Source organism: Protopterus annectens, chromosome 9.part0 (assembly GCF_019279795.1).
Source record: "Protopterus annectens isolate FY-2018-M chromosome 9.part0, PAN1.0, whole genome shotgun sequence".
Taxonomy (NCBI): Eukaryota; Metazoa; Chordata; order Ceratodontiformes; family Protopteridae; genus Protopterus; species Protopterus annectens.
Window position 1 is genome coordinate 1572314105 of NC_056743.1, and position 288358 is coordinate 1572602462.

Consider the following 288358-nt stretch of genomic DNA (forward strand, 5'->3'; position numbering starts at 1 on the left):
TTATTTTTAATATCACAGAAGATGTTCTCAGGTTCTGTTTTTAACTGATGTGCCTTCCTATGGAGTGTCTGCTTGTCCTCCCTGTCTTTGCTTGTGTTATCTCTCTGTAGTCCATTTTGCTCCCACATCCCAAAGACATGTAGCAGACAGATTGGTGACTGTAAATTGTATGTAGGGATATGTGTGTGTGTGTGTGTGTGTGTGTGTGTGTGTGTGTGTGTGTGTGTGTGTGCGTGTGTGTGTGTGCGTGTGTGTGTGTGTGTGTGTGAGCAAAGGATATGGAAGAAAGGCTTGGCAATCTACTTCTATCCTATACCTGCTCATTAATTGCCCATCTCTTCAGGAGAATGAGTCCATCAAGCTCATTAAACTTCATCAATTTTTTACACATTAATATCTTTCACAACATAAGTGTGGCACACTTTTCATTATGTTATTCTTTCCATAATTTACTCTTTCTATTTGCTTCTAAACGCAGTTCAGGTGCCAGGATCTCAGATATCTCAAGAGCCCTTAGGACCCTTGTAGCAGATAAATATAAATATGATATGATAGTTGTGCATGTGGGGACAAATGACTTGGGACAAAAGAAAAAACAAGGAAGAGGCTGAGACATTTCTGAGCTCTCTGTGCATGACACGGATGTAGGCAAGATCCTGACACAGAGTGGAATCTTCCCTCCTCCAAAATTGATGTCTAGGCACAAAGAAAAATTGACTGGCTTCAACAACCAGTTAAAAAGTATGTCATTCTAAGAGTATCCAGCATGGGTCAGCATGGGCCAAGATGCTTAGTAGGCCTATTTTTTTTTTTTTGCAAAGGATGGCCTGCATCTCTCATTTAAAGGCTTCCATATACTGGATAAAATCTCTGCTATCCCCATAGTGCCTTTTTTAGACAAAATTCAATGAATGGATATTGCAACGCTGCAAATGTATCAATACCAAAACAATATCAAATTAAGATGTCTCCACTCAATGCCAGAAATCTAAATACCAGGCAGCACATTGAGACACTTCTGTATTTGGAAGGCATGCATATATGCATAATCACTAAAACCTGGTTTCAATACCATAATGCGCTCCCTCCATTCTTGGGTTTAGTGCCTAATACACCTTCAAACCGAATGGCAACTGAGGTGGAGTATCCATATTTTTCAGAGACCCTATCATCTCTAGACAGATTCCCAGAGACTCACAAATTGAACTTATCAAACTCCAAATCACTCTAAACAAAATCAGTTTATCACCTGTGACATGACCCCTTCAGTGACCCTAAAAGTTGATCTCAAGTCCCTAAATGTCATGGATGAATTCCCCATAAATAAAAATATAATTCTGGGAGTCATTAATAACTCATCAGTTGACAGAAGTATCTGTATCATTAATGTAGGATATACTCAGATGTTTTTAGACCTAATAAATAAAAATTGAATGGACTAGATTGCAAACGTAATGTCATCCTAGTAATTCCCTCTCTGATTAACTCGGACCATAAGCTAGTAATCTTTTTCTTCAAACTAAAAGTGCTCAGTTAGAACATGAGAATAGTCAAAAGGATACCACAATCACACAAACGGTATGTTAAGCACGTTCATTCATTTAATAATGTGAACTTCATCAGACCAGGACAAAAAGTAAAAAAACTATTTAAAAGCTTTCAGTATGACCATGTGTAAAAATCCTCCAGTCATGGCACATAAATAATTACATGACATTGCAACAGAAAATAATAATATAACTGGATACTACAAAATAAAAAACTGTATAATAGTTTACATTTTTAAAAAACATTGTATGCTAATGTGTTCATTTACGCCTGGTCAGCATTTCAGTGGACTGGATATAAATAATTCAAAAGACTTGTTTCATGAGTCTGAAGTTCATGGAGGCTGTCATTCTGATTGCCATCAAGAATTTCCACTTCTACCAACGCAATTGCAAAATGCCGACAGTCTCAACTCCAATTTTTCATCCAACGTATTTGAAGAAGGTTTTTTTCACCTAGAATCGAGCCACTTAAACAATCGGACAGCCACAACCTACAGAGGAAGATCGAAAGTCAGAGTTAAAGGACGATACAAGAAGAACTAAGTTGCCCTATTTTTTTTTTCCAAAAATTCTTTATTTGTTATTTTCATTAATATAAGGTAACAAACATAGTATAATATGTAGAGGCAACATCACTTCAAAAAAAAGGGAGAAAAACAAGAGGTTATTATACATTATTGGTAATACAGTAATAGGTAAAATAATCAAACAATACTATTTACACTATATACATAGATGCTTTCAATACTCAAGAGAGAAATTGTTACAGTTCAGTGAGAGTTATTGTGATTAGAAATATACCTTATAAAGAAGGGGGAGAATAAAAAAATAAGAAAAGTTTTGTGGGTTATAGATATAGGTTAATATGGAATCTTAGTTAATTTTACTATATTGTAATGAGCTATGCCAGAATAATATTAAAGGTTTGTTCCCATAATTTCCTGTGTTTGATGTTTTTATACCCCTTGTCAATTAAAATCTTTTGGGCTAAGAGATGCTTGGTTGCCATTAATCTAAAATTCTCCCAGGAAATGTTATTTAGGTTAAGCCAATTGGTTGCTATATAGAGTTTTATTAGGAGAAAAAGATTAATCATAGTAATTGCTTGAGTTTTAGAGATATTATTTGGTATGATATGTTGGAGAGTAAATTCCCAGGTGAGTGTGGATGATTGATAGCCCATTTTTTGTAACTGGAATTTAAGGGAGTTCCAAAGTTTAAATACACACTTACAGCTCCAGAATAGGTGGAGTATATCAGCCGATAGCACTTTGCAGTGTGGACAAAGAGGGGATTTCATAGAGTTAAATTTATGTAAAATAACAGCAGTGAAATATGCATTGTTATAAATCATGAGTTGGGTAAATGCTAGTTTTTTAAGGGGTATGGATTTATTTGTTAAATTAATTGCTTGAATTAGTTGAAAGGTATCAATGGATGGATTATTCTTTTTCCAAAAGTCCGAAACAAGTATGCCTTTTTGGAATTTAATGTCTTTGATTAATTTATATGAATTAGTGATATATTTTTTTAGTTGAAAGAATGGTCTTCCATAGGGAATTACAAGTTAATAAGTCATTGTTGGTTATATTGCAGTTTTGTAGATAGCTGGAACATAGTTCTTTAATTTGCCTTAGAATTACTAGATAGGATTTGGGAAGGTTCAATTGATTCCTAATTTCTTGTATAGAACCATTTAGAAGTGGGTATCTATCTTGAATGGTTATATTAATTAATCTAGGAAAGGGATTCAGGTTCAGGGTCTGATTATTTATTTTGAGGTTGGGATTTATTGTGCAAGGGTTGTAACATCATCATAGCTTGTGTCAGATTTAAATATTTAAAGAGTTTTTGAGTTAGTAGAATAGAGTGTTTAACGGGTTCTATTATATTACATGGTTTCATTAAGGTGGTATTTAGAAAGGGTAGTGCTTTGGGGTTAATATGTAAGCTTTTGATATGTTTTTGGTATATTATTATCCACGTCAGGGACCAATCTTTATTTTTTGGGTTGTGTTCTGCTATACGCAGAATTCTATTGGCATTTGTGATTAGGTAATAGATCTCAAAGTTGGGAAGGTCTAAACCACCCTTACTTTTTGGGATCAAGAGTTTATTATATGAGATTCTGGTGTTTTTAGGATTCCCATATAAATTTTGTGAGCAAAGTATGAATTTGTCTAAAAAATGTATTTGGTATGTTTAATTGAGTATTCATGAATATATAAAGTAATCTGGGTAATACATTCATTTTAATTACTGAGACTTTAGCCAGGAAAGGTAGTTTTAGATTTTTCCATCTGTTAAGGTCTGAAATGATATTCTGCCATTTTTGAGTTATATTATTTGAGTAGAAATCTTCGTTGTTTGTTGAAAAAGTAATACCTAAATAGTTGATTACCTCCTTTGTTTTTATTTTTCCTATTAGGGGTAGAAGCGAGAATGGTTTAGGGGTTTTTAAAGGAAATATGCAAGTTTTTTTAAAGATTTAATTTGTAATTTGATATTTTTGAGAAGTGTTCTATAGCAGATAATATTTTGTCTACATCTGAGATTGGTGTAGTACAATATATGTTTAAATCATCTGCAAAGGCTGAGAGGAAGATTTTGGTGTTATATATTATTGGGGGGTTGTGGTAAAGGTTTTGTTTGATATTTAAGAAGAGTGGTTCAAGATATAAATTAAAGAGTATAGGAGATAGAGGGCATCCTTGTCGAGTTCCATTTTTAATTGAAATTCTCTTTGACCAAGTTTTGTTAATGTATAAAGATGTGTAGGGGATTTTATATAGAATTTGTAGGATCTGGATGAATTTTTGCGGAATATTGAAATAAGGCAAGTTTGAAATAAAAATTCTATATTTACTCTATCAAAGGCTTTATGAGCATCAATAATTAGAGGGCATACATTTAGGTTAGAGTGTTTAGCATGGGAGATTAAGGTATTAAGAGTTAGTTTACTATCACTCATTTGTCTGAGTGTTGTGAAACCAGATTGTTCTGGGGGAATAATTTTATCTATTAAGTTTTTCAACCTGTTTGCAAGTATGGATGTTATTAATTTAGTGTCAATGTTTAATAGTCAGATAGGTCTATAACTATCTGGGTTTCTTGGGTCAGCTTGTTCTTTGGGTATAAAAATAGTTTTATATGCATTAAAGTGCAGGTCTTTGATTTTATTGTTTATTATATAGTTCAGTATATGGGATAGAATTTGAATTAAGGTAGGGGAGAAGGTTTTATAGAATTCAGCTGTGAGACTGTCTGGGCCTGGAGCTTTATGTGATTTAATTTGTTGAATTGTTGCAGTTATTTTGTTGGTAGAGATAGGTTCAATTAACCTTTCCTGTTGTTTTAAATCTAGTTTCGGGAAATCGAGACTTTGGAGGAAATGAATTCTTTCTTCTTTTGTGGCTATTGATATTTGGTCTCCATAGGTCAATGAATATATTCGTTCAGAGATTTTGTTAATATCTTCAATATTCGTGTAATGTTTGTTTTCATAAAGTATTTCTGATATTTGAGAGGGCGAATTGGTTTGGATTATAATTCTGGCCAGTGCTCGAGATGGTATTTGCACTTCGTTAGAATGATTAGCTAGGGTTTTGGTTTCATAGAAGGATAGCTTGCTGTTATGTAATAAGTATAGGTCTTTTTGAAGTTTCAGGATTTCGGTTTCAGTTTGAGTTTTATAGTTTATTAATAGGTCATTCTCAAGTTTATGAATTTTAGATTCTAGTTCCTGTTCTTCCTTAAGGTAGATTTTTTTATAGTAGGATGCTTTTTTAATAAGTATCCCCCTAATTTGTGCTTTGATTGCTGCCCACTCAATATCCAGAGGTAATTGAGAGTTAAGGATGTTAGATAGGGATGATTTGATTAAGGTTTGAATATCATTTATTATTTCTTTTTTAGTTAAAAGGTTGGGGTTCAGAGACCAATTATAGCCTTTTTTCATGGTGCTATTCATTGTAATTCCATTGAGGTTTAAAGTAATTTTGGAGTGGTCCGAGAGGTATCTAGTGTGGATGGTCATTTCCGGGGAAAATTTGATAAATGCGTCTGAAATAAAAAAAAGGTCTATTTTTGACCACATTTTGTGGCATTGGGAGTAAAATGTGAATCTGTTGGATTTATTTATAGTATCTCCATAATTAGAAGGGTCATATAGTTTATAATCTTGAATAAGTTCTCTTAGTGCTAGGTGAGCTTGTTTGTTATATATTGAATTTGAGCTTGTTTTGTCTAGTTCAGGATTTAGATATGCGTTCCAGTCTCCACCTAGAATCATGTAATAATCTTGGAATTTATTTAAGATAGGGTATAGGGAAGCAAAGAAAATATGTTGGTTTTTACAAGGGGCGTAAACATTAAGGATGAGAAGAGGTTTATGAAGATTTGGTGTTGAAATAGTTACATAGCACAATCTCCCCTCTTTGTCCACTTGGGTATCTAAAATTTTGTATTGGAACTGTTTTTTAATTATTATAGCTACCCCTGCACTATTCGATTTACCTTCAGAAGCTATGATATCCCTTATTCAATTTTTGTCCTTAATTTCTGACCATTGCTGAAGTGATAAATGTATTTCCTGTGCCAATATGAAGTTCGATTTCGCTTTCAGTATAAGGTGTAGGAAAAGTTTTCTTTTCTTCTTATTCTGGAGCCCTTTGATATTCCATGAGTCAAATTCCCACATTTATGTAATTGGGTTGTTTGTGAAGTAAGTCTAGAGAGGTTGTTTGTGATGGTAATTTCTGTTTATGTATTGGTAAAGTTAAATTAAGAAAGCATCCTTTTACTCCCATCCCCACCCAGTGCCTGACCACTATCCCCTTGGACCAGGAATAATGCAGGGAATTGGTCATTATTAGTTTTATAGATTTGCAGTACAGCATAATAATTGTAAATTGGGTTATCATATCTAAGTAGAAAATGTGAACTAGTATCCCTGCAAAGAATTTCTCTACATAGACAAAGCTTAACAAGCTAATTCCCTAAGAGGCACCACTAAAGTATCCCTAAACTCCTCAACATATTTACATGTATCTGATAGAGTAATTAAAGAGAGGCTTTTATGTGACTGGCAATAAAAAAAAGATGAATTTTGACAGGATCTTAGTAGAACCATTATAATAAGTAAAGGTCCATTGAAACAGGGTTGTTAGAATGAGTGAATTTATATACAGTAGTATGGTATAGTAATAAACTAGAAGATATTAGCAGAACTGTCAGGTATATAGAAATAGATTATAGATTAGTACTAGGCTAGCTGCCCTTGCGAGCCATTTTAAGCCTAACCAATTATCCCTTGTGAGACTCAAACCCTGCACCTTGTGTTTGTAAGGCAAACACCTTAACCATTAGGCCACCCTCCCAACAAAATTTAGTTACACTAGCTGTCCCAGATGTATATAGATTCATAGATTAGTACTAAGCTAACTGCCCTTGCGAGCTGTTTTAAGTCTAGCCAATTAACTCTTGTGAGACTTGAACCCTGCATCTTGTGCTTGCAAGGCAAACACCTTAACCATTAGGCCACTCTCCCCACTCCTTTCACTATTTTAATACTAAGAGCTAAGATTATTTAATATGTCCTCCTTTGTATTCTGTCCCACTCCACTCCCTTTCTATTAACATTACTTCCTTTCCTTTAATGCCATGCATAAGACTATAAGTCCATAATAATTCATCTAGGGGGGTTGAATGGGTGGCCTAATGGCTAAGGTGTTTGCCTTACAAACACAAGATGCAGGGTTTGAGTCTCACAAGAGATAATTGGCTAGGCTTAAAATGGTTCACAAGGACATTTAACTTAGTACTAACCTATGTTATCTGTGAAGCTTAGCCAAGCTATTTAGTTTGAGGGGTTCAGCTTATCAGTATAGGAAATATCTCACTATATTGTACATGTGAGCCATCTATACAAGTATATGATACAACTTAAATTGTTTCTCTTGTCTGTTATTTACTAAGATAAGCTTCTTTTCATATTAATATTACCCCACGGTTTTGTGCAGTTTTTAATATAGCACTATATTATTGTTTCTCAATGAGTCTTAATGATGTGTCCCACCCCAACAATATTGAAAGTTTCCTACTCCAAGCCATTTATATTAATATAATATGTTTGTTATATTTTATTGTAGACATTTATAGTTTGCAGTTATGTCTCACAGAAGGTTAGTAGGCACATAACTCATAGGATCATTACAAAGCTTAATTCAAAGGTCTACTGCAATGATTAGTTATAATCTTTTGTTAGTACTAGATAGTATATGCATGTAGTCTGATGAAGGCAAACAATCTTTAGAGGGGACATTTATTTAAAATCGGATAGCTTTAGATCTCTATACATCTAGGCTATAATGTAGTTAATATGTGAGTGCTTTATGTTCAGTATTCAATCATGAAAGGCTGCTGGCTCATATGACAGGACGTGTTTTGTGTGTAAACTGTTTTACATGAGTTGCGATGGTTTTTAAAAGTCTTTGATGCTTTTTCACTATCGGGGCTATGATAAATTTAGAGGTTAGTAAATACACTTACATACAAAAGGATGATGCAAAAATATGCCTATATTATATACTGTCTCAAAAAACCTGGACCAGGAATGATGAAAGAATGGGTACAGCTTAAGCAGAATACATTAAAATAGAGCCTTCAAAAAGCAGTATTTCCTTTTTCAAATAAATCATTATGAAGATGCTTTTTGCACAGAGAAAATGGAATAGAAAAAAGGCACATTGCATTTCATACCAAATGATGCTGTTCCAAAATCTCAGGAATATTATATTTAAAACTGCCTTGTATCATAACTTTAATACAATTTGACTTCAGTATTATTTGGTATAGCCTTCTTCTGTTCCTGGGTAAGATTCCAGCTGCTCTTTATATGTTATGACTTCTCTATCATTTCATAAAGGCAGCAGGAATTATTTACCTCAGCCATCAAATTTTACATAGAGCTACAAAAGCAATAATAATAAATCAAGCATCAGTTTTATCTAAGACAAAGAGACATATCGATATACTGTATAGGAGACAGCAGGCAGCTGTGCTAAAACTTCAAAACCTTATTTTACTTAGGATACTATAAATCTGAGGCCATTTTTCCACTAAGTACCTCTACTGGATGTTTTAGATTATGAGTGATAATGGCATGGAGACTTCATTCCTTTTTGCAAACATGAACTTGTTAATTTAGTTTGATTGCTTTTATATAAATGTAAATTTGCCTATGTTACAAGTAATAATTCAATAAAGGTGTTTAAAAAAAAGATACTTAACTTCTTGTCTAAAGGAATCTGTTCCATTTTTCACCTAAAGCAGCAATCCCTATTTCCTTGGAGTACCATGGCCACAGATTTGGAGGTTCTCATCTGGGACAAGCCACATTCTGTTCTGCAGAAGATTACTTTAGTACATACCCTGAAATGCACTTACATCGCATGTTATGAAAAATGATAATGGTAGCATTGATACAAATGGCATTCAAAAAAGGTTAAGAAGAAAACATGTTTGCATCAGACAAGAATGTTGGTCTTTGGTGATGGAAATCAATAGGATGTGTGTTCTATTCTCACACAGTGTATTTAGAAGAATTTTCCAATACTGACACTATAGTGTGGTATGGAAGGGGGGTGCTGCATTCCTGAGTGTGCTACCCTTCAGCTGAAATGCCAGAGCTATGCTGCATCACTATGGGCTAGTGATAAGTTAAATGGATGCAGAAGATCCCACAACACTTATCAAAAATGGTTGGGGGAAGGTTCCCATTCACCTGGTCAGATATCTCATATTTACTATGAATACCTCCTTGGGCCTCCTGTGGAAAGAGGCCATTGGCCTAGTGGTGCTAATCTACTGACCAAAGCATAGATAAAAAATAAAAATAAGTAAATTAATAATAACGATTACTTATTAACTTTTCTACAAAAGTAGAAAAATCAATGTTTTACCTAGTAAAATTTAACAACATGATTGTAAAATAATTTTTTAAGTTCCAACAGCAATGCTGTTTTAGTCTGAACATTAAATGTACCATTTGAACAGTATATGGAAATACTACATTTTGGCGTAGTGCAGTCTAACTGAGATGTAAAGCTCTAACATTGTACTACCAGTGAGTGCTGACTGGAGATAATGCTTTATGAGGTTTATTGGCTTGCAGAAGAAAGGAACAGTCTCTTATCACCACAACTACCTCATCATTACGCCTAAATAATTGTTTCAAGCAAGTGATTCAGCAACAAGATTCAGCACAAGTCTGCAAGTAAGAATCTCTTTTTGCATTTTCCATTTACAACCAGAATCATTTAAAGGAGTTAGTCTCTTGCAAATGTTAAAAACAACACTTAATTCTCCTTTGAGAACTTAGAGGGCACTATTACACATGAAGAGCTGTGTGGGTATTCAATATCTATATACAAAGATGAATTCACAAAAACAACAAAATTATATTTCTGGTGTTATGTTTTGGTATGGTCTATTAATATATGTTCTTGTGGGATGTTCTCTCCTGTCATATTTGTTTGCTTTCCTGATTACCAACAAAACAGCTTTAGCGCTGCAGAAACTGAGCAAGAGTAGAAAACTGTGAGATTTTTTAACTTGTTTGTAGTGATAATTTTTGTTAGAGCTATTTATAGCCCTTGTCCGATGATGTTCATGCATATTACTGCAGTTTGCGATTTCTACAATCAAGAAAATGCTCGTCGCTCGTTTCACAAGTAACATCAGTTTGGATATGGGTAGGGGGACCATTAAATCCAGTTAGGTGTCCCAGAAGTGTCATAGTTGTAGATAACCTGACATACAGCATGGCAGCACATTTTGGTTCCTGTCGTGGGAAAGAGCAAGAGCGGAAGTGGGTCCAGCCTTTCTCGGATGGCCTCAAGGCTCCAATTACGAAGCATTAGTACAACTAATGCGATGCTAGAAGCCTACAAAGAACCAGTAATACAGCAGGATGCAAAAAAAAAAAAAAAAAGAAAAAACAGCTCCTGAGTGCCGAGAAGTGATCGATCGTTCATCCAGCACCCAGACATCACTCCAGTAAGTTTATTTAGCCCTCTAATGTTGGTAGTTTCTTAAAGATAGCAAGAAAGGTTTCTTTAGCTTCCTTTTGGTTAGCGATCATGTATTTAGTTCTTTCGATCAGGAACTTATAGTAAGGGGAAAGGAGCTGTCTTGCTTGTCTTATTTGTAGGGGAAGATCTTGGGCCAGTGAAATTGTATTATTGTTCCAGTTAATAGATCCACCACTTTTTTTTGCAGTCATCAGGATTTTGTTAACATCTTGGAAGTTTAGTAATTTTGCATAGACAGGTCTGGGTTTGTATGTACCTTGGTTTTCTCTTAGTGCTCTGTGTGTTTTTTCTACTATTATTTGTTTTGCTATTCCAGGTTCTTTGAGCAGTATGCTGAACATTTGTATGATAGAAGGAATTCATTCATTGTGGTTTATAGATTCTGGGATGCCTCTTATGATAATATTACTCCTTCTGGATCTTGCTTCCAGGTCTGTGATCTTTTCTTGTATGTTTTGAATTTCCTTTTCATGAGAGTCAGATTTTTTTGTTATTAGAGGCTTTTTCTCTTCATTTTCCATAATTTTGGTTTCGGATTTATCCAATCTGTCCATTATTTGGTTAAAGGTACTTCCAAATGCTTGTAGTTGTACAGTTAATTCTTTTATTGCTTCTTGGATGGGAAGTAAAGCTGTTTTAATATCCTCTAGATTGGCTGGTTGATCAGGTTTACTTTTGTTTCCAGATTTAGAGCGATCTGGTTGTTTTAATATCTTCTGTCTTTTTGAGTTCAGATCTTTTTCAGGAGATAGTAAATTCGAAAGTTTAGTCTTAGATGTAGTAGTGTCCATGCTTTTATCTTCTTTCGACATCCTGTACTGATAGCTGTCTTCAGTTTTGAGTGTAGTTATTCAGTATGTAAGGCTGCAGGAGCACATGGCTTAAGTTAGTCTCTCTGTATCCTTATCAATCTTGATTTATTATAAACTGGACCAGATTTTTTCTTCTTGGTAACTTATTTCGGAGTAGATTAGAGTTGATATTTCAAGAAATTTTGTTGGAATTAGTTCTGGATAATCTTCTGGGTTGATTATATTCCAGATATTTAGAGGAGCTAAGGATTAGCAGTGCTTACAGAACAGCGGCCATCTTTGACTTCCTTTTGAATTGCCCTATTTTTAATCTTTGTTCTAAACAAATTTCCATAGATCAATACAAAGTTCTTGAAAAATTATTTCCTTTCATTCCTGATAAAAAGGCCAACTTCACTCAATTTGCAGTTGATTTTAAACTGTTTGTAAGAAAACTAAATTTGAAGTTTATTTTCAGTGATGTCCATCAATTTAACTTTGGGAATTCACATGTCTTATGTACAAAAAGTAATTATAGCCCAGCATTACACAATAATTTAAATGTCTTTTCTGATGCTTGTAGATGAGATTTTAAACACGTATTACATAATAAAAGCATTAAGAAACATATAATATGACTAATGCAGAATCTAGAACATTATAGGCAATTAAGAATCAGGCAAGCTGATAAAGGAAATGGTCTAGCACTAATGGATACAGACAAGTATAATAATATTTTGATATGCTGTCTGACAACAACTGTTATACATTTGTGTCAAAACAATGTTTCAGCACAAAATGTTAAAGTTGATACGTTGTTACTTGATCTTATGGCACAAGGTTTCATTGAATATAATGTTTGTGAATTTCTGAAAAATGACCATCTAAGATTGAGTGGTTATATTTGGTATCCCAAAATACATAAGGATGCTGTTAATCCATCTTTTAGGCCAATAGTATCAGCTCAAATTAGTAAGACAGAATTCATAGCTATATATTTAAATTCTATCCTCAATCCAATGGTGCAACACACTACATTTTACTTACAAGATTCCTGGATTTGCCTAGATTTTTTATACAACTATAAGTTCGTAGGTACAGAAACTATGTTTGTAACAATAGATGTAGTATCTCTGTAGGGTCTATATTAAGTCACCGAACGCTTAAAAAAGTGAATGGTAATTGATCGACCCTATGTAAGCGAAAGCTTACAATTTCGAAGTGTTAGAACAGCAATTTTTTTCCGAGGGAAAAAAAATCGCTGTTCGAATCACTGTTCCAACAAAACAAAAAAAAAAAAAATCAATTTCAAACATTACATTAAGTGGGGGGCTTCACCTCCCACACCCCTACTTAAATATATCAATTCCAAGACCGCACTACAGTGCCGAAAACAGCAAAGTACCGAAGCGGCCAAGCAAATTCTTTCCCAGGGAAAGAATTTGCTTAACAGCTGCTTCGATATTTGGCGTTTTCAGCCTTTTAAGTTCAACCAAGACGCATTTGAAAGAAATGAAAACTTAATCATTTGGACATAGGCAACTCCACAGTGAGATACACAGATGTCCTACTCACCATGCTAGAAAAGGAGAGGGTCAAGGATAGCTGCCTATCCAGTGACAGGATCTGTCAAATTACACATGTACTCAAGTCACCCAAGAAAAAGTACGGTTATGACTCTGTCGTAGTCCATGTTGGGGTGAATAACTTGAGACATACCTCTCTGGACTATATGAAGAGAGACATAACTGAGCTCTCAGAATATGTGTCCCAGGCAGGCATGTCCATAGCCCTAAGAAGCATTTTACCTTCATCCAGGATGATGCCACAGTATAAACAAAATATGATCGACTTCAACAATTGGCTTTGCTTCTAGTATTATTTGCAGCCAAACACCTTGGTCATGGGAGATTTCAACTATCATTCTGTCAGCCTGGGAAGACATGGCTGACAGGTCGCATTGCTTTGACAGAAATGGTCTGCACTTGTCTCCTCTAGACTTTCGGATACTGGCAAAGGTGCTTGCCTCTCCCATAGTGCCTTTTTTTAGGCAATGTCAAAACAACAACATTTCCAGTGTAAGAACATCCCCTCAAGACAAACTCAACATTCTGCAGCTTAATGCTAGGAGTCTAAACAGGAAACTACACTACCTTGAAGCACTCCTCACTTTGGAAGACAACTGTGCAGTCATTGAGTCATTCTTCAAAGATGAGGAGAGCACCTCGGCTGTGCAAGGCTACAATGTCTTCCACACATTCAGACCTCAAAATGAGCATGAAAGAACCAAAGGTGGAGGTGTATCCTTCTTCAGTAAAGACATGTATGCCTCATGACTGGTCAAACAGTATGACTCGCTCGAACTACTCCATGTCCAATTAACTATAGGCAAAATACCCTACCACATCATTGCTAGCTATAGGTCCCTCACCATGAACCAAGAAAAGCCCACTTACTTACCTGGACTTAGTGGAGATATTCACCTTGCAGCCAAACACCTTGGTCATGGGAGATTTCAACTATCATTCCATAGACTTGGTGACATACATGAGCACAAATATGCTTACCCAGAGGTTCATGGACTTAGTCAACACAAATGTTCTGGAACATACAGTCTGCACCCACACAAGGGGCTCAAATGTCCTAGACATAGTACTCACCAACGTGGGGGGGGGTCACTGCTCTCTCCCCCTGCTTGATGCCCCTCCCTGGTAAGGTCAGACCATAAAATAGTCTTGTTTGATGTAGCTATTTGACCTGACAACCTCATAGGAAAAAACAATAAAAAAAATGTTTCCAAAACAAACTACAGCCTACTAAGCGATGATATAAAAAGTTCCACCCCCCCCCCCACAATCACAGATAACAATGACTCCCATGCAGAGGTGTACACAAATGCCCTGTGTAAACTCTTAAGCAACTGTATACACTTGGCTGTACCTGACTGGATCAAAACCAGATCCTTCCAAAAAAAACAAGCCATCCTGGTGGACCTCAAGTATAAACAGGTTATATAACAAGAGGAAGGAACTAATGTCTAAGAACAGGAAGCAACTGACTCAGCAGAAGAAGGATTCCCTCCACAGCTTTAACAAGCAAATCAGAAATCTTGTTGAGTCCTGTAATTGTGAAGATAAAATATAATCCCTAGATAAGGATAATCATAAGGAATCTTTCACTATGTCTGAAAAATAAAAGGGAATGCCCAGCTATGTGCCGAACTGGTAGTGGATGGAACCACTCATACTATACTGGAAGATATTACCAACCTGCTAGCTGACAGATTTGATACAACCTTCACCCCCCCTGTTCCCACCAACCATACCACAAATCACACCTGACATCAGTCCTCTGCCTATTATCTCCAGAGATCGGGTCATATCTGTGCTCTCCAAGGCAAAAACATGGCCTCAGTGGGATCAGATTACATCCCCGGTTCCTTACTAAGCAATCTAAAATGGTACCGAGCAGACCTGCTTTGTGCCCTCTTTAAACCCAGCATGAGAAATGGCTTTGTCCCAGAAGAGTGGAGAACAGCAACAGTAATTCCCATGCACAAATGGGAGCCATCAACCAACCCTGGGAACTATAGACCCATAAGTCTAACCAGCCTCATCTGTAAGGCCACGGGAAGAATCATCATGGACCTTATCAACAAGGACATAGATAATCTTCGAACTTTACACCCAGCACAGTTTCGCTTCATTAAGGGTAGCTCATGCTTGTTAAACCTAGTAGACTTCTTCAAGAAAGTCACCAAAGCCCTGGATGAAGGAAAGACAGTGCATACCATCTACCTTGACCTAGCCAAGGCTTTTGACACAATCCCCCACTCATGTATTATTGAGAAACTCTCCCCACTGGGGATTAACCCTTATGTCACTAGATGGGTAGCCAATTGGCTCATCGATGGAACACATGCTGTCAATGTTGTTGACTCGACCTCTACCAGTAGACCAGCCACCAGTGGCATACCACAAGGATCTGTGCTGGGCCCTTCACTGTTTGAAATCTATTTCTCGGACGTCCAGGCTAAATGAGATGGCCTTTGATTGTAATTAGGTGCAGTCATTGAGTCTCAGAACAATATTAACATATTACAAAAGGGGCTAAAGCAGACAAATGATCGGTGCCAAAGCCATGGACTAAAACTAAACACAAAAAAGTGCATCACTATCCCCTTTAGCAAAGTGGAATTCTGTGCTAATTACGATATTGACAGCACCTCCCTAAGTTCAAGCCCAGTGGTACAAGATTTGGAAACACAGGTTGATAGCAATCTGAGCTTCAACCACCAAGTTTATACAGTGGTGAGGAAAGCTTTCTACTTTGTGCATCTCATAAGGAAGGGCATCGCATCCAGGTCTAAGGATTTTATAAATTCACTTTACTCAACCCTCATCAGACCTGTAACAGGGTACAGTCATCCCTTCTGCATGTAACTCACAGAGACCTTCAGCTGATGGAGAGACTCCAGAGGTTTTTCACTAAGAAAATACAGGGCCTCCAAACCAAGACTTATGTGGATAGACTGAAAGTCATGTTACTGTACTCTGTATCTTATAGGTTGCTGAGCAGTGACTTGTGCCTGGACTATAGCTCAGTCTCCGACCCTGCCCTAATGAGAATGCTGCACATCTGCAAGTCAAATGGCACAAGAGTTACTCACTCTAGGGATCTTAACCTAGCCTGTGACATAAACAGAACATGCTGGAGAGACAGATATATCTCCCAGAGATTGCCACTCCTCTGGAATAAACTTCCAATTCACGTGAAACAGGGATCCTCTCTGACCCTATTCAAAAGCAACCTAGTCAAATGGATGGGTGACCATAAATTCATCCTGGGAGTGGTGCCCATGTCCCTCATGGATAGCGGTAGTTGGTGTTGATCATAGATTCGCTCTGTGAATGTCGCCCATCTAGCCAATTGGGGCAACTCAGGATTAACATGTCTAGGCTTGTAAGGGCTGTAGGGCCATTAGCTTAGTAACCTCCAATGAATCCATCAAACAAAGTACAGAATTAACAGCACCATCCATATCTGAATATAATGGGGAATTTAAAAGCAAACCACCCTGATTGTCCACCAGCATAAATAAAATCTGTAATAAGAGGAAATACTCATTGAGTATAAAGAGTTAGAGTATAAAGATTCCCAAGTCAAGGAAAACATTAGGAATTTCACTAGCAATTAAAAAAAAAGACTATCTACTAAGGTAGCCCTTGAACACAGATTGGATCCAAAGACAATTAAAATCCTTATTTGGTTATGCTAGAAAACTAATAAATAACATTTAATAATTTACAGAACTCAAACTAAATGATAAAGACTACTAAGACCTGGTGGACATTACCAATATCCTATCAAATTTTTTTTTTGTAAATTTTCTCCTGAGATGAGTATCCAAAGCCCTATGACCCCTGCAGCTCTCAAACTCCCATTATCACTAAAGAACATGTACTGAAACTATTGTCCAAGACTAAGAACACTTCCTCCGCAGGACAACATAACATACCCGTCTGTTTGATAAATAGTACTAAACAATCCTTGGCAGAACCTCTACATAAACTATTTAACCTAAGCCTTGCTACAGGTCCAGTCTGGAAGTATGGCATAGAACACTGGTGATGTCACTCTATAAAAATGACCCTACTACCAACTCTGGAAATTACAGATCCTTCACCTTCAGAAGTCGTATTTGTAAAGTCATGGGGCATATAACAAACTTGATTAACAGCAACACTGAAAATCTCATCAGGCAAGGTCTGTAACAATTTGGCTTTCTAAATGGTAGAATCTGCCTAATGAACCTGGTTAATTTCTTTGAGAAAGTTAACATAAGCTGTTGACAGTGATCACACTGTACACTAGGGTTGCCACCTTTTCAAATGGGCAAAGTGGGACATTTTTGGTACAAACATCAGATTTCACAGGCCGACACATACCCACGGTCAATACAAAAATTAGAACTTACATTTTTTGCCTAAATAAAAACTTATTCTTGTAGCATTTTAGTTGCTTATTCTGTTTCTTATAACATTTAGGTATTTTAGATACAGAATAACTGTTTTATGCAACTATTACATAAAATATAGGAAATAATTGTGTCCTAAAATCTCAGGACATTTGCCATTTTTACAGTTTTTTGTCAGGACACGACTGCTCAAAGAGGGACTGTCCCTCTCAAAGTGGGACAGGTGGTAACCCTACTGTACACACAACTTATCTTGACTTGGACATGACATTTGACACTGTCCTCCATCTTAATGTAATTAATGAGCTAAATGTAGTACGAATAGATCACTGTGTGATAAGCTGGATAGAAAATATGCTAAAAGTCAGAACCCATATGGTGCAGGTGACATGAGAATCTAGCACACAGGAGAATAAGTAGCTGACTAGTGGTGTCCAACAGAGCTCAGTGCTGGGACCGCTTTTGTTTGGTATTTATTTCTCTGACCTACAGACTGAAAAAAAAGACAAACCGGTAACTAAGGTTGCAGAAGACTGCAAACTGGGAGTAATTGTGAAATCCTCCTCTAGCATGGAAGCCTTCCAGCAGGAACTTGTACTTATTATTGCCTGGAGTTTTGAAAACAGGGTAGAATTAACTGGTAAAAAAAAATGTTGTATTTGTTAGACAAATCATCCTTCCAACATATAGCATTGACAAGATCTCATTTCAAAATAAAAATGTAGTTAGAGACCTGGGAACATATGTAGAGACCTGGGAACTTAGGTAGAGACTTGGGAACATAGGTAGACACCTGGGAACATAGGTAGATTCCTGGGAACTTAGGTAGAGACTTGAGAACATAGTTAGACACCTGGGAACATAGAAAGAGACCTGGGAACATGGGTTGATCATTCCCTCTCCTTTAATCACCATGTAACAAAAGTTGTCAGGAAATCCTTCTACTTGGGCAGCTGATCCCTGTGGGAATATCATCATATCATATCTATTTCCTTGTATTCAGTAATGATTAGGCCAGTTACTGAATACAATTTACCCTTCAGAATGTAACTCACCAGACATATTGATCAGTTGAAAAAATCCCAGAGGTTCCTAACAAAGAAGATCACAATCTTAAAATCCCTAAGCTACTAGAAAAGACTTTTCTGTATCGTATAGCTCTTCTAACAGGACCTATGCCTTGCCTTCCAAGCAATCAGGAAAAGAGTAGTCCAGGATCTTTGGCACCTTCCCAAATCAATAGACCCCACAAATACCACAACAAAAGAGCTAAACCTGTTTTAGAAGATAAGTAGAACAAGGTGGAAATCATCTCTGGAATAGGCCCCCCTGCAGACAGAGCATGGTGATACACTATCATCTATAAACAGGACATAGATAATTGGATAGGTATTCATAAATTCACCCTGGGAATAACTGGCATACAGTATAGGGTGGGACTGGCAGCACATAATAGTCATGAGACTCAGTAAACATGAACTTCCTATGATTCCTCTGACTCAGTTTATTTTGTCATATGTTCCATAGGATCATATGTCTATATAGGCAATTGATCCTAGCAGCTGATTTGGATCCTAGCTGCTGGTGTCCAGTTTTGTTTTTCCTGACTGCGATAAGAACCTGGGATAGCTGAGGGGTAAATTCACTGATCTCTGGCCACTCATCAAGATCTGTTTAAAGAAGGCAAGTGAGCAGGTTTCCATGGCATGTAGCAGGAATTTATTCCATAAGCAGTGGGTCCCTTGTGCAAGATATATTTTTAATTGCAGCTATGTAACCATAACCCAAGAATCTTTTTTACTTTTTGAAAAAGGTTTTAAGTTTATACATACATAACATTTTGATTTAGTGGACTGTCTTTTAGAATTAAGATTATTTACTAAGAAATTAGTTTTGCTTATTCAGTTTCATGGTGAGGACAATACCAACACCCTTAATCAATTCCAAAAGAAAAGCAGTTATATCCCACCCCTTCACTCTTTGGTTTCTACATTTGAGAAAATGTGACTATGATATATATAATTCTGCTGAGAGAAGAAAAAGGCACTGGCATAGATACACCCTGACCTTTGATAAGTTATTGATAAACTGACTATGGATTGTTCAGTTCATATTATGAAACCAGGTAAGGGAAGGGGTGTGTGGTTATATCTGATTCCATTGATTATTCTAGTAAGACAAAAATATATATATTTCAGCTTCTGGAAATTAAGCTAATATGACTTCTAGAAAAATTGATTTATATATGGAAGATGGTGTACTGCAAGGACTGCTTAGTACTGAGTTACATAAATGTTTACATTGCAACTCACCCATCATTCCTACTATATTTGTTATCCCTAAAATGCATCAAAACATCTTTGAACCTCCACTCAAGCCTATTTTTGCGGCACAAGGTTCAAAAATGTATTGCTTGGCTGTTTATATATATATGTTGTACATTTAAGCCTTTATTTGAAAAACAGTCCCACGTGTTAAAAGACTCATGAGACTTTTTAGGGATAGAAAGGAATGATGTTTAGAACCAAGATTTAGGATTTTTAACAACTGATGTTGTTGTTGATGTTTTTACTACCATACCCAAATCTGATAGGTTACATTATTTTAACAAGAGCTTCCCGCATTGTGAATTTTTTTCAAACAACGAGATCAATTAAATTATGGATTTTCTGGAATTTGTCCTGGACAGAAATTTTATTTATTTTGATGGTGAAATATACAGGCAAACCCAAGGCTTTGCCATGGCATAGCTTGCAAACCCATATATGCAAACTTGGTATTATATACATGGGAAAGAACATTTGTGTTTATGTCTATATTTTTTAAACACTGCAAGCTGTACCTATGATTTTGGGTGATATCTTTATTCTGTGGGAAAGTGGTAATCAATTAATTGATTAATTTATTTGTTATGTGAATAATTCCCCCACTTTTTTGGAATTTATATTTCAATTCAATAAATTGACTATTACTCATCTTGACACAACTATCAACGATACATTGTTTGGTTCTGATTCCAACATCAATAAGAAGCTCGAGTTTAGTAATTCTTATTTACATTTTAAAAGTTCCCACCCTCTAGTCCATAAGAGACGTCTCATCAAGGTATAGTGTATTAAGCAGGCAAGAATGATCTATATTAAAAAAGTATTGGTTGAAGAGATGGATAAATTGACACATATGTTTCCCATGAAAGGATACCCCAATACTATGGTAGAAGGTATAGCTAAGCAAGTTGTAGAACAATGGGGTAAGCCCTTGTTGGGGAATTATTCAACAATAAAAACACCAAAAGTATTACTCAATGAATTTAATTCTGGCCAAAAAAAAAACTTTTGAAAGAGCGATGGCTTTGTAATACAGTGATGGGGCTGACATTATAAAGCACATTATCAAGAAGAATTGGAATATTTTAAAAGCATACCCTTTCATTTCAACCCTTATATCATTGTTGGAGCCTTCCTGTGTCCTGAAAGAGTGCTCTTCAAACTATCTGGAGATATACAGAGCTGAGTATATTTTTTTGACACTTCATAGTTGTGTACTGGTAATTGTTGTTTGACTAATTTTATATCATTGCTGGCTGACTTCAGAGTTGTGCACTGTTATTTTTGCTTCACTGTATAGTTTTTCAGATCTCTGCTGGAGGTGTTGTTTTTCCCATTCCCACCCTCCCTTTTCCTGTGTCGTCGTTTAAATGTGGAGATTTTTGCAGTTGCCCGCCCCCACTGTAGATTTGATCTGGGACACTCCCCCCCAGTCCCATCTCTTTACCTCATTCTACCTAATAGACTCCTTCTGCATTGTTTTTAGTCATTTTTAATTTAATTGCATTTTTTAAACTGTTTGGTATAACATTGCTACATACTCAATTGTGCTAGCTTGCACTGCATTTGAATTGTTTTAACTGCTGTTTTAGCTACTTTTCTGTATATGTATATATATATATATATATATATATATATATATATATATATATATATATAAAATACCTTTCCTGTAACTAGTGTAGTCCAGATTCAGATTTGCTGTATCCAGAACTATGTAAGCTTCTGAGCCCCCCCCCCCCAAGCTTTCTGTGTTGGAGGGAAGCCTTCTAGCTTATCAGTGGGAGTGGTAAGCACTAGGTAACCTATCTACCACATAAGGAGTGGTTCTGGCCCAGAAATTGTAGTTATTGGCCGTTTGGGAAGTTTTTCCATCTCTCTCAACTTTCTGATTTAAAAGCCCACATTTGTACTTGTTTCCTCCCTTTCCTGTAACTAGATTAGTCCAGATACAGATTCTTACTTTTAGCACTTGAATTTGCTTATTTGTGATCAGCACTTGTTCAGAACTTGTAAGCACTAAATAACCTACTAATTACTACAGCACTCACCTTCCTCATTACCTAGAGGAAAACAGTTTTGGTACTTACTGTCCTCACTTGCTTAGAGAAAAACAGCTCTTGTACTCACGTTCCTCACTTATCTACAGGAAAATAGTTTTTTTTATTCAGGCATGTCCAAGGGTCAGCTCCCAGTGTTCTCTCCTGTCTATCTGATGAATCTGGGTATCTTGGGGCAATGTAGAAATTGCCTCATGTACACAGACAACCCTCTCCTCCTAGCACCCAACACTACAACCTATGAGAGATGCACTTATCTAGCCAAACTGGAGGTAAAGCTCTCTCCAATCAAGACTGGACTTGACAGTCAAGAGGAGAAGGTAAACACTTGCACCACACCACACTCATCACATAGTCTCACTAAATCTACACCACCAAAATCCACACATAGAAATACAAAAACATTCGCGTAGGCTCTCAATAATAATCATTTCAAGCAACAGAGACCTCCAAAGCAGAAATGCAAGCAACCTCCACCCCCCAACACAACCCAAATGATACACAGCCCGCAGACTCAGTGTGGCACTCAACCACAGCCAATAAGGCAAAACAATGTACCCAATACACTAGTCATAGGCGACTCTATAGTCAGGCACACTGATGTCCCACTCACCAGGTTAAACAAGGAGAAGGTTACTGTCAGCTGCCTGTCGGGTGCCAGGATCTGCCACATAACCCACGCACTCAGGTCACTCTACAACAAGTACAAATATGACTCTGTCATTGTCCATGTTGGTGTGAACGACCTGAGACGTACCTCCCTGGACTACATGAAAAGAGACATGGAAGAGCTCTCTGATCTTGTAGCCCATGCAGGTATGCCCTAGCCCTGAGTAGCATTCTGCCATCACCCAGAATGATGCCGCAGTACAAGGACAAAATTATTGACTTCAACAATTGGCTAAGCTTCTGGTGCCATTCTAAAGGGATCTAGTATCTGTCTGCCTGGGATGACATGGTCGACAGACCACAATGCTTTGCCAGAGATGGCCTGCACCTGTCGCCCCTGGGATTCCGGATACTGGCTAAGATTCTTGCCGCCCCTATAGTGCACTTTTTAGGCAAGGTTCAAATGACAAATTCACCACCGTAACAGGAACAGGCAAGCAAAAACTGAGGGTGATGCTACTCAATGCCAGAAGTCTAAATCTCAAAATGCACTCACTCGAGGCACTCCTTAAAATGGAGAACATTGATATCTGTGCAGTGACTGAGACCTGGTTCAAGGCTCCAGAGAGCACCCCTACACTACCAGGCTATAACTCATACCACACTTTTCAGCCATGTAACCTGGACCGGAACACCAAAGGCGGAGGTGTATCCATATTCATTAAGGATATCCACACCTCCAGGCTAGTTGCTCAGCATACTGCAGCCGAGGTTATCCAAGTGCAACTAACTCTGGGCAAAATTGCAATCCAAATTGTAGCTTGCTACAGATCACCCTCCATGCCCCAGGATTCCCAATCCTCTTTTCTTGATGTACTGAAAAATATTAGGGTTCAACCAAACACCCTAATAATGGGTGATTTCAACTACCCCACCATTAACTGGGAAAACTACTCATGTACCAACTCCTTTGCTCAACACTTTCTGGAATTCATAAACTCCAATGCCCTGGATCAACTTATCCACACCCCCACCAGGGGCAACAATATCCTAGATCTAGTCATTACCAATATGAGTGACCGGTGTTCCACGCCTGAAGTCAATGCCTCTGTGGTCAGATCCAACCATAAGCTAATTACCCTAGATATCCACATCCTGCCTCCACCCCCCATTAAGGAAACCATGGTAAAAAATTTCTCCAAAGCCAACTTCATGCTTCTTAAGACAGAAGTGGTGAACTTCATGACACCCATGCAGATGGACAGTACAGTTACGACTACTGAATCCTACACAACTGCACTTTATAAGCACTTACATGAGTGCATGGATCGTGCTATCCCAAACAGAACCAAGATGCTATCCTCCAAAAAAAGGAAGCTAATCTGGTGGTCCCCTGCCATAAACAAACTGTACAACAGAATGAAGTAACTCTTGCAAAAGAGAGTAAAATCCCATGAGAGGAGGAGCTCCCTGGTCGGCCTCAGTAAGAAGCTGCGATCCCTGATAAAATCCTCCAAAGCTAGTTACAAAAACAAAATCGCCACTGATTCTAAAGACAACCACAAAGCATTCTATAGCTATGTCAAGAATCTGAATGGCAACACTCAGATCTGCTCTGAGTTACAGCACAATGGCACTAAATATACAGACCCAACTGATATTGCCACCATCCTGGCAGATAGGTTCAGTGCTAACTTTACCCCCCTCTCACCCCCTAAAGAGCCCATCTCTATACCGGAAGAATGCAAAGTTCCTGTAATCATGGCTGCACATGTAAAAACCACACTCTCCAAAGCCAAGAACACAGCATCCATGGGATCAGACAACATCCCAGGCTGCGTTCTACACGAACTACAGAACAAACTGGCACCCCACCTAAGTAACATGTTCAATCATAGCCTCACCTCAGGCTTTGTGCCTGCTGAATGGCGCACAGCAATGGTTATCCCACTCCACAAGGGGGGAGCCACCACGGACACCGTGACTACTGCCCCATTAGTCTGACGAGCCTGGTCTGCAAGGCCATGGAACGTATCATCATGGAACTTATAAACAAAAACATTGGTAATCTCCAAACTCTGGATCCCACCCAGTTCAGGTTTGTAAAAGGCAGATCATGTCTCCTAAACCTGATAGACTTCTTTGAAGCAGTCACCAAAGCCGTAGACAAGGGTAAGGTGGTTCACACAGCCTATCTAGATCTTGCCAAGGCTTTTGACACCATCCCCCACTCTGGAATTATAGATAAACTCACTAAACTAGGTATAAATCCCTATGTCATAAGATGGGTTGCCAACTGGATCACTGACAGAACCCACACTGTGAAAGTAGCAGACTCCAAATCCGACTTCAGACCAGTGACAAGTGGAGTACCACAGGGTTCAGTCCTGGGTCCTCTCCTGTTTGGTATTTACTTCTCTGAAGTACAGGCTAACACAGAAGGTCTTTGGTTAATGAAGTTCGCAGATGACTGCAAAATAGGAGCCATAATTGAAACTCCTAACGATGTGGACATCCTACAAAAGGGCCTCACTGAGACAGATGCCTGGTGTCAAAGCCATGGCCTCAAGCTCAATGCCAAAAAGTGCATTGTCATCCCTTTGGTAAAAACTCTGGACCCATGAACTACAACATAGGCAGTAGTATACTTAACACCGAAAGTGTGATAAGAGACCTTGGGACACAGGTGGACAGTAGTCACTCCTTTGATAATCACATTGCCACAGTAGTCAGGAAATCCTTCTACGTGGCACACCTCATCACAAAAGGTTTCTCATCCAGAAAAAAAGAGGTCATTTTTTCCCTTATACTCATCACTCATTAGACCCATTATAGAGTACAATGCCCCTTTTGGTATGTACCTCACAAGACATCTACAACAACTGGAAATGCCGCAGAAATACCTCACAAAGTGGATTACCAGCCTCAAACAGATGCCCTACGCAGACCGTCTCAAAAAACGCCAGCTTTACTCCGTCGCATATTGCCTACTCAGAGGTGATCTCTGCCTAACATACAAAGCTATGTCAAACCCAGAGCTGTTGGACATGCTCCACTTAAAGAAATCCCAATCCCTCTGAGCTACACGTTCTAGGGATCTAAACCTTGTCACCACAATAAACAGAACATGCCGGAGGGATAGATCACTGTCTCAGAGACTTCCCATACTCTGGAATAAACTACATATCTATATCAAACAAAGCTCCTCATTAGCACTCTTCAAGAAAAATCTTGATGATTGGATGGGAAATAGGAAATTCACCCCGGGGTTCACCTCTGTGGCTCTGCTCGACAGTGGCACAAGAAAATAATTTTCTTGGGTGGCAAAAGCCAGGGTACCTTTTTGGCTGGGCTTGTACAGGCCCCAGGGCCAATAGCCTAGTACCTACCTATGAACCTATGAACCTATGAAACTATACGTGATTAGCCTCACTTTGTATGTAAGCCTGCTAACAATCTGAAGGGATTATTCTTAAAAGACCCTGGAAACTTTGATTTACCAGATATACGTGGGACAGGACATGTGGGCACTGTAAACAATGCCACAATATTTATGAAGGGGAATGTGCAGAACTGGGATCCACCAATTTTAAAGCTGTTACAAAATGGTAATTGTGGCACATAAGGTGCAGTGTATATTGAGGTACGTTTGACTTGTTCCAGTTTTTATATTGGAAAAACAGAGCATTATTTAAAAGGAGACTTTACAAACACACTGATGATATAACAACCAAGTCAGGTGACAACACACTGTACAAACACTCTTTGGTTTGTGCCGCATTCAAAAAGTTCCATTTTGCTATTATTGAGATAATTACTATTACCCTAGAGGGTTTTGTTGTCAAATGTGCCAAGACAATATCTGTAGTATGAGGATTATAGTAGAGTCAGATCATAAAACATCTCAATGCATCTTCCAAAATCAATAAACAAAGCAAGTGGATATCTTCAAAAGATGCTACTATCCTTGCAGAAGTAAGTCTTGCAAGCTCAATATAAAACTGTTCAGCTAACGTATTTACTTTATATGCTTATTCAAATACATCTGCGTGACTGTAAGGAGAATAGGCTTGAGAAGGATTTGCAAATGTTACGATTGTTTTTAAAGTACTAGCTTCTGCTGAAAATAGGAAAGAATTAAAGACTTGTACCAGAGATGACTTAGAGGATTAACTGCAGAAAGATGCTGGTATGACAAGATGGCCAGAGAATGCTTATGTCGCCTTTACTGATGAGCTCTTGTGTACTTAAGGACTGTCTTTTAAATGAGATGGAGCAATCACTCCTGCAAGGTATGTAAGAACATATACTAATTAAGTTATGAGTCATACATAAGCATGAGCAAGTGTTGAAAGAGAGAGATTGTCAAATCATTCACTGGTTCTAACAAACAGTATAAGACTCTTGAGATCAGTTGCACATTCAGGAATCTAAAGTAAAAAGAGGATTTAATACCATACGCAATTCTGGTATTTATTTAACTAAATAAGGGAGCCTTACTTTTCCATTAGAAAGACTCACATTTACTTTTTCTGTTGACTATTGTTCAAAATTCTAGGACATAATGCAGTTATATGATTTGACAAGTCAATTTGTCATTACTGTACTTTTATTTATTTTTGTAACACATGGGATCTCTGAAGGAGTGATATTAGATAATGATTTACAATTTGGGAACCAAGACTTTTGTTGCCTTGGAAAGCAATGGGAATTCAAGCACCTCACAATGGGTCCTACATATTGTTTGAGTAATGAAAATTAGAGTAATGGATAAATAAAACATACGGTGAAAACAGTGAAGAATATTCTTTAGAAATGTGAGTACTCTATTTTTTCTGATTGCCATTTACCCAGTTTTGAATACAGGAATGTACCATTGTAGCCTATAGACTTGTCTCCCACTCATTTATTAATGGGTCATCATCTCAAACTGATGGTGCCTATCTCTTCTTCCTAGAAGCTAGACAGTAAAACACTGCAATAAATTAATTGGAAGAGAGACAACACAAACAAAAGTTATTCTTTGGCTAAATTGCTACAAATACGTATGTCTGTTTTGATGACAGATAATAGAATACAAATTATTTTACATGCACTGGGAAGTGAAATGCAAATGCAAGGTATAGTGATTGTGTATTCAGGTTGACCAAGATTTTACTAGGTCCAAAATACTTGTTTGCAAAGTTGTCTTCATTACTATAGTCAAGGCTACAAAGAGTTAACTGTCAGCAGAATGAAATGGGACTGTCAAATCAAGGGTTTAAAGAGCAGCTGCAAATAATTTCACTGCACGTTACAATGTGTTGTAACTCAGCCTTCTGATACTAAGGTTCATAGACATATTCCATTAAGGTTGATGTAGTACAGGCAAATGATTAACACTGCTTATTCCTAATCTAGAATGTGGTAAAATCAGTGACAGTTCCAAAGCCTTGCTCGCTCAGATACTTCATCTTTGGAAGGTTATATCTTTTTTACTGTTTCACTACATTTATGTACTGTTTTATACTGTTTTAACTGTATTTCTCATTGATGGATACTGTTTCATTACTCTAATTGCATGTTTACTGAATTACTTAACTGTAAACTGCCTTTTTATACTGAGAGTTGTATTTTCTGTTTGTGAGTGTGCTATCTGTGCCTTTCTGTGCATTTTTTTGAGGTTTCTGTGTTCTAGTCAGGTATCATATAACTGATTTGTTTGCAGTTAAAAGCATTCTCTAGAGTATCCTTGCTCCTTTATCTGTTTAAAACTTTCATTTAGTAGCTACAGCTAGTAGCTGTAATAGTGTACATTACTATAATTGCATTTTTATTGAATTACTAAAACTGTAAAATGCTTTTTTATACTGAGACTTGTATTTTCTACTCGTGAGTGCTCTTTACGTGCATTTATCATGAGGTTTCTTTGTTCTACTCAGGTTGCATAATCTTGATAGAGGCCTGCTGTTGTTAAGGCCTGGTAGTTTTGTTTGTTGAGTTTCCTGTGTTTCTAGCAGCCATTTTCTGCTGATAGTGTGTTTTCTTCATTATTATTGAGAGTAACAGGGTTTCCTGACCTTCTGTAGCACGAGTGATTGAGTAACAGCAGGGGCTAGTAGGACTGAGTAGTAATTTGATCTCCTTGGTATATAAACCCTGTGTCTGCAAAGGGCTGTGCTTGTATTTACCAGGCTGTGGATGTTGATTCATTACTGGGGCTAAGCAGAAATTCCTTAAGATTCCAAGAGCAGAATAAGTTATTTCTTACACTTATTTCATTGAATTGCACTTCTGCAATGCTTATAATTGTGCTATACAGTTAATCTACTAAATTTTGCACTGTTATAAAGCTTTTTTACTGTTTCGCTGCATTTATGTGCTGTTTTATACTGTTTTAACTGTATTTCTCATTGCTAGATACTGTTTCATTACTATAATTGCATGTTTACTGAATTACTTAACTGTAAACTGCTTTTTCATACTGAGAGTTGTATTTTCTGTTTGCGAGTGCTCCATCTGTGCCTTTCTGTGCATTTTTTTTTAGGTTTCTGTGTTCTAGTCAGGTATCATATAACTGATTTATTTGCAGTTAAAAGCATTCTCTAGAGTCTCCTTGCTCCTTTATCTGTTTAAAACGTTCATTTAGTGGCTACAGCTAGTAGCTGTAATAGTTTTCCACCCGCTGTCCCTATTGTTGTCTTGTTCTTATACATGGTGGCTTTGCAGTTGCCAGCCCATACTGTATATTTGATCTGGGACATTCCTCATAGTCTAGTGTCATTAGTTCCTTCTACCTAATAGAGAGAGAACATTTGAGAAGGCTGACTCACTTAGATTCTTAACCTTGTATTGTCTTCTGTTTCAGCTTTCTCCTTTTACATTTTACTAAAAAAAATAAAATAAAATCTAAGCTTGTTTCCCCCCTTTCCTCTAACTAGTCTTGTCCAGATACAGATTTGCTGTATCCAGGACTGTTTGTAAGTTCCTGGGCCCCCCAAGCCTGTCTGTGTTGGAGGGAAGCCTGCTAGCTTATCAGTGGGAGTGGTAAGCACTAGGTAACCTATCTAACACATAAGGAGTGATTTCTGGCCCAGAAATTGTAGTTATTGGCCGTTTGGGTGGTTATTCTATCTCTCTCAGCTTTCTGATTTAAAAGCCCGCATTTGCACTTGTTTCCCCCCTTTCCGGTGACTAATTTAGTCCAGATATAGATTTGCTGTATCCAGGACTGTTTGTAAGCTCCAGAACCCCCCCAAGCCATTCTGTGTAGGATGGGAGCCTTTTAGCCTATCAATGGGAGTGGTAAGCACTAGGTAACCTATCTACCACATAAGGAGTGGTTCCTGGCCCAGAAATTGTAGTTTATTGGCCGTTTGGACAGTTTTTCCATCTCTCTCAACTTTCCGGTTTAAAAGCCCATGTTTGCGCTTGTTTCCCACCTTTACTGTAACTAGTCTAGTCCAGATACAGACTTGCTGTATCCAGGATTGTTTGTAAGCTTCTGAGCAGTGCCATAGTCTGCTCTTCAATTTTTCAATTAGCTCTACTAGTTCTCTTCTCTCCTGCACTTATACTACCTTATTAGTCTAGTACGTTACCAGACTTCTTGTAGCAATTATTATAGCACACAAAAGTGCTACCAGCACTAAATGTTCTACAAGGAAACATATCCAGTACTTATTATCAATACACACTCCTCCAGGCATGTCTAAAGGTCAGTTTCCTGTGCTTTCTCCTATTAACGTGGTGAACATGGGCATCCTGAGGCAATGTAGCAACTGCCTCATGTACACCGACAACCCTCTCCTCTTATCTTCCAAGACTCAGGCTTGCTAGAGATGCACTTATATATCCAAATTGGAAGCTACACACTCTCCAGCCAAGACCGGAATAGCTCGTCAAGAGGAGAAGGTAAACACTTGCACCACACCACACCACATGGAACACAAAGCCCTCCAGAACACACACCAGCACTGCCTTCACATAAAAACACAAACCACACACCCACCTTCATGGAGGCTGTCAATAAAATTCTACCCAAGCAGCAGAGACCTCCAAGGCAGAAACGCACTCGACCACCACAATACAAGACTAATCATGAGACACATAACTTCCCTAAACAGTGTGCTACTCAACTAAAGCCCCTAAGGCAAAACAGCATGCCCAACACACTAGTCATAGGTGACTCAATAGAGAGGCATGCTGATGTCCCACTCACTAGGCTGAATAAGGAGAAAGTAACAGTCAGCTGCCTGTCAGGTGCCAGGATCTGCAACATAACGCATGCACTCAGGTCCCTCAACAACAGGTTTCAATATGACTCTGTCATTGTACATGTAGGTACGAATGACCTGAGACGTACCTCCCTGGACTACATGACAAAAAGACATGGAGGAGCTCTCAGATTATGTAGCCCAGGCGGGTATGACCCTAGCCCTGAGCAGCATCCTAACATCACCCAGAATGATACCACAGTGCAAGTAGAAAATGATTGATTTCAACAATTGGCTAAGTCTCTGGTGTCATTCTAAGGGGATCCAGTATCTGTCTGCCTGGGATAACATGATTGACAGACCAAGATGCTTTGCCAGAGATGGCTTGCATCTGTCACCCCTGGGCTTCTGGATACTGACCAAGGCTTTTGCCACCCCTATAGTGCCTTTTGTAGTTGGTGTTCCAAGGACCAAATTACCACCGTAACAGCTACAAACAAATGCAATCTGAGGGTCATGCTGCTCAATGCTAGAAGTCTAAATCTCAAAATGCACTCGCTCGAAGCACTCCTTAAAATGGAGAACATTGACGTTTGCGCTGTAACAGAGACCTGGTTCAAGGCAGCAGAAAGCACCACTGCACTACAAAGCTATAACTCATTCCACACCTTTTGGCCCCAGAACTTCGACCGAAGCTCCAAAGGCAGTGGTGTTTCCATATTCATAAAGGATGCTCACACCTGCAGACTGGTAGCCCAACATAACGCATTAGAGATACTTCAGGTGCATCTAACATTGGGTAAGACAGTGATTCATGTCATAGCCTTCAATAGGTCCCCAACCATGTCCCAAGACTTGCACACCACATTCCTAAGCACCCTGGAGAATATTAGGGTCCAACCTAACACTCTCTTACTAGGCGACTTCAACTACCCCTCAATTAACTGGGTAAACTACTCATGTACCAAAAGACTTGCCCAATGTTTTCTGGAGTTCATTAATTCCAATGTCCTGGCCCAGCTCATTCTTACCCCCACTGGAGGTAGCAACATCCTTGACCTGGTAATTACTAACATGGGCGACCGTTGCTCTACACCAGTAGTCAGGTCCTCCCTGGTTAGATCTGACCACAATCACCTTGGAAATCCACATCCTTCCCACCCCTCCCGCAAAGGTAACCACCATGAAAATCTTCTCCAAAGCTAACTTTGGGCTCCCAAAAACAAAGTTGGCTAACTTCACGTCACCCATGCAAATGGAGAATAGTTGTGTGACCGCAGAATCATACACCAGTGCAGTGTATGAACACTTACACAAATGCATGGATCTCGCCATACCAAATATAACCAAGACGCTCTCATCCAAAAAAAGGAAGCCAAACTGGTGGTCCCCTGCCATAAACAAACTCTACAACAGAAGGAGGTAACTGATGCAGAATAAGGTGAAGTCCCAAGACTGGAAAAACTCCCTTATCAGCCTCAACAAAAAGTTGAGATACCTCATCAAATCCTCTAAAGCTAGCTATGAAAACAGAATTGCAGCAGAAGGTAAAGACAACCACAAGGCCTTCTATAGTTATGTAAAGAATCTCCATGGCAATACTAAGATTTGTTCTGAGCTACTGCACAATGGTACCTCCTATATTGAGCCAACAGATATTGCCAGTATACTGGCCAACAGATTCAGTGCCAACTTTACCCCTCTCTCCCCCTCCAAAGGACCAATCACAATACCAGTAGATTGCCAGGCACCCAGTATTACTGCTGCACAGGTTAAAACAGCACTGTCCAAGGCCAAGAATACAGCTTCTATGGGACCTGACAATATCCCTAATTGTGTTCTGCATGAACTACAGAGTGAACTGGCACCTCACATGTGCACCCTGTTCAATCACGGCCTCACCTCAGGCTTTGTCCTTACTGAATGGCGCACTGCCACAGTCATCCCTCTTTACAAAGGAGGAGCGACTACAGACCCTGGGAACTATCGCCCCATTAGCCTGATAAGTCTGTTATGCAAAGCTATGGAACGCATCATCATCATCATCATCATCATCATCAAGGATATAGGGAATCTCTAAACTCTGGATCCCACACAGTTTGGTTTTGTGAAGGGTAGATCATGCCTGCTCAAGTTGGTTGACTTCTTTGAGTCAGTCACCAGAGCTGTGGATGAAGGCAATGTGGTTCGTACAGCCTGCCATGATCTGGCCAAGGCTTTTGAAACCATTCCCCACTCAGGAATCATAGAAAAACTCACTAAACTTGGCATCAACCCCTATATCACTAGGTAGATTGCAAACTGGTTCACAGATAGAACCCACAATGTGAAATTAGCTGACTCCAAGTCAGACTGCCGACTAGTCATGAGTGGAGTCCTACAGGGTTCGGTCCTGGGTCCTCTCCTGTTTGGTATCTACTTCTCTGAAGTCCAAGCCAACATGAAGGGACTCTGGCTGACAAAGATCACAGACGATTGCAAGTTGGGAGCTATTATTTACTCCCCAAGTGATGCTGACATCCTACAGAATTGCCTCGCTGAGACCAACGACTAGTGTCAGAACCATGACCTTAAGCTCAATGCCAAAAATGGGTCATCATCTCCTTTGGGAAATACCCGGTTCCCATGAATTACCACTTTGATGGTAATCCACTGAACGCAGAAGGTGTTATAAGAGATCTGGGAATACAGGTTGACAGTAACCTCTCTTTTGATCACCACATTGCCACTGTCAGAAAGTCCTTCTATGTGGCACGTCTCATTATGAAGGGTTTTGCATCCAGGAAGAAAGAGGTCATTGTCTCCCTCTACTCTTCCCTCACTAGGCCAGTCATTGAGTACAATGACCCATTTGGCATGTACCTCACTAGACACCTGCAACAACTGGAGAGGCCACAGAAGTACCTCACAGAGAAGATCCTAGGCCATAAACACTTGTCCTATATGTACAGATTCAAAAAACACCAATTATTCTCTATCTCATATCACCTACTTAGAGGCGATCTCTGCTTGATTTACAAATCCATGTCTGACCAAGCTCTGTTATAAATGCTACATCTAAAGAAATCCCAATCCCTCTGCACCACATACTCCAAAGACCTCAACCTCATTACCACAATTAACAGAACATGCTGGAGGGACAGGTTCATAACCCAGAGACTGCCCATGCTATGGAACAGACTTCCCATACATGTCAAGCAGAGAACCTCGCTGACCCTCTTCAAGAGAAATCTTGATGAGTGGATGAGAAACAGAAAATTCACCCCGGGGTTAACTCCAGTGGCTCTACTCAACAGAAGCACTGGGAACTAAGGTCAGATGGCATGATGCCAGGGTAATCCTATGGCTAGGCTTTATAGGCCCCAGGGCCATTAGCCTAGTACACTCCTATGAACCTATGAACCTAAAACACTCAGATACAGTGATGTATGGGTGCAAAACTGGTGTTGAAGTTATTATGAGACTGATTGTTTTTATGTCTGTATGGTAAAATAAGCAGCCGCATAACTTATATAGCATAGTAATGAACTACTAAGATTATACTAGTAAGTTCGGGCATATACTGTACCTTTAATATAATGTGGATGTCACATATGTGGTAAAGTGTAACAAAAGGATAATGTTTCTTTAAGGGAGTTAAATTACTGTGTGAGTCATGTGATTCTGCAGCCACAGTCAGTCTTCAGTATAGCTTCTTCATGAAACAGTTCTTGCCTAATATCTCTTACTTATTCACCTTGGTGATGCCTCCTGCATCCTCTAATTAATATAATCAACTCTGAAGTCAAGACATCTCAGAGAAAGGGGGATTTCTATATTCAGTGACTCCTAGCTTGACTGCATTTTTGACTCCATGATATTTGCAGTGAGAACATCTACTGAAGGTGTAGACTACCCTGGAAGTAGTGGTGTATCATTTGTAAATGAAATGGTTATTTATGTTCAACACACTCACACATACACATGCAACGTATTCCTAATTTCAGACACTGCTGTTTCTATCAGTTTCTCTGATTAAACAATCATATCTAACTCAAAATTATTTCACATATGGTTGCATTCCTTAACATGTTAAAACAATTTTTCTTTCTGCTGTTAACAGCTTTCAAGATCCATGTTTATCCTGTGACAATTGACCCTATTAATTTATTCAAGCAGCTGCAAATAAAATAAAACACTTCATAGAAGTTTTTATTCAGTAGCACATACAATTATTTTGGCTCACCTTTGTACAGCTGATAATAATACTTATTTCAAAGCAATTATTTTGATTCATTAGTTTAAACAGAGTTCACATAAAATAATTCGCACTAAGTCAGGAACTGTAAATAATTGAGAAATTACTTCATCTTGCTTATATACCATTATTCAGCCCAGAAACAATCTCTCTTTTCAGGATGTGATCATTAACTTTCTCCTTGTATGGTTACCATCCCTGTTATATTTGATTCCTTGTACACTTATACAAGCAAAACAATCATTTGTTTATGTACTTTTGTTAACTGAATTAGTTCAAATAGGCCTGTTGTGTATTTTCAGGGAGATCTAAGAAAATATGTGGGGAAACTCTGTACAGGATAGAGGAGAAATTATCCTTCTTTTTTGATAAGTGCCATGGTAGTTTAACATTTTGCTAAGCTACTGCCAACTTAGACATATGTAACCTCAATTTATCATCTCTTCCAAAGGACAGCACCTCAGGAGTACAGCATCCTCTAATGTGGAATTACACTGGGACATGAACCCAAGAACCTGGTGTGGTGATAGAATCCACAGCCTTCTGAAATTTCCAGCAAAAGAAATGAGTGTACAGGCTGCTGAGACACTAAAACTGTTCTGAGACACTGTCCTGAAAAATATTTCTTAAAACACATTGCATATTCATAACTATATACTGAATATTGCAGTATTTGACTATTTGATCATTGGTAAGTTATTTTAATAATTTCCACTGTTGTTTCTAACATAGCAATATTTAACTCTTTGAATTTATATTGTGCACAGATTCACATGTATTGATTATTACATACAGTATTTAGCCATTAAATTGTTCTCTCAATCGTATTACTTTGCAATTATTGCCATGTTATCCAAAATGATACTGCGTGCCCTTCTTGTTTATCTGTGTCCCAAAATCACCTGCATAATTTGTTAATGTGAAATAAATTGGTGGTTATCATTGTCATTATGTGAACACACAAAGGCTATCTGCACTGACAATGAATAAGCTCAGTAAAGGGGAGATTCATAGGAACCATTCATGCTAATGCATAAAAATTAGCATAAGCAAAGGAACAAATGACATGTAAATGAGAAATGATGTAAAATGACGTATGTTAATAAGGCCCTCTCCTGCCTGCTTCCTATTCATAGTCAGAGTTTTGAGCCTTTTCCACTCTGTTGACAGATTCATTACAAAAGGCTGAGTTGCCTAAATTCATGATGATGCTGTCACTTGCTGCTAACCTAGATACTTTCTGGTGAAAGCTGCTTGTCTTGGGTAAGCCAAAACTGCTTGTGCCCAGTGGCACTCACCTTCAAAAAAGGCAGAGATGTAGGCAGAGAATAAATCACTATAATTCTGACTATCAGAAGATACTGTATATGTTCAGAGTGGACAGAGGTATTGTAAGGGTCTTACTGAGTATGTATAGCCCCCACAGCAGCACTGGATAGATGTGTGGACTTCCTGTTCCAGTGGATACAGAATGTAAGTATAGGCCTCACTTTACTTGGCACAGTGACCTTCCAGAGACAGATTGGGAACATAATGAGTATCCTACAGGCTTATGCCTTGAGGGTGCTCTTGCAGTTCTTGGAAGTACTCTTGGAACATGTGGATCAGCCCATCTATTTCCCAGTGTCACCTGGGGTCTGAGCAAATACTATGAGTGCCTGTTTTGGGGTGACACCTTTCACTAAGTGTAATTGCATCCATGTTGCAATTAGGGCTCCATCCAGTCCACAGGGGAGGAGGGAATGATACAATAGCAGGAGGGCTACCATTCCATCACCTGCCAGGTAGTATGTGATACATGGGAGTACATAGGAGTGGATCACCAACGTCTCTCCCCAGCATCCTGGCAGTGCACTTGATTCCCATATCTGGCACAAAAGCATCTTTCTGCATGGTAGGATGCCCAGTGTTCATCTTAATGGCAATTTTTTTTTTAATTTAATAGTCATTCACCATAAAATGCATATCTGAACAGTAAACAACATTTTCTTTGATTTGACCCCCATCTCATAGGTTCATAGGTGTTTACTAGGGTAACAACCACAAGGGCCTTTTTAAGCCTAGCCATGCATCCCAAATCTCTGACAAGTTCTGATACCCTTGATAAGTGTAAGCATGGGCCTAGGAGATGAACCATTTACAGGTTACCTCTGTCAGTTATAGACATAGGTACCAAACCTGGGATGAATTTCTGGTTTTCCATCCAATTGTCCAAATTGCACTTAAATTGGGTTACAGAAGAACTCTGCTTCACATGGATGGGGAGCCTGTTCCATAGACGAAGTAGTCTCTGGGATACATACTTATCTCTCCAGCAGGTCCTATTTATATCACAGGCAAGGTTTAAGTCTTTAGAATGGGTAATTCTGGTACTGTTTGTTTTGTGGATATGCAGGAGGTCCATCAGAGTGGGGTCTGACAGTGCCCTGTATGCCAGGCATAGATCTCCCTTCAAAACCTGTAGGAGACAGAATCCAGGGATAGGGCCTAGAGGAGGTCTGCATAGGATGTATTACTTATGCCTGGCATTCTTTTAGGGAGGAACCTTTGTGGATGTTCCAGTTGTTGGATATGCCTGGTTAGGTACATACCAATGGGGCCGTTGTACTCAATGATAAGTCTGATGAATGCTGAATACAGTGGAACAATGACTTTCTTGGACTTAGATGACATACCTTTGTTTATAAGTTGCACAACATAGAATGATTTCCTCACCACTTTAGACACGTGATAATCAAAGGCTAGATTACTATCTATGTGTGTCCTTAAGTCTCTGACTACTGGGTCAGCTCTAAGGGGTGTGTTGTCAATATGATAGTTGCCAGTCATGGATGGCTTTTCAAGGGATACTATTATGCATTTCTTGGCATTTAGTTTTAGTTCATAGCTCTGACACCAGTTGTTTGTCTGTGTCAGCCCATCCTGGAGAACATTTGTGTCAGTGTGAGATTCAATGACAGCTCCTAATTTGCAATCATCTGCAAATTTAGTCAGCCAGAGACCACTGACATTGGCCTTGACTTCTGAGAGGTAAATGCCAAAAAGGAGCAGTCCAAGGACTAATCCCTGAGGGACTCCACTTGTGACTGGCCTGTTTGCACAGGTGGCCTGACTCCCCAATTCTAACTTCCTGCAGAATAAACCTCCGGTAAACCACCACGGCAAAAAATTCAATACGAAATTGTTGTTATCCAAAGATCCATCCAGTTGTTTTTATTACTAATTTTTTATTACTTATGTTTGTGCATTGACCAAAGATTATTCGATATTGAAGATTAATGTAACGCATTTATTTTTTTGTCATAACCACATAGGGGCAGAGTCTTTGATCTGGAGGATTTATTTCATGGCCACGCATCTTTGAAACGTGAATGGAATTTATGTTTGTTGTAGATGATTGGGCTTTCTATGGCTTATTTGTTACATTGTGGTTATTGTTTTTTGTGTTGAGCAGTCTAATAGGTTAAAAGAAACCTATCACGTAACTATGGTTCTCGAATAGCCAAATGCCTTGAATGTTAAACAGGCATTCTGAGTGGTGCATCAGGCTTTTATGGCCTTCCATGATTGGACATAAGAAATAATTAACATATATCTAGCACCAGATCTTTAGTTACGGAACCATTTTAAATAAATGTAATAGGTTACAAGCAGCTGCTTTGATAAGAACATTGGATATGTCAAAACCAATAAGAAACGTGATTTTATGAACTTGTATGATGCTTATGATTGGTCAGATGCAAATTGTTTGTTGATACTATGATTTTAATTGGCTACTTGTTCTTTTAAAAAATGTAAGCATTAGTCCTAAATTTCACAATCTAAAGAAGGCTAGTTGCCGAAAGTGCTTATCGGATTTGAAAGGACTTATTTTATTGTTTTGTTTCATCTGTTGTTCTACATTAAAACTTTGTTTTTTAACAACAATTTCGTATTGGAATTTTTGCCGTGGTGGTTTACCGGAGGTTTATTCTGCTTCATTCACATTTTTCCATCGATATCCTTTAACAGTATAAGAATAGTTTTTTTTCTTAATTCTAACTTCCTTGGTCCTGTCTGTGAGCCATTTGGCTATCTACTGGGTGACATATGGGTTTGTACCTAACCTCTTGTGTTTGTCAACAATACTCAAGTGGAATATTGTGTCAAATGCTTGGCCAGATCAAGGTAGGCAGTGTGAATGACTCTGCCCTCATCCATTGCTTTGGTGACCTCCTCGAAGAAGTCCACCAGGCTGAGTAGGCCTGATCTGCCCTTGATGAAACCAAACTGGGTTGGGTGTCTCTTTTTCTTTCTTTCAGATGGTGCTGGATATCTACTGGAGCCAAGGGTCATAACACCAGTGAGAAATCCAAGTGGAGCTAATGAAGAAAACTGCAACACAATCCTGTCTGTATTATTATTGAGATTGTTTTTTTTGGCCTCTTGAAGAGTCATTTTAGAAATCTGGTGCAATTCAGTCTGAAACAGGGACTGCTGGCAGGATGTTTACTGCATTCTGCACAATACGCTCATGGCCCATTCTGCTGGTGAAGTGACCCATGCTGTCACTGCAGCTCTCAGTTCCAGTCGTAATATGACTAATGGTGAACAGTCAGCAGCAGTAGAAAGGAAGTATATGCAGCAGGCTGTTGTATGCCATATATCTGAGCAAGTAAAGAGATGGTCTCTAGTCTAGAAATATGGACCATGACATTCAAGTTAGTGTTTCCTTTCTTGTAAAAACATAGAATATAATAGAAGCATGCAGTGATATATGTGGTATATGCCAGAAACATATCTGGCTCAACCAGTGCTCTACTGTGGCAGTGTGGCAGTCCCACAAACTAGTACCCTACACCCTCAGCTTTTCAGGTGAAGAGCATAAAAAAGCCATTCCTTCCACTGGCACGCCAACATAGTTGTCAGATGTATGACACACACCACCACCCCTCCTGCCCTGGACCCCAATCCCCCCCCCACACATTTATTTCATTATTTTATTTTTAAAATGAATTCGTTTGGAACATGTGATGTATCAATTAAGCAATGTTCAAATGTATTTAAGGCTGGTTGTTAGCTTTATTTAGTGTTCTGAAGAAGTCCATTGTGGATGAAAGCGCTTAACCGTGTGTGCATTTTATTTATTGGATTAAATCTTGTGCTTTTATATCTTCATATCGTGCTGGTGCATTTTTTCGCTGTGAGACAGGAGGCTGTGCTGCATATACATTTTTCTTTTGTGGACTGTTCTCATTTTGGTCTTTCTTTATTCAGTATGAAATCAGGTAGTGGTCATGACTGACTCTCAGACATCTGTTAGATGGTCATATTTGGGAATAATGTCACATTTTGACTAGAAACGGAGCTAAAACTCAGACTATTGGGATTTGCAGTACATGTGAATCACACTCTGGGAAAATATAACAGTTCCTCTGTAGTTATTTTGTAATCATTTTAGCTGTATGAGAAGAGTACAGTCCAGTTTGTTTAGCCATTTTCTTTTCATGCAAAGTAGTAGACTGAGTCAAGTCTTAACATTGTAGAACCTTAGTTTATTGTGTAGGACAACATCTGCTTTCTGTTGTTTTGGATGCTCTCTGTTTGCATGCTGAATGTGAGCACTATCTTTCAGATTCTCAGCACTGGTAATAACGCAGCTCATCTGTCACAGCACAACTTTTGTTTTTGTTGAATAGCTCGTCAAATTGCTTGGAGTACAACTGAAGAGTCTGTCAGGTTTTGTTGTCCTTTTTCTACCCAACAATTAAGAATGTGAAAGTTCTGTGCACTGAAGTGGCATATTTATGAACTCAGGAAGTGTAAGGCATCAGTACTGCTACTCTTTTAGCTTAGAATCGCTCTAACGGCCACCGTGGCTATTTTATTCAGGGCATCTTGGTGAAGGTTAATGTCCTTGGATTCTCACCCACTGTTGTGAAACAAACCCTTGGCATACAAATTACATTCTCTTGTCATATGGGGATACTATGCCAAGAAAAACATACATTAACTGAGTCATGACAGTTTAAAATGGAGGTTGTTTGAGTTTGATAACCTCAGGATAATTGGAATAGTAGTTAACACAAATAAGATACTTAAATTATATTAAAACCAAAGTAGATTTAAAGAAACATTTTCTACATTGGTGATTTGGAATCTCATGAGTATTTATGACATTTTTTAGAGACACTTTTGTGATACTTCACACAGATAACATTTTTGCCATTAGTTTAACCTCTCTGGATATATCTGGCCAGCAAAGACATCATATGACTCCTTTTTTGAACTGGCAGTTATTAACTGTGCTTTACACTTTTTTCTAATGTAAGTTTGCATAGTTGAGCTGGTACACAAAATAACCAAGCAAATGTCCTCAGCAATGAAAAAAAAACCAAACATGCAACAAATCCAAAGAAAAACACATGGATCTGAGTTAGCAGGTGAGTTACTTGATTAAGTATAACAGTTTATTTATTTTACATTTGTTAACCGGGAAAATCCGACTTGGAACAAAGCCAATTTTCAGCGGAGGCCCGGGGAGAAAAGCTCCAGATGCACGTCTTCGTGATGTGGGAGGAAACCGGAGCACCCTGATGAAACCCACACAAATGGAGGGAGGACATGCAGACTCCACACAGAAGGCACCCCAGCCAAGAATTGAACCAGAGAACCTCTTGCAACAACACTACCACTACACCACTGTGCCATCCAGTTCAGTGCTTTCATCTTGTAACAGCAGACTTCATGAAGTAAAATGGGCTGTCAGTAATGATATGATAGTCATCTATGGTATCTAACTTAAATGTAATACATTTAGCTTCTACACAGTTTTTTTAGCTTATGGTTTTCTTTTTATATTGTTGTACTTGTGTTTTTGAGCTCAGTGTAGAAATTTACCAAAAGTCTCAACATACAAGTATATGCAGTCATAAAAAGATTATTTCTTGAGATAAAATGTTAGTTTGTGTACTTGTTAAATTTGGTATGCATCAACACTTACTTTACTGGATTTAATTACTGGCAAAGCAGGTTTGTGACCTTTTTTTACTTGCATACTTGTGAAAAAATAGTTAAGCAAGCAATAATGACCAACAGACTGTGTGTTAATGTGTAATTGATGCCTACCCAGGGGTGTTATGAGGCTCAACATCACAGGCAGAGAGCCTCTACACCCCTGGAAGGGCATTAATTACACATTAACACATACCCTGGAGGGCATTATTGTGCTTAGAGAATGGGCTTTCTGTAAATGTGTTGTGTTTTACTTATTTATTTTTTGTGTTGTATTATTTTTTACATATTTTTGATGTAAAATAGTTTATCTGCCTAATGTTTCAAACTTGCTCTAGTATATATGTTAATGGTGTTGGATGAAGCATTTTACATCCAAAATATAACACTTTAAAAAAAATCCAGGTATTTACTTTATTTTTTTGGTCCCTTACTCCTAAAAGATTTGGTTTATTGCCAGTCATTGGAGACAGAAGTTAAGAAATAATGACATGTATTTGAGTTTCAGAGTTTTATTTCCTTCAGAAAATTCATGCTAACACAAATCCTTTTATTTAAGCAGATTTGTAATTTTATGAGAGCAATAATTAACATCTGTTCTTATTTTTTAGCCTTTGTTCCCCCATTTTATTTTAGGCTTTATCCAGATTTCTTCAGATGGAGGGTCCAGAGGTATGCAAACCTCTTTGCTGCTGCCCATGGTAGATCTCACTCAGTCTCTCTCACTCAAACACACACACACACACACACACACACACACACACACACACACACACACACACACACACACACACACACACACACACACACACACCTTTGCTTCAGAAAATGCATGCTATTTTAAGCCTTTGTCCTGTTTATTTTAGGCTTATCCAAATATCTTGATCAAAGAGCATACCTCTCAACTGTACATATTTTTGCAGAATTCCCAGATTTTTGCCTCATATTTTTGGTCTCTTCCTCATAAAGAATGTTTTTTGGCAAACCAAATCTAAAGATTAAAGTCATTAAATAATGACATGCATTTGAGTTTCAGATTTCATATCCTTTATAGGTTCATAGGTTCATAGGTTTATACTAGGCTATCTGCCCTAAGGCATTTATAAGCCTAGCCCAAATTTTTGTGGCTTACGCCACCCCTTATATGAAAAAATACTGTGCCCATTAGTTTGTTGTGCCTCTGTCCAGCAGTGACACAGAGATGATTCCCGGGGTAAACCTACGATCTCCCATCCACAGGTCTAGATTTCTCTTGAACAGAGTCAGCGAGGTGCTCTGCCTCACATGGACCGGGATTTTATTCCACAGCATAGGGAGTCTCTGAGTGATAAATCTATCCCTCCAGCACGCCCTATTTATATCCGTGCTAAGGTTTAAGTCGCTTGCTCTAGTGGTTTTGGTGGATTTGGATTTTTGAGGTGGAGCATGTCCATTAATTCCGGGTTGGACATGGCCTTGTATGTCAGGCACATGTCACCTCTGAGCAGACGGTATGCGACTGAATAGAGCTGGAGTTTCTTCAATCTGGCAGCATATGACAGATTTTGGAGTCCCTTTATCCTTTTGGTGAGGAACTTTTGGGGTCTCTCCAATTGCTGCAGATGTCGGGTGAGATACATCCCGAATGGGGCATTGTACTCGATCATTGGTCTGATAAGTGAAGAGTACAGGGGAACAATGACCTCACTAGATCTGGATGTGAATCCCTTCATGATCAGGTGGGCAATGTAGAAGGTCTTTCTAACCACTTTAGCAACGTGAGTGTCAAAAGAAAGGCCACTGTCAACCTGGGTCCCCAGGTCCCTGATAACCTCTTCTGTGCTTAGTGGATTGCCACCTATATGGTAGCTTGGGGTTACCTTGTTTTTCCCGAAGGGTATGACTATACATTTTTGGCGTTTAACTTCAGGCCATGGCTCTGGCACCAGCTATCTGTTTCCGTGAGTCCCTTCTGAAGGATATCCGTGTCCGATGCACTTTCCACTATGGCGCCCAGTTTGCAGTCGCCTGCAAACTTTGTCAGCCAAAGTCCTCCCATGTTGGCCTGTACTTCTGAGAAGTAGATGCCAAACAATAGGGGCCAAGGACCGAGCCCTGTGGGACACCACTTGTGACCGGCTTGGAGTCTGACACAGTGCCAGCAACTCTAACCCTGTGGGTTCTGTCCTTAAGCCAGTTTGCAACCCATCTTGTGACATATGGGTTTACATTTAAGCTGGTAAGTTTTTCTACAATACCCGAGTGGGGTATTGTGTCGAAAGCCTTTGCAAGGTCAAGGTAGGCTGTATGGACTGCCTTTCCTCATCAATGGCCTTGGTGACTGTTTCAAGAAGTCGACCAAGTTCAAAAGGCATGATCTTCCCTTGACAAAGCCAAACTGGGTTGGGTCCAATGTCTGCAAGTCCCCTATATCTTTGTTTATGAGCTCCATTATGATCCTCTCCATAGCTTTGCAGACTAGACTTGTTAAGCTTATGGGGCGGTAATTACCAGGGTCCGTAGAGCCGCCGCCTTTGTGGAGTGGGACCACAGTTGCCATACGCCACTCCTTGGGCACGTATCCTGTGGTAAGGCTGAGATTAAACAGCTGCCTTATGTGCGGGTTTAATTCCTCATTTAGCTCGTGTAGCACACAGCCGGGGACACCATCCGGTCCCATTGATGCTGTGTTTTTAGCTTTAGAGAGAGCAGCTTTCACCTGCGCATTTGAGATGTCTGGGAGGCTACACTCGGCTGGGATAGTTATCTCTCCTTTAGGGGGGTGGGGTGAAGTTTGCACTGAACCTGTCTGCCAGTATGTTGGCAATGTCTGTGGGTTCAGTGATTTTTGTATCATTTTGGACTAATTCTGAGCATATCTGGGAGTTTCCACCCAGGTTCCTAACATAGCTGAAAAAGGCCTTATGATTGTCCTTTGAATCCATGGCAATTTTTCTCTCAAAATTGGCCTTAGTTGATTTTATGAGTGCTCGTATTTTTTACTAATAATGATCAGGGTGACTTCCCTTTTATGGATTTTGTTCTATCATGTAATAGCTTTCTCCTCTTATTGTAAAGTTTGTTAATGGCTGGGGTCCACCAGACTGGACGCTTGCCCTTTGTGGAAAGAGTCTTGGTTTTATTTGGGATTGCCTGATCCATGCAGTCCTGGAGGTGTTCATAGAAGGCATTTGTAAGGGCTTCCGCAGCTTGGGTTGTGGTTTCCTCTGGCTCAGGGGCCTTGAAGGATACCACACCAGTCTTGAGTAGTGTGAAGTTTGCTTTAGAGAAGTTCTTCACTATGGTCTTTTTGTTTGGGGTGGGGGCGGGATGTGGATTTCCAGTGAGATTAGTTTATGATCAGATCTCACCAATGAGGGATATACTTCCGTGTGGAGCATTTTGTCCCCATGTTTGTGACAATGAGATCTAGTATATTTTCTCCTCTCATGGGAACAGTGACTAGCTGTTCCATGGCATTTGAATTTATGAACTCCAGGAACCGTTGGGCTAGAAAGTTAGGGCTTGAGTAATGTTCCCAGTCTATATTCGGGTAGTTGAAGTCACCCAATATGATGGTGTTTGGAGATACATTTATACCCTCCAGTGTCTTCAGGAAGGCTGTGTGGGGTTCCTGAGTTTGAGAGGGTGGCCTGTAGCATGCTACAATTTGTAGAGCAGTTTTGCCTATGGTTAGTTGCACCTGGATGGTTTCAAGCTTGTGCGTTGCCACCAACCTGGAGGTGTGGGTATCCTTTATGAATATGGATACACCCTCCTTTTGTGGTGTGGTCCGGGTTTTGGGGCCGGAACGCATGATATGAGGTAAAACCTAATAGTGCCGGGTGCTCTCAGGAGCCTTGAACCAGGTTTCAGTTACAGCACAGACATCGATGTTCTCCATACTGAGAAGGGCCTCGAGTGCGTGCATTTTGAGATTTAGACTTCTGGCATTGAGCAGCATTACCCTCAGTTTCTTCCCATTTTGTTTTCTAGGGTGGTAGGTTTAGAATTTGAGCCTTGCCTAAAAAGGCACTATGGGGTGGCAAGAGCCTTAGCCAATATCCGGAATCCCAGGGTGACAGGTGCAAGCCGTCCCTTGCAAAGCAGCGTGGCTTGTCAAGCATGTCATCCCAGGCAGACAGACACTGGATCCCCTTTGAATGACACCAGACATTAAGCCAATTGTTAAAGCTGATCATCTTGTCTCTATATTGTGGCATCATTCTTGGTGAAGGAAGGATACTGCTCAGGGTTAGGGTCATGCCTGCCTGGGCTACATAATCAGAGAGCTCCTCTATGTCTCTTTTCATGTAGTCCAGGGAGGTACGTCTCAGGTCGTTCACACCAGCATGGACAATGACTGTGTCATATTTGTACTTGCCGTGGAGTGACCCGAGTGCTTGTGTTATGTGGCGGATTCTAGCGCCCGATAGGCAGCTTACTGTGACCCTCTCCTTGTTCAGCCTGGTGAGTGGGACGTCAGTGTGTCTGACTATGGAGTCACCTATGACAAGTATGTTTGGTGTTGTATTTGGCCTTAAGGGCTGTGACTGCTTTGCACACTGCTTTTGTGGTTTATGTGTTGCTTGTGGGGTGTCTTGAAGTAGCAGTTGTTTGGGTGTCTGCTTTGGAGACCTCTGCTGTTTAGGTAAATTTTACTCAGAGCCTCGAGTATGTCTTTGTGTGTTTATGTGTTTGATTCAGTGGAGTGGTAGCATTATGTGAGGCTGGTTTTGTGGTGTGTGTAGTTGCCTTCTCCTCCTGTCTGGTCTTGCCAGTCCTGAGTTGAGAGAGCTCAGCCTCCAGTTTGGCTAAATAGCTGCATCTCGCAAGTATTTGTGTTATGTGGGAGGAGGAGAGGGTTGTCTGTGTACATGAGGCAGTTATAACATTGCCTCAAGTTTCCCAGATTCACCAGCTGGACCGGAGAGGAGATTGACAACTGACCTTTGGACATGCTAGAATAATATTGGGAAATCCTTAATTGAAAACAAGGGCCAGTGGGGAGTGAGGGTGTAGTGCTTTTAATTTTTAGTGCTGACTTATATAATTGCTTTAGTGAGCAAGTGCCAGGTAACTTGAGTGCAATGTGTTACAAGTAACTAAATGCAAAACAACAAACAGTAACTTTCTTTCAAGTGAAACAAGGAAATAAGTACAGTAAGCAATGCAGATATCACTAGTGATCCACAGAAGCGCTGAGAAGTTGTATTAGGTGGAATTAGCTTCCAGGGAAATAACAAGCAAACAAACAGCAAGCATATAAACAAAGCTAGATTCAGCAGGCCTGGATCTAGTCTATGCTAGAGCAAACAAGGTGTACCAATTTCAGTAAGATACAGTTCAAATATTCAGGCACTATAAACCCTTAACCAGAAATTCCCAGCTCAGAAGGGCAGAGTCCAGCCTCTTCTCCCACAAGAGTGCAGACCACAAACCTTCTTAATGTAAAATAACTGGCCTGAAGCCCAAGTGCCTAAACCAGAACTAATACACTTGGACACTGGGCTCTCAATCAGCAGTTCCCAACTTAGAAGGATGAAAGCTACCTGTCCTGCCACCACAGTGCTTGCCACAAACCTTCCTAATGTAAAACAACTGGTCTGAAGCCCAAGTGCTTAATCCAAAAGACTTGAATGATAGCTACACTTTAATCAAGTTACAACCAAGCAGTAATAAATACCATTGAATATTTTAGAGAATGTCTAGATTAGTGCTCAAGTTACACAAACAAAGCTAGATCCAGCAGGCCCGAATCCAGTCTATGCCACAGCAAACAAGGCGCACCAACTTCAGTAAGAAACAGTTCAGATATGCATGCACTATAAGCCTTTAACCAGAAATTCCCAGCTCAGAATGGCAGAGTCCAGCCTCTCCTCCCACAAGAGTGCAGACCATGAACCCTCTTAATGTAAAATAACTGGCTTGAAAGCCCAAGTGCTTAAACCAGAATTAATACACTTTTAGAATAACAGACACTGAGCCCTCAATCAGCAGTTCTCAACCTAGAAGGATGTAAGCTACCTGTTCTGCCACAACAGTGCAGACCACAAACCCTCTCAGTGCAAAACAACTAACTGGTCCGAAGCCCAAGTGTTTAAACCAAAAGGCTTAGAATGAGTTGCACCAAGCAGTAATAAATACAATTGAGTATTTTAAGATGATGCAAAAGTAAAAAGAAGTAGGTAGAAACACAAGTACAGTAAAAGCAGATGAAATTTTTTTTTTTTTTTTTTTTTTTTCTGAACAAGTGCTGAGATCAAAGAAACAGATTTGAGTGCTGAAACTAGAAAACTGGCTAGTTATAAGAAAAAAAAAACAAGCTAGAAGGCTTCCCTCAAACACAGAAGGGCTTGGGGGCTCAGAAGCCTACAAATAGTCTGTACCACTTAACAAGAAAGGCAGGAAATAAGCTTAATTTTTTTTTTCCCCAGATGCTCTCTTTGTACACAGTAGGAGTGCCTGAAATCAGAATATGATCTCACTGCACTCAGTTGAGTGAGCAAATGAGATGGGCCCAGAGGCAGGCTGAGGGGCGGGCAGTTTCAATGCCACTAAGATTTTTAAAAAGAAAGTGCAGATAAAGGTACTTAAATTCTCTTATACGTCCAGTTGAATATAACCAAGTTCTAGCTGGCCAAGCTGAGGTTTTAAAGCAGGAATTATTTCACATGCACCAGTTTAAATATGCAAGGACAGGAAATCAAAGAATGTGGCTACCCCCACACCTGTAATTACTAGCAAATAACAAAATTCAGCCAACACTAGCTTCAGTTCAAGTTACTGAAGAGCAGAATAACTTCAGTTAAAAATTCCTTCAACACTCCTTCATACACAGTTTAAATCAAATATTTAAAAAAAAAGAAAGTGCAGATAAAGGTACTTAAATTCTCTTATACGTCCAGTTGAATATAACCAAGTTCTAGCTGGCCAAGCTGAGGTTTTAAAGCAGGAATTATTTCACATGCACCAGTTTAAATATGCAAGGACAGGAAATCAAAGAATGTGGCTACCCCACACCTGTAATTACTAGCAAATAACAAAATTCAGCCAACACTAGCTTCAGTTCAAGTTACTGAAGAGCAGAATAACTTCAGTTAAAAATTCCTTCAACACTCCTTCATACACAGTTTAAATCAAATTTTTAAAAAGAAAGTGCAGATAAAGGTACTTAAATTCTCTTATACGTCCAGTTGAATATAACCAAGTTCTAGCTGGCCAAACTGAGGTTTTAAAGCAGGAATTATTTCACATGCACCAGTTTAAATATGCAAGGACAGGAAATCAAAGAATGTGGCTACCCCCACACCTGTAATTACTAGCAAATAACAAAATTCAGCCAACACTAGCTTCAGTTCAAGTTGCTGAAGAGCAGAATAACTTCAGTTAAAAATTCCTTCAACACTCCTTCATACACAGTTTAAATCAAATTTTTAAAAAGAAAGTGCAGATAAAGGTACTTAAATTCTCTTATACGTCCAGTTGAATATAACCAAGTTCTAGCTGGCCAAGCTGAGGTTTTAAAGCAGGAATTATTTCACATGCACCAGTTTAAATATGCAAGGACAGGAAATCAAAGAATGTGGCTACCCCCACACCTGTAATTACTAGCAAATAACAAAATTCAGCCAACACTAGCTTCAGTTCAAGTTACTGAAGAGCAGAATAACTTCAGTTAAAAATTCCTTCAACACTCCTTCATACACAGTTTAAATCAAATTTTTAAAAAGAAAGTGCAGATAAAGGTACTTAAATTCTCTTATACATCCAGTTGAATATAACCAAGTTCTAGCTGGCCAAGCTGAGGTTTTAAAGCAGGAATTATTTCACATGCACCAGTTTAAATATGCAAGGACAGGAAATCAAAGAATGTGGCTACCCCACACCTGTAATTACTAGCAAATAACAAAATTCAGCCAACACTAGCTTCAGTTCAAGTTACTGAAGAGCAGAATAACTTCAGTTAAAAATTCCTTCAACACTCCTTCATACACAGTTTAAATCAAATTTTTAAAAAGAAAGTGCAGATAAAGGTACTTAAATTCTCTTATACGTCCAGTTTAATATAACCAAGTTCTAGCTGGCCAAGCTGAGGTTTTAAAGCAGGAATAATTTCACATGCACCAGTTTAAATATGCACGGACAGGAAATCAAAGAATGTGGCTACCCCCACACCTGTAATTACTAGCAAATAACAAAATTCAGCCAACACTAGCTTCAGTTCAAGTTACTGAAGAGCAGAATAACTTCAGTTAAAAATTCCTTCAACACTCCTTCATACACAGTTTAAATCAAATTTTTAAAATAAAGTGCAGATAAAGGTACTTAAATTCTCTTATACGTCCAGTTGAATATAACCAAGTTCTAGCTGGCCAAGCTGAGGTTTTAAAGCAGGAATTATTTCACATGCACCAGTTTAAATATGCAAGGACAGGAAATCAAAGAATGTGGCTACCCCCACACCTGTAATTACTAGCAAATAACAAAATTCATTCAGCCAACACTAGCTTCAGTTCAAGTTACTGAAGAGCAGAATAACTTCAGTTAAAAATTCCTTCAACACTCCTTCATACACTGTTTAAATCAAATTTTTAAAAAGAAAGTGCAGATAAAGGTACTTAAATTCTCTTATACGTCCAGTTTAATATAACCAAGTTCTAGCTGGCCAAGCTGAGGTTTTAAAGCAGGAATTATTTCACATGCACCAGTTTAAATATGCACGGACAGGAAATCAAAGATTGTGGCTACCCCCACACCTGTAATTACTAGCAAATAACAAAATTCAGCCAACACTAGCTTCAGTTCAAGTTACTGAAGAGCAGAATAACTTCAGTTAAAAATTCCTTCAACACTCCTTCATACACAGTTTAAATCAAATTTTTAAAAAGAAAGTGCAGATAAAGGTACTTAAATTCTCTTATACGTCCAGTTGAATATAACCAAGTTCTAGCTGGCCAAGCTGAGGTTTTAAAGCAGGAATTATTTCACATGCACCAGTTTAAATATGCAAGGACAGGAAATCAAAGAATGTGGCTACCCCCACACCTGTAATTACTAGCAAATAACAAAATTCAGCCAACACTAGCTTCAGTTCAAGTTACTGAAGAGCAGAATAACTTCAGTTAAAAATTCCTTCAACACTCCTTCATACACAGTTTAAATCAAATTTTTAAAAAGAAAGTGCAGATAAAGGTACTTAAATTCTCTTATACGTCCAGTTGAATATAACCAAGTTCTAGCTGGCCAAGCTGAGGTTTTAAAGCAGGAATTATTTCACATGCACCAGTTTAAATATGCAAGGACAGGAAATCAAAGAATGTGGCTACCCCACACCTGTAATTACTAGCAAATAACAAAATTCAGCCAACACTAGCTTCAGTTCAAGTTACTGAAGAGCAGAATAACTTCAGTTAAAAATTCCTTCAACACTCCTTCATACACAGTTTAAATCAAATTTTTAAAAAGAAAGTGCAGATAAAGGTACTTAAATTCTCTTATACATCCAGTTGAATATAACCAAGTTCTAGCTGGCCAAGCTGAGGTTTTAAAGCAGGAATTATTTCACATGCACCAGTTTAAATATGCAAGGACAGGAAATCAAAGAATGTGGCTACCCCCACACCTGTAATTACTAGCAAATAACAAAATTCAGCCAACACTAGCTTCAGTTCAAGTTACTGAAGAGCAGAATAACTTCAGTTAAAAATTCCTTCAACACTCCTTCATACACAGTTTAAATCAAAATTTTAAAAAGAAAGTGCAGATAAAGGTACTTAAATTCTCTTATACGTCCAGTTGAATATAACCAAGTTCTAGCTGGCCAAGCTGAGGTTTTAAAGCAGGAATTATTTCACATGCACCAGTTTAAATATGCAAGGACAGGAAATCAAAGAATGTGGCTACCCCCACACCTGTAATTACTAGCAAATAACAAAATTCAGCCAACACTAGCTTCAGTTCAAGTTACTGAAGAGCAGAATAACTTCAGTTAAAAATTCCTTCAACACTCCTTCATACACAGTTTAAATCAAATTTTTAAAAAGAAAGTGCAGATAAAGGTACTTAAATTCTCTTATACGTCCAGTTGAATATAACCAAGTTGTAGCTGGCCAAGCTGAGGTTTTAAAGCAGGAATTATTTCACATGCACCAGTTTAAATATGCAAGGACAGGAAATCAAAGAATGTGGCTACCCCCACACCTGTAATTACTAGCAAATAACAAAATTCAGCCAACACTAGCTTCAGTTCAAGTTACTGAAGAGCAGAATAACTTCAGTTAAAAATTCCTTCAACACTCCTTCATACACAGTTTAAATCAAATTTTTAAAAAGAAAGTGCAGATAAAGGTACTTAAATTCTCTTATACGTCCAGTTGAATATAACCAAGTTCTAGCTGGCCAAGCTGAGGTTTTAAAGCAGGAATTATTTCACATGCACCAGTTTAAATATGCAAGGACAGGAAATCAAAGAATGTGGCTACCCCCACACCTGTAATTACTAGCAAATAACAAAATTCAGCCAACACTAGCTTCAGTTCAAGTTACTGAAGAGCAGAATAACTTCAGTTAAAAATTCCTTCAACACTCCTTCATACACAGTTTAAATCAAATTTTTAAAAAGAAAGTGCAGATAAAGGTACTTAAATTCTCTTATACGTCCAGTTGAATATAACCAAGTTCTAGCTGGCCAAGCTGAGGTTTTAAAGCCGGTATTTAGAAAATGCATGCTAACACAAATCCTGTTATACTAGCAATTTTCTAAGTTTATAAGAGCAATATTTAAAATGTGTCCCTATTTCTTAGCATTTGCCCCCATTATGTTGGGCTTTGTCCAGATTTCTTGTTCTAATAGGTTGAGAACTGTCTGAGGTCAAGATGTACGCAAAACACAAAACTGCTGCTGCTGCCAGGGGCTCTCTAGATTGCTTTCACACTTTACTCTGTCTCTCATACACACACACATACACACACACACACACACACACACACACACACACACACACACACACACACACACACACACACACACACACACACACACAGAGTCTCTTCTGCTTTCATACATGCATTCACTCACACATGCGACAGAAACATAAACACACATGCACACACTTTTTTCTACTTCCCTCACTTAATTTCTCTCACTTACTCTCATACATACATGCACTCTCTCACACACTCTTTATTTTAAATGTTTTATCTTTTTTTATTTTACACTCGCTAAACAGCAAAAGCTCTGTTTTGCGAATGTAAAATAACGGCTCGCTCACTCTCACTTTCACTGACATGCATGCATGCATGCACACACAGACATAAACACACACACAGAACTTTTTTTAATTGTCTTTTTTTTTCCACATTTTACACTCACTAAACAGGTTCACCATGGTGGTGAAGTGGTTTCTTTCCCGGGGTTCGTTTTCATTGTTCTGGGAGTGTGATATAATGAAGATTCAACAAAGTCAGTTTGATGAAGTCGGATTCGATAATGTGAGTATTCAATGTTGTGAAGGGATCCATTAAACTTATATGTCTGTAATTTCTGATGTCCTGTGTATTGCCTTTTTTATATACAGAAGTGATATTGGATGACATCCATGTTATTGTCACAGAACCTATTTTTAATCGATTTTTAAAAACACTAAGAGGTTCAGGACTTAATTCAGTACTTAAACGTAATCAGAAGTGATGGTGGAATATTATCTGGGACTGGTCCAGCTCAGTAGTTTGCTCTTTTATTCTTTAAGGAGTTTAAGGCTATCTCAGATGAAATATGTGGGCACTCAAAACTATCTAATTTTTATTAATTTGGACAAGATGTGACATGAATCACTTAATCTGTTGGGCAAAAAGTACCTGTTAAATTTGCTGGTAGTGGTTATGAGATCCTTAGTTAGGGTTCTAGCACTACATTATGATATAACTGGCCTAAATGAATGGGCTACAGAACTGACATATTTATAATACAGGATTTTTTTTTTTGTGGTTGACATCCTTAGATAGCATTGCTTCTTATTTTAGCTTGTTTTCTTTTCTTTTCTTTTCTTTTCTTTCTTTCTTTATTTATTTTTTATCAGTAGCTGAAGGTCCTTGCACAATCTGTTTAGTTTAGCTTTGACTACGAGTTGGGTTCTTTCTGTACATGTGAAAAGTTCATCCTTTTTTCTTTTTATATAGTGCACACATCCTTGGCCAAATTCAATAAAGCTTACAAGGTCCATTTACTCCGTGTTCTAAGAGCCGTGCAGAGCCGTGCAAATAAGGTAAATACAGTGACATGCAAATTAAAGCATAAGCAGCTGAATTGTATGCTAATCAAAAAATCCAAGATGGAGGAGATATTAAACAAGCTATAAAGCAACTGTGCAGACTAGGTGCTGGCTTTCCCTGTGAATTCCAAAACCTATTGGAATACAGCCATAGAAAGGAGTCTACACAGAAAGAATGTTAGGGGCTGCAGTTGCTTTAATTCATGTGTATGTGCAACAGGCTGAAGTCTATGCTGCTGCTGCTGCTAACAGATCAAGGCCAAGAAGAAGAATTTTAATACCCCAGTTAACTTATCACAATCTATATGATGTGGAAATTGTAGAGTGCTACAGGGTGGATAGAGACACACTACAGGAACTCTGCAACTTCTGTCATCCTCAGCTCAGAACTAGGGCAAACCAAGGAGAACCCATTCCAGTGGAGACAAAGGTATGTGTAGCACTTAGAATTTTAGTTACATGTACCTTTCAGAGACAAACAGGGGACATACTGGGGGTGTCACAGGCATCAGCATACATGATCCTCCATTAATTCCTGAATGCTATGCTCCAACATGCTCGTGACCACATATATTTTCCTCATACACCTAAGGTTAGGACCAGAAATATGCAGGAGTTTTACCCTGTAGCACACTACCCTGAAGTACTGGGTGCCATAGATTGCACACATGTAGAAATTAAGGCACCACCCGGAGAACAGGGAAAGCTCTACATAAATAGAAAGGGCTTCAGCTCTATTAGCTGCTAAGTCGTGTGTAATGCCAAGGGAATCATCTTGAATGTGTGTGTTGGCAACCTATTCAGTTACCACGGCTCACATATCTGGCACACCTTCCAACTGTATCAGATATTCACTAGGGGGGGATACCCCACAGGGTCATTTACTTGGGGATGCAGGTTATACACTGGAACAGTGGTTGATGACAGTCATCAGAAACACACACACTCCTGCTGAAGAACATCATAATAAGGCACACACTCAAACCAGAAACATCATAGAGATGCATTTGGGCTGTTGAAGTTGCAGTTCCCGTGCCTAGATACGTCTGGTGGAGTCTTGCAGTACAATCCACATATATGTACTGAAATATTTACAGTATGTACCATGCTACAGAACAACAGCCTGAGAAAACAACTTCAGCAGGATCAACAAGGAGAAGGGGCACACATCTCACCACCAATGGCAAGGTCACCACAGCCAAACACAGATGAGATGTCAGAGGGAGAACCAGCAGCTGCTGTGGATGTAGACAGACATAAACATGCTCAATATGTCCTCATATTGGCTAAGAGAAAACACATAGCACACTCACTCGCCACCTAAGGGGATAAAATCTTCCTCCTATGCACATGCATATAGTAAGATTGATGCCAAGCAACACTCACAACCTTTACCTACCCATGTATTGGCTGTATACTGCTAGCATCAGAAAGGGTCAGCCCTGAAATCAAACTGTTGCAACTGCTGGATTTACAAGGTGAGTTTGAACCTGGAGTGTATTGTGTAATAATATGAATGAATGGCATATCCTTGCACATTGTTATTTGGTAGTGTAAGCAAGTAAAAGGTGGGTGATTTGTACAGAAATGACCTTAACATGTGAAAACAGAGACTTATTTGACTTATATCTGCCCATTATTAAATAGTAGGCTTCAGGCAGCAAAGATTCACACAGTCATACCTCTCAAAAGTAGTGATGGTCAACACATACCCTCAGTTTAGCGTCATACGTTTGTACTGGAAAATCATTAAAAAGAGAAGTTAAAAAGTTGTGATACACATTTCAGTTTCAGACTTCACAACCCTCACAAGATCATTAACAATACTGATGGAAAAAATGTTTGATGCTATCAACTGTCTAATCTAAGACTTATATGTCAAAGGTGCAATTACCAATTCAACATCACAAATGCAGATATACTAAGCACTAAGTCAGCTATGCAGCCTGAGCATTGGACAAAAAGCTTATGTATCCCTGAATTCAAAAGATGGAAAACAGGGATATGGCATAGATATCATCACCTGCACAGGGTGTTGTGTGGCAGGGCAGGAAGGTGAGTGTGTGTGAGTAAGAACTAGAAGCAGGCAGACATTTGGATAAAGTAACAAATGGCCAGTGAGAAAAAAATAAGTTTTAAGTTTCACAGCTGAACCATGTAACTGTTGTGTGTGTATCTATATGGGTCCTCCAGGTGAAATTAGTGTGTGAGTGTCTGCATGTACACACCCAAGTCCTGTGCTAGCTACACGTCTTAGTATGTTGGACAGGTGTGAGCTGTGCATGATAGAGGTGGCAGTTTATTGTTGTTGTATCTGACCATGAAAACTGGCTCTGCCAGAAGTTGCACTGGCACATCCATGTCCATAGTCAGATGCACTTCTGCTACATGAATTTGACTGGTGTCTGCTGGATGAGCTCCCCTCACAAAGATGCGCAGGACCACAACCCCATGACCTGCCACTTCTGGGTGTGGACAGCTCAACCACTGATGGAGCAGTGGAAGTATTGCCACTATGGGAGCATGATCTGACACAGCCACATTGGTTACCAGCAGGTGATGTGGGTGATGTACACCTACGAGGATGCTGTCCCCCTCCCAGCAGGCATTCCATCATAGACACTACCCATTTTAACATGTTATTCATTCAATCCATTGAATTGGAAGCACAGTGGACGTAGTCATGCATGTCAGTCTGTGCCACATCTACAAACCTAAGCATTTCTCTGGAGGACCTATGGAAACATGCCTTTGCCTCCATGACAACCCCAAACATACATTGAATGGCATGGGAACAGACACCTGGATCAAGTGGAGGATGGACAGCAGGCCTCCTTTGAGCACCCCTAACAACCCTTCTGTGTGGCAGCTTGCCCACACTTTGGCTATGGCCAGAGTCAACAGGCACTGAAGCCACAATAACCACACTTCCCTGATCGATTGTCTCACCCTCCACCTCTCCAATATCTTAGGGCTCACTGGGAAGGGTAAGCATAGGCCTACTGGCTGTGTCTGATGGAATTACATGGGATGGCTGTATGTCAACCTAAGTGTCAGATTCAACCTCTGCACCCCCCGACTGTTCCTCTGTTTGGTCACCATCATCATCCGAGTCTGCTGATATTCCGACATCAGGTGGTAGAAGTCCCACACTTCCACTGTTAGGATCACCAGTGATAATAAGCAACAAACAAAATTAATACATACACTGTATAGTCCAATATATTTTAACAAACTAACAGTGGTGCCACTATTACAGACACTACAGCAATACACACAACAGTCCTGACACCAACATCACACACTAAATATATTTTGAACTGTTCATCAGTACTGACATAAAAATGTTTGGCTTATCATATGCAGATGATAGTATGCTCCCTATGCTGGATTGTCCTGGAAGAAGTTAAGCAAAAGGTAAGGACAACATGATCACAATTAACAGTAACACAGAGGATGAAATGTTTTGCCCTTTATATGTTCACTAACTATACTCTCAGCAAGAACCCAAATTCCATGTGCAATCAATCAGAATGTGTAGTTAACTGTAGCAATCTTCAGTCCCCTCAAACAAATTTGTTGTTAAACAGAACTAACTTATTGATGTAAATATTTTACTATACAACAGTATTTAACAATCGAGATACAAAAGCCTACCTGGAAGCTCCTCCTGGGACATACTTGCTGTCCCTGAAACATTAGCAACAATGTCAAAGAAGTGCTCTTCTGCATTTTCCTGGGAGCTGTTTGGATCAGTGGACAGGGAACCTTCACTTGTTGTTAGTGTTGACTGTGTAGCAGCCCCTCCATGTAACCCATCAGATCAGGGGCCACTGCAGCAGCTCTCCTCCATGCAGATGAGATCATGTCAGTGGCCCTGTGGTGCACCTGATCATTATCCTGCTGCGGCCTCTTACTGCATTGACATCTGCAACTGCATTCTGCCTGACATATCTGCATGTCCCCTCTCAAGCAGAAAGGCACCCCACCACCTAAAAGCTTCCACAATTACCTGATTCTCAGGGTCACTGAATGGAGGTTTACAGGGATTGAGATGCCTGGGTGTCCTAAAACATAACAGAAGGATAATACACATAAGTATCACGTAGCTACAAAATAACTGTTCCCAGATAAAACTGAAAAGTTAGCCTTTCAGTATTACCCACTGGGGAAACATAAAACAGTCTATATATTTGAAATATGAACAACAGGCTGGATGCAAACAAGGGAGAGTAACAATAGCAACATACCCTTGCTTGTGCCATAACAGAAATGCATCTTTGCTTCCCCACCCCCAAACAAACAGGCAAATGACACATTTTACTAATAAACCCATCAGTGAAATGCTAAAAGTAGTATTAAATGAAATGTCCCTGAAACATGTCTAAAGATTTATCACACAACATTCCATTTTAAGGTTATTTGCCAATCATGTATACCTGTGTAATGCCCTGACAAACATGCCCATGCCATCAGTACACTTCTAACTAATGCATATAGATAAACGTGCAGCATTTGCTAATCAAAAACGTTTATGTATGTATATATTAAACAGATTTTTTATAATGACATTTCAGCATATGCAGTATATAGCTGAAAAAATGCAAGCATACCTTCTCAAGTTCAGTAATCATCTGTGCAGATATATCTCCACATAAAAAGTCTCCTCACCTTCAGGTTCCCTAGCTACACAGTTGCCTTTTTATGGTGTAGATTCAGGACTGTCATCGCGGTGAAGATGCAAATAAGATGTGAACTCATATGAATTGCTGAATCCCAAATACTTAGCTCCATGTAGGAGATGCAAACATAGACACTTTCTCATTGTTTGTTTTTAATGCATTGTGTGATAAAGCAAGATGCTGGCAGCTCAGATAGCTGGAATTTTGTAAATAATTATATGTCACTTGAAAATATTAATATGATTTATATAGAAATGTGACACTGCCAGCCCGGCTAGATAGATTTTTTAAATAATTCTGTGTCATTTGTGAATAGTAATATGATTGGTATGCTTGCCTTAAAAATGTAAGGAAACTATATGTTCTGTACTGAGCTTCAAGATTGTAACCACAGTGCACCCTGCTGGAAAAGAGCAGAAATGTGTATAAACTCTATGCTTATGTAAATGTATGTTTTGTAGTAAAATTGGTATATACAGAGTTAACTTGCAAACTCTGAGAAAATAAATTAAAAAAATTACAAGTGTGTTTACCAAAACTAGAAGACAGAATGTCTGCATTTGGAAATTCTTTTTCTTTTTTGAAACAGAGGTAATTACAGGTTTCCAAGGTAATTCCAGTTTAGGCAAGCTTCTAAGAGGAATTGCCAGCTTCTGAGAGATAAGTATTTTTAACAGACACATGTTAAAAATTTAAGTTCCTGCTAGCCTGGAAAACTAGGCATGTGTGACAAGGATGATGTAATCTGAGATGATTCAGCAGTAACATGTATTATCAATTTAAGAAGTATCTCAGAGAGAATGAGTGCATTTTGTATTTTGTTCTGGACCTGTTAACAACTCACCAGCACTTTGCCTTGCTCTGTAAGTAAGTTATTTAGAACATAGTCTCTCTTAGAGATAGATAGGTATATAGCAAGATTAGTTCGAAATTTTCTCTGTATTTATGTGAGACTGTCCTGCTATGTTATTTTAAATTATTTCTTGTGAATATGAACTCTATTGTCACTGTGTTGAGTTAATAAGTATTGTCTTGTGCTTTCATTATTTATTATTAAATATATATAAACCTTTTAGCTGTGACTGGTTTGCTTACAGATATTTAAGCTCTTAAAGTACTTGCATGTATTTGGTAACACTGTACAGGCCACTCTGGAATAGCCTTAAAAGTTTGGTCACACTTACCATTTGAATAACAGTGACATTACACAGTGGAATTAGTCACCCTTTGGAAAGGGTCTTATAGTAGTTGATAAGTAGGGGTTCTGGTGGCAGTGCTAACTACCTTATGGTCTGGGCAGAAGGGGGGCATAGCTAGTAAACCTGTGCCAGCCTTCCCCAGGTGTGTGTTTTTGTATAAATCAAATCTCAAAGTGTGTGCATGTGTGTGCGTGTGTGTGTGTGTGTGTGTGTGTGTGTGTGTGTGTGTGTGTGTGTGTGTGTATGTGTGTGTGTGTTTCTGTGTGTGTGTGTGTCAGCTACTTGGGCAGGGACAAGAAGCACTGGTTGGACAGAGAGAGTGCTGGGAGGACTTGGCTTGGAACCCTGGCTAAGGACTCCACTCTATAGCTGTGCCAGTGGGGAGTCTTATTGGGGATCTGGAGAGAGAGGGAGAAACCAGCCCCAGACTGTGATCTCTGTGTGCTCTTAAGGGAAACTGTACTTTAGTGTGTGTGTACTGTTCATCCTCCCAATGTGCATGTCTCTCACTGGTGTTAGTGATGAGGATTGCAGCTCCTTGATTACTGGGCCAGTGCACAGGCATCACATATTAATTGTTTGGCAGGGGTGGGATATCCACATCAAACATTAATTGTTTGATTGTGGTAAGTTAGCCACATCACATATTATTTGGCTTGTAGTGGTGTGGATATTAAATTCTTGTAGCTTGTGTACAGTGATCACTGAAGGTGTTTTTGTACTCTAAATCAGCAACACTGTGAACATTCAGAGTTCATAGGTTCATATGTTCATAGGTAGGTACTAGTCTATTGGCCCTAGGGCCTATATAAGTCTAGCCAAAAAGGTACCCTGGCTTTCGCCACCCAAGTGATCCCTGGGGTGAATTTCCTAGCTTCCATCCAATCATCAAGATTTTTCTTGAAGAGTGCTAATGAGGAGCTTTGTTTGATATAAATAGGTCGTTTGTTGCAGAGTATGGGAAGTCTCTGGGACAGGAATCTATCCCTCCAGCATGTTCTGTTTATTGTGGAGACAAGGTTTAGGTCCCTAGAGCGTGTAGCTCAGAGGGATTGGGATTTCTTTAACTGGAGCATGTCCAACAGCTCTGGGTTTGACATAGCTTTGTATGTTAGGCAGAAATCACCTCTGAGTAGGTGATATGCGATGGAGTAAAGCTGGAGTTTTTTGAGATGGTCTGCGTAGGGCATCTGTCTGATGCCAGTAATCCTCTTTGTGAGGTATTTCTGCTGCCGTTTCAGATGTTGTAGATGTCTTGTGAGGTACATACCAAAAGGGGCACTGTATTCTATAACGGGTCTAATGAGTGACGAGTAGAGGGGGAACAATGACCTTTTTTCCTGGATGAGAAGCCTTTTGTGATGAGGTGTGCCACGCAGAAGGATTCCTGACTACTGTGGCGATGTTATTATCAAAGGAGAGACTACTGCTCACCTGTGTCCCAAGGTCTCTTATCACACTTTCAGTGTTAAGTAGACTAATACCTATGTGGTAGTTCATGGGTACAGAGTTTTTACCAAAAGGGATGACAATGCACTTTTTGACATTGAGCTTGAGGCCATGGCTTTCACACCAGATCACAATTATTTTATTTCTTTTGTTGGCTTAATTAGTCAGGGAGAGCAGGCAAGCACATCAGCAGAGGAGTATGGCAAGCTGACAAGGAGCCATTTGGCTGAGATTTGCCAGGCTAAAAGACTGGTGCATGGAAACCTGACTAAGGCAGGCATGATTGTGCTTTGGTTACAGCTGTTGTATCTGAGAATAGCAACCAGGAAGATGATTAAACTGGCTGTGGGGATGTAAAACTCTCAGAAAATGGACACCTCAACTTTTCTACAGAGGACTTAAAAATCTGTCTAGAGCTAAAGGGACTTGAGTTGGAGGCAAAGCATTTGGAAATAGAAGCAGCAGAGAGACTGTGGTATCTAGAGACTGAGGAGAATGAGAAACTGCTATGCCTGGAAGCTGAGGAGAAGGAGAGGCATAGGCAACATGAAAAGGAGATGCTGACTCTGCGCCAGAGTCAGGCAGGTAATGAGGAAGGGAGTAACTGAACCCCAGAAGCAACAAAGGTCAATAAATTTCTTCCACAGTTTATAGAGGGGGATAATTTTGATAGCTTCATTCGTATGTTTGAAAGGGTATGTAAACAGTATAATGTTGACAAAGGGCTCTGGGTGTAGTTACTGACCCTCTTACTCCATGTTAAAGCTGTAAATGTTCTATCCAAACTATCTGATAATGACTTTTTAAATTACAATGTTGTAAAGAACTGTTTGCTAGAATTTTTTTAAGCTAACACCTGAAGCTTATAGGAAAAAGTTTTGTGAGCATAGACGCAAGGCAGATGAAAATGTGTGTGAATATGTTGCTGAACTAAGCACGTATTTTCATAGGTGGGTGAGCGGATGTCAGGTCACCACTTTTGAAGAGCTGGCAGCTCTTTTGGTGAGGGAACAAGCCCTTTGTACTTTGCCTGAGGACATGAGGATCTGGTTAGCTGATAGACAATGCCTTACTTTAGATGAGTTGGGGAAGAAGGGAGACCTATACCTAGCAAGCAGGGCATCACTGCACAGGAAAGGGACACCCAGTGCTGCTCATGGGTATAAGGGAACCTATGGTGGGTAGCCCAGACTGCCAAACATAATCTGCCAGTAGCAGGGGAAGCCACTAGTCCAGGTACATGTCCAGGACCTAGGTTGAATGTTTTGAATGCAAACAGTGCGGCCATGTAGCATATACTGTAGATGTCCACAGAGGCAAGGTGGGGAACAAAAGGTGAGGGAGCCAGTATGTGGAAAGGACAAAATGCCAACAGTAGGTTTGCTCAAGACAACAAAGGCACCAAACTACCACAGGACATTATATCTTATCTTAATGAATGGCAAAGTGACCATTGCAAGAGAGACACAGCCTCTGACAAAACCATTGTGAAGCCGGCAGTGGTTACAGAGGAGCACTACTTGCCTGGGCAGTCTACTCCGGTCAGAGCTTTTGGAGGGACCCCATTCCAAATACCTTTGGCTAGGGTTGACCTTGACTGGGAGGGTGGAAACTGAAGCAAGCAAGTAGGTGTGTTTGAGGATATCCCTGCAGATGTCCTGATAGGGAATGATTTTGATAATGCAGTACCATGTGTTCATGCAGTTACATGCAGTCAGGCTTGGAGACAAACATGTGAGTCTGGTAGCCTGGGGGAGACTTAGACAGACCACACACTTGCAGCCAAGACTCATGAGGTGGTTACTTCAGGGAGGGAGCTACCCTCTAGCAGTGAGACTGAAAGTGAGCCACAGCTGCTTGTTGGTACTGATGTTCCCTTGGACAGAGTGACTGCAAGGACAGAGGTGAGTGGTAGTACCCAAGCTGACAGTGAAGCACCGTTGTCAGAGGGTGCCAGAGTTTCTGTGGAAGGGGAGCTGGGAAGGGTTACAAAGAGTGAATTCAGACAGGCTCAGCTCTCAGACACTACATTATAAGGCCTGAGGCAGGTAGCTAGTGAGGCACCTGCTTCTCAAGGGAAAGGGGAATCTGTATATTGTAACAAAGGGTTACTATATAGAGAGTGGACCCCTGAGTGAGGGTTAGAAGGTGAGAGAATACAGCAGTTGGTAGTGCCCAGAGCCTACCATCTGGCACCTTTATCCATAGCCCATGATATTCCCTTTGCAGGTCATATGGGCATAAAGCTTACAAAGAGACATGCTATGCAGAACTTCTATTGGCTTAGAATTTCCAGAGATGTAACAGGGTACTGCAGGACCTGTGAGCAGTGCCAAAAGGTAGGCAAGGCAGGAGACAACATGAAAGCTCCTTTGATGCCTTTGCCTGTGATTGAGGAGCCATTTCAGAGGGTAGCTATGGATATTGTGGGGCCTCTAAGTACCCCAAGTTCCACAGGGAAAACTATATCCTAGTGGTAGTAGATTATGCTACAAGATACCCTGAGGCAGAAATACAAAATGCATTCTTTCTCTATGAGATACCTCTTAAATTGATAATACACATTACTGCTGAATCATCTCTGATTACATCATTCTTGTCACCTCTCCCTAGTTTCCCAGGCTAGCAGGAACTTAAATTTTTAACATGCCTCTGTTAAAAAATGCTTATCTCTCAGAAGCTAACTATTCTCTCTTAGAAGCTTGCCTGAACTGGAAGTCGTAAAACAATTACCTTGGAAACCTGTAATTACCTCTGTTTCAAACAATAGAAAGAATTTCCAGCTGCAGACATTCTGTCTGCTAGTTCTGGTAAACACACTCGTAAAATTCTTTATTTATTTTCTCAGAGTTTGCAAGTTAACTCTGTATATCCCAATTTCTACTATGAAACATACATTTACATAGGCATAGAGTTTATACACATTTCTGCTCTTTTCCAGCAGGGTGCACTGTGGTTACAGTCTTGAAGCTCAGTACAGAACATATAGTTTTCTTACATTTTTTTAAGGCAAGCATACAAATCATATTACTATTCACAAATGGCAGAATTATTTACAAAATTCTGTCTAGCTGGGCTGGTAGTGTCACATTTCTATATAAATCATATTAATAGTTTCAAGTGACATATAATTATTTACAAAATTCCAGCTAGCTGGGCTGGCAGCATCTTGGTTTATCACAGATTGCAACTGTGAATGATTACTGGTAAGGAGAAGGAAAACACAACAGCAATGCAGATTGCTCTACATCCAGTGGGTGTGTCAGGTTAACTTATAAAAGTGATAAAAGTAATTTTGTCAAGGTTGGAAATGTAGGTAAGCAGCACGCAATTCACAAATTCTGTTAATTACATCCAACCTCCCCTTCATTTGTTTGCAACTGTATGTGACATTATTGCCATTTAATATTCTCACACATTTTAAGGACAATGATATAGAATGGCTTACAGACTGCATGTCTGAGATTACTGGCTAGATAAGACAAGAATGAGCAACAAACACAGAGAAGTAAGACAGAACTGCATATTTGCATACAATATTCATAAATGGTAGTGTGATCACTCAGTGCACTGCATCCAAAACTGATACATGTAGAAATAACTGCCATATGTTTTCATAGTACTATAGATGATGTTGCAGTTGGTTGTATACAGAATGATTTCAGTTCTGTACTGCAAAGCTGTTTGTGTGGCAAAGAGGGATAAGGTACCTTTACTGTGTTCTGAAGGTTCATTGCAGTGAGAGTTCAAATCCAGACCTATGTAGAAATATTTCATGTGTAGTAACATTTTGTAGTGTTTATGTCATAGATTGCTTTTCCTCATTTCAACTACTTTTCTCTTTTTTATCCAGTTATGTGTGGTGTGTGGCTTAGTGCAAACAAGGGAAACAGAGAAAAATTATTATCATGTCTGGCTGTGCTTATCTTGTTTGCATGAAGCTTAGCAGTGCACAATCCTGCACTAGTGACCCACCCAGGAAGCAGACAGAACACCTGCAGAACACCTGCAATCAGGGCATTTGTAAAAGTGAGAAGGTAAAAGACAATACATTGTTGCAATTTTTGCTTTCTATCATGCAACATCGCTTAGCGGTGTTGGGCGGCAGTTAGCATGGTTCCACAACACCTGCAGACAGGACTCAGACAGCTAATAATTGAAAACAGATGCATTCAATTAATTCTCTTGGGCATTGAGCAAACACAGAGAACTTAAGAATAAGTAGGAAAGTATAGAAATATCATGTAATTAGTCCTTTTGTGGTAGGTGTAAGTGTAGGGCTGGATTACAGAGGGTCCTGGGTTTTAGTACAGGGTGTGCAACCTATTTTTACTGTTGTGACAGTGCAGTTTATAGCAATGAACTGAAAAATAGACAAGTGTTATGTCAACATTCTTGTGGTAGCAGATGTAAGTGTAGGACTGGAATACACATGGTTCTGGCTTCTAATACATGATATTCCATGCATTTTTACTGTTGTTCCACTTTCCATTATATTCATCCTCACTTATAACACTTTAGATAGTGGAGCTGATATGACTTTTATGTATGAGGGATAATACACCTTTGTTGTGTTTTCAGATGCATGACTGAGGGTATACTGTCTACTATAGTTATGTAAGTATAATTCTGCTATCTGGACTTGTATGGCCTTCACAATTACATAAGACACATACACAACTGGATCTATATCCAATAACCTTGTCAGGTCACAGACATGCATGTGTAACGGCTCAAACTGTCAGCTTTATTTATGAATGATTCCTGACTATGCCTGAGCAGCACTTCTTCTGTGGCAAAGATGGAAAATCAACACTGTGGAAAGAACATGTTTTGTCCCTTATGCCTACGTTTGAATCCCACACTTTTAAATCAATTTTATCAGTGTATAAAGCCAAAAACAAATGTGTCAGATCATGACCCCCAGTGCATGTTTGCAAACTTATCTCACGTAACAGTTACCTCCCAATTTTCAATATATATTTCCAAGCTACAGCAACAGACACCCCTCAAACTAAGTTTAAGTGCCAGATTAACCTTCTTATTTCAAGTATTTATGTAATATCTGCTTGGCATTGCTGCCCTCTGCTTAACATTGCACAAATGCGGTTGGCATCATTGCGTGGGCTTGTGCATTACCAATGTATAGGATAACTGGAATTGTCAGGAAAGTATCATTTTCCATTGCTCTAGTTCAGCTGTTAGACATGGCTGTTGTTGTGGGGAAGCTGCCAAGTGTAGGGCACAGTGGTGAGGAATCAGGAGTCCAGGATATTTATTGGACTCCTGGTAAAGCATCACAGCCAAAGGCTTCTTCAGGGGGACTATTCTGGCTCCCATTTCAAGTTTGAGGCATGGAGTAGTTTGGCTCAGGCTGTATCTAGTGCTACTGGGATCCCATGCACTGGAGAATAGTATAGGCATAATTTTAATGACCTACATAGGCACAAAAGTGATACCCTCAAGCACTGGCTGAATGAATTTGAGACTGCGGACATCCCACAGCTGTGTACATATGATAATAAGAGAGTATTTGTAACATGTAGAAAGCTAAATGTAGGCAAGACCAGTATGCATAATGCTCTTCTGTTCTTTTCTGTTCTTTCCCCAGCTAATGCTGACATAGAGTTCAATAAACAAGCTCATGCTGCTTGATTGGAGAGACTGAGTGAAGCAAGTGGTATGTAAGCAGCACAGGAGATGTATTATTGTAGCTTTAATAATTAAAGATAGATTTTTGTTTTTTTATACAGTTGTAGCAAATTGAGCATGCATAAACTAACTGTAACAGCAAGTAAGAATGAATTAGTCTTTAGCATACGCCAGCTTTAGGAGTCAAATATAAAACTATAGTCAGAGGTTCTAGGTTCAAATATTACAAGTAACAAATATACAGCACTGCATTTCTTTAATAATATTTACATTAAATTAAAACTATAACAAGAAGCATAGATGCCCTACTGTTAACTGTAATCTGTATAATTGGAAGACACACACATGCAATATATGTACATTTCAAAGATTACTTTCAACAATCTGTAGTTATAGTGTGTATTTGTTAGGACATATACTTAAATGTAATACTTCAGATAAATTAGTTGTATACTTGTGTTAATGAATTGTATGTCACATATGATGGTATTAATTGTATGCCTTCTTTATTCTCACCCCAGCTCTTATATCGCTTTTTTTATTTTATGTTACATGTTGTCAAAATGTCTCCATATCATCCATCTGTACTAAATCACTAAATGATACACAGCACAGTGAGGTAGGCCAGACCCAGTGGATCAGCCTGCCCCTGCTCCATCAGCTCCAGCACTGATGCCCATCACATCTAAGAGCCAGCCTAGCAGCATTGCTTCTGGTGCCCCTGCACTACCTGCACCCTCAAGTAGTAATGTCCCAGCAGCTGTTGCAGTAGTACCCTCCAGGAGCAGTGGCAAAGGTGGTGATTTCATCACCTGCCAGGAGATGCCAGAGTTGGTGCATAGGTTTGTGCACTACACCATTGGTGTACACCTATGCCAGATAGAGAGGCTGTTCTCCCTCATGGTCTGTAGTAGGAGAAGACATCAAGCACTCCAGCCACCAGTAGAGTAAGAGGCCAGTGATGACAGTCCAGTGGGTGAGGACTCGATTCTCACTGTCTCCATGTTTGATATGCATGAGCCTGTGTTGTTCCCTCCCTCACCCCAGTCATAGTGCTCCCCCAACCTTTTGTGTCCATCATCATCCCTATCTCTTGTCTTGCTTGTTTGCATTTGCTTCCTCACATACCTGGCCCAGAAATACCTACATTCCTTACCCAGCATTCCTCTCTTACTGAATCACGTCTTCTTGAGACACTAGTTGGCTCTACAACATGATTATATTGTGTCACCCCCCTCTCTCTGGCAGTGACAGTTCAAATTCAGCTAATATTATGCATATATTATCAGTTTGTACAGTTGAAGAAATGGATAGCTGTGGTTCTTACCTACCCCCCTCATGCACATTCCTGTATTGCTTTCCATTTTTTCTTCCCCCTCCTTGTTCCCCATTTCACTACTTTCCTATCTACCCCATTTTAACACCTATAATCTGGTAAAAAAATAGAATCACACACAGCACACATGAAGTAACAGAAAAAACAATGGATCCCTTCACTTTTTTGCCTCTATGTTTGTGCAGAGTTTGGCATCATGCATCAATGTCAATCGGCCGTGAGCAGCTCTGTAATGCTACAGTTACCTCCACATCATGCTGCTTAAACCTGCTGCCCCATGCCAACACACACAGCAACACATGTACTATAAAGAATTAATGTCACCGCATTATCAAACTGTTAATTTAAAAGTATTAGATACACCTGGATTTGAACCCAGTATCATCTGGGCTTAAAAAGAAATGTGTCAATGTATTTACACCTGCTGCCACATATTACGCTAAGCAACTGATGTGTTTCATACACTCAGTACTAACTCTCAGAATTTTAGCAATGCGGCTCACATTTGTGCACTCCTTAACTATATGGAAACAGGGACGATAATGGAAATGTGTATCTGGCATGTGCACTTTGCCAACCATTGCACAAACCCGCTGCTTGCTGCTGCTCTATGCAAAATCAAATTTAGCATGTATTAATGCTGTTTACTGTCCATTTTACTCTTTATGCAATGAAACTACATGTGGAAACTTAACAAACTGAACAATATGTCACATATTTAAGTGCAGGCATGTGTTGCCTCTCCCCCTTGCCCTGCAATCCTGGTGGCTCTAGTACTTTTTCACAAATATATCAACTACACTACGTACATTAATATCAAATGTTGCATGATATGTAAGCACATCAGTCTGGTAACATACAGAACTAAAACTATCTTCCCAATTGAACATGCCTACACATCCATCAGCTGACCCTGGGAGCTATTGATTCATAAGTTAACCAGCCTTGTCTGCAAGGCTATGGAAAGATTCATCATGGACCTTATCCACAGGGACATAGGTGACCCTCAACACTCTTGACCTGAACCATATTGGTTTTGTCAAGGGTAGATCTTGCTTATTAAACCTATTGTACTTTTTTATAACGTCCCCAAGGCCTGGATGAGGGAAAACAGGACATACCACCTATGTTGATTTAGTCAGGGCCTTTGACACAATCTCTCATTCAGGTATCATAGAGAAACTCTTCCATCTGGGGATTAACCCATACATTACTAGATGGGTAGCCATCTAGCTCACCAAACGAATGCACACTGTCAAAGTTGGGGAGTTAACCTCCACCAGTAGACCAGTTACCAATGGAGTACCACAAGGATCTGTGCTGGGCCCTCTACTGATTGGAAACTATTTCTCTGAAGTCTAGGCAAAGGTAGATGGCCTGTGGCTTACCAAGTTTGAAGATGACTGCCAACTGGGTGCAATCATATAGAGTCCCCCAGTGATGTTAACATATTACAGAATGGCCTGACACAGACAAATGATTGGTGCCAAACTCATGGACTGAAACTTAGAGAAAGACAATGCCTCATTGTCCCCTTTGGCAAAAAAAGTAGCCCTGATAATTATGTTATACATAGCACCACTCTAAGCTCAAACTCAGTGGTGTGAAACTGGGGAACACAGGTTGATAGCAATCTAAGCTTCAATCACTATCCCCCGGATTCACGAATCTCCATGCAAGAATAAGCTTATTCTTCCATGGAGAAGTTTGTGTCCATGTAGAGCAGCACTGCGCCTTGTATATTCATGAAGGCACACTGCAGAACTCTCTACACGGGCATGATCCATGTGCTAGCACAGGGGGCGTGTCCGTGCAGTGCATGGACACTAAATATGCCCCCTGCACTCAGAAAGTGCCATGCAGCACTTCTGAAGCCATAGCTTAGCTCTAATATTGTCCCAGTATTTCAGAGCATTTCAGTGTCTGCGGACACTGAAAGAAAAACGGCTCTAGAAAAGCAATACAGGGGGTGTGTCACAGCCTCTGTGACACACCCCCTGTATTGCTAAAGCACCGTACGACACTTCTGCAGTATGCAGAAGCAGGAAATGTGTGCAAATGCACACATAACGGGATACATCCCCCAAGTGTACACAAGCACAACCCCAGCCCCACAAAATACATAAAGCCCATACTGAACATAACATGAAACATGCACAGAATATTGAAAGCCCAGTCATTGCAGTATGTCACAAATACAGTCCCAAGTAGTTGTCACAACACCACAATACACACACCCCATAACCTACAGAAAATAATAATAATATATCCTTGTTTATAATGCCCTAAGGGATGTTTAAGTGTAGCTAAGTGGGTGTGTACATTACAGCTTAAACATCCCATAGGAGTTAAATGAAAATAGATAAGAAAAAACACCAAAGCCATGATAGTGCAGTGGTTAGAGTTGCAGCTTTACTGAATGTGTTCTGGGTTTAATTACCAAGACAGGCAATTTACTTTATCTTGTGAAAGTAGTGTTAAACTTATTTTAGTAAATGTAAATTATGTAGCAATTATTTTTTATCAACCAGGGTAGAGCAGCAGTTCCAAAAGTGAGATATCAGTGTAGAAAAGATGTGAAACCCCCATATAAACACATGTTCCCCTTACAGTATAGTCACACAAGAATATAATGTAATGAAAGCACATAGGGAGATGTCATGGAAGGTAAACATAAAAGTATAAATGTGTATGTAAACATTTATAAACGTAACTAAAAAAAACTGATACTAAAACAAAAAATTAGCCGAAACCTTATATGGAAACACTGGTATTCTTTAAAACAGGAACATGTACTAACGAATACACACTTCGAAGATAAAATACAAGCTCTTTAATAAACCATTTTAGCGCTTTCATCTCCAAATGAGACTTCTTCAGAAATAAAACAGAAGCACCAATTTAATACATTTATATACTTAAATTGTAGTGACATCACCATCAATTAATTTAAAAAGATATGGCCATAAAAATGTTATAAAAAGCAATCCTGTATTTGCTACAGTCTTGCGTCCAATAAATAAATAACTACTAAATATATATTATATTATATATATTGTATGTATAGATAGACTTTTGCATTACTTGAAATGAAAATAATAATAATAATTTAATAGATAAATTTGAATATAAATATAACTTTGAAATTTCTTCAATTACTATGTAAAAATACATCAATTTCTATCCATATTATATTTAATCTAATAAAACACCTTAAACTAATACTCATAATAAACATAAAATTAATCCTATATAATGTTAGCTCTTTCTTGTAGCATAGGTGCCAGTGATACATAATCATTTAAACCTGGTGCAAGCATAGCTGCCAATCTAAATTGCCACTGGCTGTCCTTCTTTTTTAAGATTTTTTTCCAATCTCCACCTCTGGGATTGATTTGTACTGTTTCCAGAATACCAAACACAAATTTGTCAAATTTATCACAAATAATCGAATGCCTGTATAAAGCATTAGTAGTTTTTTTATTTTTTATATCATTTAAGTGTTCATATATTCTGTTTTTTAACATTCGTTCAGTTTTACCTACATAAAAATGCCCACTTGTCATGCACCAAGCCAAATGTACTACCCCTCTTGTATTGCAATTGCCCTTTCTAAAAAATACTTTGCTCCCAATATTATTGTTTAAAACTATTGTAGATTCCTTTATAATATATGAACAATATTTACACATACCACACTGCTTAGTACCCTGTTTGGCTTGACTAATTTTATCAAAATTATATTCCAGTAACTGTTTGATATTGTGACCCACTCTATTAACAAATTTCGGCTTGTTACCTACTTTGTCCAGAATTTCCTTCTTAGTCCTGAAAATATTCCAATTTCTTTCAAATGCTTCTTGAACCAATTGGGTATTTGTATTATACTGCAAAATACAAGCCTTAGTAAAATTTCCTGATTTTGAACCATTTTCAATATTTCGTGGTACCTCTTCTAAACAAGTACCTAATAAAGGTTTGTACTTAAAACCCCATTGTATATATACATCTTGAAGAATGTTGTCTAAAAGCTCCGGTGGATAACCCCTCTCCAAAAACATATGGGAAATGGTATTAAATTCCTTAACTAAATCCTCTTTACAGGAAGTCATCCTAGCAACCCTTATAACCTGTCCCTTCACTATACTAATTTTTTGTCTAAATGGATGTTCACTTTCAAAATGTAGATAAGAATTACAAAAAGTCTTCTTTCTATATACCAAAGATTTGAATCCTTCTTTTTCTTTGGAAATGGTTGTATCCAAGAAATTAATTGAATTTTTATGGTATTGGTATGTAAAATCCCAAAAATTGGTAGTTGAATTAAGATATTCTATATATTTAGGGACATCTTCTTCCATACCAGTCCATAGTATAAAGATATCGTCCAGATAACGTAGATATAATTTAATACTACCCCAATGAGGGCCCCCAATAACAAACTTGTTCTCCCAACCCAGCAAAACAAGGTTGGCATAAACAGGTGAACATGCTGCTCCCATAGGGACACCCTTGATTTGTTGGTAGTATTCACCTTCAAACCAAAGAAAATTATTATCTAATACCATACCCATAAATTCACAAACAAGATTGACCATATCATTGTCCAATTCCGAATATTGAAAAAGCAGTTCTTTAAAAAAAAGTCAACCCTTCCACTTTGGGGATACTCGTAAAAAGATCTTTTATATCCACCGTAAGAAAGAAAACATTGTCACTAAAGAATTCTTGTTTGATATTCTTCAAAAATTCCCAAGAATCTTTTAGCAGGTGTGGTACCTTCTGAATAATATGCTGTACACAAATATCTATGAACACAGTTAAAGGATGAATTTTGGATCCCCTAGCCGCTACTATTGGTCTAAATGACAGTTTACTAATATTTTAATGTATCTTGGGGATACCAAAAAAAACAGAAACTAGTGGATCTTTTCTATAGAGAAATTCATAAGTGTCTTTGTTTATTCTCCCATCTAATAAATATTCTTCCAAGTAAGAATCAATTCTAGTGTATGCTATGTTTATCTGATTTTTAGATATCCCTATGTAAGTACTGTTGTCAAATAATAAATTTAACATCTCATCAGAATAATCTAAGCTACGAAATAAAACAACCCCACCCCCCTTATCTGGAATCATAACTCTTACATTTTTATCTTTTCTTAAATCATTAAACAATTCATGCTCCCCCTGGTTAGGTTCCAGTTATGGTTATTTTTATTGTATTTGAAAATGTTATAAATATCCTCCATAACTAACCTCTCATATGTTTCTACTAGGGGGTGCAAGGTAGGGTTGTATATACTTTTTTTCTTAGGTAAAACATAACTGTGGGAAATACTGTTCCTTTCTACCTCTTTGTGTTCTAGACATTTCTAAGTTGAGTTTTCTAGTATACAACTTTAGGGCCACAATATTTTCTACTACATTCCCTGAAGAAGAGGGAATAAATTTCACACCTTTAGAAAACAATTTGAAATAATCATCTGTAATCAATCTATCTGTATAGTTATATATTGTGAACCCATCCTTCTGATGCACTATTATTATCTAAGGGAATATAAGAGTTGACAATTTTTAATTGGGATTTCTCCTGTGTGGATAATAATGTTTGCTGTATTCCCCTTTCTCCGTGTAATACTGTGCCAGTCTCTGTGAGTGTCGGACCTCTGGAAAATCCTCCCCTTCCTGTACATTGGGGTAGTCAAAATTGTCTTCCCTATCATCCCATTTTCCTTTATTACTCACTACCTCACTATACCTGGGTGTTCTATATTAAAGAGCTTGTATTTCATCTTCGAAGTATGTAAACATTTATGTTACATTATACATTGACTGGCCATTAACATACAAAAATGAGTATGCTAATTGGCCATTCCAAACTAAGAGTGACCACTGTAAATCCAAGAGTATGCAATTGGAAAAAAGTCCGGATGCCTGGACCATTTCCATTTGTATATCACCTGTTTGTATTTCCAGTCTACAGAGGTAGCAATGGGTAAATGAAGATCTCCTTTGTATTTACAAACCTATCTTGCTATGTGTTACGAGTTGAAGAACTCATATAACATAGCAAGATATCATAAAAAAATGCAATGGAGATCTTCTTTTCAAAAAAAGAAAGGAAGATCTCTGTTGCCTTTTTAATATATCTCACTATGTTATATGAGTTCACCAACTCATATAACATACCGAGATATGTTAAAAAAAGCAATCAAGATCCCCTAGCTCTGTTGCTACCTCTGCACAGCACTGATGTACTGCGTAAGTATGGGAACACATCCCTTACGCATGTGCAGTACATCAGAAATGGCCCAGGATACTGGAAAACTGTGGAAGGGCAGCATGGAGGCATTATACAATGACATTGTTTAAGAAAGGTAAGTATTGTTTTTCTTAAATAATGTCATTGTATAATAGCAATAACCCATGGCTGGGTGTGGGCAATGCTGGGTTTACCGCAGTTGGTGTGGTTTGGTCACAAGGGCAATGCCCTAATGACCATACAATGGCAACCATGGGTAAATCCAGCATTACCACACCCAGCTGTGGGTTATTGCTTAAATATAACATTATATGTATGATATGCATAGATGTGCCTTAATCAGTTTGCATCCATCAGACCTAGTTCTGCCCAGCAACAAAATAGTCATCCCTATCAAGTTTCAAACCCAGGACACTGTCCTTAACAATCACACCACTATACCATCTAATCTGTGAGATGGTATAGAGCTTTAACAAACATATCCTGCATTCAGGTCATTAAACATTAATAAAAAAAAACAGAAGCCCCCAGTGTTGAACCTATGACTGTGAACATTTTAATCAGAGGAATGTACCACTACACCAGCTGAGCTGAAGGAATTAGTGTTGCTTTTTCAAACATATCATGCAATAGAGGCATACAGCATTAGGGGGAAAGTGTCATGGAACCCTTCGTGCGTTATACACACACACACACACACACATATATATATATTTATATATGTCAGATGAAACATATATATATGTAAACGTACAGTCATAATATAGATATACATATATTAAATATAATGGAAGGAAAAAAAATATATATATATGTATATATATATATATATATATATATATATATATATATATATATGGGTCTACTGATTTTAGTCGAATTTCATATGGTCGAAAATGATTTCAGGCAGCCCACTTAAATGAAACCTCATTTGGCTGAAAGCACATTTGGTCGAATTACATTTCGTCGAAAATTGTATTGAGCCCCTGCCCCACTGCAGTGCGACCCTGGAGTGAGAATATAAAGTTGGGGGGGGTGTATTGGGGGGTGTCTTTTTGCAACACATTTTTAATGGATAAACATGTATATAATAGTGCATAAACTGCAATTATGTGGGGGGCTACGCCCACCACACCCCCCAAAGTGGGGGGCTGTGCCCTCCACACCCCCCCTTCCTTTATATTCTCACTCCAAGGTCGCACTGCAGTGGGGCAGGGGCTTAATATCATTTTCGATGAAATATAATTCGACCAAATGTGCTTTCAGCCAAATGAGGTTTCAGTGAAGTGGGCTGCCTGAAATCATTTTCGACCAAATTAAATTCGACAAAATATAGTAAATCCATATATATATATATATATATATATATATATATATATATATATATAGATATATATATATGCATGTATATATATATATATATATATATATATATATATATATATATATATATATATATATATATATATATATATATATATATATATATATATATATATATATATATATATATATATGTATGTATATAATATGCAGTGCAATTATATCTCCAAACCATCCCTCCTAACCTGTTATTGCAAGGAACCTGCACAAAGACTGTAAAGGGAGAAATAGCCAGGAATTGTTATGGCTAGGCTTGTATAGGCCCTAGGGCCGATAGCTTAGTACCAACCTATGAACCTATGAACCTATAAGGGGAGGGGGGATGGGCCACATATACGGACATAGTTAGAAAATCGTTGTTACAAATGAAGATGTGTTATAGCAACAATGTGTGTTTCAGCAGACAGTCACTGAAGGATATGATGATGGGAACTGAAATGTCATGTCATGTATTTACTGACATAAATCCTTGGATCATCACCGTGATTTACCCGACAAATAGAAATAAGTTGTGTAACTGAACAAAAGTATAGTCCTAACATCTGGACATTCTGTGGAAAATCTGGCTGTGGAGAGGTATGCTCAGAACCCCTTAATGCAATGAATGTGGACCAAGCCTGACAAAGTGGGGGGACAAAGGCATGAAATTAGGGACATGTGCAAAATACGTCAGTAGATAAGCTGAGAACGTTCATGTAGTAACAGTGTATGTCCTAACTGAAATATCACAATTCCAGGACTCAATTGCTTCTCATTAGTTACTGACCTCAGTCCCCACATCATCCCATGGATGTGTCATGCATACATAACAGTTATGGGGACCAGTCCAAAGATATTGGCCACACAACTGGACATCCTATAAATATATGGACATAACACAACAGTCGGGAAACTTCACTGAGCTACCTAGCAATGTCCAGACTACAATCAGACTGACATAACACTACCCAGGTCCAGCTCTGGGGCTGTATACATGCAGTAGCAAATATAACAGGCAGTACAGGGATGTAATACTAGTGAAACACAGACACTGGTATGAAAGTTCATACCCCCAAACAAGTGCACCACAGTGACAGCAACATACCAGTAAGCAAACTGAACATGACAGTATAATACTGTGAGAGCAACCACATACCGTTTGCCACTCACATATTACCCTTACATATACTGCCCCAATTCACAGTGTACTGGGAATCTGAAGGTGTTACATGACATTTCACAGTCATCCCCTACAGGCATACGGACCTGATAGACCACCAGCAGCTGTAGCAGCATGCAGAGTCAGATCGGTAAAGGATGTATGGCACTCACAGCTGCTACTCTCCCTACCCAGCCTAAAACACATAAACACACAACACTGCTGCACAATCTTGGCAGTCTGTTCAGAATGGCTAGACAGGCATACTGTCATATGTGCAGTTTTCCACAGAATTACCAGGGTGTGGATGCATAATCTGGTTACCGCTGCATACCATGGCCAGGAGTCTGCCAGGTCATTGTCATGCTTACTGGTGTGCATTTGGTAATTAATGATATACCATACTTCTGCACCTCATAGTGCAGGACATCTTGACAACGGATGGCATATGTATGGGACAGGGTGCTGGAAAGAGGGACATATCACACATAATGGTATAACAAACTGAGACAGTAGCTGCGGTTACATGTGTTGTTGTAACTTCACATCCCTGAAGGAAATGATGTGTGGAACACCAATGGATGACAACACGTACTGTCTACAATCCTCACATTATCCTACCAACCCCACAAAAACAGTTGTTGGTCGAGGAACAGACCAAGCATAATAGGCAAACATCTGGCCAGTCTGTGGACAACATGCCAGTTGAGAGCTATGTCAGAAGCATATCACTGTCAAATGTCAAATCACCCAGTAAATGCATGTCCAGACAAACCCTGTCAATGTAGCAACCCCTCATGTGTATAACAATGCTAATGACATACAAGCTGTACCAAACTCTAGAGCTTTGTCCCCCATGTTGTTGGGCTGTCTCCACATGTCCTGTCCTGTGAGGTATTTCCACCTACTGTCTGTGAAGCTGTAGCCCCCACACCTCTGTAATGTCCCCTGCACAGGCCAGGTAAATGGACAAGGCCCACACGAAGGGCATCCGATATGATGGAAATATGTGGGCACCTACATAGCTTTATAGCCTCAGCAATACCCGACAGGACAACATCAACCCCCTCAAGGTAGTCTGAATGCTTGTGGTGGACAGAAGCAATACACAAACCACAGACTTGGTCCCTAGATTGGCTGTACAGGCCAAATCAGGAGCACACACCAACCTGGCATCAAGTCAGCCTTTGTCTGATCAAGCATATAAGGTCACAGGTGGAGTACTGTAAGGCTAACTATGAGTACAAATTGGACACATCCACCAAAGCCAACCACAAGGCCATCTTCACATATGTCTGCAATTTCTGAGGCCACAAACCAGCCCACCCTGTAATGCTGGCCAATCAGGCCACATATACATACAACATAGCTGTAGGCAACCTGCTGCAGATAGGTTTAGGGCAAACATCACCCCCTGGCTCAGCAGCACTATAGCTGGATATGCACAGTACCCACACCCCTCCCCTCATCACCAGTGAGCAGGTACATATTGCCTACTGAAAGGCAACAAATGTAGGTATCCATGGCAATGATAACATCCCTGTCTGCATCCTACATGAACTCAGGCATGTGTACTCAGCAACATTACACACCGTGGTCACAGTAAGGCTTGGCACCATCCACACCACATCCACATGAAAGATGGCCAATGTCATCCCCTCGACACAGACATGAATGAGGAGTACAGGAGTAGGAGATTAAGTAGGCCTCATTGGGGGAATATGACACCTCAGAGCCAGCAGTGCAATGTAAGCAGATACAGCGCTGATACGTTACAGCGGTATGGTGTGGTTGTGAGTGGAGGTTACTGGTATTCAATGTAGATGAGCAGGTTCTGTACATATGTTTGGGAAATGTATGAGGTCCTGTGATGTGTCTCCCTTGTTATGTCTGCCAGGTGCAATGTCGCATCAGCAAAGGTCAACATTCTCAGCGGCTTAGACAAATATAATCATAGAAGCCATACTACACAACCATGCCATAATGTTTGGCTGCAGCCAGCAACATCTGCAGGAGAGGACTGGCCTGTGGGATGACCTTGTCCACAGGGTAAATGATGTTGGCTTGCACACATGTACATACGAGCAGGTCTGGCATTGTAAAAGTGACCTCATACTCCATGCCTGGCAAAGGGCTGCTGCAGTGGCCAGGGACTGCACAGCCACAGGTGTGGGCCTGGTCTTGAAGCCCCACTGGCACCCACCGGGGAACTGCACAGGTACCTTGGAGTATCCATCCCTATACAACATCAGAGTACAGACCCCCCCCCACGTACTGGAGGTGGTTGGCACCCAGACAATGGATGAGGAGTGTGCAGGTAAGGCCCCAGTGTAGATCACTAGACTAGTGTAGCAGACATACTTGTAATTGTAGAGTATCTACGTGCATGTGGCAGGTCAGATTGCAGTTGTGGACGCGTTTTTTTAATGCACAGATATGCACACCTATGGTGAAGGACAGCAAATTGTGTAGTATTGGGGGTTGTACTGTACGTGTGCAGACATGCTGCAGCCATCCTGTACCAATGCCACTTGTGGGTCTGCTGACCATACTCACCTCACACAACTACCTTGGTCCCTCCTGTCTGCATGTGGGATGGCAGCCTGAAGCTTGTGAGTATGCAGTTGTACTGTTGTGGTTTGCCAATACCCCAGGCATGTGAAAGCCAGGCAGTGTACCATGCACACAACTGTCACTCATAACCATATTGCTTTATATGCATGTTCATCTGTGTTGGGGTCAGCTGCATTGCATCACAGTGGTCACCACAGGGGCTTATCTGATGAGAATGTATCATACCTGTGGCATAACACATAACCTGTCAGTGCAAGACATCTGGACAGAGAGCAACACAATGGGTGGACAAACGGCCTAAGTTAGGGACATGTGTGAAACATTACTGTCATATAGTGGATATAAAGCGTGTACACATCCCTGTTAAAATGCCAGCTGTTTGTGATGTCTATACAAACTGAGACAACAATATGCCAGTACTCATCTTTTCTAAACTGTAATGTGACCTATGACATGAACAATTCCCTGTACAATCAATCTGTTGGCCACCAAATATGGAGTATACAAACCTCACAATATGCTGGATGCATATGTGTGCACACCCTTTAAATAATATGTTATTGCAGCAGCTTGTGATTTACTGACAGCATACAGTCTGCTTGGGTACACACCAGCCATCACGTAAAGGCACTCTGACTGACACCAAATAACAGTCTGCTGTCTAAGTGGGATAATCATGGCATATGCTCAGTTGCCTGCAACAGCAACAGCCATGGCTTGCAGACAACATACAAAGCAGCAAAGGGATCTCATATTTGAATGCTATCAGTCAAGAGTAGGGTACAACAACATTATCACGGCAGTGCATACACCATGGAACCGTGGAGACAGTTGTCAAAAGGTGGAGTGAATATGGGACAATAGCGCTGTTGACAAGAACCTGATGTCCTCCAAAGATGATGACAACACATGTCAAGACCTGGCCAGGGAGGTTGCCAGGGGACATACAGCAACACTGAGGGAGTTGCAGGGACCTCTTGCTAGTCCTGTTGTTCTGTACTACCTGTGAGAACACTCTCCCATATTCTGCATACATCTGGCCTATGGGGTAAGGTCAGAAGATGGAAGCATTTCCACACACCAAAAACAGCCAGGGGTGGATACATGTTGCAGTACAGCACATCGTGTCTCCCAAAGGCAGGTGTAAACATGTGTTATGGTGTAATGAGCCTAGGAATCAACCTCACAGCCACAATACCAACAGGTATGTGTGGTGCACAAGCAACACCTCTTATAACCTGAACACCAACATCTCCATGGTGAATCACACTAGTGGTATTAGCCTGCTGTGGTGCTACCATTCCACAGATAGAACAGGGCCTTTAGTCACGGTGGTGGGAATTCTGAACATTTCCAAATAACACCCACTTCTGCCCAAAAGCCATTAGGCGTCTGCAAGAATGCTGAGGATGAGGAGGTGTGTCAGCCTTCAACATGACAAAGAACTGCAGCATACATCCAAAGCTGCCTAAAAATGGCTCCACCTGAACACAAACATGGTTATGGATTGGTCCAGCCAGAGCCCGGACCTACACCAGATAGAAAACCCCAGTGTGACCTGATGAGGGCTGTGCACATGAGCTGCCCTTGCATTCTGACAGAGTTTGTGTGGAAGAGTGGACAAATAATGCCAAGTCAGGATGTGCCATACTGATAGACATCTTCACAAGAAGAGTGAATGCTGTAAGTCACTTACAAGGTGCTTCAACAACTTATAATTTTAAGTGTGCACGCATATGGAATCAACATATTGCAGTCATCATATGTTACATGTAACACGTGTTTGTTTATCGATTGAATTGCACAGGTCATATGTCACATGGAAGGTGGGTGACATATTTGAATGCATTATTGTGGTCTCATCATCTATATTATAAGAAAATGACATGCTCACAGGGTTGTGTACACTTATCATATCCACTGTATGCTTACAAGGCTGGTGGTGTAACAGGGATTGTGTGCCCATACATTCACTGCTCGTTTGCAGATCTGACATGCCCATGTATGTCATTAATCAGTGACATCACTCCTCAGATCATCCCACATATATCACAGAGAAACATAGGAGTTATGAGAAATTGAGCAGACATATGAGCCAGACCTCTACACATCCTGCAAGGATATGTACAGTTGTGAGGTATGTTCTGTAGTACTTTCCACTATGCTATACAGGTGAACAGCAATGATGTGTACATGGCTGCATTCTGTGCTGGGGAATGGCCATCACATACTAACACTAATCACACATCCCAGAGCTCTGTATTGTCAGTTGCATGTTATATAACTGGCTGCAATGCATGATGTTGAGAGCCGTGTGTCATGCATGTCACCATGTGGGTAATGTGTGGTCTGTGTAACAGGTTTGTGCCACCTCACCTGTAAGTGTGTGTGTGTGTGTGTGTGTGTGTGTGTGTGTGTGTGTGTGTGTGTGTGTGTGTGTGTGTGTGTGTGTGTGCATGTGTGTGTCTGTAGCAGCCAACATCAAAGTTCAGGTATTAATGTACATATGTTGTCTTCCTCTCACAGGTGACAGTGGGGTCTGGGTTCCCCCCTTTTGAAACAATGTCAATAGCTATGCAGACTCTGCCAATGATGATAGGAATACTAAGGTACAGGTGGGTTGTCAGGGGCTGAATATGTGCCTTTAGTTGGCATTCCACTCTTGTGCACACCATCTTTGCACACAGTGACAATGCCCACAGACATACTCCGTCATCAGTGGCCACAGATGATGAACAGTTGGCAGGTGGTGGCATTGGACAGGTTTGTGTGGTGACTATGGCAGGTGTGAGTGCAGGCCATAGCCAGAGTGCAGGCAAGGTCCCACACAGGTGGATGGACAGGGGTGCTTGTAGGAGGAAGGCAGCTTGTCAGGCCACTGTTGCAAGTGCCACAGAAGGAGTCATCAGACACGTGTTCCAGGCTGTCATGGATGCACAGGCACATAGTGAATGCCACAACACACAAATACTCAGGGTGATGGATGCAACTCTCCCTGATGTATATGGTGACATACATGACCTGGTTGGGTCCACATGTCAAAATACTGAGGTGTGGATCCAACCACAAACTAATCACTTTGGGAATCCATATCCCCCCCTGCAAAGGTAACCACCATGACAAACTTCTCCAAAGCTAACCTTGGGCTCCTTAAAATAGATGTAGCTAAGTTCACAGCACCCATGCAAATGGAGAATAGTTGCATGACCACCAGATCATACACCAATGCACTGTAAGAACATATACACACATGCATGGATCTTGCCATAACCAATAGAACCAAGATGCTGTCCTCCAAAACAGTAAGCCAATGTGGTGGTCCCCTGCCCTGCCATACACAAACTCAACAACATAACAAATAATCTGATGCGGAATAAGGTGAAGTCCCAAGACTGGAACAACTCCCTTATTGGCCTCAACAAAAGGTTGAGATCACTCATTAAATCCCCTAAAGCTAGCTATGAAAACAGAATTGCAGTGGCTAGGAAAGACAAACACAAGACCTTCAATAGTTATGTGAATAATCTCCATGCCAATAACCAGATGTGCTCTAAGCTACTGCACAATGGTACCTCCTATACTGAGCCAACAGATATTGCCAATATACTGTCTGGCAGTTTCAGTGCCAACCTGACCCCTCTCACCCCCCCAAAGGACCAATCACATACCAGCAGATTGCCAGACACCCAGTATTACTGCTGTACAGGTTAAAATAGCACTGTGCAAGGCCAGGAATACATCTTCTATGGGACCTGAGAATATCCCTGGCTGTGTTGTACATGAACTAGCACCACACCTCTGTGCCCTGTTCAATCACAGCCTCACCTCAGGCTTTGTCCCTACCAAATGGCACACTGCTACAGTCATCCCTCTCCACAAAGCATGAGCGACTACAGACCCTGGGAACTATCACTCCATTAGCCTGACGAGTCTGATATGCAAAGCTATGGAACACATCATCATCATTGACCTACTAAATAAGGATATAGGGGATCTCCAAAGTCTGGATCCCAAACAGTTTGGTTTTGTGGAGGGTAGATCATGCCTGCACAACCTGGTCAGCTTCTTTGAGTCAGTCACCAGAGCTGTGGATGATGTCAAGGTGGTCATACAGCCTACCTTGATCTGGCCAAGGCCTTTGATACCATTCCCCACTCTGGCATCATAGAAAACCCACTAAAGTAGGCATCAACCCCTATATCACTAGGTGGGTTGCACATTGGCTCACAGACACACAGTGTGAAAGTAGCTGACTTCAAGTCAGACTGATGACCAGTCACGAGTGGGGTCCTACAGTGTTCGGTCCTGGGTCCTTCCCTGTTTGGTATCTACTTCTCTGAAGTGCAGGCCATCACAAGGGTACTCTGGTTGACAAAGTTTTCAGACAATTGCATGTTGGGAGCTATTATTAACTACCCAAGTGATGTTGACATTCAGCAGAAAGGCCTCAATGAGACCAACGTATGCTGTGAGAAGCATGGCTTGAAGCTCAATAGCCAAATATGTGTCAGCATCCCCTTTGGGAACATCTCAGTTCTCATAAATCACCACATCGATGGTAGTCCACTGAACACAGAAGGCATTATAAGAGATCTGTGAACACAGGTTGACAGCAACCTCTCTTTTGACCACCACATAGCCACTGTGGGCAGGCAGTCCTTCTATGTGGCACATCTGATTACTAATGGTTTTGCATCCAGGAAGTAGGGGGTCATTGTCTCCCCCTACCCTTCCGTCATTAGGCCAATCATTGGGTACAATGCCCCATTTGGCATGTACCTCAATGGACATCTGCAACAACTGGGGAGGCCGCAAACGTACGTCACAAAGATGGACAGACTTAAAACACTACAACTATTCTCTGCCTCATATCGGCTACTTAGAGGCAATCTCTGCTTGCCCTTCAAAGCCATGTCTAACCCAGCTCTGTTAGAAATGCTACATCCAAGGATATCCCAATCCCTCCACACCACATGCTCCAGAGACCTCAACCTCATTACCACAATCAACAGAACAGGCCAGAGGGACGGGTGCATAACCCAGAGACTGCCCATGCAATGGACTAGACGTCCCATACATGTCAAACAGAGCATCTCACTGGCACTCTTCAAGAGACATCTTGCTGAATGGATGGGAAATGAGAATTCACCCCAGGGATCACTGCAGTGACTCTACTCCACAGAAGCACTGGGAAATAATGTCAGGTGACACACTGCCAGGGTAATCCTCTGGCTAGGCTTGTAAAGGCTCCAGGGTCATTAGCTTAGTACACACCTATGAACCTATGAACCTAAACATCTGGATATTCCATAGACATCTGTACAGAGGACTGGAATGACCTGCACAATGGCTTGACATGCTGCATGTGAGGCAGATGCTATTACCATGCTATATAAGGTAATGCCATCGGGAGGTGGAAAACAGGCATGGATGGTACACCACTCAAAATGCTACCAGCCAAACAGGATATGATCATTAACCAAAGTGACACACACACACAGTTGCCAGTATTGAGAATAGAACCCCTACCTGTCTAGTTATTTTTACTACAGTGTTACGCAGTTATCAGACATGCCACGGAGCTTACATGAGTTCTCCTCATCCCAAGTAACTTCTAAGGTGAGTGACATCAGTAGGCCTAGTAAAGTAGGGTGATGGGACAATTACAGGGTGGTACACAAATCAAAATGGTATAACCCACACAGTACATGTTTCTCACACACACACACGCACACACATGCACACACACACACACACACACACACACACACACACATGCACACACACACACACGCACACACCAGTATTGGGACTAGAACTCCTGCCTATCTAATTATATCTACTATAGTGTTTTGCAGTTACCACATGCGCTACAAAGCTTACTGAACATTCACATGGCCAAAACTGCTGATAACTGCACAGCTGAGGTAAAGTATTACAGATGGCAGTAAGTCTGCCTTCCGTTCCACCCTTATATCTTGCTAGTTCTTTCTGTCTTGCACTTCAAATGGCATTATGGCTTGGCACTTGACCAGGTTAATGCATCAATAAGTGTGGCACAGCTGGGAGCTGTCAGCAGTAGCCTCAGTACTTGCTAGTTATGTCCACCCCTTCCTGTATGATTGCAGGGCAGTTTTTTGTGCTGTCACCCATTACCCTGGTGCACTTGTCTATTCTGAGGCACTGTTGCAACTACCTCATGTACACAGACAAACCTTCCCTCTAAACTCCAAACACTCTGACCTGTGGGAGTTACCCGTATATCGCCCAATGTGGACATATGCACTCTCCAGCAAATACTGGACTAGCAGGTCAAGAGGATAAGATCAACACCTGCACCACACCATGTGGAACACATAGCTCATCATGACACCCACTTTGACAGCCATGACATACAATGAAAAGCCACACACACACCTTCACAGAGGCACTCAATGGACATTTGCCCAAACAGCACAGACCAGCAAGACAGATACCCACTCAGACATCATGAAATGACACATGCCAAGGGACACATATTTATCCTACACAGTGTGCCCCTCAACCTAAGCTCCTAAGGCTAACCACCTTGCACAATACAGTGCTCATGGCTGACTACTGAGGCATGCACATATCCCACTCACTAAGTTCAATATGGAACAGGTAACAGCCAAATATCTATCACATGCCAACATGCCAGCATCCAACACATGACACAGCCAGTCATGGCACTCCACAACAACTACGAGTATCACTCTGTATCCATGTGGGTGTGAATGATCCTGGGACACACCTCCCTGGACTACATGATAGGAGGCATGCTTGACCTCTCTGATTATGTGGTCCAGGCAGGTGTGACATAGCCCTGAGCAGTATACTGCGGTCACCCAGAATGATGCTGTGGTATTAGCAACAGATGATTGACAGCAACATTGGCTTATGTGTTTTGTGTCATTCTCAGGGGATCCAGTATCTCTCTGCTTGGGATGACAAGATTGACAGAACTCAATGACTTGCCACAGATATCCTACATCTGTCAGTGCTGGGTTTCTAGGTACTGGCTAAGTGGCTTGCCACCCTTATAATGCCTTATTAGGCAGTGTTCCTAATATAATTACCACCATGACAGCTAGACATGTATGCAATCTGTGGGTCATGCTGCTCAACAGTAGACATCTAACTGTCAGGATGCAGCCACTCAAAGCACTCATTGGAGTGGAGGACATTAACATGTCTGCTGTAATGGAGAGGTGGTTCACAACACCAGACAGCAGCCCTGCAGTACCAGGCTATAATGCATTCCACAGCTGCCAGCCCCCAAATATGGACCACACCACACCTCCACCACAGGTGGTGTTGTCTCCATATTCATTACGGATAGGAAGACCTCCAGACTAGTATTCCTGCATAATGCATTGGTGATGCTTCTAGTACAACTGCCTTGGGGTAATAGTGCAATCCAGACCATAGCCTGCTATGGGTCCACATCTGTGACTCTAGACTGTCAATGCACATCCCTCAACACCCTGCCATCCATGATAGTCCAACGCAACACTGACATAGTATGAGAATTCAACTACCCCTCCATCACCTGGGGAAAGTAGTCAAATGCCAGTACAGTGGTCCAACACTTCCTGGGATTCATCATTTCCAATGCCCTGGACTGGCTCATACTGACCACTGGTAGAGAATGCAACAACCTTGACCTGTGTTGACTACTTAAATATTTCTATTGTGGGTGGCCACTGATGTGCACTGCTTCCCATGTATGTGATTTATATACCATAACATGGACCATGTCTGGGTTGTGCACCTGTCCCACAAGCATGTTCTTTGAAGTGTGGAAGTGTGCTTGAGGTCTCTGGGCCATGTTGTGTGGACAGATTGGTATCTTCAGATGTAGCATTCCTAACCTAGTTTGGTGTGACATGGCTGTATAACTGAGGCAGTGTTTGCACCTACATAGACAGTATGATACAGGGATTCATTGGAGTTGGTGGAGTCTGTCCATAAAGGGCATGTGTATAAGGCATGGTATTCTCTTTGTGTGGTACGTTTGCAGACTCTACAGTTGTTGCAGGTGTCCAGTGAGGTACATGGAAAAAGGACCACTGTACACATTGATTGGGCTACTGAGGGGATGGTACAGGGTAACCATGTCCTTTTACTTGCTGGATAACACACAGTCAGGAGATGTAACACATTAAAGTACTTTTTGATGTCAGTGGCACTGTTGTGGTCAACAGACAGCTGACTGTCAACCTGTGTTCCCCATTCTGTTATTACAACGTCACTGTTCAGTGGACTACCACCAATGTATTACTTCATGTGAGTCATGGTGTTCCCAGAGATAATGGCAGCACATCTCTTGGCATTGAGGTAATGTCCAGGGTTCTGACAACAGTCATAGGTGTAAGAGTGGACTTTGTGCATGATGTCAACATCACATGAATTGGGAATGCTACCACCCACCTTACTGTTGTATGAAACATTTTCAGCCAGGGCGCCTTTGTGTTCTCCTGCACCTCATAAGGGTAGATCCCAAACATGAGAGGACATGTGTCTGTACCCTGTGTGACACCAGTCATGTCTGGTCATCGGTTTGACATGGAGTCCACTGCAATCACACCATGGGTGCTATCTGTGAAGCAGGTTTCAGGAGAACTACTGATATAGTGGTTGATGCCTAGACAAGTGTGTTTGTGTATGATTCCTGGGTGGAGAGTGGTCTCTGAATATTAGAAGAGTTGCCTATATTGTTAACTATTCCATACTGTCATATAGTCATTGCACATGGCACTACACATTTGGGGCTGTAGATTGTCTACACCAACTTCTATGGTGATTGACAACTGTTGGCCTTGTAATGTGGACATTGGGACATATACCAGGTCATCAATATAATAATTTAGCAAAACCCACCTCCCAATGGATCCTCTTATCACACAATCACACCAACACCCACACAGGATCACAGGATACTGATAACAGACACACACACAGACACACACACACACACACACACACCTACACACACACACACACACACACACACACACACACACACACACACACACACTTGCCAGTACTGAGTTTCTAACCCCTACCTATGTATTGCTACTACAGTGTTACACATTTATCGCACATGCCATAGAGCTTATAGGTAGACCAGCGTCCAAACATACCTCAAAGGTGAGTGACATCAGCAACCATTGTAAAGTATGACACTTTGAAATGTACTGGCTGTGTATGGACACCAAATACTTCAACCTACAGATATACACACACACACTCGCACAGACACACTTCAGTTGCCAGAACTGAAATTAGAACTCCTACCTAAGTAGTATTTTGCACTATGGTATCACACAGTTATTGCGAGCACCATAGAGCTTATATGTTGGAGAGCTGTCCAGGGTTATCTTTGAAGGTGAGTGACATCAGCAGCAGTGCTAAAAGAGAGGTAAGAAAAGTTTAGTGAGTGTTAAGACACACACATTCTCTCACACAAACACACACAATTTCATAGTTGCCAAGACCAGGATTAGAACTCCTACCTACCTAGTTTGCTACACTGTAGTATTATGCAGTTATCACAAGTGCCACAGAGCTTATATGTTAGCGAGCTGTCCAAAGGTATCTTTGCAGGTGAGTGATATCAGCAGCAATGCTAAAGGAGGGGTAGGGGAAGTGTAGTGGGTGTAAATGGTCTCAAAATCATGTCTAATACAAAGACACACACACTCTCTCATACAAACACAAACACTTTCACAGATGCCAAGACCAGGATTAGAATTCCTACCTAACTAATTCACTACACTATAGTATTACGCAGTTATTGTAAGTGCCACAAAGCTTATATGTTGGTGAGCTGTCCAAAGGTATCTTTGTAGGTGAGTGATATCAGCAGCAGTTCTAAAGGAGGGCAGGGGAAGTGTAGTGAGTGTGAATGGCCTCAAAAATCATGTCTGTACAAAGACACACACACACTCTCTCTCATACAAACACACACATTTTCACAGTTGCCAAGACCAGGATTAGAATACCTACCTAACTAGTTTGCTACACTATAGTATTACACAGTTATCGCAAGCACCACAGAACTTATATGTTGGTGAGCTGTCCACGGGTAACGTTGAAGGTGAGTGACATCAGCAGCAGTGCTGAAGGAGAGGTAAGGGAAGTGTAGTGAGTGTGAATGGCCTCAAAATCATGTCTCTACAAGGATGCACACACTCTCACACACAAACACACAGATTTTCACAGTTGCCATGATCAGCATTAGAACACCTACCCAACTAGTTTGCTACACTATAATATTATGCAGTTACTGCAAGTGCCACAGAGCTTATATGTTGGTGAGCTGTCCAAAGGTATCTTTGAAGGTGAGTGACATCAGCAGCAGTGCTAAAGGAGGGGTAAGGGGCGTGTAGTGAGTGTGAATGGCCTCAAACACATTCATCTAAAAACACACACACACACACACACACACACACACACACACACACACACACACACGCACACACACGCACACACACACACACTCACATACAACTTTACATTTGGCAGGGCTGAGATTACAAATGCTACATGAATACTTATTTGTACTATAGTGTTACACAGTTATCACAAGCTCCACTGACACTATAGGGCTGAGGGTTGACAAAAGGAATTTCTACAGTGAATGACATCAGCACATCATGCGTTTTGGCCAATGGGATATGTACTGGGTAGGACATGCCTCATAATGGTATTCGCTGTGTCACTGTCTGTCTCTCTCTTCCCCATGTCTCTGTGTGTGTATGTTTGACATATGATATTATGTTGGCCTTAGATATGTGTGAGTATTCCTATCCAATGTGTGTGTGTGAATTATAACTGGTGTACAATTTGGTGTGTGTGCACAGACATCTGCAAACAGCAGATATCTATAGTCCACTGTGTTGTCAGATATGGGCTTTATTTCTCTAAGTGTACGAGCATGCCCAGTATGACCTTGTATATTGAGTGTGTGAATCCATTCCAGGGAGAGCTATAGTCCAGACCAGGGTTTTTGTATGCTACAGCTACACCTAGCAGCCTGTTTCTGCAGGATATATGTAGATAGGTTGCCAATATGGAGACACAATGGGCGTAACATACGGGGGAATACTGTAACTCTTGCTGTCTATGCTTCTTGTGTAACATGGTTGGTTGTAGCATAGATTGTCTGACATATGTACTGTTTTACACTGTGATGTATCATGTCATCAACTACTGACAGATATCATTCTTTGCTCACAGTTATTTACCAGGGAAATACAAGATGAATGAAGCTGAGACCATTATTCTGAGGCATAGACTACACATTCTGGCACACTCCTGCCATTGTGGAGGGTTAGCTACAGTCAATAGTCTGCTGGTTCTGTGTACATGGCCCAGCCCCTTGTTAGTATGCTGGCTGGGGATCCCCTTCTTGTGCTTTTCTCAACTTAACAGAATGGCCATATCCTGCTGGGGCTATACCTCTCAGCTGTACATGTACACCCAGGTTATCCAGAGGCAGGACACCTATATCTGGTCAGTTTACCTTCACATTGTGGTTTACAAGAAGTTGTGTGGCTTTTCATTCATGGGTTTGCAGTCAGGGGGTAGTATGGGTAGACATTAGAGTTTCAAACTTCACACTCTCCATAACATCCATGCTTCTACACCCCCCTCGTTATTCTCTCATCTTCTTAACATTATGAAAGCACTGTCACAGAGGTATCCCTATATGTCGGCCTTAATTCCAGTAGTATTTATGGACTGGTCCACAGTTCTTGCAGTAGGACATGGGGAGGCATGCTACTGGCATTTGTCAGCATGGCCTTGCATTTGTTTTCTGTTTACTGTGTTAGATTGTTAGTTAGGACCCCCTGACATTCCGTACATTGGCAGTATGGGTGAGGCATGGGCCTTTTTTAGAGGACTGTAGGCCATTTGAGAGTGCTGTAGGCCATCTGTAGCAGGCCAGTGCATTCTGTCACTCATACGTTCCCAGGCTGCAAGCCAGTGGATTACCCTGGTGTGACAGTGCTAAGTGGTTGATATGTTCCTGTCAATCCCTCCAGTTCATGCTGATCCACAAGTCTGGATGCAGGCAGGTTGGTGCTTACAGCTATGGACACACCTGAATGGGACACCTATTCAGCATGCAGCGTCATGTATGTATTCCCATACAGAGATGAGTTCATGCTGTACTCATTCCCTACAGCAATGATATGACCTGTGATAAACCTGTGGCTGCTGGTGGGGGTGAGCTGAGTGCATGTGTGATATGGAAGCTACTGCCACCTGACTCACAGATATACTTGGGACATTCCCCTTATGTTGCCTTGTGTGTGGACATGGGCAACATGTCATTACTTTATAACTGTGCCTTTTGTGATCTGCCAATGATTGACCAGACTATCAGTATTCCATACTAGAGGGACAACTAATGTGATGATAACCTCTATTTATAATTCTAAAATTGTGTGCAGTTGCCAGTTATTTTATATGCACTCTGTGTAGGGTACTTCCACCTGTGTACTGTTTCTATGTATGGGCTCCTATTCATTGCGTGTCCAGCTTTCCGACAGTGACAGATATTGTCATGTGGACAGTGAGTATGTACAACTGCTGACATGGGTGTAGCTGAGAAGCAGTGTGTTTGGCACTGCAGTTGGAACATGGCCCTGTCGACCACAGTAATGTACCTAGGCCACTGAGACAGCCTACATGCTGACCACTTCCAGGCAATACTAAACACACAACAAACTTACCACACTGTCCCCTGCATATTGCACACATACCACAATCTATCATGTAGATTGGGGCAGCTCTGGAAATCTGTGCTCCAGTGATATCACTCCTCAAATTTACATGTTACTGCATTTCTACATGGGATTGGGGGTTTGCACACCTGAAGACTGTAAACATTTGCGATGACTGTACTGGTAGTTCAGTTACTCTGTTGGCTTCCATTTCATATTGTATTGTGACCTATCATGCAGAAAGGAGGCATATCAGTAGAGTACACGTGTTAGACCATAATGGCATAGATTTCAGTTTCAGACGTCTTACCCTTCAGAACTAAAATGCAACTGCCATACCTTTAGTAGTATGTCTGTGTAGGTCTGGAGGGGGGGGCTGTTCACCATTGCCATCATTTGGGACCTTAGCCCAGCCTTTCTTTATGGTCATCTACACCTGTCCTGCTGGGTGAGGCTGGTGGTGGATATGTGACCCTCATTGACATCCATGTGTGTGACCTATGGACACCCACAGTTATTTGGGCCACCACATGTATTGCGGTGGGAGTTGTCACCTTGAGTAGTACTGCCTAGTATGTTGACACCAGTATTCCTTATGGAGTTCCTTCTGTCCCATATAGCTGTCAGCTGTCTGCTGCTATCCCATTCAGCCACAGAATTCCCTTGAATGCTTGCATCCATACCATACTTACAACTATCAGAACATACTACTCCATTCACTAATTGATAGGAAGAGTGACTTACTTTGTTGCTGGGCCAGTATTGAGGATGGTGCTTGAGGGCTGGCACATGGTAAAGCACAGGTATTGTCATGTTTGGCATCCATTTTACTGTATGTGCGAGTCAGAGAGAGGTGTCATTCCCTGGGTGCCTATAGTGTCAGTCTGTGTGCTATGTGTTGCCTCTTTGCCAAGGCCAGGGCATACTGGGCATGCCTCCGTCTACTTAGGGGCTGGCTCAGGGGGCTCCTCGTCTGAGTCCCTCTGTGCCTATGGGGACTTTGGCAATGGTGGAGGGGCTGTGTGGCTCTTCCCCATCCTGTTCCTGCTGCAGCTGTTTCCACAGGATCATATTGTGTAGCATGGCACATACTATGAAATGTGTGCACATGTGGCTGAAGTGTACTGCAAGGCTCCACCTAATATGTCCAGGCAGTGAAACCGTGACTTGAGCATCCCAAGCACCCACTCTATAATGATCCTGGTTTGTGAGTGTGCCACATTATGGCATTCTTGCATGGGTGTGTGTGCATTTCTGATGGGTATCATCATCCACAGCTCCAGTGCATAACCAGCATCCCCCACCAGATGCCATATGGGATGTCCCCCCCTGGAAAATCCCTCATACAGCTGTGAGGAATGCCAGATGTGGGTGTTGTGATAGCTTTCAGAGCTGCCAGTACACACATTCATGGTAATGTAATGGGCATTGCACATGACCTGGCAGCTGATGGAGGGGAAGACCTTGTGGTTTATGCAGACTCCACCCTGCTCACCAGGTGGTGCTTTGATATGGACATGCATGCAGTCTATGGCAGCCAGTACCTGCAGGTATTCAGCTACATGGTGGAAGAGACACATATTGCTGGTCAATTCCTCACGGGTTTTGGGGAAGGAGATGTGTTCATGGACATGTGGTAGCATGGCATCCAGGAACTGATGGAGTACTCTGGATACAGATGCCTGTGACATCCCCAAGATATCCCCAGTAGGTCTTTGGAAAGTACCTGTAGCTAGTATTCTTAAGGCAACACATACCTTAGTATCCACTAGGATGGATCCCCCTTTGTTTGTTCTAGATGTAAGGCAAGGCCGGCACAGCTCCACAGTTTGCTGATGGATGTCCCTGTCCACCCTCTAACACTCTACAATCTCTAGGTCATGTAGCCCCTAATAGGTCACCCTGGGTCTGAACACTCTCCTCCTCCTTCTGTGTCTGCAGCAGTTGGCAGCATTATCCTCCTCACCACCGTCAGCCTCCAGCACATAGTGATGTATCCGAGTAATGGCAGCCCCTAGCATTTTGTCGGTTAAAATTCCTAGATTTACTCCAAAGGTGTAGAGTTTCTGGAGAAATGCAGACTGAGGAGTGTTTCCGTACTTTATAGTGGTGAGCTGCTACTGCTACCTGGCTGTTTTTGATTCATTCCAGCTGGCAGCTTACTTGCTCATGACTTGGATTTAGCCACTATGAGTGTTAGGAAACATTACTGGTGATTTGTGAATGATTGCCTTTATTCTGCTGTTGCCCTTTTTGTAATTAATTTTTACTTCCATCTCCTCCCATTTACAGCTTTGGAGCTACCTGCCAACTGTATTATATTTGCAGGGCCCATTCTGAGTTGCAAGACTCCCATAGTAGTGATTTCTATATCAGTTCACCTTTATTTTGTGCTGTTGCCCTTTGATTCTATTTTACATGTCCTCCCATCTTAAGCTCTATATCCATCTGTCAGCTGCATTATTTGAGTGCTTTCACTGGCCAGTTGTGGGTTGCACACTCCCATATTGCTAATTTGTACAGCGTTTCCCTTGTTCTGCTACTTCCTTTGCCTTTTCCTTCTATCCTTCCTCTTTCAGCCTTTTCATAGTGTAAACAGCAAGACATGTCCATCCCCTGCATGTGCACACTCTCTTCCGTTCATGGAGTATGAGTAAACAGCCTCAGACTTAAGCCCTCTCCTAGCTGTGCTTAGCTAAGCAGACACCAGCCAACAGGACTCCAATGTGCTTCCAGCAAGCATGACACAACCCCTTTTCATCTTACTTGCTCCTCCTGTCTACATGATGGTGTTAGAGCACCTACACAGTTAGGTGCAGTCTGACACTTAGAAATATTCCTGTTCAACTTGTGATTCAGTATGTCTCCTCATTAACATACCCCACTGCCTTAAGCCCTAGTTACAGCACTATTCCCGAGCCTTCCCCCTTAGCAACCACTGTTTCCTGCCTATGTTTACTTTCTGCATGCCATTGACTATAATAGCAAAATGCAGAAAGTAGTACTACTGATGTTTCCCCCCATTTATACTTTTTCCTCCCCCCTCCCACTAGCATACCACATCCCCTACCCTCAATGGCCGAGTTCGGCCAACATAAAATAAAATTTAATTTTTATTTTTTCGAATGGTTTTGCATGCCAATGGCCATATATTTGGCCATTGACATGCATAACCTAATTAATACATGCTTTCTGGAGCGCTGACATGCCTCCGTTGTGTAGATTGCAGAAATGTATTCAGTCAGTAACTGAATACATTTCTGCAAATGACACTGTTCCAACATGGAACATGCCGCTTTGCTGGATCACTAATCAAGCTCATTTGCATAGTTTCCACCAGCAAATGAGCTCATTAGCATCCCGCACAACTTTTCATGCTGGAACAGTGTAGGGCTGTTCATGCATGTGAAAACGGTATGTACATGGATCGCAAAGCAGCCATTTTCCATGCAGGAATGGTTACACTGTTCCTGCATGGAAAATTAACATTCTTGAATCCCGGGGTATGTGTCCACAGTGGTAAGATACACATTATACATTGCCCACCTCATAACTAAAGGCATCACATCTGCCCACCTCATAACTAAAGGCATCACATCCAAGTCCAGGAAGGTCACAGCTCTGCTGTACTCATCCCTTATCAGACCACTAATTGAGTACAGTGCTCCCTTCTCTATCTACCTCACCAGACACCTGCAGCAACTGGAGAGACCGCAGAGGTTTCTGACCAAGAGAATCCAGGGCCTCCAAAACATGATATACATGGAAAGACTGAAAGCCCTGTCACTGTACTCAGTATTATACAGGCTTCTGAGAGACAACCCAAGCCTGCCCTACAGAGCAGTCTTGGACCTTGCCCTAATGTTAATGCTGGACATCCACAAATCAAATGGAACAAGAATAACTTGCTGCATAAATCTCCACCTAGCCTGTGATATAAACAGAACATGCTGGGGAGAAAGCTATATTGCCCAGTGACTGCTGCTCCTCTGTATTAGGCTCCCACTCCATGTGAAGCAGTGCTCCTCAATTACCCTATTGAAAAGCAAATTTGACAGCTGGATGGGTGATTATAAATTCACCCTAATGGTAGCGACTATGTCCCTAATGGACAGGGGCAGTCAGTGCTGATCACAAAATCTCTATAAGAATGACCATCTAACTATGCTCAGTAAGGGTACTTGAGTTTTTACACTGCTAGGCTTGTAAAGGTCCTAGGGTTATTAGCGTAGTAACCTCCTAGGAACCTATGAAGCTATGAACCTATGCAGGCCTGCCATCATCTTCTTTCCTACATCCACTGCTACTGCTGATGTCATGCACTGTAAGCTGTTCAGCAGCCTTGTAAAACTCAGACTTGTGCCAAGGCTCTTGCTTAAATTACTGAGTTCTGTAGGCTGTGTACTTATATAGGTAGAAGTTCTGTTCTCACTGGAGCCAACTGTGTGTGTTTGTGTGTGTGTGTGTGTGTGTGTATGTGTGTGTGTGTGTGTGTGTGTGTGTGTGTGTGTGTGTGTGTGTGTGTGTGTGTGTGTGTGTGTGTGTGTGTGTGTGTATCTAGCCTGAACAACAGAAGTGTGTATCCTACAGTTACTCCTCCAATCCCATGAATTGACACTATTTTGATACTTGCACATGCCTGAACATCCATTTCATGCAGACCTCCCAACATCTTCTCTCCAGCATGCACTGCTGATGTCATCCACTATACGTTGGCCTACTGTCTTGTAAAAGTCAGACTTGTGCCATGGCACTTCTGTAAATTACTGAGGTCTGTAGTCTGTGTACTTAGATAAGGAGGGGTTCTGTTCTCACTGCAGTCAACTGGGGTGCATATGTGTATGTGTGCACTTGCTTAACATTACAGATAGCCTTTTAACCAGCATGTGGGACACTGCTAATACCATATTCTGCTCACCAGACACTGCTGATGTCATCAGCTATAAAGTGTTGTCTGAGACACTGCAAGTCAGATTTGAGCTGTGACCTTGCCTTAAATACAGATTTTTGTAGTTTCTTTACTTAGGTGGGAGTTCTATTTTTGTTGCAGTCAACTGTGATGTGGGTGCACACCTGTTTGACATTAGACAGAGCCTTTTACATCAGCATATGGGACACTGCTATTACCATATTCTCCTCACCAGACACTGCTGATGTCATCAGCTGTAACTGATTTGTGGATGTGCACTCTTCTGACCAGGGCAGGATCAAAGACTTGTCTGGAGGCCAAGCAAAAATAACCTCATGCTATATGATACAGATTACAGTGACATGGCTTTCAGTATATCCACATACATCATGGTATGATTTGTAGGTCTTGTGTTTTCTTGGTGAAAAATCCCTGTGGTCTCTCCAGCTGCTGCATGTGTCTGGTGAGGCAAAAGAGAGCATTATACTCTATATTAGTGTTCTGATGAGGTTCGAGTACAGTGCTGTAATATAATCATGAGATCTGAATATGATGGTGTGACTTACGATGTGCGCAACAAAGGCTTTCAATACCAGCGTGAACACATTGTGGTGGAAGTTCAGATTGCTATGTATGTGTGTTGCCAATGATGCATCACTGGATTTCAGCATAGAGGTACTATTGTCAATGCTGTAATTAGCAGGGAATTCCACTTTGCAGAAGGACAAAATAAAGACACATTTTTGCATTTAGTTGTAGACCATGTGGCTTTGTCACCAACCATTTGTGTGTGTTAACCTCTACTGTAGTTTGTTATCATCATAGGTTGACTCAATGATTGCACTCAGTATGCAAGAATCAGCCAACACGATAAGCAAAAGACAGTACACTTTAGCCTGTACTGTCAATAAATACATTCCAAACAGTAAAGGACCAAGCACAGATCCCTGGATACACCAATGGTGGCAGTTATACTGGCACAGGTTGATTTACCAATTTTCACAGTATGTGCTCTGTCAGTGAGCCAACTGGTTACCTGTCTAGTAGTGATGGAAGATTTAATCCTGAGCTGGGAGAGTTTCTCAATGATATCTGCATGGGGAATTGTGTTCAAACCCCAGACCAGATCAGGATAGCCAATATTCCCTGTCTTAGCTTTATCCAGGCCTATCACACAGAATCGATGGACTGTGACAACATCACAGATCACCTGTCATGTGACTCATCACATACACCTTCCTGACATGGTTGAATCACGCTTCAGCACACCCTCTACACAGACTATGTTCCTGTAGAAGGATGTCCATCAACAACATACATCTGTCTGAGTTGGGGGGCAGCACCTGATGCATGCATGTATAAACACATTCTGACTCTCCTCATCTGTGAGGTAGACCAACATGTCATCATGGACCTTTTCTAAACAGACACTAGTAATATCCCAGCTGTGTGGAACAGACCTGTGAGTTGTTAATGCTACATCATATCCGTTACATCTGTTAGATGTCCTCACAGAGGTCATTGAGGGCATGCATGATGACAGCACTATCATCCTTTTGAACTTGACAAGCCAAAGGCATTTGACACAAATCCACACTGAGCTATTTACTCAGCAGTGTCAGATGTGGCCATAAACACCTATATCACTGACTGGGTAGACCACTGTATCACATATGTGGCATCAAAATATGTTGAAATGTGTGAAATGGCCTAAATCTTAGGTACAGTGATAGGTCTGCCCATCAGGGCTGTCTGATAGACCCTTTCCTGTCCATTCTTTAAGTGACAGACATCACAGAAGACATACACATTCATTGTCCAAGCAGCTGTCCGAAGGACTACAAATTGTGGGCAATCATTGACGTCAACTGTGATATTAGTATAATACAGACAGTATTAGCACACACCAATGATTGCTGCCACAGCCATGACAACACCTGTAATGACACAAAAACATGGGGGGATTTTTTACATCATTAAAACAAACACACAACCAATTACAGTGGTAAGATACACATTCTATATTGCCCACCTCATAACTAAAGGCATCACATCTGCCCACCTCATAACTAAAGGCATCACATCCAAGTCCAGGAAGATCATAGTTCTGCTGTACTCAACCCTTATCAGACCACTAATTGAGTACAGTGCTCCCTTCTGTATATACCTCACCAGACACCTGCAGCAACTGGAGAGACCACAGAGGTTTCTGACCAAGAGAATCCAGGGCCTCCAAAACATGATATACATGGAAAGACTGAAAGCCCTGTCACTGTACTCAGTATTATACAGGCTTCTGAGAGACAACCCGAGCCTGTCCTACAGAGCAGTCTTGGACCTTGCCCTAATGTAAATGCTGGACATCCACAAATCAAATGGAACAAGAATAACTTGCTGCATAAATCTCCACCTAGCCTGTGATATAAACAGAACATGCTGGGGAGAAAGCTATATTGCCCAGTGACTGCTGTTCCTCTGTATTAGGCTCCCACTCCATGTGAAGCAGTGCTCCTCAATTACCCTATTGAAGTACAAATTTGACAGCTGGATGGGTGATTATAAATTCACCCTAATGGTAGCGACTATGTCCCTAATGGACAGGGGCAGTCAGTGCTGATCACAAAATCTCTCTAAGAATGACCATCTAACTATGCTCAGTAAGGGTACTTGAATTTTTACACTGCTAGGATTGTAAAGGTCCTAGGGTTATTAGCATAGTAACCTCCTAGGAACCTATGAAGCTATGAACCTATGCAGGCCTCCCATTATCTTCTCTCCTACATCCACTGCTACTGCTGATATCATGCACTGTAAGCTGTCCAGCAGCCTTGTAAAACTCAGACTTGTGTCATGGTCCTTGCTTAAATTACTGAGTTCTGTAGGCTGTGTACTTATATAGGTAGGAGTTCTGTTCTCACTGGAGCCAACTGTGTGTGTGTGTGTGTGTGTGTGTGTGTGTGTGTGTGTGTGTGTGTGTGTGTGTGTGTGTGTGTGTGTGTGTGTGTGTATCTAGCCTGAACAGCAGAAGTGTGTATCCTACAGTTACTCCTCCAATCCCATGAATTGACACTATTTTGATACTTGCACATGCTTGCACATCTATTTCATGCAGACCTCCCAACATCTTCTCTTCAACATGCACTGTTGGCCTATTGCCTTGTAAAAGTCAAACTTGTGCCATGGCACTTCTGTAAATTACTGAAGTCTGTAGTCTGTGTACTTAGACAAGGAGGGGTTCTGTTCTCACTGCAGTCAACTGGGCTGCATGTGTCTATGTGTGCACTTGCTTAACATTACAGATAGCCTTTTAACCAGCATGTGGGACACTGCTAATACCATATTCTGCTCACCAGACACTGCTGATGTCATCAGCTATAAAGTGTTGTCTAAGACACTGCAAGTCAGATTTGAGCTGTGGCCTTGCCTTAAATACAGATTTTTGTAGTTTATTTACTTAGGTGGGGGTTCTATTTTTATTGCAGTCAACTGGGATGTGGGTATGCACCTGTTTGACATTAGATAGAGCCTTTTACATCAGCATATGGGACACTTCTATTACCATATTCTCCTCACCAGACACTGCTGATGTCATCAGCTATAACTGATTTGTGGATGTGCACTCTTCTGACCAGGGCAGGATCAAAAACTTGCCTGGAGGCCAAGCAGAAATAACCTCATCCTATATGATATATATTACAGTGACATGGCTTTCAGTATATCCACATACATCATGGTATGATTTGTAGGCCTTGTGTTTTCTTGGTGAAAAATCCCTGTGGTCTCTCCAGCTGCTGCATGTGTCTGGTGAGGCAAAAGAGAGCATTATACTCTATATTAGTGTTCTGATGAGGTTCAAGTACAGTGCTGTAATATAATCATGAGATCTGAATATGATGGTGTGACTTATGATGTGCACAACAAAAGCTTTCAATACCAGTGTGAACACATTGTGGTGGAAGTTCAGATTGCTATGTATGTGTGTTGCCAATGATGCATCACTGGATTTCAGCATAGAGGTACTATTGTCAATGCTGTAATTAGCAGGGAATTCCACTTTGCAGAAGGACAAAATAACAACACATTTTTGCATTTAGTTGTAGACCATGTGGCTTTGTCACCAACCATTTGTGTGTGTTAACCTCTACTGTAGTTTGTTATCATCATAGGTAGACTCAATGATTGCACTCAGTATGCAAGAATCAGCCAACACGATAAGTGAAAGACAGTACACTTTAGCCTGAACTGTCAAGAAATAGATTCCAAACAGTAAAGGACCAAGCACAGATCCCTGGATACACCAATGGTGGCAGTTATACTGGTACAGGTTGATTCACCAATTTTCACAGTATGTGTTCTGTCAGTGAGCCAACTGGTTACCTGTCTATTGATGTAAAATTTAATCCCCAGCTGGGAGAGTTTCTCAATGATATCTGCATGGGGAATTGTGTTCAAACCCCAGACCAGATTAGGATAGCCAATATTCCCTGTCTTAGCTTTATCCAGGCCTATCACACAGAATCAATGGACTGTGACATCATCACAGATCACCTGTCATGTGACTCATCACATATACCTTCCTGACATGGTTGAATCACGCTTCAACACACCCTCTACACAGACTATGTTCCTGTAGAAGGATGTCCATCAACAACATACATCTGTCTGAGTTGGGGGGCAGCACCTGATGCATGCATGTATAAACACATCCTGACTCTCCTCATCTGTGAGGTAGACCAACATGTCATCATGGACCTTTTCTAAATGGGCACTAGTAATATCCCAGCTGTGTGGAACAGACCTGTGAGTTGTTAATGCTACATCATATCCGTTACATCTGTTAGATGTCCTCACAGAGGTCATTGAGGGCATGCATGATGACAACACTATCATCCTTTTGAACTTGACAAGCCAAAGGCATTTGACACAAATCCACACTGAGATATTCACTCAGCACTGTCAGATGTGGCCATAAACACCTATATCACTGAGTGGGTAGACCACTGTATCACGTATGTGGCATTAAAATATGTTGAAATGTATGAAGTGACCTAAATCTTAGGTCCAGTGATAGGTCTGCCCATCAGGGCTGTCTGATAGACCCTTTCCTGTCCATTCTTTAAGTGACAGACATCACAGATGACATACACATTCATTGTCCAAGCAGCTGTCCGAAGGACTACAGATTGTGGGCAATCATTGATGTCAACTGTGATATTAGTATAATACAGACAATATCAGCACACACCAATTATTGCTGCCACAGCCATGACAACACCTGTAATGACACAAAACATGGGGGGATTTTTTACATCATTAAAACAAACACACAACCCAAATATAATGTAGACATCACATCATATAATCAGACCAATAGGTATGTGACCTGTGTCCTGGGGTAGATGGTGAATGGTATGTCCACCAGCATGTGGTCACAGTACTGACTAGTTACTTGTATATAACACAGCTACTGGATATGTTACACCAGATGCATGTATGCTGTCTGTTCCGGTGATAAACACAGTACATATATAGCTGTTGACGACATTGATGGCAAGGGTTGCATTCATGACAGTGTGGATTGTGCTATATATATCTGCCATGCACAATACTCACCTAGCCTGTATTGATCATAATGTCACATACAGGTATAGCAGTGTCCCTCCTGACACCTTCAGCAGATGCTACAGTGCCCAGACAGTGTTTGTGATTGCCCTCATAGAGTGCATACAAACATACATACATACAAATATTTCAAGTGTGGGCATTAATGCCCTTCTAGCTTGCCAATATACCAAAACACTTGTTCCCATAATAGGTGTCCAGGGTGTTCTTAAAAAATATCTAAACTAGTGCTTGCTTTAATGCAATTTGGTAGTCTGTTCCAAGCATCAGCTACTCTGTCAGAGAACCAACTAGTACACTTCTCATTCCTATAGAATCTTCTACATAGGTTATCTGATGATTCTCTAGTACTTTTTGATAACCCCAAACATTCCCAGAGGTAGTTGTCCCTAAATGCCCTATATACCTGAATAAGATCTCCTCTTAAATATCTGAAAGAGACACTATACAAGTTTAGATATTTTAGTCATTCATAATAACTTAGATTTTCACATCCATAGATGCCCTTGGTATATTTCCGCTGTACTCTTTCCAGTTTATTCATGCTTGTTTTCCTATAGGGTTTCCATATCATTATTCCATACTCAAGTTTGGGTCTAATGTAACTAACAAACAATGGCTTCATTATGTTTGATTTCCTAGACTTTATAAATCTTTTTTATACAACCTATAGTTCTATAACTATTATTAGCCAATTGGTTGATAAGGAGGGGTTCTGTTCTCACTGCAGTCAGCTGGGGTGCATGTGTGTATGTGTGCACTTGCTTGACATTACAGATAGCCTTTTAACCAGCATGTGGGATGCTGCTAATACCATATTCTGCTCACCTGACACTGCTGATGTCATCAGCTATAAAGTGTTGTCTGAGACACTGCAAGTCAGACTTGAGCTGTAGCCTTGCTTTAAATACAGATTTCTGTAGTTTGTTTACTTAGGTGGGGATTCTATTTTTGTTGCAGACAACTGGGGTGTGGGTGTGCACCTGCTTGACATTAGACAGAGCCTTTTACATCAGCATGTGGGACACTGCTATTACGATATTCTCCTCACCAGACACTGCTGATGTCATCAGCTATAACTGATTTGTGGATGTGCACTCTTCTGACCAGGGCAGGGTCAGAGACTTGCCTGGAAGCCAAGCAGAAATAACCTCATCCTATATCATATAGATTACAATGACATGACTTTCAGTATATCCACATACATCATGGTATGATTTGTAGGCCTTGTGTTTTCTTGGTGAAAAATTCCTGTTGTCTCTCCAGCTGCTGCATGTGTCTGGTGAGGCTGAATCTACCCATATACCAGGTCCTTAAATGAGTCTACAGTTTCAATCACTCTGTGCTGTGTTAAATATTCACCTTTCAGTTTATGTCTCCCAAATCTCATATGCTTAGTTTTTGATATATTTATCAACATATTATTCTCCTGTGCCCAAACAGTCAATTTAGTCAAATTATTTTGCAGACATGCCTTATCTGTAACACTTGTAATCAGTTTACCCAATTTCAGGTCGTCAGCATATAGACTGTAGAACACCTCAGATGAAAAAGTAAGGTCTGAAAGATACAATCTAAACAAGTAAGGGCCTAGGACAGAGCCCTGTGGGACACCTTGACTGTAACCAAGGATTTCACCTGTCTAGATGGTGAGTGATACTTGCCATGTCCTATTTGTAAGCCATGTAGCTATCCATCTTATCAACAGGTCATCAATACCTAGTTGTACTAATTTATTGATCAGTGTTTTGTGTATGACCCTGTTCAATGCTAAAGTTAAATCTATATAAATCACATCACTACACAATTTTTCATTCATAGCTGTTATTATATTGTTATAGAACATCACATTACAGGTGGTAATAGATCTATTTTCAACATATGCATGCTGATATATGGTTTCAAGTCCCAACCTGTCCAGTTCTGACAATAACTTATCCAGTATTACCTTCTCCATTATTTTTCCACAACATGAAAGTAGACTTAAGGGTCTATATGATTCTGGGTTTGTCCTACTCCCTTTTCCCTTAAAGACAGGTTTAATAAGTGCATGTCTCCAATCTTGAGGAATCTCCCCATATTTATATGACTTAGTGGATAATAAATATAATGGTAGTGTAAGTTCTTGATGAAGTGTTCTCAGGTCATTGTTACTTATTCCTTCACCTCCCTGCACTTTGTTTGGATCCAGTTTGCACAGTTCTTTTTCAATATAATCTAATTTGATTCCAGTATCTGGGGTTACCTGGATGTCACCAGGACAGCTTACCATCCCTTTTGTGGAGCCAAACTGTTTTGCATAAGATTTTGTAAAAATATAATCTGTTGTGTCTGAGAATACATTTTAGAATCTGCACACAGTTTATCAATTTGTGTATCTTTACTCCTTCCACATCTTATGCATCTATAAAAAGGTTTCTGATTATGCTCAATATCTTTATATGTTTTCTTCAAATTTTAATTGATGTTGTCTAACACTATGATTAATCTGTTTATCCAGCTTGTTTATTTCAGTTTTCAAAGTTGTAGTTCGACCTCTCTTCCATTTCTTATATTTTTTGTCTCTCACCTTAATCAGGTATCTTGTTCTTATGGAAATATACCCTCCTGATGTTGTGTGCCTAGCTCCTGATGTTAAACATTTTTTGACTTTTTGCACTCAAACAATTTCTCTTTCAAAACTTTTCACATTTCAACTGCAGTTTTTCCACTGAACACCTCACTCCAGTTAGTTTTTTATAGTAACTGTTTGCTTCCCTATAATCTGTAATTAACCTTCTCTGCATTGGCTTAGATTTCAGTTTGGCAGAATTATCTAACAAGTTAACCTTAATAACCCCATGATCACTACACATCAATGGTGATAAAACTTGACTTGAAGTTACAGTAATTTCTTTGGGAACACAAACAATATCTAGTATATTCTGTCCCCTGGTAGTTTTTTTTACAATCTGAAGCATTTGTTGCTCATGAATATACTCTGTGAATAATTTCTTTACTAACATTGTTGAATCAATATTATTCCAGTCTGTTTCTGGTAAATTTAAGTCCCCAGCTAATATTATTCTTCCCTCCTGTGTTTCATGTAAGAAGTATATGAATTCCTCAGTCTAGGTCATATGCACTTGACTTTCGTGGTCTATACACTCCAACAATTGTTATATGTTCCAGGGTTGTCTTTATTGTCACAGTTACACAGTCTATAGTATTGGCGTTATCATTGAACATGTAATAATCACAGGTCTCATAGCTATCTTTAATCCCTATCATAACACCTCCACCTGATTTTTTTGTTAGAATGTCTGTTACAGTAAAATCATTTATACCCTGCAGACATGTCATAATAGTTGTACAAGTGTGTTTGTGCAGAATTATCTCTGATCACTCTAAGTCACATATGTTATGTCAGAGACATGGGATTACTGGTGGTATTATTCTGATATGGTCTATGATTGTGCTTGCTTCCTTTAATGCTGTCCATGAGCCTTTACATGTGTCCCACTCACTGGAGATCTCTGCTGAGATTGCACTTGTATTCAGACAAATTAGTTTGCACTGATTCACAATATGAACCTTACCCCAATTGTATATCACATCCATGATAGATGTCCTCTGCATTATTCATGTAAGGATGCTTAGCTCATATAGACATCTTCCCCATTGTTATGTCACCTTGTGTGACAGTCACATAATACACATTTCCTCTATGCAGTGCCTACTGTACCATATTGATATGTGATTGATGTTGCTGTTACAACTGTCTTTCATTTACATGTCCTCATCTGCTGTACATTAAGATGTTTCACCTGTCCTCTTTCCCTGGGTTCATTCCTACAATTCATCTGTGTGTCCCCATTCAATACACACACTTCCCCTGAGTGTTTATTTTACATGGCAGTCCATGTGCCCTTACAGATCATTTACATAACTTTGGTACAGAATGCCAGGAATGGGATTTCACAAGACTCTGCACTATATATACTGTCCCTGTACTTTGAACTATATACCTAACTGATCATACCTCTGAATTGTCCAGATTTTTGTAGAATGCCCAAATTTTTGCCTCATATATCTTTTGGTGTGCTTCTTATAAAACCTGTGTTTTTCTGCCATATCACTGGGATGATCTCAGGTCTGATGTCATGCAATAATTACATATAGGTGACAGTTTCAGACTTTAAATCCTTCAGAAAAAAGTATCTTAACACAACCCCCCTTGTTATTCTAGCACTTTCCTAAGTTTAAAAGAGCAAATATGTAAAATCTGTCTCTATTTCTGGGTCATTGTCTCCTCATAATGTTATGCTTTGTCCAGCTTTCTTGCACTAAGAGATTGAGTGCTATGAGAAATATTATATGTTAAGCCCTGCTGATCATTGTGGCATTCTGCTCAAACCTGCCTATATACATTTAAATGCGGTGTGCAGCATGAATATGGATTTAGCTCTGCTGCTCACTGAGTATCGCCGCGCACACATGTACACAAAGTTTACTGAATCCCAGAGCATATCTAAAGCTATTTTTAAACAGACTCAAACCATGCTCTAATTCAGCTAATGACCTTCCATGTAAGTACTTCAAAATAGCAGCCAATAACAGTGTCTATCCTGTCTCAATCCTTATAAATAGGTGAAGCCAGTCTCTCTGAAAAAAAAGTCACACATTATTCCTCTACACAAAGAAGGAAAATCAACAGACATGATTAACTTTAGACCTATAGCAATCTTATCCCCATTCTCCAAAATAATTGAAAAATGTTTTCAAAAACAATTGCTGAACTAGCTCCTGCAAGAAAAACTCCTGTCCCCCGTGCAATATGGCTTCCATCCCTCCCATAATACTAACACTGCGCTTCTAACTTTGTAGATACTGTCAATAAAGCTAGAAATAACAGCAAACTAGTCTCTTCCTTATTTCTTGATTTGTCTAAAGCCTGCAACAGAGTGTTTCACAGCAAACTTCTTCTTCAGATGTCCTCACTAGGTCTATCTCAGCCCACTCTTCTATGGTTCAAAAGCTACTTGTGCAATAATTATCAGTCAGCAAAATGACACTCCACCCACTCTCCATACCCGCCATTCACCACTGGTGTAATACAAGGCTGTATCCTCCTCTTTAACATTGTCACCAACATTCTCCAAACATCCACATAATGGGCCTCCCTAATACAACAAGCAGATGATTCCACACTCATATCTATATTAGACAGCCTGACACATCTCCAAAGAATTACTCAGAAAGTTTTAACAGCCACTGAAACATGGCTTTGTAACTCACAACTGATATTCAACCCCCAAAAAATATTTCTTTTTCTCTATAAAATCCTTTCTTTTAATAATACTATGAATTAAGTCACTTCTTATAGCAAATTGTTAGGGGGTGATACCGGATGATAATTTTAAATTCGATCTATATATACAACATTGCATTAAAAAACACACCAAAAAGTAGAGATGCTTTACAGAGCCAAAAACTACACTTGCCACTACTTACCTCCTCCGCTCACTACTTTATGCAGTTCCCATCCTTAATAATTTCCAGGTATCACAAAATCAGAATTGAATAATGCTATAATAAAGTGGCTTAATTTGCAGCAAATATCCCTTTCAGAACCCATCAATGTTTAGCACTAAAAAGTTTAAACTGGTTATAACTATCCCATCAATTAACCTGTAAATAGCTTCTTATCACCTATAAAATTATCCAGAATACATCTGCTTGTGCTTGTCCAGCACTAAATACCATTCTACAACTATGTTCCCAATTGGTCATTATGATCCATTGACCAAAAACTCCTCTCTGTCTATACACCTATGAAATTTGCTAGGCGAGGTCTGTACTCATACCATGTTGCTGAGGGCTGGAGCTCCTTACCTGTATCCATCAGGTCAATACCATCACTCCAGTCCTTTAAATCCATTCTGAAAGACTTCCTAGCCAAAATGTGTATCCCTAAATATTAACAAGTACCTTTTCATACCTTACACCTCCTTACTTTCCTTTCTTCCCTAGCTTTCTTGCTTCAATCTATTTATCTCCTCTGGCTCTCTTTCTAAATATGACATAACCCTGTTTTTTTGTCACTTCATATTGCAATTCCTGTTTGTATTATAGTAACTTACCTATAATTTCTCTATAAAGTGGCTGAAATGTCTGTAAATATTAAAACTTTATTATATAATTTGCATATATTCTTAACCAATGTTTTCACATTATGTGTAAATTTGATATAATTATTGAAACCATAGATATTTTTGTATTATTTCTGAAGATTGTAAAAGTATTGTTCTAAAAATGTTTTTGTAATACTTTGGAGTTTTTCTCCCCTGTCCTCAGATGAAAATGGGTACTTACCCAGTCGGACTTTCCTGATAATCAAATATCAATAAATAAATAAATAAATAAATAGATACATAGATAGATAGATCGATAGATAGATAGATACATAAATAAATAAATGAATAATAAAATTAATCATCCTGTTATTACACCAATGGTGGAAATTAATGGATCATGAACTGTGACTTTTCTTTTCCTTTGTGATTTCAACAGTAACAGTGAAACTCCTCAAGATTAAGTTTCCATATTCCTTAATTTTATTTAGGCTTTCACTTCATTATTCCAAGTAATGGAACTGAGAACCCAGGCTTAGTAGTTCAAAAGTATGTTTACACATTACACAATGAGACCATTTAATACCATTAATTGCAAAAGTAATAGAACTGTGTTCATAGGTCTCTAGTGGTGAATATCTATCTGTATTAGAAACAAGGTTGGTGGTGGCATCGTCTAAGATATTATCGTCACATGCCTTGATGCACACAGCATATTCAACAGTACTGCCAGTGGCTTAAGTGACTTCAGACATTTTCCTAGTTACATTAGTTATAGAAATAAAACACATTTACTACCAGCATCCAATTTCAACTGAACCACAAAGTAGATCTTAGAACAAATGACTGCTTAGTTATCAGCTCCCAAAATACACATGAATGCTTGCTAGCGAAGGCAGGGTATCTGTGCATGCTCAGAGGTTCATTCTCATCCCTGACTTTTTTTAATCCAGCCTTCTATAATAAACATAAGCAATTTGGCATGCTTTGCTAAGGCAATGATACATCATGCTTTTTTAAAATATGTTTATTACATAAGATAGTAACAGAAAACTGATTCAGCATTCTTTTGTTCTAATGATGTTTATTCAGTATGCATAGACAACATTCGCTGGCCTTCACCTGTCCCACTTCTTCTTCTTCATTGTATCTAATACATCTGCCTTTGTAGATAACTTTTAATTGACATAAATGTTTAATTCCAGACACCTTGGCTTTATCTAAATAAATTTCATTAGCAATCTCTGTAGTTTATTACTTAAGTTCTGATGTAGCTGTCACAGAATAATACATATCTTTCCAGAGAACCTTGCTGTTCTTCTGACTTTCAAGATTTATCCTTTCTGTTTAAAGTCATTATAATTGGTCGCACGGATCTCTTTCATAGTGCAGCAGAAAAATGGTTCCAATGGCTAGTGGGAAGGCTCAGACATAAATCTGTGAAATGCCAACTCATTATTAAAACAATATGTAAACAGAGTTGAACTTTCTGACTTATCCTTCCTTTTACATTAAGTATATTTACTCTCCTAAGACTTTCATATACTGGTTCTGCACTTGCTATATATAGTTCATACTGTAAGGAATTTTTTTCTGTGCACTGAGTTATAGATTAATAACCATTACATCTGAATGTATAAGGAATATCACACAGCATGAATGGACATCAGCAGTATATCACAGTAGGGGAACTGTAGATTCATTTGCTTGTGGTATGATATATTTTTGTAGTTCTAATTTTTATGGTTTCAGTATTGTTAATATTAGTAAAAGCCTCAGAGGAAGGGTGCCTTTGTCAAAGGTGGCTGCCACCAATATGGTTTGTGTAGCACAGAATGGCTACACATGTTACTACCAGCTGCTACACATTTGCATCTCTGACAGACTGAAGGTGGATAATGTCTCGGAAATTATAAGTCGGGTATGATAATCTGTTTACAGTATTTACAGCAATTCAGCTTAAAAGTTTTTTTTTTGAACTCTTGTCTTTGTGTCTTTGCTTTTGCTATAGAAATATGCTATTGACATATTGACAGAAAGCTGTCTTTTTATGGATTTGCCTGATGTAACTTACAAACTTGTAAAGGCAGGTGTAATATGCACTGTGAATAATGGCTAATCTGCACCTGTGCAGCCATAGTGAATTGGATCTGAATGGTTAATTAGTTCTGGAATGCTCAGCTATGCTGAATGAGGACATGATTATTTACATCAATTCAAAGAGCAGATTGCTTCAAAAGTAAATGCAAACTGCAATTAGTAAGTCAAGTGAAAATATGATCAGCATGCTAAATCAATCCAAATCAATGTGAAAACTCAAGTGCTCTCCCCAGTACACACTAAAAATGCTAAAGATGTAGGGTCACTGCCAGTAAGCATTTTTTTCCTCCTAAAGAGTTCTCTAAAGAAATCATTGCAAGTCTGAATTGCTGAAACTTTAAAACTTAAGAGGGATTACACTCACATGGAAATGGCATGTAATATCTAAATATATGAGGGGAAGTCATGAGTGCATCTGAGGTTACTTGAAGTTTTGCATAGAGATAAATGATAATAGAAGAATAACCTGAGTGCTTTCATTTGTTTTTATTCTCATACTCTTTAACACTCTGCTGTAAGACGCAAGTTAGAAATAATCATTTAATTAAAGCATGAGGTCCCAGTCATCTATTCTGCATTACCTCATTGGTAAGGCCTGTAAGGTAAGTGAGGAGGAGAACTGTTTTTAAGCTGTTCTGCCATACAGTAGTGACAAGTAAACTTTTATCTTTATAGAGTAATCTTGTAGACACCTTAAGCATAATCTCCAGAAACAGTATCTCTTTTGCAGAGCAGCATAGGAAAATAATGCATTTATTGCAGTCAGCTATTTAGTTAAGCAAATAAAGCTGATAATTTGACTTTGCATATTCCTAGGATGTCTCTTGTACCTTTCTCCTTCTCTGTCTCTCTTTCTCCCTCTGTCTTTTTCTTTCCTTCCCCCTTAATAGTCAGCAACTTTATGAGACTCATCAAGGTGTAAAACAATTATGCTTGTATAATCATAGCTAGTGAGATAGATCCTACTCGACCCTCTGCCCCACCAGGTATGGTTAACTCACTGAGTGTATTATTTATGGGATGTCAGGTGTAAGAGGACATAGCTGTATGGTCACTAACATTTTACCAGGATACATTTGCTATCCAAGTTCAGCTGAGGCTCCTCCACTTTTTAAACATATATCCCACTCTCTTATCACTCAACTAACCCAGTCCCTCTCATCACCCTCCTTCATACTAACTCGATTTAGTAATCTCCTATCACATATTCCCCACCCCTAACCACTCTTACTCATTTTATGAGAATATGTACATATGGTTATTGTAAATTACTTTTTAAATCACTCTCCATGAAAGACAAAGACTGACCCTTGCTGAAGTTGAACCCAGGACCCTCTGTATTCAATTCACTGGTCACTACCACTGGGCTCACAACACATTTATGGATAGTTAGGTACCCAGCTTTCTTCAACAGCAATTTCTTCTTTCAGCTAGGAAACCATGTTAGGAGAATATGTACATATGGTTATTGTAATTCAGTTTTTAAATCACTCTCCACTACAACTACTCTATGTATAGGAAAGCCACATCTATTATATAAACATCTGAACATGAAAGACAAAGACTGATCCTTGCTGGGATTGAACCCAGGATCTCCAGCATTCCATTTAGCGATCACTACCAGTGGGCTAACAAGAGGTTTCTGGATAGTTAGGTACCTTGTTTTCTCTAAGAGCAGTTTATTTTTTCAACTAGGAAACCGCCACGATGGTGATTTCTGAACACATAAGCATCCAGTACAATGCAATGCAAGCCATAAACCTAGTAGTTTTAACAAATGAACACAAAAGGAAAACACTGACCCTTGTCTGGTGATTGAACCTAGGACCCAGGAGTCTCTGAATAGTTAGATAATTGATTTCCCAAAAAATCAGTTTCTCAGTCATTGCCTTTCCTGTTCATTTGTTAATGCAATATTAGATTCATGCTTTGTACTGCACTGGATGCTTATATCTCCGATTGTATACCGACAGCTATAAACTATATCATATTTCTTAATTACGACTACCTAACAAATTGTACCTTCATTTAATTGTGTTCTGTAATGCTCAGTTGTGGCTGAAATCAATTCTCATTGGACTAGTCTACTACTCCAATCAACAAACAAACAAATAGATAAATAAATAAAAAGACAAGAGAAAGGTGAGGTTGGGAACTTGTATATATAGCCCATACAAGGCCAATAGAGCAAGTTCTAGAGTGGGCTTCTGCGAGGCTTTTTATCCTTCGCCTTTAGATTGCCTTCACTGATTCACAACAGAAATTCCTGAAGAATGAAATGTCTATTCTGTTATATCATGGAGGAAGACTGCAACAGAATGAGGAGGAAGGTGTCGGGATGATCTTTGTGATAGTGGAGAGGGAGCAACTTGTGGGGGGGTACTCCTTCAGCTTTTTTAAATTTAGAGGCAAGGAAGTCAACTGGACCACAAATCAGAAGTGCTAGATGAAGATTCCTTCGATCATTTTGCATTTAGGGAAGTAGCAGGTGGTGTCCAAGATGGAGCTGGAAGACCAAAAATATATCAGGACTCTGGGATTGTTTATTTTTTTACTCTCTGCAGATGACTAGTAGCTAACCCTAGGGCATCCCCTTGTCCAACAGGTCTACAGAAACCTTCTTGCCACCCCTAGACTTGCTCGAACCATGTTTTGGGAAGGCCTAGAGATCAAAGCTTCTAGGGTAGTGTCACACTACTCTCAAGAAAGTTTTTTTTTCTGTTTTAAGCCTGTTGTCTGCCTCCAAGGACAGTCATGCTATCCAAGGGGGAGGGGGGGTGCAATGGGCTTTTTGACATATTATAAATGCCTCTGCATGTGACTCAACCAAAGCCTAGTCCATCTTTTAGATAGCACTTTCTGTGTGTCCCAAGCATCTACCAAGGATCGATTGCAGAGATGTATCTGAGTGCATGCCCTTCCCCCAGGATGGGCAGATGCATATTATGTACCTGTGCCATCAAGTGTCCCACCTGCTAACTGAACTCAGGCCACTTGGGCCATAGTCAGGGACTTTACTCTGTACACCACCCATAAGGCTACAACTATAGAATGACTACAGCAGCTGCAAAAATCAGACCACTATAAAAGTGTTCAAAGCCATCTGAGAAACATCCAAAGTGATAACAGGTCATGCCATGATTCTCATTGATGCCCCTAGCAGTCTAAATGAAGATAAAGGTAGAATATGGAGATGTGGGAGGATCCTACTGCTGAGGAGTTGAGATCTTCAGGACAGTACAGATCTTTTTCATGAACATTAAAAGAGAGCTATCTGTTTGCATAATGATGAAGAAATTGCCTCAGGGGAGCTTGGAGTGGAAAATGCTCACCTCTCATTTCCAGCTAGGACAGGCTTGCGTACCTTGAACAGTGAAATTGACAACACACAAGCAAGAAATCGTGACTCTCACCAACTGATTCTCACACATCAGGAGTGAGGTTACACTCAAGAATTTGGCTGAATCTGTGTGTCATCTTCTCACTCATCCTTCAGTACAAGGGACTACCTGTCTGCTATGGCAGGGCATTCACAATATCTTCTAGGTTTAAATGTCAGGGAGCATTTTAGAGAGCTGGAGAAAGATGGAGAGTCACCTAGCAAGAAAGTTAGCATGTTTTGAAAGTTTGCAACTTGAGAATGGCTTAAAAGTCTGAATAAGGAGGAGGAGGAGGCAAACTTGTAAGAAAACTGCTCAAGTCAGTGGTATCATATTGTTGAGGGTAAATAGGTGATTGCCTGATTATTAAAAAAAATAGAGAGAGAGGGAGAGAGAGAGAAAATTCAAACTGCTTTTCTGCCAAGTGAAAGAACATCCCATCTTGGAGCAACGTAGATTAATTGTTGGTCAATCTTGCTAAACACAGGCAACCTTCTCAGGTAGTAACTGAGCTTAATTTGTTTAGCGTATGAAGATCCTTCCCTCCCCAGGTTTCTACTGACATAAGTTGAAAGATGAATTGACAGGTGCAGAGAAACATCTAACATAATATTCTGGTGGAAGTGTGTGTACATTCTGAGTGGCACCTTACATTTGGTAATTCCCTAGAAGTGGGGATGTGACACTGAAGTGAGTTATACATGACAATTACCGGCAAATTCTTCCAAGAAATGATCATCAATGCTAATAATGTAAGAGGTTTAAATAACAGATGTTTAAGTCTGTCCAGTGGTGACAGCTTCTTCAAATGGTGGCAGAGATGTTGTACTCAGTTAAGGAATTGCTAGAACAGTCAGTGATGGTCCAAAGTTCTACTCTCTACCAGGTCATGATGATAGGTTCATAGGTTCATATGGGTTTACTAGGCTAATGACCACAAGGGCCTTTCTAAGCCTAGCCATGCATCCCAAATCTCTGACAAGGTCTCATACAGGTTCTATGATAAGTTCTCATGGGCCTAGGAGATGAACCATTTACAGGTTACCTGTGTCCATTAGACAGGAATTAGGAATAGCTGACACATGCACTTTGACTTTTGAATAACTGTGACAGATTCTATAGATGCCTGAGAGTGGCCAGCATCACCTGTATACTAACCACTAGGGGTAGTGGAGGGTATTACTCTGCACTAGTTCAGAACCTTTTCCACTTGGAGGTGTATGACTTCGCATTACACCCTTACTCAGGAGACCAAGGATATGCCTCACTAGACTCTCTTCAGATACAGAAATAACCAGCCATGAAGACTGTTCAAGTCTGCTCCTATGAAATAATTCTCTGAACTAGGGTCAGAGAAGTCTTTTTCCAATTTATCTTGATTGCTAAGGTCATTATCAATGAGAGCATCTAGAAAAGGACTACCTCCAAGTCATGCATCTATATCAGAAAAGCGAATGCTATTCTGTTGAGCTATAAAGTTCGAAAGCCAAAAATGTCGAAGTCATGGATCAGCGAGTTTTTTCCCAGGGAAACAATTTGCTAATCCAAAAAAAAAAAAATGCAAACAAAATAAAGTGGGAGGCTTTGCCCCCACACCCCCAACTTAAATATACCAACTCCGAGATTGCACCACGGTGGAGAAAACAGTGAAGTCCCGAGAACGGCCCAGTGATTTTTTCCCCCTGGGAAAAAATTGCTGTTCCCTGACTTTGACAATCTCAGCTTTTGAACTTTACAGTTCGACAGAAGAGCGTTCACTATTTTTAGCGTTCGCTCTTCTGATAGGGAACCCAAGTAACTGCTATTTGTTTCCAACATAGTCCATCCTTAAGGTATAGTAAGACCAGCAAACATTTTTTCTTCAAGGCTTTATTAACACAGTCAGCACCATGGTGATAATTCTGTTCTGTGAGGAATGCCCAAATGGCACCACATAATACTGAATGTGATGCCCACCTTGAGTAAACTGGAGGAGTCTTCTCTATAGAGCTGAAATAATGATCTGCCAAAAGTCATCTACTATGTCCAGTAACACCATCCAGTCACCTCTTGGGAGCAAGAATATGTTCTCTTCCTTATTACCCATCTATAACTGGACATATTATATCTGCTAGTTGAAGTCAATAAATTCAAAAATGTGACAAAACTTTGTAAGCAGGATGACTTGGAAATAAAACCCTTGAAATTTTTCCTGCACTTGAACAGCCTGTACAGTAGTAAAGCCTGATCTTGTACCAAACGCTCAGACTAATTTGGCAGTAGGACCCTTTCTGAGGGAGGACATATGAGCTCCTGAACATGTCAGAAGGTGACCATCTGTAGAACTCATTAATCTCTTGTGTTAGGTTTCTAAGCTGGAATGAATTCAGAATTCTCCCATGAGCAACCCCAGACTATAGCCAGAAATGCTACTGACCTGCCAGAGTAGTCAGTGGTTTTATTAGCTTCATTAAGAAGCAGAGGTGATAAGACTATATGAGGCTTAAAGACATTCTTCTCATGCCAAAGAGGCCTCTTCCTTTTCTGGAGTTGGTCAGATTTCACACAGGAAGGGGTAGAAGTGGGAGGAGGGGAATCATACAGGTACTCCTGAGAGGTAAGGACCTGCTTGCTATTTAGGAGGTCATTGATTAGGTCCTGAGGTCCTAGGCAGGCTTTCTGAAAAGCCTATCTCCCAGATAATGGTCATGCAGGAGTTTGTTCCTGAGTGCTTCCTTAAGAGACAAGTCTTAGCCACATTGGTTGCAGACTAACACATATGAGCTTGATGCCTTAGCCAGCATAAGCAGAGTCAAGGTTGCATGGAGTCACATGGCAGTCTACCATGAAAACCATGGTCTCACAAATATTGTCTGATCCCAGATTCCAGAAGTCCTCTGTATTCTCCAATACATTCCTCAACTGGTATACCTGGAACTGGGAAAGACAAAATGCACAGCTGAGCACCATAAGACCTAAAGTGTTAGAAGCAACTCTGTCTTCCGACACATATCTAAAGCTTTAGACTCCTTGTCTGGAAGTAAGGTGGCAAAATGTTGTAGTCTCTGCGATGTTATTTAGAAGGAGGTGAGCAAGCTTACTTGAACATCCATACCATGTAAAAATAGCATAGTATTGTGTTATCTGTTATTCTAGCCATCTTTTATTGACCTCCATAAGGTTTACCAATGATCATTCAAAGCAAGCCACTTTGATTCACCAGTTTCCAAAAGGTATATATCAAAACGGGAGAGTCAAAAACCCTAAAAACACAAAAAGATCTTTTTTAAGGGGACTCTGCTCCCCCCAGTTGTATATACCAAATTCCATGATTACAACACAGTGGAGAAAAGGGGGAGAAGCCCTGAAAAGATCTCTGTTGGCTCACACAGTATAACACATAGCAGTGAAACTCTCTGTAACATTATATTTTTGAACTTAAATTCCTCAGCAGAACACATGTCATTGGCCCACAGGTTAGCCCCTACATAAATCATTACAAGAACAATTGCCATTTGAGACACGTGGATGCTGCTGTCTTCTTACAGCCTTAATAATTCTTTCCTCATTGGGATATGTTTTCTCCAATTGGCTGCATATCATTCCCTTCAAAATGCATTACTCTGTACTCATTTGCAGTGTAACTAAGGTACTGAACAACATTCTTCATTTTTTCAATAAATATTTCTATTCATGTTTAAGTTGAACAATCTAAACAGAGGACTTCAAATGGCTATATGATTACTGGTGATATATTAGCAAAGTTAGTTGTCTCACTTTTCACATTTCTAAGTTACACAGAAGTGACATAAAATTAATGTTTAAAGTAACCAGTAATATAATTTAAAAGGAACAAAAAATATTACCTTTGATAGACAGCACCTTTAGACAAGTTCTTAAGGAATATTATACACTGATGTTCTTTAATTTAATATTAGTAATATAATTTATTTTATATAAATATGTATGTTATGATATTATCAGTAAGCTGAGGTCATGAAGATACATATAAATGGGTTGACATGTAGATAGTACAATAGCTCACCAAGGTAGTAGCAACTAACTATACATAAATTTGTCCCTAGATGGCCAAGAACCAAAAAAGAAATTCCCACCACCCCAAGATCCACAGCGCATGATGCCATCTCATATATATATATATATATATATATATATATATATATATATATATATATATATATATATATATATCTGTTATAAATTTAAGGTGATATACTGTGGGTATATCAACAAGGAAGGCAAGAATATCTCCCACCATGCCTTGCACTGAAAAGTCAGCTGTCATTTATGTATTTGATTTAATCAATAAAACAAAAAATATCAATGACCTGAAAACAACTATTACTGCACGAAAACTAAAACAATAGCCAGTTTTTATATTTTGACATAAATTAATCTGAATATATTAAATCAAACAACAAAGGCTAGGTCGCCAAATTTATTATGACAAAATAATAAAATACTCAAACAAAAAAAAAAATTCCAATTACATTCTGTATTTAAACTAGCAAGAATCAGAGTTGCAAACTTTAAAATAAATAAAGCATCTTTATATAATAATTTCTTTTTGATATCCAAACATATGTCATACCCATTTATTTTTTCTAAAATCGCACCCCTGAGACCTGCTGGATGACTAGCATGGTGAAGTTTAAAATACATAGCAAGAGGGCATTCAGGTTTACCCTTTTTAATATCCCTAACATGGTCCTGTAACCTAAATTTGAAAGACCTCTTGCTTTCCCCAATATAAAGCATTCTGCATGGACACTCTGGTGCATAAACAATACATTCTGTGTAGCAGCAATATCTACCAATAGGTATAAAAAAACTCCATTAATTCTAGCAAATGTCCTCACAGTATATCTACAACTAATACAATTATTACTTTGGAAAGTGTTAGCATTCTCAGGCTGAAAGACTAAATTGTCCATGGGCATTTTAAGTTTACTGTGAACTATTAAATCTTTAATATTATGACCCCCTTTTGCAGGAGAACATAGGGGTATGTCCTAGAACATCTACAAACTCCTTACATTTTAACAGGAAACCCCAATAATATTTTATAATGTCCTTAACCTGTTCACTTAAAATATTATAAGTAGTAACTACAAAGACTTTATTATTATCCTTAGTCACCTGCCCACTACACCTATCTACATACATACTTTTATCTAACTTAGACTCTGTACCACAACAATTATTCTTAATTCAGTACAAAGCTTCTTCCACTAAATGTTTATCGCAACCCCTCTTTAGGAACATTACAGCAGTTTTATCCAGTTTACACTGTAATTCAATTCAATCACTGCACAACCATGAAATTCGCAGGAACTCACCATGAGCGAGTGCCTTAATGGTGTGGGGGTGGTTGACAACTCTTACCATTTAAAAAATGTCTCACATTATCAAACTTCATATTAATGCTTGTTTTAACTTGCCCATCATTCAAACCTTCTAAAAAAATTATCTAAAAACACTACACATTTCCCATATTGTAAACTATCAAACTTTATTCCAAACCTATTATTATGTAAATCTTCTATACACTGCTTAATCCGTCCAGGCCCACCTTTACACACAAAAAGCAGATCATCTATAAATGTATAATATTTTAAAACAAATTTCTGAAAAAATCATGACTCTAAAGGTATTCCATCTCAAACATACCCATAAATAAATTTGCATACATGGGGGCAAAGGATGCCCCCATAGCAGTAACTTGCATTTGATGATACATTACTTCATTAAACTCAAAATAATTGTGGGTCAACCTAAAATAAACTAAATCTATAATATAATGAGATATTGGACTATCACCCAGAAACAGTTTCAGAGCCTCTATTCCAAACTTGTGTTTTATGCAAGTATATAAACTGCTGACATCAACAGTGATCCAGTGCTTTATATTGGGGAAAGCAAGAGGGCTTTCAAACTTAGGTTACAAGCCATGTTAGGGATATCAAAAAGGGTAAACCTAAAAGCCCTCTTGCTATGCATTTTAAACTTCACCATGCTAGTCATCCAGCAGGTCTTAGGGGTGCGATTTTAGAAAAAAATAAATGGGTATGACATATGTTTGGATATCAAAAAGAAATTATTATATAAAGACACTTTATTTATTTTAAAGTTTGCAACTCTGATTCCTGCTGGTTTAAATGCAGAATGTAACTGGGATTTTTTTGTGTGAGTATTTTGTTTTGTCATAATAAATTTGGTGACCTGACCTTTGTTGTTTGATTTGATTAAAAAAATGTTGTTTGTGCTGAATCTGAATACGTTGCCTTATATTCACAGTGTTTTAGCTTATGAGACAGCTTGTGAAAATACATCTGTATTTTATTAAGAATAACATTATGATTAGGATCATTTGAGGAGAATTGCTGTTTAACATGTATGATATTTGAGTCTTAAGTTGCTAAAATAGTTTAATAATAAACAAATATAACAGCAGACAACAAAAAGTAAACACTAGTAGCAAAATTGCTTAAAGGAGTCTGATTGAGTCAGGGCTCTATATGTAAATAAAAAAAACATTCATCAATTTCTTGACAATTACAAAATCTGAATTCAGTACTGTTTCAACGCCGATAGTTAACTCTTCAAACAAAGCAAATTGTAAGACCTACAAAGCTTCCTAAGCATCAATGTCTGTATGTATTTGGGGGTCGAGGTGAGCATAGCACCTAGAAGTTAAAGAAATGGAAGTAATCTACACTTCATTTTCATTTCACTGTAATGCTTTTCAAATTCCCACTACATGTAGTATTAATTCTTTCAAATTTTGTCATGCTGTATTAGTATTGCTAGTGTTACTTTTAGTGTGCACCCGTTCAGTTTGTAACCTATGTCTCTATTGCTCTATTTAATCTCACTGTTTATATCATGCATTATTGTATGTTTCCTTAAAGACCTGGGTCAGGCCAGAAGAGGGTCAGTTGACCAGCACCCTTACCCAGTAAACAAAGTTAAATAAATAAATAAATAAAGACATAAATAAATAAATGAATAAAAAATAAAATTCACTGAGGGCTAGTATTACCTATGAGTCAGTAACACGTGATCTCAGTAATCATTTTATGCTAAAAAGAAATATACATGAAAAGACTGGCTTTCTCAAATATGCACAAGCTAAAAGAGAGCACTGAATCTTTTGCAAGGTTCATAGGTTCATAGGTTCATAGGTTGGTACTAGGCTAGCGGCCCTAGGGCCTATACAAGCCTAGCCATAACAATTCCCTGGCTATTTCTTCCCACAATATTTACTTCCCTGACCCCTGTCTAGCAGGGCGACTGACGTGATCCCCGGGGTGAATTTCCTTTCTCCCATCCAATCGTCAAGGTTCCTTTTGAAGAGGGGCAAAGAGGCACTCTGCTTGACATATATGGGCAATCTATTCCAGATTCTGGGAAGTCTCTGGGTCAGGAACCTATCCCTCCAGCATGTTTTGTTTATTGTGATGACAAGGTTTAGATCCCTGGAGCGTGTGGCTCTAAGGGATTGGGATTTCTTTAACTGTAGCATGTCCAACAGCTCTGGGTTTGACATGGCCTTGTATGTTAAGCAGAGATCGCCTCTGAGTAGACGATATGCGACAGAGTATAGCTGGAGTTTTTTAAGGCGGTCAGCGTAGGGCATCTGCTTTAGGCCTGTGATTCTTTTAGTGAGGTATTTCTGCGGTCTTTCCAGTTGTTGCAGATGTCTTGAGAGGTACATACCAAACGGGGCATTGTATTCTGTAATGGGTCTAATGAGGGATGAGTACAGTGGGACAATGACCTCCTTTGTAGGAGGTGCTTGGATGTACTGGCTGGCATTTAGGGGCTTGACAAAATTAAAGATGAACAAATTAGAGAGAGAACTGTAAGTGGGTGTGTCTCAAAAGTTCCAGCTAGATATGAATATAACTTTGGAAAAAGGAATACAAATTGAACTGAAGCTGAACTGGTAAAAATAAATCTAACATGGACATGTCAAATGATGTGTGTGAAATAACACATGAAATAAATGACAGATTCAATATAAACCATGATATTGGCCAGATGAAGCCTGAGCATGAGAAGAAGAATGAATGTGGGTCTGTTAAACGTGCGACATGTAATTGTTGTCATGCTGAGCCACAGCAGTTGGCTGCATATGGCAGAAGATGTAATAAATGTAATAAGAGTGGCCATTTTGGTGCCATTTGTCAGTCTAAGCTAATTAAAGAAGTGGCTACTGAGAATAACACTGGCAAAAGTGCTTAGAAAGCTTTCTTCCCTGTGTCTAGTACCTTCTATGCCAAACAGTGAATCAGACTGGTAAGTAAAACTCTTTACTTATGGACTGAATGTGCTTGAATGTGTTTAAGGTTTAACACTGATGCAGGGACTGTTGTTACTGTGATATCATGGGCTACATATAAGAAACATATTAAACTCTCTGCAGTTTCATTTGGCAGAAATGGAAATACATAGCCCTGCAGGTAAACTCCGGTGCACTGGTAGATTTCCAGCCATGTCTGAATGAAGGAGCATATGTATCAGTTCAGGAATTATGTACTGCCTGGACCATATGAAAATAAACTCTTGTTTTCCTGCCTTACTGAGCTAGAATAGTCCAGTTTCAGAGCTTGCTGATCCCTGGACTTTGTTTGCAGTTCCTGTTACTGATTCTTTACCTAATTTGGAAGAGAGGAAGTTCCCTTGCTTACCAGTGGGAGTGGGAAGCATTGAGCTGCCTGTTGGTCCAGTTTTGTGAGGTTTCAGCCAGCAACTTGTAGTTTATTGGTCGTTTTGGGCCAGTTCCTAGCTTCTTTCAGCCCCCTGATATAAAAAACGCTAAACGCGCGTTTGCGCGGTTTAGCGCGATACACTAGGGCAGTGCCGGTTAAGCAGATTTAAACTATTAGGGCTACCTAAAGTCCACTCTTCAAATTTTCCCTTAAAACTACCTTCCTCGAACTATACTACTGATCTAATCAGCATATCCTATAACTAAATAGATCATCTCTACCTGACTCTGAGTAGCCTATTCTGTATCTGTCAAACCTAGCACTTGCTCCTACAGTACTTATCACCGAGATACAGCACTCTTGTTATAGATAGTACCCCAAAAAGGCGAACCCCATTTCTCGGACACCCACATCCCCCGGGAATCTCTTTTTAAAGTTTTTTGTCTATTCCTTCTAGCATGTCGAGGGATCAGTTGCTAGTATCCTCTCCTGCTCAGCTGGTGAACCTGGGAATATTGAGGCAATGTTACAATTGCCTCATGTACACAGACAACCCTCTCCTCCTCCCACAAAACACAAATACATGCGAGAGATGCAACTATACGGCCAAACTGGAGGCTGAGCTCTCTCAACTTAGGACTGGCAAGACCAGACAGGAGGAGAAGGTTACCACACACACTATAGACCCAGTCTCACATAGTACCATCACAACCTCAAATCATACACATAAACACACAAAGACAAACTCGGAGGCTCTGATCAGAAATCTACCAAAACAGCAGAGGCCGCCAAAGCAGACACCCAAACAACCACCACCTCAGAACACAACACCTGCAACACATAGACCTCACAGTCAGGGTGTCAAACAGTCACAGCCCTTAAGGCCAAACACAATGCCAGACACACTAGTCATTGGTGACTCCATAGTCAAACACACTGACGTCCCGCTCACCAGACTGAGTAAGGAGAGAGTTACAGTAAGCTGCCTGTCGGGCGCTAGAATCCGCCACATAACGCAAGCACTCAGGTCTCTCAACAGCAGGTACAAATACGACTCAGTCATTGTCCACGCTGGTGTAAATGACCTGAGATGTACCTCCTTGGACTACATGAAAAGAGACATTGAGGAGCTCTCTGATTATGTAGCCCAGGCAGGTATGACCCTGACCTTGAGCAGTATCCTACCTTCACCAAGAATGATGCCACAATACAGAGATAAGATGATTAGCTTTAACAATTGGCTTAAACTCTGGTGTCATTCAAAGGGGATCCAATGTCTGTCTGCCTGGGATGACATGCTGGACAAGCCACGCTGCTTCGCAAGGGACGGCTTGCACCTGTCACCCCTGGGATTCCGGATATTGGCAAAGGCTCTTGCCACCCCCATAGTGCCTTTTTTAGGCAAGGCTCAAATTCTAAACCTACCACCCTAGAACACAAAAAAGAAAAAAAACTAAGGGTAATGCTGCTCAATGCCAGAAGTCTAAATCTCAAAATGCACGCACTCGAGGCCCTTCTCAGTATGGAGAACATCGATGTCTGTGCTGTGACAGAAACCTGGTTCAAGGCTCCTGAGAGCACCCCAGCACTAACAGGTTTTACCTCATACCATGCGTTCCGGCCCCAAAATCCGGACAATACCAAGAAAGGAGGGGGGGTATCCATATTCATCAAGGACACCCACACCTCAAGACTGGTGGCAACGCACGATGCATCGGAGACCATCCAGGTGCAATTAACCATAGGCAAGACTGCTCTGCAAATTGTAGCATGTTACAGGCCACCCTCACAAACTCAGGAACCTCACATGGCTTTCCTGAAAACACTGGAGGGATAAATGTATCTCCAAACACCATCATACTAGGTGATTTCAATTACCCTAATATAGACTGGGAACACTACTCAAGCCCAAACACCCTAGCCCAAAAGTTCCTGGAATTCATAAACTCAAATGCCATGGAACAACTAGTCACCATCCCCACAAGAGGAGAAAACATACTTGATCTCATCATCACGAACATGGGAGCACAATGTTCAACACCGGAAGTATACCCCTCACTGGTGAGATCAGATCACAAACTAATCTTGCTGGAGGTCCTCATCCCACCCCCACCTGAAATAAAAAAGACCACAGTAAAAAATTTCTCGAAAGCCGACTTCACACTTCTAAAGACTAGTGTGGTCTCCTTTAAGGCCCCCGAGCCAGCGCAAAACAGTACTCAAGCCGCTGAATCACTTACAAATGCCTTCTACCAGCACCTGCAGGACTGCATGGATAAGGCAATCCCAAGCAAAACAAAGACTCTTTGTACCAAGGGCAAGCGTCCAGTCTGGTGGACCCCAGCCATAAACAAACTCTACAACAAAAGGAGGAAGCTACTACAAGATAGAGCAAAATCCTTAAAAGGTAAGACACCTTTGATCACTATAAGTAAAAAGCTAAGAGATCTCATAAAATCATCCAAAGCAAGTTTTGAGAGAAAAATAGCTAAAGACTCAAAAGACAATCATAAGGCCTTCTTTAGCTATGTTAGAAACCTGGGAGGAAACTCCCAGATATGCTCAGAACTAGTTCAAAATGATGTGAAGATTACTGATCCTACAGACATTGCCAACATACTGGCTGACAGGTTCAGTGCAAACTTCTCCCCCCCCTCCCCTCCAAAAGGAGAGATATCTATACCAAATGGTTGCAGCCCCCCAAACATCTCAAACGCCCAAGTGAGAACTGCTCTCTCCAAAGCAAAAAACACAGCATCCATGGGACCCAATGGTGTCCCAGGCTGTGTGCTCCACGAACTCAACGAGGAATTAAACCCACAGCTAGGACAGCTGTTTAATCATAGTCTCACCTCTGGATAGTACCCAGGAGTGGCGCACTGCGACTGTGGTCCCACTTCACAAAGGCGGTGCCTCCACAGACCCTGGAAATTACCGGCCCATTAGCTTGACAAGCCTTATCTGCAAAGCTATGGAGAGGATCATAATGGACCTCATAAATAAAGACATAGGGAATTTGCAGACTTTGGATCCAACCCAGTTTGGCTTTGTCAAAGGCAGATCATGCCTTTTAAACTTGGTTGACTTTTGAAACAGTCACCAAAGCCATTGATGAGGAAAGGCAGTCCATACAGCCTACCTCGATCTGGCGAAGGCCTTGACACAATACCCCACTCGGGTATCATTGAAAAACTCATCAGCTTAAATGTTAACCCATACATCACAAGATGGGTTGCAAACTGGCTGAGCGACAGAACCCACAGGGTCAGAGTTGCTGGCGCCATGTCAGACTCAAAGCCTGTCACTAGTGGTGTCCCACAGGGCTCAGTCCTGGGCCCACTCTTGTTTGGCATCTACTTTTCCAGTACAAGCAAACACAGGAGGGTTATGGCTGACAAAGTTTGCAGATGACTGCAAACTGGGCGCCGTAGTCAAAAACACATCTGACACAGATATCCTTCAGAAGGGTCTCACAGAAACGGATGACTGGTGCCAGAGCCATGGCCTAAAGTTAAATGCCAAAAAATGCATAGTCATACCCTTCGGGAAAAACAAGGTTACCCTAGCTACCATATAGGTGGTAATCCTCTGAGCACAGAAGAAGTTATCAGGGACCTGGGGACCCAGGTTGACAGTAGCCTGTCATTCGACACCCATGTAGCTAAAGTAGTTAGGAAGACCTTCTACATTGCCCACCTTATCATGAAGGGATTCACATCTAGATCAAGGGAGGTCATAGTCTCCCTATACTCATCACTCATCAGACCAATGATTGAGTACAATGCCCCATTCGGAATGTATCTGACCCGACACTTGCAGCAGCTGGAGAGGCCACAAAAGTTCCTCACCAAAAGGATAAAGGGTCTCAAAAATCTGTCCTATGCTGCCCGACTGAAAGAACTCTAGCTCTATTCAGTCGCTTACCGCTTGCTCAGAGGTGACCTTTGCCTGACATACAAGGCCATGTCTAACCCAAATTTGATGAATATGCTTCACCTCAAAAAATCTAGATCCGTCAGAGCCACAAGGGCGGCAGACTTAAACCTCGACACGGCTATTAATAGGACGTGCTGGAGGGATAGATTCATCACCCAAAGACTCCCTATGCTGTGGAACAAAATCCCGGTATATGTGAGGCAGAGCACCTCGCTGGCCTTGTTCAAGAGAAATCTTGACCAATGGATGGGAGATCGCAGATATACTCCAGGGATTACCTCAGTGTCACTGCTAGACAGAGGCACAGCAAAATAATGGGTATAGTTCCCCATACAAAAGGGGTGGCATAAGCCACAAAAATATGGGCTAGGCTTATAAATGTCCTCGGGCAGATAGCCTAGTATGAACCTATGAACCTATGAACCTATGAACAGAGCTGTCACATGTGGGATGGAGTTGATTGTCAAAATAAACAATATGAATGTAGCTTGTTGAAGCTGGTCTGTTTAACTGTGAACCTGTAGAGCTAAAACTAACACCAGACTCTGTCCCATATGGGTTGACCTTAGACAGTACCAGTACCATTTTCTATATTGTCTAAGGTTGAGGCAGAACAAACAAATTTAAGCACTTGGAGTAATTGAAAGTATAACTGAACAGATTTGATAAAATAGTGTGCAACAATAGTCCCAGTCATTAAAAAGTAGGACAGTATTTGAGTATGGACTGATCTGAAAAAAGCTAATTGATGCAGTCATGCCAAGAAACATTTACTCTACTAACTGTAGAAGATATTGCACTTAAGCTGGTCAGTGCCACAGTGTCCATATTAAGATACCTCATCTGGCTTTTGGCAGATGCCCCTACAGAAAGACAGTCAAAAATTCTCTTTAGGGGTAATATATAATTATCGACCATGGGATGGGTTAGGCCACTCTATAACCAAATGGCATTGGTTATTTTGAGCACAAAAAGGGAAAATGGCTAGGTTTAAAATGGCCCACACAGCTAGCTAGCCTAATACTGACCTATGAATCTATAAAAGTTAATACATTTCATTACTCTGACTGAAAGACTGTTTTAAGAGACTGCCATTTGGCATAATTTCAGCACTACAATAGACATATTTTAACATGAGATGAATAATCTGTTTAAAGGGCATGAAGACATTGCTGTTGTCATGATGAAATGCTGGTGTTTGGTCCTTATAAAGAGAAACATGATTCAAGACTAGAGGTAAACAGTGAAACCCCAGATTTGAAACTAACCAATTCAGATTCAGGCTTGTAGCTTGTGAGGCATTTCCCTGCAGAGACAAATACTTGGTGGCACTTGGCTGAATTTCATTTCAGCTGTACAGATACATGCCTGTGGCAAATTCACTCTGGGCATAGAGGAGCATAGAAAGCTGTGCCCACAAGTGAAATGACCAACTGTGGTGGGGAGTGGCTGGATTGTGAGTGACCTGTCTGACCTAAATCTTCCATGGACAAGCAATCAAGTGGAGTCCTGGTAGTGGCAGCTGAAGGTGTTACTAAGATGGTCTATTGTTCATCTTCCTGAAATTCTTACTATGCTACAGCAAGAGTAAAACCTGATGGACATCCAAAGAGAACTTATGCTCAGGGGACTGCTATTACTCCCTGAAGGACAGCCATTGTGTCTAGGGAGCATTACCTAAAACACATACAGGAGCATACATGTGACTACTGTAATGCACAGGATTTCTTCTGTGCTGTTGTATACTTATACAAATTGCAGCTGCATAAGCATACAGTGTGCACCAAACAAAACACCCATCGCTTCTCCTGATGCAATAATAAAGACATTGCTCTTTGGACACAGCATTTTCTCTGCCACTGCCATGCCCACCAGGCATCATCCTATGGGTGCCTGCCATGTTGCCTGCTGTCACTATGGCCATAGACATTGTTCCCCCTGCACTTGTTTGTGCATAGTGTGTGTGTGTGTGTGTGTGTGTGTGTGTGTGTGTGTGTGTGTGTGTGTGTGTGTGTGTGTGTGTGTGTGTGTGTGTGGGGTACTGCTGATTTGGACAAGGTGCCATCTAGATGCCAAAGGTTGCTTATGAGACTGAGATGTTTCAGTGCCACAGTAAATTATTTGTCTAGAATGCAAATAATAGTGTCTAACATTATCCAGAAATCCAATCCAGGTTTGAAAAACATGTTGGTGTCTACATGCAGTGGATTATGACAACAAGGCTAGAGAAATGAAAACAAGCTACCAAAAATGATAGTAGGGTTACAAGAGTCATGAACCATAGCAGGGATGGATGGCCTAATCATTGTACACATACAAGGATTCTGATTTACAAATGCTTCATTATCAAAGCACAACTGTCTGAACATAATGGTTTTCTACTGTACCAAAACAGAATAACTGTACATTTTTAACAACATACCTGAGTGTTAAATCAAAAGCAAGAAGGGAATAAAGGTCACACAGACTGTTGTGAAAGAGCTAAAATATCTTTATGGTGGTGGCCCATTATCAACACAGATGCTGCAAAGCTTGTGCCAGAGTTTCAATTCTGTATTATCCACAAACCATCCCAAAAAGAAGAGAGCTTTTGCTACCAACTCCTTTACCACAATGTCCATGGCAAAAGATAGCTGCTGACTTATGAGAATTGGAAGGAAAAAAGCTGACTAGTACCAGTAGGATATTATTCTCAAGACACTGAGATATTCCCTGCACCAACTGCAACTAACTGACAAATTATAGGAAACTTCAAAACCATGGTTTCAGATATGGAAAATTCATTTAACTGGCTACCGAGAAATTGCCTGCATAAACTGCAACTTGCCAACAAATTATAACAAAGTTCAAAGCCATGTTTTTCAAATATGGAAAATCCATTAAACTCATTAGAGATATTGCCTGCACCAACCACAACTAGCCAACAAATCCCAGCAAGGTTCAAAACCATGTTTTCCAGATAAGGAAACCACATTGAGCTGGTTACTAGCAATGATATGCAGTTTGTGCCAATGTAATTCCAGCAACTTGTTGACAATATGATTTCATTCATACTACAAGTCTTCACTCTTCTCAGTATTACAGAGGCATGGAAAGGGTAATCCAAACTGCTGAAAAGATCTTGAGACACCCAGATCATGACAGAGTTCTCATGTCATATCATGATGTTCTACATAGTGTTGCAGATATAAGCCCTTCACAGCTAATGCATGGAAGACAAATAAGGACTACTATACCATTGATGGAACCTAAACATGAACCAGAACTATCTCATATGAATCCATCAGCATGAATGGCTAATGAAGTAAAACCTCTTGTAAGAGATTTTACAATAGATGATATTCCATTCAGCCACTATCTGTCCTTCAACCAGGTCATCAATTCCACCTTAACTTATAGAGGGGAAGAAAATGGGAGACAGCTGATACTGTAGTGCAAAAAAAATGAAGAATCAGGGTCATACATGGTACAACCAAATATGGCACCATAGTTAGAGGCAGTCAAATATATATCCAAGCAGTTCCAGATTAATCTTAAGGTAAAGGTGAGGTCCTCAGAGCCATTCCCAGGAGTCTAAGTCAAGAATGATGAGGTCCTTAGCCAATCAGACTGTTCATAGGTTCATAGGTAGGTACTAGGCTATTGGCCCTGGGGCCTATACAAGCCCAGCCAAAACGGTACCGTGGCTTTTGCCACCCAAGAAACTTATTTTCCTGTGCCACTGTCGAGCAGACCCACAGAGGTGATCCCCGGGGTGAATTTCCTATTTCCCATCCAGTCATCAAGATTTTTATTGAAGAGTGCTAATGAGGAGCTTAGTTTGATATAGATAGGTAGTTTATTCCAGAGTATGGGAAGTCTCTGGGACAGGAATCTATTCCTCCGACATGTTCTGTTTATTGTGGTGACAAGGTTTAGGTCCCTAGAGCATGTAGCTTGGAGGGATTGGGATTTCTTTAAGTGGAGCATGTCAAACAGCTTTGGGATTGACATAGCTTTGTATGTTAGGCAGAGATCACCTCTGAGTAGGCGATATGCAACGGAGTAAAGCTGCAGTTTTTTGAGACGGTCTGCGTAGGGCATCTGTTTGAGGCCGGTAATCCTCTTTGTGAGGTATTTCTACGGCCTTTCCAGTTGTTGTAGATGTCTTGTGAGGTGCATACCAAAAGGGGCGGTGTACTCTATAATGGGTCTAATGAGTGATGAATAGAGGGGAACAATTACCTCTTTTTTTCTGGATGAGAAACCTTTTGTGATGAGGTGTGCCACATAGAAGGATTTCCTGACTACTGTGGCGATGTGATTATCAAAGGAGAGACTACTGTCCACCTGTGTCCCAAGGTCTCTTATCACACTTTCGGTGTTAAGTATACTACCGCCTATGTTGTAGTTCATGGGTACAGAGTTTTTACCAAAGGGGGTGACAATGCACTTTTTGGCATTGAGCTTGAGGCCATGGCTTTGACACCAGGCATCTGTCTCAGTGAGGCCCTTTTGTAGGATGTCCACATCATTAGGAGTTTCGATTATGGCTCCTACTTTGCAGTCATCTGCAGACTTCATTAGCCAAAGACCTTCTGTGTTAGCCTGTACTTCAGAGAAGTAGATACCAAACAGGAGAGGACCCAGGACTGAACCCTGTGGTACTCCACTTGTCACTGGCCCGAAGTCTGATTTGGAGTCTGCTACTTTCACAGTGTGGGTTCTGTCAGTGAGCCAGTTGTCAACCCATCTTGTGACATAGGGATTTATACCTAGTTTAGTGAGTTTATCTATAATTCCAGAGTGGGGGATGGTGTTGAAAGCCTTGGCAAGATCTAGATAGGCTGTGTGAACCACCTTACCCTTGTCTACGGCTTTGGTGACTGCTTCAAAGAATTCTATCAGGTTTAGGAGACATAATCTGCCTTTTACAAACTTGAACTGGGTGGGGTCCAGAGTTTGGAGATTACCAATGTCTTTGTTTATAAGTTCCATGATGATACGTTCCATGGCCTTGTAGACCAGGCTCATCAGGCTAATGGGGCAGTAGTTCCCAGGGTCCATGGTGGCTCCCCCCTTGTGGAGTGGGATAACCGTTGCTGTGCGCCATTCAGCAGGCACAAAGCCTGAGGTGAGGCTATGATTGAACATTGTACTTAGGTGGGGTGCCAGTTCATTCTGTAGTTCATGTAGAATGCAGACTGGGATGTTGTCTGGTCCCATGGATGCTGTGTTCTTGGCTTTAGAGAGTGTGGTTTTTACCAGTGCAGCCGTGATTGCAGGAACTTTGCATTCTTCTGGTATAGAGATGGGCTCTTTAGGGGGTGAGAGGGGGGTAAAGTTAGCACTGAACCTATCTGCCAGGATGTTGGCAATATCAGTTGGGTCTGTATATTTAGTGCCATTGTGCTGTAACTCAGCGCAGACCTGAGTGTTGCCATTGAGATTCTTGACATAGCTATAGAATGCTTTGTGGTTGTATTTAGAATCAGTGGTGATTTTGTTTTCGTAATTAGCTTTGGAGGATTTTATCAGGGATCGCAGCTTCTTACTGAGGCTGACCAAGGAGCTCCTCCACTCGTGGGATTTTACTCTCTTTTGCAACAGTTTCTTCCTTCTGTTGTACAGTTTGTTTATGGCAGGGGACCACCAGATTGGCTTGCTTTTTTTGGAGGATAGCGTCTTGGTTCTGTTTGGGATAGCACGATCCATGCACTCATGTAAGTGCTTATAAAGTGCAATTGTGTAAGATTCAGTAGTCGTAACTGTATTGTCCATCTGCATGGGTGACATGAAGTTCACCACTTCTGTCTTAAGATGCATGAAGTTGGCTTTGGAGAAATTTTTTACCATGGTTTCCTTAATGGGGGTGGGGGCAGGATGTGGCTATCTAGGGTAATTAGCTTATGGTCGGATCGGACCAATGAGGCGTTGACTTCAGGTGTGGAACACCGGTCACTCTTATTGGTAATGACTAGATCTAGGATATTGTTGCCCATGGTGGGGGTGTGGATAAGTTGATCCAGGGCATTGGAGTTTATGAATTCCAGAAAGCGTTGAGCGAAGGAGTTGGTACATGAGTAGTTATCCCAGTTAATGGTGGGGTAGTTGAAATCGCCCATTATTAGGGTGTTTGGTTGAACACTAATATTTTCCAGTACATCAAGAAAAGAGGAGTGGGAATCCTGGGGCATGGTGGGTGATCTGTAGCAAGCTACAATTTGGATTGCAGTTTTGCCCAGAGTTAGTTGCACTTGGATAACCTTGGCTGCATTATGCTGAGCAACTAGCCTGGAGGTGTGGATATCCTTAATGAATATGGACACACATCTGCCTTTGGTGTTCCGGTCCAGGTTACATGGCCAAAAAGTGTGGTATGAGTTATAGCCTGGTAGTGCAGGGGTGCTCTCTGGAGCCTTGAACCAGGTCTCAGTCACTGCACAGATATCGATGTTCTCCATTTTAAGGAGTGTCTCGAATGAGTGCATTTTGAGATTTAGACTTCTAGCATTGAGTAGCATCACCCTCAGTTTTTGCTTGCCTGTTCCTGTTACGGTGGTAAATTTGTCATTTGAACCTTGCCTAAAAAAGGCACTATAGGGGCAACAAGAACCTTAGCCAGTATCCAGAATCCCAGGGGTGACAGGTGCAGGCCATCTCTGGCAAAGTATCGTGGTCTGTCGACCATGTCATCCCATTTTCTTTGTAGGGTATACAATAACCTGATATCCAAGTCATAGATGGAAGTCACAAATGCACAATATGTTTCAACAATCTATTTTCAATTCAGTTTTTATTGTTTGTCTAGCCATTTTTCTTCCCCAGATTCCAGTTCTATGCATTCAACTCAAAGTTCATATTTCAGTAAGATTTCAGTCACGTCTGCAGTTGAATAATGTGAGTAGATAAGTGAATGATTTCCTTTTTCTTTACATAAAATGTTACTGCATTTCTGTTAGAAGGCATGTTTAATTCAACTGCTCCTTTTTCTTCATTTGTTTCTCTGTCAGCATTCAGACAGTTAATAGCATTCAATAATATTAAATACATGCATCACAAGTACACTGTGGCTGCATTCTGTAGTTTACAGAGATCTCTTTTCTTGAGGAACAGATGTGATGATAGGAATGTAGCTGCTCTGTACTTGTATAGACTATAGACATGTAAGATAGTACTGTAACTTTAAGAATAGACATGTTCCATACTGCATTGATTTCAGTTTTGTCAGCTGGTATAAGTCTGTGATGAGAAATTACATTTTTAACACCCTTCTTGCTGGGGTTGCATTTTGTATGTTGTTAAAGTTGCTGTTTTACTTCAAATGCTCATGTTTCTTAACATTATTTACATTGCCAAAGAACATGACTGAATAACCAAAGGTGGGCATGGTGACATAGCTCACTTGGCTTTATACAGTATTTCCACATTGAAAACATTACATTTACACCAGATTTTATAGTCCATATCAGCAGTCCAAGCAAGTAGTTCTTCCAGAGGTTGCTCTTCTGGTAAATGCAGCTACAAGCCTTGCCAGGTCTGGTTTACAACTTCAGGAATGAGAAAAAAAAAATCTGAGTTTCCTGTCAGACCACATCCACAGTTATCCCTGACTGGACTGTCTAACTACAAAAGCTTGTACCTTCAGATAAAGTCACTGCTTTACACTGTGCAGCTCTCCTGTCTGAGGAAATATCTTCATGGTCTTATCTGGGTAGACAGTCTCATTTTACACAATACAAAATAGGCAATTTGTACCTAATTATCAAGATAATATGGCTGATGGCCTGACTGAATTGTTGTGAGAACTCTGGAAAACACAAGTCACTTTATTCATGTTTATTCATGTAAAGGGATATTCTGCATTTTCCAATGTGCAACACACTGCCAAAGTTATATTCTACCTTATCCCATACACAAGATATTACAAATACCCCCAGCACAAACAACAAAGGTTTTACACTTAACAATAAGAGGCTGTGAGACTTTGACAACCCATCAGCATTTATATTAGCCAAGCCAAGCCTATGGGAAACTGTCTACTAAAATGGTTGGAGGAATAGTGCCCAGCAGCACAATTTTGTGTTGCCATCTTGTAGCTTATTTACCCATTACTATTAGGAATGATCAGAACACAGTAAGCTCCTCACCTTTGAATATCTCAAGAAAATTCTTTCCCATACTAATATACAATGCATCTGCATACACAGTAAATTCTTTAGTAAAGTCAGGAGTCACTAACACTGTCTCAGAACACAATATTCTTTAGCCCTGTTTTACCCAGGGCTGAATCACAGACTAAAGAGCTTACAACCTGGTCTACCTGGCATTCATCTGCAAACTTAGTCAGCCATAACCTTCAATATTTGCTTCCTGGTCAGACAATAGATGCCAAAAAGGAGTATCCACATAAAGAGACCTGGGAGACTCCACTAGTGACTGGCCTCTTGGTGGAGGTGGTCTCAAATATTTTGACCTCCTGGGTGCTATCAGTGAGCCAGTTCGCTATCCAGTTGGTGATAAAAGGGTTTACAGCTAATTTAGAGAACTTGTCTATAATGTCCAAGTGGGATATTGTATTAAAAGCCTTGACCAGGTCAAGGTAAGCTGTGTCCACATTCTTGCCATCATCCATTACTTTTCTGACTGTCTCAAAGGAGTCCACAAGATTTAATAGGCATGACCTTCCTTTAACAAAGCGAAATTGTGATGTGTCCAGCAATTTGCAGGTTAGCTATGTCCTCATTTATTATGTCCATGATGATTTTTTTCTATAGCCTTACATATGAGGCTGGTCAGACTTATAGGCCTGTAGTTACCCAGATTTGTGGTTGGACCTCCTTTGTGCAGGAAAATGAACGTATCTATCTTCTGTTCCTTGGGCACAAAACTTGGTGTAAGCTCCTGTTGAAAAGTGATTCAAGTGGACCAGAGAGGTCATGTTTCATGCTATTTAATGAGCATCCCAGGATGTTATTGGAGTGTTTGTGGCTTTGGAAAATGCATTGAAGACCTGTTCCCTACAAATGGTTGAGGGGGATTGAGATATGCAGTATCTCCTTTGGATTATCAGGGGGAGTGGAGAGAAAAATTTGAGCTGAACCTTTCAGCATACCTCTCAACATCAAAAGTCTGGACAAAGGCCCATGAAAAATAGGTACAAATCTGTATGCTGATTAACATAACATTTGCATACAAATTTATGTAACCCCACCCACTCCAAGGAATTGTGGGATACCATCTTTCAATTTCAAACTGAAGAACAGACAACCAAAATATGTCCCCAGCCTGGACCCTGTTATACATTTTAACCATTTTTTTTTAAATGTGTAGCAATGATGTTCACTGGGAAGGGAGAAGATGATGAACCTTAGGATTTTGTTTTGGTAACTTACAATATGTGGGTTTTGTGGTAAAAGTAGGGCATTTAATGGTAGGCAATATTCTAATCACAGCAAAAGAATATTACAGTTTGTTAGGACCTCCAAAAGTCATTCTCCATGACCTACTGATCAGTGGTGTAGCTTGAGTTTGTGCCGCCCGCGGCTGTCTTTGAGTTTACTGCCCTTCCCCCTCACAAATTCATGGTTGAATGGGGCTCCCCATACACAGCCCCCCCCCTGCAGCCAATCTGATGTCCCATTACTTGGCTATTTTGCCCCATTTACCATAAACATTGTAATGTGTGTACTGTTTTACTTCTACGGTGATTACTTGGATTTCATTTAAAACTTTTATTTTACATTTTATATCACAAACACTAATAGACATCTGCTAAACAAAGCAATACAGTCTCCCAATAAAAATAGACTTGGCATTAAAACTTCTCTGCCCTTGAAACTCACATTCATTGAAACAGCATTGAAACCCACAGTCAAAGAAAATGCATCTGGCTAGTGGCGGATAAAGATTATCTTTGGGCTGTTTTCAAATAATAGGCCCCTTGCACATGGAACATACATGTTTTCTTTGATACCCCTTCCTGATTGTATTAAATTACATTCCTTTTATAATACAGCACACTTGTTAGAGTGCTTTTTAAATTTATTGTTTTGAACATTTTTCCAGTAAGCAATGAAACTGCCCAATTCCAAACATTTCCATCATAAAAAAGTCCACAAAAAACTAGGAGCGTTATACAGAAATAAGCAATTTCTCACCAAAGCAGCAAAGATTTCAATAGCAAATTCTCACCTTATCTCCACCCTACTTTATGCCTCTCCAATATATACCAACCTAAGGCAATGTGATCTAAACAAGCTAGAGACCTACTACAACAAAATCGCCAAATTCGCCACAGGGGCATCCTACCGTAGTCACCACTGTCTCTCACTTGCTGAACTGGGCTGGCTTGAACTCCCTCACCTCCTTCAGTGGTATCAACTCTCACTCGCCCACAAACTAGTAAACCATCCACTAAATGTCCCATCCCTCCAGCATCTACTCTAACCCTATCGCACCACCAGACCACTAAGATCCAGCAACAAAAATCACTTGCAGATCACTAAAGCTAATAACTCTGCTGGTGAAGCACTATTCTCTTGCACCATAGCCAAATTATGGAACTCGCTCCCACCCACTATTACCTCCGTACCATCATGCACCCACTTGAAAACTTTACTAAAAGCGCACCTAAAAACATGCTGGCTATGCCCTTGCAACTCCCACTCTAATATCATCCACCCCATCCAACCACTACCTTTCTTTCCACTCCACTAACTACATTGATTATAGCAAGCTCAGATGCTCATGAGCCTAGTACTTATTATACAGCAGGAACTTCTCATTGTAACATTTGTTAATGTCTGTTATGTACTTCACAGCTAAAGATTCTAGTTGTGTACTGATGTACTATGTTCTTCATCTGTAAATATGTTGTAAGTAATTGCTATGTTAAATTGTTAATCGCTATGCAATCCAATGTAACTACTGTCTGTTTATTTTACTGTGGAGCTTTTCTCCCCAAGCCTCCGCTGAAAATGGACCTACGTCCAGTCGGACACTCCCGGTCAACAAATTTAAATAAATAAAAATAAATAAATAAATAAATAAAAGTCTACTCAGACTTCTACAATCAACCATTATCAGTAAATATGCAATCTCTGAAGAAGGAATAGTTATCTAAATAATTCCACATTAAAGAAATCTGTAAGATCTGCAATAAATGAAGATATTGCGGCTAGCAAACAACTTAATATTTCATTGTTTCATCTATAAGTAAAGTGCCTGTTGCCCTTGAGGAAAAAATTGCCTATGTTACATGAAAAAAAATGATAAACTAGTAATATTGCAATAGGGAATAGATGGTAAACTGATAACAGGTTCATAGTTACTAGGTATCTCCACCAAAGAGGGCATTATCAGGACTGCAGCATCCACCCCCTTTAAAAGTACAACACAGTACAGTATCAGCACTCCATCTACATACTGTGGGAGTAGAACCCACAGCCTCATGCATCAAAAGCAAGTATTCTACCTGTTGTGCTACTAACAACACAAGAAGACATGGTGTAAGCAGCACTAAATTTCTCTCCCCTGATGAACTATGCAGCACAAGAAATCTGGAAAAAGCCAACATTTATTGGGGGGGGGGGGACAAAAGCCAAAAAACAGGGACATATTTTAAACATTGCTTGTATAATCTTAGAAAAGTTGCTAGAATAAAATGTTTTGTATTACCGTGCATTTCCTGAAAGGTAGGAAGACTGAAACTTAAATGGCTATCATTATTTAGTGAATTCAGTTCTCACTGATTTGCGCAAGCTGGGTGCTGTCATCAATTCCCCTAGTGATGTGGACATCGTCTAAGAGGGTCTCACTCAGACAAATGACTGGTGCCAGAAACATGACCTCAAGCTGAATATCAAAAAATGCATCATCATCCCCTTTGGAGAGAGTGATGTCCCTACAAATTATCACATTAATAACAATGTCTCAAGCACGCAATCAGTTGTGAGGGATTTGGGCACCCAGGTTGATAGCAGCCTGACTTTTGACCACCATGTTGCTTCCATTGTACGGAAAGCCTTCTACATGGCCCACCTTATAAGTAAGGGTATCTCATTCAGGGACAAGGAGGTCATAACATCCCTGTATTCTTCCCTTATAAGGCCCATTATTGAGTGCAACGCCCCTTTCGGCATGTACCTTGCAAAGCACATGCAGCAGCTGAAGAGACCACAGAAGTTCCTCCCCAGGAAAATCCAGGGCCTCAAACATCTAACATACACAGATAGGCTAAACTCCCTATCCCTATACTGAGTTTCATACAGACGCATCAGAGGTGACCTCTGTCTGGCATACAATGCAGTCATGGACTCCACCTTGATGGGACTGCTGCATATCCGCAAGTCAAGCTCCACTTGACTAATCCACATGACTGGCCTCAACCTGATCTGTGACATCAACAAGACTTGTTGGTGGGACACATTTGTGTCCCAGAGACTCCCCCATCTATGGAGTAGACGCCCTCTCCACATCAAGCAGAGTACCTATTTACCCCTTTTTAAGCACAGCCTGGATAACTGGATGGGAAACAGAAAATATACCCCTGGGATTTTACCTGTGTCCCTGCTGGATAGGGGCATCAGGTGCTGACTTGTCTAAACATGGGCTAAACTCTTGGACTAGGCTTATAAGGACCTCAGGGCCAATAGCCTAGTAACCTCCTATGGTCCCATGATCCTATGTCTTGTACGCAGTTTCTCCTGCCTGCAGCCACTGTTAAATAAGTAAAAGAGACAAACAACTTTCTCCTGCCTGCAGCTGTTAAGTACATAAATAAGTAAAAGAAGCTGCCATTTGTCATATTTTTTACCTGGAGTCTGGAGGAGGACTGGAGCTGAGCCGTGGAAGAAGGATGAGTGCCTGAACACAGACCGGTCTGCAGAAGCTGATGTCATGTGATGATGTCAGGAGTAAAAAAAAATTGAAAAAATTAAAACAAAAAAACCCCAGGAAATTCAGATATTAAAGGGGCCATGAGGGAATTTATGGCACCCCAATATTTTGCCCTCAAAACCGGTATTTACCAAGGAATTCTGTATGGTTAAGAGGTATGCAGCTGTCAGCCAAAAGGTTGGCAATGACCTCCCATTCAGTGCGGGTCATATTATTTACAATAAGTTCTGCAATGGACTTCTAAATTCTGAGATGGTAAAGTAGTTTACTTGTTTACTTGCTGGTAAATAAAAAGAAAACAATTAATATGCTACTAAAAACATTGGACAAAGTAGAGTGTCCAATTCAGAATTCTGAAAACAATTCCACAAACGATTCAAAGATTTATTTCCTTTCATGTAGTTTAATCACAAAGGACTTGTTAATTCTGTATTGTCTGAACAAAGTCAGTATTTTCTCGTGGTGGAATAATTTGCACTAGCAAGATCTGTGGCTATTCCTAAACATAATCTGGAGGTTGACATGAAACTGATTTTATTGAGTGGAGGTGAAATAATTATGCACTGTTTAATGGAGAAGCAACATACAACAAAGTCTTAACAAGTTTCATAGTCAATGTCTATATGTATACTCAAAGAAACCACTTTCCAGAGAACAGATAGCTTAATGTAATTTTAATTAAGATGGCTCATCTGAATAAAACAACGAGAATTAAGCAAAATGCAAAATGTGATATGCAAACAACTAGATGAATCAAAAACCGCAAACGCAGATAAATGAAGTACACCAGAGCATTAAAATATAGTTAAAGAAATACAATAAAATATGATTGATGAGACAGGTAATGTACCTCATCACAGCATTTTAGATGCATCAAAGTGGGGGTAGTTATGTGCACAGTAGCTACACGTAGTTTAGCAGTAGTCATATTATAGCAGTTTGTTAGGACAAAATTAGAAAACTAATAAAGCAAATGCCATAGTACCACACAACCGATGACAAAAAATGGATTTGACAAATTCACCATTTCTTCTATGAGAAGCAAGAAAGCCTTCCCACCCTATGCACACTGTATAGAACTATCAGTCAGCATGTCTGTGTATACTTCTAGTATAGAACTATCAGTCAGCATGCCTGTGTATACTTCTAGTACGGACAATCGGTCAGCATGTCTGTGTCTACTTCTAGTACAGAACAATCATTCAGCATGCCTGTGTATACTTCTAGTACGGAACAGTCTGTCATCATGCCTGTGTATACTTCTAGTACGGAACAATCAGTCAGCATGCTTGTGTATACTTCTGGTATAGAACAATCGGTCAGCATGTCTTTGTATACTTCTAGTAGAGAATAATCGGTCAGCATGCCTGTGTATACTTCTAGTACAGAACAATCAGTAAGCATGCCTGTGTATACTCCTAGTACAGAACAATCGGTCAGCATGTCCGTGTTTACTTCTAATATAGAACAATTGGTCAGCTTGTCTGTGTATACTTCTAGTAGAGAATAATTGGTCAGCATGCCTGTGTATACTTCTAGTAGAGAATAATCGGTCAGCATGCCTGTGTATATTTCTAGTACAGAACAATCAGTCAGCATGCCTGTGCATACTTCTAGTATAGAACGATCAGTCAGCATGCCTGTGTATACTTCTAGTACAGAACAATCAGTCAGCATGCCTGTGTATTCTTTTAGTACAGAACAATCAGTCAGCATGCCTGTGCATAATTCTAGTATAGAACGATCGGTCAGCATGCCTGTTCATACTTCTAGTGCAGAACGATTGGTCAGCATGCCTGTGCATACTTCTAGTATAGAACGATCGGTCAGCATGTCTGTTCATACTTCTAGTGCAGAACGATCAGTCAGCATGCATGTGTATACTTCTAGTACAGAACAATCAGTCAGCATGCCTGTGTATACTTCTAGTACAGAACAATCAGTTAGCATGCCTGTGTATTCTTTTAGTACAGAACAATCAGTCAGCATGCCTGTGCATACTTCTAGTATAGAATGATTGGTCAGCATGCCTGTGTATACTTCTAGTACAAATAACAAGTTCACAGCATGCAGGTCAGAGTGTTTATAACAACAAAGTCAAAACCCAATATCCATTGTTTCCGGTAAAGAATGTATAACTTTGAAATGAATTGCTGATAAGTAAAGTATTCCAGAGCATGGAAGTATATTTGCAAAAGTATAATTGTCCTGAAACACAATTGCTACTTTGTGGTAAGGGATGGATAGGATGCCTGTTTTAAATGTTGTGTTTTATGTATTTTAGACATATGAAGTATTTTTTTGGTATTTCTTTTGTTGGTTGTTGCAGCTGAATCATGATGTCATGGCTTAACTCTTTCTTCTTATGGGTTGCTTTTGAAGTCACCAATTATCATAATATTTTGGGGGTTGACTTATATGATTTGGAATCCAACATGGTTCATTTTTAAGTTGAATATATTTTTTTTATTATGGAGTCCCACCAATGTCATGTTACATTGACCATGTATGTGTAAGACTAACTCCTGATGTATGACTCCTGCAAGCCCAAAAGCTTGAGTAATTGCATAACCTGTATTGGTCCAAAAAGGTATTACATTATGTCTGTCTTCTAGTATCTTTCTGTTTTTGTAGTGTTTTCCTTTAGTGGACCAGTGCAGCATTCCATAATTTTTTATGACCATGTATGAGTGGTTTATTGTCTCGGCGAGAATTCTGTGCCATGTGTTTTACATGGCTTCTTGGTTTATAGGAGAGGCCTTTGTAGTTGTGCTCTTCAGACTGCCTTGAAGTTCACTACTTTATTAACTGTGTACACACAATCACATATGCCCACATGGGTCTACTTCTAAATTTTGAACTTTTACAAGTTTGAATTGCTTATGGTTGAGACCATAAGATCGAACTTATGAAAGTTTGAACCATTTAAATGGAGACTGCCATACAGTCCAGAATGGTATATTTATCATTTTTCTCGCTGTAGTGTGATCTCAGAGTTGGTATATTTAATTAGCAGGGGGTTTGGGGGTATGAGGGGCTTGCACTCCTGCAAAAATCTAAAGAAAAAAATAATTTGTTTTATTTTTTTTTTATTTCCATTTCGAACTTTCACAAATTTGATCTTATGGTCTCAACCATAAGCAACTGCAACTTGTGAAAGTTCGAAATTTAGAAGTAGACCCATCCACATACATGTTGGACATTCATTATGGATCCTTTTGAGATAACTGCTGGGGACTTCAACCATACCTTACAAAAGTATGAAGCTAGATTGTTTGGAGAAAAAAAATATTCTTATGAAGTCTGATTCAACTTGTATACAGATGAAAGACCTTAATCTTAATTAAATGTATTTTTCTTGGATTATCCTGGTGCACCATGTTTTCTCAACATGGTTGTTCTAGTTGTTGGTTCTTCGTTAAGACTCTGAGTTGTGGAACAAACATTTGCTGCTTTTCTGGACATTTATACACAATCTCAATGAACATGCTGGTGGTGAGTCAGTCATGCATTTAGAAAGTCCTGTTAATCGGGAGAAATTAAACACACCCAGCATAAATCAAAACCCATAAAGCAATATAACCTGATGGATTCCCTGACAAGTTTTACAAATGAAGAACTAATCAGTCAATTAATAACCTCCAGTATGTATTTTTATTTTCTCATAAACCATAAATAAACTCCTGTCATGAGTAATCTTAAATTAACAGTGACACCAAAGGTTAGCAACTCCCTTAATATGGACAGGTATAGTCTAATGCTTTTCTTAAGACTAGATGTTAAAATTTGAGCAAAATCCTGGTAGGTCACAGCTTTCTACAATTGATCAAGCTTAGCTAAGGGAGGTTTATGACTGGTAAGCAAATAATGTATAAGTGGAGGGCTCTAGCTGCCTCGAAAATAGATTTGAAAAGATGATTTGGGCAGGTGTAATCTCTAATATCAGAAAAATCTTTAAATGTTTGGTTTGGGATTGTAAGATTACTGTGTTGAAAAATGATAGCTTTTTATCCTATTTTTTGTGGTTGGACATAAACATTAAGTAGTAAGATAACATATGAGCACTCATTTTGTTTTGGATTTATAAACAAATTTACATGACTTGGTTCAACCTGCCATGAGTAGGACACTAAGTAGAAAATATATTTACCCATAGATCAGGATGGCATGGGATTGTCCCATTTACCAACCTATGACCAAGGACACCAGAACATCTGTGCTGCAATTAATGAACCAATAGGAGACTTAGAACATATTCCATCAGCATGGTTAATGATCTGGATTCAAAGGCTTGTCCCTTATGGTGACACATACAATGGCGGCCAAGATTTATAATCAAATGTCTTGGATGAGTCTTTCATTAGACGTACTATACCTGAGCTAAATATGAGTGAATGGAAGACTAAAAGAATGCTATCTTGGGGTCAAATGTGCAATGTAAAATCCCAAAAGGGTAAAAATTAAAATCCATTCCCTTTGACATTGATATTACTAACTGGCAATTGCCACATTTTCAGTGGGGTACTTATTTCACATTGGAATCTACTGAAGACACAAATATGATAAAGATTTGACAAAGGGTAGCAGAAACCTCCACGGGCAAAATGGAAGGATGTGATAAAAGATATATGGAGGAGGATTTATCAAGATTTATAGGACAGGAAGAAAGTAATGCATCTAAAAGAACTTCAAAAACATGTTTCACACAAGCCATGAGGTTTTAATTTTACCAGTAAGTCAAAACATAGGATCATTGCCCAATGTTTGAAGTTTTTGTTACTTAACCTCTCGAGTCTTAATAGTTACTCAGTCAATGTATTTTTTTTTTAATTGTAATATATGACTTTGTCAGTTCTGAATTTTACTTTGCCTAGTTTTGCTTGTTGTTTCACTACTTCTGTTAATTACTTTTCTTTTGTTGTCATTATTCTAAATGATTTTATTATTTTTGGTAGCTTTGTATTTTGTCATGCAATAAAAACAAAAAAATAAATAATGCTATTTGAGAGGAGTTTATTACTGAGGTTGTTATAGTTTGAGTCAATGACTTTATATATAGGGCAGCCATGGTACTGAAACCTCTATGAAAGCCATGCTGTATATGTTAGATATAAGGACACATTTGTTAAGTGATCAAATATTTAACTATAAATCAACTTATTAAAGAGTGTATTTACGGGACTAGGTTGATTTTTAGCCTGAAATCCTGATGGAAGCATGAAGAAGCAACCTAAGGTAATGATAAAATAATTGCAAACTTGAAATAAATTAGGGTAAGTCCTAAGTAGGTGACAGATTAAATATGTGAGCTAAATGCCCACATAAGAGCTTCACTGAAGTAATGCAATGCCAGTGCAATGATACAGAAACAAACCTAAAAAACTACAGCCCTACAAATGTCATACCAGTCTTAAACACCTTTATTGCATTATCACTTGTGACATAGGCAAATTTGCATTTATATAAAAGTAATCAAACTGTATTAAAAAGTTCACATTTACAAACATTATAATTCACACATATATTACTATATATTATATAACCAAATAAATTATCACATAAATTATTCAATTCCTGTCCTTTTTTGTTAAACAAGAAACATCTTTATTAAACCATCACTATAGGCAATCATTTACATAAAGGAAAACAAACCACACTGACATAATCTTAGTTGCAAGCATTTTACATCACAAACCATGCTGACACACTCCCAGTTGCAAATGTTATATATCACTCATTAACTACCCAATCATTTTCAGTCAACCATGACATAGCTCATTTAAGTCCTGCCTTCTTTTAAACCTCACTCCTCGCCTGTATGTATTGTTCCCACAATTCTCATCTTCTCCTATGTTATTTGCTCCTACCCTTTTCTAAAGATCTCAACTACAGTTGTTTTATCTCTGTTACTGTATTCACTGTTTCTAGTATAGTTGGTTTAGATTTGATGTCTAGTTTCTAGTAATTGCTTTTTTGTCAGATGCCATAATTAGAGATTGCAAGACCTTACCATGTTTACTAAATTCTGATTCTGTATGCTAGCTCAGAAAAATCATCTCCCTTGTCACACTAATCTGCCCACCCAGCATCTCTGACAGTGCATTCTGTGGGGAATCCTTAAAGTCCTCCATCTCACAGCATTCCCAGAAAATATGTTCCCAATTATCTTTTTCTTCCCCATCATACCTCCAGCATTTGCTGTCTACATGAGGAAAAAATTCTCTGGTGTCTACTCGGTGTATAAAAATATCTATGTAAACATTTCCAAGCAAAAATCCTAAATCTTCTAAATTTTATTGCATATTTGGGAGACATAAATATATCCTCCCATTGTTTCTTTGTGAATCCAGTCTCTCTTTCCAATCCTTTCTAACCTCCTCTGATTGATTCTTATGGTTATCATTCAATATTTTATATGCTTTACTAATCATTCTTTTTTAAATGGCAGCTTTTGTTCTAGATTCTACTAAGCACTCTACCAGTGCTGGTCTTTTGTTTAGGACCTCCCTATTTCTTTCTCTTTGTCTATACTCTGATATCAATCCTTGATAGGGAAGGCAATCTCTAACCTGCACTCCAAATACATTTTTGACATCTTCCCATTCTAAAATCTTTCCCTCTCTAGTTATTTGCTCCCAATACCTTGGTTCCTTTGCCAGTTTTCTCCAATAAATTCAAGCCCCCTCTTGCCTATTGTCTATATCCCTTTCTGCATTCCCGTGTTGGCTTAGTTCTTAAGATATTTTCTGCTACTTTATAGATAAAATATCCTGTATGATTATTGTTATTCTCCTTAAATGCCTGCATCAAAATTCCCAGGCTCTCCTTGTTTCTTGAGATTCCCCCCCCTGTTTCATCATCATCCCTTTCAACTTTGAATTATAGTTTTCTGCTTGTACTATGTAAAGGAGTGTTAACTGTGTAGCTCTGAAATACCCCTTCAAATTGGGTAATCCAAATATGCCCTCTTCTACTGGAAAAATCAGGTTATCCCACTTGACTTTTGCCATCGTCCCCTCCCAGATAAAGTCCTTCAGCTCTTTATTAACTGCTATCCACAACTTCTCCTCTGGTTAATAAAAATATGCCTGACCTGTGTATAAGACTAATGGGACTAAAAACATTTTAAATGCTTGTATCTTACTATCCATATCCATATAACAAAGCTTCCATTTTCTCAGTTGTGTATTATCTTTTGTTTAGTCTTTTCCCACATATCCTTAGCTGCCATATCAGAATAATTTTTAATCCTTGCTTCTAAATACTTAATGGTATCATGTCCCCATAAATATGGATATTGCTGAACCAATTCATATGTGGGTACATAATTTACTGCTATTGCTTTTGTTTTAGCTTTATTAATTTTGTATCCCAGAAAGATCTGAAACTGTCTCAAAATGATCCACAACACTGTAATACCTCTTTCTGGTTTTGTCAAGTATAACATTATATCATCTGCAAATAGAGCCAACTTTTCTTGACTCCCTTACCAAATATATCCCTTATTTATTTTGCCAATGGTTCTAAATATATTGCAAATAAAAAAGGGGAAAGGGGACACCCCTGCCTGGTTCCTTTGCTCAAGCAGAAATTATCAGAGAGGACTCCGCCCACTTTAATTTTTGTCTCAGATCCCTCATATATCCTCCTAATCAACCTTATCATTTTTTTCAGGAATTGCAAATTCTTCTATTGCCCTGTTCATAAAGTCCCAGCTTGCTCTATAAAAATATTTTCTCTGCATCAAGACAAACTAATAACAATGGTATTTTCTTACATTCTGCTTTCCTCTGGATCATCAATGTTCTGTTAATGTTGTCAAATGTTTGCCGCCCCTCCACAATACCACATTGATCCATATTTATCAGTTTTGGCATTACTTTTGTTATTCTTTTAGCCATTACAGATATGAACACTCTATAATCATGGTTTAGTATTGAAATGGGCCTGTATGAAGCTGGATCTGATGGATCCTTATTTTCTTTCGGTATTACACCTACCACTGCTTTCTTCCAGGATGTTGGTACTTCTCCTCCTCTTAAAATACTGTTATTAAACAAAACCTTCCAGATCTTTATCAATTTGTTCCCTCCTAGCTTCCAGCCTTCCACAGGAATACCACCTATTCCTGGAGACTTTCCTGTAGATTGGTTATATATCGCAATTTTTATCTCATCTACTCCTATCCTAACTGCCTCATCCACCTCTAACCTTGACATATTTAATTCTTCCATAAACATTTCCATTTGTATCTTTTGTTTTCCATATTTAAACATACTTAGAATGTCCGAAATATTTCTAGTACCTCTACAGGATCTCTTGTTACCTTCTTTAGTATAAGCTACCTATGCTTGGCGACAACCGTTTCTACTTTCTGTTGTCTGAGTTATTGTGCTAAAAGTTTTTGAGCTCTAGTGTTATTATCAAAAACAGTTGCTTAACAGAATTCTTTCTAAATGTGTGTATATTGTCGAGGTAATCCCTTATCTCATGCTTAGCATTCTGCAGTTGATCTTCTTGTTCTGTGAGATCCCCCCTATTCTGCAATACTTTAACATTTTTCAGTCCCTCTAAATAATTCTTGTTGATTCTTAACCCTAGTTCCTTTACTAAAAATGTCATACCTGTGGTGATAAACTCCTGAGTCCACACTCAAAAATGACTATCAGGGCATGTCTGACACATTGAGCTACTAAGCTTTCATCAGCATGGGCTCGTTTAGACAATGACTTCCCAAAGCAATGTGCAAAAGTAATGTAATGGGATATCTAGAGCCCTATACATCCAAATAACAGCAAGAAAATGAATGTCGTATTTCTGACCTGATGAAAGGCTTTCACTTCAGCTCATTTAGGCTCCTTGAACAACCATTCACTTGAGCGGTACCGACGTGTATTCAGTTAATCCAGACATTTTCGCTAGCAGCATCAAATGGATAATGAGTCATCTCTTACTGCAGTTTTAATTAGTATGTTTGAAATGCACTATTATCAAATTCTGGTAATGGGTTACAGCAGTTCACTTATGCCATTTTTTTGGATTTAACACATTAGTAACTATGTGTTCATCTGCTTAATTTCTCCTAATTAACAACATGTTTGTATTTTGTTTCTATCCCTTACAGATCTAGAGCTATGCCAGGTTCATGTCTGAAAATAGTGTTTTCTCAGCATTACATAAATTTGGTTATAAAGGATTAGATAAATGAATGAAATTATCTCAAGTCATGAAATGTATAAGAGTAGTTCTTCAAGGTTCATTTCTCAGGCCTTCTACTATTTAATCTATTTTTCTCATAGATACAAATATCGGTATAAGAAGCAATTTATTCTTGGAAGTAATGTGTGTGTTTTCTGTCTAGAAGGCTATTTTCCTGCTAAAGAAATGCCTGCTACATCCACAGGAAACCTGACCAGTGTGGCAGTACTGAGTGACTCACCTGGTACATTTTGAGATATCAGTAGTTTTGGGTAATGGCTATTATCAGAGAAGTGTTGACACCTGCTGTCACATCTCGACATGTGTTGTTGCAGTAATGTTATGCTTATAGTGTGATAGAGATGACAGAATGTATACTCTGCTATTTCTTGGCATACGGAGCACTGCTGAAAGGAAAGTTTGCTTCAGTTTGTGAGTTACTGTTTGCAATGTGACTGGCACAGTACAGAAACAACATGTGTTCCACAGGCTATTAAGCAGAATTTGCTATGAGATGTTCTACTGACTAATGACACATAAAAACCAAACCATTGATTCTTGGAACAACAATAAATATATACAGTATGCTGAAACATTCATTTGAAATGGACTGTATATGCAAAAACAGAAAGTGCATCATAAATAAATTAATTTCCCACTGATAGATGTTAGGGAAAAACATATATACATAGTGAATGAATGTCTATTAATATTTAATACTGTGTTTAAGAGGCAATTATAGCAATTATAGCATATAATAAAATGGTGCCTCAGATGTAAGTGTAATGTATCAGTTTTCTACAGTTTTCTACAGTGACCACATCTAAAGGAAAGTACAAATCCAGATAACAATGTAGTAGTTTTCTAATTTAATTATTTGTTAATGTACACTGATTTGATAGACCATTTGTAGTGAAAAATGAAGAAGCACTGGGTGCAAAAAAGGAGAAATCCAACTATAATTGCATGAATATGTCTTTACTTGCCCGAAGGTAGGGTCCCAGTCTAGTAGCAATAGCAAAGAAATAAAAGAGGTTATGTAAATTGAGTTATAGAAATTAAATCAAACTCTGAATGTTAAAATATGACGAGGGACTGTACAGTTTCAATCATGTCTGAAGAACTTATTTCAAAATTCATTGTAATTGATCTACAAGAGACTATACAGATTTTTGCAGATTTTTAACATACCAGTATCAATGAATTGTAAATGTACTATGCATTAATCTGAGCTAATAAATTCAATAAAGTATTATATACATGCATACATATATATATATATATATATATATATATATATATATATACACACACACACACACACACACACACGTGTGTGTGTGTGTGTGTGTGTGTGTGTATGTGTGTATATATTGTATATACACATATATATATATATATATATATATATATATATATATAGAGACACACACACATATACACACACACACACACACACACACACACACACACACACACACACACACGCACACACATGCACACACACACTCACACATACACAGAGTTTACTGTTTGGGGAGACTCTAGTGTCAAAAGAAAAAGTTATCGCTGATATAAGTTAAGCAACTACAAAATAATTTCTATATTAGGAAGGCAACAATTTATTTTTTGAAATTAAACCCTGCATATACTACAAACATGGGGAAAGGAACACATATCAAGTATATGAATGTAAACCCCTTTGTTGTAAGATGGGTTGCCAACTGGCTCACAAACTGGTCAAACACTATCAAAGTGGGTGACTCCACATCAACCAGCAGACCTGTTACCAGCGGGATGCCACAAGGGCCAGTGCTATTTGGTCTATACTGTTCAGAAGTTCAGGTCAAAAGTAAGGGGATGTGCCTGACCAAGTTTGCAGATGACTGCAAACTGTGTGCAATTATTGAATCCTCAAATGATGTCAGTATACTTCAGGAGGGTCTTCGCAGACCAATGACTGGCGTCTTAGTCATGTCCTCAAACTTAATGCGAAGAAATGCATCATTATTCCCTTCAGTAAAAACAATGTCCTTTCACACTATCAAATTAACAACAATACCCTGTGTACCTACAAATTGGTAAGACATCTGGGATCACAAGTAGACTGCAACCTTAACTTTGACTACCATGTGTCTACTGTGGTAAGGAAGGCATTCCACGTAGCACACTTGATCAGCAAAGGCATTGCCTCTAGAAAAAAGGAAGTTATAATCCCTCTATACTCATCACTAATCAGGCCCATATTTGAGTATAATGCTCCTTTTGACATGTACCATACAAAGCACCTGCAGTAATTGGAGAGACGTCAGAGGTTTCTAACTAAGAAGATCAAGGGACTCCAGCACGTGCCTTACACAGACAGACTGAAGCCCCTATCACTATATGCAGTATCTTACAGACGTCTTAGGGGAGACTTATGACTGGCTTACAGAGCAATCTCCAACCAAATGTAATGGATTTGCTGCACTTCTGTAAATCAAACAGGACTAGACCTATCCATTCCAGGGACCTAAATATGGTCTGCGACATGAACAGGACATGATGAAGGGACAGATTTGTCTCCTAGTGACTGCTGTGTCTTTGGAATAGGCTGTCAGTTCATGTGAAGCAGAGCACCTCTATGACACTGTTCAAAAGGTACCTGGACAAGTGGATGGGGCACTGTAAATTCTTAATGGGGATAGCGCCTACAACCTCCCCCTGGACATGGGCAGTCATTACTAAATACAATCCTGGGTACTGACTAGAATATTTATGGTATTACATTGGGATGAAATGGCTTGGCTTGAAATGACCTCTGGATCTGTAGCCTAGTAACCTCCTATGATTCTATGATCCTGTGAGAAAAGGGACATAGATGTAAAATATGTTCCAAAATAAAATGCCTACATTATGGTGATTATTAATTTATGTGTAGGGACTTTTCTAAAATAGTCATGTGCAATATTCATGAAAAACAGTCAGCATATATGTATGATACTCTGTTGAGAAAAAGGATAAAACTTACAGATTTTATTGTAAGGAGAGTTGAATGCTATAAATTATTAGAAGAAAATAAGTACAAGCGTACAAGAAGAAAAGGAGGAAGGGGATGTTAAGAAAGAATTAAGAGAAAACGGTAATGGTTCTTAAGTCTGAGAGTAATGACATGACTAAGGAAGAAAGACTTGAATTAGGGAATGAAATTTTGTACAAGAAATGGATTGGGAACTAAATAAAAGTGATGATACAATCAACAATGTAGTTCAAAGAAAGCACGCACTTTTGAGTGATATGCAAATTGTGAAAAGGTTTGCTGTAATGTATACATTTTGAGAGATAAAAGTTGTTGTGTCTTTCGGCTTATCCCAGTTAGGGGTCACCACAGCAGAACTCCGGTCCGCTAATGTTCGATAGTGGATTTTTATGTGCCGCGTTACCAGCCCTGACGCCCAACCTTCAACGAAGGCACGCCCATTCACGGATGCCTCCACACAGAAGATGCTCTAGCTGAGAATCAAACGCGACAACGTCTTGCTGTGAGGCGACAATGCTACCACAGCACCACTACCTTGGGTATTTTGAGAGATAAAAGCAAGGAATGGTTTTGTTTGTTTGTTTGCTTTATATATTTGGTTGATTAACATGGTTAATATCTCCCTGGTTCAAAATGTTCTCCACCACAAAATATATGTTAGTTAAAAAAAGATGCTTCATTGGGCAAGCTGTGTGTTGAAAAGGAATGCGTCCCTAAATGAATTCTATGAGACCCATGATTCAGTAATGACCCTGGCTTCTGAGAAGTCAACTTGGAGGATAGGGCAAAGGCTTGGGGAAGGGAAGAACTTTGGTTGGTGCTGCCATTCACAGTTGCTGATGCAGGATACATCACCCACTACAAAGACTGAGGCTATAACAGCATATGTCTGTAGGATTCTGTGGTTGCAGCATCGCATATCTCTTGTAGTAGGGTTGGCTTAGGGGATAGGACTTAAAACCAAAACAAAAAAAAATCTCTCCTTGGCAGGAAGATGTTGCTACACTTGAATGTCATGATCTGTTTTCTGACCATTAATATCCAAATAGGTCCAGGGGGATAGTTAACTTAAGGGATCTGGAGGCTTTAGAAGGACAACCAGGAGCAACTGGTAACTGGTAGCTGCTTGGGGGAGGGGACAAAAAAAAACAACAAAAGCATTATGCCTTTAAGGTGTAGCATTAGTTAGGAAAGGACACTTTTACTGTCTATAAACTAACACTTTTTGGAGGGAGTACTAGTTATGAACACTGAAATTTCAGATGTAAAGGTGAAATTATATTGTTTGGCAGTACCAAAAACAAAGATAGATGCATACCATTTATGACATTATTTCCCCCACAATAATACATTTTACTGCTACTGGAAGGGTTTTTAACCCAAAGTATGTGGGACTCATTGGATGATGTGACAGAGCATAGTCCATAAAAGGCCTTTATTTCTCAAAAATATATAGTTGCTTGTACACAAATGTGAATACGTTAATAGCCTGGGTCATTCATTCAGTGCTATGCAGAAATAAATACATGAATGTGTAAAGTGAAATACAAACATAGTTTATGTCTGTTACTCATATTAAATGAAACTTCATTAATTTTTGATGTATATACCTTTTCAAGTGAAACAAAGAATGGTATTCATAGACTAGTGCTGTTCACCTGCTTTGGGCTCTGAATGGCAGGGAGCTGATACCACAATGTGGGGCAATGTTAATAAGGTATATATTATAGGTTCATAGGTTTAGCTGTTTACTAGGCTAATGACTACAAGGGCCTTTTTAAGCCAAGTTTCTGAGAAGTTCTGGTACCCTTGTTAGTGTAAGTAGTGAAAGATGAAACATTTACAAGCTATGTCCATTATAGCATGGAGATATGGAGGAAATGAGTGCAGAGTAAATCAGAAAAGCTGCAATGCAGCGAAGAATGGTTCTAAGCTGTCAGTGTGGAGGAGTAGCATAACAGAAGGATATGTGACTGACATGGCTGATATCACTAGCAAGGCAGACTAGCATGACACAGTTCATACATGTCCATGTGTGCTATGACAGGCCACACAGTAGCCACTTCAAATAGCATGCAGAGGATCAGCACAGCAAAGTGGCAACTCAGTTCATCATTCAAACTGGGAGGAAAGGGGGCAGTAGAAGAGCTGGATCTTGGTCAAGTGGGGGCCTAAGCAGGGTAATAGATTGGGCCCCCCAAAGCAACCCCACTCCCCAACAGCATACCTCTCAACTGTACAGATTTTCACAGAATGTCCAGATTTTTTGCCTCATAGTTTTTTTCTCATAAAATTGTGGTTTTATGACAAATCACTGGCAAATCATTGAGGGATGAAGCCAGAAAATAATGACAGTCATTTGAATTTTAGATTTCATACCCTTCAGAAAATTCATGGTAATGCAAAACCTATTGTTCTATCTACTTTCTAAGTTTGTAAGAGCAATATTTTAAAAAGTGTCCTTATTTCTGGGCCTTTGCCCCCCCCCCATTATTTGCGGCTTTGCCCAGATTTCTTGCTCTAAGAGGTCCTATTACTTGGCTGTTTCTCCCAGTTAGCATATGCACTGCTCAGACCTGTCAGTGTGCATACTGTTTTCTTCTTTATTTCTACAATGATTACAGATGTTTGGATTTAATTTAATGCTTTTATTTAAAATGTTATAGCACAAACACTGATAGCCATTTGCTAAACAAACAATACAGTCTCATGATGAAAACAGACTTAGCATGTACATTAAACTTCTCTGCCCTTGAAACTCGCATTCATTGAAATGGCATTGAAACCCACATTCAAAGAAAACACATTTGGCCAGTGGAGTATTAAGTTTACCATTGGGCTGTTTTCAAAACATAGCTCACCTGCACACATTTTTAGGACCCTGCATACATGTATGTTTTCTTTGATTCACCTTCTTGACTGTATTAAATGATATTCCTTGTATAATACAGCATCACTTGTTAGAGTGTGTTTTAAATTTGAAGCTTTGAACATTTTTCCAGTAAGCAATGAAACAAAATGTATCAACCAATAATGGCAAAACTACCCATTTTAGAACATTTCAATCATAAAAGGCCACTCAATATCTGTCATTACAACCAAGCAATATAAGCCAATATGCACAATCCCGGCAGAAGTAAAAGCTATCTGAATAATTCCACATTAAAGAGAGCTGCAACCAATGAAAAGATTGCTACTGGCAAACAACTTTACATTTCAGTGTTTCATTTGCAAAATTCCGTGCCTACTGCCCTTGAAGAATTAATTCCCTATGTTACATTAAAAAAGTCGGTAATATTGCAATAGGGAATGGCCATAGCCGGCCTTAGACATAGGCCAACTAGACGGCCGCCTAGGAAGCCAGTCTAGCATGGGTGCTTTTCCAGTATTTATTTGGTATAGGAAGACCAGGATGGGGGCACTGGGTAGTGTGGTGGGGGGTGACATGGAGCCCTTTTGCCTAGGGCACCAGTTCACCTAAGGCCGCTTCTGGGAATGGCTGGCAAACCAAGAAAAAGCATCTCATCCAAAGGACCACACAATCAGGAGTGTAGCACCTCCACCTCCCTAAAGTGCACCACAGTATCAGCACTCCATCTACATGACATGGGAGTAGAACCCATAGCCTTGTACACCAAATGTCAGTATGCTACCTGTTGTGCTGTTAATATTGCGTTCAAATACTAGAGCGCAAACATTGACTGTCATTTACTAAACAAAACAGTTACACATTGAAAACAGACTTAGCATGAGGAACAGTAAACTTTTCTTCCATTGAAAATGTATGAATCTCACAATTCTTTGAAAATGCACTGAAACTCACAATTCCTTGAGCAGTCTGGTAGTTGGTGTAGAGGATTCAGACTCTTTTCTGCTATAATCAAGACACAGGTTTTGATCCTGAGTAAGTCAGTTGACTAACCAGCCTTAACTAGGTAATTTCACTCACACAAACACTCACACCAGCAACAAGGCAAGTTTGCAACTCAACAGAACAGCAGCCTAGGCAAGTCTGTAATGGAATGGCAGCAGTGACTAGTTTAAATCCTGCTTGCATAGAATGTGTTTATATTACATCCACATGGAATGATGCAGCAAAGCACATCTTAGTGTTATGCTTCATACTAAAGATGCATGCACGCACTCACATGTACGCAGAGTGCATGATTCTTCTTAAAGAAGAAGACACTGCATTAAATAAATATTTTTTTTCTAATTGTTTAATTAAAAAGTAAATGTGGCAGACTTTGACTAGTGGGCCCCCCACCGAGTAGGTGCTAGGCAACTGCCTAGGCTGCTCATCACTGGATTCAACTCTGAGCAGTAGTAATGTAGTAAAAGGGAATACAGAAGAGGAACCATAACGTATGACAGGTTAGAGGATGACAGGCAATTATTTATGGTGTATAGACCTTATTGACAATATATGAAAAAGAATATATGGTGGGATAGGTAGAGAGGAAGGGATGGAGATGAGGTAGAGAATGGAGGTTAGCAGGGACAGACAAACATAACATGCAGACACAGACTGAGAGGGGAGGTATGCACACAAAAGGTCGGGATGTTAGTGGATGGACACATACTGAGAGAAGGTAGTTATTTGGTGATGGGGTAGGTTGGGCAGTAAATAAGGTATAGTGAATGACAGACTGGGGAGGGAAAGACCTTGATGGGGATAGGGTAGGGAACATGACCAATTGCCAGATAGCAAACTGGTACAGGAGACAACAGCCAGTTTTTAGTTACTTCTGTGACTTGACGTCATGGGCAAGCTATGCCTTTGATGACTTGGTGGTTGAGACTTGGTGGTTGTGAGCTTGACTTGTGATGTCAGAAGGCACTCCACCATGCTGAGGAAGGAATACAGTGCTATGACCATCTTACTGGAGACCAGTCTTCACAAATAATGCCAGGGAATGACGAGAGACTTCTCTGGTTTAATTTCAGAAATGGAGCCTCCCCCCACACCCTCTGTACAATAGAATTATTCACAGAGGCCATCATTGATCCCTCTATGCCATCTTCAGAAGCATGACCTCTATCTCACTGATGGGTCCAAATGGAGAGATGATAAAATCAGCAAGAAAAGGAAAGTAGTATTGTTGGAATTGAATTCATCTTCAAGTCTTGGTGAGCACCTTCATGAGGTGGACCCTGTTTTTACAAATTCTCACTAAGACAACACTGATACATAAACTGTATTTTATATAGCATATATCAGGAACAGAAGTAGGTTAAAAATAAAAAAGACAGCTGGGTTCACAAGTCCCAGGATAAAAAAAATGTTCAATCCTGGTAGGCGCACTGATGTCAGGACTAGAAAAAAAATGACACTATAGAATCCTCAAGACATGGAAACATTCCTACAGTTGGGTTAGGACAGCCCCTCACCCCGTTGTATAAGGAAGTAGTCTACAAAAACCACAGAAACTGACAGGCTAAAAAAGAGCCATAAAGATGATAGAGTAGACTATTGATGATAAAGAAGAAATTATGTATTGTTACTGTTATGCAAGAAGCCCAGAATTTCCAGATAGAACATATTCAAAAAGATTAAGAGAGAATTTAGAGGAAAGAAAAATATTTGCACAACAAAAACTGTCAAAGGCTTCAAATGCAAATTTGTGTTCATTAATACAGGAGATCCATGAAAAACATTATATAGACAAAGAAGAAAGCCAAACTAATCTATACAAAAAAATGAGCTCTAAAGATATTAGAAGAGAAATAGAGGCAAAGGCACCCAGATATGGAAAATTTCACAATTCAAAAAATTAAGATCACAAAGGGGGAATGTAGAACAGAAGATTAGTAAAGTAGATGTTAAACAGAATCTGAAGTTATGGAATCCCTGCAAATTGAAGGATTTAGTATAAAAAGTCTAACATAGATTATGTCATAGCATGATGGAATAACGGGTCCCTAAAGTAAAGAGAGACAGGTGAAGTGGGAGACATATGAAGAAGAAATATGGACATGGGAAGGAAAAATAGATTTAATACGGTGCAGTATTTATGCAAATGAGAAAGCAAAACTAAGCAATACAAAAAAGCAGTACCAAAAATATTTGAACAGAAATACCGACAAAGGCATTAGGATATGGAAATTTTCACAACACAAAAAATAAGAAAACAAAGGTTAATGGAGAAGTCAAAGAAATAGAAACTGAAGTTTTGGATTACCTATGAAGTGAAGGATTTAGTGTAGCAAATCCAACACTGGTAAAATCACAACATGATGGAACAATAAGTCCCCAAATTAAGGAGAAACAGGTGGATGGGAAACACAGGATCACTTGCCACATGATGATGCTATGGAGTCTTCAGCAGAAAACCAGTACAAAAGTTCAATTCATGTTGCACAGCAAGGCAAGGAGCAGGAAATACTGGAAACTCTGACACAGGCAATGTTGTGGAGTGATAGGCCAATGAGTTTCCATATGAAGGCACAACAGGTGATGCAGGATGCAGCTGAATCGGATATTTCACAGGAAAATGTTCTAGACCGTCTGTAGAATGCCTGCAGGAAACAGAGAGTAAAGAATATGCTCTCAGTTTAGAAGAAAATTATCTAATGGGAAGAGTTGCTTGATTTACTAGAGATGGATAGACATATTAACAGAAAAGGAAGGAATAAATTACAGAAAGTAAATAAGACCCAAAGTGTTAAATGTCTGATAAAACAGATAAACAGTAATCAAGACTATTAACAGAAATTCATGTGATGTAACAGAAGTAAATAGGACATATTACTGTGCAGCTAAATTAATAACTGCGGTGGTGCAGCGGTAGCGTTGTTGCCTCACAGCAAGAGGTTCTCCCGTTCAATTCTTGGCTGGAGTGTGGGAAGTGCCTTCTGTGTAGAGTCTGCATGTCCTCCCTGTGGTTAGGTGGGCATTCGAAAGACATGCGTAAATGGGTGTGCCTTCGCTGAAGGTTGAACGTCAAGCTGGCACCTCGGCGTTCGTGAAAATCTACTGCCAATCATAAGCGGACCGGAGTTCCGCTGTGGCGACCCCTAACTGGGAAAAGCTGAAAGACAACTACAACTGTGCAGCTAAATTAATAACAGAAAAGTCTTACCACAGAAATACAAAGCAATAAGGGAAAGGAAGGCAAGAAATCAAATGCCATCAAGGAAGCACTGAATAGAGAAAACTATAAAATAATTAAGGCAAGAAGTGCTGCTGTTAGAGTAATATAGAACAGGAAATATAACAAAAATACTTAGAAAGATAGAAATAATAAAGGCAACATGCAGTATTAGAACAGACCAGGATCTATCATATACTATTGCAAATAATATACTAAAGATATCAGCACTGGCAGAAACACTTAGAAGATGTACAGATAAATATATGTAAAGGAAATGTACAAAATAAATAATTCAGTAATGGCCCGAAAACATTTTTAAAGTACTGGGAAACAAAGCAAAAGGAAAAGAAACACCACCAAAAAAGAAATGGACACATTTTGGAGAAATATTTATGAAGACCCTGTGGAACATAGAAAAGATGCTGAATAGATAGAAAATTAAAATAAACAGGAATGGATTTGAATGTATAAGATATGAAATGGGATGAAGTAATGACCAAAGAAATTTAAACAAATTTACGAAAAGCTCCTAAATGGAAAACCCCAGGCCCACATGGAGTAACTAACTCCTGGGTAAAAGTAGTAATATCTTTACACAATGATTTATCCCTGAGTACAAACTACTTATATGTGCATCCTGAATACACACCAACCTGATTAACAACAGCAGAAACAATACTCCTCCTTAAGAATGAACCTGTAAGCCATCCTAAAAACTATAGATCAATAAGTTGCCTTCCTATGATGTATGCACTGTATACTGGAACCAATGCAGACAGAGTTTATAGTCATGTAGAAGACAAATATATCATGGCAATAGAACAAAAGGGTAACAAAAAAGTCACATGGAACAAAAGATCATTTGTTGATAATTAAAGGTATAATGCAGAGTTGTACAAAGCAGAAGAATCTATATATGGCATGGATAGATTATAAAGAAGCATTTGACATCATCCCACATTCAAGATACATTTTACATGTATTAATTACAATATAGTCACCATGAAACAATGGAAAACCACTTTGCAATTAAGCCATGACAAAGAGAAAATTATTATCCCAGGGATAAAAATTCAAAGTGGGATATACAAGGGTGATTCTTTGTCACCACTGTTGTTTTGTGCTGCCGTTAACCCATAAAGCTGTTTACTTAACAGATTAGGTCTTGGTTACAATGTGGCAACCAGAAAACAATTTGCTTAACGATTTTTTATCTACTTTTTTGGATGACTTAAAACTGTATAGTTCATGAGATGAGGAGTTGAACGTGTAACTGGAAATGGTTGAAACTTTCTCAGATGATATAAGTATGGCATTTGGTCTTGACAAATGTGCAAAAGCAACATTTCAAGCAGGAAATGTGCAGTATCATAGACATATATATATATATATATATATATATATATATATATATATATATATATATATATATATATATATGTATATATATATATATATATATATATATATATATATAGATATATATATATATATATATATATATAGATATATATATATATATATATATATATATGGGTCTACTTCATTTGACCTAAATTTCATTTGATCTAAAACTCATTTCACTGACAATGAGCACTGGCAGTCTGTAGAGCACAGTAAGACAAGTAAAAGGTATATGCCCTGTTCCCCACTGTAGTGCGACCCTGGAGTTAGAATATATGGTTAGGGGGTGTGTGGGGGGCTCAGCCATATAAAACCATAAAAACATATTATATAAAACATGTACCCAATATAATAAAAAAATATATATATATAAACAGATAATACCTAACATTACCTAAAATATTATGTTAGATAAATTATATTATAAAAAAAAAAGAACAGATCACAAAAAAAAAAAACATTGAAGATCAATGGGCATTTTAATTGTAGTACCACTATGTGGTTTATGCAGATAAGTGTTTGATCTGCCCTATTTTTTATGTGGGTAAGACTGCTAGATCTTTTAAGAACAGAATAAGTGTACATTTATTGGACATCAGACATAATAGGCAAAACAGTGCATTAGCAAGGCATATCAATGAATGTAGAGACCATGTGTTTAGATTTGTTGTGATCCAACATTTGTTTAAAGATCCACAAGGAGATGCCTAGATGTCCACTTGGATATCTGGGAGCTAAGATGGCAACTTAGGCTTGATGCCAGAAAGTATCCAGGTATTAATAAGGCTTATCTAGCATACTAAAATTAAGATATATATTAGGGTAAAATCTCTAATTCATGGGATTGGTACATTGTTTTTTTTTTTTTTTAAATAATATAATTTATCTAACATAATATTTTAGGTAATGTTAGGTATCTGTTTATATATATATATATATATATATATATATATATATATATATATATATATTTTTTTTTTTTAATTATATTGGATATATGTTTTATATAATATGTTTTTTCAAAATATGGTATACCATTTTAAGAATTAATTGACATGTAATTAGTGGTTCATTATTTAAGGCTGGGTTTGTAGTGTGTGTGGGTATTTTGTAATTTTGTTCTGAAGAAGTCCCTTATCACAGAAGAGAGGAAAGCACTCAACTGTTTCAATAAAGCTGTTCGTGTGAGCTGTTGTTCCTTCGCTGTGGTTTTTGTTCTGGAGTTTATTTTAGGCAGCATAGGATGATGGTTTGTAGGATGACATTGGTGATCAAGAAGAGGAGGATGAGTGAGAGGGCAGCACCAAGGATCAAATGGTGGAAATTGAAAAAGGGTAATTGTGAGGTGATATTCAGGGAAGAATTAAGACAGGCTCTGGGTGGCAGTGAAGAGTTACCGAATAGCTGGGTAACTACAGCAGAGCTAGTAAGAGAGATGGCTGGAAAGGTGCTTGGTGTGACATCTGGAAAGAGGAAGGAGGACAAGGAGACCTGGTGATAGAATGAAGAAGTACAGGAGAGTATACAGAGAAAGAGGTTGGCGAAGAAGAAGTGGGATTGTCAAAGAGATGAAGAAAGTAGACAAGAGAGAGGTGGCGAAGGCTAAGGATAAGGTGTATGAAGAGTTGTATAAAAAGTTGGACACTAAAGAGGGAGAAAAGGACCTGTACCGATTGGCTAGACAGAGGGACCGAGCTAGTAAAGATGTGCAGCAGGTAAGGGTGATAAAGGATAATGTGGGAAATGTACTCACAAGCGAGGAGAGTGTGTTGAGCAGATGGAAAGATTACTTTGAGGGGTCGATGACTGAAGAGAATGAGAGGGAGAGAAGGTTGGATGATGTGCGGATAGTGAATCATGAAGTGCAGTGGATTAGCAAGGACGAAGTAAGGATATCTATGAAGAGGATGAAGAACGGAAAGGCTGTTGGTCCAGATGACATACCTGTGGAAGCATGGAGGTGTTTAAGTGAAATGGCAGTGGAGTTTTTAACTAGATTGTTTAATGAAATCTTGGAAAGTAAGAGGATGCCTGAGGAATGGAAAAAAAAGTGTTTTGGTACCGATTTTTAAGAATAAGGGCGATGTGCAGAGCTGTAGTAACTACAGAGGGATTAAACTGATCAGTCACAGCATGAAGTTATGGGAAAGAGTAGTGGAAGCTAGGTTAAGAAGGAATGTGATGATTAGTGATCAGCAGTATGGTTTCATGCCAGGAAAGAGCACTACAGATGTGATGTTTGCTCTGAGAGTGTTGATGGAGAAGTACAGAGAAGGTCAGAAGGAGTTGTATTGTGTCTTTGTGGATTTAGAGAAAGCATATGACAGGGTGCCTAGAGAGGAGTTGTGGTATTGTATGAGGAAGTCAGGAGTGTCAGAGAAGTATGTAAGAATGGTACAGGATATGTACGAGGGTAGTGTGACAGCGGTGAGGTCTGCAGTGGGAGTGATGGATGCGTTTAAGGTGGAGGTGGGATTACATCAAGGATCAGCTCTGAGCCCTTTCTTATTTGCAATGGTGATGGACAGGTTGACAGACGAGATCAGACAGGAGTCCCCATGGACTATGATGTTTGCAGATGACATTGTGATCTGTAGTGAGAGTAGGGAACAGGTGGAGGAGACCCTGGAGAGGTGGAGATATGCTCTAGAGAGAAGGGGAATGAAGGTCAGCAGGACTAAGACAGAATATATGTGTGTGAATGAGAGGGAGGATAGAGGAATGGTGAGGATGCAGGGAGTAGATAGAGGTGGCGAAGGTGGATGAGTTCAGAGTAATGGTGAGTGTGGAAGAGTGGTAAAGAAGAGAGTACAGGCAGGATGGAGTGGGTGGAGAAGAGTGTCAGGAGTGATTTCTGACAGACGAGTACCAGTAAGAGTGAAAAGGAAGGTCTACAAGAGGGTAGTGAGACCAGCTATGTTATATGGGTTGGAGACAGTGGCATTGACAAAAAGGCAGTAGTCAGAGCTTGACGTGGCAGAGTTGAAGATGTTAAGATTTGCATTGGGTATGACGAGGATGGACAGGATTAGGAATAAGTATATTAGAGGCTCAGCCCAGGTTAGAAGGTTTGGAGACAAAGCCATGGAGGCAAGATAACGTTGGTTTGGACATATGCTGAGGAGGGATGTAAAGTATATTGGGAAAAAGATGCTAAGGATGAAGCTGCCAGGTAAAAGGAAAAGAGGGAGGCCTAAGATAAGGTTTATGGATGTGGTGAGAGAGGACATGGAGGTGGTTGGTGTGACAGAGCAAGATGCAGAGGACATGAAGAAATGGAAACAGTTGATCTGCTGTAGTGACCCCTAATGGGAGCAGCCGAAAGAAGAAGAAGTTTATAGGAATACATTTGGCAGTAGTTTGGTCTTTCTGCAGAGATGGAGGCGGCAGGTACAATGAATGGTGATATTTTAGAGTTATTACAGCAAATTAAACAACAACTGGCTGCCCATACAGCTCAAATACAATTGTTAACTGAAAAACAGGGAAATAATGATTTATTTGGCAGCCTCGGCTACCCACTAACTCAGCCAACCCCTAATAACAGTGTTCCAAATGGCCCTGAAAGGCAGCAGCAGAATAAACTTGGTAATACATCTGTTAGGACTGAAGAGTTGAACAATAATGTCCAAGGGCCTTTACAGTGGAAGAATAATACTTTTGTATTTGGGGTTGAAAGAAGGCAAGGAAGTGTGACTCAACTTGAAACTACCACCACTGTTGATAAAATTAAGATATTTGAAAAGAATTTATCATATAAGAAAATGCAACTGGAAATATCATATTTACAGAAAAAATATTGAAATGGAATTGGTCCCATGCGGGTTTTGATTGTGGAAATACTCCAATGGGTCTGAAGGAAATGTTGAACTATTACATGAATTACACAGTTTATTTGATAAAACTGGGCTTCAAATGATGAGGCTTATGGTTAAGTACAATTTGCAAGCTGCCGATAAAATGACAAAGGACTTGGAAGATCTAAATCAAACCATACAAAATTATGTTAACTTTATGCAAAGTCAAACAGTTTACAACAATGTTTTTTCTAATGTAACATCTGCTTGCAATGTAATTTATACACGTAAAACCAACAAAATAAAATAAACTTGAATGAATACGCCAAACAGAGGGTGTATCCACTTTCTGCAGTAAGCGTCATTAATGAGGAAGATCAGGCCAATCAAAGTGAGGGAATGACATCAAATGCGGTAGGCTATAAAGCGACAAGGAATCTCTCACAACCTTTTCAGAATGAGGAGAATGTAAGGCATTCAGAGAGACTGAAGAAAAAAGAGCAACAGCCTCGTTTTTTGCCAAAAACTTATTGGGATTATGTTGTGCAGGGCGGCTGGAAAACAACAACAGCAGGAATAGGAGCCGACAGCAGAGGACTTGATGAATATGGCCTTAGACTTATTGGGGTCTGTAAGTACTTTTCCTGTCAACAATTCTTTTGGTTCACTTGGTGTACATAGCGCATTGACTATTAATGAAAATGAATGCTATAATGACAATGGGATGGCTGTGAGCAATACTGATTTGAATGTTTTTGGTCAGCAAGAAGATGTTTCGGATGGAACTTTTAATAGTGACTTTTTGTTGAATTTTCAACTTAATGTGGACAATTCAGGTAATGAATTTGTTGGCAACAATGGTGACATGATACAAAGTTGTGATATAATGAACTTTGAAAATGCATTTGAACCTGTTGTCATTCAAAATGAGAGAAATGATTTTAAAGTTTATAACTATTCTGCAAAAGAAATTAGAACTGAACATGTAAATGTATTGGCTAAAGGGTTCACTTTTGTGCCCTTTAGAAAGCCAAGGATAGATAACACTTTGATAGATCTTAAAAGTTACACTAGGAAATTGAATTTTAAGGTCTGGTTTAACTCCCAAATTGAAGGTAATGGGGATGATAATGGGTGTTTAAGGAGACCCAGTACATTTAATCCACCTTTAAATAATGTAATAAGGTTGTTTGAAAACAAATGTGAAAAGGATATACATAGGATTCTATCAGTTAAAACAGAACATGTTTAAACAAATATGACTGTGGGTGAAGAAAGTTTGCTAAATGATTTGGTTCAGGACACTAATATACAGTTAGTGAAACCAGATAAAGGAAAAGGAATTGTCATTATGAATATGACTGATAATCTGAATGGGATTAATACTCTGTTGTTAGATGGGTCTTACATAGAGAGTTCCCTTAATCAGATACATGTTATGACTTGTTAATGGATGACATGTTGTACCAGGGGCAAATCAATGAGGATGAGCATGCATACATGTATAATAAGTATCTTATGGTACCAAATATATTTGTAATTTCCAAGGTCCATAAGGGACTTAGGGACACACAGTTTAGACCTATAGTTGATGGTAAATGATCAAAAATGTGTTTTATAAGCAATTTTTTGGATAAAAAATTACAGGCAGGATTAAAATCATTTCCATACATATGTAAAGATTCTTGGGAATTTTTAGACAAAGTGGGTAGAATAAAGTTTGATGAAAGTGTAATCATGGTCACTATTGATGTGGTTAGCTTGTTTACCATCATCCCACATGCAGAAGGCTTAGCGTGGTTAGAGACCCAATTGTTTAATACTGGCCTATATGATCAGGACAATATTAATGTATATATAACGCTGATGGAAGTGGTGCTTCAGAATAATTATTCATACTTTGAAGGTCAGTATTACAGGCAAAAAACGAGGATTGCTATGGGCGCAGCCTGCACCCCCATTTTTGCAAACTATATTATGTCTTATTGGGAACAACAGTACGTAATGCAGAGTACATTCCAACCCAATATTTTGTTTTACGCAAGGTTTTTAGACGACTTGTTTATTTTGTGGAAAGGCACTGAGCAGGAACTAGAGCAGTTTTATGCATACATAAACAATACTGTTGTTTTTTTTTAAATTTACACATCAGCATAATAGAAAAAAACATTACTTATTTAGATGTAGAGTTGTTTGTTAGTGAAGACAATGTGGTGGAATCAAAAATTTATAGGAAACCAACTTTTTCAAACTCTTATTTAGAGTTTACCAGTGCACACCCATCCTTCCAGAAAAAGTCTATAGTCAAAGGGCAATTGGTTTGAGCAGCCAGGATGGTGAGCTCGGACATAGTATTTATTCATGAGATAAAGTTTATTTTAAATATGTTTAAGGCTAGAGGATATCCAGATGCCCTACTTGAAGTGATTAGTCAGGAAGTGGTGCATAAACGAAAAAATGTTTTTATAAACCAATTTTGGTATTTGGTAAAGATGGCAATAATGTAAATAAGGGTAACATGGAATCAAACATAGGTCTTGGGTTTATTATATGTTTTAATCAAGATGTTCAGAGTATTGTAGATATTATTTTTAATAATTGGGACATTTTACAATTTGATGTCAATGTATCGCAGAAGGTGGGGGGAAACCCAAAATTATTTTTAAAAAAGATAGGTCTTTTAAAAATATAATGGAAGGAACTAGGATAAATAGGGTCACCAGCATGAATAGAAGAAAAGGGAATTTTAAGTGTCAGCACTGCAATTTTGCCCCCAGATTTTAGAAACTGGAGGCAGTTTTGAGTTAAATGGAAAAACATTGAAGATCAATGGGCATTTTAATTGTCGTACCATTAATGTGGTTTATGTAGCTAAGTGTTTGATGTGCCCTATTTTTATGTGGGTAAGACTGCTAGATCTTTTAAGAACAGAATAAGTGAACATTTATTGGACATCAGACATAATAGGCAAACCAATGCATTAGCAAGGCATATCAACGAATGTAGAGACCATGTGTTTAGATTTTTTGTGATCCAACATTTGTTTAAAGATCCACAAGGTAGATGCCTAGATGTCCACTTGGATATCTGTGAGCTAAGATGGCAACTTAGGCTTGATGCCACAAAGTATCCAGGTATTAATGAGGCTATCAGCTTATCTAGCATACTAAAATTAAGACATATATTAGGATAAAATCTCTTATTCAGGGGATTGGTACATTGTTTTTATAATATAATTTATCTAACATAATATTTTAGGTAATGTTAGGTATTATCTGTTTATATATATATATATATATATATATATATATATATATATATATATATATATATATATATATATATATATATATATATATATATATATATATATATATTTTAATTATATTGGATACATGTTTTATATAATATGTTTTTTCAATATATGGTATACCATTTTAAGAATTAATTGACATGTAATTAGTGGTTCATTATTTAAGGCTGGGTTAGTAGTGTGTGTGGGTATTTTGTAATTTTGTTCTGAAGAAGTCCCTTATCACAAAAGGGAAGAAAGCGCTCAACTGTTTCAATAAAGCTGCTTGTGTGAGCCGTTGTTCCTTCACTGTGGTTTTTGTTCTGGAGTTTATTGGAATACATTTGGCAATGGTACATAAGGCATTCACACTACCTTCTATGTTCCAGATGGCTGTGTTGCAGCAGGCCACAAACACTGGTCCCAAAGATGGAGACTAACATGTTTGGCTATCAACATGGCTACTCCTATCATGTCCATATCATACACCACCAGTCCTCAATGATTTGAACCATGGAGCAGCATGTCTGTGTTAATATGTTTTGAATCACTCCACCATGTTTGATATTGTCACTTGCATAATTCCTGTGGCTCATTTCCATAAGATGTCTCACTTCCAGCTTATTATGTGATCATGAGAATGTGATGTATACCATGCTGTTCTGAGAAATGTAGCCAGAGTGGGGTGAAAGGGGAAATGCCCAGGGTGTAAAGTGTAAGGGGGCATGATCGGACTATTCTAATCACTCCTTAATGCATACCATTTTTTTAACTGTCAATACCATATCTGCCTTCAGTCTTGACTACTGTAGCACTTCTTGTGTGATCTGAACTGTAGCAACTGCTTTCTAAATTGTAGTAAGCAGTTTTCTACAGTTTAAAAAGTAAGAAAACATTTCTTTTTTGAACAAAACCTGAGAGCTGTAGCACTCCGTGTAGCAACTGTATACTACAATTTAAAAGAATTATTTTTATGCAAAAGTGTGAAGAAAGAGGAGGGTTGAGGGTAGGGTACAGAAACAGGACCAGACTGTCTCACGGGGCAGGAGAAAGGAGGCATGTATCTGGCCAGAGGTGGACTTTCTTTTTTTTTTGCTGTGTCTGTGCTGCTTTTTTTTCATGCAGACGTCATTTGTTTTGTGGTGATGGGGGGGGAGGGCTGCCACATCATGGGACCTGACAGGGCACTGGTAGTTGAGTAAGCTATGCCTCTGGCTGTTCTTCACATAGTTTGATAGTACTGTGTGTGTCTCTCAATCACCACCACCCTGTGCACTGCCACCATCTGCGCTATTTTATGTTGCATGTTATACTAAATATCTATGAATTCCAGAAAAATGTTCAAAATGACATTGTATGAGATAGAGCTTCCAGTCAATATGCAGTCTCTTACTTAATGTAAACATTTTCAAGATTTCTCTTTGCAATGATCTTTGCTGATGGGTGAGGAGTTTGGTCATTATTTTGTCTTCATATATCTAACACTTGGGTACGCAACAACTTATTGAATAGTGGTATAATGAAAGTCATAATACTGAATGCAAAACCTGAAGTTTCAAAATGTTGAAACTTTACAATGCTGAACTCAAAAAAACTACTAACATCATAAGGAACTCACAAATTCAAGGATATAACTGGTATGGCACTCAAGAAAAGTTAGCTTTATTTGCAGATGATATTATTTTGTATTTGATATATCTAGAAAAGTATATATTGAGGCTGTGGAACATTTTGAGACAGTTTCTGGACTTTTAAGGATATAAAATGAATTTAGATAAAACAGAGGCTAATAGTGGTAAAGCAAGGTACCCGCACATGAATTGGTTCAGCAATGCTTGTATTCATGGGGATATGATAAGATGAAGTAGTTAGGTGCATGGATTAAAAATTATTCTTTTATGGTAGCTGATTATAAGTGGGAAGAGACTAAACAAAAGACAATACAAAAACTGAGAAACTAGAAACTCTTGATTATGGCTATGGATAATTCAGATACAAGCAATGAAAATGTTTTTAGTCTTTAATATTTTAGGCAGCATAGGATGATGGTTTGTAGGATGACATTGGTGATCAAGAAGAGGAGGATGAGTGAGAGGGCAGCACCAAGGATCAAATGGTGGAAATTGAAAAAGGGTAATTGTGAGGTGATATTCAGGGAAGAATTAAGACAGGCTCTGGGTGGCAGTGAAGAGTTACCGAATAGCTGGGTAACTACAGCAGAGCTAGTAAGAGAGATGGCTGGAAAGGTGCTTGGTGTGACATCTGGAAAGAGGAAGGAGGACAAGGAGACCTGGTGATAGAATGAAGAAGTACAGGAGAGTATACAGAGAAAGAGGTTGGCGAAGAAGAAGTGGGATTGTCAAAGAGATGAAGAAAGTAGACAAGAGAGAGGTGGCGAAGGCTAAGGATAAGGCGTATGAAGAGTTGTATAAAAAGTTGGACACTAAAGAGGGAGAAAAGGACCTGTACCGATTGGCTAGACAGAGGGACCGAGCTAGTAAAGATGTGCAGCAGGTAAGGGTGATAAAGGATAATGTGGGAAATGTACTCACAAGCGAGGAGAGTGTGTTGAGCAGATGGAAAGATTACTTTGAGGGGTCGATGACTGAAGAGAATGAGAGGGAGAGAAGGTTGGATGATGTGCGGATAGTGAATCATGAAGTGCAGTGGATTAGCAAGGACGAAGTAAGGATATCTATGAAGAGGATGAAGAACGGAAAGGCTGTTGGTCCAGATGACATACCTGTGGAAGCATGGAGGTGTTTAAGTGAAATGGCAGTGGAGTTTTTAACTAGATTGTTTAATGAAATCTTGGAAAGTAAGAGGATGCCTGAGGAATGGAAAAAAAAGGTGTTTTGGTACCGATTTTTAAGAATAAGGGCGATGTGCAGAGCTGTAGTAACTACAGAGGGATTAAACTGATCAGTCACAGCATGAAGTTATGGGAAAGAGTAGTGGAAGCTAGGTTAAGAAGGAATGTGATGATTAGTGATCAGCAGTATGGTTTCATGCCAGGAAAGAGCACTACAGATGCGATGTTTGCTCTGAGAGTGTTGATGGAGAAGTACAGAGAAGGTCAGAAGGAGTTGTATTGTGTCTTTGTGGATTTAGAGAAAGCATATGACAGGGTGCCTAGAGAGGAGTTGTGGTATTGTATGAGGAAGTCGGGAGTGTCAGAGAAGTATGTAAGAATGGTACAGGATATGTACGAGGGTAGTGTGACAGCGGTGAGGTCTGCAGTGGGAGTGATGGATGCGTTTAAGGTGGAGGTGGGATTACATCAAGGATCAGCTCTGAGCCCTTTCTTATTTGCAATGGTGATGGACAGGTTGACAGACAAGATCAGACAGGAGTCCCCATGGACTATGATGTTTGCAGATGACATTGTGATCTGTAGTGAGAGTAGGGAACAGGTGGAGGAGACCCTGGAGAGGTGGAGATATGCTCTAGAGAGAAGGGGAATGAAGGTCAGCAGGACTAAGACAGAATATATGTGTGTGAATGAGAGGGAGGATAGAGGAATGGTGAGGATGCAGGGAGTAGATAGAGGTGGCGAAGGTGGATGAGTTCAGAGTAATGGTGAGTGTGGAAGAGTGGTAAAGAAGAGAGTACAGGCAGGATGGAGTGGGTGGAGAAGAGTGTCAGGAGTGATTTCTGACAGACGAGTACCAGTAAGAGTGAAAAGGAAGGTCTACAAGAGGGTAGTGAGACCAGCTATGTTATATGGGTTGGAGACAGTGGCATTGACAAAAAGGCAGTAGTCAGAGCTTGACGTGGCAGAGTTGAAGATGTTAAGATTTGCATTGGGTATGACGAGGATGGACAGGATTAGGAATAAGTATATTAGAGGCTCAGCCCAGGTTAGAAGGTTTGGAGACAAAGCCATGGAGGCAAGATAACGTTGGTTTGGACATATGCTGAGGAGGGATGTAAAGTATATTGGGAAAAAGATGCTAAGGATGAAGCTGCCAGGTAAAAGGAAAAGAGGGAGGCCTAAGATAAGGTTTATGGATGTGGTGAGAGAGGACATGGAGGTGGTTGGTGTGACAGAGCAAGATGCAGAGGACATGAAGAAATGGAAACAGTTGATCTGCTGTGGTGACCCCTAATGGGAGCAGCCGAAAGAAGAAGAAGAAGTTTATTGGAATACATTTGGCAGTAGTTTGGTCTTTCTGCAGAGATGGAGGCGGCAGGTACAATGAATGGTGATATTTTAGAGTTATTACAGCAAATTAAACAACAACTGGCTGCCCATACAGCTCAAATACAATTGTTAACTGAAAAACAGGGAAATAATGATTTATTTGGCAGCCTCGGCTACCCACTAACTCAGCCAACCCCTAATAACAGTGTTCCAAATGGCCCTGAAAGGCAGCAGCAGAATAAACTTGGTAATACATCTGTTAGGACTGAAGAGTTGAACAATAATGTCCAAGGGCCTTTACAGTGGAAGAATAATACTTTTGTATTTGGGGTTGAAAGAAGGCAAGGAAGTGTGACTCAACTTGAAACTACCACCACTGTTGATAAAATTAAGATATTTGAAAAGAATTTATCATATAAGAAAATGCAACTGGAAATATCATATTTACAGAAAAATATTGAAATGGAATTGGTCCCATGCGGGTTTTGATTGTGGAAATACTCCAATGGGTCTGAAGGAAATGTTGAACTATTACATGAATTACACAGTTTATTTGATAAAACTGGGCTTCAAATGATGAGGCTTATGGTTAAGTACAATTTGCAAGCTGCCGATAAAATGACAAAGGACTTGGAAGATCTAAATCAAACCATACAAAATTATGTTAACTTTATGCAAAGTCAAACAGTTTACAACAATGTTTTTTCTAATGTAACATCTGCTTGCAATGTAATTTATACACGTAAAACCAACAAAATAAAATAAACTTGAATGAATACGCCAAACAGAGGGTGTATCCACTTTCTGCAGTAAGCGTCATTAATGAGGAAGATCAGGCCAATCAAAGTGAGGGAATGACATCAAATGCGGTAGGCTATAAAGCGACAAGGAATCTCTCACAACCTTTTCAGAATGAGGAGAATGTAAGGCATTCAGAGAGACTGAAGAAAAAAGAGCAACAGCCTCGTTTTTTGCCAAAAACTTATTGGGATTATGTTGTGCAGGGGCGCGGCTGGAAAACAACAACAGCAGGAATAGGAGCCGACAGCAGAGGACTTGATGAATATGGCCTTAGACTTATTGGGGTCTGTAAGTACTTTTTCTGTCAACAATTCTTTTGGTTCACTTGGTGTACATAGCGCATTGACTATTAATGAAAATGAATGCTATAATGACAATGGGATGGCTGTGAGCAATACTGATTTGAATGTTTTTGGTCAGCAAGAAGATGTTTCGGATGGAACTTTTAATAGTGACTTTTTGTTGAATTTTCAACTTAATGTGGACAATTCAGGTAATGAATTTGTTGGCAACAATGGTGACATGATACAAAGTTGTGATATAATGAACTTTGAAAATGCATTTGAACCTGTTGTCATTCAAAATGAGAGAAATGATTTTAAAGTTTATAACTATTCTGCAAAAGAAATTAGAACTGAACATGTAAATGTATTGGCTAAAGGGTTCACTTTTGTGCCCTTTAGAAAGCCAAGGATAGATAACACTTTGATAGATCTTAAAAGTTACACTAGGAAATTGAATTTTAAGGTCTGGTTTAACTCCCAAATTGAAGGTAATGGGGATGATAATGGGTGTTTAAGGAGACCCAGTACATTTAATCCACCTTTAAATAATGTAATAAGGTTGTTTGAAAACAAATGTGAAAAGGATATACATAGGATTCTATCAGTTAAAACAGAACATGTTTAAACAAATATGACTGTGGGTGAAGAAAGTTTGCTAAATGATTTGGTTCAGGACACTAATATACAGTTAGTGAAACCAGATAAAGGAAAAGGAATTGTCATTATGAATACGACTGATAATCTGAATGGGATTAATACTCTGTTGTTAGATGGGTCTTACATAGAGAGTTCCCTTAATCAGATACATGTTATGACTTGTTAATGGATGACATGTTGTACCAGGGGCAAATCAATGAGGATGAGCATGCATACATGTATAATAAGTATCTTATGGTACCAAATATATTTGTAATTTCCAAGGTCCATAAGGGACTTAGGGACACACAGTTTAGACCTATAGTTGATGGTAAATGATCAAAAATGTGTTTTATAAGCAATTTTTTGGATAAAAAATTACAGGCAGGATTAAAATCATTTCCATACATATGTAAAGATTCTTGGGAATTTTTAGACAAAGTGGGTAGAATAAAGTTTGATGAAAGTGTAATCATGGTCACTATTGATGTGGTTAGCTTGTTTACCATCATCCCACATGCAGAAGGCTTAGCGTGGTTAGAGACCCAATTGTTTAATACTGGCCTATATGATCAGGACAATATTAATGTATATATAACGCTGATGGAAGTGGTGCTTCAGAATAATTATTCATACTTTGAAGGTCAGTATTACAGGCAAAAAACGAGGATTGCTATGGGCGCAGCCTGCACCCCCATTTTTGCAAACTATATTATGTCTTATTGGGAACAACAGTACGTAATGCAGAGTACATTCCAACCCAATATTTTGTTTTACGCAAGGTTTTTAGACGACTTGTTTATTTTGTGGAAAGGCACTGAGCAGGAACTAGAGCAGTTTTATGCATACATAAACAATACTGTTGTTTTTTTTTAAATTTACACATCAGCATAATAGAAAAAAACATTACTTATTTAGATGTAGAGTTGTTTGTTAGTGAAGACAATGTGGTAGAATCAAAAATTTATAGGAAACCAACTTTTTCAAACTCTTATTTAGAGTTTACCAGTGCACACCCATCCTTCCAGAAAAAGTCTATAGTCAAAGGGCAATTGGTTTGAGCAGCCAGGATGGTGAGCTCGGACATAGTATTTATTCATGAGATAAAGTTTATTTTAAATATGTTTAAGGCTAGAGGATATCCAGATGCCCTACTTGAAGTGATTAGTCAGGAAGTTGTGCATAAACGAAAAAATGTTTTTATAAACCAATTTTGGTATTTGGTAAAGATGGCAATAATGTAAATAAGGGTAACATGGAATCAAACATAGGTCTTGGGTTTATTATATGTTTTAATCAAGATGTTCAGAGTATTGTAGATATTATTTTTAATAATTGGGACATTTTACAATTTGATGTCAATGTATCGCAGAAGGTGGGGGGAAACCCAAAATTATTTTTAAAAAAGATAGGTCTTTTAAAAATATAATGGAAGGAACTAGGATAAATAGGGTCACCAGCATGAATAGAAGAAAAGGGAATTTTAAGTGTCAGCACTGCAATTTTTGCCCCCAGATTTTAGAAACTGGAGGCAGTTTTGAGTTAAATGGAAAAACATTGAAGATCAATGGGCATTTTAATTGTCGTACCATTAATGTGGTTTATGTAGCTAAGTGTTTGATGTGCCCTATTTTTTATGTGGGTAAGACTGCTAGATCTTTTAAGAACAGAATAAGTGAACATTTATTGGACATCAGACATAATAGGCAAACCAATGCATTAGCAAGGCATATCAACGAATGTAGAGACCATGTGTTTAGATTTTTTGTGATCCAACATTTGTTTAAAGATCCACAAGCTAGATGCCTAGATGTCCACTTGGATATCTGTGAGCTAAGATGGCAACTTAGGCTTGATGCCACAAAGTATCCAGGTATTAATGAGGCTATCAGCTTATCTAGCATACTAAAATTAAGATATATATTAGGGTAAAATCTCTTATTCAGGGGACTGGTACATTGTTGGATTTTTTTTTATAATATAATTTATCTAACATAATATTTTAGGTAATGTTAGGTATTATCTGTATATATATATATATATATATATATATATATATATATATATATATATATATATTATATATATATATATATATATATATATATATATATATATTTTTTTTTTTTTAATTATATTGGATACATGTTTTATATAATATGTTTTTTCAATATATGGTATACCATTTTAAGAATTAATTGACATGTAATTAGTGGTTCATTATTTAAGGCTGGGTTAGTAGTGTGTGTGGGTATTTTGTAATTTTGTTCTGAAGAAGTCCCTTATCACAAAAGGGAAGAAAGCGCTCAACTGTTTCAATAAAGCTGCTTGTGTGAGCCGTTGTTCCTTCACTGTGGTTTTTGTTCTGGAGTTTATTGGAATACATTTGGCAATGGTACATAAGGCATTCACACTACCTTCTATGTTCCAGATGGCTGTGTTGCAGCAGGCCACAAACACTGGTCCCAAAGATGGAGACTAACATGTTTGGCTATCAACATGGCTACTCCTATCATGTCCATATCATACACCACCAGTCCTCAATGATTTGAACCATGGAGCAGCATGTCTGTGTTAATATGTTTTGAATCACTCCACCATGTTTGATATTGTCACTTGCATAATTCCTGTGGCTCATTTCCATAAGATGTCTCACTTCCAGCTTATTATGTGATCATGAGAATGTGATGTATACCATGCTGTTCTGAGAAATGTAGCCAGAGTGGGGTGAAAGGGGAAAATGCACAGGGTGTAAAGTGTAAGGGGGCATGATCGGACTATTCTAATCACTCCTTAATGCATACCATTTTTTTAACTGTCAATACCATATCTGCCTTCAGTCTTGACTACTGTAGCACTTCTTGTGTGATCTAAACTGTAGCAACTGCTTTCTAAATTGTAGTAAGCAGTTTTCTACAGTTTAAAAAGTAAGAAAACATTTCTTTTTTGAACAAAACCTGAGAGCTGTAGCACTCCGTGTAGCAACTGTATACTACAATTTAAAAGAATTATTTTTATGCAAAAGTGTGAAGAAAGAGGAGGGTTGAGGGTAGGGTACAGAAACAGGACCAGACTGTCTCACGGGGCAGGAGAAAGGAGGCATGTATCTGGCCAGAGGTGGACTTTCTTTTTTTTTTGCTGTGTCTGTGCTGCAGTTTTTTCATGCAGACGTCATTTGTTTTGTGGTGATGGGGTGGGGGGGGGCTGCCACATCATGGGACCTGACAGGGCACTGGTAGTTGAGTAAGCTATGCCTCTGGCTGTTCTTCACATAGTTTGATAGTACTGTGTGTGTCTCTCAATCACCACCACCCTGTGCACTGCCACCATCTGCGCTATTTTATGTTGCATGTTATACTAAATATCTATGAATTCCAGAAAAATGTTCAAAATGACATTGTATGAGATAGAGCTGCCAGTCAATATGCAGTCTCTTACTTAATGTAAACATTTTCAAGATTTCTCTTTGCAATGATCTTTGCTGATGGGTGAGGAGTTTGGTCATTATTTTGTCTTCATATATCTAACACTTGGGTGCATAACAACTTATTGAATAGTGGTATAATGAAAGTCATAATACTGAATGCAAAACCTGAAGTTTCAAAATGTTGAAACTTTACAATGCTGAACTCAAAAAAACTACTAACATCATAAGGAACTCACAAATTCAAGGATATAACTGGTATGGCACTCAAGAAAAGTTAGCTTTATTTGCAGATGATATTATTTTGTATTTGATATATCTAGAAAAGTATATATTGAGGCTGTGGAACATTTTGAGACAGTTTCTGGACTTTTAAGGATATAAAATGAATTTAGATAAAACAGAGGCTAATAGTGGTAAAGCAAGGTACCCGCACATGAATTGGTTCAGCAATGCTTGTATTCATGGGGATATGATAAGATGAAGTAGTTAGGTGCATGGATTAAAAATTATTCTTTTATGGTAGCTGATTATAAGTGGGAAGAGACTAAACAAAAGACAATACAAAAACTGAGAAACTAGAAACTCTTGATTATGGCTATGGATAATTCAGATACAAGCAATGAAAATGTTTTTAGTCTTTAATTTTATGTAGTATTGGATTCTGAAAGATGGTGCTATGCACATAGATATTAATTTTGTTAGTATTATTACACATTATATATATATATATATATATATATATATATATATATATATATATATATATATCAACTAAAAATATCTGAATTCACACTATTCTTAATTTTAAAAATATTAAATAAAATAATGAATTATGTAAGAACTGACACCAATATATTACATAAAGATAAACATTATGAAATAATTAACCACTGCAATAAATGTCGTCTTAATAAGTGTAAACAGCATCAATTGTGACAGTAAAACAAATCATTATTTGGATTTTTGAAAATTAATAAAGCAAACTTAATTTTACTTCAGGAAATACAAACATGGAACTTATTTAAATATTAAAGACTAAAAGCGGGGAAGAGGATTGTAGATGGATGGAGTTATACCTTCTGCATTATTCAGAGAAAAAAGGAGGGGTATGTATATTTAAAAAATAAAGCAACAGTTATGCTGGATATTTGCAATGATGTAAAATGAATTATATCAATTGTTATTATAGAATTAAATGGGACAATTTATACAATAGTCAACATGTATTAGTTCTCCTGAGTAGGAACAAAAGTAGTTAATGAAAAATTTGATTTACTGCTAACTAAAATACAAGGGAAATTAATACTTGGTAGAGATTTTAACTGTGTTTTATACAGTAAGGACACTAATGCTTTAAAAAACAAGAATTACTGCTTCGGCCAACATAATTAAGCATGGACAGAAAATTTGAATCTAAATATATATGTTTTTTTCTCAGAATCATATTCTTTCTTTTATACTAATTATTCTTATATGCTTAAAAGAAAGACCAGAATTGTTAGATTTTATATATTAATAGATTTGTAAAATAAATTCGGTAAAGTGATGGTTATACATAGTCTGTTATCTGATTATAATGCTATTTGTTTTAATTTCACACTTACCCCAAGATTCTATGTAATTACTTCCAGAAAACGAGCTTAATAATATAAGAATTTAAAGACTGGTTAAACAAATAAATTAAGCATTATATGAATATTAATGAAAAAAAAACCTCTGTTAATGAAATTATACTATGGCATTATTTAAAGGATCATTTATTACAAAACAGTGTTGTTGCAATACCATGTTTAAAAATGCGATGAGGAAATTCATAACTTAGAAAGTAAACTAGATACATAAAATTGTAAATTACAAAAAGGCAATAAAAAAGAGTGTTAAGGACGTTAAAGATTTGACAAAAAAAATCAAGACATTTCAACACATAAAACAGAACTAACATTAGAGAAATTCAAATGATGCTCATATGCCTCAGTTCCAAAAGGGTTACATAAACTAGCTAACAGATCAGAATTAGTTTATAAACTTAATGAAAGTAAATGTTTAACAAATGTTAATATGTCAAGGAAAACCTCAGCTATAGAAAATATTCTAGAAATTTTCAATGAATATTATGAAAGAATTAACACCCTATCTAGATATGCAGATGATCTAGAAGAATTAAAACAAATAAAAATAAAGTTAATATAGAACAATGCACACAATTGATGAGCAAATAAAAATAATACAAAATAACAAAGCCCCAGTTTCAGATGGAATTGTTTCTGAAAAGTATGACTTATTACCTATTAATATTATTGATTTATCAAGAAGAGTTTAGTAGCAATTCAAAGAATATGTATTATTCCCCCTTCTTTGAATTACCCTTTAATAACTCCAATATATAAACAAAGTAAAGACCCTGATCAATGTTCCTCATATAGGCCAGTTTCTTTATTAAACAGAAATTACAAAATATTGATGACAGTAATTACAAATAGATTGAAGAACACAATAAATGATCTTATACACAAAGATCAAACTGGTTTCATTATGAACAGGAAAACTGAGGATACCATTAAAAGAATTATATCTATTATTCACTATGTTAAGTCAACTAACTTTAATCTAGATATTATAAGTTTAGATATGGAAAAGACATTCAACTCAGTTGACTGGACTTTGCTTTTCAAAACTTTCAAATGCATGGGTTCTCAGATAAGCTCATTAAGTTATTACAGAATATTTATGACAATTCTATAGTGTATGTTAAAATTAAATCCTTTCTGTCTCAGGGATTTAAAATTTAAAAGGCACCAAACAAGGATGCCATCTTTCCCTGTTAATATTCACATTAACCCTAGAACCCTTAGCGGTTCATATTAGAAATAACATAAATTTACATGGATTTAAACTTCATGAAACATCCAATATAAAATACAACTATCTGCATATGACATACTATTGACCACGGATGATATAACTAAATCTTTACAATAAAAACATAGCTCAATTAAATTATTTGGAAAAAAAAAGAATTTTAACAAAGATAAAACAGAAATTATATGTATTAATAATGAAACTGATGCAGGTTTATTAAATATAATTAATATTGGCTTTGCTAAAACAACAATTAAATATCCAGGTATAACCATTTCTGAAAATTTAAAGAGGATCATTATAGCATAATCACAGATGATATTAAAACTGTAATTAGTAATTGAAATAACATTTTTTTTCATTCAAAGATGGGTTATCTTTAAAAATGATTTTATTGCTAAATATTGTATATTATACAATCTAGAATTATACTTCATTCAAAGATAGGTTATCTTTAAAATTATTTTATTACTAAAATATTGTATATTATACCAGCTATTGTTATTATACTGGATAAAGTGATGATAAAAAGATTAATAGAATATTACTAAACTGTCTATGGTATCCCACAAAACCAAGAACTGTCAATGTAAATCATACCAGCCAGTGGGATAAGAGGTGGTATTGGGTTTCCTAATATAGAAAACTATGCAATACAATCAATGCTTAAAAGTATTATACGCTAGTTAGGTAATACATATGATGCTCAGTAGAAGCAGATTTACACAAGTATTTGTGAAAATTCAAATCTCAAACCTGTTCCCTCTCACCTTTAGATATTATAAATAATAAAATATGGATAATAAAAATGAAGTAATAATTGTTTAATCATCATTTATTAATTAATAAATTAATTAATCATCAAATAAATAAAATAATTCAAAATATATCAATTTATAATATTAAAATGTTTTAAAAATATTATCGGCAAACACTCCATAATTAAAAATTGTCTTTTATTTCCCATTTTGAATATAAAAAATACCAAGACTAAATCATGTCCTCTTGCCTTTGAGTTGGTCCTGCAGCCAGGCTGCTCATCTTGCTTCCCGCTTGCTCCCTCGGGTGCTACCTCTACCTGCTTTTTGTACAGGAATCCCTCCCATCTGAGTGAAGACATCCATGGATAAGCTGCTCCCAGGCTCAATCAACTCCAACCTAACTAAAGGGCTTAGTTTCCCTCCTACAAAGGAACATCAGTGTATGTAGCTATATTGAACGTTGCTGTTGGCACTTTATAATCTTGCCCAGCATTCTACCTCAGTGTGCATGATAGCAGCCTGTTACAGTCCGCTGGCCCCCCCTCCCAGGTTTACATGCTACTCCATGTCCACTTCCTTGTAAACGTCTTAGATTAATTTAGACATAGCTGTAAAATTCCTTTTAATTTAGGGTACCACCTTCCTCCTTCACCACTTGGTGGCAGCATACACCCTGGAAAGTTCCGCAAAATGCCTTTACACAGCCCTACAAAGTATACACTGTTCACTTTTCTCTCTGTTCCTCACTTGAGAGTCTGTCGAATTAACTTTCACTTCTCAAGGCTTGATCTGATGAACTATAGTATTCTTTAACATTTTTTCTCTAGTCCTGTATTCCAGCTTTTGTTCACTGATTGTTTTCTCTGGGCCATCTCTTCACTCAGCTCTATATCCCTCCCCCTTCCTCCTCTCCTATCCTTTCTCCCTCTAACTTATCCCCTCCCCCTAAGGCTAGTTCCCGCCTTATAGTTATCATTACGACTATGCTTCCAGTGGCGCCATTTTAAAAATACCAGGACTAAATCATGTCCTCTTGCCTCTGAGTTGGTTCTGCAGCCAGGCTGCTTGTCTTGCTTCCCGGTAGGTTGCACTGTATTAATGTAACTTTTTTAATGTGTAACTGCTTCCGTTATTGTCATTTTACACTTGCGTTGGAAGATTGTTATGTTTCTGTACTTTACTAATAAAGTGTACTTTACAGGTTGCTGTTAGACCCAATTGGTTTACCACTGTTGTTGCTTGTACCATTTACCTTAAATTATCCTTATTTTGATCTCTAGATGCTTAATATGCTTATAGATGCATAGGGTCTGCTAGTATTTTGCTTAGAATCATCCTTATCTAATCACTAGAAGTTTGAACATACTGGTTAGATTCTGAGCTATTATCATTTTTTTGCCCATAATTGTAAATAGTTTTAGTCACTAGAAGCTGAATTACTTCTGCATCATTAGCGACTGCTTTAAGGTATTCTTGCATTACATTTAGCCATCGTATAGTTCACTAGAAACTAAATTTAAGGTTAGCCTCTTAGTGACCACCATTATTTAGGTCAGAAGTGTACATATTATGTTACTAGAAGCTAAACTACTGTTGGTTTCTTAGAGACTACCATACTTTAACCGGTTTACTATTGTTTGTGCGAACGACATTCTGTTGGCTGCAATGTGCTGAAAATCAGAATGTCTAATGCACAAACATTTGTGCACCAGATAGTCGACTCTACTTATGCGAATGCACTACTGCATTCACATAAGTGTAAGTCGACTATCTGCATGGAGATTGCGGTACAGTGGGGAGTGGAAATTCATCCACATCCCCACTGTAGTGCGATGTCGGAGTTAGAATATATAAGTAGGGGGTGTGTGGGGGGGGGCAGCCCCGCACATGGTGGGTGCAAGTGGGTTTGCCCCCCTGCAAAAACATGATTTGCCATATAGGAGTTTGATTTACATCAGCTCCTATACAGCTATCACATGGTGGTTTTGACAAGAATGTTGAGTCAAATGCATCGAGCATTTGGTTCGACATTGTCACCAGTAGTTTTTTTTACTTTTGGTATTACTATTCGTTTGCATGGAAAATGTTTTTCCGTTTGAACAAACAATAGTAAACCACTTTAACTTTATACTACCTTTTTGTATTATTTGAGTCACTAGAAGCTGTATATACTGCTAGAGTCCTAGCAACTACCTTTATATAGCTCCGAAGTGAACACACTTAGTCTCTAGAAGCTGTATTACTGCTGTAAACTCATTGACTGCTTTAACTTAGCCTTACACCACATTTTTCAAGTCCTGCTGACCACATTGTCTAGCGACTATGATAGCTGTCCTCAAAGGCAAAGTAGTGCTCTAATTCCAGCTAGCAAAACCACACTTACGCATTTAAATGGAATGTAAGGCTGGAGTCTTGGCGACTGTTAATTGTAGTGTTATTCAATCTTACTTAGCCTTTTACTACTCTCTTATGTTTAAAGACCGTTTGTTATTAACCATTAGTAGCTGCATGTAACACCTGAATTTGCATATTTCCAATGTTCTTTGACAAATGTAAGACTGTATTTTGTTTATCATTTAGGTGAAATCTGTCTGCTACTGTTCTTTGTCAAATGTAAGACTGTATTTGTTTAGCATTTAGTGAAGTGTGTCTGCTAATAATGTATTTTTCGAGCTGACTTGGGGTATTGCTTTTACCAATAGAACTACCTAATTCACACTAGTGGTCACCCTCCATTTTTATTTTTTCTTCTATTTCTGTGCTGCTCTTGTCTCTCCCTCTTCATATACCTTTCTGTTCTTCTTCTTTATATCCTCTTTCCACAGTACTTGCTCATACTACCTTTCCCACTCTAAGCTCTCCTTTTTCTTGCCTATCCTCATTCCAAACCCCCTCTATTTCCCCTTAATTACAGTTTATTCATTGTCTCTCTTTACAGCTTGCTCCTTCGGGTGCTATCTCTACCTGCTTTTTGTACAGGAATTCCCTCCCATCTGAGTGAAGACATCCTTGGATAAGCTGCTCCCAGGATCAATCAACTCCAGCCTAACTAAAGGGCTTAGTTTCCCTCCTACGAAGGAACATCAGTGTATGTAGCTATATTGAACATTACTGTTGGCAATTTCTAATCTTGCCCAGCATTCTACCTCAGTGTGCATGATAGCAGCCTGCCACAGTCCGCTGCCCCCCCCTCCCAGGTTTACATGCAACATCATGTCCACTTCCTTGTAAACTTCTTAGATTAATTTAGACATAGCTGTGAAATTCCTTTTAATTTAGGGTACCACTTTCCTCCTTCACCACGTGGTGGCAGCATACACCCTGGAAAGTTCCACAAAACACCTTTACACAGCCCTACAAAGTATGCACTGCTCACTTTTCTCTCTGTTCCTCACTTGAGAGTCTGTGGAATTAACTTTCACTTCTCAAGGCTTGATCTGATGAACTATAGTATTTAACATTTTTTCCCTAGTCCAATCACTGCAAAGATATAACCCTCTCCCTGCTTTTACCTGTATTCCAGCTTCTGTTCACTGATTGTTTTCTCTGGCTCTGTTCGCCCTGCGGGCTCACTCGACTCCCCTACCCTACCCCCAATTCCTACCCACCCCAGTGCTCCTACACTTATTCTAGCCAAATGTCCCCTCCCCTTCATCTCTTCCAATCCACTCACATCTCCTCACTATCCCCTCCCCTGCCATCCTCCAATACCTTCTCACCCCTCTCTATCCCAAATCTTATAGCACTTTATTCACTTCTAAACACCTCCCTCTTACACTTTCATAGTTCACCCTACATCCAACTACTTCTTCAATACCCTCCACCCAACTATTCATTTATACCTACACTGCACCATGCCTTCTCAAACCCTTCTTATCCCTTCCCTCTGCCTACTACTTCTAATTCCTCTATACCATGCTACCTCTTATTCCTCTTACAAACTACCCCCTTTTTTCCTATCCCCTCTTCACCCTACCATCACCCTCAACACCCATCATCACTCTACCATATCTCACTTTCACACTATATCAACCTCCCTAGTTCAACCAAACCCACTTCTCTACTTCAAACTAAAACTTCTACCCTCCTTAATGAAATGTCATATTCCTAAAGCATTATTATACCTCCCACAAAACTCTAGGAGTAAACCCAAACCCCTGTTCTCATTCCCCTTTAACTGCCTATGCCTAGCAGGTGACATACACACAATCCAGGACCTAGTACCAGCAACAATCAAACTCCCCCTATTACCACCCATATTACCAACCCTAAATATCTCAGACTCCTCACCATCAATGCCCAGAGTCTAAAAAACAAAATAGCCCACTTCCATGCTTGGTTATACCATACCCTACCTGACATAGTAGCTGTCTCTGAGACATGGCTAAAACCCAATATTTCTGACTCTGAAATCCTACCCCCTGGGTTTCAAGCTCTTAGACATGACCAGCTAAAAAAGAAGGGAGGAGAAGTGGCCTTAATCTACTCTAGCCTACTCCCCATCACTCCCTACCAAAATCCTATTCCTCAGTTCAACAATGCTGAACTAGTCATGGGAATTCTCCAACTAAATAACCATAAAAGCATCTATGTCATAGCCCTCTATATCCCCCCTGGAAACAATACAAATATACTTGAGGAAATCCTTCTATGGGCCTCAACCAATATGAAGCTTGAGACCTACATCCTAGGAGATGTAAACATTGACTGGAACAAAATTGATAACAATAATCACACCATCTCAATCAACCTATATAATTTCAGTCAATTTACAAATACCATTACCAGACCTAATAAAAACAACCCCCCAGGCTCCATACTTGACTGGATCCTAGTCTCTCACCCTAATAAAATCTCCCATAAGGGCACCTTACCAGACTCCATTAGTGACCACTTGCCAATCTTTGTCCACAGAGCAACTCCCTCCTCTCCAACACCGATATATCCACACACGAATCCTCACAAACTTTAACCCCACAACTTTCTCCAATTCTCTCAAACTAATAAACTGGGACAATCTAAAAACTCTTCCTCTAGACCAGGCCGTTGAACATTTCAACTCAACATTCTTAGCTACCCTTAACTGTCATGCTCCCCTAGAACAAAACATATAAAAAACAACTTAGCCCCTTGGCTTACTAAAGACACCAAAATACTTATGAAACAAAGGGACAAAACCTGGAAACTTTACTATCATAATAAGAACCCAGACGCCCTTCTTAAATATAAACAACTCCATAACCTAGCCAAAAAACATATTATACAGGATAAAAAATCATACTATACCAAACTTCAATCTAATCATTCCAAAAATCCCAAACAGTTCTGGAAGTCAATCAACTCTCTTCTCAACCCTGGTACCAAAAACAATCCTTGCCCTGACACTAGCAAGTCTGACCCAGAAATAGCCATGGTATTCAACTCCTTCTTTATTAACTCCATAGCAGAACTCACCAAGACCTTCCCAAATAACAACTCTTCCCCCCTACTCAAAACCTCTCCTTGACCATCAATTCCTTTCTCATCTCCCATCTCTCATATATAACTAAACTCCTCTCTAAAGTTAAGCCAGGCTCCAATGACCCTGACAACATCCCCTCACTCTTTCTAAAACTCACAGCAGATGGCATCGCCATCCGTATTAGCATTCTCATTAACAGATCCATACAGAAATCTTATGTTCCTAAGCTATGGCATGCAGCCTTCATCCTACCCCTCCACAAAGGAGGCAAAAATATTAGCATCTCCAACTTCCGGCCCATAGCCATTATCTCACCTATTTCAAAAATACCTGAGAAATGCATCCACCTTCAACTCATGCCATTCCTTACAAATAACGAACTCCTCACCTCAACTCAACACAGATTTTGTCTGGGCTATAGCACAATAAATGCTCTCCTCTCTTTCCTAGACATAGGAAAATCACGCCTGTGACTCTGGAGAACTTGTATCCACAGTCCTCCTTGACCTCTCCAAGGCTTTTGACACTGTCTCCCATTCCCATCTCCTAAACCACCTTGCTAATCTTAATCTCTCACACAACACCCTTGCCTGGTTCAGCAGCTACCTCTCTGACTGATCTCAGGCTGTAAAATGGAAAACTGGCACCTCAACCTTCCTCCCAACCCCAACCGGAGTCCCCCAAGGATCCATACTTGGCCCAATGCTATTTAATATCTTTATTAATGACTTCCACACAGCTATTCCTAACACCAAGATAGTACAATATGCAGACGACTCAACTCTAGTCTGCTCTGCTTCTAACTTCCAAGTACTCCAAACAAAAACCCAAACTGCTTTTTACACCACTGAGAACTGGATGCTTCAAAATCACCTCTCTTTAAATGCCAACAAATCTAAAATTCTACTATTCTCTCCCTCTAAATCTCACCCTCTTGACAAAACCTCCTTCAACATTATCAGCCATGCCAACTCCACTATTGAAGTTGTTCCTTTTGCTAAACTTCTTGGGGTCACTATTGATGAATATCTCAAATTCGACACCCATATTCAGCTAAACATTAAGAAAACACATCAGAAACTTGGCATGCTGTACAGGGACACCCATTTTCTATCCCCTTCCACAAGACAGACACTCGCCAATACCTGCTTACTACCATCTGTGATGTATGGTGCCCCCCTACTAACCAACCTATCTTCCTCTATCCCCTCTGAACTGGAATCCTGTTACAACAAAATCTCAAAGTTTGCCACCAACTCCAAGTACTCTACCCACGACTGCATACCTCTCCACCTACTGCAATGGCTAGGACTTCCCAACTACCTGGACTACCTCCAAATCACTACAGCCCACAAACTCATTTTTAAACCCACTAAGTGCCCTGCACTAACTAATATCTTACCACTATATACCCCTCACAGAACTCTAAATTCTGCTCACCAAAATCTCATTTCTGTATACAAACCAAACCATCCCTCAGGTCAGCTTCACCTATCCTTTTCCTTAGCCAAAAAAATGGAACTCTCTTCCTCCCTCTCTAAGAATTTCTCACACTTTGATAATTTCAAAACCCAGCTCCATTCCTACCTCTCCAATAACAGGACATGCACTGGCACTCTGCCTACCTAATCCTGCCTAATACATGAATACATACATATACATAAAGTACCTTCCACCTTACCCAATAGGAGTTCAATCATATTTACTGTTTTCTTACAAATGTTTGTTTCATAGCATTCTCAGAAGATTTAAAACCTCAGTATAATGGTGACTCTGTACTATCGACCTCTAATTGTATTTACATGTAAATATGCACTGTATACTATACTATGTTGATATTCTACTGTGCTTATATTTTACTACATAATTTTTACTAATTGTTTAATTGTTACTATGTCTACTATGTTTTGTGTAGATTTTCTCCCCGGGCCTCCTCTGAAAATGGGCTGCTTGAGCCCAGTGGACCTCCCCAGTCATCAAACTGAAAATAAAATAAATAAAATACATAAAATAAAAGGTTTTTAGATAGATATGTATATGGCAAATTGTAAAATTAAAAGAGAATCATTTTGTATGCTGGTCTGATTGCTTAAATGGAAGAAATATATTATCAAATAATGAAATAATTCAAAATGTAAAATGTACCCAGAAAATATGAAAACAGTCCTAAATATAAAATCAAACCTTGAAGAAAAGAAGAATTTGATGTCATTGACAATAACAGCTTGGAAAGAACAACCTTGCAGCCTTCTTCTTGATACCAAAAGTTTAACACTGTATCATTAAGTAAGCTTAATGTTGAATTTATAAAATAAAGTGTACACATAATACATTAAACTTATACATAAAAATGTAGAAAGTGTTTCTTCTCCAAAGTAGCAGACTACACTATACCAGTCCATCTAGTCACTGGCTAGAATGAAAGCAGGAAGACTCCATGGATCTTCACAAAATGTGCACCAATACAATAAGATGCCTTGATGTACCACATTCTGGCATCTTGTTTTCATTTTTACATTTTATTTACTTATTTTTAAACCTGAAGAGTCTAGCTGCCCAGCAAAGCCAATTTGTCTGTAGAAATTATGGGGAATGAGGAGCTCATCGCAGCCCTGCCCTATCAGGCACCCTTGCTTGAACCAGTTGCACCTGGTGCATTTACAAATAATAACAATAATAATATACAATTCAGACAGCAGGGTACGAGAAGGCTCACTCACTTTACTAGTTTTTAATTATATGAGCATGTGCAGTGCAGCCAGCCATTCCAACAAGCAGCAGCCGAAGCAGTGCGGCATTTCTTCTGAGACCTGGCTCCTGTCCTGGTGAGGAAGTGGAATATTTATTTATTCATTTTTGAGTTTTCCATAAGTCATCATGGCAGCAATACAACATCAAATGCACTCTATTAAAACATAGAGTTATCAACTCCACACTGGTCTGGTGGTTAGGATTTGGCACTCTCATCCCCCATGACCTGGGTTTGATTCCCCTGTCAGGGAAGCTTCAATGCATTATAGCTTTGACCAACAGATAGGACATTGGAAATTCACCCCAGGTCAAGCCCCCATGTCTCTGGTAGGCAGAAGCATCAGTAATGCCCAAACTAACATGCCCCCACACATAACCTCTAGACATTTACTAACTAAAAATGCCCTCTTAATAGATGCCCATGATAGACAGAGACACCATTTGGATAGACTGCACAGTTAGGATTATAGAGGCTCTAGTGGTAGTTAGCCTAGTATATAATTATGTTCATAAAGTAACATCAAGTATTCTAAAATTTAAACCAAAATGAGAATGATAAATGTGATTTTACCAATAGGGATGAATGCAAATAAGGGTATTTAAAATAGGGAAGAAGAAACTGGAATATATTGGTAGAAATCAGCAAAGAAACCAAGGTATTATGAACTAATAATTTGGGAGGGGAAAGGTAATACAGTGGGATAATGTTAAGCAGAAGGTTGGACTGCAATTGAGAGACTGCCTCCCATACCAGGGACTGATAGCAGAACATAGGCAAAGAGTAAGGGAGAGGGAAGTGCTTAGTGAAAACAGGTATGGCAGAGTTTTTAGTTGAGTTTAGAGCAAAAGAAGCTATTTAAAAAGGGATAATTAGTTTGCATATACAGCAAATATTGCATGATAAGCATATGAATTGATCAAAGTAGGTAAAACAAAATGGAAAGAGAGTCTCGAAAGGCAATCTACCAAGGAGCAACGACATCTGTATGGCTCCTATGTATGTAACAAAGTTCAGACGATTTAGGATTTTTTACTTAGAAATGTTTGCACAGATCTTTTTATGCCCCAAGCAGACTGCAGAGTTTTTCCTCTGGTAGATAGCAAATGCTGGATGTGTGATAGGGAAGAGAATATTAATCAGGAATGTGTTCTCAGAATGTAATGAGTTGGCAGATTTTAAATATTCCCTTATAGAGTCTTTTGAGGGAACAAGTTGTTTTAACTAAGGAAATAGTTCTTCTGAGCTGGGACAGAGACTCTGAATTGCCTAGACATAGTAAGGTTTTACTAAGTTTAATGACACTGTCTACCAAAACACAATTACTGGTAATGGAAATCAGATTCTATATATACAACTGTAGCTGACGTACTGAGTAGTGTGAAGGATATAAAATAAATGGAGATGGCATCCTTAGAAAATAGAACGAGCAAATTCCATCAAAGTCAATACATACAGAATAGGGGATGAATAGTGGAAATGTGAGGTTTAAGGGAAGGAAGGAATTGTACTACTTATGTAACAATGGAGTGGATAATAACTGTTAAACATTGTGTTAATGTCTATGTACCTGCAACACTGTTTTGTTGTGATTTAATAAAGATGCTTATTAAGAATATCATACATGAACTACATATGTACACAGCACCAGTGCACAGCCAGTCAACAAACAATATCACTCCCTTATTAATGAGACTTGGAAATAAGCACTAATATTGGTTCTGCGGGAGAGAGACATTTCTAGCTCTCTATGCATGCAGGGAGAAAGCATTTTGATTTCAACATTTTAACATTTCATCTTTGTGATTTCAGCATTGTACATTCAGTGCTATGACTTTCAGTATATTTCATTTCAGTAAGTCGACATGGACTCTTAACCTTTTAGTAACTGCTCTGCTCCAAACATGCTTACTTATACAGTCAATGATTGTGTGGGGAGGCTGGTTACATGATCCCCTATCAGGCGAAACTTTGACCACAGATGGTTTTACCTTTTAAAAAATTGTATACAGCTAATATTCATTTATAAGCATTTGACATTCGTTTATAATAAAAAGACAAAGTTTATATTATATTCCTGACAGACTACAAAATTAATTGTGCTAATTATTTACAGGGTATGATACACATGGGTTTGTACTATTTTGTAAAAGACAACATGTTAGAAATAATCATAATTTTTCAAGAGGCAGAATGGTAATGGGAATACTCTGAGCTGTCAAAGACTGGCTGAAGGGGAACTAAAACCCAATGATATCTCAGGGACATCAGTGACATATCAGTGGTATCACTAGTATGGCTTGTCACCAGACAACTCAAACAAGAGAGATTCGCTGAGTGCCACCATGCCTTTACTTAAAGTGGTAATGTAGGCCTGTAAGTTACAGAGGAAAAACTGGAGTTTGTAGGTTCACATCCTCCACAAGGGGATAGATAGGGAAATTCATATTTTTGTTCAGCTGATGATAGGGTTTACTGGAAGATACATGTGTTTTATAAATGCCATTTTGCTCTGAACAGCAGTAGTTGATGGTTATGTATTGTTAGTCTCATATTACAGCCTAGTCTTAGATCATGTAACTTTGGGGACCAAGGATGTTTCCCATTTACCTCATGGTTGAGTGATCTCCCATAATAAAATATGCATATAAATTAACAGATCATAATAAACTGTAAACTGTCTCTACACTGCTGTTTGTCAGTTTCTCAGATTCAACAAAGCACTCAAGACTGACATCTAATTTTGTAACACATCTTGAGGGAGAGAGTTCTGATGGTGGAATCTATGGTTACCAAGAAAGGCATTACCACTTTCGCATTAATAGTGCTTACAGTTTTGTTTGCTACTGCTGCGGTAGCATTGTTGCCTCACAGTAAGACGTTGTCCTGTTCGATTCTCAGCTAGAGCGTCTTCTGTGTGGAGACATGCGTGAATGGGCGTACCTTCGTTGAAGGTTGTGCGTCAGGGCCGGCAACTCGGCACGTAAAAATCTACTGCCAATGATTAGCGGACTGGAGTTCTGCTGTGGCGACCCCTAACCGGGAAAAGCCGAAAGACACAACAACAACAGTTTTGTTTGCTACTGCATCAGTCATCTGGTATTAGGCCTATTGATAAGTATTTAGCTTAGCATTTACATGTTTTAGGGGTTAGTCTAGAAAAGGAATGCAGTTAGTTACCAGTATTACATATAGTGATAATGGGCATTCGGATATTGCTGTCCTTTTGCCAGCTAAACAGTTACAAAAGCTGTGTCTCCAAAACATTCATAAAGTACTTCTTAAATTAGTCTATGATATATTTTTCCAAGATTAGTGGTTGCCATATTTAGAAGATTGCTGTTCTTGAATCATGGTCTTCATTTCTGGATATGATATCCTGAAAGGCTTCTTTAATATTAATGTGAGCTTACAGAGTATTAGCACACACTTGTCTCAAAAACTGTTGCTGACCTGTGCTCTAAGTGCCTAGGACAAATCAGATGTAAAGTATTCTGATGGTAATCTTTTACAGAGCTTTAGCAAGTCAGTGGTGAGTCCCTGACTCATGCACCATACATAAACCACTGCAGTAAGTCCAGGAAGTCTCATTTAGGTCCCTAAGCATATTCAGGTGTCTCTGGCCAACAAGACATACTTCTGGCCAAGAGATCAGTTGCAGGAAGGGATCAGTGGCTAGTGTGGGAATCTGCAAATATTACAAAACGTTAGCAGATTTCTTAATATATCTGTAATATGGTTCTGTTTTTACTGATGGCCTTTCAGTGAATATCAGTAAAATTAAAAAATGCAGACATATTTGCAAAATTTGTATGCTCATTGTAACAAGACAGCACTATCACTTGAATGGAATGGAATCTGTAAGTCCTTAAAAGCAGCAAAGCAACACAAGTAGTAGCCTAAATATAGCATGCTATGGGCATGACAGTAGTGCAGTGAATGGCATTTTCACCTCATACCACTTGCTTTGGCTGTTCAGTTCTCAGCTGCAGTACCTTCTGAGAGTAATTTTTATGTTATCACTGTATCTTCATGGGTTAGTCTCAGGACCTGCTTCCTGCTATACACCATAGGTTAAAATGGTGACCCTTCAAATTGACATTAACTGTGTGTCTAGTGCACATGTACGTTTGTATATCTTCTAATAGACCACCATCCAATCTAATGGAGGATCCATGCCTTACACAGATTGCCAGTCAGTATAGGATCCAGCTTCCTATGGGATGAATTGAGTACTGCAAAATGTTGGCTCTGTATTGCTGTGGGATAAAGCCCTGAATGTGACCCAGATGACCCGGGACTAGTGACTCAAGTTCTAGAGACGCAAGCTAGGAAGAGAGGGTGAAAGGATTTTGGCCCAATACTATGCCAGTACCTATAGTAAAAGAGGTGAACAGCATACAGCATATAGGCTGGGAATCTGTACTTGGCTCTCTTTCAAGCCTTGTTCACATGATAGCATCCAGTGGGCAAGTGCATGTATGTACATATACAAGGTAGGTGCACCGGGCCTTTGCATTGTACGTATGCAAGGTAAGGTGCACCTGGCCTTTGCATTGTACATATACAAGGTAAGGTGCATCGGGCCTTATCATTGTACATATACAAGGTAGGTGCACTAGGCCTTTGCATTGTACATATACAAGGTAAGGCGCACCTGGCCTTTGCATTGCACATATACAAGGTAGGTGCACCGGGCCTTTGCATTGTACGTATGCAAGGTAAGGTGCACCTGGCCTTTGCATTGTACATATACAAGGTAAGGTGCATCGGGCCTTATCATTGTACATATACAAGGTAGGTGCACCAGGCCTTTGCATTGTACATATACAAGGTAAGGCGCACCTGGCCTTTGCATTGCACATATACAAGGTAGGTGCACCGGGCCTTTGCATCTATGAAAATGCATGTCCATCACCAAATTATGTGTTAAGCCATAAACGGGAAACTCCTGTAGTTGTTGCCTGAGTGACTGCCTCACCAGCGATAAGCTGTCACCCCTATAAGTAGGAGAATTAATGGGTTTCAACATGCTGGGAAGGGCTAGATGGTTGTTAGGCAAGGTGAGTAAAAAGTACTCACAAAAATAAGTAGATATTTATGAGAGAATTATTGAATGAATGTTTAGGAGAGCTTTGCCCCATCCCATTTAAACAACTACACAGTCATGGGCATTAAAGCCTCCAGCTAAAAATCATTACTTTTTTTGCAAAAAAAAGTTATTTTATTTTAAATATCATCCCTCCTTAGTTGCAAAAGAGTATCATGATAAACTGGCTGAACATTAATGCATTCTAAAATAGTCCATACACTGTTTATGTAACTAATGTTTCTGTTTGTTAATATGCTGTGGTCTATACTTAAATCTTGTCATATGACTCCTAAGGTTATTGTGCAACCCATTCAATGGCTGATTATTAGAACATTGCATGAAGGCACAATTCTAGTAGCTTTGGAAAGTGATAATAATTGACCATCTTTATTTATAAACAAGAAGGGATGTTCATAGGCCTTTGTACTTTTTTCATACTATGACATTAGAGAAGGAGGTGTATAAACAAGCTAATTTCCATGAGCACAAATTGCTTTTATGGACATGGCCTGCATGTCACAGCCAGTATGGTGCTGACTTGGCACTAAAAATCACATGTCTGTGCCAATTGTTTGCATGTAGTGCAACATGTAGAGCAGTGAGAGAGCTGCATTAGGATGCAGCAGTTTGATGGAATGGCAGTGTCTGGAGTAGGAGGTGGTAAGGAACAAATACATGTCTTGGAAGGTGGACTATGTCATTAATTCATTTTCTGATTCCTGTTAGATAAAAACAATTTCATTTCTTTTTGAATAAGTGCTTGTAGAGGCAAACAGCTATAACTAAAATGATCTCATCTGATCTGAAACATTCATGCTTTGCAGCCTGTTTCACTATGAAAGAATTATAGGTTCATAAGTTCATGGGTGTGTGTGTGTCTTTCGGCTTTTCCCGGTTAGGGGTCGCCACAGCGGAACTCCGGTCCGCTAATGATTGGCAGTAGAGTTTTACATGCTGGCTTGCCGGGCCTAACGCACAACCTTCAACGAAGGAACGCCCATTCACGCATGTCGTCACACAGTAGACGCTTTAACTGAGAATCGAACGGGCAACGTCTAACTGTGAGGCGACAACGCTACCGCAGCACCACCACCGCAGCTGTTTCATAAGTTCATGGGCAAATTGTGTAAATCACTCGGCAGACCATTGCATGCCCAAGCAAAAAAAATAAAAAATTCAAAAATGCCATTTAGCCTCAGTGAGGGCAACACAGCCTAGACCTGGAGACAATCTAATGTTGTCTATCCAATTATCTAGGTTTACTATGAAGGTGGCAAGGGTGCTGCTCTACTTTACATGTAGACAGCCATTTATATCACACAGTACTAGGAAGAAAGGGTGAAACTAAGAATAATTTAAATGTTTTAACAATGTACAATCTATGCACTGTTTGGATCTGCATTATCACCTTACAGCTTATTTATTAGCATTATTTTTTATACTGTTTTGAAGAGGTAATTGGACTGGGTCGTAAGTCTATTTAAAAAAACATAATTGTGCTGTAAATCCAATGTAAAGTTCAGTCAGATAGCAGGATAAACTGGTTGAAGACACATTACATTAACAAGTGGTTGTTGAACATTTACGCTAGATGGGAGATGAGGCTTGAGTGGGATCTAATTGAAATCTGCCATATTATTATATTCATTCAGGTAGAAATCTATAAAAATTATGAGTTGATTACAATATATAAGATTTGCATGTGCAGGATATAGATTCATACAAGAGATTGTTAGAAATGTTTGCGTTACTTCTCAAAGAATATGGCTACATGCCTGCACTTCATGCAACTGAGTAGTTGAGGCAGCTGCATCTTAGCAGACGAACTCATGGCTGCATTCACTGAGATACGCATCTCTGTTAGATCAATGGTTTGACAGGTTTGCAACTCAGAGAGCTCTGCGTTCATCAGTTGCATGAAGTAATGTGCTAAGGTTTACAAATAATGAAACACCTTTAATTGTGTCAAGAAGGGTGCAAACATTCATTTTCTGTGTCAGTCATACTATAAATCTGACTGTTTCTCAATGCTTCACACAATCCACTATAAACTCATTGTTTCATTTGTTGATCTTACCAAACTAAGTTACCTGTCAAAGAGCACTGCACTAAAGCAGCACTTGTTGCAACTCGGAATGATGATCCAGAGGGTCTAGGTTTGATTCTTAGTTGATGCACATACTTCAGTGCTTAGCTTACGGACTTGAACTACGGCCTTTGCTTCTAAAAGCTTCTGTTATTGCAGTTAATATGAGTTTTGGTTCTGAAAATATACTGGTGTGCTCTCTCCTTTTTCTTCTTTGTCTGTTTGAATGTTTGTTTCCCAATGATTGTATGATTTTTGTGTTATTTATTTATTTGCAGCTGTGTAGTATGGGGTTTGCTTGGGTACTTGCCTTTCTGCAGAAAAAAAAATGTTTTGTGTGCTTGTTTATTTGAAAATTTACATTGTAAGTCAATAATTTGCATCTGATATATTGAACCTTGATGTTTATTTATATTAATGACTCATTATAGATTTCTCTCTCTCTCTATCTTTTTCTATCTTCCCCTCTCTCTCTGCACACACACACACACACACACACACACACACACACACACACACACACACACACACACACACACACACACACACACACACACACACACACACACAGGGGGACACATAAAACACCTTAAGACTGTAATGACTAATGAAAAATAAATTATAAGCATCCCCCTTTCAGGATTTTTTCAGTCTTAGAGTTATAAGAGGACAGTATGGAGTGCTACAAAGGGGATTGTCTCCCACAGAAAAATATAAAGTTGCAAAGTTATGCTGTATTTCAGCTAGTGCTAGCATTGCGATCATTTTCATGAAGTTATTCTAAGCACTAGATCAACAAATTGGAACTTTATTGAAGTGTTGTGCAGACCTGTATTGCTGTTATCATCTAGAAATATATCAAATATTAGACTAAATTTGCATGGAGAGCACTGGCTGTTAGCTGATATTTATATCCCACCTAACAGCAGCATACAACAACAGAATATACTGGTATGGGATGAACGTGATGAACTGATAAGTCTTACATTTCAAAGAGGTGACAACATATTGCTGTGTAGAGAGGTTAATGTAATACTATAAAAACAGAAAAAAAGTTCAACAATGAACAAAGCTGGATGCCACGTCATATACTACTAAGAATTATGATCAGGTTTCTCTGATCTGAAATACTCATGTGCTGTCAAGAAAGATGTGAAGAGTCTCATCCTGAGGGTTGTTTTGTTCCATTCTTGAGGTGAATTTCTTGATATCTCTGTCCTGAACACTTATTCAGTTGGTTATGATTGGAAACCTGATGACAATCCCCCATGTTATCATGAAGCTGGGCTCAGACATGTCATTCAATCAACTGACTTCACAGTATTTAACAACTCCTTATAGAGTGTGTGTGTGTGTGTGTGTGTGTGTGTGTGTGTGTGTGTGTGTGTGTGTGTGTGTGTGTGTGTATTTATGTGCGTGTGTATTTAGGCTTTGAGTTTAAGTTAATTTCCTTGCTTGAACATAGGCAATGTACACTGCAATAAATAGCAAATAGACAAATAAAATGCATATAGAAACACGTAAAAATTCATCTTAATGATTAGCTCTAAGCAAAGTCAACAAATGGTATTTAAACCCCTTTTCTTTTGAGTGTGTGTGTCTATGTGTTGGGGTCATAAACAATGCTAACGAGTATTTCAGTAGATTAACAAGCTATCTAGTTAAATTGTACAATAGTCACAATAGTAGTCATGTAAGCCAAAAATGCAAATGAAGTATTTTGAAAGGGGGGGGGGCATAGTAATAAAAAAAATCGCATTTATGATATCATGTTGGAAAGTGGTGAATGACTTAGCCATGCCCTTTAGGTAAATGCACAACGACTTTTACTTACTATTGCTCCTAAATCAGTAGTTGTGATATCAGCTTTCTTTATTTTGTAAACATAAATTGTGTCCTCTTTACTAAGGTGCAATGCTAAATTTGCTGACATTAAAGGTAAGGTCATTACTATATTATAAAGTATATATTTTTTGTGTAATAACTTTGAGAATTTTGGCATCTTTATTGAAGTAATTATGTTACCTGATTTATAAGCATCAACATATCCAGAGACCATTTCCAAATGTTATATCTGAAAAAATATATATATATATACTCTGAAAAGAAATGGCCCTTGTTTAGACCCCTGTGAACACCACTGGTAATCCTGTCAAAACAGCCAAATACACCCTACCTACCCTGACTTATAGTATCATGTTGCTTAACCAGTGTTTTACCCGTTAAGCTAGATAATGCTTTATATTTAATGCATTTAATATATTAATTGCTCCCTTATGGGGAATCAAATAAGTTAGCTAGGTCCAGATAAGTAGCATGCATTGTTAGTCCTTCATCAAGCTTTGGTGTTACCTCCTCAAAGAATGCCACAATTATCAAAAGATATGATCTCTTCTTAACAAACCCACAGTGTTCAACATCTTATTAAATACTTAGTTGTTATTTTGGATAAGCTTCATTGTGACTGTCTCCATGATTTTACACAGAATACGTGTTAGTCAAATGGGTCTAAAATTGATGGGTCGCATCTGATCTCCCTCCCATGAAATGGTACCACTTAAGATTATCACCATAAATTAGGGATGTGACCTCAGACAACACTTTGTTTAATATGTCTGGCAAAGCTTTAATTAGGCTTTTAAACTAATATAAAAGGCACAGTAGTGATGCAGGCAGTAAACACAGCACTAACCAAAATGCACGAAACAAAGCTGAAAGAACCGCTGCTTCATGAACTTTAAAATTCGGATTTATTGTGATACCTTTTGTGCCTTTTATGTTAGTTTATGTGCTTGGACTGAGTTTGGCACAGGTAGCGTTAGTCCTGTGGGGAGTGATATTTCTTGGACTTATATTTAATTAGGCTTTGCTTGATTCTGTATAGGAAACAACCGGATATGCTGGCTGGTCCCAATCCCCTTGAGTTTTTAATTTCATTTGTGGCAGTTGTTACCATTATCTGTAGTTATATAAGAGATGTCTCCCTTTATTTATGTAACACTCGTTTTTGCTTATTGTGAAGCCTGTACATTTCTCTACAAATATGTTTTGTTATGTTAATGTGTGATCTTGTTAGTGTTTCAAAATGATGTGTGACATTTATTAAAGAATATCTGACTTTTAACAGCAAATTTTGCACTGGATGACCTCATTAAGTTTAACGAGTCTACTGCTATGGTCAAGGTTGAGAAATAAGTATTTGCTTTGCTTTGTTATTTCAAAGAACCCAAAAACACCAGGAAGCCTCCTGTGATTTTTTGGTAGTCAGTGCCACACCACTTATTATTTTCATAAGACGGGCAGGAGACTTGGGTTTACCATATCGCTAAAAAGGCAGCGCCTCACCACTGGAGCTTCTGATTATACTGTAAAGCTGATTTAGTACATAAACATTATGCCACATCTCAGGTGTGAGTCTAGAACACATGGCCAGCTCTGAAGGTCACTGTATACCAGAACAAATACTAATTCCATAAAAAGTGGAAAGCAAGAACTGTTGCAACTCAGTGATAACCCCTGGGATTTATAAATGCCTACATTAAGTGTATACTAAGTGTACAACATTTTGAGTGAACAGACAACACAAGCATAACTTACATCTTCTTCCTCCTAATTTTAGTTTTTCTACTGATTTTCTTGCAGCTTTAAATACCGAGTGGGATTCATAAAAGTTACCACAATGCGTAGATTACATGTAAACTTACTATAATCTTTCTGAGTGATAAGAAAGCAGAAAAAATGTGGTTGGGATGTTCTTGAATATAGATCATGTACACTTAGGCATCTTTACAACACTTACATGAATTTGTCCTTCTTACGTGCTCTAACATCATTGCAATAATGTCATCAGACCTTCTTATGCAGAAATAGTAAGCAAACAATCAGTAAACTGTGTTTTTTTGCAAAATATGTTTTCAATAGGTTTATTGATCTGTGGACCTGTTTTGTGAAGACATTTTGCAGATGACACTAAACATTCATATCTGAAATTTACACCAGTCTATCAATGTGTGCTCATAAAATATATATTCAGAACAAATTCTCTTATTTAATTAATTAATTTAGTTAATTAACTGTAAAAACTCTAAGACAATTAATATAAGCTATACATACCATTACACCTCTTAATATATAGACAGTGAACAGTCAAGTTTGTTCTGGTTTACGGAAGGCCATTCTGAGGGTATGACTATTACAAAACATGCTTTATTTATGTTATATTCCTCCTGTCATTGATATTCCAGTATTGTATTTTTGGAGCAACTTCTCTGTAACAGAAGCCCATGGTGATTTTTTTCTTTACTTATAATTTATTTTGTGTCTGCCATGATTATTGAGTCGTGCTACATTTTGAAATTCTAATCCTACTGTAAATTTGTTTCATGCATGCTCTCCTGGGTTGTGCTTGCTTGAAAATAAGAATTTATTTGTCTGACATACGTACATAGCGTTCAGAAACTAAATAAATAAATAAACAGTCTTGTGCTTCTTGTTCCTCCAGTAATGGATTTACTGCTTTCATTTTATGAATGCTAGGCCTGGAACGGTAGCATGGTAATTGGATTTGCATAGATTAGAATGTAATGCAAATTCTAAAGCATATTGAATTTGTACCCCTAGAGTGTGACCCTAGAGATGAACTAAGTAAGAGGTAGATATAAGGGGAACTTTGTTGAAGGGCGTAGCTGGCTTCTTATGTATAGCTGACACCAGTTTGCATATACATTAAAGTCTGGAATTCTAGTTTTATCATGGGCAGATGGCCTCAGGGCAGACCACTAGGCACTGTAGTCATGTAGTAATGTTCATTATATAACACCAGTCTTTATTACATGGGATAAACAACCTTGTGCAGTACTGGATACAGAGCTTTTAAATGTAGAAATAAAACTTACTTCACATTTACTGCGGTTTATTCTAAGTGCTCCATATTGTATTTAGCACCTGATCATTGGTTTCCAAACAGTTCTATAATGACTCTTTACAAACAACAACCAGATATTAAAGTCAGTTTCTGTCAACAGGGGCATAGGCAGCATTTTCGGAACTTTACACAACTTTCAGAATATTGACACACTCAGTCATTATAGTACATGCTTCTCTTCTGTATACCTTTTCAATACTGGAAAATAGAAAAGTGACATAAGCAAAAATTCAATTTTATTAACCTAACATTCTTCAAAAAATGTTTAACAAAACAAAAGTGCGACAAATATAGCAATGCTTTTTTTATGCTTAAAATTCTAGTACATCAGTGCACAAAATAAATGATTAAAAAATGTGGTCTGTGACATACATGGTATATGCCAGCTGCTCCCTTATATGCCAAGCATATCAATTGCTTAGACAGTGCATTGTCTTCCATTCAAATGACTGAGAATCATTGTTATAATTAACCCCTTTTCTTCATTTTTATATGGTATTCGGGTGTCACATCAGCATGAGCCAATGTTTACACAGTTTAAGACACCAGGAAACTCCATGGTCAGTAATGATTCTAGCAAGAGCAAGTTATCTTAAGTTGATAATATTATTATTATTATTATTATTATTATTATTATTATTATTATTATTATTTAAAAGAAAGCAGTTCTGTTTAGCTAGTCACTTAAATGGGTAACAATAACTCCAGAAGGATGAAGACCTATACTAACTCAATCCCTTTAAAATGCAGGACTTCTCTAGTTGTACTACAAATTAAATTCATTTGGTATGTGAAGCTAATTTGTCTAAGCTGACCATAAAGCAGTGAACTCTAGATTTCAGTAAATCTACTGTAAGTCCCTCACTTTGTTAAGCCAGATGGCACCCCCTAGCTCAGGTAATTCTGCTGGAAATAAAGTCTCTTCATTAAAGCTGATATCTACACTTGAATGCATTAGTTATGATGGGGGCTGCCCTAACTCTTTTTAATGCATTTGTAAACCCCCTAACTCCATACATACTGCTAGGGGTTCCATGGAATCATTCATTCGTTGTTGAATCTTTGTGATTTCCTTTATGTTGTTGAGCTTACTTATTTTGCTCTTTCTGCTAGGACCTTCTGACTTCCTTATGCTTGCAGTAACCTCCCCCTCCAAACGTATTCTTCTGGGATTCTCTGATTCTGTTAGTGGGTTTAATCTGTATTTCAGTTTCTGCAACTGTAATGTTGACTATTCTAATCCAATGTGCTTGTCCTTGTGGACTCCCCAACTCTATTATTTCTCATTAGATCTTCTCAACACTGATCCTGGTGATTGCTCTCTGAGTTTGTTAATGCTATGAAGGATCACACTGAAGAAGAGTTTCTGACCCAAAAGCTTTGTGGATTTTCTGAGTTTATGCATTTATATGTTATTAAATCTGTTTTATCTGTTCCTCGAGTGTCGTTAGTCTGGCTTTGTTACTAGTTTATTTTTACTTTTGCTGCTGTTAACTACGTTTGTACAGTCTCCAGTCCGTTTTTCCAGTTACTGCTATGAAGGCTCCAGGATCCATTAAAGATGAAGAGTGCAGGGGAAGGAGTACATCTTTTCATTCTGCTATGGCTATGCTGGTTCTTTAAATCTCCTGTGCCTGCATGGTTCTTTTAATTCTGCTTGAGTCTCCTGATTCTGTTAATTCTGCAAGGGATCACCCATGTTTAACCATAATTTGTCTTATCAGTAGACAATTCTGCGGGGAAGGGAAGCCTAATGCAGCACATCTGTATTAGCTTCTTTTGATAATTTTGATGTAAATATACTATTTTTATTAATGCAGTCTAATTGTTCTTTATGAATATTGCCAATGTAATGTGTATGGCAACTTGCTTGCTTATACTGAGTGTGGCAGTACATAGAAAACAGATTGCTCTGTGCCAACTTGTTAAACTTTTGCTTGCATTTTGCATTTGTAATTATATGAGTTGACGATGACTGTGATAGATATTCAGAACCAACAAAGGAAATGTGTTACAGTTACTGGTGATAGCAATGTTTTGAACAGACCATGGTATTGATCATGTTACCTAACAAGTATTATGCATGGATGATGATGATGATGATGATGATGATGTGAATGGACTTCTGTTGGGCAGTCTAACTTGTTGTGTCACACACATTTGTTACAGTACTGCCATGGCTGCTAGATTTTTAACATTTCTGGTGGACCTAAAGGGGTAAAAGGGACATAACACAAGAAATATTAGCATTAAAGGTTAAGCTCCATCCTTTCTTTATAGATGAAAGATTGACACACTTAGACTTACTAGATATGTCTGCAGTACTTTTTCTCTGTCTTAAACAAGATTCCATGTTAAGCCTGCTTTGCCAATTCATACTTCTAGAGTTCTCATTCTCTTTCTTCCTCTGCCATAGATGTTAATTACTTAATTTAATTGAATATGCTACTTGAATGCCCTTGCATATGTCCCATGGCATTGACCTAAGTTATATTTTTGATTCATTACTAATTAAGAAATACCTCAAAAACAAGTCTACTGTAAAGTATTACTCAGGAGCTTTCGTCCTATAAAGTGAGATGCTCAGAGCTGCCTACATATGTAAGTGGGTACTGTAAGAATCAAACCCCTGAAGCTCAGGGTGCAGCTTATTTGCTATTTGTTAAATTACTGTTTAAGTAACTGTGGTATCCATTTAGAATGTAAACAGTTACAGATAAGTGTTATATTCTCTTGGCAGTTATGTTATGCAATAAAAGAAAACACATGAGAACACCATTGTAGCACACATTGGGCAGCTTCTAGAAGATCTGAGGTAGATAATCTCCACTCCACCCATAGATAATCTCCACCATCCTCTCTCACTACCCTGAAATGAAGTTCATCCCAGCCACCAGGAATGACATAAGCCTAGTGGGTTGGGGTGTGGTCACATCAGTACCCTGCAATAACAAGGTACTTGTAGAGTGAGTTGTCCCATAATGCAAAGAAAAGATAATGGGATTCTGAGACATTCTATGGCAATGAATCATCCATTCCTAGTATAGTGAGACCATACCCGACGACTCAGCAGACCTGCTAAATTTGACTGAAGTTGCCTGGCTCTGCAACTCCATATGAATGGCCATGAGGCCATCCTTCAAAGCACGTCACCAAGCATGGCCATCATGCATGCACACATTCTACCCATCCACAGATGAGTTTGGGCATTTGGGGCCACTAAGCCACCAGGGAACTGCTTCTATTTTTAACTGCATTACTTGTGTGACTAGTCCACTCTGACTTTCACTGACAGCTTGCATACTACCTAGTAGAATAGTCACATGGTCCTTGAACACCACCCACATAGCTCCCACACCATAGTGGAACAGCATTATCTGCATGTGCAACTTACTACAGCAGGCAGTCTGGCTTCCCACCAGGTACTGTCTGCAGTGCCAGGGCCCTCATACAAGTGGTGCCAATGCTTCACCAAAATGGCCCATTGACTCGTTGCTTTAGGGTTGTTAGTTGGCCATCTCCTGATTCCCATCTTGGACTGGGAGTAGAACTACACCAGTCCCTATTAGCATACATTGAATGAGGACTGGAACAGTCATTAGTTTTGAACTTGAACATGAGGTAACAGCTCAGTGTAGTATGTTGCTCTATGCCCAAGTTCTTTTGGAATCTGGCTGATAAAGTACCATTCTGTTTAGGTCATGAAAACTGGACCTTAAAAAGTGAGTCTACATAGTTAACAAACAGACTGACAGTTACCGAATATAGACAAGAGACAGACAAATGCACACACATATACACACATGCGCACAAACATACAGATGTACAATTTTGTATATGTATGCGGAAACGTATAAGAAAGAATGATTCAAAGACAATATATTTCCTAAGTGTATCCAAAGGTACATTATTCCAACATTAAGGATGAGTTGTCATGAACTTTATGTTATAATGAATTGCACAATCTATATATTCAAAAATGTGTGAGAGAACATTGCATTGTGACAACAGCTGGAATGAAAGCTAAATTGAGACCTTGCAGAGTACTAAAGTTACAAACAGTAACAGAAATTAAAAAAACAAAACAAAAAAAACAAACAAAAAAATCTTAAATTAAGCCTGATGGAAGAGTCACAATCTGACTGGAGCAGCACAATACTTCTTGACCCTAACCCTGATGGAAGTATCAGATTCTGTAATGATTCTAGGAAGCTGAACTGCATTTCAAATGTGCATAAGTATCGTGATGGACAGGTTGACAGACGAGATCAGACAGGAGTCCCCGTGGACTATGATGTTTGCAGATGACATTGTGATCTGTAGTGAGAGGAGGGAACAGGTGGAAGAGACCCTGGAGAGATGGAGATATGCTCTAGAGAGAAGAGGAATGAAGGTCAGCAGGACTAAGACAGAATATATGTGTGTGAATGAGAGGGAGGATAGAGGAATGGTGAGGATGCAAGGAGTAGAGGTGGCGAAGGTGGATGAGTTTGAATACTTGGAGTCAATAGTTCAGAGTAACGGTGAATGTGGAAGACAGGTGAAGAAGAGAGTACAGGCAGGATGGAGTGAGTGGAGAAGAGTGTCAGGAGTGATTTGTGACAGACGAGTACCTGTAAGAGTGAAAGGGAAGGTCTACAAGAGGGTAGTGAGACCAGCTATGTTATATGGGTTGGAGACAGTGGCATTGACAAAAAGGCAGGAGCTTGAGTTGGATGTGGCAGAGTTAAAGATGTTAAGATTTGCACTGGGTGTGACGAGGGTGGACAGGATTAGGAATAAGTATATTAGAGGGTCAGCCCAGGTTGGAAGGTTTGGAGACAAAGCCAGAGAGGAAAGATTACATTGGTTTGGACATGTGCTGAGGAGGGATGCTGAGTATTTTGGGAAAAAGATGCTAAGGATGAAGCTACCAGGTAACAGGAAAAGAGGAAGGCCTAAGATAAGGTTTATGGATGTGGTGAGAGAGGACATGCAGGTGGTTGGTGTGACAGAGCAAGATGCAGAGGACAGGAAGAAATGGAAACAGGTGATCTGCTGTGGTGACCCCTAACGGGAACAGCCGAAAGAAGATGATGATGATAAGTATCCCATGACCAGAACTGATAAGGTGATAAAGAGCCTAGGAAAAAACAGATAGTTGATAGTTAGACTTGATGGAGATATGCTTGCAGATGGGTTTATATCATAACATCGAAGTATTAAAACTTCGAATGTTCTGATATCGAACACTATTCAGTGAACGCTAAGAATAGTGAAGCTGCAGAACAGCGAATTCTTTCCTTGGGAAAGAATTCGGTTGGCTGTTTCTGTGGCTTCGCTATTCTTAGCGCTGTGGTGGAAAGTTACAGGTTGGGTTCAGGTAAGTGTGCGATTGTTTGTACGTTAGGGTTAGGGGCGGGTTAAGTGAGTTAGGGTTAGGGTGCGGGTTAGGTGAATGTGCGATAGTGATGGACCTTAGGGTTAGGGTTTGGGTTATGGTAAGTGGGTAGATAGTAGTGTATGTTTAGTTTAGTGTAGCTTTATATATAGGAATTTAAGTGTATGTGTGTGGTTACTGTTTGTTTGATGTGCTTGTGTTGTGTGTATGTGTTTCAGAGCAGCAAATTTTTTCCATGAGAAAAAATTTGCTGTTCTGAATGTTCGATATTTTCATGTTTAGATGTTTTGGGGCCAATGAAATAGCGTTTGCTATTTTCATCTTTCGATAACGTGATATAAAAGCCTTGCAAATGCCACTCACTCCATGCACCAAAGGAAAAAAAAGGCTTTCTAACCCCCGATAGTCACTTCCAGCATACAAAGTTAGCATTTGGCTTACATGGCTCCCCAGCTTCCTTATCAAGGCTGATGGATAAAATACTGAAGCTTTACTCCTGCTTTGCTTTGGCATGTCTGAATGACATGGTTATTTATTCAAGGAACTGTGAGTCACACTTAACTAAAGTTCAGGCTATGTTAGAATCCATAAGTCAGGCATGCTTGACAGTAAACACTAAGAAAAGTAAACTGGCTATGGTGGACTGCAATTACTTTGGGTAGATTATAGGAAGAGAAGTGGTAAGATAGCAACTTGAAAAGCTAGAAACATTAAAAGTGGGCTTGTATCCATGCTTAAGAGACAGATGAAGACTTTTTGGAATAATTGGGTACAACACAAAGCTTGTACCTAATTTTGTGACTATTTGTTGTTCTTTGAAAGAAGAAAAAAGTCATGTCAAGGTGCATATCAAACATTCAATGAACTCAGAGTGATCATTTGTTCTGAATCAGTGGTAGCAATTCCTGATTTTTACTAAAGCGTTTACCTTATATAGCGATGAATCAGCAGCAGATTTGGGAACAGTGATATCTCAAGACATTCAAAGTGAGGAGCACCCCATGTACTATGTCAACAGGAAGATAAGGAATGCAGAAGGGAGATTCTCTGCTATTGAAAGACAGTGTCTTGCAGTAATGTAGTCCTTCTGTGTCTTAAAATCCCATTTGTTAGGCAGGTACTTCAATTTGGTAACAGTTCATGTCCAGTGGCAGTGGACACTATACCTCTAACCTTTTCAGTATACAGTGACTTACAGGCCTCTCCTAGAAAACAGGAATGCTAATGAATTGTCCAGGGCCTAGAATGATTCCACATCTATGGTTTTATACTGGGATGCAGGTACTCCCTAACATGCTGTCTGAGGAAAAAGGTAGTGCAACTTTAAAATGTGTCTTTTAGTGTATTAGAACATTCCCTCAAAGGGGAAACCAGGTGATACTTTGCATTAGTTAGATGGTTAACAAGGTCTTAATTGTCAATTAGTGCTGTATAAAGGAAGGTTGACAGAGGGCAACAAACTACAAAGTTAGTTCCTTACCAAATGATCACTTGAAGGAAGACCCTGGAAATGTGAAGAAAGATTGCAGTCACAGCTACCTGTGGATTATACATGTAGATCTGCCAAGCTCTTTGAAGTGAAACTTGGGTATGAGAGAGGCCTGATACTATGAGGCCAAGTAGAGGCCTGCAGCCTTGGAGTTTATTTTTGACTATAATACAGCCCACATTCTGGAAGGTCTGTGTTTGCTAGACATGATTACCAAGGTACTACATCATACCTCTCAACCTGGAACCATCAACAATCTGGACAGAGGCCCAAGACAAATAGGTACAAATCTGTATGCTGATTAACATAAAATGTTCACACACAATTATGTAATGCCGCCCACTCCAATGGAATTGTGGGATACTGACTTTCAAATGCAAACTGAAGAACAGACAACCAAAATATGGCCCCAGACCCTGTAGTAAATGGTAACCATTTTTTTTTAAATGTGTAGCAATGATGTTCACCGGTAAGGGAAAAGATGACGAACCATAGGATTTTGGTTTGGTGACTTGCAGTATGTGGGTTTTGTGGTAGACAATATTCTAATCTTAACAAAAGAATATTATAGTTTGCTGGGACCTCCAAAAGTCATTCTCCATGGCCTACTGATCAGTGGCATAGCTAGAGTTTGTGCCTCCCAGTGCTGTCTTTGAGTTTTCCGCCCTTTCCCCCCTTACAAAATCATGGCCGAATGGAGTCCCCCATACATATCCCTGCACACATCCAGCCATTCTAATGTCCCATTACTTGGATATTTTGCCCCATTTACCATAAACACTGTAATGTGCATACTGTTTTACTTCTACAATGATTATTTGAATTTCATTTAAAACTTTTATTTTACATTTTGTAGCACAAACACTAACAGACATCTGCTAAACAAAGAAATACAGTCTCACAATGAAAACAGACTTAGCATTAAGACTTCTCTGCCCTTGAAAGTAAACTCACATTCAATGAAACAGCATTGAAACCCACATTCAAAGAAAATGCATCTGGCCAGTGGTGGATAAAGGTTATCTTTGGGCTGTTTACAAATTATAGCTTACACAGAACAGAAAATCTCTAGCAAAGTATGATCTGTTAGTGCCTCGGGCCGAGCTCTAATCCTACCTGGCTGGAAGAAAGATACATGCGGACCATTCATATTAAGTAAAAGCATCTCTGAAAGGCTGGTGAAAGACTGCCACATCAAACCACAAAATAACCTAATTTAATGGTTGAAATAGCAGTTCAACATTAATCAGATTTTTATAATTAAAAGGAGAGGTAGTCTAAAGTAAGGAGAGACAAATTTCCATACAGAAATGAATACAAAAGTTATGAGATAAACTAATATTGTAGGTAAAGTGTTCAACTGCATTTAATAAGCAAAGTTCACTAAAAAAATCTTACTGTACATTAATAACATAGCATATGTTTACTTCCATTCCCAGCTTAAACAACATGCAGGAAACAAAGTATTTTATCCATCTATAAATGCTAATATTCAAGAGCATTCCAGATATTCATGAGTATTTCACATTGAGCCAACTTATCTAAATGTGTATGTAACCACCCCAGTGCATATTGTTAAAAGTTTAAAGTTATGTGTTTACATTGAACATGAAAGAAAATAATACTTTTTATTATGATTAAAGAAATAATTCATTAAAAAGGAATAACTGAAGATGCCTAAATCACTAACAAATTTACACATGCATTTGTATACATTAAATCAAACAATACTGAGACTTTTCATTGGTAATAACATAAACATTATAATATGGTTCTATTCTTTCAAAACCAATAGTCCAGTCTTCTGCAGTTAATCATCAACTTTTAAGTGTCCCCACATAACTAAGCACCTTGTGGCTGGAACCACTTACACTGTATTCATTATTAAACACCAGCTATTCATGCTAAAAGTATATTGTACAATTCCAATACACAATTTAAATTTTTTTCTGTTTAGTAGCAAAGTGTACTCCACATTTGTTTCTCTTTTTAGAAACTCTTTTGTTCATGTCCACTATTGTTACATAAATATTAAAGATAGATATTTAAGCACCTTGCTTATGTGATGATTACATTACATTTCCTTCACACACATTGCCAATTTTAATAAAAGTCCTCAGATTTATAAAATACACTTAATCATTTTATAAATAAACCTACTCTTTCTGCAACTGATAATATTTAATCTCGCAGTTTCATATTTAAACCTCTGAACACTGACACTTAATTCACTAATTAAAAGTGTCTCTGAAAGTCTGCCATAACAGAATGCAATGATGTTCAATAAAGCCTGTATGCACACACTTTGCAGTGAATTCACACACAAGCTTAACAGAATTCAAAGGCTGCCGTAATAGTAAAAGTGCAAGCTTAACTCGCACTCACAAGGATCTCAAGCAGAGCTCTAATCCTACACTTTGTTGCCTTACCTAGTTGGAAGAAAGATACTTGCAGACCACAAGTTAATGGCTCGGCATTCTGTCTGCCTTGTGAAGCTGACATCACTGTGTGATGCACATCCTGCATGTGATGACATCAGGAACACATTCATTCAAAAAAAAAAAAAAAACCCTGGAAATTCAGAAATTAAAGGGCCACTCGGGAATTCATGGCACCCTAATATGTTGCCCTCAAAACCAGTATTTACCAAGGAATTTGGTACGGTTAGAGGTACTACTTGTTTTATTTTTAAACTGCAAAGCTCAGTATAGTAATATTTTAGTTTGTAGAATTTTTATACATGTGTTTTTATGGACTTCATGCTTACAATACATTTTTGGAGCTCACAAAAAAAAAATATATATATATATATATATATATATATATATATATATATATATATATATATATAAACTAAATCCCTCTCTCTCGGTCTCTCTCTCTCTATATATATATATATATAATATCTATATAAACTAAATCTATATATATATATATATATATATATATATATATATATATGTAGGTGTGTATATGTATATATATATATATATATATATATATATATATATATATATATGGGTCTACTTCTAAAGACCGAACCGACGATTCCCCGACACAGAAATCACCGATGCCAGAAAACTGACAACACACAAACCCGACAATGCGAAACACCGAACACCATAACACCAACACACGGAACGTAAACAACACACTACACTACATAGCATACACACTAGCCCTGACCCAAACCCTAACCCTAAGGTCCGACACTATCGCACACTTCACCTACCTGCACCCTAACCCTAACTCACTTACCCACCCCTGGCCCAAGCTCCGACACTAACGCACACTTCACCTACCTGCACCCTAACCCTAACTCACTTACCCACCCCTAGCCCAAGCTCCGACACTAACGTACACTTCACCTACCTGCACCCTAACCCTAACTCACTTACCCACCCCTAGCCCAAGCTCCGACACTAACGCACACTTTACCTACCTGCACCCTAACCCTAACTCACTTACCTGACCACTCCTACCTCCGTCACTGTCGCACACTTACCGGGTCGCGATCACACATTACCCTTGTCGGTCTTTCCGCTGTCGGCGAATCACCCTGTCGGTATACGTACCTGTCGGTTATCTGGCGTCGGTGATTTCTGTGTCGGGGAATCGTCGGTTCGGTCTTTAGAAGTAGACTCATATATATATATATATATATATATATATATATATATATATATATATATATATGGGTCTAGGACACATGCTCGGCTAACATATGTCTGAATCACAAAACATTGAGCACACATACGCGAAAGTGCTTCACATCGAAAAGCGCTTCCATGTATGTGTAGTTCAAAAAAAAAATCTACGTTTCTGCAGGGGGGGTTTCGCCCCCCTGCACCCCCACCCCCACACTTTATTATTCTCATGCCGAGATCGCACTACAGTGGGGAAAAGGGAATTTTCACTTACCTGCACTATAGTCCGATCTAGGAAACAGACACACATACACGGAAGCACTTGTCGATGTTAAGCGCTTTCGTGTATGTGTGTTCCATGTTTTGTGATTCGGACATATGCTAGTCGAGCATGTGTCTGGATCCCATATATATATATATATATATATATATATATATATATATATATATATATATAAATATAAATAGATAGATAGGATTATACTAGCTTTGATTGGCATTATCATTAGTCAATGTCCCAAACAGACACTATAATACACTGAAAACGCGAATATTGACACACACCTATACATACACTGATAAACAACCTTGCTGCATAGAAAACTTAAAAAAAAAATACAAAATATGGTTCACACTCCCTGCTAATTATATATACTAACTATGAGATCGCACAAAATCAGGGAAAGGGAGTATTTTCACACCCTGAGAATTGTGCAGTCTTGCACACTTGTCAACCATTTGTTTAACTAACCAAAAATGATTGACTAAATAACTAAACAGATGCCGACTAAAAAACTGTTGATAGAAGCACATGCATATACATACATATATATTGGTTGTGATCAGCTGGTGATACCAGCAGGCTATAGCCAGAATGAACAGAAATAAAATTCTAAAGAAATTAGCTTGAGAACAGAGAAGGGTTCCAAGAGTGTTTGAACCCTTGATGGTATTAGATCCTTTGGTAAGTGAACTAATTACTTATAACAAATCTGCATATACTGATGATGTCATCCTCTATAAAGTGCACTCTGACAGTATTAAAGCTAGACTTCTGTGGTGGCACTAAGTACTGTGTTCTCTAGCTTGCATAACTAGATAAGTAGGGGTTCTATTCTCACAGGAGTCAACATAAGTGTGTGTGTGTGTTTGCCTTTCTCTTTTCATTCAACTGTCACTCTGTAGACAATTTTACACCAGGATGTGAATCCACAGTTATGTCAGACCCTCCTGTCAACATCTTCTTCTCAACATACTCCGATGATATCTACCTCTATAAAGTGCAGACAGACAGTGTCAAAGTCAGACTTTTGCAGTGGTGCTACTCTTACACAGCATGGAATACAGCTTGCATATCTAGACAGGTGTGGTGTTCAAATCTGACAGTCAACTGGTGTGTGTATGGGGGGGGGGTTGGTGGTATATTACAGTCACTGTATGATAAAGATGACAAAACCAGTCAGAAGGCTAAAACACAGTTTTAATCTAAAAATCTTGAAAGTAACAAATCCACTTTGTTAAGCGCTTTCGTCTACATTAAGACATCCTCAGAACCAAGACAAATAGTGAAGTAAAAACTTTTAAATACAATACAAAGACACACCCATTTGAAACCTTTAGTAGAACCAATCAACCAATTAAACATAGCAAACAGAAATAAAGCAACAGTAATTAGATGTTACAGCCATAGAATTGAATATAATAGATGCTTCATATACTTTAAAATGTAAGTGAACTTTTTTCAACTCACTTGAAATTGAAATGTGTTCATTTAACCCTGGTGGGTTTGTTGCATCTAATCTAATCTGCCACAACATTTCCCTGTGCAATAAAATGTTCTCCCAGTCTCCTGAAAATGGTGTTGTTGTAATTTGTTCAAGTATCAAAAAAACAAACTTATTGAAGTTTTGATAATATGCAGCATGCCTTGCCAATGCACTTCTATTGTCCCCCTTTCTTATGCTATAAACATGCTGATATATTCGTTGTTTCAAACTATTCTTAGTCTTGCCTATATAAAATGCGCTGCATGTACAACAAGTAGCAAGATAAATACTTTTTTCTGCTCTACAGTTTAAACATTTTACTGTGTCCCAATGATTAATAATGTTCAAAACTCCATTGTCCTTATTCACATTAATATAGGAACAATATGCACATTGGTGACATTTTCTAGTCATAGGTACACCCCTGCTTGTACAACTTCTTTCCAACATCATCTTAACATTCTGCCTGTTTTTGTATGTGAAAAATGGTGGAGATTTAAATAATTGACAGATATTACTATCAACTTGTAACAACATCCAGTTTCTATTTATAATCTTTTCAATAGCCTTAATATCAGTTGTATAATGCAACACCATATTTGTATTCGGTGTTAATACCCTAGTCATTTTGTTTTCCATTGTGTTAACCGTGCTTGTCGCCCCATGTTTTATAATGGGTACATATTTATCCTGTCTCCCAACCCAAACTTCACCTATAATTTTCTCCAATAAATCTATGGGATATCCCCTATCAATAAACATTTTTAATTACTGTAAATTCTTCTAAACAATCAGAAGAATCAGAAGTAAGACATGAAGCTCGGATTAACTGACTCTTGACTACCCCCTTTTTCTGATAAATGAGGTGGCAGCTCGTGTAATGCAAATATGTGTTACAAAATGTAGGTTTCCTAAAAATTCTAGTAGCAAGAGTAGCATCACTTTTGTTAAAAAACAAAATAGCTAGATAATTCATCACTTTCACATCCTGTTTAAATGAAAACTTCAAAAAGTCAGAACTACTTTGCATAAAATTAAAAAACATTTCTAACTGCTCTCTAGTGCCTGTCCACAAGAAAAACAAATCGTCCAAAAATCTAAAATAGACCAGGCAAAACCTACATAGTGGGAATTTGAACAAAACATTCAGTTCCCACCATAACGTGACTGTGTTCGCAAACAAGGGGGCGCATGCAGTGCCCATCGCAACCATCTGTTTCTGTTTGTAAAATTCACCTTCAAATGTCAAAAAATTGTTACTTAGCACCAGTTCCATGAAATTTCAAATTGTTTCTTTCTCATCATCGTGAAGATCACTACATTTAAAAATTATGTCTCTAAACCAATCCAAGCCAGTTTCTTGTGGGATTACTGTGAAGAGACTGTTCACATCACAAGTCACCAAAATTACATCGTTTGGTATCACCACGGTTTGTAACTTACTCAAAAGGTCCCAGGAGTCTTTTAAAATGTGGGGAAATCTATCAAAAAGATGTTTAAGTCTCATATCAACATATTTTGCTATGGGTACAGTCACAGACCCCCTTGCTGCAGCTATTAGATGTAGGGGTGGGTCTTCTTGATTAGAGTGAATTTTAGGAATCTCAAAAATCTTAGGTAGTAGTGGATTTTCTACCCTCAAATAATCATAGAGGGGTTTGGAAATGGAGTCGAATAACAACAGTTCATCAAGCACAATCTTCACAGACCTATATGCTAGATTGACTTTGTTCAGGGAAACTACCCCATATACTTCAGTGTTGTTAAGCAAATTCATCATACAGACCACTATAGTCTTCCGACTCCATAATAACCAATCCCTCTCCCTTATTAGGCTTCATACAATTAATTCCTTTGTTTTGCCTGATTTCATACAGCAAATGACTCTCATCTTGAGAGAGATTATAAAATCTACAGCGTTTGTTCCCCAACAATGATCTCAATTCCCTTTCGCATTGCCTTTCAAAAATGTTAATAGCTGGATGCAATGGAGGGTTAAACATACTGGACCTTTTGAAGTCATCATTTTCTCTTATTTCTGAGCCCCCACCATCATACATAACCCTGAAATTAAGTTTGCGACTAAACATTTTTAAATCGAGTATGATGTACTGAAGTCATTGTATGATGTTTTGAATCTCTCCTCATTTAACTCCCATTCAGGAGAAGCTCTTACATAACCCACTGAATCCAAGATCCCTTTTTTCCCTCTGTCCACATAACATCCTTGTTGCAGAGCATTGAGGATGTCATTATTTGTAGGTTGCATACACACATTGTGAAGCAGAGACCCTCTATGACCCTTTACAAGCCACCTCCAGACCATTGGATGTGCATTTTCTAATTCTCTCATGAGGTGGTACTCCTGCCCCATATAGACAGAGGTAGTTTATAATAAAATCAAGCAGATACACACTTACCCCTACTATCTTCCCTAACCTAGAGATAGCGGTTTGGGTATAAATTAGATAATAATGGCTAGGATTGTATGGGCTCTTGGCTGTTAGCCTAGTACTGATGTATTACCCTATGAACATTGCACATATCAATGTGGTTGTCATCCACAAGTGTTGATGTACTGTAGCCCTACAACAGTGTATTCCAGTCTGGGATTTGAGCTATTGTATTGATGCCCACTGATACCATTTGGCTACATGTTCCTTCCATAACAGCTATAGTAATATAGCTACTGAGGACTGGGGACATGGGATGATACTATGTATATTGTTGCCTTACTAAGGCATGTGTTCTTATAGTGGAGTGTATTGACAGCTGCAGTATGGCTCAGGTGTGCATGTGTATATCTGCCATATGGAAATGTCATCTTACATACATCAATATTAAGTCATAGTGGTTACATGGGCACGTACACCTGTGTTCATCAACATGTTGTAATGCTGTTATATACACAAACATATGACATTTTCAGATTCACTTACAACCTTGCTGAATTTATTGTTTGCAGTATTGTGTCACTATTCACAAAGATTATACAGGTGTTTCCCAGCAGCATTGTGTGACTGTCAGCATTTGTGTCATTAACTGTTCTGCATGAACCACATTTAGACATTTCCAATGATAAACATATAGGCATATGATGTACAACTGATGTAATGCCGTGAAACAGGTACAGTTGTACGATTGTGTTAACAGTTCCACTGTGTATCATGTGATTCATAGCCATGGATTTATCTGGCGGTGATATACAGCTTGAAGTCCAACTGTAGCATAAGTACAGCAATAATGTGACTGCAGTGCATCATAGATGTACCATCACATCACATCACATCAGTATTACCACTTGATAGTTTGCATGAACACATATAGATGCATGCTAGGATTTTGTGGCTGCATAACATTTTCACTGGCAATGTCCGAGTGACAGTGATCATATATGGCATGTGTTGAGGTTTGACATGGACTTATACAGTGTGCTCCTTGTATTGTTTGTTATGTGTACAGTATTCATAGGTTCATAGGTTCATAGGTGTGTACTAGGCTAACAGCCCTGGAGCTTATATAAGCCTAGCCCAAGAAGATTTCCTAGCATCATGCCATCAAAGTTAGTTCTCAGTGCCCCTGTCAAGCAAGGCCACTGAGGTGATCCCTGGGGTGAACTTCCTATTGCCCATCCACTCGTCAAGATTTCTCTTAAAGAGGGCCAGTGAAGTGCTCTGCTTGACGTGAATGGGAAGTTTGTTCCAGAGTATGGAAAGTCTCTAGGTTAGGAACATGTCCCTCCAGCATGTTCTTTTTATTGTGGTAATGAGGTTTAGGTCCCTGGAGTGTGTGGCTTGGAGGGATTGGGATTTCTTTAGGTGTAGCATATCTAGCAACTTTGGGTCAGACATGGCTTTGTAGGTCAAGCAGAGATCGCGATAAGAGACAGAGTATAGCTGGAGTTTTTTGAGTCTGTCCGTATAGGGCATGTGTCTAAGGCCTAGGATCCTCTTAGTGAGGTATTTTTGTGGCCTTTCCAGTTGTTGAAGGTGTCTAGTGAGGTACATACCAAATGGGACATTGTATTCTATAATAGGTCTAATGAGGGATGAGTAGAGAGGGATTATGACCTCTTTCGTCCTGGATGAGAAACTTTTTGTAATGAGATGTGCCACATAGAAGGAATTTCTGACTACAGTGGCAATGTGGTTATCAAAGGAGAGGTTGCTGTCAACTTGTGTCCCCAGGTCTCTTATCACACCTTCAGTGCTGACTACCGCCTATGTGGTAGTTCATGGGCACCAAATTTTTCCCAAAGGGAATGACAATGCACTTTTTTGGCATTGAGTTTAAGGCCATGGTTCTGGCACCAGTCATTGGTGTCAGTGAGGCCTTTTTGTAGAATGTCTACATTAGCTGGAGAATCAATAATGGCTCCCAGTTTGAAATCATCTGTGAACTTGGTCAGTCAGAGTCCCTTTGTGTTGGCTTTAACTTCAGAGAAGTAGATGCCAAACAGGAAAGGACCTATGACCGATCCCTGTGGGACACCACTTGTAACTGTTGGTAGTCAGATTTGGAGTCCACTACTTTCATAGTGTGGGTTCTATCAGTGAGCCAGTTGGCAACCCATCTTATGACATAGGGGTTTATGCCTAGTTTAGTGAGTCTGTCTATGATTCCTGCATGAGGGATGGTGCCGAAGGCCTTGGCAAGATCAATGTAGGCTGTGTGAAATATCTTGCCCTCATCCACAGCCCTGGTGACAGACTCAAAGAATTCTATCAGGTTGAGCAGGCATGATCTACCTTTCACAAACCCAAACTGTGTGGGGTCCAGAGTTTGGAGATCCCTATGTCCTTATTTATAAGGTCCATGATGATGCACTCCATAGCCTTATATATCAGACTCATCAGACTAGTGGGGAGGTAGTTCCCAGGGTCCGTAGTCACTCCCCCTTTGTGTAGTGGGATGACCATAGCAGTGCGCCATTTGGTAGGAACAAATCCTGAAATGAGGCTGTGATTGAACAGGGTACTCAGGTGTGGTGCCAGTTCACTTTGTAATTCATGTGGAACACAGCAAGGGATATTATCAGGTCCCATGGAAGCTGTATTCTTGGCTTTGGACAGTGCATTCTTTACCTGTGTAGCTATGATAATAGGGACTTGGCATTCCTCAGGTATTGTGATAGGCCCTTTAGGGAGTGAAAGGGGGGTAAAGTTCACATTGAACCTGTTGGCTAATATGTTGGCAATATCAGTTGGTTCTGTATATGTATTGCCGTTGTGCTGTAACTCAGAGCAGATCTGAGTATTGACGTGTAGATTCTTGACATAACTATAGAATGCCTTGTTCTTGTCTTTAGAATCTACAGCAATTTTGTTTTCATAGCTAGCTTTAGAGGATTTGATGATGGATCTCAGTTTTTGCTGAGGCTAACAAGGGAGTTTTTCCAGTCTTAGGAATTCATCCTTTTCTGCAACAGTTTTTTTCCTTCTGTTGTAGAGCTTGTTTATGGTGGGGGACCACCAGATTGGCTTCCTTTTTTTGGATTAGAGCATTTTGGTTCTGTTTGGTATGGCCCGTTCCATGCACTTGTGTATATGCTCATACAGTGCATTGATATATGATTCAACAGTCATGCACCTATTTTCCATTTGCATGGGTGTCGTGAAGTTAGCCACCTCTGTTTTTAGAAGCCCAAAATTGGCTTTGGAGAACTTTTTTATGGTGGTTTCCTTTAGGGGGTGAGGGTGGGATGTGGATATCTATGGTAATTAGCTTGTGGTCAAATCTGACCTGGGAGGAGTTGATTACTGGTGTAGAGCAATGGTTGCTCATGTTAGTAGTGACCAGTTCAAGGATGTTTCTACCCCTGGTGAGAGTAAGAATGAGTTGGTCCAGGGTGTTGGAATTAATGAATTCCAGAAAACGTTGAGCAAGTGTGTTGGTACATGAGTAATTTTCCCAGTTAATGGAGGGGTAGTTAAAGTCTCCCAGTATTAGGGTATTGGGTTGTACCCTAATATTTTCCAGTGTGTTTAGGAATGTGGAGTGGGAGTCTTGGGACATGGTGGGGGATCTATAGCAGGCTACAACCTGGATTGCAGTTTTACCCAGTGTTAGCTGTACCTGAAGTATCTCTGATGCGTTATGTTGGGCTACTAGTCTGGAGGTGTGCATATCCTTTATGAATATGGAGGCATCACTGCCTTTAGTGCTTTGGTCCAGGTTTAGGGGCTGAAAAGTGTGGTATGAATTATAGCCTGGTAGTGCTGGAGTGCTCTTTGGAGCCTTGAACCAGGTCTCGGTCACTGCACAGATGTCGATGTTCTCCATTTTAAGGAGTGCTTCGAGTGAGTGCATTTTCTGATTTAGACCTCTAGCGTTGAGTAGCATAACCCTCAGATTTCGTTTGCTTGTAGCTGTTATGGTGGTAATTTTGTCTTCAGGACATTTCCTAAAAAAAGCACTATAGGGTTGGTAAGAGCCTTGGCCAGTATCCGGAATCCCTGGGGTGACAGGTGCAGGCCATCTCTGGTGAAGCATCGAGGTCTGTCGATCATGTCATCCTAGGTAGACAGATACTGGATCCCCTTAGAATGACACCAGAAACTTATCCAATTGTTGAAGTCAATCATTTTCTGCTTGTACTGTGGTATAATTCTGGGTGATGGTAGAATGCTACTCAGGGCTAGGGTCATACCTTCCTAGGCCACATGATCCGAGAGCTCTTCCATGTCTCTTTTCATGTAGTCCAGGGAGGTACACCTCAGGTTATTCACACCAACATGGACAATGACAGAGTCATATTTGTAACTGTTGTGGAGTGACCTAAGTGCGTGCATTATGTGGTGGATCCTGGCACCCAACAGGCAGCTGACCATAACTTTCTCCTTATTCAACCTAGTGAGTGAGACATCAGTGTGCCTTACTATTGAGTCACCTATGACTAGTGTATTGGGTAGGCTGTTTTGCCTTATGGGCTTTGGTTGAACACACTGTTTATGTGAGCTATGTGTCTCATGGTTTGTGCTGGGATGTGGTGGTTGTTTGCATTTCTGCCTCGGAGGTCTTTGTTGTTTGGGCAGATTTTTATTGAGATTTTATCCACAAATGTAGGTGTGTATTTTGTGTTACTATGTGAGGGTTGTGGTGGTATAAGTTCTGGAGGGCTATGTGTTGAATGTGGTGTGGTGCAGGTGTTAACCTTCTCCTCTTGAATGGCTAATCCAGTCTTGGCTGGAGAGTGTTTGGCTTCCAATTTGGCTATATATGTGCATCTCTCACAAGTCATAGTGTTGGGAGGTAAGAGGAGAGGGTTGTCTGTGTACATGAGGCAGTTGCTACATTGCATCAGGATGCCCAAGTTCACCAGGCTGACAGAAGAAAGCACAGGGAACTGACCTTTAGACATGCCTGGATATGAGCTCAATATATTAAGTACTGAAGCCTTTTACAGGAAAAATGTGCTCAAAGTGTCTGATTCTGTACAGAGCACTGCCAAACACTTGAGGGGAAACTAATGCATAGACCCTGAAAATTTAAGGATGAAGTATTTAGGCAGATATTCTAAAGATAGGAAGAAATCAAGCAGTACATACTGAAAATAAAGAATTAGCTTGTCAAGAATGATGACAAAAGGGGAGTCGCATGAATAGCTACTGCCTGGCTACTACTAATGCTGGTCTCAGCACAGCTTCACTGTGTTGGGATACAATACTCCTTTGCTTCTTCTCTCATCAGAAGCAAAATGTTAGCACCAGTCCCAAGAAAAGAAGCAGGCCATGGCCTGTTTGGTGATCCACAGTCTTGCTCCAGATGTTACAAGGGTCTGCAGGCTTGTAGCCTTTTTCTGGTAGATGCCTCGAATACCAACCAGACTAATCAGGTATGCTAAGCACAGACACTCACTCTCCAACCAGAAAGAGTCAGGAATCAATGCACTCTGCTCCTACTGTCACTAGGATCAGAATACAAGCAAAGATTCCAAGCTGTCACCTTTAAAGCAGTTATTAAGCTTTCTGGTGATCAGCAGTCTCCAGGAAATAATGTAACTGTACTCCTTCTCTCACCAGGAGAAAACAGAAGCACTAATCCCAAGATGACTACTGAAAGGCAGAATGTGGGCTCTCCAATAACTGGTGGTCTTACAATAGATGCTTAAAGGTAAAATAAAAAAAATATTTATGCTAAACACTGCCATGAGCACTAAAGGAGTTAGATGTGAAAGTAGGTAACTTACGTTTTTCCGGTCTAAAAAGTGGAGAGTCACTATTTTTAAAACAGCAAGATAGATTGAAAGGGGGTGGTCACTTTTTTATTTTGATACTATGGAATACAGTAACCCGCGGTGGTGGTGCTGCGGTAGCGTTGTCACCTCACAGTAAGAAGCTGTCCGGTTCGATTCTCAGCTAGAGTGTCTTCTGCGTGGAGATATGCGTGAATGAGCGTACCTTCGTTGAAGGTTGTGTGTCAGGGCTGGTAACTCGACATGTAAAAATCAACTACCAATCATTAGCGAACCGGATTTCCGCTGTGGCGACCCCTAACCGGGAAAAGCCGAAAGACACAAACAAACTATGGAATACAGTAGAATGGCCAATAAATTTAAATAGTTGAAGGGGAGTGATTTCACAAAATGATAATTTTGTGCGTACTCACACCAACCAGTAAAAGCAGAGAGGAAATGAGATATATGGTCAAATTAACTTAAGGGGCAGAGAACTAGAAAGACAGTGGTGTTTAACAACACAAGAGTAACAGACTGGGAGGGTGGGAAAAAATTCTCTCTGACTCACAAGAGACAGAACTGTGGTGTCTTTTCAAGTTTTAATATGCAGTTAAAAGCAGAATACAAGTAAAACACAGTGTAAAGAAAACATCACAGTATACAAAATAGAAAAAGGCAATAAAGCAAAACAGACTGCAACAAATAAAAAGCAAACCAACCTTTCCCTCATAGCAAACTGCAGCAGAGTCTGGGTGAGCCTTTCCAGTAAAGCCAGTGACAGCTTCCTTGATCATTGACACTTGACCTTGTACTGCTGTAATTTCTGTGTACATGCACATAGTGAATGCATCAATCTCACATACTGTTGTACCATTCATTATAACAGATCACTTCTTAATTCACACATTAATTGCCGATACTCTATTACATGTTGCAGATGCTTGCAATACCCAGCTGTGTGCAGGGAATCCACTAAGAATAGTATGGTGTTTGTATGTGTTGCTATCCATATGGCTGATACCTATGTCAGGCAGGGATGCTTTTTTCAAGTGCATCACATCTGGCACAGTAAGCTCCCACACAGAGAATTCATCCCAGAGAATAAGCCATACAGACCTATTCTCTGGAATGCATACCAATTAGGATCTGACAGTGCAGACTTCCCTTCATGGTGTTTTATTAGATGCTTGCGTGATACATCTTTCTGCCTTGCACCCACTAAGTACACAGCTCAGGGACAACATTGTGTTAGATTCTTGCAAGGTGGGATTGTGACTTATGTGTCATGCAAACCTCTCAACTGGCCATGATTGCCCCTGAATTCAAATCCAGGTTTAACACTGTTCCTTTTAACCCCTCCAAAAGTGATCACTTTTGAGGAAGGGGTGGTAAATTCCCCTTATAAAATACCGACAATAATTAGAGTATACACATCTGTTCCTGCATTTTTGAATGTGGTACAAAATTTTATATTTCAGTGTTGATCTGATTCATATACATGAAAAAACATACCCCTATATTGTTCCTAATTTTGTAGAACATCCCTGATTTTGCCTCATATTTTCTCCCTGTCCCTCATAAAATTTTTGATTTCCTGGTAAATCATCAAGGTTTGTGGTCAGTCCAGACATTAGAGTTTCATACATCTCCTTATTCAGAAAATGCGTATTTATGAAAAACCTGTTGTTCTACTAATTTCAAGTGAATTATAGGAGTAATAATTAAAAACAGTCCTTAATTTAGGCCCCCCCTTTTATTTTTGGCTTTGGCTAGAATTCTTGACCAAAGAATTTAAGCTGTATGATACAGACTAGTGAAATGAGAAACTGGAATTCTGTTTATTTCAGCAGATTTAATCTGGAATTAAGAGGAGAACACTAGAAGAAGAAAAAGACAGAAGAGGAACAAAATAAAGAAGGGAGCAGGTTAAAAGAAGGGATGGAATGGGACAGGCAGGTTAAGATGGATTAAAGTATAGTAGAAGAAGATGTTTTGCATGTATGTCCATTCACATACTGAGCCAGACCATGGTTAAATGGGCCAGTAGGCAGGGTAATAGATCAGGCCCCCCACAGAGCAGCCCCTCCTACAGCAAATCCATAACCCCCCAGCAGCAGCCCCTTCCAGGCCATTCTAGTGTTCCATTACTTGACTGTTTCTCCCCAGTTACCATAAACACTGTTCAAACCTATCAGTGTACATACTGTTTTCTTATTTACTTCTACAATGATTACAAATCTTGAAATAAAATAGAACAAACACTGATAGCCATTTGCTAAACAAACAACACAGCCTCACAATGAAAACAGGCTTAGCATGAGCAGTTAACTTCTCTGTCATTGAAACTCACATTTATTGAAATGGCATTAACATTCACATTCAATGAAAATGCATTTGACCAGCGGAGGATTAAGTTTACCTTTGGACTTTCTTCAAACCATAGGCTCCTTGCACACATTTTTAGGGCCATGCATACGTATAGGTGTTCTTTGATTCACCTTCCTGATTGTATTAAATTATATTCCTTGTATAATACAGCACCACTTGTTAGAATGTGTTTTAAATTTGTAGTTTTGAACATTATTCTAGTAAGCAATGAAACAAAACGTATGAACCAATAATGACAAAACTACCCATTTCAGAAAATTTCAACAATAAAAGGCCACTCAAACAAATGCCATTACAAGCCACCAATGTCAGTCAATAAGCAAAGTCTCTGTAGAAGTAAAACACATCCGAATAATTCCGTATTAAAGAGATCTGTAACTAATGAAGAGGTTGCTACTGGCAAACAACTTTAAATTTCAGTGTTTCATCTATAAATTCAGTGCCTGCTGTCCTTGAAGAATTAATTGCCTATGTTACATTAAAATAATTGGTAAGCTGGTAATATTGTAATAGGGAATGACTTACAAACCAACAACAAGCTCATAGTTACTAGGCATCTCATACAAAGGAGAACACATTCAGGATAATCCAGAACCTCTAACCCTCCTTAAAATGCACCAAATAATTGAAATGGCACTGCAATATCAGCACTCCATATACATGGTGTGGGAGTAAAATCCACAGCGTTCTACACCAAAGGCAATTATGCTACTAACATTGTTTTCAAATTCTACAGCACAGACAGTGATTACCATTTGCTAAACAAAACTGTTAGTTGCACATTGAAAACTGACTTAGCATGAGCAACAGTTAAACTTCTATTAACTTAAACTCACAATTCCATGAAAATTCACTGAAACTGACAATCCCTTGAAAATGCATTGAAACTCATAATTCCCTGAAAATGTACTGAAGCTCAAACTCACAATTATGTCAACAGTCTGTTAGTTGGTGTAGAGGATTCAGGCTCTTATCTGCAGTGAAGCTCACAATTCCTTCAACAGTTTGGTAGTTGGTGTAGAGGATTCAGGATCTTGTCTTCTGTATCCAAGTTACAGGGTGAAGTCTGATCAAGTTAATTGACTAACCTGTCCACCACCCCCCCCCCCCTCGGAATTAGGGCATTACATACCATACCTTCATATGTCTCAACCTCTTAGCACAAGAAATCAGGGCAAAGCCTAACATAATAGGGGGACAAATGTGCAAAAATAGGTACAGATTTCAAATATTGCTCTTATAGACTTAGAAAGATGCTAGAATAATATTGGTCTTAGCATGCATTTTCTGAAGGAAATTAAGTCTGAAACTCAAATGTATGACATTATTTAGTTATTTCAATCCTCAGTGATTTGCCAAAAAAACCCAAATTTCTATGAGGAACAGGCCAAAAATATGAGGCTAAATCTGGACGGCTGAGACATATGTTAAACACACACACACACACACACACACACACACACACACACACACACACACACACACACACACACACACACAAACACTCTCTCTCTCATACAGCACTGAATGGCTAGTTTAAATTACGCACACATACTTTCTCTCTAATACAGCAACATAGACACACACACACACACACACACACACACACACACACACACACACACACACACACACACACACACACACACACACACATACACACTCTCATATAAAAATGGAACAGCTAGTTTAAATTACATACACTCACATACACCTATATATGCACACACACTTTGTCATACTGAAACAAACAGAATTAGTTTAAATTATACACACACACACACACACACACACACACACACACACACACACACACACACACACAAACACTCTGTCTCACACAGACTCACTTAGTTACCTTCTCTCTCAATGGAATGGCTAGTTTAAATTTTGTGTGCAAGTGTGGAATGTATTTAAATTCACATTGGGGTGCATGCAATGCACACATGGCCCTCCTTAAAAGAGAATATGCCTCTACCAAGGTGTTAAAAAGTATTTTTTAATATATTTTTCATTAACTAAAATGAATGTTTAAGCCACCTGGCCAGACTGACTTGCTGTTGGTTGCTCTATCTCTGATGTTTAAGTTAGACTATTAGTATTATTTAGGTAAATAAAACAATTGTACTCTTTGTGAACTCCTGACAATCATCATACAGTATAAATCAATCTGTATTTTGTGGGTATCCAGTCTCTTCCCAGTGTCCTAAAAAGCCCCATTCTGCAGTAATTGGCTGTAGCAGAGATCCTGAAGTCATTTGTTGATTGGTTACTGCTGTTTGTTGGCTACTGCATAAACACTGAAGTAATATAGTCAGAATATGATTTACTCCTGTTAATCTGAAGGTTGGTACATGCCATCATAAAATTAATTATGGTTATGCTATATTCCCTAGTGTAGTGATGCCCATTTCAACTTGCTTTGTGTGTACTGTTTGAAAGAATGTTGCTTCTATTGATGTCTCCTAATTAAGATGACGAGGGAAGTAGAAAAGAGGGTCACTGCAGACAGCAGGGCTATGGTATAGGTCTTGGATTAGAGAAAACGTGGAGATGGTGACTGTGCATATTGTAATGGGGTAGGAACATCAACATAATTGTGTCAACATATTTCTTTCTAGGGTGGTTACAGGCTGAACTTGCTGGGTTTGTCCAGCAACCAACACTTCACTGCCACAGGCTGTATTAAATGACCAGCCTGCCATTAATGCATTCTCACAGGCTGTATCAAGTGAGAAGCCCTTAACACTATTCTCTCACAGTCTGCATCAGTGACCATCTTGCAAACACAGAACTGTTACAGATTGTGTCAGTTGATCAGCCATTAATACTGCACTATCACAGACTCTCTATAAGGTACTAGCCATCCACACTGTACTCTCACAGTTTACTCCAGGTGACGAGCCATTGCCATTGTATTGCCACAAGCTGTGCCAGTTTACCAGCCATCAACACGGCATTACCTAATGGTACAAGGAGAAACGCCTAGCTAAAATGCTCTTTAAATTCTTTAATATTTTATCTTCCTCTCCATCTCTACATTCCCCTTACTCTTCTTCCACCTATCTTGTGCCCTCTGGAATGCCTGTATGGATTCTTCCTCCACCATTTATTCCAGCAATCCATTCCATGGGTGCACAACCCTTTCTATGAAAAAGTATTTTTGGAGATCCATGGAGTAGATATTCCCTACAATATGCTGCCTGTGCTCTTTCCTTCTCCTTTTGTCCTTCTTATTCAGGATGATCCATTTACATTTCACAGACATTATCTTGTGCACCAATATCATGATCTCATTCTCATTTCTGGCCTCAGGTGACAAAAACTCTTGATCCTCTTGTGACGTCCCCCACTCTGGGCCAGTAATCAAGGAGCCTGAATCCTCACCACTGACACTGTATGTTCACTTGGTACAAAAATGGATGCACTCAGTATTTCCAGATGCAGCTCTCTGCATCAAGCACAATTTCATTTAAGAACATACAGGGAACACACCCAGTCCGGGGTCTGGATTTTTCTGTCTCCCTCCAGGTCCCCAGTAGGACTCCCTACTAGTACAGCTATACAGTTGAGACCTCAGCTGAGTGTCCAAGCCAAGTTCTCCACCACACTCTCTGTGAAACAAGTGCTTCATGACCCAGCTCCAAGCAGATGACACACACACACACACACACACACACACACACACACACACACACACACACACACACACACACGTATATACACACACACACACACACACGCACGTATATATATATATACACACACACAAACACACACACACACACACACACACACACACACACACACACACACACACACACACACACACACACACATGCACACACACACACACACGTGCACACACACACACACACACACACACACACACACACACACACACACACACACACACACACACACACACACACAAACAAAACTGGGAAAGCCTGGCACAGATTTACTAGCGATGCCCCCTTCTGCCCAGATTATAAGGTAGTTACTCCACCACCAGACACTCCAAAACCAGCTACTCTAAGGCTATTGGAAGGGTACCCAATTACACTGAGTGAAATTAATATTAATACAAATGGTAATGTTAACCAAACAGCATGGCTTTCAAGAGTAGTTGCATTGCCCCCGAATAAATATAAGCACTCTCAAAGGTTAAAATATTCTCTACATGACCAGCCACAATAAAAAGTTTAATTATATTTAATAATAAATAATAAAAGAACATGAAAATACTAAGTATCTATTTACAATAAACACCAGTTTCAGTCACAGGAAATATTAACATAATATAGATGAATAGGTTCACACAGATACAGAGAAATGGTACTTAACTAATCTCACTATATTTTCTGACTGATCTAAAGAATTATTATTCCCTAGTCACTTATTAGAGCAAGGCAAGATGAAGTCGGTGAGGTGTCCTTCCTTGTCATGTTTCAAAAACAGACTGGAGTGAGACGTCAGTCTTATCTAGTATTAAAATATCATTTGTAGTGATGGCTTACAGAATAACATCACATACATCTGGTCATCTGACTCTTTGTTTCCATGTTACTCGTCTGGCTAGAAGCTGCCAGGATTTGGCACATATGTGTTACAATACATATCGCAAGCTTTGATAAAGTTTATTGCAGGATCTGGATGCTGTAAGACAATTGTAACACTTCTGCTCTTCCTACAGTGACTAACAAACCATACTTCTTACAGATATTGAGTCTCTGGTTTCATCCAAAACTGTGAGATAACATATTTGTGGCCTAGGCCCAGTAATTTAATTTCAGAACATTTTTCAAAGTTAGCTGCAGCTGGACTGTGATTAACCTCTTCTCTTCCAGTATCCTTTGTTACAATATATACATTTCAACAGTTACAATAATACATGTGCATATCTTTTTCTGTCCAGCAGGACACACTGTTGGCACATTTTTAATACAAGCAGCTTTACAAATACATTTTTCAACACAAGCAACTGTACAAATCAGTTTGATATACAAATGGCATATAATTATTTACAAAATTCCAGCTAGCTGTGCTTGCATATGTCACACATCCAAAACCCTACTTCTCCTGGCATAGCTCGCAATACCTCACATCATCACATCTCTACCTCGTTTGAAGACTCAAATTAGTTTTTTAAGTGACCCTTGAGAAACATTGCTTGAGAGGAATGAGCCTATCTAGGAATACCTTAACCCATAGCCTGTCTTGAGTTCCCATCTGCATTGGCATTGCTGACCCCACTACAATGCTGAACTATCAGATCATATACTTGCAACCCTAAGCCCCACCACAGTAACTTGACATTTTGCTGGCTGGCTCGCTGTAGCCATGGATCCCCCTCAGACTCCTCCTGCCTCCTACTGCAAATACGTAGCACAAGGGCCTCCCTATCATAGTAAGGTTTCATCATGTTAAAAATGGTACATTTTGCACCCCTGCCTCCTGCCTAGCAGGTATACAATGTAGTTAACAGCACTTACCTTCCTTACCACTTTGAAGGGTCCCTACCAAGCTGCCTGCAGCTTATTGTGTCTGACAGGAATGAGAACCATAACCTGCTGTCCCACAGCATACGCTCAGGCTCAAGCATTCCTGTCATACCAGACTGTTTACTGATGTTGGGCTCCTGTCAGGTTCTCCTGGGCCAAGCACATAAGCGGAGCCTTGTCCTGAGGTTTAGGACATATGGCACAACAGACTCCTTCTGAGATTCACACTCCCCCTCCCACTCACTATGAATCAAATCTAAAGGCCCCCTCACCCTATGCATATACAACAACTCAAAGGGTGAAAACCCTGTGGATTCCTGGGGTAACTCTCTGTATGCAAACAGCAGATGGGCCAAACATTTGTCTCACTCTCTTAAACTGGTCTGCAAATGCCTGTAGCATGATCTTTAGTGTACAGTTTAACCTCTCCACAATACTGTTAGTCTGGGGATGGTACGGGGTAGTTTTTAGGTGCTTCACCCCACAGTGCTTCCACAGAAAAAGCAGCAGGTCTGACATGAAATTGGCACCTAGGACAATCAGTATTTCTCTCAGGAAACCTTCCCTGCTGCAAATCTCTAACAAAGCATTTGCCACCTTCTCTGCCTCGATGAAGAACAGAGCTACTGCCTCAGGTATCTATTAGCATAATCTACTACCACTAGGATATACGTCTTCCCTATGGAACCTGGGGTCCTCAGAGGCCCCACAATATCCATAGCTACCCTCTGAAATGGCTCCTCAATTACAGGCAAAGGCATCAAAAGAGCTTTGACCTTGTCTCCTGCTTTACCTACTTTTTGGCACTGCTCACAGGCTGCAGTATCCTCTCACATTCCTTGAAATCCTAGGCCAATAAAAGTTCTGCATATGCCTCTTGGTATGCTTTATGCCCATATGACCTGCAAAAAGAATGTCATAGGCTATGCCTAGAAGTGCCAGATGGTAGGCTCTAGGCAATGCCAACTGCTGTATTACCTCACCCTCTAGCCCTCGCCAGGGGTCCACTCTCTCTACAGTAGCCCTTTGTTTCAATTTACAGACTCCCCTTTTCCTTGAGAATCAGGCATCTCTCTAGCTACTAGCTACCTCCCTCAATCCTCTCAGTGTAGGGTCAGAGAGCTGAGTCTGTCTCAACTCTGTCTTTGCAACTCTTCCCAGCTCCCCTTCCCCAGGAAGTCTGGTATCCTCTGACAGTGGTGCCTCATGGTCAGCCTGGGTAGTACCACTCACCTCGCAGCACTAATGACATACATTAGTGGCATTCTGTATCCCTTTGTTGTATGAGATATGAACCAGAAATATATGTCTGTCCACACAACGTTACTATTTTGCTCCTCAGGTAACACTGAGTGAGTGGTCATAGCTTCTTCAAGCAATGCAGAATTTAGGACTCCTTTGTGGTCTACCATGGAGAACAATGTTTTCTCATTTTTCCAGCACAGAAAATTTAGGGACCGCCAGCTGTGTCAGTATTATGGCCCATTGCTGAAGGTGTGTGCATGGTACAAGCATGCCAGGATGGTGAGTAATGCCATTGCTACCACCTGTTCTGGTGAGTAGTTCCACAATTGATACAATACTTTAAGAAGGCATTACCATGACCTGCTCTGTCAGTTGTGAGCAACAGTTCAGGAAATACAGCCTGAAATGCACTGTAAGCAATTTTCTGTATTGCTACTACTACTCTAGTCCCTTCTTCAATCTTAACTGTTGTACATGTAGTCTTAGTAACACATACTTCATTTTCCAGCAGTGGAGGAGTGACAGTTTAATATAGTTGGCTGTCACATAGGGTGTGAGTGACTCTCCTGGCAGCAGGACGTGTATGCCATCTGAATTTGTCTATTGTACATCTGCTGTTACATTTGTAACAACTGTGCTATAATATTCCTAATGAGTCATCCTTCTGCATGTTCAGTTGTGGAAGAGGCTGCACTGACATTGGGTTATGCCAGCCAATGTCTCTGGAACTGGGTCACAAGTAGGTTGTCAGGTCTGCCTGTCAGCTGGGGGATGATGGTCCCTTGCTGGAGGTGACCTAGAGGTAAGTAGGAGTCAGTGGTGCTCTTCAGTGCCACTTCTCAGGACTATGTTGAAAGATCCTCTCCTGAAGCAGTCCAGAGATATCTGCCCTAGTATATCAGTGTCAGTTGCAGAGGCTGGTTAATGTTGAAATACACTGGCAATAGGATGCTCACTTTGGTAATATGGAATGACTTCATGCCCTTGGAGAATCAACTAACCCCTTACATCGACCACTCAGTTGAGTGATTCCTGGGTTTGTTGTTGAGTGGACCAGCATAGTATCCAGCCAGGTCCCTCCTACCTTATCCCAGTCCAAGTATTTTTCCTCCCTTATGTGTCATTTCCCCTTGCCTTGTTCATTGACCAATGTTCCACATCACTGCTTGTCCACCCTTTGCATGCCTGTGTCTGTCCACTGTCCTGCCAGTATTCTGTGCATGTACTACCCTTGTCTGTCTTAATTGGTTCATATATATTTACTAAGCTATTGATCTATGAGGATTTTTAGAAGCCAAGCCTTGCATCTGCCTTCCCATTAAATGTTTAGCCCTTTGACATCAGAACGTTTACATGTTACCCCATCCATAAGGGACAAGGATTTGAAACCAGGGTTTCATTTGTGATTTCCCAGCCATTCATCTAGATTACATTTGAATAGAGTAAGGGAAGTACTCCATTTTTTGTGGACAGGAAGACAATTCCAATGAAGTGCCATTCCCTTTGATACATAACTATCTCTCCAACATGTTCTACTTATGTTGTAGAATAGATCAAGATCTATTGAGCAGATTTTTATGCTGCCATTGGACTTTCAGATGTGAAATAGATCTGAGAAGACAGGTGGTCAATTGAGGCTCTGTAATTGAAGCAGAGATTACTCCTCAGTAGCCTGTGTAATACTGACAAGAGGGACAATGGCTTTGAGATGGTCAATGTAGTTTTAATGGTTTAGGCCCTTGATTTTCTTGGTAAAAAAGCATCTTCATCATTAATGTTGTGTTAAGTGCTTCACAGGAACATACAAATGGATCATTATACTCAATGAACAGCCTAATAAGAGCTGAGTACTGTGGAATGATCACATTCTTGGGCCTAGACATTATACCTGTATTAATAAGCTATGGAATGAAAAAGGACTTTCTTACAATACTGAATACATGGTGATAGAAGGACAGTTTGTTGCCTGCATAGGTTTCCAGTTCCCTAACTATTGGATAAATGTTCAGGGGTGTGTTGGTGTGATAGTTGCATGCTTGCTGAATGAGACTATTATACAATTTGTGACATTTAGTTTTACTCCATTTTAGTCCATGGACATAACACCAGCTGTTTGTTTGGAAAAGGCCTTTTGGGATGATTTTGGTGACGTCTGGAGAGATTTATGATGGCAACAAGTTAACAGTCATTTGCAAACTTGATCAGCTATAAACCCTTAACATTATCTTTACCCTTCGAGAAGTAAATTCTTAAGGAGAGTGCCCCAAGCACTGAACCCTGGGGTACACCACTAGTAACAGGTCTTTTGGAGGAGGTAGCACCAACATAATTTTATATTTGTAAGCCAGTTTGGTATACAATGAGTTACCTAGGATTTACATTTATCAACAATATCTGTGTTGTAAAATGGTGCTGATTGCATTTGTGAGGTCTAGATATGTAGTGTGCCCTGATTTTCCCTCATCTATTGCTTCAGTAACCTTTTTGGTGAAGTCAGCCAGGTTATGCTGGCAAGATCTTCTTTTAACAGAACCGAAGTGGCTTGGGTCAAGAGTTTAATCCTTTCCATAACCTTAGAAATGAGTCTGGTCACAATTATGGTTCTATAATTACTCAGCTCTATGGATGTCTTACATTTGTGCGGGGGGGGGGGGGGTAACAGTTGCTGTCTTCCATTTGTCTGGCCCAAAGCCTCTTTGGAGGCTGATATTGACTAGCCTCTGTAGGGGGGTGGATAGGGCTTTTTCAGGTTGGCCAGTAGGCAGGCTGGTGTGTTATTTAACCACACAGAAGCATTTTTCTTGGTTTTGTAAAGTGCTTCAAGGACTTATTCTTGTGAAATGTGAGGGGTGGGGATGCAGGTAAGTGACATGGGAATGTAGGGGAAAACATTGTGGTGAAATTACAGCTAAATTTACCCGCTGGTAGTTTGGCTATTTCCTCAGGGCCTTAGTATGTTTTATAATTTATTGTCAGCTCTGTGCAATGCTGGACATTGTTTCTGAGGTTTCTAACATAGGCAAAAGGCTTTATGACTGTCTTTTGCTTGGGTGGCAATTTTAACCTCATATCTAGCTTTGGTTGATTTGGTCAAGGACAGGAGTTCCTTGCTAAGTTTAGCAAGAGCATTTTTGACATTTTGACAGTTACATTTATTATTGTATGCAGCGTATGTTGTTTTATTTTATTGTGGGGCCTGTTCATATTTGGGTTCCATGATAGGGGTTTATTTTTAAATTTGTCATTGTGTTTACTTCAGAGGGCTACAGAAGCCGCTATGCAGGTATTCAAATGTACACAGAGTTTGGGGGTAAATCATTCTGCATCTGCAGTGGAGTCATTAGATTAGAGGGGGGGGGTGTTGAATTTAGCCAAGCCATCACTCAGTTTTAAGAGATTAGCCTTTACATAATATCTGAATATTCAGGTATTTGAAAATGCTCCTGGTTTCATTTCTTAAGGTAAATGTGACAAAGCTCCTCATTAGCACTCTTCAAGAAAAATCTTGATGGTTGGATGGGAAATTGGAAATTCACCCTGGGGATCACCTCTGTGGCTCTGCTCGACAGTGGCACAGGAAAATAATTTTCTTGGGTGGCAAAAGCCAGGGTACCTTTTTGGCTGGGCTTGTATAGGCCCCAAGGCCGATATCCTAGTACCTACCTATGAACCTATGAACCTATGTATGGTCTGATTTGATTATGGAGGAAGTTAAAACTGGTGGGAGCAGAGCTATCCCAAATTGATTAGGACCAAGTCCAGAATTTTTGTCTCGCTTAGATGGGATGCAACCTAACTAGTCCAAAATGTTTGCATTTATAAAGTCCATGAATCTTTGGCCATACATGTATGGTGATGTAAAAGTCTCCCAGTTGATGGAGGGATAGTTGAGGTCCCCTAGGAGAATTGTGTTTGGCCTAATGCACAGGGTCTCATAGGTAAGAGGTATGGGCAAAATGGGGTCATACAGGGGGTCCTATAGTCAGCTATGATGTGATAAGGGATTTTGTTAATGGTATTATCTTGTCTCATAGCCTAGAGCTGAGATTTTGCTTTACTAATATAGAGACACCTTTAGTACCTTTGTGTAGTGCAGTGATACTGAATGTGTGGTAGGTATTAAAACCCCACACTGACAGGGTGCTGTCAATAGTCTGGAACCATTTCTCCATGGTGATACATATATCGATTAATTCCAGGGTGATTAATGTCTATAGGGAGAAGAGGTTTTTGTTGAGGTGCCTTGCATTGGGCAATAAAACCTTTATAATACCTGAATTTTATTTTGTTAAGTTGGAAGCATTTGAAGACTGACATTGCCTAAAAAGGCACTATATGGTGGACAAAGTTTTAGCCAATATACAAAAGCCTTGGGGAGGTAGGTGCAAGTCATCCCTGCTAGAAGTAGTTAGGACTATCTGCCATCTACTCCCAAGATGACATATATTGGACACCCTTGAATGAAGCCAGAAACTAAGACAATTGTTGAACTCGATAATTGTTAGTTCATACTGCAGCATCATTCTAAGACATACTAAAATGCTGCTAAACTCTAGGTTCATACCTGCCTTAGTCACATATTCCACAAGCTCCATCATGTCTCTCATCATATAGTCTAGGGAGGTAGGTCTCATGTCACTCACTACCACTTAGTACTATGACTGCGTTATATGTGTACTTGAGTACATGAATGATGTGGCAAATCCTGATACCTGATAGGCAATTATTATTATAACATGCATATCAGAAACTCTCTTCTATATTGTATATAATGTATGGTGAACTTTATAGCTAGCCTTATATTTTGCAATTTTTTTGTATCCACAAATTGTACTGATTCGTTATTGTCTTAATATTTGTAACCATTGTTTGATTTTTTTTTTATTCTGTTTAATGTGTACTGTGGAGCTTTTCTCCCTGGGCCTCCACTGAAAATGGACTCATACCCAGTCTTACTTTCCTGGTAAAAAAAATGTCAAATAAATAAAATTAATTAATTAATTAACAATGACCCTCACTTTACTCTTTCTTTTGAGTGGTGCATCAGTGTGTCTCATTATGGAGTCACCTACGGCTAGGATTTTGGATTCTGTGGAGGTTTGCCTATTGGGCTTTTGAGTTGAGACACTGCAAGTCTTAACTCATTGTTTCATGATGGTTGTTGTGTAAATTGAGTATTTGCAAGGTGGCTGGTGATACTTTATTCTAAGGTTACATTTAGGAGGTCTTTGTGGTTTAGGTAGGTTATCTTTAAGAGCCTGATCATATGTAGGTCTATGTGCTTAGTCTGCATTGTGTTTTATAGGTGTTGTGTGGCACTGACAATGTGCTTTTGTTTGTAGTGGCTTTATGTGAGAAATCTGCCAGCAATAACATTGGGAAACTACATCTCTCACATGCTGTGTCGCTTTGTTTAAGTATTAGGTGGTTGTCAGTAAACATGAGACAATACAGTGCTTTAGGTTACTTTTTTCAACCAAGATGGCTACAGAGGCAGTTGGAAAATGCTAATCCATACTTCCAGGTGCTTACCAATGTGGGCTAAATGGTCAGTAGTGCCTGGGAGGCTTGGAGTTGATTACTGGAGGTGCTTCCTGTCTGGTAGTAGAAGCAGAGTTGATCTCAACACAGATAGGAATTTCTGATGCCTTGCTCCTTCACTCACCAGATGCAAAGGCTAGCACTAGTCCCAAGCTGCAGGACTTTGTGATGCCTTGCTCCTTCTCTCACCAGATGCAAAGGCTAGCACTAGTCCCAAGCTGCAGGACTTTGTGATGCCTTGCTCCTTCTCTCACCAGATGCAAAGGCTAGCACTAGTCCCAAGCTGCAGGGCTTTGTGATGCCTTGCTCCTTCACTCACCAGATGCAAAGGCTAGCACTAGTCCCAAGCTGCAGGACTTTGTGATGCCTTGCTCCTTCTCTCACCAGATGCAAAGGCTAGCACTAGTCCCAAGCTGCAGGACTTTGTGATGCCTTGCTCCTTCTCTCACCAGATGCAAAGGCTAGCACTTGTCCCAAGCTGCAGGACTTTGTGATGCCTTGCTCCTCCACTCACCAGATGCAAAGGCTAGCACTTGTCCCAAACTGCAGGACTTTGTGATGCCTTGCTCCTTCACTCACCAGATGCAGAGAGTCATTTACAAATGTTATACATTTTTTTATAATGTTTATATAATGTTGATGAAATGTTATTTTAATATATTAGGATAGATTTATATATTGTGTTATATGTTGATTTAGAATGCCATTTTATTAATATTGTATAGATGTTTTTTCATATGTATCATATGTTTTATACGTGAACGTTATGAATGGATTTGTAATACCCAGCAGGTCATTTAAGGAGATAGTAAATGTAATTAAGGAAGTGAACTGATTGACTGATCACTTTTTAAATATACTATTATTCTGGTTTTCTTTATGGTCTAATGAAGTGAGAGTACCTTGTGGAAGTGCTTACCACGTATAAATAAAGGTTTTTATACGTTTTACTTCTGGCCGTGTTTAAGACATTGCACAGTTAATTTTTCTTTTCATTATTGGTATTTTATTGTGCGGTCCATTGATCTTAGTTGCTGGTATTTCTGTTGTTTTTTTATCGGAAAACACGTCTGTTTGAACATCTTCATTAATAATTGTTAAAAATCCCTTGGTACCTTGGCTTCAGAGCCTACCAGGGGAATACAGACATCACCAATAATCCTACTTATATAACATCCCAATAAAACCCTAGATTGAATCATTTAGTAAATACGTTACTTAAAGAAACATCTGCAGATTATTATCTACATTTTCCCTTCTGGTTATATACTAATATTCCAAAAGAAAATACATTTTTTCTTGCAGACAGATTTTGAATTTATAGAAAAAGTAAAAGTATTTCAGATAAAATAGTACATAGTGATGATCATAATTATAAGGTGAAAGTTGTTGAAGGGGAATCTTCCATTTAATAATTGTGAAACTTGTAAATATATAAAATTTGGGGAATGTGTGATTTAAATTCAAACAGTGCTGCTCTCTGTACCCCTTCACCATAGATCACTTCTTCCCCTAAAGAGTCACTTTACTTAAATGTATGCTCTCCTTTGGGAGTTTGTCTTACATTTAACTTTTGTTATTATTTAACACTTTTGTCATAGTCTAGATTGTGAGGTATGCACACCTGCCGAGATGCTATCTGTAGCGTTTCCTTCCCTTGCTTTTTATTTAGCGGCATATCCCTCTCCCTTTAAATCAGCTCTTTTAGCATTCTTTTTTGTACTGACACGTCATTTTCTTGTACAAACTATTCTCCTCTAAGTTGACTCTTTTAGATGTCACCACTACAATGTATAACACTACCCCTTATTAACATATAGGCTGTGTGCTGCTTTTATTTCTGTTGGCTATTCTGCCTTGTGTAATTTTTTTCATTTTAGACTGCTGTCCATATTTAAATATCTGGTCTTCTTACCTGTACATTTTCTTTGGAATAAACAAGCACCTTTTTTGCTATTTTATGGTTAACTGCAGTCACCTCACAGCAAGAAGTTCTCTGGTTCAATTCTCAGCTGGGGTGCCTTCTGTGCGGAGTCTGCATGTCCTTCTGTGGTCGCGTGGGTTTCCGCCAGGTGCTCCGGTTTCCTCACACATCCCAAAGACATGCAGTAGGTGAATTGGACACTAAATTGGCCCTAGATGTGAGTGTGTTCATGTGTGTGCCTTCTGTGGAAGGTTGGGCACCAGGCTGGCAACTCAACACTGTAAAACTCCACTGCCAGTCATGAGCAGACAGATGATCCGCTGTGGTGACCCCTAACCGGGAAAAGCCGAAAGAAGAAGAAGAAGAAAATGGTTATCTGCGGTCTCAAAGTTGGTTCTGGTTGTGGTATTCCTTCACTTTGGTGATTGTTTCTATAGATTACTGTCTTTTCATCTCAGTTCTACCTGCTCTGTTTGCCCTAGCTGCGCTTGGGCTCACTCTACTGTCCCTACTATTTGGAAACAAATTCCACATAATAAGGAAGCCTGGCTATATCATAATCAACTAATTTTTAACCTTAAAAAGACAAAGCTTCACCTTTTCCTTCCAAAATCTCTGTACCACTTGAAATCATCATTTACCATCTCCTCACTAAATAACATTCTCATTACCCCTGAAACCCCATACTAAGTTCCTTGGTGTGTTCATAGATGGCCAGCTACAATTCAATCTACATGTACATCACTATATTAAGAAAACACACCAAAAGCTTGGTTGATTGTATAGAAATAAAAGATTCCTCACCCCTGACTCTAGAATCTCACTCACTCATGCCTACCTCCTTCCTCATCTCTTTTCATCATCATCTTCTTTCAACTGTTCCCATTAGGGTTTGCCACAGTGGATCATCTGTTTCCATTTCTTCCTGTCCTCTACATCTTGCTCTGTCACACCAACCACATTCATGTCCTCTCTCACCTCATCCATCCTTCCTCTTTTCCTGTTACCTGGTAGCTTCATCCTTAGCATCTTTGTCCCAATATACTCAGCATCCCTCCTCAGCACATGTCCAAACCAACGTAATCTTGCCTCTCTGGCTTTGTCTCCAAAACTTCCAACCTGGGCTGACCCTCTAATATACTTATTCCTAATCCTGTCCACCCTCATCACACCCAGTGCAAATCTTAACATCTTTAACTCTGCCACATCCAGCTCTAACTTCTGCCTTTTTGTTAATGCCACTGCCTCCAGCCCATATAACATAGCTGGTCTCACTACCCTCTTGTAGACCTTCCCTTTCACTCTTACTGGTTCTCGTCTGTCACAAATCACTCCTGACACTCTTCTCCACCCAATCCATCCTGCCTGTACTCTCTTCTTCACCTCTCTTCCACACTCACCATTACTCTGAACTATTGATCCCAAGTATTTAAATCCACCTTCGCCAACTCTACTCCTTGCATCCTCACCATTCCTCTATCCTCCCTCTCATTCACACACATATATTCTGTCTTAGTCCTGCTGACCTTCATTCCTCTTCACTCTAGAGCATATCTCCATCTCTCCAGGGTCTCATCCACCTGTTCCCTACTCTCACTACAGATCACAATGTCATCTGCAAACATCATAGCCCACGGGGACTCCTGTCTGATCTCGTCTGTCAACCTGTCCATCAACATTGCAAATAAGAAAGGGCTCAGAGCTGATCCTTGATGTAATCCCACCTCCACCTTAAATGCATCTGTCACTGCCACCGCAATCCTCACCGCTGTCACACTACCCACGTACATATCCTGTACCACTCTTACATACTTCTCTGACACTCCCGACTTCCTCATACAATACCACAACTCCTCTCTAGGCACCCTGTCATATGCTTTCTCTAAGTCTACAAAGACGAAATGCAACTCCTTCTGACCTTCTCTGTACTTCTCCATCAACACTCTCAGAGGAAATGTCGCATCTGTAGTGATCTTTCCCGGCATGAAATCATACTGCTGATCACTGATCATCATGTCCCTTCTTTAACCTAGCTTCCACTACTCTTTCCCATAACTTCATGCTGTGACTGATCAGTTTAATCCTTCTGTAGTTACTACAGCTCTGCACATCACCCTTATTCTTAAAAATCGGTACCAAAACACTTTTTCTCCATTCCTCAGGCTTCCACAGGCATATCATCTGGACCAACAGCCTTTCCATTCTTCATCCTCTTCATAGCTATCTTTACTTCCTCCTTGCTAATCCATTGTACTTTATGATTTACTATCCTTACATCATCCAATCTTCTCTTGCTCTCATTCTTTTCATTCATCAAACTCTCAAAGTGCTCTCTCCATCTGCTCAACACACTCTCCTCGCTTGTGAGTATGTTTCCCTCATTATCCTTTATCACCTTTACCTGCTGCACATCTTTCCTAGCTCAGTCCCTCTGTCTAGCCAATCAGTATGGGTCCTTTTCTCCCTCCTTAGTGTCCAACCTATCATACAACTCTTCATATGCCTTATCCTTAGCCTTCACCATCTCTGTCTTTGCCATGCACCTCATCTCCTTATACTCCTGTCTACTTTCTTCATCTCTCTGACAATCCCACTTCTTCTTTGCCAACCTCTTTCGCTGTATACTATCCTGTACTTCCTCATTCCACCACCATGTCTCCTTGTCATCCTTCCTCTGTCCAGATGTCATCCCAAGCAACTTTCTAGCAGTCTCCCTTACTAGCACTGCTGTAGTTATCCAGCTATTTGGTAACTCTTCACTGCCACCCAGTGCCTGTCTTAACTCTTCCCTGAACTCCACCTCACAATTACCCTTTTTCAGTTTCCACCATTTGATCCTTGGTGCTGCCCTTACACTCCTCCTCCTCTTCTTGCTCACCAACTTCATCCTACAAACCACCATCCTGTGCTGCCTAACTACACTTTCCCTGATCATCACTTTACAGTCTCCAACCTCCTTCAAACTGGCCCTTCTACATAAGATATAATCCACCTGTGTGCATCTTCCTCCACTCTTGTATGTCACCCTATGCTCCTCCCTCTTGTTAAAACCAAAGATAAAAAAAAAAAAAAACAGCTTGCACTTCTGGCTATGTATTCTTGGGAACCGGTACACTTCTTCAAGGATGAAGCAGAATAATCCAATAATAACGCTCGTATAATAAAAACACAAATTTATTTAACAAAACAAAACATTAAAAAAAATTTTGTTTTGTTAAATAAATTTGTGTTTTTATTATACGAGCGTTATTATTGGATTATTCTGCTTCGTCCTTGAAGAAGTGTACCAGTTCCCAAGAATACATAGCCAGAAGTGCAACCTGTTTTTTTTATCTTTGGTTATCCAGTTGTAGCGAACGCTTCCTCTTGTTAAAATACGTATTCACCACAGCCATGTCCATCCTTTTCGCAAAATCCACTACCATCTGACCTTCTGCATTCCTTTGCTTAACACCATACCTACCCATCACTTCCTCATCCCCTCTGTTCCCTTCACCAACATGCCCATTGAAATCTGCTCCAGTCACCACTCTCTCACCCTTGGGTACAGTCGTCACCACTTCATCCAACTCACTCCAAAATTTTTCTTTATCATCCATTGCCCACCCAACTTGTGGGGCATATGCACTAACAACATTCATCATTACACCATCAAGTTCCAGCTTCATAAACATCACTAATCTCTGATCACTAAACTTCCTAATCTCTTTTATGGCTCACAAATCCCAACCAATCTGCAGTCTTCCCTTCTCTCAATATTGGAATCTACCTACAATAAAGTAGCCAAATTTACCACTAGCATGCCTTTTACATCTCATCATTGCCAAGCCCTGAGGACACTTGAAGAATTTTCTAATCAACTCCTATTCTCTCAACTTCTAGTTATTCATTCTATCCTGAATAAATCTTCCACTTGCCCTAGTATCTCTGCTCTTATCTCCCTTTACACCCCCCGATCTCTCAGAAGCTCCGATCAACACCTACTAGAAATGTACAAATCTAAAAAATCAATTGGACAGTATCTCTTCAGCTGATCTATTGCCTTCCAATGGAACAAACTTCCATTGCCCCTGAGAGTTATCTCTAATGTTTACGAATTTAAGAAAACACTAAAATTACACCTAAATAGTACCTGCTCTTGTCTCTATAATCATCCAACTTGAACCCCTCCCCTAATCAAGATCTGCTTTCTTTCTGCTATACTCCAGTTGATTCTCTGTTTCTTATTCTTCTTTATCTGTCCCCTTATTGTTTTTACTTCGAGTCATATTCTTACTTTTACTACTTATATTGTCATATTCTTGTAAATATTTGTCATGTACTGTAACATTTTATTCTTACTCACAAATAAAATTTATTCTTCCACCTCATCACCTTTCATACCACGTTTTCCCCTTTCCTACTTTCCTAACTTCTCCATTTATATGATAATCAGGGTTGGCTGTTTGCAGTGAACGTCCACTGTGGTCTATCTGGTGGATGCTTTACTGCCCCTCCGTATGCCAGGCACACACATGAGATGCAGTCATGTGATGCTACACTGTGAGTGTGAGCTTACATTGTTTTGGCTGCACTAACCTGCCTGCAATGTGATGTCCATCACATCAGATGCATGTCCTATTGCTGTGCAATTCACAGCCATAGATCAGCCTAGTGCTGCTTCCCCCACTAGCAGTCAGTATTCTCTGTAACAATGTCGTCCTTTCCACAGACTACTGGTGCTATTAATCACAGTATACTAAAACAACAATAAACTAAATTAGCCTTACATGTGTATGTAGCTACTCACTCATACTGTAATAAGATTTTTTATAGATATTTAACAATCCCACCAAGCAACACTTCTGTAGCTATGCAGCTTCTCTGGTAGGCACTATGAGGGGAAGGGAGTAGACAGAAGAATCAGGCCAGGGGTGGAGCATTAGTATAAGGCAGCAGAAAGGCAATGTAACACTTTAGAGATGCACCTCGGTAGTGGTATAGAGTTGAAGGTCAGTCCAGTGTATAACTATCTGTGTACATAATCTCTGAAATCACTTAGCTTCTCTGCAGGGGGATGGATGTAGGGCTTGGAAGGGACCTAGTTAAGACCAATATATATAGTGCAGTTTTGTAAAATATTGCCTACGTGCTTTGCAACTGGCCCAATCCATCCATCCATCCATCCATCCATCCATCCATCCATCCATCCATCCATCCATCCACAACTTCCTTTTCCCCATTTCCGTTCATGGGGTCAGGGTGTCACTTCAACAGTGACAATTATCTAGAGCCAAGGTTTACACCATCAGGATATCACCAAAATGGATGTGGCATCATAAAGTTTTTAAAGTTTGAAAATCCACTAGAAAATCTTCCATCAGCCTAACCCTATGGCCAAGGCAGCTGAAACAGTTTGGTTTGTCCAACCCAAGAATTTGCATCCTCTGGGTTATGTATCAGTACTAGAAAATGCTAAATCTTGACCACCTGCTATCACACTCTCATTGTCGCCTGTGCAGTAGGTAAAAATGAGTTCCTCCAGGTTTGCTGAAATACCAAATGACAACTGCGGTATCCAAATGAATGTAAATGGGGGTTTTAAAAGATCAGGAGGGTCAGCAGAACTGCCCCTTTTCCAAGACGCTGATATGCAAATGAGACTGTTGAGGTGTACCTGGTGCCCAGGTACCATGAGTGATCTTTCCTTTGTGCTTCCTCCAGCCTTAGAAAAGATGAGATAAATCTATTGTGATAGTAGGATAATGGAGCTGGAATGGGATCCCAGCATATAGACTGGAGAGGTGCAGCCATGACTGGAAGTACAATGAGCAGGATTTTGGATTTAAATCAGATACAAGAAAGGATAGTGATATTTAGACCATCAGACTGAATCTGTTCATTGAAGGATCATTATGTAAAATCTCGCATGATAAAGCATAAGCAGTAGAAGCTGTTATGAGGCATAAACCCTGGGGAAAGTCTCTGCTGGAAGAAGTAGCAGGGGCTGAAGGGAAGCAGCTACCTGCTGAAAAGAAAACATTCTCTCTTGGGATAGAAGAGCTCAACATACTGTGTTGTCTAAGGTGCACCCTCATAAAAGAGAGAGAGAGACTAAACTAGGAGCAACTGCAACTTTGTGAGGTTGACTGTTACTCCATGAGATGTAGCTGGTCTGGTTACAGACTCCCTTTTGTGAACCAGACCAAATTGGGATGGGGCAGCAAGGATTCAGTCATCGAGTCAGGAAATATTTTGACTCCCTGCACTCTTTGGTGAAACTATGTGGGACTGAGATGAGAATGAAGGGAAGAGTCCTGCATTTGTAATGACTGTCTATGACCCAAAAGCATAGAAACACCCTTGACTTCCCATCTTTTAGATTTGGAGTTAGGTGTCTTGTAAATTCATGGAGTGCATTTATTCTGTTTTTGATATATGTGAAAGGATGGACTGCATTGTGAGCATTTAAAACATTTCTTTTGGCGTAAATACATTTAGGCCACTAAAATCTAGGAAGGGCCTGTGTTTCTTTAGTTTCTTTGGCAGTAAAATAATGTAAAATAATATCCCAAGCCTTTCTGGTCTGGAATAACTTCTTGGTTGGTTCCTTTTTGAGGAGCATTAAGACCACTGAATTTGCGGTTCTATATTATAACATCGAAGTATTGAATGTTATAATATTGGACCCGTAATGTCGAACACTGAAAACAGCGAAGGTGCAGGACATCAAATTCTTTCCCAGGGAAAGAATTTGGTGGGCCATTGCTGTGGCTTCACTGTTTTCAGTGTTCGATATGTTGGAGCTTTATGGGTCGGGTTCAGGTAAGTGTGCGATTGTGTGTGGGTTAGGGTTAGGGGGCGGGTTAGGTGAGTTAGGGTTAGGGCGCAGGTGAGGTGAGTGTGCGATAGTGACGGACCTTAGGGTTAGGGTTGGGTTAAGGTAAGTGGATAGCTAGTACTGTATGTAAAGTTTAGTTTAGGTGTAGGATTTTAAGTGTATGTGTGTGGATGGCTGTTTTTTGTGTGTGTTTGTGCTGTGTGTATGTTTCTCGGAATAGCAAATTTTTTCCCTGGGAAAAAACTCGCTATTCTGACTGTTCAATATTTTCACACTTCGTTGTTTAGGGTTCAATATAATAACATTCGATGTTAGAGAACTTTGATGTTATGATATAGACCCGAATTTGCTGCTAATTTCTGATAAGACAGAATGGCTAGTTAGGGAAGCAAAGAACTCCAAAGAATAATGAGATATGGTATTGCATAATCTGCAATATTATCCACCTTAGCCATCTGTTCAAGATGTTATTTAGGAAGAAATGAAACGAAGAGATAATTAACCCTAAAAGTCTCTAGATTGGGGCTGCTTGCTGTTTTCTGTTTTGGTGCTAATTGTGACTTCCTGGCTGGTGCAAAGAAGGGATCTCTAAGTCCATGGCCATGTTAAAACTGGATAAAGAAAATGTCTTTATTTCTTGCCCCCTGCTGTTGTTTTTGTTGCTTTTGCTAAAACTGCTGTGGTCCATATTGGAATCTTGTCTGATATTGACTCCTCTGCACCCTAGTAATAGGAAGTTGTGAAAAATTAAGTTTAGTAAAGCACCGAAAAGAGTCCAGCACCATTCAGGAGGTAGACAGAGTCATAGTTTAACGTGACTAAAACAACAAAAACAGCATACCAGTTTTGGCAAAACTTACAGCCTCTTCAGTGCATTAAAGCATTTGAATCTATTACACATTTAAATAATATTCAATTGAATCATACTAGGAGCTGATTGGTTTATGCCAGAATTAACTTAATTCATTAAGGCCAGGTTTGAACAAAGCCCGTAGCCTGACAATCCAACCAGATTCCTTATTATTTAGTATAGAATGCCAACCTGCTTTGTTGGATTTATGTCCTTGAATTTTATCAGTGATTGTGAATTGAAATTTAGCAGTGACATGGGTCATTGTATGTTTATAAAGTGCATTAGAAATCCTTTTAGTTCTTATATCACTAAGATGTTCACTAATCCTGTGTTTGAATGGCCTAGATGTTTGCCCTACATAAAAAGCCGAGCAAAAACAGGTGGCCAAATAGATGACCCAGTCACTGCTACAGTTGCCGAAACATGTAATATCCAAAATGATGTGGTGTATTGCTGCTGGTAAATTCTTTTGTTTTACATATATATGTACAAAAACTGCAGTGACCACAAGGGTTACTACCCACTAGCTTATCTCCAAATAGGGTGACCTGTTGTGTGGTAGTAGGTGAAGAGTGTTTGTAGTGGGTTAGATGGGAATTGATAGTACGGCCTCTATATGAAAAAAGACACTGTGCGGAAAGTATTCCAGCTAGTTTCTCATTTGCCATCAGAATATCCCAATGATTATTAATAATATTTCTAAAGGCATCTGTATTTCTTTCAAATATTGTAACTAGGCGAATGGGTTGGGGAGACTGTATATCCTTGCCTTTGGGTCCCTTACCATAAGTTAACAACTTTTTCCTGTCCTGTTCAGTGGCAAAAGAGCATGCCCTGTTAATGTTATTTACGTGATAACCCCTATTCAAAAATCGTTGTGAAAGGTCGCTTTTGCTAATGTTGTAGGCTACATCTGAGGAACATATACGCTTGATGCATAGAAATTGGGATTTTGGGATGTTTTGGATGATGTGGGAGGGGTGATGACTGGAGGCATGTAGAAGGGTGTTAAATTGGGGGAATTTTCGATGCACCTGTGTTTCAAGTGTATGATCATCCTGTTGTAGAATCTGGACGTCCAGGAATGTGATTACTTTGTAATCATAGTTGAGAGTGAAGTGAATTCCCCATTTATTCTCATTTAAATATTCTACAAATTCCTCTGCATATCCAGCATCCCCTCTCCACACCATCCAACATTCATCCAGATAAAGTCTCCAGATATCCATGTTATCTAGAAAAATCTTATGATTCTCATCATATATTAATTGTTCATCGATGTAGCCCATGAAAAGGTCTGCATAAATGAGAGTGAAGGACACTCCCATGGCTGTACCTCTGAGTTGCCAGTAACATCTCCCATGGAAGTGAAAAACATTCTTAGTGAGAACATGTTCAGCTAAGCAAACAAGAAGGGTATTGAAACCAGGAGTGTATAACTCAGCTTTGTCCAGCCAGAATTGAATAGCTTCTAATCCTGCTCAATGTGGGATGTTAGTGTATAGGGCAGTGACGTCCAATGTGCATAGTAGCCAACCTGATTCCAACTGTGTGTCATTTATGATGTTAAGAAATTGCGTAGTATCTTTAATTCTGGATCTGACCAGGGGGAGAAGTGGTTGTAAATATTCAGTGAGGAAAGCCGATAATGGTTCCGTCAGAGATCCTCGACCCGAGACAATTGGTCTACCTGGTGGTTTGGTAGGATGTTTATGTATTTTTCCTTCATAATTTTCAGGTGCTTGGACTCTTCATGTCCAAACAGTAGTGGCCCTCAGAAAAGGGAATCTAATTAACTCATCTTAATGTCCATTGGAAATCCTGCTGAGCCTAACTATGAGTTATGGCCGAATGCAATACCATATCTTGCAACCCTAGCAGCACCTTCTGACACATTATAAATAACTTGGACCATAAGGTTACCTAAATCACTTGTAGTATCCTAGTTTTTAACAATGATCCCTCAGTCAACTCCTCTACCACAAGCTGCATTTTGTCTGTCACAACTGTTCGGAAAACACCATGTCCACAAGGACAAGCATTAAACATGAGTACATGTTTTCCATATGTAATTGTTCTGGACTCATTATTGGTGGATGGACAGCAGGACTCTATGGGCTAGAAGCCATTGGTAGAACTACTGCCAACATGACTGCATCTGGCTTTTGCATTTCTTCTGCAAAAGAATATTATTTTAAGGACTTGAAAACTTAGTCAACCTTTTTGCACAAGTGCTGCATTCCCTCACATTATTTTAGTGGTGTCTTTTGAAATGTGCACCAGTGGAGCAATCACCCAGGAGGTTTTGGTGGTAAAGCAGCAGGCCTGCAGAAATCTCCTTTAAGGAAATGGAATGGGTAATGAGGACCAGCCCCTTCTGCTGCATTACCTATAAATATACTCTAAACATTGGGCCTTCTGGAAGAGAAGGAGGGAGCATCTTCCCTCTCCTTCTTTTTAATCTAGGTCCTTCATTAGGAGAGTCTATAGTAGGGTAAGTTTTCTTTGTTTTGTTTTGAAGCAACCCTTTCTAGGTCTCTAAACTGGAAACTAAAAGTCAGGGGATTCCAAAACCCCCTTTTTAAAATGGAAGAAAGTGGAGAATTTTGGTGGTGTTCTAGGTTTTAGTACAGGACAGGGTTGAAGTGCCTGCCATACAGGAGAAATGTATATAAACGGGTCCCTAATAGGGAAAATGCACTGTAATAAGGTGTCTGGAAGGGGGGTTTAGAATTAGAGCTGGGGCCTTTATGATAGAAAAATCTGTGCCTGAGCTGCCAGCATTGAGGAAATTGTAGTGTTATGCTGGGAGCATCCCAACATCAGGCATAGTCCAGGTGGTCTGCATACCAGACCAAAGGTATCCAGACCAAAGACGTCAAAACTCAAATGGCCAGCACTAAGGTGTACATGGCAAAATAAAACTCAAATAGCCAGCACTAAGGTGTATATGACAAAAAAACTCACAACAATACCATATAAATAGGTAATTTATGGTTTATTCCTCCATACCGGTTTCGGCACAATCGCCTTCATCAGTGGAAAACATGTTATAACAGGTTGACCCTAGAACAGACCCTTAGTGCTGGCCATTTGAGTTTTGACCCCAATTTGGTTTAGCCCTGCATTTGCCGTATGTGCAGAGCTCTCTCACCTCAGCATCCAGACCAAAGACACCAAAAATACTGGTGTCAGCATAATTTGTTGGGAGCTGGCATGGCTGTACCAGGAGCTATGGCATCAGAAGTATCAATATTGAGAGAAATGAGAAGATCATATTAGTATGACCATCACTAAAGCCAGAGAAGCAGATACTAGAGGTAACAGTGTAGTACTTAGGACCAGAGATGCTAGTTTCATAGAAAAAAATAAGTATTCCTGTGGAAGTCAGAGGGTACAGGGGTAATACTTTAAACAGCCTGATTTGAAATGTATGTTGACTCTCTTGTTAGTTTAACATACTAATACTTGAATAACTCAGGCAAGTCTAAATGTGAAAGGAGAGAGTCAAACCTGCAATGAACCTATGGGGCATAAACGATAATAACAGTGGAAAAAGTAGTCTGAACAAGTACTATCAACAGGTGAAGAGGAAGGAGAAGAATCCTTAACAGTGATTTTGAGACCAATGTATTGTCCATAACACTGGATATAGTTGCCATAGTGATGAAATATGTTACTAATGATGAGCACTTATTTTTGAGAAAAGTTTTCCTAGGTTACAGAAACATGGCTCCGGTGTTAAGATTACATTCCCTTTTACCTGGTTTCAGCACCATTTACTCATTTAGACTCTCCAGGAGCTGCAGGGGATATCAGTGTTAATCTGTGAATCCATCCTCTTCTCTCAGATCCCACATGACATCAGTTTTCAACTTCTTGAAGTAATGATCACTTTAAACAGAAACAGCTATGATTTAATTGCTAATTATATGTTGTCAACAGCCCTGCTGACCACAAAGTATACCTAGATCAGTCAGAGAATACTTATATGAAACACAGTAGTCTTCTCTTATGTGACTTCAACTACCTGGCTCTGAAGTAGCAGACATACATAACCCATAGTAAGCATGCTCAGTGTTTCATAAACTTTGTTAATGTCAGCTTCCTAGCCCAACATGTCTGTCTCCCTACTGGAAGTGCAGTTTTCTTGACTGCATTCTCAGAGATATTGCTCCAGCCTGCACCCCTCCATGTGTCACTTTCTCCTTGAATACATCTAATTACAATGCTTTTACCTTTTTCCTTAGAAGTAGTAGTACTGCTCCAGTGAACCCCAATATACTTAGGGTCTGTTCTAGGGTCAACCTGGTATAATTTACTGATGACATGTAGAAGTTAAAAAGCAATCCCCCCATGACAATCTCATTGTCAGTGTTGCCACATGTGACTCCAGAGCTGAATGGAGGTAGCTGTCCATATCCATCATAAATATAAAACAAAATTCAAAAAGAAACCCTTTCTGGTAGAATTCTCATATAACCAAACTAGTCATATGTATTAAATGTCTTTCTATGATACAGAAAGAAACTAAAGGTACTCAGCAAGAATCTCAGGTGAAGCATTAAAAAGCAAGGGTAGCTGTGAACTCAGAACTCCTTCAAAAACAATCACATCTTTTTTGAGTATAACAAGAAACCTAGAAGTATCACACAGTGCTGTACTTAAATGCTATATAATGGTACAACTTATTCTGATCTGGAAGCTGTTGCTAATGTCTTAGCTGACAAGTAAAGTTCCAGTTTCATTCCAACCACGCAAACCTGTGTCACACCCGTTGTTCTGCTGCATACCCTTATCACAGGAAGTGCACGAGATTAGGTCCTATCAACACTATTGAAAACTAAAATTACCGGATCCATTGTTTGCAACGGCATTTCTGGCTATCTCATAGTAAGTGCTAAACAAACCTTTGCTCTGTCCCTCCTAAACCTACTCAAACTTTGCTTCTTCACTGGTTATGAACCAATTGTTAAGAAGGTGGCCATATTGTTGCCAATATTTAAGGGTGAGGCTGTCACATGTCCAGGGAATTATACAATGTCTCAAGTTATCTTGTCTTCTTAAACTAGTTGTTTAGGTAACTGAAACAGATCTGTCCACACTGCCTATATAAACTGAGCAAAGGTCTTTTCATACTTCTCCTACAAAAAAGAATGTCACTAGAGGTGTCCCTCAGTGCTTTTTCCTGGGACCCTTTTTTTGACATCTACTTCTTCTGTATGAAGGTAGAGTTCAAAGGCCATTAGCTAACTAAGTCTGCTGATGACTGCAAGCTGGGTGTCACTGTTAAATTTCCTGCAGATTGTTTGGTACTCTCAGAAGGGCTCGAGTAGACTAATGCCCGGTATACTGACCACATAATCAAACCCAGTGCTAAAAACTGTAGTGTAATCTTATTTGGGAAACAAAATTATCTTTCAGCATATCTTGTAGGTTCATAGGTATATATATTAGGCTAACAACTACCAGGGCCTTTATAAGTCTAGCTGTGCAATCCAGCCCAGTTGTGTCCCTGTGTATCATGGGCATTTATTAAGAGAGCGTATGTTAGTTAGGAAGTTTCTAGAGGTTATGTGTGGGGGATGTTAGTTTGGGTATTACTGTCTGCCTCTGTCTATCATAGACACTGAGGCCAAACCTGGAGTGAATTTCTGATTTCCCATCCATTAGTCAAGGTAACGCTTAAATAGTATTAGGGATGGACTATGTTTCACACGGATGGGAAGTCTGTTCTAGAGCATGGGGATCCTCTAAGACACCTATCTGTCTCACCAACATGTTTTATTTATGTCACAAGCAAAATATAAATCCTTGGATATGGTAGTTTTGATGCTATTTGCAGATGGCTTGTATTCCAGGCGTAGATTGCCTCTCATTAACCTGTAGGAGACAGTATACAGAGATACATCTTTAAGGTGATCCATTTAGGACAATGTGTTTATGCCCTGGATTCTTTTAGTAAGAAACTATGTGGGCATTCCGACTGTTGCATATGTCTGGTCAGGTACATCCTGTAGGGTGCATTATACTCAATGATGGGTCTGGTGAGGAACAAATAAAGTGGCACAATGACTTCCTTGGACCTGGATGCCATGCTCTTACTTATAAGTTGGGCGACGTAATGATTTTCTTATTGTCTTGGGAACATCAGCCTTTACCTCCGAAATGTAGCTGCCAAAAAGGAGTGGTCCCAGTACGGGGCCATGAGGTACCCTGCTGGTGAGTGGTCTGTTAGTGGAATTGGTCTCACCAGTCCTAACTTCCTATGTCCTGTCTATGAGCTAGCAATCCAGCAAGTTATGTAAGCATTTATGCCCAGTTTGGAGAGTTTGTCAAGTATACCTGAGTGGGATATTGTATCTAATGCCTTAGCCAGGTCAATGTAGGGGATATACACCATTTTTTATAAGTAACAACCCATTTAAAAATGAAATGGTCATTAAAGATCCAGGTATGTTCATTGAAAATAAGCTATTCTTTGGCCAACACATATCAAACACAGTTGGGAAATCATGCTTCCTTGCCCAATTAAGTTCTAAGGGAATATCTTGTAAAGCCATACAAGTCATAATTTTGCTCTATTCATCCCTCATTAGTCCTACCATTAAATAAAATCCCCTGTTTGGTATATAACTTTCCAAACTTATCTCCCAACATAAAAAGGATCCAAAGATTCTTAATAAAGAAAATCATAGGAATAGGCTGTTAACCACAACCAAATAAACTGAAAACTCTCACTGTTTTCTCGCTAGGACTCAGCTGAACATTGGACATCTTAAATGCACATTCCCAGGAAACAACTGTAATGAGTAAACCAACAAACAGAAACATTATTAACTCAATTTTTAAGTATGTTTTTATTTCCTAGGAATTTCTTTTGGGTGCTGCAACACTGAACCGCTTACCATTGCATAAGTTAGTATGCAATGTTGCAGTGAAATACTTTACTATAGTCATTACTTTTCCTTTTGTTTTCCCTTTGTGCACACAAAAATGCACACATTTTATTTATAGCTATATTTGTCTATCTATTTACTTTTATTGCCTTGATTATTTTTGTTGCAACTTATCTCCCCCAGGCTTCCATTAAAAAGTGGCTTTGCCCAGGTGGAATTCCCAGGTTAACAAACAAAAATAAACAAATAATGTCTGGTGTTAATGTGTGAGAAGTAGCTACAGCAGGGGGATTCCATGCGGCATTTAATTTTAAAGCCAGCTACAGTAGGATATTTAAAACTGTTGGGTTTCTATGCCTTCTCTTTTATCACTACTTTAAAAATTATTATTACCAGATGATTCTTTTTGCTTGCCTGTTTTTGTTTCTACAGATAGCTGTATCTTTTCAGTTAATTTAGTCCTGATATTGTTTTTTAAAGTATCCCTCATATTTGAAGAAGCAAAGTCCTAACCACCTTTTGATTTCAGTGCAACATCACTGCTACCTAAGTATTTATTCCAGCTTCCTAATGAAATGTCTGGACTTACACTGTCGAGTCCATAAACATCAACAAACATTAAAAAAAAAAAAAAATATATATATATATATATATATATATATATATATATATATATATATATATATAGGTCTACTTGATATGGTCAACATTTCACAATGTTGAAATTCATATTGCCGAGACCATATGATCGACATTTGAAATGTTGACTATACAAGTAGAACATAAAAAACAAAAATAAAGCTTACCTTAACTCGGCTAGCAGGAGGACTTCACCACCCAGCACCGCCCCCCACATCCCCCCGGAACTTAAATATACCAACTCTGAGATTGCACTACAGTGCAGAAGTGGAAATCTTTCCATTCCGCACTGTAGGGAGATACTGGTTCCCCATGGTCGACATTTCAAATGTTGATCATATGGTCTCAGCCATATGAATGTCGACATTGTGAAATGTCGACCAATCGAAGGGGACCCAGACACACACACACACATATATATGTATATATATATATATATATATATATATATATATATATATATATATATATGTGTGTGTGTGTGTGTGTGCGTATAAAACAACTCTGAGAGTGCCATACTTTTTTGAAAATGGAATATTCTGAAAAACAGCAGCCTTGGACTTAGTACGTGTTACGTCTGGATTTTCACTCATTCATTCCCCACATTTCAGAAGTTGGCATTGCGAGTCCTGATGTTTTAAATGGTTATCACCTACCTCCACTTCCTTAATATCAACTGTTTCCTTTTTATATCTGCTCTTTACCACAGATGCAGGACATGAAGTTGCCTATCTTTTCAGGGAGCTCCCTCTGGCATCCCCCAATATGTGAGCCACGCCACTTATACCCTGCTATGCATATGTGCAAACTCCAAGATTATTATACCTAATAGTAAAGGAGCACTCTGAGATACTGTCTTAGGTATACATGATGGTACCTTGTGGATAAAGGTAATACAGCATAATCAGTTATATGCCACAATCCTGTATTCTGCTATATATTTTTCGTTTTGTGTGTAAAAAGGAATGAATAATAAATCACTGAGGACAGAGAATGTGACAGTGTTATGTTGGTGCTGTCTGAGGTGGGATGAAAAAATATCTATTGCCAGAACCACATCAAAACCTTAGAATGGCATGCTTTTGAATATGACACATTCAGGATTTAAGATCTCATTCACAACTTAAAAAATGTGAGCAAGAACAGAATATTAAAAAAGTAATTTCACATCTGATTTAAAATGTCATGTAAATGCTCTCTAAAAAATGATTTTTTCCAGAAGTGACAATAATGGTTAAGTGCTCCTGGACCATGGCTCCTTAATCTATATATGATTTACCATAATAACAATGTGCTTAAATAATTTGATTTCAGCTAGTTAAGCTAATATCACTTTGCCTAATTTCTTTAAAACAAATAGTTACATTAAGCAAAAGATATAATAATGCAATACCCCTGCAACACTGCATTTAAGCAGTAAAAATATTCTACTGTATGTACAGGTACACTAACTACAACAGGTTCAGTTTATATCTCACTAGAATTATCATTGCTTAGTTTAAATATTATCTAAGTTGGAAATTATCATTAACATCATACAGACTTTAGATTGAGTATATGCTTCACTACCAGCATGATTCTCACTGTAGTAGATTTTTTTTTTAACTTCACCTCCTATTTGCGACTTGTGAATATCTTGGAAAATGAAGCTGTGGAATGAATAGCTTTTGTTAGTACTATATGTAGCACTAATGTGTATCTTTAAGGGGCATCAAATTTTCAGCTGGTCTCTTCCAATATCCTTGCAGTTTTCATATATAAACCAATTACTGCAGCAGGTAACATAAATTGTCCGTTCAGTGTTGCATATAATAAGTTGTTTTATGTCACCTTAATACCTGCAGAATGGCTTCAAGTGACATTTAAGCCATAAAACACCCTGCATGATGCAGGAAAGCCATAAAATACCCTACATGATGCAGTAAAGCCATAAAACACCCTACATGATGTAGTAAAGCCATAAAACACCCTGCCTGATGTAGTAAAGTCACAAAACTCCCGACATGATGCAGTAAAGCCATAAAACACCCTACATAAAACACCCTATATGATGCAGTAAAGCTATAAAACACCCTGCATGATGTAGTAAAGCCATATAACACCCTACATGTTGCAGTAAAGCCATAAAATACCCTATATAAAACACCCTACATGATGCAGTAAACCCATAAAACACCCTACATGATGCAGTAAAGCCATAAAATACCCTACATGATGCAGTAAAGCCACAAAATACCCTACATGATGTAGTTGTTGTGTCTTTCGGCTTTTCCCGGTTAGGGGTTGCCACAGCGGAACTCCGGTCCGCTAATGATTGGTAGTTGATTTTTACATGCTGAGTCACCAGCCCTGATGCACAACCTTCAAGGAAGGTATGCCCATTCATGCATGTCTCCACGCAGAAGACACACTAGCTGAGAATCGAACCGGACAGCGTCTTACTGTGAGGCGACAACGCTACCACAGCACCAAAACACCCTACATGATGTAGTAAAGCTCTAAAACACCCCACATGATGTAGTGAAGCCCTAAAATGCCCTGCCTGATGTAGTAAAGTCATAAAGCACTCTACCTGATGTAGTAAAATCATACAACACCCTTCATGATGCAGTAAAGTCATAAAACACCCTGCAAGATGCAGTAAAGCCATAAAACACCCTACATACAATACCCTACAAGATGCAGTAAAGCCATAACACACCCTATATGATGCAGTAAAGCCATAAAACACCCTACATGATGCAGTAGAGCCATAAAACACCCTAGATAAAACACCCTACACGATGCAATAAAGCCATAAAACACCCTACATGATGCAGTAAAGTCATAAAACACCCTACTTAAAATACCCTACGTGATACAGTAAAGCCATAAAATACCCTACATGATGTAGTAAAACCATAAAATACCCTACATGATGCAGTAAACCCAGAAAACACTCTACATGATTCAGTAAAGCCATAAAACACTCTACATGATGCAGTAAAGCCATAAAACACCCTACATGATGCAGTATTGCTTAGTAAGTGATAAACATATATTGCTTTACTATGAGAATGTCTGCTAAACTTCAACAGCACCAGTCTAAACTTTGCTTTCAAAGAACAATACAAACCACTGGAAAATTATGATAATAATTCAGATTAGATCTGGTGGAATTCATTAAAATTTGTGGAAATCCAAATTGCAGGATCCAAATTTATGGATGGTCACAAAGCCTGAATACAAGCCTTCTGGCTATATTGTTACAATTCATCTCCTTATATTCCTCACAAGTACAGCAAGATACAGGGAGATATCTGTGAAATGCCAGACAGCTCTACAAAGCCCTCTATTCTTTTTCTTGATAATCAGGGACAAAGCCAAAAATAATAGGTGGTGGTGGTGGTGGGGGTGGGGGCACCGAATACATTCACATGTTGAGGAGAAGGTAATATAGCTGACGAAAGCTGGACATTTTAAAAAATGTTTATGATTGGTGATTTATATCTCATTATTATTACTTTCACATTGTTTATTATGTTCTTATCATCACTATTTGCTAAGGCAAACATTTCTGTATTATTTCTTTTTTCTTTTTTCATTTACATTGTTGGATTTGGTATATTACAGCATTTTCTATTTTGCATGGCAATTTGTTATACACAGGGAACAAAGGGGATTCTGAAATGTAAGGTTATGATTTTCAAACATATGCCAAATTTAAAGCACATTTGCCAGGAAAAGGCCGCTATGATCATAAAAGAACTATACCAAAAAAAAATCAAAATGTTTTAAAAAAGAAACTGTGTGAAAGACATCTTTGTCTCACCTTAAAACTATTATGTTTTTTTTTTATTTTAAAACTTTCTTAATAGCTTCAGATGACATTCTTCCCAAGTTTTCTGCCCTCCATCAAGCAGTGCAGATATTTTTTGAATTTGGCTTGCAAGTTTTAGGCTTTTAGAGTGCTGAAGGGTTTCATGAGCAAGGATCTCATGAGTTGACCTCAACATCCATCCTTCTCAGTGGGAGAGCTGCCTGTCTTAGATGAGGAAAGGATAAAGATATTGCATTTGGACGAAAGAGAAGATATGTTATTAAAGTAATTAAACAAAAAAATGAAACAATCAGAACCTCCTTGTATTATTAGTCACTACTGTTACAAAAAAAATCATAAATGTCTTTTTCGCTTGAAAAACATGAGACCTATATTAGAAACTTTAAAACAAAATTCCTGCTACATCTTGGTGCAAAATATTGCTTACACATGACTCCTGTCTGTCTAATAATAACATTTATTCTTTTAGAAAAGCAGTAAGGTAGCATGGCTTCCCAGCATTATCTCAGAGAAGAAAGGTCTTTTCTGGTTACAGCCGCTGCTATTATTTTCAGCTATTTGATCTCAACTTTTTGAGACAGTTGCTACTTCTAACAACTTTCTTACAGTGTTAATTGCTTTCAGCACTGGAAAATGGAAGACATTAGAGCATCTTTCCAAGTATGTGTGTGACAGTTAATACATTGTACTCACCCTTCCCAGCAGTAGATTTAAGCAAACTCTGGTCAAAGTCCAAAGGTCTGCGAGCAAGCATTGTGGGGTAAAATATTGAAGTCTAACACTAGATTCTTAATTTACTAAAATATAATGTAAGGTTAAAAGTGGACTATGCTGTAATATGATAACATTTCTTCTGCACCACTTCATAATGTTTCTGACCCCTGGCAAATAATAAAGCAGTTGCTTAACTTAGTCAAAATGTAATCCAGAGCACAGACAACTGAATAAATTTATGGAGAAGAAAAAAAAAATAATTTTAGGCAGAAACAAATTAGCAGCAGTAGATGCAGTTAAGAACACGCTTAAAGAAGAGCACAGCTAAATATAGCTTACTTATGTATGAGCTTAGGTTTCTGAAAGTCAATTTGGTCCTGTGTTTTCATTGTAGTGCAACATGTTCATAACTTGCATATCTTGTAGTTCAAAGGCAGCTTCTAACATCAATTCATTATTCATTCATTCATTCATTCATTCATTCATTCATTCATTCATTCATTCATTCATTCATATCTAGTTTATTCTATTCAGGGTTATGGATGAGCCAGAGGTTATCCCGTCAAGCAATGGGCTTAAACCTGAGACCAAATTCTGGACTGGATGCCAGTCTATTGTCAGACATAATAACACACTTACTCAAACACTCCATGACTACAGGCAATTTAGAGTATGTAGAGTATCAATAATTTGCTAATATCATGTCTCTAGAATATGGGTAGAACTGACAGAAATGCATGTGGACATGGGGTGGATATGCAGACCCAGAAAAAGGGCACTCTAGTTAGGAACAATACTAGAGAGCGAAGAGCTGTGAGGCAGCAACTTGAGCTACTGCAGCATTGTACTGCCTAACATGTAAAATATTTTTAAAAATAACGTAATAAAGTTGATATGAAACTAATAAATGATTCTCTGTTTTTGTTTACAAGCAATGCAAAATGCCTTCTATTACTGCTTCTAGAATGGTTTTCCATCTGGTATCAGATGTACCTGTTAAATTCTTGCAACATTTTCAGCAAAATGAGTTGCAGCATGCACATACCAATGCTACCATGATTTATTTGGCTCAGAAGTACAAATGCAGAAAGGATGCAATGAGTTTCTAATGAAAATTTGTACACAGAAACAAGTAACTATGGAGGATATAAACTAACTATGGAGGATATAGTTGTTGTACTTTAAAAGAAAAACCAAATTAGATCCGAACCAGACCAAGAACAAAATGATATATCCAAAGGCTCAACAGGAACAAAAAATTCAAAATGACTTAAATAAAACTCTGTTTTAATGAAATGATAAAAAATTCCACATCAAGCGCTTTCGCCTGGAGGCATACCAGGCTTTTTCAAGATGAACCATGATTAAAAATTCAAGGCTTAAGTACTTTCTAGCCCAAATCATGTGACTAGAATAGCAACTAATAAAATATGCAAATCAGATGTTAAAGTGCCAACAGCAATTCATTCATTCAATGAAATTATACAATGTCTAATAACCCACAAAATTGTACTAAATAATGTAAAAACATGTGTTTAAATTACAACTTGTAATAAAGCATGTATGACTGTTTTATAAAGCTACAAACAAGCTTAAAAAGCTTAAAAACAGTCTTAAAAAATTATTTTTATGTCTAAAAAATCTATTAAGAATTATTGGTTTCTAAGACCTCTGTTAATCATATAAAAAGTTAACCAAAGTTTGAAACATCCACTCAAAACAAAATGTTGTCCAAAATAACTGGCAATGAACAACCCATCTAAAAATTTTTTTATAATGAACAAAATCATAACTTGGCCCTCCTCAGTTTCAAAACACTCATAATACTAATACTGTCATTTAAACCAGGAGGCTTAGTTGTGTTCAACTTGAGCTTCCACAACAGTTCCTTGTATTCAAGTCAGGTTTCCCAATCACCCCCTCTACTGTCATGTAGGACTTGCTCTAGGATTAAAAATTTAAGTTGCATATTAAGGCATGTGCTAAGATGTTTAAAAAAAGCATTGTTTTCCTTTTTCTTGGAAACATCATAAAGATGCTCATATATCCTTCTCCTAAGGGTTCTCTCAGTTTTACCTACGTAAAAACTGGAGCATTGAGTACAAAAACCTAAATAGACAACTCCTTTTGTACCACAGTTGTAATGGTGTTCAGCCCTGAATTTAAACCTCCTAGAGGGAATGAAAAATGAACTGTCGTTATGCACATAAGGGCATTGCTTACATGAACCACACTTATACGTTCCAAGTTTCGAATAAACCTTTTTGTTGTCCACACCAGGTCTGATCTCAAAGAGACCCTTGAGGTTCGTGTCCCTTTTCCTAATAAAATGGGGATGCTCCTTAACAATCTGTTTGAAATCATCATGTTGTACCAAAATTGGCCAATATTTTTTAATTGATTGTTCAATTTGTAAGGAATCACCAGAAAAGGTATACATAAAACTGTTTTGGTATTCAATCTGTTCCGATGGTTTTGAAAGAATGCCACCAGATGCCCCCTTACCTAACAGAGGGCAGTAAATAGCCTCCCTACCAGCAGTAACCTCCTCAGCCAAATTACTTACTAAGTGTGCTGGGTAACCCCTTTCATCAAAAAGTTGCTTTAGCAAGTTAACCTCTTCAAGAAAAAGCTCCACTGTGCTACACATCCTTGAAGCACGTATAAGTTGACCCTTCACAATACCCTTCTTCTGGTGGAAGGGGTGGCCACTGTTGAAATGTAGGTAGGAATTAGAAAAGGAGTTTTTTCTATATATCATAGATTGGAAAGTACCATTACTGACATCTTTAAGAAGAGCAACATCAAGATAATGCAAATAATCGTTATTTACTTTGTAAGTAAAAGTTAGAAAGGGAGTGGTAGAATTGATGTAAACCATAAAGTCTAAGAATTGATCTAAAGAGCCATCCCATAACAAACAAATATCGTCCAAGTATCGTTTGTAGTGGGTGATATGTTGAACCCAATGCGTGGAAAAAACAAATTTGTTTTCCCAGTGGTGTAACACTATGTTTGCATAACTAGAAGCACAAGCTGTGCCCATTGCTACACCCTTTTTCTGTTTGTAAGTGTCACCGTTAAAAATAGATGAAATTGTTTTCTAGGACAGTCTCCATAAATTCAACCAGCAAACCAATCATGTTAGACCCTAACCCAGATTCAGCAGCTAGAATATTGTTGAACCATTCCAGCCCTACAGCATGAGGGATACTGGGGAATAATTCAACTATGTCAATAGTGGCCATTAAAAGCTCTGGTTTATAGAGATTTTGCTGGATGCCTGATAAAAAGACCCATGAATCTTTGCAAACATGAGGTAAAGTGAAAGCAAATTTGTTGATGGTAAAATCAATGAATTTTCCTAAGGGCTCTATTATTCCCCCAGCTCCTGAGACAATAGGTCTAAAATTCAAAGGGTCTAAGCCCTTGTGTGTCTTGGGAATTCCAAAAATTGCAGGTATCCTTGGGTTTCTAACATAGAGATAATTATATAGTTTTTCATTTATCACACCCTGTAATAAATGATCCATGAGTAAATAAGAAATTTTAGAATGTGCTAAATTCAATTCATTCCTAGAAACCAGTTCATAACGCTCAGTATCCTGCAACATATTGTGAATGTGGGTGTCGTATATCATGTTATACATTAAAACTACGCCTCCACCCTTATCTGGCTTCATCACCCGAATGTCTTCATCACCAAGTCTCTTGATTAACTGACCAAGTTCTGGTCTAAAATTAACCGATGGTGTGTGAGACCTGTTCAAACAAAAGTCTCTTAAATCTGCCTCCACCAAACCTTCAAATAATTTTAACAGTGGGTTTAAGGGTGGGTTAAATGTGCTAGGCCTAGAAAACCCTTCATTAGTCTGAGATTGACCTTTAAAATAAAAAGCAAGATTCAAGCGTCTAACAAAAAGCTTCAAATCAACTAAAATATTACATAAGTCAACTCTACGTGAAGGTACAAAGTGAAGCCCTTTTGTAAAAAGCTCAAAAAAGTCATCAGAGATGTTGATATCAGTATAATTGTATATAACAAAATTATTCTTTTTAGTTAAAACACAATTGTCAGGAGATCTTCTGAAAGCTTCATCAACAGAAATCCTATCAAATACATCACCTAAACTTATTATCTGCGTGCTCTGTTCCACATCTGCGGTTGATGCATTACATTCCTCCCCCCTGGTCTGCCCGGGGGATAGTGAAAATCCGATAGGCCACTCTGACTATTTTTCTGAGCAAGTCTCTCACTTCTTCTTGGTATCTTTAGTTCAGCACTTGGGACATTGTCATTAAAAACAATGTCACTATTCTGGTTATGAAACTGTTTGGTGTCCTGCCTATTTCTACCCAACAAAGGGTAGGCCTTACCCTCCCTGTATTCTTTGAGGTCACGCTCCAGTTTCCTGATTTTACGGTTCACAATTTTTAAACAATATTGATCTACTTCATTAAAAACACGATCATATTCTCTTTTAACACCTAAAAAATTCTTACTCTTCACCACAGAATCATTAAGTGATGTTACTTCTTTAAGTAATAAACCTGCTTTTTCCTCATAGACCCTTATTATACATTCTAGCATTTCAAGCCTTGCTTTGTCAAAGATTTTAACCAAGCTGTTATAAAGAAATGAACCAGCCACAGCATTGTTCATAGGTTCATAGATTAGTACTAAGCTAACAGCCCTTGTGAGCCATTTTAAGCCTAGCCAATTATCCCTTGTGAGACTCAAACCCTGCACCTTGTGTTTGTAAGGCAAACACCTTAACCATTAAGCCATCCTCCCAACCCTGTTTGGAAATTTGTAGCAGCGTAACCCCTTCGGGACACACTGCACACGCAAACATTCTTTCAAATAATCGATTTCTAATTGTGTGCTCTTAAATGCATACAACTTGTCATTGAAAGTTTTAAAGTCATGTTCAGCACAACTACTCGTGTTGTTGTTAACAGTAACAGTACCTTGTTTGAATTGAAATTGTTTTTCAGTCCATGAAGTAAAACTGAAATCTTTTTTCACAGAATTACTCTTAGCGTTGCTGGTGCTGACCGGGTGCAATTGCTGCTCCTGTGGATCGGTGTAGCCCAATAAAATCCCGCCAGGAACTTCTGCTGTTGGGGAAACTCTGTTGTTAAGTCCCATAGTTGCTGTAGCAAATAAACCTAGTCCATTTTGTTGGTTACCAGGCAATGAAGTCCCAGAACTTGTGGATTCAGAGTTTAGGGACTTAGTCAATTGAGTTAAAAGAAACAAAATCTGTTTAAATTCACCACGCGTAACTGGTGCATCATCAGTTTCGTCCCTTAACAATAAAGGTGTGTCAGAGAGACTAGATTGTTCAGTTCCTTCAGCCATGGATCAGTAAAACCAGGAAACCAAAACCAAATTAGATCCGAACCAGACCAAGAACAAAATGATATATCCAAAGGCTCAACAGGAACAAAAAAATCAAAATGACTTAAATAAAACTCTGTTTTAATGAAATGATAAAAAATTTCACATCCAGCACTTTTGCCTGGAGGCATACCAGGCTTTTTCAAGATGAACCATGATTAAAAATTCAAGGCTTAAGTACTTTCTAGCCCAAATCATGTGACTAGAATAGCAACTAATAAAATATGCAAATCAGATGTTAAAGTGCCACCATGGATATGATAACTGGCATTATTAAGCAACATTGGCAGGTGTTAGGCCTTGACGACGATTTATATGAAATGGTGGGAGAGGCTCCTAGGTTTACCTTTAAGAACAAACAGAATTTGAAAAGGAAACTTTGTAATAGACCATTGACTAAGTATTCTTTAGATAGTAGTGATGGAAGTAACACGGTAATTTGTGGCCAATGTAACCAGTGTGTGTATATAGATATGAGGAAAAATTTCTGTCATCCGATAACAAAGGCTGAATATACCTTTAGAACAGGTACAAGTTGTGTAAGTACTAATGTAGTCTATTTGGCCCGGTGCGTCTCCTGTGCAGTATTCTACGTAGGAAAAACGTGTAGACAGCTCAGGGAACGTATCCGGGAGCATATTTATGCAATTAGGACAGGTGCAGATAGTAATGCCCTGGCAAAGCATGTTAAACAGATGGGAGCAGAGCATGAATTTAGTTTTAGTGTTATACAACAAGCCAAACCTAGTATAAGAGGAGGGGATATAGACACATATTTATTAGAATCTGAACTTAAATGGATTATTAGGCTTACAGCCGATAAATTCCCTGGAATTAATGACAGAGTGCAGGTGAAACCCCTGCTTAAGAAAAAGAGAATCTATAGACCATAGAGTATAAGGTGCCACTGTTTTCTTAGCTCTTTATGAGAATTTTTATGATATATTTTTTAGGAATGTATGTCTCTCAGGAATGTTATGTTATATTGTGCTTTGAATTATTTGTTTTTAAACATTATAGTTTTAATGTGTTTTAAAAGTTTTATGAATTAGCAATGATGTCAGAATGCATAATGTGTGCAGGAACCAATGGGGTTTGAATCAATTGTATTTAAATGCATCTAGTAGTCTGAGCACCTTGTAGTTTGATAAAGCCGAAGAGGTGAAAGCGCTTACTGTGCTAGCTGTGAATAAAAGTTTTACTATTCTACTATTACACTTTGGAGTCTTCTCTTGAACTATACCATTATTGTGGTGTGAAGTTTTGGATTTTCGTGGTGTATCATCCAGAGTTGGAAGTTGGCAGCCTTCGTCTTTTCCTGCATGTGGTTGTTTTTAGTCTTAATGCAATGTCCATTGTGTAAAATTTGCTCTTCAAAAAGAGTTGACCTTGATGGAGTCATTAGCATAATTGCTGAGTTAAAAACCTTGAAACTGCAAAATAAATACAGCCACAGCCATTACATGTTGTACTTCAGAATTTACTGTAGTGAAGCAAAGGAAGTGGAGTGAAACAATTTGCTTAGAACAGCCAACTCTACAACAGTGGTGGTAAGTGTTTGGGGGGATACTGAAAGGACAGTGAAATGCCTGGGTAAATTCTCTGCAACTGTATTTTTGTTGTTATTGTTGTCAGGGGTATGAATTTTTGACTGCTGATAATGGGTAGGAGTCACAGCAGAGGCTGTTTATGAGTTATAAAGTTGGCTGCCACACTGCATTTCATATGACACCATGAGGTGTATTTATTGGGGAGAGGCCATTCAGGCCATCTATGGTGGCTGGGGGTGAGGGTGATAATACTTTCCAAAATGGAGGTATGAGGAACTGAGGCTGGAATGTTTTCTCCTTGTTATTGTTGGGGGAGGGGGCGGAGAAATTTAAAAATATATTTCAAATATATCTCTAAGTTACTGGGTGATGGTAGTTGCTTTGAACATATGTCTCTATGCTGTTGTTGGGGGGGGGGCATAGTTTTCTGACTGGGAATTGCTTTTGTTGGTGATTGGGGTAGAGACTGCTTTTCAAAAAAATTTTTTTGCTGGTGGTTGGCAGGATTGAAATTGCTTTTCAGAATGTGTCTCTTTGTTGTTGTTTGTTGGAATATGGTTTCCAGAATGGTTAGCTCTGTTGTTGTGAGGTTTGTGAGGGGAATTTCTTTTTTCTTATGTAGGTGGTTAGTAGTAGAGTGCATTTAAAAAACTCTCTCTACATTGATGGCTGCAATGTGGAAACTGCATTTCAAAATGTTGGGGAGCACTCCAATGATCATTTGATGAACTGAGCTGTACAACATCTGCAACATGCTGTGCTGGCACAAGGTGGGAGAGGAGTTCATACTTACATGTAGGTGTGACATTCTACCTGAGTGCAATCACACTTTGAAAATGACATATTCACGGATGGTTTGCAGTGGGCTTCCACCTCGTGTTGTGCTGCATTTCTGCAAAGTCCAAGAACCACGCATGAAATGGACAATGGGTATGCTGTTACTATACCTGTTGGTTGTTTGAAATGTTTGTTATTGGAATGGTGGGGTATATCAAGTAGGTTCATAGGTTAATACTAGGTTAACTGCCCTGAAGGGCCATTTTAAGCATAATAAAACACCTTGAGGTCAGAATCAAACCCTGTACCTTTTGTCTATAACGTATAGACCTTAACCATTATGTCAAAATCACTCCCCTAGCATAGAGGTACATAGATAAACAATGTAGTATGGATACAGTGCAAGTACATACAACTGTTGTCATCCGCATGAGGTGGAGACTGTATGTATGATGTCATAGGGCATGTTAGATGGAATACATTTAAAGATCCAGAGAGCCATTCACATTGCAATGACAGGTTTCCCAGGTTCATGCTGCTTAGTGCTGTATGATAGAGGCATACCTGTGACCTGCTACAGATAAATACATAATGGCAGCAACCTTTAGAGGTGGCCTGAGTCTCTGTATGGGTCATATATTTCACAGTCTTTGCTACCTGTGGACGTTGTGGTGGGGTATTGTAAAGTGGGTACAGCAGATATCGCAAGATGACAACTTATTTTATGTCTGTCCTCACATTTACAGAGCAGGATGGCTCCAAAGGAAAAAAATAGAATGGAGAAGTTCAGCTACGTAGAGATAAACATCTTGATGGAGCCACTCCATGAACACAGCCATCAGATTCTCCCAGTGGAGAAAAGTGATCAGGCCTTCTACAAACATATATGGCGGGTCCTTGTTGCACAGCAAAATTGTTGGTGACCTGTGACTGACATAATCTATCATGCCCACAACAAGGCAACCAGCCTGGAATGGGAGAGGCCCACCATGGGTCATGTCTAATGGAGGAGTACCTGACATCTCTGTCTGGGGTACAAGACTGCACCATCTTACCTGGTGAAGTATTTAATACTGGTACAGAATTTCACACAACAGAAAGAGTGTCAATGGACGATGCCCAAGGTGAGTTCATCCTTAAAACTTATTATGTAGTAGAACATACCAGAACTGGTCCTATAGCAAATATGGTCATATAATTCTTATAGGCACTTCACCTCCACATCTGCTACCTGAATCTGCACAAGGAACATGAGCCTATATTTTTTACATGACATTCTGTTTTGTAGCTGTCACATTACTGGAATCTGGTATTGTCACAAAGTATCAACGATAATTTGGGGTGTGTCTATCTGTTTTTACAGGTGCTTCACTGTATGGATCCTTCACCATATATAATGGCAGTCCTGATGTTAGGTAAATATCTAAGCTTGACTATGATGACAGGCACAGCAAGGCAGAATCTGTCACCACATTGCCACTGTGAGACATTTGTACCATAACAGGAACATCATGCCTTCATTCTTCAGAGACAGCTCCATTGCCTGTGAAACCCACTTCTCAGTCCCAAGATAATGCTGAAGGAGAGGAGATTGCTGCCACATCCCTCACAATAGTGGCAGCTCCCTTAAGTGCAGAGAGAAAAATAGGTGCATGTTTACCAGTGGTGGGCAATGCCTTGGTTCCCACCCCCACCCCTGAGTTGCATGCCTCTTTGGCCATCACATAATAGATGTGCTGGCAGTAAAACTGTCACAGGCTGATATCACCACGATCGTTGAATAGCCAGTCAGTGTGGTATGTGGGCTGAGTGATGACCTCAGAGGTGGCTTTATCAATATAATGTAGCACTTTAGAAAGGCACAGTGGTGAGTCACTCTCCTCAAGGTGCCTGTGTGTAGCTGCACACCATAGGCATCACTGTTCTTATGACAGATTCTATTGTGCCTTCAGTGGAGAAACCCATGGAAGGGTCAGGAAATGGTGTAGGTCCCATACTGCCACATCCTCTGTATTTACTATGAGTGCCATGTGTGCTGTGGCATACCACAAACTCACACGTAGAAGAGGTACATGTGATGAACCTTTCTATGGCACATTCTGCCAGTTTATGCTCACATATATTGTGCCAGTGACATTATTCAGAGAGATGCCCCCTATAGGTGGGAATGTGCATGGTGCTCTGGACCTATCACAGATAAAATGCACTATGCAACAACTTTTACAGTAGCTTTGTCCACACACACATCCAATCAGACCAACTCCCACCCACTTCTGCACAAGTACACCACAACAAAGAAACCACTCCTACACTGCATGGACTTCCATGCTTATCACCTTTACTCCCCCCCCAGCAAACCACACAGTGTCTGCTGCCAACATTTGTTACTGTGGTCCTCTGCACCTGTACATATGATGAAAACTGTGTCCTGCCCTTATTGTTCTGATACAAGGTAATGTATCTGATGCACACCATGGCCAGTCCATGCACGTTATAGTATATCCTGGCTGTGATTATGCATGCATCATTGTTACTCTTTGTTATATCTAATCTGGCCAATAGCTATGAAGCAGATGCTGTCTTTTAGTCAGTGTAACCGCATAAAGCACCTACTTCCACCTTGTATAGTTATCCCCTGCAGCCAAGTTATCCAGAAACTGGCCACTGGCAACTCATCTCCTGCTGACTCTGGCATACTCTCTTCCTCCAATGTCAATACCTCACTGTTTTTGTTTGTTTACAAACACCTTGTGTAATATTGCATACACAGCAAATATCTTGATGCATGTTTCTGGAGTATACTGCAGGGTTTCACCAGATGTGTCCTAACAGCATCTATATTTAACAATATTTTGGTTCTGCAGTTGTATGGTATTGTGTTCAGTCTCTGTAGGTTTCATATGGGTGTCATTAGCTATGGCTCCAAGACATACGTGGCACTGCCAATAAGATATCCTTGGAAACCCCATATAAACTGCTGATATAAGTCACATGTGAGCTACATGTGTGAATTGTGGAATATGGCTGGGTTCTGCAATGACACACTGTATATTATTTGGTATACTTCAGGCAACCTGGCAGTAGACATAGTACAATCCCTCCCATTTGATATACCATTGTCTCTTTGTCACAGGTGGGGCCTTATTGGCAATATGGGTGCAGATAATGGCACTCAGTATGTGAAGAAAGGAGCCATTTCATGCAACACCCTATGATGTTTATTTTTCTCCTCTGTGAAACGTGTAAACCACACACTCCAGGTCATATTGCAGCATGGTATTGAGAAACTGGTGTAGATTCTTAAAGTCACACTCATTGGATATGCCCAACATGCCCCCATTTAGTCAATGGAAAGTCCCAGTAGCCAGGATTTTTAATGCTATATATACCTTGTCATCCACAGGAATGACTATTCCATGCATCCCATGAGCGTGTATGTGAGTCTGGCATCTGTATCAGCTCCTCCATGATGTTTCTGTTCACATGGTAGTGATCTACTATTTCTGTGTCACGGAGGGGATGAAATATTAGACATTAGATCCTTTTGCAACATGAAGGGCCAAAATGCACACCTTCGTGGCTGTTAGCTGCGTGGACAGCTTCAAGCGTGTATATTATGCTGCTATCCCTAAGATGTCAGCATAGTCACTTTCTCTACCTACTGGGATTTTTATGGTGTACAGATACACTACTGGTCATGGTTTGGCAGTTTTTTATAAATTTTGGAACTGCTCCACCATATTGTTTACCCTCAGTTGCAGTCCTCATCACTCTCATTACCATGATGTTGATCATTTCCATCTCATGATCTGCTCATTTTTCGGACTATATCATCTGTGATATTTTGTGACCTTGCATGACTACTAACTGCTTGTTTGAATCACTCCTGCCCTGTGTGCCACTGCTTTTAGTACAATTTTGCCTTTTGAATTGTTTTATTTGCTTTGAGTTGTTGTGACTTTCGGCTTTTCCCGGTTAGGGGTTGCCACAGCGGAATTCCAGTCCGCTAATGATTGGCAGTTGATTTTTACGTACCGAGTTGCCAGCCCTGATGCACAACCTTCAACGAAGATACACCCATTCACGCATATCTCCATGCAGAAGATGTTCTAACTGAGAGTCGAACCGGACAGCATCTTACTGTGAGGCGACAACGCTACTGCAGCACCACCACCGCAGCTGTTTTATTTGTTTTGAGTCCCATTCAAAATCTTGTCATTTGAGCTTCCAGAGAATGCTTAGGTTTTATCTCCTCCATTACCATTTGATGTGTTTTTCAGGCAGTCTATGGTATATGCAACATTCTTCACCAACACCATAATTTTAAGATATCAGTTTTCTTTCTGTCTTGCTTCTCCATTGTCCAACTTTCACTTCCATATGATGTTATTATAAATATCATATCTAAGGCAAGTCAGATGTCTGTATGCAATGATTTTTGCTGCACTTAACAATTTTATCTAAACCCTCTTGTGCATTCTGTTAAAAGTGTTTGTTTCGTTACATTTTTTAGACAATTTGTTATTTCATTATTGAATACTGATCAAAGCAGGATGGAGTTGTCTACCATTTCTATTTCTTTTTAATCAAATATATATTTCTTATCTTACCAGTTATCAGGATTTTGCCTTCTTTATTTTAGGGCACAAATCAGTTTCAGCACTATGTTGCTTAATACATGATAAAAAGATATTTCAAACTGTCTTTACTTTCAGTCATTAGTGGGGTATCATTAGCATAGTGAATGGTTATTGATAATTCATCCTGTAGTTTTCATACTTTGATTTTATACATACATTCCTGCTTCTCTGATTATTTGCTCTGCATACAAATTAAAATGGAATAGGAAAAGTATGCAGCCCTAACAAAAATGTATAGTACAAAGGAGATTTTGTTTGGTAAAAAATAAAAACTTTTTTGACACAGGTTATTCAGGTTGGGTTTGACTTCTTCTGCAGCATCATGCTAAATCCTCTAAGCCCCCTTCCCTCCTCAGTACCATGGATTATATTTACATGGTTTTATTTGGGTACAACCCCTCCAGGTTGTGGTTACCAGCTGAGCCCCAGGACTGGCAACAGGGGGGTGCGAACCTGGGAATAGGTTGCATCCATGCACTTCACTGCATATAGTCATAGTATACTGGGAGAGGTATGCATTAGGCTGGGGGACTGATACCCATTCTTCATAGGCTCATAGCAGGTTACTAGGCTTTTGGCCCTAAGGTCTCTACAAGCCTAGCCATGTTATATCCTTGTTCCCTTATGGACTAAGATATATAGCTTATGTTTATGTTTGTCCATGAATCTAAGATCAGCATCAGCTGCCCCTGTCTAAGAGGGACATAGGTGAAACTCCTGGTGTAAATTTATTGTTTCCTATCCAATTGTCCAGGTTATACTTAAGTAGGGTCATTAAATAGCTCTGTTTTACATGAAGTGGGAATTTATTCCAAAAGAGTGGCAACCTCTGGGAGACATATCTTTTTCTCCAGCATGCCTGTTAATATCGCAGGCTAGGTTAAGATCCCTAGAGCTGGTGAATCTTGTCCCATTGGATTTGTGGATGTGCAGCAGCTTCATCAAGACAGGTTCTGAGACTGCTCTGTAGGCCAGGCCCAAGTTGCCTCGAAGCAGTCTATACGATACTGGGTAAAGTAATACGGCCTTCAGTCTGTCCATGTAAGGTCATGTGTTGTAGGCCCTGAATTTTCTTGGTGAGAAACCTCTGATGTTTCTCCAGTTGTAGCAAATGCCTGGTGAGGTACATACAGATCGGAGCATTGCACTCTATTATTGGTCTGATGAGGCACTTCTCCCACGTCAGACTTAATTCTGGCCCACTTATTACTTTGTAGACAGTAACTCCATGTGACCAAAGAATTTGACCACAGGCAATTCCAAAGACATACATCCTTCCCCTTCTCATGCAGAGGGGCAAATAGGCATTAGTCTTGCCATTCCTATCTTCCTTTCTTTCTCCTACTAGCTCCAACAAAGTGTCCTAAACACTAATACAACTCAGGTTACTAGGGTCATATTTGGGGCTTTATCTCTCTATATTATATCTCTGAACTGCTATGCATAGTGGCATGATTTTTGCCCACATATTTAAGCTACCACTAATTATATGCACTTTAGTACCTGAAAATCTTCAAGTATGAAAAATAACAAAGTGTGCTTCTTTCTTACCCTTAGCTGTGATTTTTTTAAAGGCTAGTGTTATTATTTTTAAGTTCAAAGGCTGCCTCAGATAATAAGGAAGAACTTATGCAAATATAGAAGGGCAATGACTTGTCAGTATTTCAAACTTTTCTCAAAAACAATGTGCAAGTCCCTTAAAACTGCTTACTTCTGGGCTGTGTAGATGGATACTATTCCATCCAATACTATACTATACTATACTATACTATACTATACTATACTATACAGATTCCTTTGAAGAGCGGACCAGCCCACTTTACAAATCCAGCATGATTCATACTTGAATGCATTGAATTGACTAGTACATTTGATCAGTTCCATGAATTTAAGAAAGCCGTACACCTTTACTTTGTTTTTCTAGCTTTATTTTGTGTAAAAAAGTAGCTTCTTGGCTGAACTGATTATTTATGTGCTGCATATGCTTTGGTTTTACTCCCCCCCCACTGAATCATTTTGGCTTCCTGTGAAGGGTTTATCTTCAGTTTTATTTTTTTTTCACTTCATCATTTTATTGATATCATAGACTGCACATTGAATACTTTGGCCTGCCCTATACATCTTATAACATTAAACTGCTGCCATCACTTATTAAACAACAATTTTACTACTGTTGTTGATATATCATACCTTCTGGATATAACAGTTCATACGTTGCATGACATTACATAATTTTTGTATCCATACTCTCTCTCCCCCTATCAACTGCAACCCCCCTTCAAATTATAACATCTACCCCTTTGCATCTCATCTCCTGCTACCTCCTACATTCTGCAGTATACCTTCACAAACATTTCTTCTTTTAACTTTTTTATCCGGCTCCTATTATCTTCACTCACTGCTATGTGCTGTAGCTACTGTCCCACTTTTTCTTCTTTAAAACTACTGATATCCCCAACTTTCCATCCCTTCACAATTTCTTTTTGTTTTCTAACCACCCCACTGTTAAAAACATTTCCCTCCTTTCTTCAGTCCTCCAGTCTAACTGCTTCCATTCAAATAAACATAGCACTCACCTTCCTTTCACATCTTTATTATATAGCCTGCTCCATATTGCGTTCATTGACTGCTATTTTTTTACACTCCTTTATGTTTCCATCACATATGTATACTTCTTTTGACCACAGATCCAACACTTTGGGATTTCCCATTATACTATAGATGTAAGAGGCTCATATGCTAATCTCTTACTGGTGATGATACTTTTAAAACCTTCAGTATCTTCTATGCCTTTACTTATTTTCAAAGGTCTATTACATCCTACTTTCTTTTATCAATATTTCTTATGCCTATTACTTCTTCCTCCACTCTCATGATCCTACATATCTACCATATCCTCCATTTTCACTCTTGCTCAATCACTGAACCTTTCTCTTATTTAGTTATTTATTGGAATTTGTTTACTGGGAAAGTCCACCGGGGCAAGAAGAACCCATTTTCAGTGGAGGCCCAGGGAGAAATGCTTCACAAAAAATGATTAATATAATATAATATATGGTACAGAGATATTTGGAAACAATTGTTGTTAACAAAAGACAATCCCCCAGATTCTGCAAGCCCTGCATGGCATGCAGGACTAGTGCAGGAGCTCCAGCAGACAATATGTCTGCCATGCGATCCAGGAATAACCTGTAGGGGCTTGCACGAGCACTCCTGCCCTACTCCTGCACAGACTCAGCCCCTGTATGCAAATTACCTCATTTGCAGGAGAAATCCATGCAAATGAGGTGAATTTCCGATCCAGGAAGCTAAAAAACGGCCATGCAGGGCTAGTGTAATCTGCAGAAATGTACTCCACCAGTAACAGATTACATTTCTGCAAATTACAAAACGGAGCCATGACAGCTCCAAATAAAGGGTGGATGTCATGTAGAAAGCATGCCAATAGCCAACTATAAGGCCATTGGCATGGAAAAGACTTGCAAAAATAAAAAAGTCAACTTTTAATTTTTTTTTAGTCAATCTTGGCTGTTTAAGCGAAGGGCAGCAGCGCGCAAATGGGATCGGGGGGGTGGGGATAAGAAAAAAAACATAAAATAAGCATTCTAACCAAAATCATTATTTTGCCATTATACTCAATGGTAGGCAGAAGACAACATGGCCTGTGAATAGTGGTTGCTAAGGGGGGAGGCTCAGTGTGGGAAATGTAACTATGCATTAGCAGGCAATCCTATGCAAATATGGAGAATGATACTGAATCCCAGATTTCCCCTGCATGCTAGTCAGCACCCAACAGTGTAAGAGCAGGAATAGCTTGGTGCAAGCCTAGGAGTTAGCTGACATCATAGGGGTGTGTGTCAGGCATACTGTAAGCAGACTGGAGCCCTGTGGCTCGGGTTTGCTCCTAACTTAGCAGAGCAAGGGAGTGTGTCTGAGGCTGCTTAGCACACTTTACATTGCCTAAGCGTGTGTGCGTGCCACGTACTGGGTTTTAAAGGAAAAAAAGTAAAACAGGAAGCAGCAGCTCTGTGCACATTTGAGCACTGTGTTTGTGCGAAGCACTTCCGGCCTTAAACAGAAAGGCAATGGAAAGGGAAAACAGCAGTAGGAAGGTAATCTAGGAGAACTAGCATAGCTGGCTGGTGAAATGTATCAGAATCAGCCAATTACACAGGCAGCAGACCAGCCCAGAACACTACTATAAACTATGCAAACACCTTTCCCTCTGGTTTTTCCCATACTCTACACCGCCAGTATATACAGACGGGGAAATTTTAACAAACAAAACAACAAAATGATAGGGGCTGCAATAGCTATCATACAACAACATGTGGAAGAGGCTGAGGGTGGTGAGGATGTGAATGCTGTCGACCAACCCACAGTGAGGAGACGGGGAAGAGTGTACAGACCCAGGGTAACCTACCAGGGGCTACATGAGCTGTAGATAGTGGAGCGCTATAAGGTGGATAGGGACCTCTTACAGCAAATTGTTGGGCTGTGCTGGCCATGCCTGACACACAGTACTAACAGAGGGGAACCCATCCCAGTGGATACCAAGGTATGTGTAGGCCTAAGAATACTAGCTACAGGTACCTTCCAAAGGCCAGCTGGAGATATGATGGAGATCTCACAGGCATCAGCATCCAGGGTACTCCTCCAATTCCTGGATGCCATGTCAGCACATGCCGGTGAGCACGTATATTTCCCCAACCCCCTGAGGAGTTGGACAGCAATATGCAACTGATCCACCAAATAGCAGAATATCCTGAGGTAGTTGGTGCTATAGACTGCATGCACATATGCATCAAAGCACCACCTGGTGAGCATGGTAGGGTCTACATTAACCGCAAGGGCTTGCCCTCTATCAACTGCCAGGTCATGTGCGATGCCCAGGGCATAATAATGAATGTGTGTGCTGGCTGCCCTGGAAGCTATCACGATTCCCACATCTGGCATCTGATAAAGCTGTACCAGAGATTTGCCAGTGGGGACATCCCTTATGGTCACCTAGTGGGGGATGCTGGTTATGCACTGGAACCGTGGTTGATGACACCCATCAGAAATGCACACATACACCTGAACAAGAACTCCATAATGAGGCACACTCACAGACCAGAATTATAACAGAGCATGTGTTTGGGATGCTCAAGTCACGGTTCTGGTGCCTGGACACATCTGGTGGAGCCTTGCAGTACTCACCAGCTACATGTACCCAAATTGTCATCATATGTGCCATGCCACACAATATGATCCTGCAGAAACAGCTGCAGCAGGAACAGCATGGGGCAAGGCCACACAGCCCCCCCCCCCCACCATTGCCAAGGCCTGCACAGGCACAGAGTGACTCAGAGGAGGAACAACCTGAGCCTGCCCCAGTAGGCAGAAGGAGGTGTGCCCAGTATGCCCTGGCTGTGGCAAAGAGGCAACGCATAGCACATACACTGACACAGGAGGGGCCCAGGGAATGACACCTCTCTCTGACTCACACATACAGTAAAAGGGATGCCAAACATGACACTACCTGTGCTCAACCATGTGTAGGGAGTGTACTGTGTGCATCCAACATAGGCAGCCATACAGCACCACCCTCAATACTGGCACACCCACAAGGTAAGTAACTCGACCTACCAATTGCCGAATGGAGCAGTATGTGTTGTTACCTGTATCTATGTCATGGATGTGAGCATGCAAGGGAATTGGGTGGCTGAATGGTATGCCAGCAGATAGCCGACACCTATAGTGGCATCATGAGATCTGTAACAAATACTGGTGTCACCATAGTAGCCAGTACTACACAGGGTGACAAATCCGACTGCAGGAAATGTTCTGGGCCACACGTGTGTCGATATGACTCACACATATCAGTCAGGGAGGTACACATACTCAACAACAGTCTCAGCCAGCAGGACAGGTGTAGACAAACACAAACAAAGGCTGTGCTATTGCCTCTGAATGATGCCTATGGGTAACCTCCCCACCCTCAGGCCTACACAGACAGACTACATCAGGTCAGGCAGTGGGATGTTAGTTCTGAATGGTAGGAAGTCAGAAACTAATATGTAGGTCAATCAAACCTAAGACCTGTAGTACACTGATATGCCTCTAGTCAGCATGATAGGTTAGAATACAGAATGAAATGGAGTACCTTACATACCAGTACAGTCATAGCAAATGTGCACAAGTGTCAGGTGTGCCCCCTGTCCTATATAGAAATGTAGAAACAGTCAGGTGTTCTCCCCAATCCTATGTAGAAACAGTTAGGTGTGCCCACCCCCCCAAACCTGTGTAGAAATGTAGAAATAGTCAGGTGTGCCCTCCCACTTCTGTGTATAAATGTAGAAACAGTCAGGTGTGCCCTCCATCCTATGTAGAAATGTAGTAACAGTCAGGTGTGCCCCCAAATCCGGTATAGAAATGTAGAAAGTCAGGTGTTCCCCCTCCAACCTGTGTAGAAATGTAGATACAGTCAGGTGTGCCCCCCCCCCAGTCCTCTGTAGGAATGTAAAAATAGTCAGGTGTGCCCCCCAATCCTGTGTAGGAATGTAGAAATAGTCAGGTCTGCCCCCCCAATTCTGTGTAGAAGTGTAGAAACAGTCAGGTGCGCCCCCCCAATCCTATTTAGAAATGTAGTAACAGTTAGGTGTGCCCCCCCCCACACTCCTATGTAGACATGTAGAAACAGTCAGGTGTGCCCCTTCCCCCAATCCAGCATAGAAGTGTAGAAACAGTCGGGTGTGCCCCCCCAATCCTATGTAGAAATGTAGTAACAGTCAGGTGTGCCCCCCCCACTCCTATGTAGACATGTAGAAACAGTCAGGTGTGCCCCTTGCCGCAATCCAGCATAGAAATGTAGTAACAGTCAGGTGTGCTCCTCCCAGCCTCTATGCAGAAATGTAGAAACAGACAGGTGTGCCCCCTCACCCATCCTGTGTAGAAATGTAGAAACAGTCAGGTGTGCTCCCCCAAACCCTATTTAGAAATGTAGTAATGGTCTGGTGTGCACCCCCCAATCCAATGTACACACGTCGTAACAGTCAGGTGTGCCCCCCCCCACAACCCTTGGTAGAAATGTAGTAACATGTATGTGTAGGTATAATACCAATGGAACACAGATGCCCAGTGGTGGCCAATGTAGCAGGATAGATTGTAGCATTTATAGGTTCATAGGTTCATAGGTTCATACTAGGCTATCTGCCCGAGGGCATTTACAAGCCTAGCCCATAGTTTTGTGGCTTACGCCACCCCTTTAGTATGGGGAACTATACCCATTATTTTGCTGTGCCTCTGTTGAGCAGTAGAAATGTAGAAATAGTCAGGTGTGCCCTCCCACTTCTGTGTATAAATGTAGAAACAGTCATTCTGTGTATAAATGCAGGTATGTGTGTGTTAGGCTGGTGTGTGTGTTTCATATTGTGTATGCACGTTGAGGTATGACCTGGTGGCCATTGCCCACTACTTCTGATGACAGGGCCAAGTCCTCACAACTGCAGTGCCTAAGACAATTCCCACCAGTATAACACATGCTAGCAGTAAGCCATTGTAAATGTATGGTGGTAATATGTGTCACCATCTGAAAGATTGACATGGCATGGCTACTGGGCTAGATATACAAGCAGTACACAGGGGAAAGTACCCTAGACATACAGTATATATCATGTAACTGTGAAATGGACACATCCTTGGAATTGTACAAACAGGTATACATCACATTATCTGAACCTGTAGTAGGGGATACTGGTGTTTTTTGCCTGAACACTTGCAGATCACAAACGAGGTAGGACTAATGTATTGGGAAACAGCTGATGTACCTGTACATGCCAGCATAACTGGAATGCCCCATGCATATCTGTGTGTCAGATGCAAGTAGAGTCTAGGGAACACAAGCACCCAGCTCACCCAAACACCACCCACAGGTACCTCTCTTGTCATATCCCTGCTGTGGGGAATGGGTACAATATGACCTCACCTGTATATGGCAATAGCAAAAGAATGAAGCATGCAGTGCAGGTGTCCCATGCAGGTGTGTCCCTAGCCATAGGTAGCACCCTGCCAGCATCCACATCACCTGTTCAAGACTGATAGAAGGTATTGGCATGAACACATAGCACACCTACCCTGTCACCCCAGGGAAATATACTGTATGGCGGTCTGAGACTAGGACTGACAGAATGCAATGGCCTACCACATCTGGCCCGTATCAACACCAAATGGCCCACAGGCCTCTGCCAAAGGCCTGTGTCTCACATGTATTGCCAATGCATGTTATGTCATGGACACCCAATTAACAACATAACACACTTCACATAAGCCATGCAAGGCCATGTGGACACACTACAGTAACATGTCCACCATGTCCCACTGCATGAACTGTGGACCAGCACCAAAACACAGCTGTGATGGGGTGATAACCTTAGGGAAAGTATCAGAGAATGTATGCATAATGTATGGAAGAGGATAGAATAACAGAGGGGGGTGGGAGTACGGGCAGCATGGAATGTGCAAGGTCGGACACAAAGCTGTGTGCGCACACTATCCCTGGCTGCAAACACATAAATGGGTGGCTACATAATTGCCTGTACACCACAATAGGGATAATGTTCTGACTCATGGCCCCTGCCTCTGGGTAACCTGTGTAAATCTGTAGAGCTGTGAGGTATTGCCATAGCAAGATAAGGTCATACTGTCATGTCGATGGATGTACAAGTATGGGATCCTCTGCCAGCACTGTACCAAGGTGCTGAACTGGATACACAGGCCCAACAGCAAGTGGCTTCAGCTCCCCCTCCAGAATGGCAAAACTTACCATGAATATGTAGTCATCTGCCCCCCAATACCGGACACAGCTGCAGTCACCCTTGTCCCCCAAGACATCACTGTGAGCAAGAATGTCCACCTGACAGTACATGAGGACAGACAACATCACAGTGTATAACAGTACACATGTCTGAATATCTCTGCTATCAGCAGTAACATGTAGCTGAAGCAGCACAGACACAATCACCTACAGTACACATTATCCCCTCCACAGTCTGTCCCCATATTGCCAAATGATCGACGAATATCCTGCAGAAACAGTTTGCTACCTGTAGGTATACAACACAAAGGTTTGCACTGGAGTAAAAACTACTTGGAATCGATCCACACATTCAGTACAGAAGGCATACTGGGCATGCTGACACACTTACAGAAATGAAGGCAGAGAAATGAAGGCGATGTCAGACAACAACATACTGAAAGGTCATACTGGGCATGTTCACACACAAACAAATGAAGCCCATGTCTGCAACCAGTGGACCATTGGCAGATGCAGATGTTAGTGCATATACTCCTCAGTATGCACCAGTCATACTTTGCACACACAGTGGATAGGAATACAGACATATATCCAAGGACAACACACTATAATAAGCCAAAAGTCGATGTACATAGATGTGTGGAAGAGAGCGACTGTGACAAAGAGCCATCTATCATAAGGCCTGTTCCACCCAGCACACAGCCAAATGGCTACAACCACATGAGGTGTAAATGTCACTCACTGTAGGCAATAGCCACTGGTATCTGTCAGCATTACAAAATATATGGTGCAAGTGCTAGCTGTGCAACATGACTGTACAAGGAAGTAGTCATCTAGCAGATGTATAAACATATCTGCAGAATATACCCCTGTGTGTACTCACATGTGGTGTGTCAACCTCTAGATGAATGGGTTATGGCCCATGCACACACACTGTCCTCCCCATATCCTAACTATGACAAGCCTGCTGAGGTCATCCACTTTGAAATAGACCTTTGGGAAAGGCATCGCCCAAAATCTCCAATAACTGCGTACTGCTGTAGTGTGATAAACTAGTTAGATAGGCGTTAGAATCATGGTCATGGTTACTGTTTGTGTGTGTGTGTGTGTGTGTTTGTGTGTGTGTTTCTCTGTCTGTGTAGAGAGCAATGCTTTTTAGGCTAGTCACACTTACTACAATTCAAATGCCCTACTGTTGAAAGGTTGCTGATGTCATTCACCATGAAATACACCTTTGGGAAAGGTGTAGACCAGTAATCTCTGTGGTGCATCCTAGAAATGCATACTGCTGTAGTGTGATGAACTAGTTAGGAGCTCTAATCCCAGACATGGCAACTGTGTGTGTGTGTCCCTGTCTGTGTAGGGAGCAATGCATTTTAGGCTAGTCACACTCACTACAATTCAAATGCCCTACTGTGGCAAGGCTGCTGATGTCATTCACTGTGAAATACATCTTTGGGAAAGGTATAGGCCAGTAATCTCTGTGGTGCATCCTATAACTGTGTACTGCTGTAATGTGACAAAAGTAGTTAGGTAGGAGCTCTAATCCCGGACATGGCAACTGTGTGTGTGTTTGTGTGTGTCCCTGTCTGTGTAGGGAGCAATGCATTTTAGGCTAATCACACTCACTAGAATTCAAATGTCCTACTTTGGCAAGGCTGCTGATGTCATTCAGTGTGAAATACACCTTTTGGAACAGTATATCCCAGTAATCTCTGTGGTGCGTCCAATAACTGTGTACTGCCGTAGTGCAATAAACTTGTCAGGGAGGAGTTCTAATCCCAGACATGGCAACTGTGTGTGGGTGTGTTTGTGTGTATCTCCGTCTGTGTGTGGAGCACTGCCTTTTAGGCTAGTCACACTCACTTCAATTCAAATGCCCTACTTTGGCAAGCCTGCTGATATCATTTACTGTGAAATACACCTTTGGGGAAAGAATACTCCAGTAATCACTGTGGTGTGGCCTATAACAGCGTAATGCTGTAGTGTGATATAGAACTCTGGTAGGGGTTCTGTTCCCACACATGGCAGGTGTGGATGTTTGTGTGTGTCTGTTTTTATGTTTGTGTATGGATCAATGCTTTTAAGTCTAGTCACACTCACTACAATTCAAATGCCCTACTTTGGCAAGCCTGCTGATGTCGTTCACTGTGAAATACACCTTTGGGGAAAGAGTACTCCAGTAATCTCTGTGATGTGTCCTATAACTGTGTAGTGTTGTAGTGTAATACACTAGTTAGGTAGGAGTTCTAATCCCAGACATGTCTGGTGTGTGTCTGTGTTTGTCATTTGCATCATATGTGTAGGTGGCTGTGAGTGTGTAACAACTGGACTCATTGTGGAGTGGGTTTTACAAATTTCTTATATGGTGGCCATAGTATATGTCACAATGTCCACCTTACTGATGTGAAATAACCAAGAGGCTGGGGTGCAAATCCATACCCCTACATGTGACATCAAGGCATGGCAAACAAAGTTAGCAACCCTTGTATTACACAGAGAACACTCTCAACCCATGTCTCATACACACACACACACACACACACACTTGCCTAGGCAACAACCGCTATGTTGGTAGTACCCTGCATATTGCCCACTGATAGTAACCATGGTGTGAATGCAGTGGACTACAGAGGGCATGGCACCCTGTCCATCAGTCCAATAGGCACGTACACACAGACAGTGCACCTTCCCTATGTTCCCCACTGGTCACCTGCAACACCTGTGGTGCTATCAAATGTGACCCACAAAGGACATACCATGTCTTAAACACATGCCCTGTATGGACAGATGCCACTGACACCAGGTAATATCTGTATCAAGCTATCAATGTAAGTGCAGGCTCAACCTGTTGTCCATTACCAGTTCCTGCCACATGAGGCCAGGACTGGCACATCTGATGATAAAAATCTGTGCACACAACATGGACCAGACACCCCAGGTACAGTTACACATGTCACTGTACATGCATGTGGGATGTGTGCACATCACAGACACCGTCCATGTCATGGACTAAGGAACACATACATGGCACACAATGCACAGAAATGGCCACACACAGTAGCTACCCAAGTGACTGGATGGTGGATACAATACAAACCTGTGTGGGCCAATCTAGACACTACACCCCTGAGCCACACTGCAGACCATTGTCATGTGGCCTGATGCCAAGGTATACACGTCACCTAGCCTTGTATAGTCATCTGGCACAGTCGACCAGTACGCACCCATGAAGCAATGCTCCCATGCATGTCAGTACTGGCACCCTGTGTCTGTGTGTGTGCTGTATGATGCCTATGACCAGATTCACACTCACCACAACCCCCATTGGCATACTGAAGCATGCTGTCTGATGTCAGACACCTCCACATACCCTTTACCCATATAATATCCGGATAGCTCCTGTGGTGCATGTGATACCTGCACAGTACTGTATTGTGGCAATCTAACTAGTGAGGAGTTGTATTCCTGACCCTGCCAAGTGTGTCAATGTGTGTGGGTCCCTGAGAGAGTGTGATTGTATTGACACTATAGCTACCATATCACTGTTGCAGATGTCACTTGCCATCACATACACATTTGGAGGGCTCCTCAACACACAACCTATGTGGCACATCTAATAACTGCATAGACATGTGATAGCAATATATAGTCTGTCAGGGGTTTGATACCCTTTACTGGTAGGTGTGTGACACAAACATGCTTAAGTTTTACTCCCCAACCCTCCCTGACCTATCTTTGCCTCTTTCTGCCTCTCTCACTCTCTCTCTGGTGGATGTGGAGACTAACACCTTCTTTGCTTATGCAGCAGCATGTGTATTGTAAGTGATGCTCATGATCCGCTGATGGCCTCTGCACAAATTGCAGCCCTCCTCTGCTGATTGCATGTCGAACAGCTGTGGTAACATTCCTATAGCCAATTACATGTAAACACACTCCAATATCTAGTAATATTGTGTTGGTGTTGGGCCTTTTCATTCACTGTGAGCAGGACCTAGATCTGTTATTTGGCAAACAGCATCACAGATGGATTGGGGATTTACCTCTAACAACATACACTGTGGAAACAGGCCAATACACAGGAGGGGGATGTGCCTGACATGACTACAGAATGTAAGTGCTGCTATACTGCATTTGGAGGAATGTTGGTTTAACAGGGTGTGTGTGGATATGGCTGTCGTACATGTTTTAATACCTGTCATGTCAGTGCTATGTTTATGAGGAAACTTAAATCTGTAGGGTCATCTGAAGACTGGGCAGTGTGTGTTGCATTTTGTTTCTTCTGTTACCCACAGAACACCTATCTGTGAACTGCAGATGCATAGTGTGAGGATTGCAGTCAGGACATGGTGACACCCATGAGAGTTACTGACTTCATATCCCTCATAGGACATATGTTGCAACAAACCCTGTTACAACAGTAAATGTATGAGGTTATCACAGCAACATGTCAATACTGGCCCTGTGTTTGTGCCTCCAGCCACAACTCTGTCAGCCTTTGTACATATGTCATGCAGTAAGAGGTGCATATGTTCTGCACACCATATTTACTGACATCATATCTGATTACAAGCCAGTGAGATATCAGAATGCTACACATGTTATGTATAGTAGGGGTTATATTTGAGGACATAACCTGGGCATTCTGTGGTTGTGTGTACAGTACTGAGGTCTGTGTACTTATGGTGACTGTCGACAGTGTTTGTATTTTGAATATGTACCTTGGCCTGTGTACAGACTGTGGTAGATGTCATTGTTCTTGATCCTGTTCTATCTGATGTTACATGCTGCTCCACCGTATGTTACCCTATCGGCTTACATGTTTGTAGGGCCAAACACACACATGTCCCATACCACAGACAGGCATCGGACCACACTGTGTAGAGGTGCAGTATATGTAGGGTTAGTGTGCGAGTGGCACATATGAGGATGGTGTTGATCAGATAGTCCATATATTGTAATATTACACTAGCTTACCATATGTGGCTGTGGCTTTGTTCACATTGGTTGTGGTTATGCACTTTCACACAGGTGTCTGTTACTCTGTGCCGTGACATGCCTGTAGAGCCTGCTATATATGCAGGTACATGTGTATTCCCCCATAGGAAATGTAGGCCAGTGTTGTGGCAGTCTGCCGGTAGCCTGCACAGTGCTTTGTTACATGTCTAGCAGCTTAGTGTACTTACCAGTGAGATGTTATATCCAGATAATTGCCAGATGTACTGCTGCTGGGCCACCATAACAGTCATGTATATCAGACAAAGCAGTGGGATGCTGTACAGATGTATGTCACTAACTAGTGGGTAGTATGTAGCCATGGCACCTATGTACTAGCGGTTATTATGTTTCAGGACAGACAGGGGTGTGTGAATGCATAATCTATGGGGGCAAATGTATACCACTATTTATGTGATATACCCATCTACATGGCTGTTAACATCCACATTGTCAGGCTTGGTCCACATGTCTTCCACTAAGGGGTTCTGTGTATATCTCTGGACTGACCATAGTGTGTCAGACTGTCCACATATATTGGCTATATATCTGCTGTAGTCCACAGGATCATTACTGTGCTAGCAGTGGTACTGTACTATGATGCCCTTAGGATGTCTGTCAGTAGCCAATGGCGCACATGTTAAAAGCAGATGTGACCTCCCACACACAACATGTCTGTGAAGACAGTCCCTATTACAGTAGCAATAGTCTACAAATATACCTGAAGTACATACCTGACATCCCCTTGCACTAAGAGGTTGGGACTATTGGGGCTGAGGTAGGGCTCCATTCCATGTTCAGGACATATGGTGAACATATATGTATATATAATTATCCATATATCTATATAGATATATACACATATACATATATATATATATATATATATATATATATATATATATATATATATATATATATATATATATATATACATATAAACACTCAGATATATAGATATGCAGAGCAATATATGTCTACACATATACAGATAGAGATACATATATGTATGGATATCTACATATATAGTGACAGTAATAGGTGTATCAGAAGAGATATGCATGCACATATAGTGATAGATTTCTACATATATATATCCACATAAATAGACATATCTGTACACATAGGATGTGCATACATATATATATATATATAATATATATATATATATATATATATATATATATATATATATATATGTTGCACTATACAGATGTGTATACAGACATATGTACGAGTATACATGTACATGTAGACATTTATCGACCTATTATATGCATATATCCATATTTCTGTCATGTGGAAACTTCACGGTTGTATATACCCTCCCAGATGTATCTCACCGTATGTATCTGCTATGTATGTGTACATTATGATAAAACAACATATGTGATGCAACAGTCATATTAATAACAAGTACTACACAACTGTGGAAGTAAATAAAATTGTTCAATATAACTCAATATGTGTATTGACAGATCTATTGATAAAACACCAGCTGCCTTCACAGTGGTTATGGTGTAGTGGTTAAGTGTTGTGACTATAGTGTATATGATTCTGGGTTCAAAACCTGCAAGTGTTTGTTCATTTTGTTGCTGGGCAGAATAAGGGCTGTCAGATACAGAGTGGTAAGGCAGTTTTGAGCAGCTTTAAGTGGGTTTGTGTAGGTTTGCGAGAAGCTAAGCTGTGCAAAGCTATGGGTAAATGTATGGGTGCTTACACAGTGTAGGCTTCTCTTACCAGTGCGCAAATCAGCTCAGCTGTTATATTACAGCAATGTTGATACTTACTAAGCATGGCTTAGCCCTGGTAACCAGTTCACACCACTCAGTCTGCTAACATAGCAGGGTAATGACATCTGTAATAAGTGTATGTAATGTCATGTACAATACATGCGACTTTGTGCTGTCATTGCAGTAGCAAGGGGGGTGTGTGATATATGTGGGACGCAGATGTATATGAGGCCTGTACAGCACTGTCATCCATGTGAATGTGTTACATACAGGTGTAGTAGCCCAGGGTATGTGCTGTCACACTGGCATGTAGTGGATCATGGCGGTACTACTGTTGACAGTGCTTACCCAGGCAAGAGCAGAGTTATAAATGTAGTGCTGACAACAGGCACACCTGCAGGCATAGCTGGACTCTGAGGCCTCCCTGTTGCATCCCTGGTGTGTGAGCTGTGTCACAGTATATTACCCCTACTGGGTAATGATCTGACATGTGGAATGTAACTGTAGACTACCGTCTGTACAGCACATGTTAGTGAGGGCTTCTGACATGTAGTTATGACATACATATTGTTGTCAAACATCTGTCTGTCAATGCACTCATCCTGTTGCATAGCTACTTGCCAAGCTGATGACTGTCAGTCCCTGCACAGATGTGCAGATGGTAGGTATCCATCTGGGATATGTACAGGCAACCTAAGCTTGATTGACACTGACATATCTGCCCAGCTGTGTAAGAACTGGCACATATAGGGGATGACACCCTGTATGGACCACATGCCATGGGTACCTCTACTACACTACCACAGTCAACAGAACATGCTTGGGTACAGGTCTCCTTCACAGACACTAATCATGTGTTGTAATGCATGTTGCATACATGTCAACTTGATCACCTCAGTGGCCATGTGCAGGAGGCACCTGGAGGATTGGCTGATGCATGTCATTCTCACCCATGAGGGCCACCACAGTAATGTCTCATAATAGCTTGCCTGCTGCCACATGGCAGGTAGCAGGCTACCACTGTACACACAACACCTACACAACCCATCTCTTCTTGGACAATAGCCAGGTACACAGCTATGACCACCTGCAGTGATGCACCCCTGTACTGACACATATGTATGTGTGCATGACTAAGTATAGCAGTGTCTGTGTGTTAGCACACCTGTACTTGGGAATTCCATGAGGGCCTTCACAACCACTGCAACACCCATTGCCGTAGTCAGTTGTGGCTGCTGTTGTATGGGTATTACATGTACCCTGTTAAGCTCCTCTCCATACCGGCTACACGAGCCTTGCAGTACCAGCACAACAGTGTTGTACAAATGGGTTGATAGGCATGGGATACCCATTGTGTTCTGGCAAGTGTGTGTATGTCTGCATGTCTGTATATCTGTAGGGTACAGCATTCCGAGGCCACATACTCCTATTACAATACCCATTGCCACACAGTAGTACAGATAGTGTTTTTGCTGCCCATAGGTGAGGCATGACAATGTAACACCATACTACATGTGTGACATGTGTATTAGATGCAGATCCATGTAGTACCATTGTTGGGGTATACTATGGGTTGTATCGCAGTCATGGCCAATGTATGATGGTGGGTATGGCAGAGTGTCAACATTGGTTTCAGGGAGTACAATATCCACTGGGGGATGTGGGTGCTGTGTACTCTGTCATTACACCAAGGTACACTCAGTATATGTCCCATGTACCACGTTATGGTTACCACTGTCACCATCAACCATACAGGTAACTGATACCACAATCCAAGCCAGTTATGTATGTGCTGTGTGCAGCCTACCTGTAACACATTGGACACATGGTCAAGTTAGTTAGCAGCGATAGACCCTGGTCTCTCGGATGTGTGTCTGCCTCTTATGTGTCTGTTAATGTGTATATGATGGTATGTCACACCATGTATTGTCCATGTACACCCATTATATCCCCCATTAGCATACTGTACATGTCTGGGGTTGTTCTGCATGTAACACGTAACCTGGGACACACCTCACCCTACACGCTGTGTGGTGTGTGCAATGTAAGCCACACACTTCAGTATCACTACATACCTAGGTAGGGGTCTAGTCCCAGTGTTGCCAAGTAACAGTGTGCATGTATGTGGATGGGTCTACATCAGGTTGTAGGGTATACATGCCCCAGTGGGTCACCTGTCCATGTGGCACAGGCAATAACCATTATACTAACCTGTGACACGTGTTCAACTGTACCCCAAATATGTCACAGCCATGGTGTCACCATAGTGCCATACCCCATTGTGGAATATGACTGCAGACCATCCCTGTGCTGACACATGTATACCTACAACACAAATGGATAACATTATAGAGATCGCAATCAACCAGTGTTACTAACAGCTATAATGCATCATTGCTGGATGGCTACACTACCTGACATATATGCATTACACTTCACTCCTTACAACATGTTACACTGCAGT